This window comes from Hyperolius riggenbachi, chromosome 5 (assembly GCF_040937935.1).
Source record: "Hyperolius riggenbachi isolate aHypRig1 chromosome 5, aHypRig1.pri, whole genome shotgun sequence".
Classification (NCBI taxonomy): domain Eukaryota; kingdom Metazoa; phylum Chordata; class Amphibia; order Anura; family Hyperoliidae; genus Hyperolius; species Hyperolius riggenbachi.
The window spans coordinates 208648562-208936919 of NC_090650.1; the positions used below are offsets into that span (position 1 = coordinate 208648562).

Here is a 288358-nt window from a genome sequence, read left to right on the forward strand (position 1 = left end):
GACTTAAAAAAAAAATAGCGTTGACAGATAGTGACAGGGAGTGATTGATGGGTGATTAGGAGGGTGACTGGGTGCAAACAGTGGTCTGGGGGGTGGGCAGGGGGGGGTCTGAGGGGTGCTGTGGGCGATCAGGGGGCAGGGGGGGGGGAAATCAGTGTGCTTGGGTGCAGACTAGGGTGGCTGCAGCCTGCCCTGGTGGTCCCTCGGACACTGGGACCACCAGGGCAGGAGGCAGCCAGTATAATAGGCTTTGTATACATTACAAAGCCTATTATACACTGTTGCAGCGGCGATCCGGATGCCAGTAACCCGCCGGCGCTTCCGAACGGCCGGCGGGTTACGGCGAACGGGGGGCGGAGCCAGTCCCCGGCGGCTGATCGCGTCACGAATGACGCGATCGCCGCATAGCCACTCCCGCAGCCGCCCCCGCCGATGGGCGTATTGCGGTCGTTTGGGCCCAGACTTTGCCGCCGCCCATCGGCTGGGGGCGGTCGTTATGTGGTTAAGCAGTGTAGCTTAGTGAATCAACCCCTACTGATTTGTCTGTGAGCCAGATGTATCCAGCAAAAGAGCCACATCTGGCTCCCGAGCCATAGGTTCCATGCCCCTGTTTTTAAGTGTACCAGAGCTGACAAATAATGAAGATTTGATACTCACCCGCGGCTTCCTCCAGCAGCATATGCTCATCTCCCCCGCCGTCCACCCGTGGTCTGCCGTTCAGCCCCGGTAACAGGCTCAGTTATTATTATTTTTTATTTATATAGCGCCAACATACTCCGCAGCGCTTTACAAAGCACAATAAGACGACAAGGGGAACATAGATATACTAACAGATTGTAAAACAGAGTTCCAAGCAGTGCAAATATTGTGACAAAAACAGTAAACATTAGGAGGAGGACCCTGCCCTTGCGAGCTTACAATCTAGTGGGTAGTGGGGGACACACTAGGTAAGGGGGTGAAAGATGGATGAGGCAGTGACCCTTTGCCTCTGATTACATTGTGTCAAATAAGTAAATAAGGGCTATAGAATGTTATAAGCTTGTCTGAAAAGGTGTGTTTTAAGAGTGCGTTTGAAGATGTCCAGGTTTGCAGAAGACCACGACTGATGCGATTGAGCGTGTTACCACGGAGGAGCGTATGCTCAGACGAGAGTATGCTGCTGGAGGAAGCCGTGGGCAAGTATCAAATCTTCATTAATTGTCAGCTCTGGTTTCTTTTTAAAAAAAATTCACATGCCAATATGATCAAGAAACCTTGATTGAAGATCTCCGCGCACATGCCACCACACACGACTGATTTCCGCTGCAGCTCTAGCTATACTAAGTATAGCTAGAGTACAAAGCTTGTTTAACCAATAGGAAATGCTTCAAAGAGTACCCTGAAGGAAAAAAAAATTTCCCCAGTGGGGTACTTAAATCGGGAGGAGGAAGACTCAGGATCCTATCAGCGAAAACAACCAACAAGCTTGTTGGCTGTGCGCACACAGGCGCATTACTATTGTCCCTTTCATAGGGCTGGATTGGAGAGTGAAGAGGACGTGGAAAGACTCATTAAGACCCACAGGCTACCTTCTAAGTATAGGCACATTTACATTACATATGGTGCGATGTGGCTATCCGTATTGCACCGTGGGTGTCCTAAAACCAATACACGGCAATTGAACAGTTTCCATTGCGGACATTGCATGCGGACCTGTGCAGAGCAATTTGAGAATCTGCTGCATGCTGTACATTCGCGCACAGCCGCAGTCCCGTCCATACACTTCCACATGACACTAACGGGAGTGGAAGTGATGTGATGTGGCGAGGTAGCTGCATTCGCCTCACTTCAGCAATGGAAAAGGGCCCTTAGGATTATGAGTAAGTACCACACTGAGGCACTTTTTTAAAATGTCAAGTATTAGACAGTTACATAGGCGGTAGGTGACACCGACATGTAGGTAATTTCAACGGAAATATTTGTCTAGCTATTCTACATTATCAATGTTCCCTGTTATACAATTAAATGACAATTGTCACTTTTGGTACGCTGGTATGGAAGGTAATATAGACAGGTAAAGCCTCATTAAGATCCAGAGGCTGCCTTCTCTATATGTAACGCGATGAAGCACTTTTAACTATTATGAATTTGAGCTGTATAAAGGTAGGAAAGAAAGTGCGACATGTAGGTTATTTCGACGGTGTAGTTCATCTAGCTAACCTACATTATCATTTTATCCTGCAGTCATGATAAATGATTATTTTCTCATTTGGAAGGCTGGTATTGAAAAATGGACGAGTAAAGCCTCATAAGGATCCAGAGGCTACCTTCTCTTTACGTAGCGCGATAAAGCACATTTAACTATTATAATTTAAAGCTATATCTCCTAATGTAAGATTTGTCGACGTGTAGTTTATTTTGATGGTTTAGTTCATCTAGCTAACCTACATCATCATTCTGTCCTACTGTCCCGGGTAATGGCTGTTAGATAAACTTAAAAGCCTCATTAAAATTGAGAGACTATCATCTCTCAAAATATATACCTCATTGAAGCACTTTTTAAAATTTCTGATTTTTAATTACTACAGAGTAGGGGAAACTGACGTGCAGGTAATTTCAACAGAAATAATCATCTAAATCTGCTACATTGTCATGTTTAACTCAATTATTAGATTATTAGCATTTACAGAGTGTGGAAAACATACAAATACCCAATAAATCTATTGTAGGTTGTATCGATTTGTAGGTTATCTCGATGGTTCACACCATCATTCTATCATTAGTGTAGGTTGTTTCGACAATGTTGGATAAAGTGTTGGAACCTCTGCTATGCTAATAGGAGCGGCGGCCGCGAGGGGGGGGGGGGGGGGTGTCTTTCGGCGACCAACATGACTCGCAAGCAAACCGACCCCCCAACTTTTGGCCCACTTTTGGGGGGTCAAAAATTCAGCTTGCTTGCGAGTATATACAGGTATGTTACGTAAGTAGGGCAAGTATTAGCTCTTTAAAGAGACACTGAAGCAAAAAAAAATTATGATATTCTGATTTGTATGTGTAGTACAGCTAAGAAATAAAATATTAAGATCAGATACATCAGTCTAATTGTTTCCACTACAGGAAGAGTTAAAGAGGAAGTGACACCCATGCTAACCTAAAAATAAAAAACACATATTTAAGTAGATAAATACTAGTTCAACTTATATATCAGATGTATTGCACTGTCCACGTTATGATTCCTGAGAATTTTATAAATGAGAAGCAGAAAATCCTATTCCAGGCAGTGGCCATTTTCCCCAGCTGAAGCTGACATCATATCCTCCCTGACTCTTGTTTTCCCCCCTCCCTTCTCCTGCTCATTGTATATTCATTACCTGCCCTCCTCCCAGAGTCTTCAGACACTCCCGCTGAGGTGTATACTAGGAAGTGCACTGTCTTATGTCATCATTGTGCGACTCAGTACAGCTGTGTTTACATCACAAAAGCAGGGTGATTTCAGAGCACACTTCAGAGATCGGATTTCAGCTGTCCCTTCAGGAAGTGTGTGTGCTCTCTACTCCTGGAAACAATGCTAATGAAAGAATGGTAATCTTGATGGCGTTTTGAGAACAGAACTAAGAAATCTTATTGAATCTTTGTTCACGCCACACATGGTACAAGCTCAGTGGTATTGTACATTGTTTTCGTGATTAACCCATCAAAGGGGAGACCTCCTCCTCCAACATTACTGCGCATGTGCAAACAGTCTAACACGGCTTGGGAGTGTGAGAGAGTGGGAGTGTGAGAGAGTGTGTGTGAGTGAGAGCGAGTGAGTGGGAGTGTGTCAGTGCTTCTCCCTCCCCTCTCCATAGCACAGCACGCGCTGCTGCCGCGCTGCTGCTTCTCCCTCCCCTCTCCATAGCACAGCACGCGCTGCTGCTTCTTCCTCCCCTCTCCATAGCACAGCACGCGCTGCTGCTTCTCCCTCCCCTCTCCATAGCACAGCACGCACTCCTGCTTCTCCCTCCCCTCTCCATAGCACAGCACGCGCTGCTGCCGCACTGCTGCTTCTCCCTCCCCTCTCCATAGCACAGCACACACTCCTGCTTCTCCCTCCCCTCTCCATAGCACAGCACGCACTCCTGCTTCTCCCTCCCCTCTCCATAGCACAGCACGCGCTGCTGCCGCACTGCTGCTTCTCCCTCCCCTCTCCATAGCACAGCACACACTCCTGCTTCTCCCTCCCCTCTCCATAGCACAGCACGCACTCCTGCAGCAGAGTGGGAGTGTGAGAGAGTGTGTGTGTGAGTGAGAGCGAGTGAGTGGGAGTGTGTCAGTGCTTCTCCCTCCCCTCTGCATAGCACAGCACACACCCCTGCTTCTCCCTCCCCTCTCCATAGCACAGCACACACTCCTGCTTCTCCCTCCCCTCTCCATAGCACAGCACGCGCTGCTGCTTCTCCCTCCCCTCTCCATAGCACAGCACGCGCTGCTGCTGCGCTGCTGCTTCTCCCTCCCCTCTCCATAGCACAGCACGCACTCCTGCTTCTCCCTCCCCTCTCCATAGCACAGCACGCGCTGCTGCTTCTCCCTCCCCTCTCCATAGCACAGCACACACTCCTGCTTCTCCCTCCCCTCTCCATAGCACAGCACGCACTCCTGCTTCTCCCTCCCCTCTCCATAGCACAGCACGCGTTGCTGCTGCGCTGCTGCTTCTCCCTCTCCATAGCACAGCACACACTCCTGCTTCTCCCTCCCCTCTCCATAGCACAGCACGCACTCCTGCAGCAGAGTGGGAGTGTGAGAGAGTGTGTGTGAGTGAGAGCGAGTGAGTGGGAGTGTGTCAGTGCTTCTCCCTCCCCTCTGCATAGCACAGCACACACCCCTGCTTCTCCCTCCCCTCTCCATAGCACAGCACGCACTCCTGCTTCTCCCTCCCCTCTCCATACCACAGCACACACTCCTGCTTCTCCCTCCCCTCTCCATAGCACAGCACGCACTCCTGCTTCTCCCTCCCCTCTCCAAAGCACAGCACGCGCTGCTGCTTCTCCCTCCCCTCTCCATAGCACAGCATGCGCTGCTGCTTCTCCCTCTCCGTAGCACAGCACGTACTCCTGCTTCTCCCTCCCCTCTCCATAGCACAGCACGCGCTGCTGCTTCTCCCTCCCCTCTCCATAGCACAGCACGCGCTGCTGCTTCTCCCTCCCCTCTCCATAGCACAGCACACACTCCTGCTTCTCCCTCCCCTCTCCATAGCACAGCACGCGCTCCTGCTTCTCCCTCCCCTCTCCATAGCACAGCACGCGCTGCTGCTTCTCCCTCCCCTCTCCATAGCACAGCACACACTCCTGCTTCTCCCTCCCCTCTCCATAGCACAGCACGCACTCCTGCAGCAGAGTGGGAGTGTGAGAGAGTGTGTATGAGTGAGAGCGAGTGAGTGGGAGTGTGTCAGTGCTTCTCCCTCCCCTCTGCATAGCACAGCACACACCCCTGCTTCTCCCTCCCCTCTCCATAGCACAGCACGCACTCCTGCTTCTCCCTCCCCTCTCCACAGCACAGCACGCGCTGCTGCTTCTCCCTCCCCTCTCCATAGCACAGCACACACTCCTGCTTCTCCCTCCCCTCTCCATAGCACAGCACGCACTCCTGCTTCTCCCTCCCCTCTCCAAAGCACAGCACGCGCTGCTGCTTCTCCCTCCCCTCTCCATAGCACAGCACGCACTCCTGCTTCTTCCTCCCCTCTCCATAGCACAGCACGCACTCCTGCTTCTCCCTCCCCATAGCACAGCACACGCTGCGGCTTCTCCCTCCCCTCTCCATAACACAGCACGCCCTACTGCTTCTCCCTCCCCTCTCCGTAGCACAGCAAAGGCTGCTGCGTCTCCCTACCCTCTCCATAGCACAGCACGTGCTGCTGCTTCTCCCTCCCCTCTCCATAGCACAGCACGCGCTGCTGCCGCGCTGCTGCTTCTCCCTCCCCTCTCCATAGCACAGCACGCACTCCTGCTACTCCCTCCCCATAGCACAGCACGCGCTGCGGCTTCTCCCTCCCCTCTCCATAACACAGCACGCCCTGCTGCTTCTCCCTCCCCTCTCCGTAGCACAGCAAGGGCTGCTGCGTCTCCCTACCCTCTCCATAGCTCAGCACGCGCTGCTGCTTCTCCCTCCCCTCTCCATAGCACAGCACCCACTGCTGCTTCTCCCTCCCCTCTCCATAGCACAGCATGCGCTAGGTATAGCCAAGGATAGGTGTAGCCAGTATTAGGTGGCCACAGCATAGGTAGCCAGGGATAGGTGTAGCCAGTAGTAGGTGGCCACAGCATAGGTAGCTATGGATAGGTGTAGCCAGTAATAGGTGGCCACAGCATAGGTAGACAGGGATAGGTGTAGCTAGTAATAGGTGGTCGCAGCATAGGTAGACAGGGATAGGTGTAGCCCAGTGGTGCCCACACTTTTTCGGCTCGCGAGCTACTTTAAAATTTGCAGAGTCCATGAGATCTACCAACATTTAGGTAGCAGGTATACGTGTCTTTAGTATAGGTAGATAGGTATAGGGGCCTTCAGTATAGGTAGCCAGGTATAGTGTAGTTAGGTGCAGGGGCCTTCAGTATAGTTAGCCAGGTATAGTGTAATTAGGTGCAGGGACCTTCAGTATAGTTAGCCAGGTATAGCGTAGTTAGGTGCAGGGACCTTCAGTATAGTTAGCCAGGTATAGCGTAGTTAGGTGCAGGGACCTTCAGTATAGTTAGCCAGGTATAGTGTAGTTAGGTGCAGGAACCTTCAGTATAGTTAGCCAGGTATAGTGTAGTTAGGTGCAGGAACCTTCAGTATAGTTAGCCAGGTATAGTGTAGTTAGGTGCAGGGACCTTCAGTATAGTTAGCCAGGCATAGTGTAGTTAGGTGCAGGAACCTTCAGTATAGTTAGCCAGGTATAGTGTAATTAGGTGCAGGGACCTTCAGTATAGTTAGCCAGGTATAGTGTAGTTAGGTGCAGGGACCTTCAGTATAGTTAGCCAGGTATAGTGTAGTTAGATGCAGGAACCTTCAGTATAGTTAGCCAGGTATAGTGTAGTTAGGTGCAGGGACCTTCAGTATAGTTAGCCAGGCATAGTGTAGTTAGGTGCAGGAACCTTCAGTATAGTTAGCCAGGTATAGTGTAGTTAGGTGCAGGGACCTTCAGTATAGTTAGCCAGGCATAGTGTAGTTAGGTGCAGGAACCTTCAGTATAGTTAGCCAGGTATAGTGTAGATAGATTCTGAAAAATGTTACATGACGCGATCTACCAAATAGGCGGTCGCGATCTACCGGTAGATCGCGATCAACCTATTGGGCACCCCTGGTGTAGCCAGTAGGAGGCCACAGCATAGGTAGCCAGGGATAGGTGTAGCCAGTAGTAGGTGGCCGCAGCATAGGTAGCCAGGGATAGGTGTAGCCAGTAGTAGGTGGCCACAGCATAGGTAGACAGGGATAGGTGTAGCCAGTAGGAGGAGACCGCAGCATAGGTAGCCAGGGATAGGTGTAGCCAGTAGCAGTGGCCGCAGCATAGGTAGACAGGGATAGGTGTAGCCAGTAGGAGGAGGCCGCAGCATGGGTAGCCAGTATTAGGTGGCTGCAGCATAGGTAGCCAGGAATAGGTGTAGCCAGTAGTAAGAGGCCGCAGCATAGGTCGCCAGTATTAGATGGCCGCAGCATAGGTAGCCAGGGATACCCCACCCTACCTCTGGCTGCACATCATCACCTACATTTGCTGTATAACAAGCATTGAACAGTTGTTGCATGAAACCAAAGGTATATGCTTTCAAAGTCAGTGTCCAATTTTACAAAGTTAATTATTGGTCATTGACGACATAGTTATCCTGTTTTTACAGGTTGTGTAAGAAATAAGATTTATTAAAAAATATTTCAGCACAAAAGTGTTTACATTAAGTACAAAGTAAAAAAAAAATTACAAAACATTTACATTTTCATGGGAACAAGGAGACATTCAACTACAACATGCGTCGTCCACAGGCTTTTATTTTTCTTCTCCCTCCGCCTCCGGTGTCCATGGTCTCTCCCTCCAACAGTGGCAGCATCCAAGGGGTCACACCTTTAGGCATAGGATAGAGGGGGTGAGTGTTAGGCAAATAGGTAGGTTCCCCCAGTATAGGTATAGCCAGGTAGGTTCCCCCAGTATAAGTGTAGCCAGGTAATTCCCCCCAGTATAAGTGTAGGCAGGTAGTTTCCCCCAGTATAGGTACAGCCAGTAGATTCCCCCAGTATAGGTACAGCCAGTAGATTCCCCCAGTATAGGTATAGCCAGTAGGTCCCCCCATTATAAGTATAGCCCCCAGTATGAGTGTAGCCAGGTAGTTTCCCCCAGTATAAGTGTAGCCAAGTAGTATTTTCCCGGTATAGGTATAGGCAGGTAGGTCCCCCCAGTATGAGTGTAGGCAGGTAGGTCCCCCCAGTATAAGTGTAGGCAGGTAGATCCCCCAGTATAGGTGTAGGCAGGTAGGATTCCCCAGTATAAGTATAGGCAGGTAGGATTCCCCAGTATAAGTATAGGCAGGTAGGATTCCCCAGTATAAGCAGGTAGGATTCCCCAGTATAAGTATAGGCAGGTAGGTCCCCCCAGTATAAGTACAGGATCTTCTCAAAAAATTAGCATACTGTGATAAAGTTCATTATTTTCTGTAATGTACTGATAAACATTAGACTTTCATATATTTTAGATTCAAATACACACAACTGAAGTAGTTCAAGCCTTTTATTGTTTTAATATTGATGATTTTGGCATACAGCTCATGAAAACCCAAAACTCCTATCTCAAAAAATTAGCATATTTCATCCGACCAATAAAAGAAAAGTGTTTTTAAAACAAAAAAAGTCAACCTTCAAATAATTATGTTCAGTTATGCACTCAATACTTGGTCGGGAATCCTTTTGCAGAAATGACTGCTTCAATGCGGCGTGGCATGGAGGCAATCAGTCTGTGGCACTGCTCAGGTGTTATGGAGGCCCAGGATGCTTCGATAGCGGCCTTAAGGTCATCCAGAGTGTTGGGGCTTGCGTCTCTCAACTTTCTCTTCCCAATATCCCACAGATTCTCTATGGGGTTCAGGTCAGGAGAGTTGGCAGGCCAATTGAGCACAGTAATACCATGGTCAGTAAACCATTTACCAGTGGTTTTGGCACTGTGAGCAGGTGCCAGGTCGTGCTGAAAAATGAAATCTTCATCTCCATAAAGCTTTTCAGCAGATGGAAGCGTGAACCCACTTTTGAACCAGAAACAGCGGCAGAAGCGCCTGACCTGGGCTACAGAGAAGCAGCACTGGACTGTTGCTCAGTGGTCCAAACTACTTTTTTCGGATGAAAGCAACTTTTACATGTCATTCGGAAATCAAAGTGCCAGAGTCTGGAGGAAGACTGGGGAGAGGGAAATGCCAAAATGCCTGAAGTCCAGTGTCAAGTACCCACAGTCAGTGATGGTCTGGGGTGCCATGTCAGCTGCTGGTGTTGGTCCACTGTGTTTTATCAAGGGCAGGGTCAATGCAGCTAGCTATCAGGAGATTTTAGAGCACTTCATGCTTCCATCTGCTGAAAAGCTTTATGGAGATGAAGATTTCATTTTTCAGCACGACCTAGCACCTGCTCATAGTGCCAAAACAGGAGAGTTGGCCTGCCAACTCTCCTGACCTGAACCCCATAGAGAATCTGTGGGATATTGTGAAGTTGTGAAGAGAAAGTTGAGAGACGCAAGACCCAACACTATGGATGAGCTTAAGGCCGCTATCGAAGCATCCTGGGCCTCCATAACACCTGAGCAGTGCCACAGGCTGATTGCCTCCATGCCACGCCGCATTGAAGCAGTCATTTCTGCAAAAGGATTCCCGACCAAGTATTGAGTGCATAACTGAACATAATTATTTGAAGGTTGACGTTTTTTTTGTTTTAAAAACACTTTTCTTTTATTGGTCGGATGAAATATGCTAATTTTTTGAGATAGGAATTTTGGGTTTTCATGACCTGTATGCCAAAATCATCAATATTAAAACAATAAAAGGCTTGAACTACTTCAGTTGTGTGTATTTGAATCTAAAATATATGAAAGTCTAATGTTTATCAGTACATTACAGAAAATAATGAACTTTATCACAGTATGCTAATTTTTTGAGAAGATCCTGTATAGGCATGAGAGAGAGAGAGAGAGAGAGAGAGTGTGTGAGAGAGAGTGTGTGTGAGAGTGCGTGTGAGAGAGAGCGAGTGTAAAGGAGTGAGAGTCACAGTGAGAGAGAGTGTGTGTGTGTGTGTGTGTGTGTGTGTGTGTGTGTGTGAGAGAGAGAGTGTGTGTGAGTGTGAGGGAGTGAGAGTGTGAGAGTAAGAGTTTGAGTGTAAGAGGGTGAGTGTGAGTCTTACCTTACAGCTCTGGCGGCTCCTCTTCTCCCGCAGGCTTCCCTTCGGTGGCTCCTCTGCTCCGCGCAGGCTTCCCTCCGGCGGCTCCTCTGCTCCGCGCAGGCTTCCCTCCGGCGGCTCCTCTGCTCCCCGCAGTGTGAGTGTGAGTTTGAGTGAGTGTGTGAGGATGTGAGAGTGTGAGTGTGAAAGTCAGAATGTGAGAGATTGAGTGTAAGGGGTATATGTGCCCAGTCTATGCAGCCAGGGGGTATATGTGCCCAGTCTATGCAGCCAGGGGGGTATATGTGCCCAGTCTATGCAGCCAGGGGGGTATATGTGCCCAGTCTATGCAGCCAGGGGGGGTATATGTGCCCAGTCTATGCAGCCAGGGGGGGTATATGTGCCCAGTCTATGCAGCCGGGGGGGGGGGGGGTATATGTGCCCAGTCTATGCAGCCAGGAGGGTATATGTGCCCAGTCTATGCAGCCAGGGGGGGGTATATGTGCCCAGTCTATGCAGCCAGGGGGGGTATATGTGCCCAGCCTATGCAGCCAGGGGGGGGTATATGTGCCCAGCCTATGCAGCCAGGGGGTATATGTGCCCAGTCTATGTAGCCAGGGGGGGGGGTATATGTGCCCAGTCTATGCAGCCAGGGGTATATGTGCCCAGTCTATGCAACCAGGGGTATATGTGCCCAGTCTATGCAACCAGGGGTATATGTGCCCAGTCTATGCAGCCAGGGGGTATATGTGCCCAGTCTATGCAGCCAGGTGGGGTATATTTTGCCCAGCCTATGCAGCCAGGGGGAATATGTGCCCAGTCTATGCAGCCAGAGGGGGGGGGGGTATATGTGCCCAGTCTATGCAGCCAGGGGGTATATGTGCCCAGTCTATGCAGCCAGGGGGTATATGTGCCCAGTCTATTCAGCCAGGGGGGTATGTGCCCAGTCTATGCAGCCAGGGGGGTATATGTGCCCAGTCTATGCAGCCAGGGGGGGTATATGTGCCCAGTCTATGCAGCCAGGGGGGTATATGTGCCCAGTCTATGCAGCCAGGGGGGGTATATGTGCCCAGTCTATGCAGCCAGGGGGGGGGGTATATGTGCCCAGTCTATGCAGCCAGGGGGTATATGTGCCCAGTCTATGCAGCCAGGGGGTATATGTGCCCAGTCTATGCAGCCAGGGGGTATATGTGCCCGGTCCATGCAGCCAGGGGGTATATGTGCCCGGTCTATGCAGCCAGGGGGTATATGTGCCCGGTCTATGCAGCCAGGGTGTATATGTGCCCGGTCTATGCAGCCAGGGGGTATATGTGCCCGGTCTATGCAGCCAGAGGGTATATGTGCCCGGTCTATGCAGCCAGGGGGTATATGTGCCCAGTCTATGCAGCCAGGGGGTATATGTGCCCAGTCTATGCAGCCAGGGGGTATATGTGCCCAATCTATGCAGCCAGGGGATATATTTGCCCAGTCTGTGCAGCCAGGGGGTATATGTGCCCAGTCTATGCAGCCAAGGGGTATATGTGCCCAGTCTATGCAGCCAAGGGGTATATGTGCCCAGTCTATGCAGCCAAGGGGTATATGTGCCCAGTCTATGCAGCCAGGGGGTATATGTGCCCAGTCTATGCAGCCAAGGGGTATATGTGCCCAGTCTATGCAGCCAGGGGGTATATGTGCCCAGTCTATGCAGCCAGGGGGTATATGTGCCCAGTCTATGCAGCCAGGGGGTATATTTGCCCAGTCTATGCAGCCAAGGGGTATATGTGCCCAGTCTATGCAGCCAAGGGGTATATGTGCCCAGTCTATGCAGCCAAGGGGTATATGTGTCCAGTCTATGCAGCCAAGGGGTATATGTGCCCAGTCTATGCAGCCAGGGGGTATATGTGCCCAGTCTATGTAGCCAGGGGGTATATGTGCCCAGTCTATGTAACCAGTGGGTATATGTGCCCAGTCTATGTAGCCAGGGGGTATATGTGCCCAGTCTATGTAGCCAGGGGGTATATGTGCCCAGTCTATGTAGCCAGTGGGTATATGTGCCCAGTCTATGTAGCCAGGGGGTAGGCAGGGGGACATTAGGGGGCTCCAAGTGAAGTTACCTCTCCTGACGGGCGGCGCGGTGTCCTCTCCAGCCGGGGGTATATGTGCCCAGTCTATGTAGCCAGGGGTTATATGTGCCCAGTCTATGTAGCCAGTGGGTATATGTGCCCAGTCTATGTAGCCAGGGGTAGGCAGGGGGACATTAGGGGGCTCCAAGTGAAGTTACCTCTCCTGACGGGCGGCGCTGTGTCCAGGCAGCGGCGGTGATGTGCGGCTCCGGGCGGCGCGGTGTCCTCTCCAGCCGGGTCCCTCCTTCAGGCAGCGGCGTGATGTGCGGCTCTGGCAGCGGCGGCTTCCTCCAATGACAGCAGCTTCTCCAAGTTCCTCTTCCCACGGTGGCTGTGACTGACACCTGTGGCGTCTAGTTTAGACGTCACATGCGGTGTCAGCCAACCAGGGAAGAGGAGAGATGTGGGTGGGGATGCAGGGGAGGGGTGGGCGGGTTAGAAAGAGGAGGAAGTAGTGAATAAATTAGAGACAGGAGAGCCCATAGCGTGCTAGGCGCCGGCGACGGCGATATGAAGGTCCAGTGCAGCATTATGCTGCAATATCAAAAATCCTAACTGATTTTTAATTTTGAATACAGGATAAGGATCTCTATTTCACTAAACACTCAGAACAGTTGCTGTTGAAATTTGATTTTTATGGTGACGATACCGCTTTAAGAATTGTGTCTATTACCTCTGGTGTACACCCCAGAGACTCTAATTTCTTCTTTTCAATTTCCACGCTGCTAGGTTTAGCCTGGCTGGATTGGGATGGCTGATTGGTCCTTGTGTCAGTAAATTCGGAAGTTGTGGCAGACATAATGGTGGCTAAACTTTCAGATCCCACAGCAGTGGAAACCACGGTCTCCTGGGCCAGAATGGAATCACGGCTATCAGAGTCACATCTTCCTGACACAATCTCAGTAATAAGTGATGAATGAGAGGGACTGGAGGAAAGACATAGGCTATGTCGAAGTCCCATGGTGTTGTCAGCGCATCCGTTGCAAAGGCAGTCGGTGACCGATGTCTCGAGATGTATCGGGTGCACTTGGTGTTGACTCGGGTTGCCATCAGATCTAGCTGTGGACTTCCTAGTTGGCTGCAGATCGAGTGAAAGACTTCCGTGTTCAGTGACCACTCGTTGTTGTCTAGATATGTTCGGCTTTGGAAATCTGCAGTCGTATTGTCCTTGCCTGGAATGTATACTGCCGAGAGGCTGTTGAAGGATTTTTCTGCAAGGTGAAAGATTGGAGCCACCTCCTTCAGTAACCTCTTTGATCTGGTACCCCCTTGTTTCTTTATATAGGCCACTGCTGTATGATTGTCCATTTGCAGCAATACGTCTTTCCCTAGTAGTTGGTCGTGGAAGAAGGATAGTGCCAGGAAAGCCGCCCTGATCTCCAGGATGTTGGCTGGAACTTTGCCACAGTGGAATTTCCACAACCCCTGTACTGGCTGTGTCAGAAGACATGCTCCCCAACCCCTCTGGCTGGCGTCGGTGGTAAGTATGATCGGGAGCGATTGTTGAATTTCCAGAGGTGTGGCCAGGTTCTCTTGTCTTGTCCACCAGAATAGGCTGTCCTTCATCTGCCGAGTTACTAAAATAGATTGATTCATCTGTTTGCTGTGCCATTGGGACAGGAATCCCACTTGCCAGGGCCTGGAGTGCCACTGTGCCCACTTGACCATGGGGATAGTGGAAGTCATTGTTCCCAGTAGGCTTAGACATTGTCTTGCTGTAATTGATAAGGAACAAATTATATTTCGTGCCAAGTTGATAATCTTTAACTGTTTCTCTGCTGGTAGACTGACCATATTGGTCTCGGTTTGGAGACGTGCCCCTAGAAATAAAATGTCTTTTGTAGGTTCCAACCTGCTCTTGTTGATATTTATCTTCCATCCGAATTCCTGCTACTTTTTGATCAGGAATTGTCTGTGTTGCAGAATCTGTTGTCTGTCTTGGTGTAGGAGCAACAAGTCGTCCAGGTAATGGTAGAGTCTGAGACCCCTTAGTCTCAGAAACTCTACCAATGCTGATAATATCTTTTAGAAAGTCCTGGGTGCGGTGCAAATTCCGAATGGTAGGGAACGGAATTGAAAGTGTTTGTCTCCCACCACGAACCTGAGGTACCTATGGTATTCCGGATGTATTGCTATGTGTAGGTATGCGTCTTCGAGATCTATTGACAGAGCCCAGTCTCCTACTCTCACTATCTTCAGAATAGTTTAAAGAGTCCCCATCTTGAAACGGTCTAGATTAATGAATGAGTTCAGTCTCCTTAAGTCCATAACTGGCCTCAAATCTCCTGATTTTTTTTCTGCACAAAAAAGAGAGGAGAGTACACTCCTAAACCTCTCTCCATTATAGGTACTTCTATAACCGCTTTCTTTGACAGGAGTTCCTGTACATATCGAGAAAGTATATCTCTTTTCTCTTGATTCCTTGGGAGGTTTGTTATCTTGAAAATATCTGGAGGCCGGTTTGTGAACTTCCACCGATGTCCCTGGATGATCGTGTTCGTGATCCAGTCCTTGTTGATTAATTTCGTCCAGACATCCCCGAACATCTGAAGTCTTCCTCCCACCGGGAACGTCTGAACGGGCTGGACATCAAAAAGACTTCTGTTGTGAAGACGGTTGAGACGTCCTTTTCTATCTGTTAAGTTTCAGCAGAGATGTCTGTGAATCTTGCCAGTTCTTCCTGTAGTCTCTAAAGGGACGAGTGGATGTCCTAGGCCTATATCTTCCTTGATATGCATTCCTCTGATAAGGAGTTTTCCTCAGATTACGATCTTGAGGAATGATACCAGTTTTGCCACCGGTGACTCGGCTAATCGCTGTGCCCATTTCTTCACCAAAAAGGCTTTTTCCATCATAGGGTATCTTGCACCAGTCCTTCTTTGATGCTGGATCTGCAGACCAGTTCTTCAGCCATAACGCTCTTTTTGCTACAACAGCATGTAGCATCGCTCTGGCCGAGCATCTCAGGATATCTACTGCAGCCTTTCCCCTAGAAATCTGCTGTCATCTTTACATCATCAAGGGCTGCAATAATCATCTCCTTATCCGCGTCCGATCGCAAGGCATCTTCAATATTATCTAACCAAGATCATAATGCTTCTGCCACCGACGTGAGAGCGATAGCAGGTTTACAGGCTCCTCCTGATGACATATAGGCCTTCTTAAACTCCGAATCTATCTTCCGGTCTGAAGGATCCTTGAAGGATGCAGCGTCGTCTCTTGGCAACGTCACGTGCTTAGCAAGTCCTACTACTGAGGCATCTACTTTAGGAGGCTCATCCAATGATGTAAGTTTACTTTCTTCCATAGGGTAAAGTTTTCCCAATCTGTTAGATAACACCGTCTTCTTGTCAGTCTTCTTCCACTCTTCCAAGATAACTTGATGAATTGCCGTAATCAGAGGAAGGGCTTAGAAGATTTTTTCAAGTGTGAATACTCTTTTTGGTTGGTAGATGTAGATTCCTGTGCCTCCTCCTCCTCCTGCCATTCTATTGCCTCTCTTACTGCTGCTATGAAACTGAAGCCTACTTCAGGTTGGTCAGTGTCCATTTCCTGAGGTTGTTCACTTCCTGGTTCCAGAGGTAGCACCTCTGTTTGTGGTGGACGAGGAGGGGCTAAGGATGAAATGTATTGATCCATGGACTCCTAAACGGCCCGCTTAATCATTAGTGCCACATCCTTTGGCTGATCTGTTTCTCTTGACATGGTGTCGAAGCATGATTGGCATACTCGCTTGCCCGGTATGACTCTATCACCACATGCCCAACATCGCTTCTCAGAGGGTCTGTGATAGTAACGATCTCTGCTGGAAGATCTGCTATAACGCCTTCTGTGCGAACGAGATCTACTCCTTGAACGTGAACGATTTCTACTCGATTTTCTCCGAGACTTTGATCTTGATCGTAGGGGCGCCGGTTTATGGCAGTGCCCATGAAGGGCCAGGTTGTTGTAGCAGCAGTTGTTCTGACAGGCTGAAAATAAGGAAGACTAAATCAGCCAAGCACTCTTTTCCTATATCAAAATAAAATACTTACCTATAAAAGCATAGTTACCTACCTAATAACCTGTAACTGGTCAATTTCATCCCGCAGTTCCTGTTCCATGTCTTTACAGCACCTGCTGCAAATAAACAGAAAAGTGAGAAAATAAAGAGGCAAGGGAAAAAAAAAAAGATCCCTTAGTACCAGCCCATAATATGGCTTACTGTGCGCTGTCACTTTAAGCTTGTGACCAGAGCAGAGCGCAGAAAAAAGATCCTTCTCCTGCAGCGTGCCGCTCAGAGTGAGGAAATCCCCACCAACACCAGGCAGCAGCCGTTTAAATAGCCCTCCTCCGCTCGTCAGCCAATGAGGAGCGAGGGCTGAGTCAGAGCTAGTGTCCAATGGGACGCCGCAATAGAGAGAGGAAGAGGGCGGAAGGAGGAAGCGCCGACCGGAAGCTATATAGTGGTGGAGCGCACGCCGGAACGCACGCACGCCCACCGCTCCCAGCCGGCATGAGGAACAGGCTGCCCGCAGCATTTAGCCGCACATAGGAACAACAAACAGCTAAAGGAGGCTTTACCTCACTGCCAACACCCTCCACGGCCAGAAATGGAGTTCCCTCTGTCCGAGAGACATTTAGACTCTGTGCAGGGGACCTCATACAGGAGAGGCTGAACCTGTATGGTAGGTAGGAAACTTGCTTCTTTCTTTTACTTTTGTTCAGTTTGCAAGGTATGGTCCTGGAGTCGGTGATGCAGAGGACAAAAGACGGGGGGGGGGGGGGGGGGGTCACTGGGAGAAATTTATAGGTGGGATCCTAAAGGGGTCAAGTGAGCGGGACTTTACCCAACCGTGCTGCCATGGAAACATGGAAATACTGGGTACATCACAGGGAATGGATTCAGGATTTTTACTGATGGAGCTGTGCAGGTGCTTAAAGCAGTAGGATTAGCCATACTATGCCAGGGAAAAACATAAATACTTGATCTACTTGCATTGCACTTTCCACGTTTTGATTTCAGTGAATTTTATATAGTAAATGAAGAGAATTCTGTTCCTGGTGGGAACCATATCTTTATATTGACATTTATATTGCGCTGGCGGACTCAAAGCACCAGAGCTGCAGCCACTAGGATGTGCTCTATAGGCAGTAGTAGTAGGGTGACTTACTGAACAGCCAGAGCCAAGATTCAAACACAGGTCGTCTGTGTCAGAGGCAAAGCCCTTAACCATTACACTATCCAGCCAACTGCTATATATAATAGATATGGGTGACCCTTCTCCACCCATCCCTTTGAGAAAAACTGTGTATGGTCAAACACCATACAACCAGAAAGGAATGAATGTCTGGCGTGCATAGCCCAGCATGGCAGGAAATATGTGTGACAACAAACATGGGAGTTGTTGTGGTCATGGGTGGAGCCAAGACAGTGGGCCTGCCAAATAAAAGTTTGGATGAAGCCCCCTCTCCTCCAATAAAAAAAGTATTGGAGGTGAGAGGTTACCACAGAAACAGCCAAATGAGATGTATTAAATTAGACATTTAACATCCACTTGCTGGGAATACACCATACGTTTTTTCGGCAGATAGGGTTCGATAGATAATTTCAGACATATCCGACCTTATTTTCAATTGTTTTTATGAACAATTTCTCATAGAAGTGAATGGAAATAGATAAGAAAAGATAAGAAAATCGAGCCAGAAGTCGACCAGAAAATCAAATTGAAAATCGATTGGACAGAAAATTGTCCAAAAAAACGCATTGTGTATTCCCAGCATAAGATTGTAATTATCCCCTACATAACAATTAGGCAGCATGTTACTCAAAAATACAGAATTCAGCAGTGTGTGCACCAAACACCGCATTTAGCAGTCTGTCGCCCAAAATGCATAATTAGGTAGAGTGTGTGCTCCATTTAGCAATGCGACTGTGTGTCTAGGCCTTATGTCATTATTTAATTCCAAGGAAAGTATCTAAAGGAAAAATAAAATTGAGCTAATAAAAAAAATATATAAATGGGACTGGTTAATTATTATTTAGAAATGTAACCAGATTTTAACCACTTAAGGACCGGGCTTGTTTTCTTAGATCTGTGCTGCGCGGGCTCTCCAGCCCACAGCACAGATCGTGTGGCAGTCAGGGCGACCAGATTTCCCCCCCCTTTTTTCCCCACTAGGAGGATGTCCTGCTGGGGGGGTCTGATCGCCGCTGATCTTTGTGGTTAGCGGGGGGGAGGCTCCTCAATGCCCCCCTCCGCAGCAATTTTCTGCCTCGCTCCCTTTCCCTCCCTCCCCTCCTTCCCCTGGGTGGCACAGGGCAGCGATCCGTCCTGCGTCGCCTCTGATAGGCTTCAGCCTATCAGATGCCGGCGATTCCCGGCCAATCAGAGGCCGGGGATCGCTGATCTCGCCGGCAGCAGCGCCGTATAATGTAGGCAGTCAGGGCGACCAGATTTCCCCCCCCCTTTTTTTCCCCACTAGGGGGATGTCCTGCTGGGGGGGGTCTGATCGCCGCCGGCTATTTGTGGTTAGCGGGCAGCAGCGCCGTATAATGTAAACACCGGGGATTTCTTCCCCGCGTGTTTACATTTAGCCTGCGAGCCGCGATCGGAGGCTCGCAGGCTGTTCACGGAGACGCCCTCCGTGCAGTCATTTCCATGTAAAACCACTAACGACCTGCCGCCGCCTATCAGCGTTAGGCGGTCGTTAAGTGGTTAAAGGACAACCGAGGTGACATGTGACATGATGAGATAAACGTGTATGTACAGTGCCACGCACACAAATGTATGCTCCTTTTTTTCTTTCTTTGCCTGAAAAAGTTTAAAATCAGTTTTGGAAGTAACAGTTTCTGTCTGGGTCGGGACTGGGTCAGACTGTAGCATAACCCTCACTGATAAGGAATTACAGCCATAAAACACTTTCCTGTCAGTAAATGCCTTCTGAGAGCAGGAAATACTGTAGAGTCAATAGTTCATAGATTTGAATTCTGGCATGCTTCAATGAAGGTGTCACTGAACAGAGACAATGAAACAGTAAAAACTTAAAAGCTAGATTTAAATATAAAATAAAACTGTGGGATATCTAAAAAAAAGTCATTTTTAGGAGGAGAATAGATATTATTGCTTATCTCATCAGTTTATTTTCACGTCGGTTGTCCTTTAAAGGTGCACTACAGCAAAAAAACTGTAAAATTTAAAATATGTACAAACGTATACAAATAAGTACATTTTTTTCCAGAGTAAAATGAGCCATAAATTACTTTTCTCCTATTTTGCTGTCACTTACAGTAGGTTGTAGAAATCTGACAGAAATGACAGGTTTTGGACTAGTCCATCTCTTTATAGGGGATTCTCAGGGATATATTTATTTTCAAAAGCACTTGGTGAATGGCAGTTGCTCTGTCCAACTGCCAAAAAACTGTGTAGCGAGCAGGGAAGCCGGCCAGCATCTTTGTATAAATCCTTTTTAGGGAATGTCTTTATAAAGAATAAAAGCCTTGCTGAGAATCTCCTATGAAAAGATGGACTAGTCCAAAACCTGTCACTTCTGTCAGATTTCCACTACCTACTGTAAGTGACAACAACATAGGAGGAAAGTAATTTATGGCTCATTTTACTCTGGAAAAAACGTACTTCTTATTTGTCTATGTTTGCACATATTTTAAATTTTACAATGTTTCGCTGTAGTGCCCCTTTAAGGGCTGTTAGACACAGCCTGCTGCTGGCACCTCATGTTGGCCTGCTCAAATGGTTTTCTGCTGCCAAGCAGAAAGACAGACACGCATGAACATCAGTGTGCAGTCGATGGACTCCTGTCTGATGTTCACATTGCATGTGTTGCATACCAGTGTGGTGCACAAACGCATGCTGCTCGCATTTTTTGGTAAAACGTGCGGCTGACCCATTCACTGCAATCATACGCGTTGCATTCCAATCGCACGGCCATCTGCGTGTGATAATGTGCACGTGAATCCCCCAAAGAAGCTATAGAATTCAAAATGACTTTCTAGAGTTTGAGAAAATCCATTTTAAACTTAAAGGGACACTTAAGTCAAACCAAAAAAAAAGAGTTTTACTCACCTGGGGCTTCCAATAGCCCACTGCAGCTGTCCGGTGCCCTCGCTGTCTCCCTCCGATCCTCCTGGTCCCGCCGGCAGCCACTTCCTGTTTCGGTGACAGGAGCTGACAGGCTGGGGACGCGAGTGATTCTTCACGTTCCTGACCACAATAGCGCCATCTATGCTGCTATAGCATATATCATATACCATATAGCAGCATAGAGGGTGCTAATGTGTCTGGGAACGCGAAGAATCACTCGCGTCCCCAGCCTGTCAGCTCCTGTCACCAAAACAGGAAGTGGCTGCCGGCGGGGCCAGAAGGATCGGAGGGAGACGGCGAGGGCACCGGACAGCTGCAGGGGGCTATTGGAAGCCCTAGGTGAGTAAAACTCATTTTTTTTGTTTGACTTAAGTGTCCCTTTAAGGCAAGAAAATGCATTTTTAAACCAGAGCAGTGTCAGATTGACAGCTATGTTGCCCTTAACCATTTCCGTACCAACAGTCTCTGCTCCCTTAAGGACCAGAGACTGCTGGTACAGCGTAGCGACGGAAAACGGCGCTTACCGACGAATCTTTGCGCAGTCCCGCCGGTCTTGCTGGTCACCCCGCTCGCTCATCGCTGTATGAGAATCAATGAAAATGGCTCCTGACCGGCACACAGAGCTCTGCCGTCAAATAGAAGGTAGAGCGAGTGATCTGCGGCAGGGAGAAAGCGGCGCGATTGGTGGGAGTGGCGAAACCGTGCAGCGACGAGTTTTGAAACCTACTTCCTTTCAGATCCGCATTGCCACATGCAGGATGTAGATTTCAACAAGATAACAGAGGAGCGCTCTATGGTGCATTACGTTTTATTACCGATAAAAGTTGCACTAACAAGATGCAAATGCTTTTCAAGCATATCTCCCATAAAGGGTAGTTAGAAGTGCCTTCTCCTCTCTCCGATTCCCATAGCTGTGGGCAATAGCAAGGGTGTCCTGGTGTGAATCAGACCATTGGGACAGGTGTGAGCGCAGCCTCAAGCGGCAGACATGCTCTAATGTAATAATAAACACTGCGGAGAGATGATCGAGGCAGAAGCAGCGCACTGACGTGCTGATAGGCGTGCTTTGACACGCCCCCTCACCAGGAAGTTGCTGGTGTACCGCCGCGTGCGATGAGGCGGCGGTTTGTTTGAGTCCAGGAGCTGAAGTGGATACCCGTGTGCGGTGAGAGGGAGCTGGACAGCTAACCAGAGGGTGGACGGAAGGCGAGCAGTGGAGAAGCGACGGAGGGAGTGCCGTGAGAGCAGGGCCCGGTGCGATTGGCCAGGTGTCCCGAGGCCTGCTGCTTGCCTGGGTGGAAAGAGAGCTGTGGAGGCTGAAGAGTTGTTGGGCTGGATCTGGTGCGATTGGCCAGAAGATATACTTGAGAGATGACTCGTGGGAGAAACAAAGGGAAAAGTGATAGCAGCTCTCAGGCTGCAGACATGTGTGGTTTTTTGGAGGTGAAATCGAAAGAATCAGCTGGAGATGGTGAGGAGATGGAGGAATCACCTGCTGAGACTCCTGGTGCTGTTGGACAAACTGGAGTCGGGTGTGTAGCAATAAAAGGCCCTGCAAAGAAAAGGAAAATGTGAGGAGGTGCTGGGACAGAGAATGAAGAGGAGGAGGAATGGCAGAAACGGGTGATATCTTTGCCAACTCTGTCTGACATGGAAAGTTTGATTGAGAGGTTAGAAAAATTGTTTCATAAAGAAATGATTGATATTAAAAACGTAAAAGTAATTAATATTGGTCAGAGAGTGGGGGAGGTGGAGGAAAAGGTGGAGCAGACTGTGACTGATTTGTCTTCTAAAGTTAATCAGCATAATAAGAAATTTGATGAATTATTGTCACAATTGGATGATTATGAAAACCGGAGTCGTAGACAAAATATTAGACTAAAGGGACTTTTGGAAAATGTTGCTGTAGCTGATATAAAGGAGACTGTTCTGAAGATCTTTACAATTTATTTTGAGTGCATAGATCGTTTGGTCCCAAGAAAAATGATCACAGGAAACCAAGAGATGTGATTTGCAGGCTGTTGGGTTTTTCTGACAAGGAAGAAATTTAGGTTCAGAGCTAGAGAAATTGGCTCAGTCAATGTGGCTGAAAGTATAATTGATTTGTATCCTGATCTTTTTTGGAGGATTTTGTCGATCAGAAGGACAGTGAAACCTTTATTGGAGGAGTTAAAAAAAGCTGGTGCTAAATATAAGAGGGGTTTTCCGTTTAGTTTATCTGCAGATTTAAATGGGAAGTCTGCGACTTTGAGATCTAAGGATAATTTAAAAAGGTTTTGCGAGACTTTAGAGATTCCTTTGGTAGAATTTGAAGATTGGAGATGTGGTGATTTCAAAACGTCTTTTTCCCAGCACGATAAATGGCAGAAGAAAAAAACAAGCATTTTTTTGTAACATATGAAGTATACATTGATTGAAATCTCCAACGAAGGATCGGCACCACACCAAGTATTGATAGCTCTTATACTTTATTTAAGGCATAAAATGACCAGCAACGACAGCCTGCTGTTTCGACATAAACTGCCTTTCTCAAGTTGCCATTATGTCAGGTACTTGACACAATGGCAACTTGAGAAAGGCAGTTCATGTCGAAACAGCAGGCTGTCGTTGCTGGTCATTTTATGCCTTAAATAAAGTATAAGAGCTATCAATACTTGGTGTGGTGCTGATCCTTCGTTGGAGATTTGGATTGTGACCCCGTGGTCAGGGGCGGACTGGCCTGCAGGGAAGGGGGGCAATCTCCCCCCGGGCCGCCTCCTGTGTCCTGTATCAGGGCTGCTCAGGACCACGTTTTACATCTATGTTGGTCCCACAGCGCTCTTTAAACTGCGGGACCTTCTTTCTCCCTGTTGTGGCTGCTGCTGTGACTGGCTGCTAGGCAGCAGAGGTCCTGCCCCCTGCCTGCAGACACAGCCAGTCAGTAAGTACAGAGGCGCATGGAGCGCGTCATTTGAAATGGCAGAGGGGCTGCTGTCCCAGTCTAGAGATGGGAAGTTCGGATCTTTTCAATGATCCGGATGATTCGAATCGGATCATTGGAGAGACCAGGATCTTTGATCCGAATCTCGGATCATTTTACTACCGAAGCATTCGGGGGTGAAATGGATAGCAGGACAGGTCTTTCCCTGCTGTGGACAGGAGAAGGGGAGGGGGATGGACACACAGAGAAGGGGAGAAGATGGACAGAGGGCAAGGAGTGGACAGAGAAGGGAGGAGGGAAGCAGAGAGCAGAAATGTTTGCTTGCACACAATACCCACATGCTGCAATCATACGCTGTACATGTATTTCACCTATATGTTCAGCTGTATACTTTGAAAGAAAAGGTCGCACAGTGAAAGAAACCATTCCCAGAAGATAAGTGCAGCTGTTTAGTGCCGAGAGCAGAGGAGGATCATATTGCCTTTCAATCGCACTGTCTGCAAAGTTACTGAGCTGTGCTGAGCCAAAAGCTTCCAATGTGTTCACTGTGTACAACTACGGAACAGACAGCCTGTAATGAGCAGCACATTATAGCCAGTATGTGTGCTCTACACATATCTGGCAGTGGCACCCATGTCCTATCTACCTGTCCCTGCAAGGCTGGCTCCCCTGAGTCCCCTCCAACAGAGCAATCCATCTCAGCTCTGCTTGCTTCCAGGACCCTGCTGCCCGCTGAGAGGGGGCGTGTCGCTCCTGGCCCCGCCCCTTTTGCGATCCGAATCACTCATTTTGATGATTTGGATGATCGACTCATAAAATAGATTCGGATCAAAGATCCGAATCGTTCATGATCCGGACAACACTATCCCAGTCCTGCCTGATGTCTGCAGCTTTCCTGCGGTGCGTGTGGAGTGCCAAATGTGCCCTCAGTCCCAGCCTCCTGCCGCTTGCTTGAAACACAAAAGGACAGGGACACTGGCCATGCATGCAGACTTCAGCTCCGGACACTCTTCCTGGTAAGCTGACACTTCCTCTCCCCATTTGTCCAGCCCTGTGCTCACACAGCTGCCCCCTCCCCGTATGGCCTCTTGCACACTGCATGCATTTCAGATTCCGATTCCGCTTTTTAATCTGTTTTTACATCCGATTCCGATTCAGATTTTTAATCTTAACTGCATGCTGCGTTTTTTGATCCGTTTTTCTGTTGAATGTATTCAAGGAAAATCGGAAACGGAATCGGAATCGGAATCGGAAACGGAATCGGAATCGGAAAACGGATTTGCAGTGTGCAGGGAGCCATCTCTGTCTCTCTTCTATGTGTGTAACCCTTTCACTGCTGGTGCCCTGTTAGCCAATTTAGCTTGTTGCAGCAATGGAAGTTTTGTTTAAAGTTTGTTTAAAAGTAAAAAGCTTTCACTAACCTGGGGCTTCGGCCACCCCCTGCAGCCATGCTGAACGATCCTCCGGTCCAGCGCCGCAGCTCAGTTTTATAATCGCAACCCAACGGCCACTGCATCTGCGTGGCCCTGGCCGTACGCAACCTTGTTCATGTACGCCAAACCGGGAGCATCCTGCGCAGCTGCAATATGTTTTCTCTACATGAATGAATGCGTGCAACAAGGGCTGTGCAGGTGCAGTGGCTATTGATTTGCAAGTCGGCGAGATGGAAATGTAGCCACTACAGGGGACTGGGGGATCGTTCCAAGACAGCGTGGGCAGAGGGCAGCAGCAGGGGCCTGGCAGAAGCCCCAGGTAATTGATTTTTTTTTGTTTTGTTTAGTCTTCCTTCAAGTGTACCAGAGACATTTTAAAATAAAGTTTTTATACATACCTGGTGCTTCCTCCAGCCCCCTCCGCACCAATCGTTCCCACGCCGCCATCCTCAGCCTTCTGCAGCTCTGATACCGTAACTTCCTCCAGTAGTGGCCAGTCTGCGAAAAGAAGTGCGCCATCTACGTCTCTCTCCGGCAGCCGCAGACTGGCCACGACTAGAGGAAGTCACGGGACCTGGTGCCGGCGATAGAGAAGGCTGAGGACGGCAGCGTGGGAGCGATCAGAGCGGATGCGGCTGGAGGAAGCCCCATGTATGTATAAAACTTTTATTTTAAAACGTCTCTGGTTTCCTTTAAGTAAACCTAATGTGGTCAGTGTAATTTATCAAGGGCTTCTACTAGCCCGCTGTAGTACTTCTGGTCCCTCTCTGCTATCCATTCAGCAGCTGTTCCCTCCGAAAGCTGCATGTGCCTCCTCAATTGCGCTCCCAAAGCTGGGAGCATTCTGCATTTGCACAGTTTGTAAAAATTGCTACTGCGCATGTGCCAAATATTTCCAACTATGGGAGCGCGATCGGGGAGGCATGTGGCCGCGCATGTGTAATAGCCAGTAGCTGACTTAGTCTGGCAGCTTTCAGAGAGGCACAACTGCTGAATGGATCAGACTGGAAGCATGCATTTGAAATCGGTGCTGGTAGACTTGGGCGCAGGATACAGCCGGTATATGGCTGATCCTGCTTCTGCACAAGTCCGGGCCGTGTTAATTACTATTCCCCCTCCAGGCCGCCATGGATAGTGGGGAATGAAATAATTTGGCTTCCAGAGATTGCTGGAGGCCGAATTATTGTGTTTTTAAGCAACTTCAGCTCCGTCTTCTGACGGCGCCGACGTTATTCACTGAGCGCCGCTATAGGACTGATTCCTATAATAGTCTATGGTGGCGCTGGCTGCGCCCAAATCTAGCAGCGCTGAAAAGCACTGCTCTGGACTGGAATGTCAGCAAGGGGCCTGAAGGACTGCAGGGGGCTAGAAGAAGCCCCAGATAAGTTACACTGGGCACCTTAGATTCACTTACGGTATCCTTTTAAAGGGAACCTTAACCGGAGGGAAAAAAAAGAGTTTAACTTACCTGGGGCTTCTACCAGCTCCCTGTAGCCGCCCTGTCACTGAACAATCATCTGGTTCCTAGCAGTGCCCCTCTTCCCGCCAGGCAACTCGACGAACACTGCACATGCGCAGCCCTGGCCGCGCTCCCTTCCTTGGAAGTGTTCTGCGGATACGTAGTAGAGATTTAGAGTGGCTCGATAGTGTACTGATTAAGGGTCCTGCCTTTGATATAGGAGACCAGGGTTTGAATCCTGGCTAGTAAGGAGTTCAATGCAAGACTCCCTAACACTGCAGGGTGGCCTTCTGAGCGCGTCCCAGTGGCTGAAGCTCTTGAACGCATTGAGTCTGACAGGAGAAAAGCGCTATACAAATGTTTCGATTACTATTATTATACATTTCCCGTCCACGCACGATCAGGAGGTGCACGGACTGGGGCCGCACATCCAGAAGAAAAAAAAAGTGCTGCGGGGGCCCGGAGGATCGCTATGTCCCAATGCGCGGGCCCGGAGAATCGGTACGTCCCGATGCGGGGGCCCGGGGGATCGGTATGTCCCGGTACGGGGGCCCGGAGGATCGGTATGTCCCGGTGCGGGGGCCCGGAGGATCGGTATGTCCCGGTGCGGGGGCCCGGAGGATCAGTATGTCCCTATTGACATTATAGCATCATGCAGTTGGCCCAGCCCACATCATTTTATGACCACGCCCCCAGGGCCTATGGGTTGTGTTTTCCCCCCAGGCCAAAAGTTCCCAGTCCTCCCCTGCCCGTGGTCCAGGGGAGAGGATCTAGGCACACACTTGAATCTTTGAGCCTGAAGGTGGGTGCTCCCAGAACCAGGTTCACATGTATACATTGATTGAAGAATACATATGTGATAATATTGATAGAGATAGAACTGGTGGGGGGGGGGGGAGATGTTGGGGGGGTGGCTGCTGGGTCTTCTTAGATCTCTTGTGGGAGGGTCTCTAGGGGTGGGGAGACTAGGAGAATGGGATTCTCTGGAGGGTGGTATCCTGAGAGGATAATTGGGGTTTTGTTTTTGTTTTTCTTGTATTTTTTTTATATTTGAGATAGGTTTTTTTTTCTTTCTTTTTTTCCAGTTTATATTATGTTTTTGATGTAGATTTTTTTTTGTTTTGGTTATGATCTTTCTTCCTCTGATCTCTTTTTAAAGCAGATAGTGGTGGATGAAATAAATGTCTCAGAGTGGTGATAGCTTGAGAATTCTTTCCTATAATGTTAAAGGATTGGGGTCTCCTGTTAAGCGAGGCAAATTGTGGATAGAGTTGCATAGAATTAAGCCTCATATTCTTTTTCTGCAGGAGACACATTTTTGGGGAGATAGGATGCCAAGAATGCCCTTGTCTATGTTCGATAAATATTTTTTTTTTCTAATTCCCCAATTAAAAAAGCAAAGGGGGTTGCGATTGCGGTTGGGAAAAATTGGCGTTTGTTTTATTGGATAAGAAATGTGATGAGTTGGGTAGATATATTTTTCTAAAAGGTGATTTAATGGGGCAAATTTATACTTTTGTGAATATATATGCACCTAATGGAGCTCAAGCTACCTTTTTCAGATCAGTTTTGGAACAGTTGGGGAGTTTCAGAGAAGGGTGTTTGGTTCTCGGTGGGGATTGCAATTGGGTTTCTAATCCTAGGATGGATGTGTCATCAGGTACTAGGGCTTTTTCAGCAGTAGCTGACAAAACTATAAAAAGGTCCTTAGAAAGTTTGCATCTATTAGATGTGTGGAGAGTACTTTTTCCTTCTGTGAAGGATTATTCTTTTTTTTTCGGGGGTTCATGGGGTATATACTAAGATAGATATATTCTTTTTGGATCAGTATTTTCTGGATAGAGTTAAAGAGAGTCTGAAGCGAGAATAAATTTCGCTTCAGACCTCATAGATAGCAGGGGCATGTGTGCCCCTGCTAAACCGCAGCTATCCCGCGGCTTACCGGGGGTCCCTTCACCCCCAAACCCACCCCCGTACAGAGTGGAATCTCTTCCGCATTGAGGCAGGGCTAACCGCCGCAGCCCTGCCTCCCGCGCGTCTATCAGACGCGTACCTCCAACTCTCCCCCGCCCCTCTCAGTCTGCCTTCACTGAGAGGGGCGGGGGAGAGGCGGCGATGCGCGTCTGATAGACGCGACTGGAGGCAGGGCTGCAGCCGTTAGCCCTGCCTCATTTCACGACCAACTTTGCGACCAAGTCTTGCTGGGGTGGGTTTGGGGGTGAAGGGACCCCCGTTTAGCAGCGCGATAGCGGCGGTTTAGCAGGGGCACACGTGCCCCTGCTAACTATGAGCTCTGAAGCGAGAATTATTCTCGCTTCAGAGTCTCTTTAAAGGGGCCTATATAGGGAATATTACCATTTCGGATCATGCTCCGGTGTGGATTGATTTGGATTAAATGGTCAAGAATAGAAGTAATTGGCATTGGAGATTTAATTGCAATCTTCTAGATGATGCAGAAATTAGAGATAAGATTAACAGAACATTGGTGGAATATTTTGATATAAATGAAGTGGAGGGCATGGACAAAGGCATAATATGGCAAGCCCATAAGGCAGTGGTAAGGGGGATTTTTATTTCTCTGGGTGCAAAAAAAAGAGGGAGTATAATAAGAGAGTTGCGGCTTTGTTAGCAGAAATTAGAGTGTTGGAATCTGAACATAATCTTTGGATCAGGAAGCCTTAGGGAAATTAAATGGGGTAACGTATAAATTATCTGAATTATTGGAAAATAGGTTAAGGGAAAGGAATAAAACATGTTCTGCTAGATGGTTTGAGCATGCAAATAAAAGTGGAAAATGGCTCGCTAGAGCCTTAAAAGGGCAGAGGAAAAGTATGTATATATCTAAAATAAAGGATGCAGAAGGTGGTTTTGAGCTGCAGGCGCACAAAATTGCGAAAATATTTTTAAAGATTATTATTCTGAGTTGTATAATCTTCCCAGGGTTGAAGTAGATGACTTTAGAAGAATCGGGCATGGCTAAAATAACGCAGGAAAATAGGGGTATAATGGAGAGTGATATAACTGAAGATGAAGTACGGGCAATGATTAAGGCCATGAAGTTGGGGAAGTCCCCTGGCCCAGATGGTTTTTCTAAACAGTACTTCTCTACTTATGGGGATTGTCAGAATCCGCTCTGCTGGCCTTAATTCCCTGGACATTTTGTTGGTTTCCTATGCAGGTTGCATAGTTCAGTCCAGGGAAAAGAAGCCTTTTTGTCAGTTTGCAAGATTCGGGAGCCTTGCTGCTGTAGTGACTGATTTGCATAAACTTGTCTTGCAATCTGCTTGTCTGCTTCCTTTGAAGGTGGCGGCTGATAGTGAATCGTTCAGTCCTGTTCCTTGATCGCATTCTCCCTAGCTCTAGAGGTGGTGGATCTCCCTTGTCTGTATCTTGGAGTATAACCTTGGCAGCGGTTGCTACTGGTTACTCCTTCAGTCTGTCTTGTCTGGAGCGAACGCCTGCTGTTGTCTGGTATTAGGCAATCGATTAGCAAGCGTTCCCCTCTTGTCTGTATTTTGGAGTATAACCTTGGCAGCGGTTGCTACTGGTTACTCCTTCTGTCTGTTTTGTCTGGAGCGAACGCTTGCTGTTGTCTGGTGTTAGGCAACCGATTAGCAAGCGTTCCCGCTATCTGTTTCTTTGTTTCGGTGTTCAATTGTTATTCGAGTTGGTGCACTTGTCACTGTTGCGCTTAACGTGCGGTGACCATACTATTCACGCGCTTGTCACTGTTGCGCATAACGTGCGGTGACTGCGTTTAGTTAGTTCATTTGTTATTTTTCTTGGCGTTCGGATTGTAGTTATTTGCTGTGTCTTTCTTTACTCTATTCATGCTCTGCCTTTGCTCAGTCTTGTGTTGCTGATAGCAATCGCCTCTCTTGTGATTGGCTTTCTTACTCTGGTCTGCTCTGTTGTGATATGTCTACTGTCGCCGGTTGGCGACTAGATTGGTAGACATTCATATATTCTGTCTCTGTTCCTGCTCTCTTTTGAGTTGCTACCTTGTTTACATTGCCCAGTGTTGCTTTATCATACAATCTCCATCTGGCATCTGTGGACCTACAAAGGACTTGTTCCTCTGTACTCCACAGCTCCACCTGCTGGTTGGAATTACCCTCTACAAATATATACTGGGTACTCTGCTTCTGTGATTGTGGGGATTTCCATCTGCTTCACCGCACTTGGTGTGCGCTGACTGTGGAAATCGCCCTCTGATCAATACAGGGATGTATTGGTTCCACCTATGTGTAGATTTTTCAATTATCGTAAAAATGGTAAAGTGTTACCCAAGGAAGTGCTTGAGGCACATATAAAGGTTATTCATAAAAATGGAAAAGATCCGGCCTTGTGTCAAAGGGCCTTGTGTCAAAGCTATAGGCCTATTTCATTGTTAAATTTGGATATAAAAGCTTTTGCAAAAATATTAGTGGAAAGGATTAAGCCATGGTTAAGTTCAGTTATTAAGAGGGACCAGGTGGGGTTTGTGCTAGGGAGGGAAGGGAGGGATAATGTGGCAAGGACAATGGCACTGTTTGAATGGGCATTGGTGAGGGAGGTCCCGATGATGGTTTTGTCTACGGACACGGAGAAGGCATTCGACAGGGTAAATTGGAAATTTATTATGGCTACTTTAAAATATGTGGGATTCGGAACGATGTTAAAATGGGTAGGCGCATTTTATTCCAATCCAGTAGCAAGGGTGAGAGCGAATGGTGCCCTGTCGGATGCCTTCTCCTTGTCTAATGGGACGAGACAAGGTTGCCCTATGTCTCCCATTATTTTTATTTTGACGTTAGAAGTATTTTTGTGTATGGTTAGGAGATCTGGGGATATTCATGGGGTAGTAGTAGGAGAAGAGGTACATAAAATGTCGGCCTTTGCTGATGATTTTTTATTTTATGCTTCGGAGCCACTGGTGTCATTGCCTAATTTGATTAAGGAAATTAAGAAATATGGGCGTTTTTCACATTTTAAAATTAATGTTTCCAAATCTGAGGCACTTAATATGTCATTGGCCCCAGTGGTTTTGAATTCCGTAAAGAGTAATTTTCCGTTCCCCTTTAGAAAAGAAGCCATTAGATATTTAGGTATAATGTTATCTAGCGATCTGAAAAAATGATATGATCTTAATTATGCCCCATTACTTAACTCAATTAAAAAGGATCTGGAGGGGAGAGGAAAGAGGTTCTCATGGGTTTGGGTGTATAGATATTATTAAGATGAATGTGCTACCTAGGTTTTTTTTTTGTATGTCTATGATTCCAATTTGTGTGCCTGCTTTTTTCCGAACCTTGAAATCAATATTTATAAGATTTGTATGGCAGGGGAAATCTTTGAGATTAGCATATGGAGTTTTGGTTACTCCTAAAGAAAAGGGCGAGTTGGGGCTTCCTGATCTGACGTTATATTATAATGCATGCGTTTTGGTGGGACATATGGGGAAGGTGTGAAAAGTTGGGTTAATATTGAAAAAAGGTTAGTTGGAATAGAGTTGGCAAAGGTTTTTAGGCTTCCCAGGTAATCTAGAGAGTTGTCAAAATTAACTCCCTTTTGGATTAAAAATGTAATTAGGGTTTGGGATGGAATTAATAAAAATTGGTGTTGGGCTGAGGTAATGTCTCCTTTGTCACCATTGGAGGGTTTCTCTTTTTTTCCGTCAGGTAAGGAAAAAAGGTTTTTTTGGATTATGAAAAGGGGGGGGGGGGGGGGTGGTCTTGAGAGATATTCTGGAGAATGGGAGAATCAAACCTTTAAGTGAATTTCGAGAGGAATTTGGGCAGTTTGCATTTGACTTTTGAAGGTATGCTCAGTTGAAGCATTTTTTGGCGGAGAAGGAGAGAACCTTTTATATTAGAGATTGGTTATCTGAATTTGAAAAATTATTTGTTTTAGAGGCTCCTCCTGTACATCTAGTGTCGTTCCTGTATAGAGAAATGAGTCAAATGGGAGAGGGGAATTTTCCAGGGTATTTGGATAGGTGGGATGAGGACATTGGCATCTCTTTGGATAATAGTCAGAGAAAATTGCTAGAAAATTTGGTACTGCTGAGCCATTGCCCTTTGAAAAGATGTGAGATTTTGGAAAATGAAATAGGGAGGCAATGAAATCTTATGGGGGATTTTACCAATTTTGGACCCCTGTAACTCTGGTTTGCAGAGATGTAGGGACCCCATCTTTGGAATCCAAGTCTAACAATATGTCTTCTACCTGCATGAGACATTTCGTGAGATTCAGACGTTGCTAACGGCCATGGCTGAGATTTATGTACGCCACCATCACTACCATTGAAATAGCCCAAATAAACAGGTTTTTGTGACCCTAGGCTATGACCTCTTCGGCCTAGGGGCCCGAAACTCACCAGTCATGTTCCCCCTAAGGGTCCCTACAATGCTAGAAAATTTGGTACTGCTGAGCCATTGCCCTTTGAAAAGATGTGAGATTTTGGAAAGTGAAATAGGGAGGCAATGAAATCCTATGGGGGATTTTACCAATTTTGGACCCCTGTAACTCTGGTTTGCAGAGATGTAGGGACCCCATCTTTGGAATCCAAGTCTAACAATATGTCTTCTACCTGCATGAGACATTTCGTGAGATTCAAACTTTGCTAACGGCCATTGCTGCGATTTATGTACGTCACCATCACTACCATTGAAATAGCCCAAATAAACAGGTTTTTGTGACCCTAGGCTATGACCTCTTCGGCCTAGGGGCCCGAAACTCACCAGTCATGTTCCCCCTAAGGGTCCCTACAATGCTAGAAAATTTGGTACTGCTGAGCCATTGCCCTTTGAAAAGATGTGAGATTTTGGAAAGTGAAATAGGGAGGCAATGAAATCCTATGGGGGATTTTACCAATTTTGGACCCCTGTAACTCTGGTTTGCAGAGATGTAGGGACCCCATCTTTGGAATCCAAGTCTAACAATATGTCTTCTACCTGCATGAGACATTTCGTGAGATTCAGACTTTGCTAACGGCCATTGCTGCGATTTATGTACGTCACCATCACTACCATTGAAATAGCCCAAATAAACAGGTTTTTGTGACCCTAGGCTATGACCTCTTCGGCCTAGGGGCCCGAAACTCACCAGTCATGTTCCCCCTAAGGGTCCCTACAATGCTAGAAAATTTGGTACTGCTGAGCCATTGCCCTTTGAAAAGATGTGAGATTTTGGAAAGTGAAATAGGGAGGCAATGAAATCCTATGGGGGATTTTACCAATTTTGGACCCCTGTAACTCTGGTTTGCAGAGATGTAGGGACCCCATCTTTGAAATCCAAGTCTAACAATATGTCTTCTACCTGCATGAGACATTTCGTGAGATTCAGACTTTGCTAACGGCCATTGCTGCGATTTATGTACGTCACCATCACTACCATTGAAATAGCCCAAATAAACAGGTTTTTGTGACCCTAGGCTAAGACCTCTTCGGCCTAGGGGCCCGAAACTCACCAGTCATGTTCCCCCTAAGGGTCCCTACAATGCTAGAAAATTTGCCACTGCTGAGTAATTGCCCTTTGAAAAGATGTGAGATTTTGGAACTGTAAATAGGAGGCCCAATGAAAGCCTATGGGGGATTTTACCAAATTTGAAGCCCTGTAACTCTGGTTTGCAGAGATGTAGGGAACCCATCTTTGGAGCCCAAGTCTAACAATATGTCTTCTACCTGCATGAGACATTTTGTGAGATTCAGACGTTGCTAACGGCCATTGCTGCGATTTATGTACGTCAGACTCGCCACCATTGAAATTGCCCAAATAAACAGGTTTTGTGACCCTAGGCTATGACCTCTTCGGCTTAGGACTGCATTGAAGGCGACCCACGCATTGTGCGCATTCTGGACAACACCAATTACTGGGTTTATACCCTTCTGGATCCACGGTACAAACACAATGTTCCAAAACTGCTTGAAGAAAGAGCCAGACAGGTCAAAATGGAAGAATACCAGCAGGCCCTTGTGGAGACTTTAGAGAGGAGATTGACATCCTCCCCCTCCTCTAGCCAGTTGTACGCCGACAGACTGACTTCCGCAAACCCAGGACGACCAGGAGGGCAGCAAACAACACAAGCCGCAGCTAGTGCCCAAAAGGGAATGGTATCGGCAGTGTCCTTGGAGTGGGAAAATTTTCTGACACCCATGCAGCAGCACACAGAACAGCAAGCGTGCAGATCCACCTCCAACACCGATCGCCTGGAGAAGATGGTCAAGGACTACATGTCAGATGGCGTAGCTGTGTTGAACAATCCATCTGCACCCTTCAACTATTGGGTATCGAAGCTAGACACCTGACACAAACTGGCAATGTACGCAATAGAGGTGCTGGCTTGCCCGGCAGCCAGCGTTATGTCAGAACGCTGTTTCAGTGCTGCCGGAGGCATCGTCACAGATCGGCGGCGTATCCGCCTCTCCACAGAAAATGCAGACCGTCTGACTCAAATTAAAATGAATCAATCCTGGATTGGAAACGACTACGCAACACTCCCGGACCCCAACCAAGTAACATGAACAATGAACATCTGTGATGGGTTAGCGTTTCCGGTCCCTGTTTATTGAACCTCTCATCTGTATTACATTTATGACTGCATGGTGACAAAATGCAAATTGCTATCCGCACGCTTCTTGTCCTCATGCAAGGCCTGGGTTGTTGTGTCTCAAAGCGTGGCCTTCTCCTCCTGGGCCACCCTCCTCCTGTTCCATCACGTGTGCTGCTGCTGGGTTAGCGTTACCGGTCCCTTTTCCTGGAACCTCTTATATGTATTACATTTATGACTGCATGCCGACAAAAAGCATGTTACCTGTGCAAAGAAAACAGACATTTCCCGCATTTAAAAGACAGTTTTCCCTTTGAAACTTTAAAATCGATTTTCTCAAAAACTATAAGCTCTTTTTGCTAATTTTTTTTTCCTCTTGTACCCACTCCCAAGGTGCACATACCCTGTAAATTTGGGGTATGTAGCATGTAAGGAGGCTTTACAAAGCACAAAAGTTCGGGTCCCCATTGACTTCCATTATGTTCGGAGTTCGGCCATGTTCGGCCCGAACCCGAACATCTAGATGTTCGCCCAACACTACACGTGACCCGTTCGGCCAATCACAGCGCTAGCCGAACGTTCGGGTAACGTTCGGCCATGCGCTCTTAGTTCGGCCATATGGCCGAACAGTTTGGCCGAACACCGTCAGGTGTTCGGCCGAACCCGAACATCACCCGAACAGGGTGATGTTCTGCAGAACCCGAACAGTGGCGAACACTGTTCGCCCAACACTACTTAGAAGGTTTTAATGCTAAGTGGGAGAAATGGAATGAATTTCAGGGAACAAAAGAATATGGGGATATGATGGAGATGTAGGAGAAGGAGTTCTCTAAGGGGAGTGGGGAGGGGATTATGGGAGGGATTGGAATTGATAAAATATATGTATATTATGGAGATTAAGGAGTTTTTGGATATTGAGACACTGAGAAGGGATATGTGTGTAGATGTGGGAGGAGGTGGGGGAGCAGGGATTGTTTATTTGTTTGATTTGTGTAATTGTTTATCTTTCTTTTTGTTTGTCTTCTTTTTCCCCTTCTTTTTTTCTTTATAATTTGGAAATTGATGCAGATGTATAAACAAAAGATTGAAATGATAATTTTTCCTTTTTTTCATTAATAAAATGAAATATATATATATATATATATATATATATATATATATACATACATACATACATATATATATATATATATATATATATATATATATATATATATATATATATATAAATAATTTTTTATTGAATATAAAATGTTAAAGCACCATAGAGCACTCCTCTGTTATCTTGTTTTTCAGTATACTTGTCCCACTGGTTGTGGAGCTTGCTAACTGGTGACATACTGTATATTGGAGTATTATCTCCTGGATCTTTCACTTTGTTGGAGCCCTGTTATTTTTGGGGTACTGTGCACTAAATTTGCTACATATGTCAGGGTTACTAGTGGGAACATGCAAAAAAGAAAAATAATACAGAAAGACCCAGGACAGTTTCTAGGCTAAATTTCACCCAGTATAGCCAGGCATGGGTGCTCCCAGTATAGCCAGGCATAGGTGTTGCCAGTATAGCCAGGCATAGGTGCAGTGGCGGCGCTACACTGGGGCTTCAGCCCCAGCTGTCAACCAATCAGCCCCCCTAAAGCCCCCCTGCGGGCCGCAGCAAGTTCAAGGAAGGAGGAGGACTGGAGGAGGGCTGGCCTGGCTGTTACTCAAATCGGAGTGACTTAACCCCGCCCCACCAGAAGCGCAGCCACACAGGCACAGAGCGGCCTGCAAGGAACGTTCCTGCCATAAATTTGTGTCATGTGACGACGTCCGTCACGTGACATGCACCACACGCAGTGTGCTTGCCTTGCCTCACCTCGCCTCACCTCGGCTGGCACGCCCATCTTCAGAGAGGCTGCCGCTTGCCGTTCCGACGGCCGTTAAGCAGCCAGGCCAGCCAGCACAGTACTGCAGTGCTCACAGTGGGGGGACTCTGCAGCTGGATACCACCAGACCAGAGAGTGACTGCCAGCCAGCACGCACATACATCTGAGGACTGCCACAGGAGGAACCTGGAGGACTTAAGGTGAGTGGCACTGGGCAGCCAAGCCAACTTGACTGTTTTTTTGCATTTGATGCTAGCAGCCTGGCACTAGCCAGGCCTGAGCTGCCCTGGGGCCCCCAGCCCACCACACCACTGGCCAGGCCTGAGCTTCCCTGGGGCCCCAGCCCACCACCAACAACCAGGTCTGATCTGCCCTGGGGCCCCCAGCCCACCTCCACCAGCCAGGCCTGATCTGCCCTGGGGCCCCCAGCCCACCACCAGCCAGGCCTGAGCTGCTCTGGGGCCCCCAGCCCACCACCACCACCACCACCACCACCACCCAGGCCTGAGCTGCCCTGGGGCCCCCAGCCCACCACCACCAGCCAGGCCTGAGCTGCCTTGTGCCCCCAGCCCACCACAACCAGCCAGGCCTGAGCTGCCCTGGGGCCCCCAGCCCACCACCACCCCCAACCAGGCCTGGGCTGCCCTGTGCCCCCAGCCCACCACCACCAGCCAGGCCTGAGCTGAACTGCCCTGGGGCCCCCAGCCCACCACACCGCTAGCTAGACCTGAGCCGCCTAAGGCCTTCAGCCCACCATCACCAGCCAGGCCTGAGCTGCTCTAGGGCCCCCAGCCCACCACCACCAGCCAGGCTTGAGCTGCCCTGGGGCCCCCAGCCCACCATCACCACCAGCCAGGCCTGAGCCTGAGGTCTCCAGCCCACCACTAGCCAGGCCTGAGCTGCCCTTGGGCCCCTAGCCCACCACCACCAGCCAGTCCTGAGGCCATCAGCCCACCACCACCAGCCAGGCCTGAGCCTGAGGTCTCCAGCCCACCACCAGCCAGGCCTGAGCTGCCCTGGGGCCCCCAGCCCACCACACCACTAGCCAGACCTGAGCCGCCTAAGGCCTTCAGCCCACCATCACCAGCCAGGCCTGAGCTGCCCTGGGGCCCCCAGCCCACCACCACCAGCCAGGCTTGAGCTGCCCTGGGGCCCCCAGCCCACCACACCACTAGCCAGACCTGAGCCGCCTAAGGCCTTCAGCCCACCACCACCAGCCAGGCCTGAGCCTGAGGTCTCCAGCCCACCACTAGCCAGGCCTGAGCTGCCCTTGGGCCCCCAGCCCACCACCACCAGCCAGTCCTGAGGCCATCAGCCCAGCCCACCACCAGCCAAGGCCTGAGCTGCCCTGGGGCCCCCAGCCCACCACACCACTAGCCAGACCTGAGCCGCCTAAGGCCTTCAGCCCACCATCACCAGCCAGGCCTGAGCTGCCCTGGGGCCCCCAGCCCACCACCACCAGCCAGGCCTGAGCTGCCCTGGGGCCCCCAGCCCACCACCACCACCACCACCACCACCAGCCAGGCCTGAGCTGCCCTGGGGCCCCCAGCCCACCACCACCAGCCAGGCCTGAGCTGCCTTGTGCCCCCAGCCCACCACAACCAGCCAGGCCTGAGCTGCCCTGGGGCCCCCAGCCCACCACCACCCCCAACCAGGCCTGGGCTGCCCTGTGCCCCCAGCCCACCACCACCAGCCAGGCCTGAGCTGAACTGCCCTGGGGCCCCCAGCCCACCACACCACTAGCTAGACCTGAGCCGCCTAAGGCCTTCAGCCCACCATCACCAGCCAGGCCTGAGCTGCTCTAGGGCCCCCAGCCCACCACCACCAGCCAGGCTTGAGCTGCCCTGGGGCCCCCAGCCCACCATCACCACCAGCCAGACCTGAGCCTGAGGTCTCCAGCCCACCACTAGCCAGGCCTGAGCTGCCCTTGGGCCCCTAGCCCACCACCACCAGCCAGTCCTGAGGCCATCAGCCCACCACCACCAGCCAGGCCTGAGCCTGAGGTCTCCAGCCCACCACCAGCCAGGCCTGAGCTGCCCTGGGGCCCCCAGCCCACCACACCACTAGCCAGACCTGAGCCGCCTAAGGCCTTCAGCCCACCATCACCAACCAGGCCTGGGCTGCCCTGTGCCCCCAGCCCACCACCACCAGCCAGGCCTGAGCTGAACTGCCCTGGGGCCCCCAGCCCACCACACCACTAGCCAGACCTGAGCCGCCTAAGGCCTTCAGCCCACCATCACCAGCCAGGCCTGAGCTGCCCTGGGGCCCCCAGCCCACCACCACCAGCCAGGCTTGAGCTGCCCTGGGGCCCCCAGCCCACCACACCACTAGCCAGACCTGAGCCGCCTAAGGCCTTCAGCCCACCACCACCAGCCAGGCCTGAGCCTGAGGTCTCCAGCCCACCACTAGCCAGGCCTGAGCTGCCCTTGGGCCCCCAGCCCACCACCACCAGCCAGTCCTGAGGCCATCAGCCCAGCCCACCACCAGCCAAGGCCTGAGCTGCCCTGGGGCCCCCAGCCCACCACACCACTAGCCAGACCTGAGCCGCCTAAGGCCTTCAGCCCACCATCACCAGCCAGGCCTGAGCTGCCCTGGGGCCCCCAGCCCACCACCACCAGCCAGGCTTGAGCTGCCCTGGGGCCCCCAGCCCACCATCACCACCAGCCAGGCCTGAGCCTGAGGTCTCCAGCCCACCACTAGCCAGGCCTGAGCTGCCCTTGGGCCCCTAGCCCACCACCACCAGCCAGTCCTGAGGTCATCAGCCCAGCCCACCACCAGCCAGGCCTGAACTGCCCTGGGTCCCCCAGCCCACCACCAGAAAGGCCTGAACTGCCCTGGGACCCCCAGCCCTCCACCACCAGCCAGGCCTGAGCCTGAGGTCTCCAGCCCACCACCAGCCAGGCCTGAGCTGCCCTTTAGCCCCCAGCCCACCACCACCAGCCTGACTGGGGACATCTATACATCTGGCTACCTATACTGGGGACACTGGCTGTCTGTCATTATGTGCATTAACTGGTGAAACGCTGTCTCTCATTACATGCATTTACTGGGAGAACGATGTCTATCATTATGTGCATTTACTTTTGAAAAGCTGTCTCTTATGTGCATTTTCTGGTGAGGGGCTGTCTCTCATTACAGGCAATTACTGTTATGTGCATTAACTGGGGAAACGCTGTATGTCATTATGTGCATTTACTTCATTTTTTTAAAAAACATTTTTTTATTTTATGTAACTAAATTAGCTTGTACAACTACATTAAGTTAGCCCCGCCCACATGATGTCATGACCACGCCCGTTTCTTTGCTGCGGCGCAAAGTGCCCCTGCGTGAGCCCCACCTGCTAACCCTTGTGCCCCCTTTGAGCCCCCCCAAAAATCTGAAACTGGAGCCGCCGCCGCTGCATAGGTGCTGCCAGTATAGCCAGGCATAGGTGCTGTCAGCATAGCCAGGCATAGGTACTGTCAGCATAGCCAGGCATAGGTGCTGCCAGTATAGCCAGGCATAGGTGCTGCCAGTATAGCCAGGCATAGGTGCTGCCAGTATAGCCAGGCATAGGTGCTGTCAGCATAGCCAGGCATAGGTGCTGCCAATATAGCCAGGCATAGGTGCTGCCAGTATAGCCAGGCATAGGTGCTGTCAGCATAGCCAGGCATAGGTGCTGTCAGCATAGCCAGGCATAGGTGCTGCCAGTATAGCCAGGCATAGGTGCTGCCAGTATAGCCAGGCATAGGTGCTGCCAGTATAGCCAGGCATAGGTGCTGTCAGCATAGCCAGGCATAGGTGCTGCCAATATAGCCAGGCATAGGTGCTGCCAGTATAGCCAGGCATAGGTGCTGCCAGTATAGCCAGGCATAGGTGCTGCCATTATAGCCAGGCATAGGTGCTGCCAGTATAGCCAGGCATAGGTGCTGCCAGTATAGCCAGGCATAGGTGCTGCCAGTATAGCCAGGCACAGGTGCTGCCAGTATAGCCAGGCACGGGTGCTCCCAGTATAGCCAGGCATAGGTGTTGCCAGTATAGCCAGGCATAGGTGCTGCCAGTATAGCCAGGCATAGGTGCTGCCAGTATAGCCAGGCATAGGTGCTGCCAGTATAGCCAGGCATAGGTGCTGCCAGTATAGCCAGGCATAGGTGATGCCAGTATAGCCAGGCATAGGTGCTGCCAGTATAGCCAGGCATGGGTGCTGTCAGTATAGCCAGGCATAGGTGCTCCCAGTATAGCCAGGCATAGGTGCTGCCAGTATAGCCAGGCATAGGTGTTGCCAGTATAGCCAGGCATAGGTGCTGCCAGTATAGCCAGGCATAGGTGCTGCCAGTATAGCCAGGCATAGGTGCAGTCAGTATAACCAGGCATGGGTGCTGCCATTACAGCCAGGAACGGGTGCTCCCAGTATAGCCAGGCATGGGTGCTCCCAGTATAGCCAGGCATAGGTGCTCCCAGTATAGCCAGGCATAGGTGTTGCCAGTATAGCCAGGCATAAGTTCTGCCAGTATAGCCAGGCATAGGTGCTGTCAGTATAGCCAGGCATGGGTGCTCCCAGTATAACTAGGCAGGTGCTCCAGTATAGCCAGGCATAGGTGCTGTCAGTATAGCCAGGCATAGGTGCTCCCAGTATAACTAGGCAGGTGCTCCCAGTATAGCCAGGCATAGTTGCTCCCAGTATAGCCAGGCATAGGTGCTGCCAGTATAGCCAGGCATGGGTGCTGTCAGTATAGCCAGGCATAGGTGCTCCCAGTATAGCCAGGCATAGGTGCTGCCAGTATAGCCAGGCATAGGTGTTGCCAGTATAGCCAGGCATAGGTGCTGCCAGTATAGCCAGGCATAGGTGCTGCCAGTATAGCCAGGCATAGGTGCTGCCAGTATAGCCAGGCATAGGTGCTGCCAGTATAGCCAGGCATAGGTGCTGTCAGTATAGCCAGCATAGGTGCTGCCAGTATAGCCAGGCATGGGTGCTGTCAGTATAGCCAGGCATAGGTGCTCCCAGTATAGCCAGGCATAGGTGCTGTCAGTATAGCCAGGCATAGGTGTTGCCAGTATAGCCAGACATAGGTGCTGCCAGTATAGCCAGGCATAGGTGCTTCCAGTATAGCCAGGCATAGGTGCTTCCAGTATAGCCAGGCATAGGTGCTGTCAGTATAGCCAGGCATGGGTGCTGCCATTACAGCCAGGAATGGGTGTTCCCAGTATAGCCAGGCATGGGTGCTCCCAGTATAGCCAGGCATAGGTGCTCCCAGTATAGCCAGGCATAGGTGTTGCCAGTATAGCCAGGCATAAGTTCTGCCAGTATAGCCAGGCATAGGTGCTGTCAGTATAGCCAGGCATGGGTGCTCCCAGTATAACTAGGCAGGTGCTCCCAGTATAGCCAGGCATAGGTGCTGTCAGTATAGCCAGGCATAGGTGCTCCCAGTATAACTAGGCAGGTGCTCCCAGTATAGCCAGGCATAGGTGCTGTCAGTATAGCCAGGCATAGGTGCTGCCAGTATAGCCAGGCATGGGTGCTGTCAGTATAGCCAGGCATAGGTGCTCCCAGTATAGCCAGGCATAGGTTCTGCCAGTATAGCCAGGCATAGGTGTTGCCAGTATAGCCAGGCATAGGTGCTGCCAGTATAGCCAGGCATAGGTGCTGCCAGTATAGCCAGGCATAGGTGCTGTCAGTATAGCCAGGCATGGGTGCTGCCATTACAGCCAGGAATGGGTTCTCCCATTACAGCCAGGCATGGGTGCTCCCAGTATAGCCAGGCATAGGTGTTGCCAGTATAGCCAGGCATAGGTGCTGCCAGTATATCCAGGCATAGGTGCTGTCAGTATAGCCAGGCATGGGTGCTCTCAGTATAACTAGGCAGGTGCTCCCAGTATAGCCAGGCATAGGTGCTGTCAGTATAGCCAGGCATAGGTGCTCCCAGTATAACTAGGCAGGTGCTCCCAGTATAGCCAGGCATAGGTGCTGTCAGTATAGCCAGGCGTAGGTGCTCCCAGTTTAACCAGGCAGGTGTTCCCAATATAGCCAGGCATAGGTGCTGTCAGTATAGCCGGGCGTAGGTGCTCCCAGTTTAACCAGGCAGGTGCTCCCAATATAGCCAGGCATTGGATCTGTCAGTATAGCCAGGCATAGGTGCTCCCAGTATAACCAGGCATAAGTGCTCCCAGTATAACCAGTCAGGTGCTCCCAGTATAGCCAGGCATAGGTGCTGTCAGTATAGCCAGGCATAGGTGCTCCCAGTATAGCCAGGCATAGGTGCTGTCAGTATAGCCAGGCATAGGTGCTCCCAGTATAACCAGTCAGGTGCTCCCAGTATAGCCAGGCATAGGTGCTCCCAGTATAGCCAGGCATAGGTGCTGTCAGTATAGCCAGGCACAGGTGCTCCCAGTATAACCAGACAGGTGCTCCCAGTATAGCCAGGCATAGGTAATCCCAGTATAGCCAGGCATAGGTGTTCCAGGCATAGGTGCTCCCAGTCTAAGTAATATGGCAGCGGTGGGGGAGAGTGGTCTGGCATAGCGCTACAACTCACCTTCCTCAATCCATGCTTCTTCAATCTCCTTCCTCTCAGGCATCCGTTGCGACGTTGATAACAGCGCCACCTGTGATGACATGCGGTTACGTCATGATGGGGGCGCTGTTACCAACGCAACAGACACCTGGGAGGAAGGAGTTTGAGGAAGCGTGGATCGAGGAAGGTAAGTTGTGATGCTATGCCTGCCCGCTCTCCCCTGCCGCTACGCTTTCCCACCTGTTGCTCCGTCCTGCGGTCAGGGCAGTCGCACTATCCGCACGGCCCGGGCCTGGAAATACCTTGTAGCTTTTGAGACAATCGATTTTTACAGTACTGGTGAGAAAAAGTTTTTTTCTCTGTCAGATTGCCACAGTTTTGGCTTCATTAGCGTCCCTATGCTTCAGTCTATAAAATAGTTTTTTTTTTCCAAACTCAGTTGGGGAAATCTTTACAATTTAAAGTGACAGTACACATTTACTTTAACATTGAAAAAAATGGACAGCATGGAGTCCCCTCTCTCAAGCACTGTCAACCCTTTGTCATCATGCAGGCTTGTATTCCCCAAGTAATCTGAACCCTGGGGGGGGGGGGGGAGTGAAGTCTCTCCTTTCTCCACAAAGCTTTATTGCCCATGGTTTAAATCAGTGCTGTCCAACTGGCGGCCCGCGGGCCGCATCCGGCCCGCCAGGCCTCCTGTTGCGGCCCGCTCCTCTCCCCGGGATGCAGGCATGGCGTGCACTATGGGCGCCATGCCTGCTCCCTCTTGTGTGGCCTCTCCTGTTTCCCCGCTGCCGCTGCCTCTCAGCTCAGACCTCACAGATCGCGGCGACTGAGGCAAACAGAGTGCACATATTACCCGCACGGAGTACGTCACATACGGAAGTGAAATCAGTCACTTCCGCATGTGACGTTCTGCCGCGCGGGTGTTATGCGCACGCTCTGCTTGTTTCAGTCGCCGCGATCTGTGAGGTCTGAGCTGTGAGGCAGCGCTAGCCCAGCGGGGACAGAGGAGAAGGCATTGGCGGGCAGCGCTGCAATGAAGTAATGTGGACACCTATCTAACTTGGAGGGCACCTGTCACTCTCTAACTGGGGGGCACCTGTCACTCTCTAACTGGGGGGCACCTGTCACTCTCTAACTGGGGGGGGCACCTGTCACTCTCTAACTTGGGGGGCACCTGCCACTCTCTAACTGGGGGGCACCTGTCACTCTCTAACTTGGGGGGCACCTGTCACTCTCTTACTGGGGGGCACCTGTCACTCTCTAACTGGGGGGCACCTGTCACTCTCTTACTGGGGGGCACCTGTCACTCTCTAACTTGGGGGGCACCTGTCACTATCTAACTCGGGGGGCACCTGTCACTATCTAACTGGGGGGGCAGCTGTCACTCTCTAACTGGGGGGGGGGGCACCTGTTGCTCTCTAACTTGGGGGGCACCTGTCACTCTCTAACTGGGGGGCACCTGTCACTCTCTAACTGGGGGGCACCTGTCACTCTCTAACTGGGGGGGCACCTGCCACTCTCTAACTGGGGGGGCACCTGTCACTCTCTAACTGGGGGGGGGGGGGGCACCTGTCACTATCTAACTGGGGGGGGGCACCTGTCACTATCTAACTGGAGGGACACCTGTCACTATCTAACTGGGGGGGCACCTGTCACTTACTGGGGGGGGGGGGGGCACCTGTCACTATCTAACTGGAGGGACACCTGTCACTATCTAACTGGGGGGGCAGTCTAACTGAATGTCTTGTTGGGGGCCTCATGATTTGTTGGGGGCATCACGATTGCTGAATTTGTCTTGTTGGGGACCTCAAGATTGCTGATTTTGTCTTGTTGGGAGCCTCATGATTGCTGAATTTGTCTTGTTGGGGGCCTCATGATTGCTGAATTTGTCTTGTTGGGGGTCACATGATTGCGAACTGCGAGACCAGAGCCGGGACAAGGTCCTCCAGCACCCAAGGCTGAGACACCAAAGTGCGCCCCTCCATCCCTCCCCCCCAACTGTCATACACTGATTGCTATTAGACTAAGAGGCGCCACAGGGCCCACAACCTCCCCAACACCTTAATATCTAGTTATCTGGCTTGCAGTCACTGCCATGTATCCCCTTTTCTTATTTCTTTCAGCATCAAACACAATTAGGAATGACAGCTGAATGAATTCTGCGCCCCCTCCTACTCTGCACCCTGAGGCTGGAGCCTCTCCAGCCTATGCCTCGGCCCGGCCCTGTGCGAGACTATGGAAAAGCTGAATTATCATCATGAGACAAAAGCATTAAACCTTTTGCAGCTTTTTAAAGCGGAAAATAAAACTGTGAGGTTCTAAAAAAAAAAATACATTTTTCAGGAGTAGGATGGATGAAATTGTTTATCTTCAGCGTTTATTTTCAACTTGGATTTTCCATAATGTTCATGTATGAGTTAAAACATTTGTATGTAGTTTAAATTGCTGTTGCCACTTTTAGATAGATAAGTGACTTTTGGGTTGCAGTTTGGGCACTCGGCCTCCAAAAGGTTTGCCACCACTGTCCTAATCTAATGTCCCACATTGCTAAGTTCATGTAAATTTGTCTCCACCCGTGGCCACACCCGCATTCTGGTCCATGGCCACACCCATTTTTGGCGCGGCTCCGCTCTACTCGCAACGGAACCCCCCTGGTTTTTGGCGCATCGTCCGGGGGGAGGGGGGGGGTGCAGGGGGTTTGCGGCTTTAGCAAGAACCTTCGGCCCTCCACCATGGGGTCTGAAAAAAAAATGGCCCTCCATGCCTGTGAAGATGGACAGCACTGGTTTAAATGATCACCTATATCAAATACTGCCATGCTCCACCCTTAACAGTTATTGCTAAATACTTTTCAATACAAGTATCATATCCCATCTAATTAATATTACCATTGTTCTACTGAACTAGTATTGCTTTGTCCATAAATAATAAATGTTTCTAATAGTAAAACAATGGGCAAATGAGCAGGTAATGCATGACTATGCACAAATGTTGTCACTTCTATCCACTCGCCCATTATTGATGGGTGATAAATTAATCACATATAATGCTACTTGCACACAAGAACACGCATATGGGACATACTGCTGCTCTGTGAATCAACTTAATGTCTAGGCAGAAGGCATCTTGTGTCCCATTAAATAATAAAGCTATGGCTGATTGGCAGGTTTCAAAAGGTGAACACTCATAATACAGCAAACTCAACAACAAAAAATAATATAAATCTTGGTAAAAAAAATGACTCTGCAAAATTAAATTGTTTTTATTTTAATAAATATAACACCTAATTGTATAACAAAAGACTTGAAACGTTCTTATAAAATTATTAAAAATGTATAAATAGTGAGCAGTGTATTTGAAAGGATACTCTTGCTGAGGTCAGGATCAACAATAAGGTATAGAACACAGATTATAGCACCACGTTTTCTTCATACAGTTCATTCACATACAGCATCACATGCAAATGTGTAGGCATTTGAATTTTAGTATTACAAGTAGATGGAAATAGTGAAATGTAGATATTTGTGTTTCCTGGATGCGCACTTGTGCTCTACTTCAAGTTACCCAATCAAATGCTCCGAGATTGTGATGTCAGTGCCTACTGCCTAGGCAAACAAGTGATACAGAGAAGCATTACTGTTTGCATGTTAAATCTCATGCCCTGTAGGTGCACAGAGAGTAATCGCAAAAGGTATGTATTGACTCTTTATGGTTTCTACTGTAAGGTAGCATGGCAGTTTAATAAATGGTTTACTGATACGGGTTCACTTTACTGTTACTTACTGTTAATTGGAATCACACTGTTTAAAATGATGGCAAGCTAGAAAAAATGCATAGTTGATTCTAAAAATACAAAATAACAGAATACCACAACAGAAGGAAAAACAATGCTAGCGCCATTAGGAAGAGTTTTTATACTTCATCCAGGGTGAATGATTTATTTTAGTGTCCAGAGTGTAATTTACTGTAGATAATAATTTTACGTACTTTATGCATTATAGCAATCAGAACAACATGTTACAGAATAAAAGCATTTGCCAGTTAACAACGGGTGATAAAATCAGCATTCTTCTTGCAAGTAACAGAATTCAGCTGTCGTAAAGTGCCCTGTTAGAAACCACCTGCTAGCGAGCACTGACTGGTAACACAAAGTCACCCCTTCATTTTAGAACATTTGCTGTTAAAGGATACCTGCGGTGACATGTGGTATGCCGAGATAGACATGGGTATGTATAGTGCCTAGCACACAAATATAACTGTGCGGTGTTCCTTTCTTCTTTCTCTGTCTTAAAGAGTTAAACATCAGGTATGTAAGTGGCTGACTCAGTCTAGACAGGAAGTGACAACAGTGTGACCCTCACTGCTAAAAAAAAATTCCATCTATAAAACAGTTTCCTAGCAGAAAATGGCTTCTGAGAGCAGGAAAGAGATAAAAAGGGTCAATGAATGTGTCATTGAGCAAAAACAATAAAACAGTTAAAACTTAAAAAGTAGATTTAAACATAAAATAAAACTGTGGGATATCTTAAAAAGTTATTTTTAGGAGAAGGAAGATAGATACAATCGTTTATTTAAATAGTTTATTTTCACCTCGGGTGTCCTTTAAAGCAGTGTTCCCCAACCCTGTCCTCAAGGCCCACCAACAGTACATGTTTTGTGGAAATCCACAGAGGTAGATTATTAGCTCTGCTGAGACACTAATTACCTCACCTGTGCATGTTTGTGGTTTTCTGCAAAACATGTACTGTCGGTGGGCCTTGAGGATGGGGTTGGGGAACTGTGCTTTAAAGAAATGTCTCTTAAGTTGAATTTTCCTTAGAGCAGAAGTGAGGTAAATTGAGCTATAAAATAAGGTACCGTATATACTCGCATATAAGCCGACCTGTCAACTGTTATATCAGAAATCAGGGAAAAATGATTGACTCGCATATAAGCCGGGGGTAGGAAATGCAGTGGCTTAAAACTCCAGTAAATGTTCACAATCTACAATTCGATACTGGACTGATGGCAGACAGAGCTCATTGTAAGTGACTCCAGGTGGCCTGCAAAGCCTGCCCACTCTGTCTACTCTCTTACCGGCCACTCATCCCTGCAATAGTAAGCGGCGCTGCACATGCTACAGTAATCCTGGCTGCCAGCAAAACCTGCCCGCTCTGTATCCACTCAACCCGGCTGTACTAGATTACATTTACTCCACTCTGTTGGCTGCACACTCCACTCGGGCCCTGCATAAGGTGAGTGTCCACACCTGAAAAGTTTATGACTCGCATATAAGCCGACAGGGGGATTTTTGAGCACATTTTTTGTGCTCAAAAATTTGGCTTATATGCGAATATATACGGTAAGTTTAACGCATTATTCATACAATTCTCCTTACTGTAATTACTAGGATCTATGTGTGACCGGAACAAATGGAGACCAAATAGCTCTCTGGTTTACAGAAACCTACAACGTACTGTACAATCTGTGATGTGATTATATGAGAATGCATTGTTATTGGAATATATGTACTGTAGTTGTATGAAATATTTTATTGATAAAATTATCTTCAGAAATTAGTATTAGGCATCAGTTGAGAACAATACCGAAAAGTACGCATGGTGGGGCCCAGTTTACCATTTTCTCCATGTTTTTGATCTTATTTTCTTTATACATTGAAACTGGAACAAGAGTTACAGCACTGTGTGCCATAAAATGTGTGACTGCAAACGCCATGCTGAGGTACCAGGTGGCACCAGGGAAAAAAATCTTTGCAGAAAACATCTGAAAATCAAAGAAAAAAAGAATTATAAAATCATAAAATGTTTTAGTATTATGTGTACAAGCAAAATATCCGATAAACTGTAGGGCTCTGATTCAATGAACATTTCTCCTGGGCACTGGCACAGGACGACTACGGGGGGCTGGTTGAAGCCCCAGGTAAGTAAATGTCATTGGTTTAGGTTCACCTTAAATTAACTTGGGACAGCTTATTTTCACAACTTTTTGGTTGCTTGAGACTGAAAAGGTATTTTATTGATAAAGTGAGAAAACATCTCCAGTAAGTAAAAAAGTTTTTGAATTTGGCTATAGAAATCTTATAATGCTGACATGTGAACATGCTATGTGAGGTGGGGTTAATATTGGGCCTCGGGGTTGCTGTTGAAGTCAGGTGGCACGAGAATGGTTTCTGGAACTGGTCTTTTGCTAAGAAATTTAAAGCCTATATACATCTTGTAAATTATTTGCTCCCTTCTTCCGTCCCTTCCAAAACGAAGGAGGGCACTACTCTTGCAAAACACAACAGCATTTTGGTCTGGGTTACACCTGGCGCCAGGTGTAACCCGGACCAAATGCTGTTGTGTTCTCCAATTGTTTATTGCCTGATGAAGCGGGAGCAAGCCTGCGGAACACATTGCAAATACCCCCTGGAGTGTACCAATAAATCTGCTTTATTTTGAATCCACAGCCTATTGTGTCTGCTTGCAGGAGGTAAGTCCACCACTGCCTCCTAAGCACTTTTAAACTTTTTAGTATTTGATTTTATTCTTTTGGCGCCTCTGTTTTCCATTACGTTATTGCTTCCCTTCAAGTTTATTTTTTTACTATTGCACTGACATTGTCTGAATGACCCATGGGGCTCGATTCAGTAAACCGTGCTAAGTGTTAGCACGCCTGTGAAAAGCCCTATATCATGCCTAAAGTTAGTTTAGGCATGATAAATTCACATCTAAAGACTTTAGGCATGATAACTAGGGTGCTAACTGGGTTAGCACCCTTTACTAAATTCACATCGCGCGCACAGTCCGGCACGCAAAACTTTGCGCGCGCACCGCGAAAACAGTGCATCCGATGCGCCTATAAGGTCGCATTGGGTGCGACCTTAAAGTCGCACCATGAGACGTTAAAGTCGCACGCAATGCAACCTTATAGGCGCATCAACGCACAGTTTTCGTCGCACCGCGATGCGACATTTCGCGCACACCACGCTGTGGGCACGCAAAGTTTTCAGTGTGGGACTTTGCGCGCGATGTAAATTTAGTAAACGGTGCTGACCCAGTTAGCACCCTAGTTATCACGCCCAAAGTCTTTAGGCGTGATAACTGGGTTAGCACCGTTTACTGAATCAAGCCCATGATGTGACAGTCATGGGACAGGAGAATCGGAGAGGACCCAGAGAGAAAAGAGCATTGGAAAGTAACTGTATTACAGACCAGCATATTTATGCATTGAAAAAGTTTTCCCGTGCATAGTGATGGTGGGAGTGCAGCATTGACTGTCTCTGTATGTCTGCAAAGTAGCAATGAGCTTGAACTTTGCATATTTTGCAGTAAAATTTGCAATCACAATGTAAAGTCGTAATGCGAAATTTCAAACTGTCGCTAAATTAATTTTGCAATTTTGCGGTAGTTGCAATAGTAATTGTAAATTTGAATCGCATTGACTCACAATTTCACAAAATATCCCTCTATGTGAAAATGTTTATCTTATGCCCATTGACTTTAATGCATTTGGTAAAAAAAATCATTTTTGCATACTTGGCTATACATTTTAACATATACTTATCTATGCGAAAATATGTTCAGAATACTTTAGTGAATTCCGTGAACATGGATTTGTGTAACCTGTCAAATTTACTCATCAGGATTGTAAATTGTGAATATTATGTGAAGTTTAACAAAATCAAAATGATCATTTACTGCTGCTGAATTAGAGTTGGTCTAGCCATCCAGGTATTCGAATGGTAGGAATGCAGCAGCACCTGTGTTTGCCTAAGTAGGGATGGCCTGGGTATAGAGATAAGTAGAGTGCAATGCAGGGGACACCTTGCTGCTGAGGGGATGGGTCATGCAGTGAGCAAGTTCAAGCGGAATGGAGTACAGTATGCGAGTAGGATTAAGAACATTCATGAACCTTGTAGGGGAGAGAGGAACAGGGCTCACAGCTAATTCATGTATAGGGCAGAGACTCTGTAGGGGCAGTGTGTGTGCAGGGATTCTGGTCTTTCACGAGGACATGCTGCCTAATGGTGCCCATACATGGTACAATTTTTTTCATGTTTTTGGATTAGATAATTGAGTTCGATTATTCCGTTAGATTGAATATAAATCTTTTTTCAATATGTCCGATTAATAAAAGATTATTTTCGATTTGATCGTTTTGGTTAAATAAATGGGAAAATCAAACATTTTTATTGTACCATGTATGGGCACCATTATGCTGGGCGTACACGGCTCGAGAATGCGCCGGTATCGAGCCAGCGGCTCGATGCCGGCGCGTCACCGCTCGTCTGCGCGTGCGCACGGATCGATTCCCGCTCGTCCCCGCGGGCGCTGCTAATCAGCGTTTCGTTTGCTCCCATTGTTCTCCCTGCCGGTATCGAGTGCAAAATTGATCCGGCGGGGTATCGGACAGGTTGAATATTATCAATTGAGCCATCAGCAGCTCGATTGATAATATAAAATGAGCCGTGTATACCCAGCATAAAGGTACCTACTAATGATACAATCTTGTTTGTACAATCTTATCAAATGTATGTAGTAAAGGGTAAACTGAGTTGAAAAAAATGGAATGGAAGCTTTAGGTAGTCTCTCATATTGTATTAAAAAGAAGTGGTAAGATTGTACAATGTTTGGGAACCATGTGTAAGCTTACCTTACACTCCATGCCTCATTTCAGGTTTTGTCACCACCCATTCCTCCTACTTTGTTCTGTTGTGAGTTTCCTGTATGTCCTACCTTGTATGTTAAACCATTTATCTATTGTGCAGAGCTGCGTAATATGTTGGTGCTTTATAAATACAATAAATAATATTAATACCTGTGGGACAGATTCAGTGCTTGCCCTAGGACAGCCTTTCTCAATCCTTTTACCCGGGAGGAACCCTGCAAATAACCTTTGGATCTCAAGGAACCCCTGCAAACAAATTTTTGGTCCCGAGGAATACCTGCATTTTATTTTCAGGAGGCATGGTCTTTAAAAGTAGCTGAGGCTGTTAATTTTACTACTTCCTATTACACTGCCACTCATTATACTGTGCTTATTATTATTCTGACCCCCAATTTAGTGTTTCTTTTTACATTACCCCATAATATAATGTGCTCTGTTATACTTCCCCCATGATGGGGTAAGTTGCCAAGGATCCCCTGTAGAGTCCTCAAGGAACTCTGGGGTTCCAGGGACCCCTGGTTGAGAAAGCCTGCCCTAGGAGCTTTCTTCCCTAGATGTGCTATTGGAGGAGGAGCATGATGTTGCTGCTGAGTATGGCTTATCAGAAGAGGAAAGACTATTATTCTTTATGTACTGCAGGTACCTAGAGCTGTCTACAAGAACATATACCGTAGTTTTTATCAGGGGTGTTGAAACCTCTGGCACTTGAACAGACAAATAGAGACTTTCCTCACAAAGTTAAATTTTACTTTCCCCTTCCAAATGTTGGTATTGGATGAGCACTATGATGGGCCGCATCACTAAACAAGTGCAAGGTTTGCAAAGTGTGAAAATGTTTAGAGGAAGGCACAGTTTATACTGTATGCTATATATTAAATAGTATGATAAAAAAGCACTAGGCACCAGCCCCCTCCCTATTTTCCTTCCATAATATATTAATAAAGGTATTATAGTTAAGCTTTTCTTCTGCTTACCACCAATATATGGTCTCAGTGCTGTCCAATTCTGGGTGCACACTGGGAGGAGTGAACCTCTGTATGCACTTCCTGTGGGCGAGATCTATACACATACACATGCCATTTATGGACAGACCCACCACCTGAGTAATGACATTCAGGCCATACTTCTTGTACAGCCAGAGGACCTGGAAGAACAGTGTGCAGTTAGAGTTGTGCCCAATCACTGGCCAGGCTTGACACAGTATATTCCTGGTGAGGCATAGAATAATGCCTTTTAAACAGTATGGATGGGTATGGTGTCTAGTGATTTTCCCTGGTGGGTGGAACATACATCACATAAAATCTCAAAAGAAAAATAAATTAAAAATACAACTACCTTTCTTTTCAGTAGGACAGAATTTAGTGTTGCAGGCTTGTGATAAAGATGGCTTTTGAAAGGCAGGGCAAGCATTAGAAGGGAGCCCATGACTGAGACACTGCACTGTACGCACCTGCACTCCCCCTCCACACCTTGCTGAGCACTGGAAATAAAGCCACATTATTACTAAACAGCACAGATGAATAGATGTTTTATGCAATAACAGATTTCTAAGTGAAACTAGCGTTTTGGTTCACATCAACTTTAATCAAAACTTTGATTATTTTGCTTTGATTGCATAATTTGTGAGGGCCTCTTTGCAGTGTGCTCTGTTCCATGGCAGATGAAGTAGCTACTTTCCTAAAGCATTAGCCTCTGTAAAATTCTCCAGGTTTTGGATTGCATTGATATATAATGCTTGTCTAATAGATCACTTACACTTGCATTCAGACTAGCTCACACTGCAAGCTGTTGTATTAGGGATAGTGCACACTGTGAGCTATTGTACTGTATTAGGGCTAATTCACACTGCAAGCTGTTTACTGTTAGTAACACACATTATCGTAGCAATGCTCACATTACTCGTGTACCGCAGGTTGCGTTTTTAGCATAGGTCGCAGTACAATGCTAGCAGTAGTAACAGAAATATTGAAGTGTACTGTCTGCGCACAGCAATATACTGCTGCTTCGTGCATCAACCCCAGAGTGTTAATAAAATAAGTACCCCAGGGATGTACAAAGTAAGTGGGAATATCTGAGCAATGGGGCTTCACAGAGACAAACTAAAGGCTCGTACACGATGGATTTTTGCAAGCGGATCGCTCAAGTCCAGTCTTATCAGCTGAAAGACAGACTATACACACGGCCGATTTGACGTGCAAACGACCGGTCGTTCAAACGTCCAAAGGCCAGGTCGTTTGCGAAAATCCGACATGTGTATGTATCTTAAAGGTGTATATTTAATTATGCTTCAGATAGATAAGATAAGATGGAATTGTCTGAACAATGGAACATGACAGAGATAAGTCAAAGGTATGTCGATAATTGTTCTGCAGGAAAAAAAAAATCCTAATACCTTTTATTAAAAAAAAAAAAAAAACCCCAAACTATTAGAGCTCAGGTAGGCCTCTTGCACACTGCAACTGATTCAGATTCAGATTCCGCTTTTTAATCAGTTTTTACATCCGATTCAGATTCCGATTTGCAGTGTGCAGGGAGCAAACTGCAAATCAGAATCTGAATCGGATGTAAAAACTGATTAAAAAGCGGAATCTGAATCTGAATTGGTTGCAGTGTGCAAGAGGCCGTACACCTTAAAACAAACCTGTACTGAGAGGAATTTGGAAGGAGCCATTTGTTGGTTGCATTTTCAAAAATATGTTACCTACGTTAGTTGTTGTGTTAACCTTCTTTCTCTAGTACTTGGTTAATCTCTGATCCAAAATGAAAATAATGAATGTACTACATGCATGTCAAAGTGTGAAATAAAGTGTGCAGCATCCATATTACTTGGAATTCAGCTATTTATTTATGGTAGCAGTGTAATAAAATGCAGTGTGCTGCTGCATCTGGCCACTATAGAGCACCGTTTATTCTTCTTTCAGATAAATGAGCTTCTCCGCCTTAGAAATGGTGAAGTGAACTTTACAGAGTACATATTGTGATGGTGCCGGGAGAGCTGAATGATGGCTCTCCCTGCTGCCGCTAAACTCCAAAGCGCCGTTAAATACTATTCCCCCCTCTGAGTTGTCACAGCTCGGAGGGAGATGTAATTCGGGGTCTGGCAACCGAATTGCCGCTATGCGGGGCGCGCAGCATAGCATTGCTTCTATGATGGCGGCCAGCTTCAGTACCTGCTTCGATCTCTACCATTTCTCAGGAATACAGGCAGAGCGTGTGAACATGTATTGTTATGTCATGGATTTTCAGTTTTTGAATAAAGCAGTGACGCTAGAGGGTCATTGTTCTTATTATTCCCAAAAATGTAAGTTTCCCGGCTAGATTTATTTTTTTCTCTTTTTCACTCCTAGGCCCACCTGTTATCTACAAGCAGCTGCTACTGATGAAATGTTAGATGCAGATGCTGCAATGGGAGAGCTCAGTTTTGTTACTCCTTAGGGCCAGTTAAAACTTATCTGGTAAACAAATCTGTGAAAACGGATCTGATTTCCATTCGAACTGATCCGCTTCCGTTCTGTTCCCATTCAGTTGGTTCAGTTCCTTTTCCCCATATCCCAACCAGCCCCCCATCACCAAAGTAGATTTTGCTGGCTAGAATGGTCAGTTTTTAGCCAGTGTGTTTAAAAAAGATACATTTCTTATTGCCCCCCTGTGACAATCCACCCACCACGATCCCGTCTACAAGATGTTAAGAGTGGTTGCTGGATCATTGGAAGAAGAAGATTAGTGTGACAGAGTGTGCCAATCCCATCTAATCTGCTTCCGTTAGCATTAGCAGGAAGTACGGTGACCAGACTAACAATAAAGATTGGTCGCAACGCTGTCGGCAATATGTAATGTGACAATCACTCACCAATCCCGTATTACTAGGCCACTGTTGCCATGCAGGTCTCATGCACTAGAGACTTCTGCAGGCATATTCACTGTGTGCTTAGTAAAGTTAAGATTGGTTGGAGGTGCCCATACATGTACAATCCCAATTGTATGTACAATCGGTAAACAAAAAAAATAAATTTTGCGCTGGAAATCGGGTAATTTCACTGCCACCACTCTCAGATTTGATAGGGAGAAGAGACCCCAATGCTATCATAATATGGTAGCCAGCCCAATCACGTTCGACATGCTCCAGTCACCGTTCGGGTAATAGTCACTTCCGATGGCTTAAAGACTATGAGCAGTGTGACGTTTAAAGAAAGGTTACTGGGTCCATATATGATGCAATCTCGATTGTATGTCCAATTGATAAACTAAAGCTATCGATTTCGCACAGGAAATCGGGTACTAGCTAATCCTAGAAGGAAGAAACGGTTATTTACAACCTAGCTAGCAAATAAACAATTTATAAGAAAATAATAAAACAATGCGGTAGTATGACTCTCTAGAGGGCATATTCTTTGTAGCACCAATCAGATGACCAGAACAGGCACAAGACTGAACTATAAAATCGTTAGTTTTATTCTAAAACTACATACACACAGTTTACTTTAACCCACAGATAAATATACCTGTCCGGCAGAACAGATTGGTTTGATAGAAAGAGAGAAGAGATGAAAGAAAAACAGAATGTCTTCATGAACAGTTCAAATACCGTTATTGGTAGTCCATGCGGCAAACGCAAGTCTTTGGTGGAAAGTCCAAGATGTCGATTGCCATGCCTTTGTTAGAAATAATCCAAGTGATTTGACAGTGTCCAGTAGAGTTGGGCCGAACGGTTCGCCTGCGAACGGTTCCATGCGAACTTCCGTGGTTTGCGTTCGCGTCCCGCAGGCGAACCTTTGCGGAAGTTCGGTTCGCCCCATAATGCACATGGAGGGTCAACTTTGACCCTCTACATCACAGTCAGCAGGCCCAGTGTAGCCAATTAGGCTACACTAGCCCCTGGAGCCCCACCCCCCTTATATAAGGCAGGCAGCGGCGGCCATTACGGTCACTCGTGTGCCTGCATTAGTGAGAGTAGGGCGAGCTGCTGCAGACTGTCTCTCATAGGGAAAGATTAGTTAGGCTTAGCTTGTTCCTGGCTGCATACCTGTTCTGTGAACCCAACACTGCATACCTGTTCTGTGAACCCACCACTGCATACCTGTACTGTGAAACCACCACTGCATACCTGTTCTGTGAACCCAACACTGCATACCTGTTCTGTGAACCCACCACTGCATACCTGTACTGTGAACCCACCACTGCATACCTGTACTGTGAACCCACCACTGCATACCTGTTCTGTGAACCCAACACTGCATACCTGTTCTGTGAACCCACCACTGCATACCTGTTCAGTGAACCCACCACTGCATACCTGTTCAGTGAACCCACCACTGCATACCTGTTCTGTGAACCCACCACTGCATACCTGTTCTGTGAACCCACCACTGCATACCTGTTCTGTGAACCCACCACTGCATACCTGTTGTGTTCAGTGAACCTGCCACTGCATACCTGTTCTGTTCAGTGGACCCGCCACTGTATACCTGTTCAGTGAACCCGCCACTGCATACCTGTTGTGTTCAGTGAACCTGCCACTGCATACCTGTTCTGTGAACCCGCCACTGCATACCTGTTCTGTTCAGTGGACCCGCCACTGTATACCTGTTCTGTTCAGTGAACACGCCACTGTATACCTGTTCAGTGAACCCGCCACTGCATACCTGTTCTGTTCAGTGAACCTGCCACTGCATACCTGTTCTGTGAACCTGCCACTGTATACCTGTACTGTTCAGTGAACCCGCCACTGCATACCTGTTCTGTTCAGTGGACCCGCTACTGTATACCTGTTCTGTTCAGTGAACCCGCCACTGTATACCTGTACTGTTCAGTGAACCCGCCACTGCATACCTGTTCTGTTCAGTGGAGCCGCTACTGTATACCGGTTCTGTTTAGTGAACCCGCCACTGCATACCTGTTGTGTTCAGTGAACCCGCCACTGTATACCTGTACTGTTCAGTGAACCCGCCACTGCATACCTTTATTGTTCAGTGAACCCGCCACTGCATACCTGTTGTGTTCAGTGAACCCGCCACTGCATACCTGTTCTGTTCAGTGAACCTGCCACTGCATACCTGTTCTGTGAACCCGCCACTGTATACCTGTACTGTTCAGTGAACCCGCCACTGCATACCTGTTCTGTTCAGTGAACCTGCCACTGCATACCTGTTCTGTGAACCCGCCACTGTATACCTGTACTGTTCAGTGAACCCGCCACTGCATACCTGTTGTGTTCAGTGAACCTGCCACTGTATACCTGTTCTGTGAACCCGCCACTGTATACCTGTACTGTTCAGTGAACCCGCCACTGCATACCTGTTGTGTTCAGTGAACCTGCCACTGTATACCTGTTCTGTTCAGTGAACCCGCCACTGTATACCTGTTCAGTGAACCCGCCACTGCATACCTGTTCTGTTCAGTGAACCTGCCACTGTATACCTGTTCTGTGAACCCGCCACTGTATACCTGTACTGTTCAGTGAACCCGCCACTGCATACCTGTTCTGTTCAGTGGACCCGCTACTGTATACCTGTTCTGTTCAGTGAACCCGCCACTGTATACCTGTACTGTTCAGTGAACCCGCCACTGCATACCTGTTCTGTTCAGTGGAGCCGCTACTGTATACCGGTTCTGTTCAGTGAACCCGCCACTGCATACCTGTTGTGTTCAGTGAACCCGCCACTGTATACCTGTACTGTTCAGTGAACCCGCCACTGCATACCTGTACTGTTCAGTGAACCCGCCACTGCATACCTGTTGTGTTCAGTGAACCTGCCACTGCGTACCTGTTCTTTGAACCCGCCACTGTATACCTGACCTGTTCTGTGAACCCGCCACTGCATACCTGTTCTGTTCAGTGAACCTGCCACGGCATACCTGTTCTGTGAACCCACCACTGTATACCTGTTCTGTTCAGTGAACCCACCGCATCAGTGCGCATACCTGTGCAGTTAAGTGAACCCACCTACCTACGTGAGTGCACGCAGTGTGATATACCACTCCGTGCATACCCGATATGGACAAAACAGGTAGAGGAAGAGGTAGTGCCAGAGCCAGAGGAAGGCCACCCGGCAGGTCTGCGCGAGGTCGTGTAAATGTAATTTCGTGTGGACCTGGCCCACAGTACAGTGCTCGGAAGAAGGCACGTCCCATCACCTGCCAAGATTGTCAGGACGTGGTTGAGTATTTAGCGACACAGAACACCTCATCTTGCTCAGCCACCAGCGCTACTACTAGCACCACTTCCGCTGCATTTGACACTTCGCAAGAATTATTTAGTGTTGAAATTACTGATGCACAGCCATTGTTGTTACAGCCAGATGAATTTTCACCAGCTCATATGTCTGAGTTACGCGGCAACACTATGGATGTAACGTGTAAGGAGGATGAAGGACCTACTGATGGTGCATGTTTGGATTTGTCTGAGGCAAGCGAAGCTGGGCAGGATGATTACGATGATGACGATGATAGGGATCCTCTGTATGTTCCCAATAGAGGAGATGAAGAGGGGGACAGGTCAGAGGGGGAGTCAGAGAGTAGTAGGAGGAGAGAAGTTGCTGAAAGAAGCTGGGGCAGCTCTTCGTCAGAAACAGCTGGTGGCAGTGTCCGGCACCATGTATCGCCACCTATGTACAGCCAGCCAACTTGCCCTTCAGCATCAGCTGCTGAGATCCCCATAGTGCCCACATCCCAGGGTGGCTCAGCGGTGTGGAAATTTTTTAATGTGTATGCCTCAGATCGGAGCAAAGCCATCTGTTCGCTCTGCCAACAAAAATTGAGCTGTGGAAAGGCCAACACTCACGTAGGGACAAGTGCCTTACGAAGGCACCTGGAGAAAAGGCACAAACAGCAATGGGATGGCCACCTGAGCAAAAGCAGCAGCAGCACACAAAAGAAAAGTCACCCTCCTTCTCCTCTTCCTACTTCAGGTGCATCATCTGCTTCTGCCGCTTTCTCCCTTCCACCTTCACAGGCACCCTCCTCCACTCCGCCTCTGCCCTTGAGCGCTTCCTGCTCCTCTGCCCACAGCAGCAGTCAGGTGTCCGTGAAGGAAATGTTTGAGCGGAAGAAGCCAATTTCGGCCAGTCACCCCCTTGCCCGGCGTCTGACAGCTGGCGTGGCGGAACTGTTAGCTCGCCAGCTGTTACCATACCGGCTGGTGGACTCTGAGGCCTTCCGTAAATTTGTGGCCATCGGAACACAGCAGTGGAAGATGCCAGGCCGCACTTATTTTTCGAGAAAGGCCATACCCCAACTGCACCGTGAAGTTGAAAGGCAAGTGGTGTCATCTCTTGCGAAGAGCGTTGGGTCAAGGGTACACCTGACCACGGATGCCTGGTCTGCCAAGCACGGGCAGGGCCGCTACATTACGTACACAGCCCATTGGGTCAACCTGGTGGTGAACGATGGCAAGCAGGGCGCAGCGGACCAAATTGTGACACCTCCACGGCTTGCAGGCAGGCCTCCTGCCACCTCCTCTCCTCCTGCTACATGCTCTTCGCTGTCCTCCTCCTCCTTGGCTGAGTGGCAGTTCTCCTCTCCAGCTACACAGCACCAGCTCCGCAGGGCCTATGCTGCATGCCAGGTACGACGGTGTCACGCCATCTTAGACATGTCTTGTCTCAAAGCGGAGAGTCACACTGGAGCAGCTCTCCTGGCTGCTCTTAAGAAACAGGTGGATGAGTGGCTGACCCTGCACCACCTGGAGATAGGCAACGTGGTGTGCGACAACGGCAGCAATCTGCTTGCCGCTTTGCATATGGGGAAGCTGACACACATACCCTGCATGGCACATGTCATGAATCTAGTTGTTCAAAGATTTGTGGCAAAGTACCCTGGCTTAGCGGATGTCCTGAAGCAGGCCAGGAAGGTCTGTGGGCATTTGAGGCGGTCTTACACAGCCATGGCACGCTTTGCGGAAATTCAGCGGAAAAACAACATGCCGGTGAGACGCCTCATTTGCGATAGCCCGACTCGCTGGAATTCGACCCTGCTCATGTTCTCCCGCCTGCTAGAACAGAAGAAAGCCGTCACCCACTACCTCTACAACTACAGTAGAATGAAACAGTCTGGGAAGATGGGGATGTTCTGGCCCGACAACTGGACACTGATGAAAAATGCATGCAGGCTCATGAGCCGCAGTGAGGGCACCATCAGCGACTTAATTCCCTACGCTTACTTCTTGGAGCGTGCTGTGCGTAGAGTGGCGGATGAAGCTGCGAATGAGCGTGACCAGGAACCGTTACGGCAGGAACAGGCATGGGACCAATTTTCATCAGACCCAGCTGTTTCCTCAACACCTGCGGCAGCACAGAGGGGGGAGGAGGAGGAAGAAGAGAAGTCGTGTGCAGAAGATGAGTCAGACTCAGAGGATGATGAGCAAGGTGTTTCTTTGGGGGAGGAGGAGGAGGAGGGGACGGCGGCAGGAGAACACCCGCAGCAGGCGTCGTCGGGGGCTTGTGCTGCTCAACCTTCCCGTGGTATTGTTCGCGGCTGGGGGGAGGAGGTTGACTTACGTGACGTCACTGAGGAAGAGCAAGAGGAGATGGAGGGTACTGGATCCGACTTTGTGCAGATGTTGTCTTTTATGCTGTCCTGCCTGTTGAGGGACCCTCGTATAAAAAACCTCAAGGGAAATGAGCTGTACTGGGTGGCCACACTACTAGACCCTCGGTACAGGCACAAAGTGGCGGACCTGTTACCAACTCACCTGAAGGTGGAAAGGATGCAGCACATGCAGAACAAGCTGTCAACTATGCTTTACAATGCCTTTAAGGGTGATGTGACAGCACAACGCCAGCAAGGTACCACTGCCACTAATCCTCCTCCCGTGTCCACGCAGTCAAAGACAGGACGCTCCAGCGATCTCATGGTGATGTCGGACATGCGGACGTTCTTTAGTCCAACGCCTCGCCGTAGCCCTTCCGGATCCACCCTCCACCAACGCCTGGAACGGCAGGTAGCCGACTACCTGGCCTTAAGTGTGGATGTAGACACTGCTGTGAACAGCGATGAGGAACCCTTGAACTACTGGGTGCGCAGGCTTGACCTGTGGCCAGAGCTGTCCCAATTTGCCATCCAACTTCTCTCCTGCCCTGCCGCAAGCGTCCTGTCAGAAAGGACCTTCAGCGCAGCTGGAGGCATTGTCACTGAGAAGAGAAGTCGCCTAAGTCACAAAAGTGTTAAGTACCTAACCTTTATCAAAATGAATGAGGCATGGATCCCGGAGGGCTGCTGCTCGCCCCAAGACTAAGTCAGTCCCCGCACACACAGCATCTCTGCCTGCACGCCGTGTGACTGGCTGCCTGGCCTGCCCCAAGAAGACTAAGTCGCTCCCAGTCCCTCCACACAGCATGTCTGCCTGCAGGCCGCTTGACTACCTTCTCCGCCACCACCAACAGGGTCCGGGACTCCAGGCGGATTGCTGAATTTTTTAGGCCGCTGCTAGCAGCGGCCGCTGTAATAATTTTTCTGGTGCGTGTACATGACTGCCTAATTTTTCTGGCTGCACTGCGGGCAGCTGCAACAACAAAAGAAAAGGCATGTACATGCGCCCATTCCCCTTCGTGATCATTACCTTGCCGTGGTGAAGGGGCTTGCGTATCACAATGAAGCAATGACCGGCGCCTAGATGAGTGTCTCGGGGGACACACAAAAGATAATAAGGTCGTTGCTTCATTGTGGTCAGACCAAATTTGATCAGCTGGACAGTCACTGTTCTGTCATTCAGCTACATCAGCCAGGCGACCATATGGGCTGTAAAGCCACCAAACCTGCACTCTCGCCATGGTGCGCACCAGTCCAGCACGGCCGTCACTACACAAACAGCTGTTTGCGGTGCGTTACACGGTGAGTTTGGTGTGTCAGTGTGAAGCAGTACCTTAATTACACTACCTGATTGATGTATACACATGCAAGATGTTTTAAAGCACTTTAGGCCTGTCATTTAGCATTCAATGTGATTTCTGCCCTTAAAACGCTGCTTTGCGTCAAATCCAGATTTTTCCCGGGGACTTTTGGCGTGTATCCCACTCCGCCATGCTCCCCTCCAGGTGTTAGACCCCTTGAAACATCTTTTCCATCACTTTTGTGGCCAGCATAATTTTTTTTTTCAAAGTTCGCATCCCCATTGAAGTCTATTGCGGTTTGCGAACTTTAACGCGAACCGAACCTTCCGCGGAAGTTCGCGAACCCGGTTCGCGAACCTAAAATCGGAGGTTCGGCCCAACTCTAGTGTCCAGCTGGCTGTCCGATTTTATTAGACAAAGATTTCAGATGAAGGACTTTGGATGTAGGACAGCTGTGTCATTGGGGTTTTAATCCTCACTGTAGATGGGAGGGGTCATGACACGTACAAGTCCAGCCTTGTAAAATTTGAATAGGGCAGTGCCCCATTAGACAGGGAGAGATTTTGGCCCAATTCATGTTTTGCCGCTTTGCCTGAAACAGAATGCATATTCGCACTCAATATAATTTTACAATTCATTTGATACTATACATGAGGACCATGGGAGACAAATAACATAGTTCGTTACTTCCAGCCTTTGTAGTATTGGTTCTGGAAGATCCAGATGGTGGAAAATCTCTCAGAACCAGTGTCACGTGAACTCCAACGCACTCTGCGAATTTGAAGGACCTGGTATCTTGGTAACACCAGAAATATTACAAATACAGAAGTCTATAAATTATCATAGACATGAGGTTTACAGCAGGTCAGCTCTAGTTGACGAACTCAGCCGGGGGTCTTTGAAGCTAGGAAAGCAGAGCTAAGTGTTAGCTTCCCTGCTGAGATTGCTGCCGAGTAGTCCCAGCTCTCTCTCCTTTAAATTGGTTCTGTGAAGCTCATATCTGACTTCATCTGATGGATGAGCCATATACTTCCCAGGAATGCTTGGGAACAGATTTCACACTTAGGTGAGAGGATCCGTAATTGGAAGCTATCAGTGATTGCTAGCAGGGAGTAGGGGGAAAAAAAGTTGGTTTAAAAAATGACATTTTTTACTATTTTGCAATGGAACTTGCGTTTGTGACGTAAATGGAGCACAAACGGTTTTCTCGGGAACCATGTGAGCATCACACCCCCAATGCAGTGCCTCAGCATCCCTTTTCCGTTTCACTGGGCTTCGCTGGGCTCTTCTGATCAGAAAAATCATTGCAGAACCAAGTTTGCAGTCCGTTTAACGGGTCGGTCAGAATGGATCTGTTCAAACAGACCAATGTGAACGGATCCATAAGTTAACATTGGATCTGCTCGCATCTGTTACTACCGTATCCATTCAGTTATGATCCATGAATGGACAGTATGTGTTTATTGTTTTACCTTTGCTTATCTGTCTCTTGTGTTTTCCTAATGACATTGCATAAAATAAATATGGGTACATTTCCTGTGTTGGCATGGCTTCAGTAATTTATTCCTTCTATGTCTCGGGATGATCAGCAGAACTACTGATGGCATCAGCTAGAAGTTTCATATATATCCTCTATACTGCATAATCTATTCCAATCTTTATTAATGTGCACCTTGGTAAGGCATTTTGCTTAAAAAATGATAATAGGGACACAGTCTTTCTCCTGGGAAAACCAAAATATATTCCTGGTAAACATTAATTCTGAAACCATCATACTAAGAAGAAAATTAAATTTCACAGCTTGGATGCAGCTGAACATATTGAATGTCACATCCACAGTGATAATGTTACTCTCTTGAGACATGTCATGACAAGTGAACAAACCTTGTCACTGGTGATCATATGTTTCTCTCAACAAATGACCCATATGTAATTACACACGGAATAAATTCCCACATAGATGATGTCATTTTCAAACACAAAATCAAAATTCTCAAATCACCAGCTGTTAGATAAGGCATAAGGAATCCAGAGAAAATCATTTCATGAGCCCAGCAACACATTAGCCCCCAAATTATGAATCGTATACATGATCCAACAGTTCCTGGCTTTTGGAAAAGATACAACACTTCAGGACAGATGTTTAGAGTTGTTTTGTGGAAAACAATCTCATGCTGGGAAGGGAAAATGATTTGCCGCATTAAAACACTTAAAGCTGGGAGATTGTAAAGACAAAAATGTATATACTTATCTCGGGAGAAGGAGGCCTCTGGAACCTACAGGCTTCCTCTGTGCCCCTCTGTTCCAGTACTGGGACCCCCAAAGTTCCACAAAGCTCGCTCCTGTACAGCAGCATGGAACCGCTGTTAGTGCTACATGCTAGTGGGCAAGTGTGGGCCGTCAGTGGAAGCTCCTTGACGACAGACTTGCAGAGGGCTCAGCGCTGGAACAGCGAGGAGAAGCGTGATGGAAGAATATTGGGCTGTTTTTTTCCCCTTCAGGAATATATATATATATATATATATATATACATATATATATATATATATATACACAATAAATAAATATATTTATATATATATATATATATATATATATACATATACAGGGGTTGGACAAAATATTGGAAATTATATATATCATTTATTTATACAGCAGCGAGCGACATATTCCATATTGCTGATTTTCATGATGTACAGTATTAGGTGTTTTTTTTATGTGTGATGATGTGTGGTGGGGCTATAGCTTATAGCTAGTCCCATCCCAGGGTAAGCTTGCAGGCTGCTCTGTGTTTACTATGCAGCCAGCCTGCAACCTTACCCTGCATTGCAAGCACTTCAATCTATTCAGACATGTTTCTGCTGTAATAAATCTTATCTCAATCACCCTGGGTCTATTTTTGCCATTGCCAACGAGAAGGAAGATTATAATCAGCCCATCCACATCCCTGCTCCTTATTGACTGGCTGAGGGCAGTTCAGTGAGCTGCTGAAATCTGATCTATGCTGTGCTCACATGTGTTTACAAAGCAAGCTAGCTATGACAGTGCAGTTTCTAGGAGAAACAAAGTAAGGGAGGAAATTACATCATTATTGGCTTCAGTCAGAGGGAATCAAGATGGCAAATGCCAGGAACAGAATTCCCTTTATTTACTATATAAAATTCACTGAAATCAAAATGTGGATAGTACAATTCATATGTTATATAAGTAGAACAAGTGTTTATCTACTTATATGAGTGTGTTAATTATTAAAACAAGTAATATTTCCGTGGTTGTGGTCATACTTCCTGTGGCAGAAAATAGGCCAAGTATAGAAGTAGCCTGTTAATTGTCCAGAATATAAATTATATTCTGTGTTTTATGGTTTAGAGTATTACAATACTGTACAGTATAGTCACCTTTGTAACCACTGATATCTCATGCAACAGTTTTACATCTTCAGAATTCTCAGATCACTAATTGTTCTGGCCCTGCATTCTGCTCACTTCCCAATGGAAATATGTTGGAATAGACAGGGAGAAGTATATCTTTCCTGTAGTGGGTCAAAGCATGACTTTGAGAGTAAGTCTGCACACTATACAGCCTTAGTACTAGTGTTGGCATTTAGGTTTTGGTTGCCCTCATGTTCACCCCGAACATCAGGAATTTGATCTGAACTGGTTAAACTCAAATTTTATACATATTCAGATTTCAGAGATTGAGTGTTATATAATGTTTTGGCTCTCCCACAGTGCCCTAGTCCATAGTCCATTTCGACTAATGCATTTAGATTTTTGTGTACCATCTCCACTGGCTCCTTAATTATCATTCATTTTAATCTGTTGATGTCTGTGTTGTAAGGCATCTTGTGTCCATTTAACAGAAGCACAGTTGACTTGCCATCAATTTTTTTTAAATTTAGCTACAGAGTGGTTGGGGGACTTCTCATTCACATTAAACCACAACACCCCACACCCAGGCATTCTTGAGCAATGCCGCCTGTTCCTATCCTATGGATACGAGTTAATTGGGCAATTTAAATTCTAATGCGATCTACGCTGCCTATAATGGGCACTTTGACAAAATCATAGGGTGGAAGAGCCCAAGAAAGTTAATGGTGTAAACATCAAGTACCACCTGGGCCCCCTCTGCTCCATGACTACTATGGCTATTGCTACACCATTGCTCCCACCCATTTAGCCAACCCTATCTCTTGATCTGTCTGCTGCGACCTCGGTGGTCATCTTGATTATGTCATTGACCAAATATGGACTTACTTCTACTGAAAATGTATTATTCAGGCATAATTCATCTCTAGTAGACATACAGTTTGTACCCTCATTGGAGAATACATGCCCAAACTAATTAATAACATAATGTAAGCAGCGTGTGGTAACCAATAAGCAGGTTATCAGGAGCCCATCCCAGACCATACTTGCCTGGAATGATTGGGAAAACTGGAAACCCTTTTATTCTCTGAAGTAGGGATGCCTGGTTCACACAGTATGACTTTCAGGTTCCACTCATCTCATTTTGTTTCCAAAGTTGCTGCAAGTTACCGCTTGTTTACTTGATAAAACTTTTGTTCCTGTTTTCTGTTAATATTCATGCACTGTACTTCTTAACAAATTATTTAAAATCGTTTTGCTGATTCTCTATTCTTTTAGGTATAAAATGTATTGAACTCTGCATGTGCAACATTACTGTAAAATATTGAGTTTGCAACTCTGTGTTATTCTGCCAGAAGCATCGCAGATATTGCCTTAAAGTGGACCTGTAGTCAGAATAAAAGAAAATAAGTTAGATTCTTAGGGGGAGCCTGAGGCCGGTTTCTCACTGCAAACTGGTGGTAGTGTTGCAGTGTGGCGGGCGAGCCGTACTGCATTGCACCGCCAGAAACCGGTCTTCAGGGAACACCGCGTTAGTACACAGTGTTTCCTGTCTGGCCACCAGCAAAGCAGGAAGTGACGTGCGCTTGCAGTTACTTCCTGCTTCGGGGTATGCGGAAGTGCACGGAAGCACATAGTAAAAATACGCTTCCACGCATGCATGCCGCGACATTGCAACGTCAACTTTTTAAAAAACCCTGCGTTGCCATAGACTAACATGGCTTCCGGGCTGACGCAGATCATCGCACGTCACCACGGATCCCGCACTGTAACTTAGTTCTCCGCTAGCATTAGATTAGGGACTTCTGGCACAGTGTACCGCAACGTGTGAAGTGTGAACCAAAAGGTTGCATTAGGCTGCGGTAGCAGTGCATCACTTTGACGCATCGCCTCAGTGTGAAAGAGCTTTGAGGATACAGAGACTTCCCCAATCTTTCTACGCCTCCTTTGTCCTGCACTGGGATCCTCTAAACTATCTTCGACATCAATGTTGAAGATTGCTTGTGGCCACGCTCCCCTGCATGAGCACAGCTACACTACAAATGCGCAAAGTACATCTCGAGCCTGTGCAGTGCTGACATTCTTGTACACAAATGGGGAGTAGGGAAGGTCAGAAATGCTGATTTCTCATTCTGTAGAAATTCTGATTTCCGCCAATGCTGATTACCGATTCTGCAGATTTCCGAGTTCTGAGGAGTCTTTTTTTGTCATTTTTTTGTAGTCTCTGATTGATCAAGTAATTCTGAGTTTCTTGGAAGTATTGGACCAATCAGAGAATGCAGGATTTTACCACGGTACTCAGAATACCACGGAAATTTTTATCTAATTACAAGACTCAGGAATAATCAGTACTATCAGATTGGTCCAAAATTACTGCGGCAATCTGATTTTCGTGGAAAAATTCTGCACTCCCTGATTGGTCCAATGCTTCCGAGTTCTGTGAATACTAAAATCACTGAGTTGCGGTAAATCACATTTCTGCTGAAATCCAATTTCCAATTTTCTGATTTCCATTTGGAAATGTAGAAATGTCAATTCCGCAGGATCCAAGTGAGCACCTCTAGATGGGAGTGCAAGTTGAAGGGGGTCCTGGCCAGCAGCAGAGGAGTGGATTGGGATCCAGAGGCTTCCCACTCCTGTGGTATCTAATTTTTCCCCCCTAATTACAGCTGTACTTTAAAAAGTAACAGAACCACAGCTGCACTTCTGATCTGGCATGCAAGTCAAATTCTGCTGAAATCACATGCTGGCAGATATATGTGTATGGCAAGGTTTGACAGTTTGAATGCTGTAAAATCTATGAGCAGGGTAAGACAAATGGTGGCCACTAATGATCAAATCTTTTTCATCCAATCTTACCATTTCTATGTAATATAAGGCACTGACTAAATTAACCATTCAGTACATTCATGCTATTCACCCTTATACTACATAGATTTGTTAAAATTGAATGAAAAACATTGGATTATTATTGGCCACCTTAAAGAGAACCCGAGGTGGGCAGATGGGACACAGAGGCATGTTCTCTGCCTCCTGACATGCCTCTGTTTCCCCAGACGCTGCTCTCTGTGTCCCCACCCCCGCGCTATAGCCCCCCGAGATTAGTGACAACATTTGTCGTTATCTCAGAGGTAAACATTAAGGAGAGGAATTCCCTGTTCAAAACGCCCGCAAGGGGCGTTCCTATACTGCTCTGCCATGTAGAGGCTGGGGGTCTTGGCGACACCCCCTAGCCTTTCAGTCACCCGGAGCACCATGCTCCCTTGCGCCCAATGATAGGAACACCGCTGCATCAAGCAATAGCAGGACAGTAGTGAACTCAATTACTCAATCACATTTCTGCCATTTTGTCTAATGATCAGTACTTCTCAAATGATTGATGAAAAAGTATTTGTTTGCGTTAATTATGAGCTATTGACTTATGAATAACATAACACTTATGCTGTGAATACACCATACAATTTTCTGTTAGATTCATCTGTTAGATTTTTCTGTTAGATTTTCTTTTAGAATGCATAATTAGATTATTTTCTGTAGAGAATGGTCATTATCTCTGGTGCATTGTCTTCTGTTTATCTCCAGCTGAGTAGAACAATGCCTAATTGCTCGGCAGATAGATGGTAAGATAGTTAATTTCCAACATGTTGAACTTTATCTATCTGGCAGGTAAAGGCCCATATACACGTCTGATTGTTTGGAACGACGGGTCGTTTAAAAGTCCCGTCGTTCAGACGTCCGCCCGCTAAATCGGGCGTGTGTACAGACTGTCGTTCGCGTGATAAGACTGAGTTTGAGCGATCCGCCGGGCGGATCGCTCAAACTCAGTCTTATCACGCGAACGACAGTCTGTACACACGCCCGATTTAGCGGGCGGACGTCTGAACGACGGGACGTTCAAACGACCCGTCGTTCCAAAAAATCAGACGTGTGTATGGGCCTTAAATCTAACAGAAAATTGTATGGTGTATTCCCAGCATTACAGTCTATAGTAAAATGTCATCACTAGAGTTGGGCCGAACGGTTCGCCGGCGAACGTGGTTCGCGTGAACTTAGGTGGTTCGCGTGCGGGTACCGCACGCGAACGTTTTGCGGAAGAAGTTCGGTTCGCCCCATAATGCACCTGAGGGTCAACTTTGACCCTCTACATCACAGTCAGCAGGCCCAGTGTAGCCAATTAGGCTACACTAGCCCCTGGAGCCCCACCCCCCTTATATAAGGCAGGCAGCGGCGGCCATTACGGCCACTCGTGTGCCTGCATTAGTGAGAGTAGGGCGAGCTGCTGCAGTCTCTCATATAGGGAAAGATTAGTTAGGCTTAACTTCTTCCTGGCTGCATACCTGTTCTGTTCAGTGAGCCCTCAGCCCACTGCATACCTGTACTGTGATCCTGCCACTGCATACCTGTTCAGTGATCCTGCCACTGCATACCTGTTCTGTGAACCCACCCACCACCACTGCATACCTGTTCAGTGATCCTGCCACTGCATACCTGTTCTGTGAACCCACCCACCACTGCATACCTGTTCAGTGATCCTGCTGCCACTGCATACCTGTTCTGTGAACCCACCCACCACTGCATACCTGTTCAGTGATCCTGCCACTGCATACTTGTTCTGTGAACCCACCCACCACCACTGCATACCTGTTCAGTGATCCTGCCACTGCATACCTGTTCTGTGAACCCACCACTGCATACCTGTTCTGTGAACCCACCCACCACTGCATACCTGTTCAGTGATCCTGCTGCCACTGCATACCTGTTCTGTGAACCCACCACTGCATACCTGTTCAGTGAACCCGCCACTGCATACCTGTTCTGTTCAGTGGACCCGCCACTGTATACCTGTTTAGTGAACCCGCCACTGCATACCTGTTCTGTTCAGTGGAGTTTGGTGTGTCAGTGTGAAGCAGTACCTTAATTACACTACCTGATTGATGTATACACATGCAAGATGTTTTAAAGCACTTTAGGCCTGTCATTTAGCATTCAATGTGATTTCTGCCCTTAAAACGCTGCTTTTCGTCAAATCCAGATTTTTCCCGGGGACTTTTGGCGTGTATCCCACTCCGCCATGCCCCCCTCCAGGTGTTAGACCCCTTGAAACATCTTTTCCATCACTTTTGTGGCCAGCATAATTATTTTTTTTTTCAAAGTTCGCATCCCCATTGAAGTCTATTGCGGTTCGCGAACTTTAACGCGAACCGAACCTTCCGCGGAAGTTCGCGAACCCGGTTCGCGAACCTAAAATCGGAGGTTCGGCCCAACTCTAGTCATCACTGATTTTTTTTTTTTCAGAAACTGGTTACTGGTGATACATCAGCATTTTTTTTTACTTTTCAGCTCTAGGCAGTGTGTTAATTATATGAGGCATAACAAAATATTAGTGATTTTGAAAAAGTTATGTCCTTGTTTACTAATCCGTGAATGCAGAAAGAAGTATATAACAGATTACCTGGGACCATGGAGAGGCATACCAAGACCCCCAAGGTTTGCCAGTCATAGAGTAGACGGGATCTCTGGGGCATTCAGCAATCTGACATATTTTCTTGAGTTCCACATTTGGTTTCTCTATGTGTGAACATTTTTTAGGGGCAAGATTTCTGTATTTACCAGAGACATTCTTGTCTGTACAATGAATTGTTCTACTCTGTACTCCTAAGCCACATGTGGTTGAGCACTGCAAAATCAAACATATTTTGTTAGATACAAGATTTTTAGTTAAAAACCTTCTAAATCTTTACATCAGTTGCATAAGTTGTTAAAGCCCGAGTCTATTTTTATGTGCTTTTAATGTATATTGTGCGGAAGATCTCATCGTTTGCAATGCACAAAGTTTTGCATAAACCTTTTTTTTTTTTTAATCAATTCTTTTATTAATTGGTTTGCTAGGTTTACAAATTCAGGTCCTGCTTCCCTGACAGAATAGTCATCTGTATTTTATCCATACTCCTTCCTATCCCGATATCACCCATGTGACAGTCACAGAATAGCTGGGAGGAGGCACCAGTAAGTCTTTCACTGTGAACACAGAAGTGATCAGTGTGATGTGGAGGGATTAATTAATTGTGGTCACAGAGGGTCTTAACATCGAGGAGGTAGCGGGAATGGTTGAATTCTTTATTACTCATGGAGCCGGGAAAAACTGCGCAGGGAGAGGAGTCATCAGCTGCAGTGCCATCACAAATAGTCACAAATAGTTATTCTCTATGCAGCACAGGGGAGTTAAGGGTGCTGTCAGGGGGTCAAATCTTCTTTCGAAACACCAACTCTCCTGGCAGCTACCACTTTTCACAATGCATAGTGTATTACATGACTTTCTTTTCCAAAAGGAATTTTTCTTATATGGTTGCACCAAATAAATTGGGAACAAAATCGCATCATCCCCAATAAAAAATGAGGGAAATTATCTAGGGCTGTAAGAGTTCTGATACTGCAGATAGAAAAGCAAAGGAACATAGGGAAAATATCTTATTCAGTGGAGTTTGTCTTTAATCGCTTAACTTTAGGGATTTGGCCCCCTAACTTTTCTCCTGACAGAAAAGTGAGAGACTTTCTCCTGACACTAAAGGATTTACTTCTGACACTCTCACCAACAGTTCTGATTTGCATATCATTTTCCAGAGTATGTCTTTTAAACAAGAATACCATTTTACATGCACTTTTCACTGAATGTAACACAACTTTGTGTACTATATGACTCATACTCACTTGAAGGATTAGGAGCACTTCTTTGGTATACAATATAACGTTTTTAGAAACTAATATTGAAATTAATAGCTTCAAAAAAGTGCTATTTGGAATTTTTTCCCCGTAAAAAAAGAGATATGCATTTATTATCTGTGATGAGTTACCTCTGACCAGCTGGTGACCAGCCACTGCAGCTTCTTAGGTTTGTTGCATCGCTTAATATTACAGGTTTCTTGGGTTTTTGGCTTAAACTCTGATGTGCAAGCAGTGTCAGGCAGGAACTGAGTCCAGACATAAGGATTGGTGTCCTTGCAAGTCACTGATCTTTTTTTCCATCCTTTGCCACATGTCCGTGAGCACTAGGAATAAATCTACTGATTAGCATTACATATTAATCTACATAAAATTATTTTCCTTCTTAATGAATTACAATATATAGAGATGCCAATACAATATTAACTACCTAAATCAAATGGAATTTTCAAGTATTCACCTTTATATGGGTAAGAAGCAACACCCAAAATGCATCAATGCAGGATAGTGAATGAAAAGGCAAATCATTCTTTTACATTACTGAAATTTCAGACACAAATCAAAAACAGCTGGTTTACAGCACACCTATAACCTATTATTTTATACAGCTGTGTAATCCATCTAGCAGACAGCTGTTTCAGGCTGTGTTGGCCTTCATCAGTGCAACCGTAGATTTTCACTGCTTGAAGTGGATCTAAGATGAACTTTTACTCATTGCATAATTGTGTTCCTTTCCTATTGTTTATAGGGCATTCCTCAAGCCAAATACTTGTTTTTGTTTTAATACTCTGATTCCCTATAAACTAAACAAGCTTCGCCCACAGCTTTTCCGAGAGCCTTGGCATTTTCAGACAGTAGCAAGGGCTCATGGGAGCTCAGTCTGGGCAGGAGGAGGGGGAGATATTACTTGCCAGAGATTTCAGAGGCAGAGGGGAGGAGGGAGGATTAGGTGTTGTTCACAGGCTGAGTGCTGAAGATGCAGATAAGCTTGCCTGTGTGTAATGTTTACAAACAACATGGCTGCTGTCATTGTATCACAGGAAGAAATAATCATATTCTATTGAAGTTTTTTGCATCTAGATTTGCTGTGTAAACTATCTAAACTTTAGATAAGATATATAGACAAGTTACTTGTTATGCTGTAGTTAGTTTTTCATCTTGGATCCGCTTTAATGTGGCATTTTTTTTTTTTTTTAGTAAACAGTCATATTTTTAGATTGTTTCAATTATATTGTATGAAAACAGAAGCTGGTGGGCCAAGTTGATCCTGAATGATCTCATTATTGCTTATTTCCTTAAACAATCCGTCAGCTGGCGTGGTGGATTGTTTCATAGATACAATCGCACCTGGTTTTCATATTGGGTACGCTTTTAATCCTTTAATGCTGTGGATCTTTTCTTTCAATCTCAATGATCAAATCTTTTTGAAAATACGATTATTCACTAAAAATCGTACCATTAATGGGTACAAGAAATTAGAAATAAGAGTGTCACATTTAATAAACAAATAACTAGCAGGATTTCTTGATGAAGCTGAAAGAAACCTAAAATGAAAAGGATACATATTGTTATTTGCTGCCATGATTGTGTTGTTATTTTGATACAGGTTATGAACCACTTCAGCCCTCAGGGTTGTTGTTACCCTATGCATCTGAGAAATTTCCACAAATCAGCTCTTCTCCCATTCACTTCAATAACTTATCCCTACCTATCACTAGAGATGGCCCGAACCTCCGGTTTTCAAACTTCCGCAAAAGTTCACGAACATACGAACTTCCGCGAACCGCAATAGACTTCAATGGGGAGGCAAACTTTGAAAACTAGAAACATTTATGCTGGCTACAAAAGTGATGGAAAAGATGTTTCAAGGGGTCTAAAGCCGCATCTACATGCGTAGATGCGGCCGCGATGCTCCTTATCAATTGATAAGATCCGACAGGACGGATCTTGCTTCCGCCGATTCCCTGCTCGCTCCCTGCTAGGGGACAATGGCAGGGAATCGAGCGGAAGATAAGCAGCGCGGAGCGGGAATCGAGCGGGTATTGATGCCGGCGCACGCGCGGCGAGCGGGTATGCGGCGGGCACGCGGAAGAGGCGATCCGGCGGCTAATCGAGCCGCCGGATCGCTGCAATGTCCCATCGTGTAGATGGGGCTTAACACCTGGAGGAGGGCATGGTGGAGTGGGATACACGACAAAACTCCCCGGGAAAAATCAGGATTTGACGCACAGTAGCGTTTTAAGGGCAGAAATCACATTTTATTGCTAAATTGGAGGCCTAAAGTGCTTTAAAACATCTTGCATTTGTATACATCAATCAGGGAGTGTAATTAGTGTACTGCTTCACACTGACAGACCAAACTCACTGTGTAACGCAGCGCAAACAGCTGTTTGTGTAGTGACGGCCGTGCTGGACTGGTGTGCACTATGGCCAGAGTGCAGGCGATGGCAGTTTTCAAGCCCATATGGTCGGGCTGAGGTAGCTGAATGACAGAACAACGGTGACTGAGTGTCCAGCTGATCGAATTTGGTCTGTCCACAATGAAGCAACAATCTTATTATCTATCTTCTTGGGTCAGGTGTGCCCCCAACACACTCATATAGCCGGCGGTCATTGCTTCATTGTGATACGCAAGCCCCTTCACCGCAGCAAGGTAACAATCATGAAGGGGAATTGACACATGTACATGCCTTTTGTTTTGTTGTTGCAGCTGCAGTGCAGGCAGAAAAATTAGGCAGGCATGTACACGCACCAGAAAAATTATTATAGCGGCCGCCGCTAGCAGCGGCCTTAAAAATTCAGTAATCCGCCTGGAGTCCTGGTGGATCCTGTTGGTGGTGGCAGTCAAGCGGCCTGCAGGCAGAGATGCTGTGTGGGGACCAACTTAGTCTTGGGGCAGGCAGCCAGTCACACGGCGTGCAGGCAGAGATGCTGTGTGTGGGGACTGACTTAGTCTTCGGGCGGGCAGTAGCCCTCCGGGATCCATACCTCATTCATTTTGATAAAGGTGAGGTAATGAACACTTTTGTGACCTAGGTGACTTCTCTTCTCAGTGACAATGCCTCCAGCTGCGCTGAAGGTCCTTTCTGACAGGACACTTGGGGCAGGGCAAGACAGATGTTGGATGGCAAATTGTGACAGCTCTGGCCACAGGTCAAGCCTGCACACCCAGTAGTCCAGGGGTTCATCGCTGCTCACAGTGTCTACATCCACACATAAGGCCAAGTGGTCAGCTACCTGCTGGTCGATGCATTGGTGGAGGGTGGATCCGGGAGGGCTAAGGTGAGGCATTGGACTAAAGAATGTCTGCATGTCCGACATCACCATGAGATCGCTAGAGTGTCCTGTCCTTGCCTGCGTGGACATGGGAGAAGGTTTACTAGCAGTGGTACATTTATTCCGTTGTGCTGTGACATCATCCCTAAACACATTGTAAAGCATAGTTGCCAGCTTGTTCTGCATGTGCAGCATCCTTTCAGCCTTCAGCTGAGTTGGTAACATGTCCGCCACTTTGTGCCTATACCGAGGGTCTAGTAGCGTGGCCACCCAGTACAGCTCATTTCCCTAGTGTTTTTTTTATACGGGGGTCCCTCAACAGGCTGGACAGCATGAAAGACGCAATCTGCACAAAGTTGGATCCAGGCGTACTATCCAACTCATCTTGCTCTACCTCAGTGATGTCAGGTAAGTTCTCCTTCTCCCCCCAGCTACGAACAATACCACAGAAGCATTGAGCAGCACAAGCCCCCTGTCATGCCTGCTGCGGTTGTTCTTCTGCTGTCTCCTCCTCCTCAGAAAAAAAAACATCATCATCTGACTCCTCTTCCCCACACGACTCTTCCTCCTCTTCCTCCTCCTCCCCCCTCTGTGCTGCTGCAGGTGTTGAGGAAACATCTTGTTCTGATGAGAATTGATCCCACAACTCTTCCTCCTGTAACTGTTCCTGTTCACGCTCATCCACAGCTTGATCCACCACTCTACGCACGGCACGCTCCAGGAAGAAGGCATACGGGATCAAGTCGCTAATGGCGCCTTCACTGTGACTCACCATGTTTGTCACTTCCTCAAACGGCCGCATGATCCTGCAGGCATTTCACATGAGTGTCCAGTTCTTCGGCCAGAACATCCCCATCTCCCCAGAGCATGTCCTTCTACTGTAGTTGTAGAGATACTGGGTGTTGGCTTTCTCCTGTTGTAGCAGGCAGTCGAACATCAGGAGGGTCGAATTCCAGCGAGTTAAGCTATCGCAAATCAAGCGCCTCAACGGCAAGTTGTTTCTCCACTGAATATCGGCCAAGCGTGCCATGGCCATGTAAGACCGCCTGAAATGACCACACAACTTTCTGGCCTGCTTCAGGACATCCTGTAAGCCTGGGTACTTACACACAGATCTCTAGATTATGAGATTGAGCACATGTGCCATGCAGGGTACATGTGTCAACTTTCCCAAATTCAAAGCCAAAATGAGATTGCTGCCGTTGTCACACACCACGTTGCCGATCTCCAGTTGGTGCGGGGTCAGCCACTGATCCACCTGTTTAGAGCAGCCAGGAGAGCTGCTCCAGTGTGACTCTCCGCTTTCAGGCAAGACATGTCTAAGATGGCGTGACACCGTCGTATCTGGCATGCAGCATAGGCCCTGGGTAGCTGGGGCTGTGTAGCTGGAGAGGAGATCGCAGCACCAGTAGAGTTGCGCTGCCACTCAGCCAAGGAGGAGGAGGAGGACAGAGGATGTAGCAAGAGGAGAAGGAGAGGAGGTGGCAGCAGGCCTGCCTGCAAGCCGTTGAGGTGTCACAACTAGGTCCGCTGCACAGCCACGTACTCCCTGCTTGCCATCGCTCACCAGGTTGACCCAATGGGCTGTGTAAGAAATGTACCTGCCCTGACTGTGCTGGGCACACCAGGCATCCATGCTCAGATGGACCCTTGACCCAATGCTGTGTGCCAGAGATGACACCACTTGCCTTTCTACTTCACGGTACAATTTGGGTATCGCTTTTTTTGAGAAATAATTACAGCCTGGTATCTTCCACTGCGGTGTCCCAATGGCCACAAATTTTCAGAAGGCTTCAGAGTCCACCAGCTGGTATGGTAACAGCTGGCGGGATAACAGTTCCGCCAAGCCAGCTGTCAGACGCCGGGCAAGGGGGTGACTGGCAGACGTTGGCTTCTTCCGCTCAAAGATTTCCCTCCTGGACACCTGACTGCTGCTGTGGGCAGAGGAGCAGGAACTGCTCAAGGTGAGAGGTGGAGTGGAGGAGGGTGGCTGTGAAGGTGCAAGGGATAAAGCGGCTGAAGATGATGCACCTGAAGGAGGAAGAGTAGAAGGCTTTACTTTTGTGTGCTGATTTTGCCCAGGTGGTCTTCCCATTGTGGTTTGTGCCTTTTCTGCATGTGGATTCTTAAGGCAGTTGTCCCTACGCGGGTGTTGACCTTCCACGGCTCAATTTTTTGTGACAGAGAGTATAGATGGCATTGCTCTGATCTTTGGCATACACACAAAAATTTCCACATTGCTGAGCCACCCTGGGGTGTGGGCACTATCGTGGCGTCAGCAGCTGAAGGGCATGTTGGCTGGCTGTCCATAGGTGGTGATACATGGCACCGGACACTGCCACCAGCTGTTTCTGATGACAAGCTCCCCCTGCTTCTTTCAGGAATTCGTCTTCTCCTACTTCTCTCTGACTCCCCCTCTGAACTGTCCCCTTGGTCTTCTTGTCTCTTAGGAACCCACGTGGCATCCGTATCATCATAATCAGGTACTTCATCCTCCTCCTCCTCACACCTTACGTCCATAGTGTCGTCTGACTCAGACATATGAGGTGGTATAACTTGCTTAGCGCCTTCATCTTGTTGTAACAATAATGTCTGTAAATCAGTGATTTCCCCACCAAATAACTCCTGCGAAGTGTCAAATGTAGCGGATGTGGTACATGGAGTAGCGCTGGTGGCTGCTGAAGATGAGGTGTTCTGTGTTAAATAGTCAACCACGATCTGACAATCTTGGGAATTGATGGGACGTGCCTTCTTCTGAGCACTGTACTTTATTCTAGGACCGCACAAAATCATGTCAACACGATCTTGAACAGACCTGCCGGGTGGCCTTCCTCTGGGTCTGGCTCTGCCTCTGCCTGTTGTTTTGTCCATGTAGGGGGGGGGGGGGGGATGAAGTGAAAGGTATGCACTGTTTTGACTAATACAATGTGCAGTCACACAGGTGCAGTAAAAGGTATGCAGTGACTGGTATTACAATACAATGTGCAGCTGTCACAAAGGTGCAGTTAACAGGTATGCCTGGGCTGGTATACTAAACAGCGTGCAGTCACACAGGTGCAGTGAACAATTATGCAGTGACTAGTATTACAAATTTGCAGCTGTCACACACACAGGTACCGTGAACAAGTGCAGTAACTGGTGGTATATAACACTGCATGCACTCACGTAGGTAGGTAAGTGCACTGAACAGGTGGGTATGCAGTGATTGATATTACAAATGTGCAGCTGTCACACACAGGTACCGTGAACAGGTGCAGTGACTGGTGGTATATTACACTGCTTGCGGTCACGTAGGTGCACTGAACAGGTTACAGGTATGCACTGCAGTGATTGGTATTACAAATGTGCAGCTGTCACACACAGGTACTGTGAACAGGTGCAGTGACTGGTGGTATATTACACTGCTTGTGGTCACGTAGGTGCACTGAACAGGTTACAGGTATGCACTGCAGTGATAAGTATTACAAATGTGCAGTTGTCACACACAGGTCCCGTGAACAGGTGCAGTGACTGGTGGTATATTACACTGCTTGCGGTCACGTAGGTGCACTGAACAGGTTACAGGTATGCACTGCAGTGATTAGTATTACAAATGTGCAGCTGTCACACACACACACACAGGTACCGTGAACAGGTGCAATGGCTGGTGGTATTAACAATGCGTGCGGTCACATAGGTAGGTAGGTAGGTGCACTGAACAGTGAACAGGTGCAGTGATTGGGATTACAAATGTGCAGCTTCCTGTCACTAGAGATGGCCCGAATTGCTCACGGGTGAATCTCTGTGCCTGTACTACTTCCGGGTCGCCATGACCCGGAGTAGTACGGCTGTGCTAGCCCGGCGGTGCGTGTCCTTGATTGCACGCCTGTTGCCGGGCACTCTGCGCACGAGTGTGACGTCACGCACATGCGCAGAAAGAGCCCGGCAACAGGAGTGCGATCTAGGACGTGCACCGCCGGGCCAGCGCAGCCGTACTACTCCAGGTTATAGCGACCCAGAAGTAGTACAGGGTGAGGTGTTCGCTGGCGAACGGTTCGGGAACCATTCGCCAACATCTCTACCTGTCACACACACAGGTAGTCACTGAATGTGCTGGGCCTGGCAGTGGAACAGTAGGAATTGCCACCAAGGGGCCAAAGGCCAGCTGCGACTGGCAGGGCTGTATATAATGCAAGTGGGTCACACAAAAAAAAAATAGATCACAAGAACAAGATTAGCTCTCAAAAGAGCTGTTGAGGGGTGCCTTTTTAGCAATAAGAATCAGCAAGGAGCAAGCTAACAAGCCTACAAGAGCCTAACTAAGCTTTCCCTAAAGCTCTCTCTGCACCAGCTCTCCCTTCTCTAATTACTGCAGGCATACGAGTGAGTGAAATGCCTGATGCTGCCTGCCTTTTATAAGGGGGGGGGGGCTCCAGGAGGGAGTGTAGCCTGACTGGCTACAATGTGCCTGCTACTGGGATGTAGAGGGTCAAAGTTGACCCTAATGATGTAGTATAGGGGCGGACCGAACTTCCGAAAAAGTTTGCGGTTCTCCGCGATCGCGAACCACGGAAGTTTGCTGGTTCCCATTCGACGGCGAACCGTTCAGGCCATCTCTACTTATCACACCTAAATGATATATATCTTGATTTTTTTTCAAGACAAATTAGGTTTTTACTACGTGATATTTTACATTCTATGATGCAAGGCATGGTTGCAAAAATACATTATTTCTCCATTTCCATTCCCTATATTGTCAAAACAAACAATGCTACTGCAGATAAAAAACACACATTTTATTTGCTCATTTGTCCTTGATATCCCAACATTTAAATTATGTTCCTAGTGCAATGTATGGGGATAGTATCTAATTAGGAAAAAAAAAGATGTATTTTTTTTCTATGTTGTGTTTTTTGTTTTCTCTTTGTACCCTAGTAATAATTACAAGTTCTTAGTTTCAAAAATGACAGTAATATGCATTCATGGCATGCATATTTAAAAAGATGAGTCCCTAAGGTAACAATGTATGTATTGTGCAAAAGTAGTACAGAGGCGCTAACAGGGTAAAAACAATATTTCTTTAAAATGGATAAAATGAAGTAGGTAGCGGTGGACTTACCCCTCCAAAACAGACACAAAAATTGCTGTTTTAAGCAAAAATCAGTTTATTTACATACTCCGAAAAAGGTGCAACGCATTTCGCGGGTATATCCCACTTCCTCAGGCAATAAATAGGAGCATATCACCAATGCGGTCCGGTACATAGCCTGGCGCCACTGGCGCCTCCTTCACAGAGGCGCCAGGCTATGTACCGGACCGCATTGGTGATATGCTCCTATTTATTGCCTGAGGAAGTGGGGTATACCCGCGAAACGCGTTGCACCTTTTTCGGAGTATGTAAATAAACTGATTTTTGCTTAAAACAGCAATTTTTGTGTCTGTTTTGGAGGGGTAAGTCCACCGCTACCTACTTCATTTTATCCATTTTAAAGAAATATTGTTTTTACCCTGTTGGCGCCTCTGTACTACTTTTGCAGTTGTTTCCACCCCTGGTGGAGGGAAATTCCTCTTTTTTCCCGATCTACAGAGAGCGACTTCTTAATCCTGAGTGGGGACAGGTCTAATCTCCTCACCTGCCTTCATAGTGGTTACCTGGACGGTAACCCTTGTTTGTGAGTATAATCTACCTATACTCACCTTCCATACCCAATTTACAGTACATACTACACTATACTGGGCTCTCGGCGTCTTCCCTTATAAATGTATGCATTATATTTTAAATTCTGACACTGTTTTCTTTTTACACGTTTTTTATTTTGGTACAGATTATATAAAAATAAAAATTTTATTGCTTTTGATTTATTTTTTCACTAAAAATAATTCACTAGACATAGGCCTGATCCCTAAGACACCTTAAAATTTATTCTATAGTAGAGATGTTGCGAACTTGTGGATTTTGGTTCGCAAACCGCGAACGCAATCTTGCTAAAAAGTTCACGAATCACAATAGACTTCAATGGGCAGGCAAACTTTCAAAACTACAAACACTAATTCTGGCCACAAAAATGAGGGAAAAGATGTTTCAAGGTGTCTAACACCTGGAGGGGGGCATGGCGGAGTGGGATACACACCAAAAGTCCCGAGGAAAATTACAGATTTGACGCACAGCAGGGTTATAATCCCAAAAGGGCAGAAATCACATTGCATTCCTAAATTGGAGGCCTAAAGTGCTTGAAAACATCTTGCGTGTGTATACATGCATCAGGGAGTGTAATTAGTGTACTGCTTCACACTGACAGAACAAACTCACTGTGTAACGCACCGCAAACAGCTGTTTGTGTAGTGATGGCTGTGCTGGACTGGTGCGCATCATGGCGAGAGTGCAGGCGTTGGCGGTTTTCAAGCCCATATGGTTGGGCTGAGGTAGCTCAATGACAGAACAACAGTGACTGAGTGTCCAGCTGATCGAATTTGGTCTGTCCACAATCAAGCAACGACCTTATTATCTTCTTGGGTCAGGTGTGCCCCCCAACACACTCATATAGCTTCATTGTCATACGCAAGCCCCTTCACCACGGCAAGGTAACGATCATGAAGGGGAATTGACACATGTACATGCCTTTTATTTTGTTGTTGCATCTGCAGTGCAGCCAGAAAAATTAGGCGGGCATGTACATGCACCAGAAAAATTAGTATAGCAGCACTTCAGGAATCCACCTGGAGTTGTTGCTACGCAGGTCTTGGTCTTTCCACAGCTCAATTTTCGGTGGCGGAGAGTACAAATGGCATTGCTCTCATCTGAGGCAGACACACTCAAAAATTTCCACACCGCTGAGCCCTGGGATGATGGCACTTTAATGATGGCTGCTGATGGAGTGTTAAGTGGGGTGCCAGAATCAGAGCAGGAGGAGGAAGATATGTGGAAGCTGAGGAAGATGAGGTGTTCTGTGTTAAATAGTCAACTACGTCCTGACAATATTGGGGGTTGATGGCACGTGCCTTCTTCTGAACACTGTACTTTGGTCGAGGGCCACATGAAATCACAACAGCACAACCTCGAACAGACCTGCTGGGTGGCCTGCCTCTGCCTGTTGTTTTGTCCATATTGGGGGGGATGATGTGAAAGGTATGCACTGACTTGACTAATACAATGTGCAGTCACACAGATGCAGGGAAATGTATGCAGTGACTGCTATATAAAACAGCATGCTGTCACACAGATGCAGTGAAAGGTATGCAGTGACTGGTTTATAAAACAACGTGCGGTCACACAGATGCAGTGAAATGTATGCAGTGACTGCTATATAAAACAACGTGCGGTCACACAGATGCAGTGAAAGGTATGCAGTGACTGGTATATAAAACAGCGTGCGGTCACGCAGGTGCAGTGAAAGGTATCCAGTGACTGGGTGCTGAATGTGCTGGGCCTGGCACAGTATAGCAATAATCAAGGGCCAGCTGCGACAGACAGGGCTGTATATGCAGTGTCAGTGGGCCACACACAAAAAAAAACACATCGCAAGAACATTAGCTCTCAAAAGAGCTGTTTTGGTGGTGCTTTTCAGCAACAAATATCAGCAAGGAGCAAGCTAAAAAGAGCCTAGCTAAGCTTTCCCTATCTCTGCAGCAACCTCTCTCCCTTCTCTCACTAAAAACAGCAGCAAACAGAGTGAGAACATGGCCGACGCTGCTGCCTTAGATAAGGGGGTGGGGGGGGGAGAGCTCCAGGAGGGAGTGCAGCATGATTGGCTGCCATGTGTCTGCTGACTGTGATGAGGATGGTCAAAGTTTAGCCCAATAATGTAGTATAGGGGGCGGGTCGAACCTGCATAAAGTTTGTGATCCGATACGAACGCGAACCTGCGTTGTTTGTGCGAGTAAGTTTGCGTGCAAACCGTTCGGGACATCTCTATTCTACAGCTTTATCACATTTAAAATATTACCACATATGTCTCAGTTGAAAGCTAGCTGGGCATTTAGCAGGCCATTAACTCCAAAATGTGCATGTGGCTTTGTACAGGCCAATTTTTTCTTCAAAGTATTTTAGCGCCATGCATTTTTTTTTTCTTAACCCCAGAAGAGTCTGGACAGCAGAAAAAGGTCACACATGTCCCAAATTTGATCATTGACTTTAAAAATGACTTTTTTCATGATGGATTTTCATAATGAAGTTTGTTCCTACCAATTTTTATGTCACAGGGGTCCAAACTATAAGACACATTCAAATGTTTTCTACAAGTCATTATGAATAAAATTAGGTCACATATACATCATTTGATAACACACTTCACACACTCGATGCACAGCAATCCATTATTCTCAAGATGTGCCTTTTTTTACAGTGCCTTTTGTTTGCCTAGCCGCAGAAAAGTCAGGATATCAGAAAAGGCCACAAATGTCACCGTTATGGAAAACTAACAACCAAAGCTAATTAGAAGTGGGTGTTTTGTAAGCTACCAACTTGAGTAGTTTTGTTGATGTGACTTAGCTAAGGAACTGTGGCGTAGCTAAGGAACTGTGGGCCCCGATGCAAGTTTTACAATGGGGCCCCTTAAAACGCTATACATAACAATTGCTACTGCGCACCAAAACCTGCTAATAGCAACTACAGTGTCAGAGGTGCAAGAAGGGGATGGGGAACAGCTTGTTAATAATTACCACTATTCAAAGTATCTATAGAAGTGATTATTATGAGCACAGGACCAATAGAGAGCTAATACTGTAGCTGAGGGAGGGCATTTTGGGGCCCCTCTGGCCCAAGGGCCCCGATGCGGTCGCTACCTCTGCAACCCCTATTGCTACGCCTTTGTGACTTTCCCAGGTTTGATTATAATTTTGAAAATTAATTTTTGGGGATGAACGATTGAGTTTGTTCCTACCTATTTTTTTTGTTTTATTTTTTTTTTTTTTGTTACAGGGGTCCAAGCTATAAAACACATCAAAACTTGATGCGTAGCAATCCATTATTCTCAAGGTGCACCTATGGCTTTTTTTTTACAGTTCACTCAGATATGGGCTGCTAAGCGTTAGGAGGAGGTGGTGGATGGTTAGGGTTAGGAGTAGTTTAGGGGTGGGTAGGGTTAGGCATAGTTACTGGAGGGCTCAAGTGAGAGTTACGGTATAGTGGTTAATAGTAGAATATCGGTTTAATTACCAATATTCTACTACAGTATAGTGGATAATAGAATATCAGTAAAATTACAGATATTCTATTACCATTATTTCACACTTATTACCGTTATTTTGCACCCATTTTTCCTTGTGGCACTATTATAGGTATGCCCTATCTATGTCTTCCACTAACTCTCCCCTATCCATACCTAACACTAATGGCTGCCACCGTAGGCACCAATGTAAACTGCTGCTAATGGCGGCTGTAGCACTAAATTTGGGCGCCCGAGTTGACTGATAAAATAGCTGATGTGAGGACCGCCCGCTGCAGCTATAAAAAATGGGTGCTGTGGCGTTTGCTATTCTTATAGCCGCAGTTTTTATAGTGGGCAGTCCCAGCGCATGCTATTTTATCAGGCAACTCCGGTGCCCAAATTTGCTGTTATAGCCGCTATGTGTGGCATTTTACTTGGGCGCCTATGGCAGCGCCAACATTTATCACAGCAGCTCCTGTCACCTCAGAACATAGATCTGCTGTGAGAGAGGCATAGTTAGGGAGAGGCCACACTTGTGTCCACGGAAAACACAGGCATTTTCCCGCAGACAGTTTTTCGCATCTCTTTCATGTTTTAGTGTGCGCGTCATCCACCATAGACTGCTGGCAACTGCTAGCAGTCTATGTGAATAATACGTGCATTGCAATTTCAGAAGAAGAAAGGGAACACTCCCTAGTTATTTGTATCCTTCATACTGTACATGTTTATCTCATCATGTCACATGTGGTCATCTCAGGTATACTTTAAATATTTGATCTTACCTGAGACCAAGGTCCTACACTCCATTCTGGAGGACAACTCTGTGTGTTACATGCTTGTCTCTGAGCTGGTGCCAGAGTGTGGCAAAGCTTATCTGCAACAATTTCAACCTTGAAATGTCTTATATGCTTGCAGTGAATTTGACGGAACTTTTCCCCAGTGCCACAAGTCCGGCTGCACTCTGACCAATTTCCCACAGACCAACTACAGGCATAAGAAAGAAAACGTAGTTAATATACTAAATACTATTGTTTTTAAATGATACCTGATAAGAAAATTGCTTTCTTTTTTTTTTTTTTTTTTCAAGCTCAGCCTCCCCACCGGGTTATATCCTGATTAGAGTAAGGCATTTGCCTTAAGTCAGGAGCTCTTTGCATCATTGCTTGAAAAAAAAAAGAAGCAAAACAAATTTTTAATAATCATGGCTACAAATGAGCATAGTTGCTATCCCAAAGATAGTATGAGCTCTAAACCGGTGTCTTTTCAAATTTAAAAGTGCAATAACCCATTGCGCCCCCATATTTCCCCACCCCCAACCCCACTCCACCCATACAACTTTCATACATACCTCAACTAACATACCTCAAGCACGTCCTTCCAGACTAGATTTAAGCCATCCCTAGACCTTCACTTCAATGGAATGCTGATCGTTAATCGCTTGTCCTCCATCTCACCCTGCCCACGCCGGAGGCCTCAGCCTTATCCTACATAACTATAGAAGGGAAGATTCTCCTCATGTTACCCCACATTTCTTTAATTTTTATATGTTGTATTGAACTTGTTTCAGGTGTGACAATGTTTGACCTTTCATAAATAATTTCCATTTCCCTAACCCATTCTGAGAAGTTGGGACGGACCAGACCCCGCCAGTTTTTGGCAATTAACTTTCTCATATACAGAGTACCCACCTCTTTTAAAAAAACACCTTCTCTATTATCTTCCTCATCAGCTATACCAAATATTGCGTTGGTTAATGACAGATTGAAATTTCTATCTATCACCTTTTTGCCGAAGTCAGTAAGTTCATTCCACAGGGATGACACGAATGGACAGCTCCACCACATGTGTATTTCTGACCCCCCTGTCCGTCCACATCTCCAGCATGTGTCACCCAACGCTCTGTTGAATTTTCCTGCCCGTTGTGGTGTCAAGTACCACCTTGACACCAGCTTGTATTGCATCATTTGTACGTCTGTGTCCGGGCCTAACCATATACTGGACCAGATTATAGGCCATTTTTCTCCCAAGGTAGTTTTTAAGTTAAGCTCCCATTTTTTGCTGTAGGGAGGTAGATCACCTTGATCGGTAGTTTTTAAAAAGTTATACAGAGAAGACAATATCTTTGGTGGTCTTTTATTAAGGAGGAGAGATTTTTCAAATATATTCACGTCCTTCCTAATGGGCATATTTTTGTCCATATAACTTTTAATTTGAATGAACCACCAGTAAGTATTTACTTGTTGGTCCCTCAACAATCCGGAGATTCCCAGCTCCTTGTTACCATAAATATGAATTAGCCGCATGTCTTTATTCAAACCGTTTTTGGAGAACCACCCTGCTGAAGATGCGGGCGGAAATTCCTGATTGTGTCTTAGGGATGTCATGAGTGAAAGACCTCCCCTTATCTGCCATAATTTCATTTGTTTATACAAAACTCCTAACGTGGGTTTAATTAAGGGGTGCGATGACGTCCCCCACATTCTACATATGTGGGCAGGATGCCAGGCAAATATCATGTCCAAGTTTAGCTCCTCTTTTTCTAATATCGTCCATATTTTTTTACCTGAATTTGTAGAGTATTCTAAATTCCAATCAATAACTCTTATTAAGTGTATACACTTATAATATGATAAAATATCAGGGGCCGCCATCCCACCCCTTGCCTTGAGTCTACTGATTGTATTGTAGCTTATTCTGCGAGAGCTTCTTGCCCAAATAAAATCCTGGAAAAGTCTGTTCCAACCCCTAAACCATGTGCCGGGGAGAGCAATTGGAATACACTGCATAAGGAATAAGATTTTGGGCAATATGCACATTTTTATTATCGAAATTCTTCCTATGGGGTTGAAGTAGGGCCGATCCCATCCCTTAAGTTTTTTTTTACTCTCTTCCATCAAATTTTTATAGTTATAATCGAATAGTTTATCTGTTTCACCACAGAGCTTTATACCCAAATATTTTATTACTTTGACCCAAGCAAATTTATTAAATTTCTTCACCCTTGTTTTTGTTTCTGGTGAGCAGCCAAGATTAAGAATTAAGCTTTTTTCCATATTTATCTTAAAGTTGGAACTATTCCCAAAGCTATTCAAGATTTGCTCACACCTATGCAGGGATGCTACAGGGTCTCTTAATACCAACAGGAGGTCGTCTGCGTATGCCAATATTTTGATGTTGTCTCCACCCACTGTTACCCCCTTTATTTTAGCGTCATTCTGAATAGTACGTAACAGGGGTTCCAAACATAAGTTAAAGAGTCCCGGTGAGAGAGGGCAACCCTGTCGAACCCCGTTTGAAAGTGTAAAGATCTTAGAGGCAGAGGAGTTTATTATTAATTGTGCACTTATGTTGCTATATAACATCTTAATTCTATCAATAAAGAGGGGACCTATGCCAAAGCTTTTTAGACAATTAAATATAAAGTCGTGGGAAATACGGTCGAATGCTTTTTCTGCATCAATTGCTATCAAGATTGTTTCCTCTTTTTGCACTTTACTATTATGAATAATATCAATAGCTGTATATATGTTTTCCTGAAGATGTCTATTTTTCCTGAAACCCGTTTGTTGTCTCCCCAAGATTGCCTCCAGGGCCTCCTCCAGTCTATGCGCCAATATGCTTGAGTAAAGTTTAACATCTGTGTTTATTAGTGATATTGGCCTAAAGTTTGCGCAATGTTGCGACTCTTTACCCTCTTTAGGTATAAGGGTGATAAGAGCATTATTAGTAGAATCGGTAAAGGTGGCGTTTTTTGATTTGTTATTAACCATTCTGCAGAAAAGAGGAGCCAATTCTTTAGAAAAATAATTATAGAATTCAGTACAAAAGCCGTCCTCCCCGGGACTCTTTCCCCTCTTGCCCCTATCTGCTGCCGCAATAAATTCTGAGTCGATTATTATTTCTTCCAAAGTTCGTTGAAGTTCAAGACTTATTTTTGGGAGCTCAAACTGCTCCAGAAACACATTTGGTGCTTTAAATTCCGAAGTTTTAATGTTATAGAGATCCGTATAGAAGTCGACGAAGGCCTTGCTGATTCCCTCCTGTTCGTACATCATGTTGCCCTTATCATCACTAATTTTATCTATAAACCTTGCCGCTGATTCTTTTTTTTTAATTAATTCTGCTAATACTTTCCCTGGTTTGTTTTTACCTTTTCTAAACATTTCAGAAGAAGTTTGGTAATTTTTCTTGCATTCTGAGTCAAGGATCTGATTTAATTCATTCCTTATTTTAAACATGAGCTGGGGGGAATTAGAGCTAGAATTGGGGTTTTTATGATCTCTTTCTAATTCTGCTAATTTGTCCAGCAGGGTTTTGATTTTTTCCTTTCTAGCTTTATTTTTCCTCGCGTTTACCCCTATGAGCACCCCCCTGATCACACACTTCACAGTATCCCATATGATCTCCGGAGAGTGCCCATCATTATCATTATATTCCAAAAACTCCAAAATGCTCCCCCTAACTTTCTCTCTTACCTCCTCCTCCTCTAGTAACTTTGGGTCTAATCTCCACCTTACCTTACCTGTGAGCTTGTCTGAAAGTTTCAGTGTAAGTTGTACTGGAGCGTGATCTGAAAATGTGAAATTGCCAATGTTTGTTTCGATTACCTCTGCTATATAAGCATGGGGTATAAGCCAGTAGTCAATTCTTGAATAGCTTTTGTGAGGGGGTGAGAAATATGTGAAATCTTTAACTGATGGATTCTTTATCCGCCAAATATCGATAAGTTTATTGGAATGCAAAACGTCTTTTAATTTATGCAGATTACCTGCTGAAGATTTTCTGCTTCCCTTGGAGCAATCTAATTCTGGGTCTAGAGCTAGATTAAAGTCACCACCCAGTATGATCATTCCCTTAGCAATTTTACTTACTTTATTAAGGAATTTGCATAGGTAATCCACTTGGCCCTTGTTTGGTGCATATGTATTTGCGATTGTTACAGGGATTCCTCTTACTCTCCCCAGCACTATCAGGTCTCTGGCTTCCTTGTCTCTATATACTTTATCAATTATAAACTCAAGTTTTGAGCTAATGATAATGGCTACACCACAGGTTTTTTTTCTTTGGTTATCATTAGTGATCCATTGTCTATACCTCTTATCGAAAAAGATAGGGGTTTTTCCAGTTTTAAAATGTGTTTCTTGTATAAGGGCAATATCGAATTTTCTTTCTAATCAATTCATCTATTATTCTACCCCGCTTTTGGCCTGAGTTGGCCCCTTTAACGTTAATAGTAATCAATTTTAATGAATCCAGTTTATTGTGAATATAAAAACATACGAAAGAACAGGAGTTTTATAGACATAATAGGACGCTCTTATTGCTACCTCTAGCCTGAAAGACCATTCATACACAACATACATGCCAATCACACCCTTTAAGTCCAGTTTGGATGGCCAGAGAATAAGGATCCCCATCTCTGGTTGTTTCCAACTTCCAACCTTGAATCTTTTGAATCTTTTACAAACTGATCAAGGTGGACCTGAGTAACCGGACCCCCTCCCCCTCCACCTCCCGGCCCATGACTTCATTTTTCCCCCTCAATCCTCCCATTCTTTAATTTCAATAATGGGCAAATTCATGAAAGCCAGAAAGGGTTGCAATGGTTCGACATCTTTAAGTACTGAGGATTTGGTGCCTATTTTTGCTCTCAAAGACAGGGGGAAACCCCATTTATACTGCCCGCCAGCCTTTTTGATATTTTCCAATATTGGTTTTAACAGCCTTCTTCTATCTATCGTCCTTTTCGAGAGGTCTTGGAAGAGTTCTATTTTGAATTCCTTAAATTCTATTGAGAAAATTGCTTTCTAATGACCAAATGCAACCGATTCCTGCTACTTTCTATTTGAAACACTATTCTAAAAATAAATGTAAGAATTCAACAAAAAACATGAATTCGTGTTCCATGCCTCAGCTTGACCAGTATTTATTACCCAGGAATGCATGTTATCTTAGTAGTAATGTACGCTGTTCTGCATGCAGGCCTTCTTGATCATCACCTTGACAGATATACAGTATTTGACCATTCATCCAGTCGGCCTAGTTTACCAAAAGTACACTCTGGCCGTACCCCTTTTATTTAACAACCACAATTTTCCTTTTGTAACACTGGCACCCGTACATCAATAAACAGTAATGCTTTTTTATCCAGTGACAAGATTTCTCCATTTATGTATTGTATCACACTTAAGTAAAACAGAAAGGACCAGTGGCGTAGCTAAGGAGCTGTGGGCCCCGATGCAAGGTTTACATTGAGGCCCCCAAGCACTCTATACATAACAATCGATACGGCGCACCAAAACCTGCCAATGGTAACTACAGTGTCAGAGGTGCAAGAAGGGGATGGGGAACAGTTTGTTAATGATTACTGCTATTCAAAGTATCTATAGAAGTGATTATTATGAGCACAGGAACAATAGAGAGATAATACTGTAGTTAAGGGAGGACCCTTCGGGGTCCCTCTGCCCCAAGGGCCCTGTCGCAACCTCTACAACCCCTATTGCTACGCCCCTGGAAAGGACCTTGTGCACCTCAACAGTTTAATTGTAGTAAAATGGACAAAGGCAAAGGAATCAAACATCATGTCCCTAGCATAGGGCAAAACAATATCACCCACTATAAATTTATCCCCAACCATGTCTCCAGTTTGCTGCACATACTCACTTGACAGAGCCAGTCAAAGTAGAAGAGGACCAGGGACAGGGAACAGGAGGGACCCTGAAGACAGCAAATAGCATCAGGCTTCGCAGGATAAGGTAATCTAGCCCTCCATGTGCTTGATCAATTTTTCCCCCAGATGTGAGGGTACTATAAATTTACTTGCATTCAGTAAAGTAATAGAGTTCAAGTAATGCCCCTTTTCACTCACCATGTGCTGTATACAGTGTATAGCTAAGAACATGTGCTTCCTCTAGCTGTGCTGCAACAAGCATGGACAGGCATAATTCCAGCTCATCCACAAAACATGGTGCAGACCTTTTGGCAGGAAAAAGTGCTTTTTATATTTATTTATTTATTATTTATTTGTTGTATTTATAAAGCGCCAACATATTACGCAGCGCTAGACATTAATTTAGGTTACAGACAATATTTAGGGGTGACAAACAGCAATATGACAATACAGGAATACAAGAAAACCAGATCACACAGCACAGTATGAGTACAAGGTAATGCTTAGTCAGTCACTGGATGGGAGCATGGAGTTAGGCAAGTTAGGTTCACTCAAATGCATAGCATGGGTGCACAGTAATAGAGGTGCATGATCAGGTAGGACACAAAAGGAGGAGGACCCTGCCCAAAGGCTTACAATCTAGAGGATTTTTATACCCTATGTACCACCATTTCAGTGTGTGTTAGTTTTGGCCTTGCTAACTTACCCATCTTTTAATGTATAAAAATATTATTTTTTCCACGTCATAATAACCTTTACAGTAAAACATTTATTTTTTCAGCCCACAGAACTCCTGCAATATATCTGTAGTGTGTCTACTTCCTGCTTTTATGGAAGCAGACATAGAGTTAACATCAAATTAGCTGCTCTGCCGAGGCTGCTTAAATTCCTGTGCTGACAAAGCTGAGAGACCAACTACAGTTGTGATTAGTCACAGATGAGGTGATATTAGACAGGCTAAACTCTCTAAATACATACAGGGTGCATTTCTCTATGTTTTCCTTCTATCCTGTGCAAGTGTTCAGGTCCACTTTAACAACTGAAACAGATAACATAGGTACCCTTCTCCAAAGCACTGTTAATCTCTTGTTCCCTGTTAAACTTGCATTACACAGATAATTAATTGTCTGCCAATATGGGGATCCACCCCCAAAGCAGTACCATCCCACATACTCCATAATATTGGTGGGTACCCTGAGGAGGGGAGGAGGAGAATCCTTGAACAAGGGGCTCATCCCCATCTCCAGTGCCCAGGAGGAGACCGGGGTAACCACTGTCATGCATGTGGTGGCAGGCTCCATGGAGCAACTTAGAGCAGAGTTAAGGCTCTGGATAGCATAGAGCCTCCCCATTCCAATGTCTGTCTCATCCCTGGTTGTAGCTATTCTACCAAATAGCTTTACAGAACTCGTTAGATCTGTGACTGGTTCTCCAAGATATTTGGAACTTACCTGCTGAGTTCTTTCAAAAACTCTGTGAAAGTGTACCTAGAAGAAATGAAGCAGTCTGGAAGGCAAAGGGTGGTCAAACTAAATATTGATTTGATTTAGGCCCGGTTCACATTAGCGTTTTTCTGCAGAGCTGGCCGTAAGGATCCGGCCATCAGGATCAGGAAAAACTGTCAGTTTTTACAGCCAGTGTGCTGTAAACTGTCTGTTTTCTATTTGTTACTATGTAGCTGCAAAACCTTCTGTGTCTGTTCCGCTGAGCAAAACGGTCCGGAAAATTGGATCCTGCAGCATTTTTTCATCCGCACAGCATTTTTTCGTCCGGACCACCGAACCGTACCTCCGGTTCCGTTGGCAAACGCTAATGTGAACCAGACCTTAGGCTTTTCTGCTGTTCATTTACTTTGCATTGTTTATTGATAACAATAAACACTTCTAGTTGCGATAACATTCTTAGTTTTATATCCGGGACATGAACACATAAGGGGGGGTGGATGTAAGGGGGGACCGTTATATCTGGGACATGAAACACATAATGGGGATTTAAGGGGGACCCTTATATCCGGGGCATGAAACACTCCCCCCTTATATCCGGGGCATGAACACAGAAGGGGGTGGATATAAGGGGGGACCCTTATATCCGGGACTGGAAACACATAATGGGGATTTAAGGGTGGACCCATATATCTGGAGCATGAACACATAAGGGGGTGGATATAAGGGGGGACCCTGGACCCTTATATCCGATACATCAAACATATATGAGGCTATAAGGGGGAACCCTTATATCCGAGGCATGAAATACTCCCCCTTATATCCGGGGCATGAAATACTCCCCCTTATATCCGGGGCATGAAACACTCCCCCCTTATATCCGGGGCATGAAACACATAAGGGGGATAAAAGGTGGGACTCTTATATCCAGGGCATTTACACATAAGGGGGATGGATATAAGGAGGGATATATCTGGGGCATGAAACAAATAAGAGGCAACCCTTATATCCGGGACATGAACACATAAGGGGGGTGGATATAAGGGGGGACCCTTATATCCGGGGCATTAAACACCCCCCTTATATGCGGGACATGAACACATAAGGGGGTGGATATAAGAGGGGAACCTTCTATCCGGAACATGAACACATAAGGGGGGGAGGTGGATATAAGGGGGGACCCTTATATCCGGCACATGAAACACATAATGGGGATTTATGGGGGGGCCTATATATCTGGAGCATGAACACTCCCCCCTTATATCTGGGGCATGAAACACATAAGGGGATATAAGGGGCATCCATTATATCTGGGGCATGAAACACTCCCCCCTTATATCCGGGGCATGAAACACATAAGGGGATATAAGGGGGAACCTTATATCCAGGGCATTGAAACACTCCCCCCTTATATCCGAGGCATAAAACACATAAGGGTAATATAAGGGGGGACCCTTATGTCCGGGGCTTGAACACATAAGGGGGATGAATATAAGGGGATATATCTGGGGCATGAAACACATAAGAGGCTACCATTATGTCCGGGACATGAAACACTCCCCCCTTATATCTGGGGGCATGAAACACATAAGGGGGATATAAGGCGTGACCCTTATATCCGGGACATGAAACACATAAGGGGAACCCTTATATCCGGGGCATGAAACACTCCCCTCTTATATCAAAGGCATGAAACATATAAGGGGGAACCTTATTTCCAGGAAATGAACACATAAGGGGGATGGATATCCGGGACATGAAACACATCAGGGGGATAGAAGGGTGGACCCTTATATCTGGGGCATGAAACACATAATGAGGATTCAAGGGGGGGCCCTTATATCTGGGGCATGAACACATAAGGGGATAAAAGGGGGGAACAGTGATAAGCTAAAATGCCAATATTCTTTTTGCCTTATTTTTGCTAAAATAAGTAAAATTTTCACTTCGACAAGCGAAAATTCACTTGAATATATTATCTTTTTTTTTGCCTAATATTTGCCGACTATCATGGTTAATAGCAAAGCCCCCTTACCAGACAGAATCACCAAATTTGCAGGGTATGTTAAAGAGAAAAGTGGGTACAAGAGGAAAAAAAAAAATCAAAAAGACCTTTACATTTTGGAGAAAATCGATTTTAAAGTTACGATAGGAAAAAATATACATTTAAATGCGGGAAATGACAGATAATGTAGCAACCTAATGATATTTGGTAATGGTAATGAATTTCATGACGGGGTTTCCATGCGTACAGACCCCTTGGAAACTCCGTAGACGTGGCAATGATTTGGCCAGGGATCGCTAAACAGCCGTAATAAGGGTGTGTTAAGGATCCTTGATAACTATACATATTTTTTAAACTTTTTTTTTTATTCATATTGTGGGAATTAAAAAAAAACAAAAAAATGAAGGGTCTCTCCTCTCAAGCCTCTGTAACCCCTTGTCCCCCATGCAGGCTGGAATAGCCAGAATGCGGAGTGTGGAGCTTCGCACCCTGAGCTATACCAGCCCGCATAGTACATGGTATGGCATGGCAAAGCCTCCCCCTATCCCACGGAGTCCTTGTCCAATTCACGATGCCCAGGGGGGGAGGGGTGGGTTTCATGGTGGATGGGTGGTTTAAGAAGGGGACCACCAGATACCCGCACCTCCCCAGGAGAAATTAGTATAGGGGTACATAGTACTCCTTCCCCATTTCCACAAAGGGTTACATAAATAAAAAAAACACAACCATGAAAAAAAGTATTTTAATATTCTTAATTAATAAGAAATTCTTACATGTACCGTTAAAAGAAGTTTCCACATCAATATCCTCGGAAATGTCCCACGCCAATATCCTCTAATGTTGCAATCTTGATTGAAGATCTCCATGCACCCGCCGCCACATTCAGCCGCTCCTCGTGCAGCTCTAGCTATACTTAGTATAGCTTGAGCTCTGTCCATCCCTCCTGCATGGCTTTTTGCTCTCATCTCCGCCCACCACACCTATTGCGCCCACCCCCGCAGGCACCCGATAACAGGGTGCTATGGGTGCTCCAGGGTGTCAGTGTGGGTGGAGGCAATAAGTGTAGTGGGCAGGGGAAAGAGCGGGAGCCATGGAGGACAGAGCTCTAGCTATGCTAAGTGCAGCTAACGCCAAAGCATCTCTAAATTTGGCTCCAAGGCTCCCCATTCGTCTATTAACAGACCAATGGAGATCAGAAGGATCCCCATCGGTCTCTTAATAGACCAATGGAGAGCTTTGGAGCCAAATTTAAAGATGCTTCAGCTCTAGCTATACTTAGCATAGCTAGAGCTGTGCAGGGAGCAGTGGTGCGTGGAGATCTTAAATCAAGATCATAACATTAGAGGATATTGGCGTGGGACATTTCCAAAGATATTGGCATGGGAACTTTTTTTTTAAGGTAGAGGTAAGTATTTATGAATAATTAAGAGTAATAAAGGACTCTTCTTGTTGTCATGTATTTATTTCATTTAACCCTTTGTGGAAATGAGTTTTAACTCTTTAACCCTTTGTGGAAAAGGGGTATTTTGTACCTCTATACTCATTTCTCCTGGGGAGAGGGCTGGCATCCATGAAACCATGCCCCCCCCCCTGGGTGTCGTAGCCCCTACCTCCTCTTGGGGCACTAGAGTTTGGGAAAAGCCCCTTGTCCATGGACTGGACAAGGGCTCCAAGGGAGAGGTGGAGGCTTGTCCGCTCCTCTCCTCCAGAGCCCCCCCATACCATGGGCCATGTGGGCTGGTATAGCTCAGTGTGCGAAACCTCATGCGGTTGGGGTACTGCATCCTGGCCATCCCAGCCTGCATGGGGGACAAAGGGCTTGATTCACAAAGCATTGCTAACCTAGTTAGCACACCTAAAGACCTTGGGCGTGATAAGCAGGGTGTTAACTAGGTTAGCACCGTTTTGACAATAAGATCCCACATGCAGAACTTTGCGCGAAATGTCGCACTGTGATGCAATGATAGGGTTGCTAAAAGTTAAGGTTGCACCCCATGTGACCTTATTGGCGCATCGGATGCGCCGCTATCGTCGCATCGCGGTGCGACGTTTCGTGCGCACCTCACTGTGCGCGTGCAAAGTTTTGTGCACGGGACTTTGCGTGCAAGTTGCTTTTATCACGTCTAAACTGAGTTTAAGCGTGAAGAGGGGATTTTCACAAGCGTGCTAACAGTTACCATTGCTTTGTGAATCAAGCCCAATAGGTTAAAGAGGCTTGAGAGGGGGACACCCACGCAATTCTTTTTAAATTTCCCACACTCTAAACAAAAAAAATGTTTATAAAAATAGGTAAAGTTGCCAGGGATCCTTATACAGCCTTATTGCGGCTGTATAGCGGTCCCTGTTTAAAGCGCTGCGACTTCCATGGGGTTTCCAGGGGGTCCGTACGCACTGCGTTTGGACCCCCTGGACACCCATCATAAAATTCATTGCTCTTTCTTTTGATATATGTAAATTTACACTACCATTAGGGTGCTACATTATCTGTCATTTACTGCATTTAAATGTAAACTTTTCTCCTATTTAAAATCGATTTTCTCCAAAACAATAATTTTTTTTTTTTTAAATGTTTTCCTCTTGTACCCACTTTTCTCCTTAACATACCTAGCAAATTTGGTGATTGTAACTGGTAAGGGGGCTTTGCTATTAACTGCGAAAGTCGGTAAACATTAGGCGAAAATTTTAGCATATTTACATTTAAAATCTTGAAAACAAGAACGCAAAAATGTAAGCGTATTTTTGCAAAAAATGTCGAACACGAAAATGGTATTTTCGATGTGAAAATGCCTTTGGTGAAAATTTGCAAGCAACACAATTTACAGCATCTTTTCCACTTCTGCCCACACCTTTCCTTCCCTTGACCAAATATTTACGCTGTTTTAATATATAGTTATCAGTACAATAGCTGTTAGTGTACCAACCTTGGAGGGCAAGCTTGGAGATTGCAAGGAACTAATCCTGTGACAGGGCGATCTTTAGCATTACAAAAATAAGTGTTTACTTGAATTTGCATATCTTTGTAGCAACCTTCTTTGGTTTTCATGTATCCTGTAAAAAAACAAAAGCAAAACAGAAACATAACAAAAACTAAATTGTTATATGTGCTTTGATGATGCTGGAATTCTGCAGTATAAAGCTTTCTGGTATTAATCAGTCCTGGTCAGTTTTAATTAATGGCATAGTGTACTAACTTACTAAGGTTCTGGGTCACAACAGATCTTAGTAAGGGTTGCTAAAAGGTTAGTGAAAAGCAATTATAGTCACATGTACACACCCACAATATTTCTCTCCTGTTAAATAATAGTAGTGCAGCCTTCATTATCACTGTGGGGATACATAGGACATGCATAGCAGACTGGGTTTAATTTTCACATGGAGTTGTATCTTCTGAGTGATGGTGGTTTTTCCAGACAGAGGAGACACAGCATTTTAGCTAAGCCATACTTCTACTCCACTTCAACTACAACATACTTCCAACTTAGGCATTTTCTAAAGTATTAGTTGTAGATGAAACTTTTATTTTAGTTTTGGAGACATAGTCCATATGCAATTCACTTTTTATCCTTAGTTTTCTCCTAGGTGATAATTTTTCATCTTCTGTTTAAAATAACTCTTCAGCACTTTACAATTAGAAAAAGTACCATAAAAGTGGTGGAAGAGTACTATAAAAATTATTTTGAATATTTTCTTGTTTGTAAATGATTTAACCACTTCACCACTGAGGGGTTTTACCCCCTGAGCACCAGAGCAATTTTCACCTTTCAGCGCTCCTTCCATTCATTCGTCTATAACTTTATTTATTACTTATCGCAATGAAATGAACTATATCTTGTTTTTTTCGCCACCAATTAGGCTTTCTTTAGGTGGGACATTATGCCAAGAATTATTTTTTTCTAAATGTGTTTTAATGGGAAAATAGGAAAAATGTGGGGAAAAAAATAATTATTTTTCAGTTTTCGGCCATTATAGTTTTTAAATAATGCATGCTACTGTAATTAAAACCCATGAAACGTATTTGCCCTTTTGTCCCGGTTATAAAACCATTTAAATTATGTCCCTATCACAATGTTTGGCGCCAATATTTTATTTGGAAATAAAGGTGCATTTTTTTCAGTTTTGCGTCCATCCCTAATTACAAGCCCATAGTTTATAAAGTAACAGTGTTATACCCTCTTGACATAAATATTTAAAAAGTTCAGTCCCTAAGGTAACTATTTATGTATTTTTTTTAATTGTAAATTTTTTAATTTTTTTTTAATTACAAAAAAAAAAAAAATGGGGAGTGTGGGAGGTAATGAGTTAATTTTATGTGTAAAAGTCATTTATTTGTATGTGAAAAATGTGTAGGGTGTAGTTTACTATTTGGCCACAAGATGGCCACAGTAACTTTTTGTTTTAATGCGACCTCCAAGCTTCCTTCCGGAAGCTTGGAGGAAGAATAAGGAGGCTGGACACGTGAGTTTTTTCTCACAATGATCGCGCTGCCCATAGGAGAGCAGCTGATCATTGCGGGGCTTAGATCAACGAACGGGAATGGATTTTCCCGTTCATTGATCTCTGGGCGAGCGGGCGGCGGCGGTTTTACTAGCGGCGGGCGGCGTGTTTACGAGCGGGAGCGCGGGCAGCGTCGGGAACGCGGAAAGTACGTGTTTCTCCGTCCCTGGTTTTTAAAGGATGGAAAAAGGGGCGGAGAAATACGTACGCGCGGGGGTAAAGTGGTTAAAGGCATTTTATTGACAAGGTGTGAACATTTCACCCAGGAGAAGACTCAGGAGGAAAAGTTAATTGCATATTGATGTTTATACGATTCACTTGGTTCTCCTAGATTATATTTGTATACCTTATCAATAAAATGTCCTTTAAGCCAAAAGCAAGCAAAAAAATACAACAAATTTGGCAGTACTTTTTCACCTACTGTTTGGTACTTTTTCAATTGCAGAGTGTTGAAAGTTATTTTAAGTAAAAGATGAACAATTATCTCCTAGGAGAATACATAGGAGAAAAAGTGAATTTAATTAAGTACTGGTTAAGGGCTCTGCCTTTGACATGGGAGACCAGGGTTCAAATCCTGGCTAGGTCAAGTATCTATTCAGTAAGGAGTTCAAGGCAAGACTCCCTAACACTGCAGGGTGGCCTCTTGAGCGCGTCCCAGTGGCTGCAGCTCTTGAGCGCTTTGAGTCCGACAGGAGAAAAGCGCTATACAAATATTTAGATTATTATTATTATTATAATTAAGTCCATTGTGTGTTCAAGATTTATAAAAAAATTGAAGACAAATAAAAAAGTCCACTATGTTAATTTACTTTAATCTGTAGTGGTGGCATTAGGAACATGGATAGCAGGAAAACCATTCACTTTAGGAACACGGTGAAGGGCTAGACCCTGCATCATACTTTATTGTCATCTTGCCTATATTAGAGAGGTTAAATTATTTCCTGTTGCTTAGTGAACCAGTAACAAGAACAGGATAACATTACTGTGAGAAACCAATAACAAATGGCTACAGAAATAAGAAATGTGTGATACTGTACCTCCACCGCAAGAAGCAGAACATTTTGACCGAATAATAATCCATGTGTAATTGTGCTTCTGAGTTATATTCTTCCCAGCCTCGGATTTGGGTAAGTAGAACTCCCATGTCACGCCAGGATTTCTGCCTTGCAACAGAATCTAGAAAAACATGTCATTCATTCTCTTCACTCAGATTATTATAGGTAATTAAACAAGTATTTAATTTTAGTTTAGTCACAAGAATTCATTGAGATGGCTACAAATACAAACGAACTGCCTGTTGTAACTGGAAAACATCCATTCAGTGGCATAGCTAAAGTTCCTGGGGCCCTGATATCAAAACTTTTATGGGGCCCTCAGACGCAGGCACACTTAAGCAATGTCACCTGCCCCTACCCTATGGATATGAGTTAACTGGGCAATTTACATTCTCATGCAATCAACACTGCACATAGTTCATGGGCATTGAGACAAAGTCAAGGGGTGGAGGAACTCAAGAACTTTACTGGTGAATACATAAAGTACCACCTGGGCCCCCTCTGCACTAGGGACCCATAGCAGCTGCTATGGCTATTGCTAGGCCCCTGCATCCATTCCTAGTGCAGCATACACCTTGACAAGTTTACAGAGTTCCTGGACTAGATCCTCTGGCACGGAGAGTCTGAAAAAGCGATTATTTGTATCGGATTTCGACAATCAACCTCATAATTTTCTGTGTTCCTGGACTTACATTGTTACACTGTTCAAATGCATTTTAACATTCTTCTTCATAAAATGTCACATTGGAGGTGCTGGATAGTTAAAAACTAGAGTGGAATCACATGGTCTCTTCATGCCTCTCTTTTGACATTCTATTGAATGTTGATACAAACTTGCATGTCCTTTAGCATAAGAGGGGACATAAAATCCAATTATCGCTGTCCAATGCTGATTTACACTGGGTTCTTCAACACTTCTAATGCTGAAGTTACCAGCATTAGGGGATGGCATTGGCTTTATATGCCACCTTAGTATGCAAAGCATCTGGGACTCCACCTAGATTGTATGTGGTTAAACAACTTTTGTATATTTGTGCATCATACAATTGCACAACGTTGTAATCTGAAAGACTTTCTATAAGTGCCACTCACGCCCAGCTGCTGAATTAGGAGCATAACACATGACATTGTCCAGGAGGTATTACTTTTCAAGCCAAACAACAACATCTAACTAAACCTCACATAAAGAAAAGGGTGTGTGAAACACATGTAAAATTGGCTTGGATTCATAAGGACAGATGTTGTGGTCAGCTGACTATCAGAAAAGTGATGTGCTTTCTGAGAGATAATGGACTTTTCATATCACCACATTTTCCATAAATGTGGAAGTCATGATCATCTGAAAAGACCACCGTTTTACAGCAGGATCACCTCCTTTATACTATTATGAGAAATCTGGTATTTAATGTCACTTTTATGCCATTCACCTTAGTTATGTTACAAGTGGTGATCATGCTGATTGCCAGGTAAAGTTGCACTGGCCAGTTTTACTGTGACGGGCAGCAGGGGTTACAACGGACAACTGTGCTTTTTAAAATCGGTTTGAGTCTAAAGCTGGCCACTAACGGTCCAATTTCTAGCGAAAAATCATTCGAGCGATCAGAAATTCTGATCAGATTGGTTGTAAATAATCTCCATTGGTGAACACAATCGATTATGAATGAGTGAAAAAAATGTCGCCCGAATGAATTTTCGTCGAACGAAAATTTGGATTTTCTTGGTGGTCGTGATAGATAGGAAGCAAAGATTGGTTAGTTGATGGTGTAGTGAACGATTTTTTGTCCGATCAGAATTTCTGATCGCTCAAACGATTTTTCACTAGAAATTGGACAGTTAGTGGCCACCTTTACATCCTGTTTGGTTGTTTTCTGCAGATCGCTACTTTAAAAAGATACACAGCTGCACTGAAGGTCTATTAATTAACTGTACATCCTCAATATGTAGATGCACATTTACGAATGATGAATCTCTTCTTCCCACCCTGGACTAACTTTCCTGTTGGGTAGGGGGCAGCTGCTGTCCTGTCCTGCCTGATCTCATGCTGATACTTGTTTGTGTCCTGTGAGCTCTATTCGTAACAGAATCTCAGAGTCAATCTAGATGCAAATAATATATGGTTCTTTTTGTATGCTTCTGTTCTACACACTCAGGAGTGGATCATACAGGTATTTATTTCATATTAACCATTGAAGAACTACCTACATGTTAACGTGTGGCAGAGATCAAGGTGATACAAAAATCGATATTAGCTGGAGCTTCCTCCCACTACATAAACACGTGCAAATCCCTCACCATCCTCCCGCTGTCTGCTGTTCAGCTGCAATCAGCCCCGGTAACTTGCTCAGTCATGTCCAATCTGGGTCTTCTGCTCATGCGTGAACCTACTGCGCATGCGCAGTAGACCCAGACTGATGTCACTGAGCAATTTAACGGGCTGATTGTGAAATGTTTCATTACCTATTGCATGCTACACGGGGGCGCCACCTCCCATTTTGTGAATAAATAAAAAATGTACTGCTTACTTCAATTGTTATAGTTTCATTAGTTGGTCCAGGGGCACTCAGTGACTCTGGCTTATTGTATGGTCTTTTATAGTCAAATACAGTTCCTGCCAACTTGTATCGGCCAGGCCAGTTTACAGTCCAGTATCCATTGAGGTAGTATTTTCTCTGGGTGTTCCGGACAGAGAGGTATGAGTTAGAGATGTTCATTTCTGCAACACGTATGCTGCGAGCTCCAACAGGAATTGTAACCAGTGAATAGTAATCTGTAACACAAAATAGTACGAACATCTACTAGTATGGTATGCGGTATTTATTGCTCCGGGGGGCAAAAATGAGAACCTGCCTTTAAACTGAATAAGTGATTATTCTGACCCATTCCCAATTTTGCTCTTCCATTGAAAGTGAAAGGCACGCTTGTATTCCACTCCAGTGGGAAGTCTCAGCCTTTTTTCACGGTGACCTCCAGTTACACAGTGACTTCCTTAATTAAAGACAATTCTAAAATGTCAGCTTTGTCTCAAAGCAAGGACTGTGCTTTTTTATTACATAACTAGTAGACCCAAGCCCTTTTAAAAATGGGCTCTAGGTCTGTCACTCTCGGCCACCACCGCCGCATATCAGTGCGCACACAGCCGCCGTGTTCGGACACGCGCGCGCACACCGGCCGCTCATGCACATGCACACCCGTCCGCCCGCGCCACGCCCGTCTCCTTGGCCCCGTCCTCCTGTCCCAACGGCTATCCGGGATCCTGCTGCGCACCTGCGCAGTATCAAAAAGCACAGACCCAGGGACACAGGGACAGGTGTACGAAGGGACATAGGGGTTTTATTAGATAGGATATCTGGTCAGTCAGGGTCAACCCTAACATATAGTAACTGTTTAACAAATTACCCTTCTTATGATAATCATGTGATGCATGTCATGTGTTAAAGAGAGACTGAAGCTATTTAAAATACCTGTTTTTATTCAGCAGGCAGCTTCAGCATTAAAATCCAATCTGATTTGCCACATCCTCACAGCAGAACAAGGTTTTTATCCCCATGAAATCCCGGGGTAAAATTCCATGACTTTCCTGGTCGTGGATTATGCTGCCCAGGAAAGGCAGAGCTTTGCGCCAGAGGTGGGACAAGGTCCTTCAGCACCCAAGGCTGAGACAGCAAAGTGCGCCCCTCCATCCCTCCCACCCCAGCCTTCACACACTGATTGCTATTAGACTAATAGGTGCCCCAGGGCCCACAACCTCTCCAACACCTTAATATGTAGTTATCTGGCTTGCAGTCACTGTCATGTATCCCCTTTTCTTATTTCTTTCTGCTTCAAACACAATTGGAAATGACAGCTGAGTGAATTGTGCGCCCCCTCCTACACTGCGCCCTGAGGCTGGAGCCTCTCCAGCCTCTGCCTCGGCCCGGCCCTGCTTTGCGCCGTAGCTCTGCCTCCAATCCAGTCAATCTCCATCGATCTTTGCCTTTCCCTGCCCCTGTCAGTGAAAGAAGACTGAGAGGGGCGTGGAGAGGCGGAGATTGACTGAAGCAGAGACAGAGCTACTGCACAAAGTTCTGCTTCTACCAGGAAGTATAGCAGAATTTTGCCCTGGGGATTTCGGGGGGATTAAGATGTCATTCTGCCACGGGAATGCGGCAAATCAGTTTTGATTATAATGCTGAAGTTGCCTGCTGAATAAAAACAGGTATTCTAAATCGCTTTAGACTCTCTTAAACAACATGTTATGGAACGCCATGGACTTCCTGTTTCTATTTAAGAGCTGACATGTGGAATGATATCATTAAATATCCATGAGTCACCCAATAAGGGGCAAGAGTTCGCACACCCTATGCCTATGCTTTTCTGATTTTTCAAGAGCAGCAACAAATTAAAGGACCTTTATTGTGAAAAATTGTAAAATTTAAAATACATGTGTTCACGTGATTATAAACAGTGCACTTCTCCCATAGTGAAATTCACTATAAATTACTTTTTTCCTATGTTACTGTTGCATACTTTAGGCCGTAAAAATCTGACAGACCTGAAAAGTTTTTGACTCCTCATGGGCAATTCTCAGGTTTTTCTCGGAAAGATCTGCCCCATGTGTTAGATTATAATTTATTGTAAGTAACAGTGATGTATGAAAAATAAATTTGTAGTGCATATTACTCCGGTACATAAAATTATTTTATACATATGCATTCTAAATAAAAAAAAAAAAAAGGAAAAAAGTTTTAACATAATTTAACTTGCCAGTAGTGCATATGCAAGTGAACAGTCAGCAGAAAGAATTTCACAGTTTTTTTTTCCAACTCACTCAATACATACTTTTTTTTATACATTTCTTTTACAACAAAACTTTTTGGCATATTGAATACTGATCTACAGTATAGAGATGGGTCCAATTTTAGGTTTGCGAACCTCAAACGCGAACTTCCGTAAAAGTTTGGTTCACGCAAACTTTCGCGAACCGCAATAGACTTCAATGGGGAGGCGAACCTTGAAAACTAGAAACATTTATGCTGGCCACAAAAGTGCTGGAAAAGATGTTTCAAGGGGTCTAACACCTGGAGGGGGGCATGAGGGAGTGGGATGCATACCAAAAGTCCCCGGGAAAAATCGGGATTTGACGCACAGCAGGGTTTAAGGGCAGAAATCACATTTTATTGCTAAATTGGAGGCCTAAAGTGCTTTGAAACATCTTGCATTTGCATTACATCAATCAAGTAGTGTAATTAGTGTACTGCTTCACAATGACAGACCAAAATCACTGTGTAACGCACCGCAAACAGCTGTTTGTGTAGTGATGGCCGTGCTGGACTGGTGCACACCATGGCGTGACTGCTCTTCCTCAGTGATGTCAGGTAATGTCTGACTGCCTTATTAACTTTTGATGGTTCTTTCTCTACCATTGTTAAAGCTTACATCTATTCTTTTAAATTACTTTTTCTGCTGGCTGTTCAGTACCTTTAACGAGAATCTGTTATGGAGGCCAAGTCTGCCATTCATTCAACTGTGTGACTGATAAACTTTCTTTCCTTCGTCCCTCAGGATGGCTTTCACATGAGAGATTCCGTGCCCCTCCCCCTAAGGAAACACAAGCCAATCAAAAAAAGTACAAAAGCTCCACCCTTTCCTCCCCACCTCAGTTTTTTGTGTTTCCCGGTCCACCCGGGAGCATGAGCCAATCTGCTCCTTGTTTGTTATTTTATGTAGTATAGCCTGGTGGTTCTGGTGGGAGCCAGGTTTCCCTTTCTAGTTCCCCCGCCAAAGATGTTTTACCGTCTGCCTCAGGGTTCTGCGAGGAGCGACGGTCCAGCGAGCGGAGCGGCGTTGAGTGCAGGAAGCCGGCTTGCAGGAAGGTATCGCGGGATTCTCGCGGGCAGGCGTATAGCGTCCATTAGGACGCGGTTACGGGTAGGTCTCGCGGGAACGCGTATGGCGTCTTTGATGACGCATTTCCGAATGAAACTCGATGGAGCAATCACTTCCTTCTTCCGCCTCGTGGTCCTGGCGTCCAGCGTACACGGACAGCTGCAGGTAATGCGGAGGAGGAGTTAGTGAGACTATTAAACAGACTAAGAGTCTGTTATGTTGTCCGGACACTCTGTTTGTGCTGATGCAAGGAGATGGAGCAGCCCAGTTCCCCTGCAGATTCACAGGTTTCTGCTGCTGTGCAAAGCGTCCAGAGCAATGCTCTTGCTACAGGACAGGTATATATATATATATATATATATATATATATATATATATATATATGAGTATATGAATGTTTAAATCTGATTTTTGTATATAGATTGGTTTTTCTCTGGTATTTTTTCAGAGCAAAAATACAGAGAAAGGAAACAGCTCATCCAGATCCAGACCTAAGGGGGATGTTTCAGAGGAGCAAGATGTAACCAATGTGGATACAAAAAAACATAGAAAATCGGAGAATACTTCTTCTAAATCTGGTCATGCTACTAAGAGTACAGACAAGATTTTAACGCAGGAAGAAGTAAAGGCAAGACTAAATAAATTAAAAATAGACAAGGCACCTGGCCCGGATGGCATGCATCCTCGGGTCCTAAGAGAATTAAGTTCAGTTATAGCTAAGCCCCTTTATCTTATCTTTTGTGACTCTCTTGCAACTAGCAGAGTCCCAGTGGATTGGCGTACAGCCCACGTTTTCCCATTATTTAAGAAGGGCAAAAAATCTGATCCAGAAAATTATAGACCTGTAAGCTTAACATCAGTTGTATGCAAACTATTTGAGGGGTTACTAAGAGATACTATACATGACTTCATAGTAGAAAATAATCTTATTTCTCAGCATCAACATGGGTTTACTAAAGACAGGTCCTGTTTGACTAACATGCTCAGCTTTTATGAGGTAGTGAATGCTAATATGGATATTGGGAATGCTGTAGATGTGATATACTTGGACTTTGCAAAGGCCTTCGACACTGTTCCCCACAGAAGTCTGGTGCAAAAGTTGAGGATGCAAGGACTGGGGAAGAGTTTGTGTGCATGGATAGGGAACTGGCTAATGGACAGAAAACAAAGAGTTGTGGTCAATGGATCGTACTCAAAATGGGAGACTGTTAGCAGTGGGGTCCCACAGGGGTCTGTACTGGGTCCAGTGCTCTTCAATTTATTTATTAATGACCTAGTAGATGCAGTAGTGAGCAATGTTGCTATTTTTGCAGATGATACAAAATTGTGCAGAATCATCAACTCTCAGGAAGATAGTGTCATATTGCAACAGGATCTGGATAGGATGGCTATATGGGCACATACATGGCAGATGAAATTCAATGTTGACAATTGTAAAGTCATGCATTTTGGTCGTACCAATGGTCTAGCACCATACAAAATAAATGGGATACAGTTGGGAACATCAAACTTGGAGAAGGACTTAGGAGTACTCATCGACAACAAGTTAAATAATCGTACTCAATGCCAAGCCGCTGCAGCTAAAGCGAACAAAATTTTGGGATGCATTAAAAGGGAAATAAAAACTCGAGATGCTAGCATAATATTGCCCCTGCTTAACTCTCTAGTAAGGCCACATCTGGAATATGGAATTCAGTTCTGGGCACCACATTACAAAAAAGATATTGCAGTTTTAGAGCAGGTGCAGAGACGAGCTACAAAATTGATACGTGGGATGGAAGGTCTCGCTTACCAAGAAAGGTTAGATAAACTGGGTTTATTTAGTCTAGAGAAAAGACGCCTTCGAGGAGATCTAATTAACATGTATAAATACATCAGAGGGCAATATAATAGCTTGGCGGATGAGCTTTTTGTCCCTAGGCCTTCTCAAAGGACTAGAGGACATGAGCTGCGCATGGAGGAAAAACGTTTTAGCCATTTATTTAGGAAAGGGTTCTTTACAGTAAGAGTGATTAAGATGTGGAATGCATTGCCACAGGAAGTCATTATGGCAAACTCTATACCTGCATTTAAAGGGGGCTTAGATGCTTTCCTTGCGTTGAAAGACATCCATGGCTACAATTACTAGGTTATGCCTAATGATGTTGATCCAGGGATTTTATCTGATTGCCATCTGGAGTCAGGAAGGAATTTTTCCCTTTTGGGGCTAACTGGACCATGCCTTGTGGGGGTTTTTTCGCCTTCCTCTGGATCAACAGGGGTATGTGGGGGACGGGCTGGAGTTGTACTTTGTACTGGTTGAACTCGATGGACGTATGTCTTTTTTCAACCAAAATAACTATGTAACTATGTAAGTCCAGAAGATGTGATGTTTGTGATGTAAAATTGTCTCAGTCGTGCAAGAGATCAATTTGTGAGAAATGTGAAGCACCTATATCATCCAGTACCAAAGTTATGCAGGATTTAGTGTCTATGATTAAAGAAGAATTATGTACTACATTTAAAGTTTTTCGCTCTGCCTTGGTGGATCCTGTGCATTCAGTCCAGGGGGCGAGTAGCCAGGTATCCCAGCTGGAGGTTTCCCTGGAAGAGGGTGAGGCCTCAGAGCAGGAGTCTATGGAGGAAGGCGAGCAAAGAGATAGTTCGGTACAAGAGGAAGAACCTTCCACTTCTAAAAATTCGAGATATTTATTTTCTGCTGAAGATACCCCTGAGCTTTTAAGAGCTATTTATGAAAATTAAGGAATTCAGGTGTCAGAACCGGCTTTGTCAACTCAGGACAAAATTTATAAAGGGATAAAATCCCAGCCTAACAGATCCTTCGCAGTACATTCTTCATTAAAGGGGATTATTTCTGACCAATGGAAGGAACCAGAACGTAGAGCTTTTATTCCTAATTCATTCAAGAGACGTTTTCCTTTTGCTGAATCTGATGAAGCAACCTGGGTCAAGTGTCCTAGGATTGATGCGGCAATTTCACAGTACTCAAAGGATTCGGATTTATCCTTTGAGGATTCAGGGTTACTTAAAGATCCAATGGATAAGAAATCTGATGTTCTTAGTAAAAGAACATGGGAAGCTACTACGTTCTGTTTCAAGCCTGAAATTTCTTCTGTGTGTGTAGCCCGAAATTTGTTGTCATGGGTAGAAGCTGTGGAGGAGGATCTCATTAAGGGGCTTCCTCATGAACATATTTTGCAGTCTATTCCCTTAATTTTAAAAGCTGTGGCTTTTTTGGCAGATGCTGCGGCCGAGGCTCTTAGATATTCGGCTAGAGCTGCTGCTCTGGCAAGTGCCACAAAACGTTCTATCTGGTTACAAACTTGGGAAGGAGACATCACCTCTAAGCAAAGGCTGTGTGCCATGCCTTTTGAGGGGGATTTACTTTTTGGGAAAGATTTAGATGCTGTGTTGAGCAGATCAGCTGAAAAAGGTAAGAAATTACCTGATAAGAAAAAGAAGGTAATGAATAAAAGTTTTTTTCGTCCCAAAACAAGTTTTTTCACTAGAGGTAGAGGAAGAGGTGCTCAGTCTGGAATCAGAGGCAGATGGGCCTTTTCAAGAGGAAGAGGTAGAGGATCACCAGCTTTCAATAAGCCAGGGAATCCTAAACCTTCAGATGATAAATGACTGTCAGGCAGAAGTGGGGGGCAGGCTTCAATGTTTTTTTTCCAAATTGGAGTCGGATCACAAACAACAACTTTATTTTGAAACTCATAAAAGACGGATACCGTCTGGAGTTACAAAATTGGCCCCCAGTAAGAAAGTTTATTACGATTCTTCCAAAATTTCAAGACAAAGCAGATTTTTTTGTGGGGAGCAGTCGCAAAATAATTTCTCAGAAAGTAGTTTGCAGGGTGCCCCAGAACAAGTGAACAGGGGATTTTATTCCCATGTGTTCCTTGTTCAGAAACCGTCAGGGGATCAGAGAATGATTTTAAATCTGAAAAAGTTAAATCCTTTTCTGAAAGAAAAGAAGTTTCGTATGGAGTATATTTATTCGGTGAGGAATGTGCTGATGAAGGGGATGTTTTTGGCTTCAATAGATCTCAAGGATGCATATTTGCATTTGCCAATTCATCCAGGTCATCAGAAATATCTGAGATTTGCCATCCAGAAAGGAAGTCTAACTGCCCATTATCAGTTCAAAGCTCTCCCGTTTGGTCTGACATCAGCACCAATGATTTTCACAAAAATTGTAGCAGAGATGATCCAGTTTCTTCATTTACAGAAGATAAACGTGATCCCGTATCTCGACGATTTTTTGATTGTCAACAAGGACAAAAATCAATTAGAAAGGGATTGTGTTCTATGCCTACAGATTATGCAGTCTCTAGGATGGATAATCAATACAGCAAAATCAGATTTGAATCCATCAAAAACCATGACGTTTCTGGGATTTATGATCGATACAGATCTGGAAATTATTTCTCTGACCCAGGAGAAAATTGTAAAATTAATGAGGTCAGTGGAAAGAGTTCAAGTTTCAAGAAATTTAGCTATCAGAGAATTAATGTCGGTCCTAGGATTAATGACATCAGCAATACCAGCAGTAGAGTGGGCTCAGGCTCACTCAAGAGTACTTCAGAAGTTCATCTTAAAGAACTGGAACAAAACACAGGAATCCCTGGACCGCAAGGTTTTGATAAGCAGGGAGGTGAAAATTTCGCTAGATTGGTGGAGGAGTTCAGAGAATCTTTCCAGCGGAAGGAAGTGGAGACAGAACAATCCAGTGAGAGTAACAACAGATGCCAGTGCTTGGGGTTGGGGTGCTCATTGTGCGCACCTTCAGGCTCAGGGTCAATGGTCAACAGAAATTTCCAGGAAATCATCAAATTACAGAGAACTTTTGGCAGTAAAGAATGCGCTGATAAGTTTTCAAGAAAAGATTGTAAACAAGGAAGTGGTAGTTTTCTCAGACAACATGGTGGTGATATCATATCTCAACAAGCAAGGAGGTACGAGATCAGAGATATTGTTGAACCTATCTCTGGAGATCATGGAGTGGTCAGAGGATCATCTACTTTCTTTAACGGCAGTCCATATAAGAGGAGATCGAAATATTTGGGCAGACACTCTGAGTCGTCAGCTGATACTGGAGAGCTGAATCCACGTATTTTCAAGTTAATTGTAGAAAGGTGGGGCCAGCCGGTACTAGACCTGTTTGCTACAGTACAGAATGCAAAGACCAAGGACTTCTGCTCTATCAAGACAGGTACTCAGTGGAATCGTCTGGATGCCTTCTCAGTTCACTGGGGGGAAGGTCTGATGTATGCCTTTCCGCCATTCAAGTTAATTTAGAAGGTGGTGTGTAAAATTATAAAGGACAAGGCCCTGGTGATTCTAGTGGTGCCTTGGTGGCCAAAGAGATGCTGGTTTCCACAGTTGAAGAGTATGGCATTAGAGGAACCATTCAGGTTACCGGTGTCCCAGGACATGGTGACGCAGGGGAAAGCAGTTCATCCAGATCCTCAGTGGCTGCAACTTTCAGCTTGGATCCTGAAAGGGACTTATTAAGGAAGAAGGGATGTTCAGAAAAGGAAACAGGAAAGGGAGCAGGAGTTCCTGAAATATTGGATTTTCTACAAAGAGGAGTGGAGCGTAAGTTGGCTCCAGGGACCCTAAAAGTTCAGATAGCAGCTTTATCAGTCTTCCTTGATAAACAGCTGGCTAGAGATCCCCTTGTTATAAGATTTATGAAGGTAATCAGACTGAGAAGATGGGTGCCAGAAAAGGTTATGCCACCTTGGGATATTCCAATGGTGTTACAGGTGTTAATTAAAGAACCTTTTGAACCCCTGGAGAAGATATCAATACATTTATTGACTCTAAAAGTGATTTTCTTAGTTGCTATCACTTTTGCAAGAAGAGTGGGAGACCTTCAAGCCTTGTCAGTGAAAGACCCATTAATGACGGTTCTGGACGACAGAATAATTCTGAGGCCTGATCCAACTTATTTACCTAAAGTAAATTCATCTTTTCATCGTTCACAGGAAGTGGTCTTGCCCTCTTTTTGTGACAATCCAAAGAATGTCAGAGAAGCCGAACTTCATTGCCTTGACGTAAGAAGGGCTATTCTGATATATCTAAATAGAGTAAAACAGTTCAGGAGATCAAATCATTTATTTATTCTGTTTGCAGGTCCTAATAGGGGTCTGCAAGCATCAAAATCAACAATTTCTCGTTGGATTAGGGAAGCGATTTCTATGGCATATAAAAGTAATGGCAAAAATCTGCCAGATAACATCAGGGCTCATTCCACAAGATCTTTATCTACATCCTGGGCTGAAAGAGCAGGCGCATCATTGGAGCAAATCTGTAAGGCTGCAACTTGGGCGTCTCCAAATACTTTTGTTAAGCACTACAGAGTGGACGTTTTGTCAAATCAGGATCAAACGTTTGGAAGAAAAGTGCTTCAAGCAGTGGTCCCACCCTAGTGGTAAGAAGTTTCTCGCTTGTCTCTCATGTGAAGGCCATCCTGAGGGACGCAGGAAAGAAAAACCTTGTTACTCTTACCATTAACGGTATTTCTTCCAGTCACATGGAACGTTAACGGTAAGAGTAACAAGGTTTTTTCATATTAATTTCTCAGTACCATGGTAACCACGGGTAATGGCCGGGGAATTAGGGTTCGATTCCGGTCCGGAGTGGGAGCCTGAGAAATGGCTACTACCACACATCCATGGAAGGACCCAAATGTGCCGTATAAGTAATGTACCTGCCCTGACCGTGCTTTACAGATCAGGCATCCGTGGTCAGATGGACCCTTGACCAAACGCTGTGTGCCAGAGATGACACCACTTGCCTTTCAACTGGTACAGTTTGGATATCGCCTTTTTTGAGTAATAATTGCGGCCTGGTATCTTCCATTGCTGTGTCCCAATGGCCACAAATTTTCGGAAGGCCTCAGAGTCCACCAGCTGGTATGGTAACAGCTGGCGAGCTAACAGTTCCACCAAGCCAGCTGTCAGACGCCGGGCAAGGGGGTGACTGGCAGACGTTGGATTCTTCCGCTCAAAGATTTCCCTCACGGACACCTGGCTGCTGCTGTGGGCAGAGGAGCAGGAACCGCTCAAGGTGAGAGGCAGAGTGAAGAAGGGTGGCTGTGAAGGTGCAAGGGAGAAAGCGGCTGAAGATGATGCACCTGTAGGAAGAATTGAGGAGAAGGAGGGTGGCTTTGCTTTTATGTGCTGCTTTTCCTCAGGTGGTCTTCCCGTTGCAGTTTGTGCCTTTTCTCCATGTGCCTTTGTAAGGCAGTTGTCCCTACGCAGGTGTTGGCCTTTCCAGGGCTCAATTTTTGGAGGCAGATAGAACAGATGGCATTGCTCTCATCTGAGGCAGACACACACAAAAATTTCCACACTGCTGAGCCCTGGGGTGATGGCACTATGGTGGCGTCAGCAGCTGACGTTGAAGGGCATGTTGGCTGGCTGTCCATAGGTGGCGATATATGGCGCCGGACACTGCCACCAGCTGTTTCTGACAACAAGCTCCCCCTGCTTCTTTCAGCAACTCGTCTCCTCCTACTCCTCTCTGACTCCCCCTCTGAACTGTCCCCCTGTTCATCTCCTCTATTGGAAAACCCACGTTACATCCGTATCATCATAATCATCATCATAATCATCCTCCCCACCTTCGCTTGTATCAGACACCTCCAAAACTGCAACAACAGCAGGTACGTCATCATCCTCCTCCTCACGCACCTTACATCCATAGTGTCGCCTAACTCAGACATATGAGGTGGTGTAACTTGCTTAGCGCCATCATCTTGTTGTAACAATAATGGCTGTGAATCAGTGAATTCCCCACCAAATAACTCCTGCGAAGTGTCAAATGTAGCGGATGTGGAGCTTGGAGTAGCGCTGGTGGCTGCGGAAGATGAGGTGTTCTGTGTTAAATAGTCAACCACGCCCTGACAATCTTGGTAGTTGATGGGACGTTCCTTCTTCTGAGCACTGTACTTTGGTCCAGGGCCGCACAAATTCATGTCAGCACGAACTCAAACAGACCTGCCTTTGGGTCTGCCTTTGCCTGTTGTTTTGTCCATATTGGGGGGGTGGGGAATTGAAGTGAAAGGTATGCACTGACTTGACTAATACAATGTGCAGTCACACAGGTGCAGTGAAAGGTATGCAGTGACTGGTATTACAATACAATGTGCAGCTGTCACACAGGTGCAGTTAACAGGTATGCATGGACTGGTATATTAAACAGCGTGCGATCACACAGATGCAGTGAACAGGTATGCATGGACTGGTATTACAAATGTGCAGCTGTCACACACACAGGTACCCTGAACAGGTATGCAGTGACTGGTATATAATAAAACACTGCGTGCCGTCATGTAGGTGCGCTGAACAGGTATGTAGTGACTGGTATCAATACAATGTGCAGCTGTCACACACGCACAGGTATCGTGAACAGGTGCAGTGACTGGTATATAACACTGCATGCTTCTGTCACGTAGCTGAAGTAAACATGAACAGGTATGCAGTGATTGGTATTACAAATGTGCAGCTGTCACACACACACAGGTACCGTGAACAGGTGCAGTGACTGGTATATAACACTGCGTGCTTCTGTCATACAGCTGCAGTAAACATGAACAGGTATGCAGTGATTGGTATTACAAATGTGCAGCTGTCACACACACACACAAGTACCATGAACAGGTGCAGTGACTGGTATATAACACTGCGTGCTTCTGTCACACAGCTGCAGTAAACATGAACAGGTAGACAGTGATTGGTATTACAAATGTGCAGCTGCCTGTCACACACGCGCAGTGAAAAGGTAGGCACTGAATGTGCTGGGCCTGGCAGTGGCACAGTAGGAATTAGAAAGGGGCCAAGTGCCAGCTGTGACTGACTGACAGGGCTGTACATGCAAGTGTCGGTGGGACACACACAAAAAAAAACAAAAATAGGTCACAAGAACAACATTAGCTCTCAAAAGAGCTGTCGAGGGGTGCTTTTTAGCAATAAGTATCAGCAAGGAGCAAGCTAACAAGCCTAACAAGAGCCTAACTAAGCTTTCCCTATAGGTCTCTGCACAGCAGCTCTCCCTTCTCTAATTACTGCAGCCACGCGAGTGAGGGAAATTACCGACACTGCCTGCCTTTTATAAGGGGGGGGGGGGGCTCCAGGAGGGAGTGTAGCCTGATTGGCTACCCTGTGTCTGCTGACTGTGATGTAGAGGGTCAAAGTTGAGCCTAACGATGTAGTATAGGAGGAGGGTCGAACTCGCATATAGTTTGTGGTTCCCCACGAACGCGAACCACCAAAGTTTGCGCGAATCGTTTAGCCGGTGAACCGTTTGGGCCATCTCTACTGATCTATATTACAATGTAATAATATTCTCTATATTTGGCTTAGTCATGCATGCTTTTCATGTCAGGTGCTAAAAATACTACCGTAATTAACTTACAGTTAGGATGATGCTGCTTGGTGTACTTGTTTTTGTATATCTTGCAGGTGGAATTATCTCCATTACATACACCACATGAATCATATACAGCACTAGAGCCAAGGACAAGATCACAGCCAACAGTCTGTAGGTGAAAGAAGATTTATATGGTAAGTTGTATTACATCAGAAAGTGCACTACACATGCCCATAGTGAAGCCTGTTAGACATTCTACTGTTATTCTGAGAACATTGTTCTGTGAAAAGTTAATTCTAAAATTGAATTTATAGTAAAGTTGAGCTAAACTTTCTGAATAAAGTTACACTACATGATAGGTAGTCTGTCTTCTGTTACAATAAAAAACCTCTAAATGCCTCAATTTACAACCTTAACTGGAGGTTATATGTTCCTCCTGGTATCTCCTACTGTCTAGGGCTTGAGAAATGCATTCTATGTCAAAGATACAATGGCCTGACATTCACCCTCCCATAGAGCACAGCCCTATATGAGAGGGAGAAAGCGCAGGCTGGTAGAGAAACACAAAACTAGGCTGAAGGGTAGCACCCAGCTTCCATATTGTGATTAGCAGGTGAATACGGACGTTGTGGCATATTTTTGTGGATTATTATTCCTTATACCTTATAACTTGGAGATACCCTCAAAATACTGATAGGTAACTATTTCCCTCCAAAAATTGTCCTTAAACGATGGCTATAGTAGGGATTAGATTGTGAGCTCCTCTGATGATGGTTAAGCACATGTTTGTTATCTGTAAAGTGCTACAGAAGATGTCATTGCTACATAAATCTGTAATAATAATATGATAGGACATTAGACTATGCAAAGGAAGAGGACAGCTCCTGTCACTACTGCATTCATGGCTCTTTCCCAACAAGTATTACTGTACACATGGATAGAAAGATTTCTGATTTAGACCTCCATCTTAGCAGAAATGAGAGCAGATGGATGGTGTTAGGACTACAAGGATTAATCAGGATATTGATCTGTCACTGTTTCCATGTCAGGGTGAGCATTCATGTTACTTTTATTACATTTGGGATAACTAGACCAAACAAAAACTCACATTGATCTCTAAAAACATAAAGTTTTACCACTGGGTGGCAGCAACACAGAAAAAATAGCTTCAAGGTGCTCCAAGTCTGAGGCGCTCGAGTTACAGACACTTGAAGACACAAATAAGGCCTGCAAAATCCATGGTCTTTTAGTGCCCATTAAATCAAAAAATTCTCACTCTCCTTCCCCTACTGATACAAGGTTATTTATTTCATACTGCTTCAAGGCTCCCTCCTATATAAGCTACAGATATGCTCATAGAGACTGACCTGTGCAATAGAGGTAATGATCTGACATGGGGCTATGAAACCTTTTTAGAGTGCTTCCTTCTTCAGCAAATGGATACTGTACTTAAAAGCATGCATGTACTTTAAATATATTGCTTACCTCACAAACACCATCAATGCACACATTATTGCTTTGCTCAGAGCAGTATGTTCCATCTTTAACTTTGTTTGATAAAGAAATGAAAAAGTCAAAGCCATCAGCAATGCAATATAGTTTGCAAATCTCTTGCTCTGAAAAATAAAAAATATTAATTCAAAACACATTTTTGTTAATTACATTTAAAGCAGCTTCATCAGAAACTAAGATGTTTGCACGCATTTCTCTTAAAATGAAATGTTCTCCATCTGCTACAAGCTACAATAGTCATAAAGATATGTAATGTTTTTTAGCTTGGCTAGAAACATATTGTAATGATTGAGGGTAAACACTTTTCCAGCTTGAATACTTTGTGTTTACGTGTACATAAAACTGAAGTATTAGGGAGTAGTATGTCACTTTATGTAGTGACAACTTTTTCTCCTCCCCTTCTTATTTCTCATATTTCATTTTTCAAATCTCTTAGCAGCTGATGCCTCCCCTTCCTGGTTTCTCATCAACAAGCTGCCGACCAGGAGCTTTACTGCCATTATGTGTACAGTGTACTGGTTAAGGGCACCGCCTTGGACATGGGAGACCAGAATTCAAATACTGGCTAGGGTCAGTACCTATTCAGTAAGGAATTCAAGGCAAGACTCCCTAACACCGCAGAAAGGTCTCTTGAGCATGTCTTTGTGGCTGCAGCTCTTGAGCGATTTGAGTCCGACAGGAGAAAAGTGCTACACAAATGTCCAGATTATTATTACACCTACTGATGGCATTTTGGGGGCAGAAGTCATTGAATGAAGAGAAAGCCCAGGCAATAAATCCAAGGGCTACCATTTGGTGCAGGTACACTTTAACTTCAGAGGTTTATGTTGGCTTGTCTGTATAAAAGGCTGAATAAAAGGTTTTTTTATGCCATGCATAATCTTCATGGTTTGAGGAAAAAATCTACGGAAAATAAATGATCAATCAACAAAAAGTCAGAAGATACTGTATGTATTGTACAATTAACAGACATAACCTATACCTGCTACCTGAGTGTAGGGCTTCCAGGTGTAGTACCGGCTTCTGAAGGGTTTACTGTTGTATTCTGAGCACTGCTGAGCTCTATAGTCAACACTGTTCTTCAAACACTTCTGAATGTTACAAAGTTTAAATGACTTTGTGGGCCCTTCACAGAATTTTCCACCATGGAATGGTCTGTATAATAATATTCAAAACGCAACTTACTTCAGTGTAACATTTTCTAGCAATGCAGCATAAAGTAGAACAATACTTTTATAAAAAATGTACTATGTACACATTCAATAGTTTAATATCTAACCATTAACAACAACAACAACATCAACAAACGGTAAAGCCTTGTTCTCACTGCGAAATGTAAAGCGTTTGCTTTGTGGTTTTTGGTGCAGTTGTACTGAATTGGACAAAATCATTATTGCACCAAAGTATGTGCTAAGTTTGCAATTCAGCAAGAATCACATCACACTAGTGGGAATGCACAGTAGTCCAGCCATTATTATTATAAAATGAGTATTCCAGCGAAACATTGAATTCAATCTCACGGGGAGAAAGCCTAAAACAAAAATCCTGTCAAATGACTATCATACCCTCTAAAGATGCACTCCATCCCCTCCATGCCACTTATACATTTCAAGGATGTTAGCAAACATCACAGTACATTTATGTCTAAATACAGCACAAACCACTGTAGACAGCTTCACACAGAAACTGTAAATGGCAGTGTCAGTCTTTGTTGATAATTTCCAAGTGTGCAAGAAACCAAACAAAGCATACTGCCCTGAGCAGCTAATTCCTCATTAGGGAAAATATTACTGTATATACTCGAGTATTAGCCTAATTTTTGGGCCAAAAAAGTGGCCCAAAAGTTTGGGTCTTGGCTTATGCTCGAGTCACTACTCTTTAAAGTAAACCCCACAGTGCCCCCACTATTTGCACGTTGGTGCATCATCTGAGAGAGACCGCACACTTGACATTTCCATGGGAGGTCCCAGCTAACCTCATATCTAGTTGTAGCCTTGGAAGGCATTCAGGAACAGTGTCTACTGAGTGGTGAGAATCCTTGCATTCCTATATCGAATTTTAGATACATGACTATGTGGCTCTGCATTCCTTGCTTTATCTTTATGCCAGCCTAAACTTTGCAACAGGAGTTCTTTACATGTCCATCTCCAGTCCATTGTAGGCCTATGTTCTGGCTTATTATTGCAATCTGCTGAGTTTATGGCTGTGAGTGGTGTTGTGGTTGTGGCTTTTGCCACCCGTGGCTTATACTCTGGTCAAACATTTTTTCTAGTTTTTTTAAGGAAAAAGTTGGGGGGTCAGCTTATACTTGGGTCGGCTTATACTCGAGTATATACCGTCATTTGAGAAGGTTTCTTGTAGCCAAAAGTACACTTAGTGTACTGTCGCCTTGGTTAAACAGGGGTGAAATTTGAACTTCCTGGTAGTTTTTCAATACATAGCTGGCTGCAAATTGAAGCACTAAGATACATTTTAATAGTATTTTACTGAAAATTACTTTTGAAGCACTCATACTGTATGTTATATATATTTTATCAACAAAATTAAACTACACTTTACACTGAAGGCCTAATTGAAGAGCACAATAAAAAAGCTTAGTATGTACCGTATATCACAGAATAAAGAAAAACAAATTCTACAAAAGCAGATCAAGCAAACTTGTTCAGAGATATACTGTAGGGCCAGCCAATTCATTTTTTTCTCCAAAATTTTCTCCTAGTGATATCTTTACATCTTATGAATAAATGCCTTTTAGGCCAGTAGTAAACAAAAAAATGCTCAGAATCATTTTGATAGTACGTTTTTCACCTACCTGTTGGTACTTTTTCAATTGGAGAATGTTGAAAAGTTAATACAGATCAAAAATGATCTTCTAGGAGAAAATTTAAAGGACATCCGAGGTCAAAATAAACTGATGAGAAAAACAATTGTATCTATCCTCAGTCTCCTAAAAATAAGTTTTTTTTTAGATATCTCACAGGTTTTTTTTTTACATTTAAATCTAGTTTTTAAGTTTTTAAGTGTTTCCTTGTCTCTGCTCAATGATACATTGAAGTATGTTAGAACTCAAATCTATGAATTATTGACCCTGTTGATCTCCTTTCCTGCTCCCAGAAGCCATTTACTGACAGGAAAGTGTTTTATGGCTGTAATTACTTATCAATGAGGGTTATGCTATAGTCTGACCCAGTCCGACCCAGTCCCGACCTGAGCAGAAACTGTTACTACCACGACCTAAGCTTGCAGTGGTAATACTACATTGCTTATGATACATGTTATACCCATGGGTGATATGACTAGGATATCAAGGAATTGTCCGGATAGCTCTAGCAATGAGTTGGTAGTGGTGGAGATTAGACTGTAAGAGCATATCCAAATAGGAGTATAAAAAGACCAAAGGATAGGGTCCTTTCCAAGGGCAGAGCAGAACTTTTTTCGGTACAGGAAGAGAGGAGGTAATGGAGGCAGTGGTTTCCTTACCTTTTCCACAGCACAGTGTGGAGTATGTCAAAATAGAAGTTGTATTGAGGAAACATCTCCCAATTCTATATGGGGAGGGATCCAGATTTGGCTCAATTATTTGAGGGCATATGTCACTTTGTTAGCAAAAAAGCCCCTATACTGGGAGATCTCCTCTCTCTGAACCTTTTACTGATTGAGATACCAGGGCTCCTATGTGTGCGGCACCAAAACCTGTAGGTGAATATAAACCATGTGCCATATAAGGTGGATGCATAATACGTGGAGTCCTCGAGATACAACCAACCCACCAATCATATTGCAATTCATTACACACACCCTTCCTGCACTCCCCCAGCCCAGTGTGTAAATGCAGAGTATAGCGCAGCAAAAGCTGTGCTCTCACCTCTCCCCTGTAGTCCAGTGCTGTGCTTCCACCTGTCCACTCAACGCTTGGCCTAGTGCCCGGCATATTATACAGCATGTAGCGCAATTACATGCGACATAATGAGAATGAAGTGCCAGCACTAGAGGGAGCAGGAGACGGACAGGATGGTCACACAGGCACCATGGGACTGAGAGAACCAATAGGAATAGATGGGATGTAAACGTATTCTTTTGATTAAGAATGTGTTAGGTATTCTGTCATCTAGTCCCTGCCTTTCTTTCACTCTTGAAGTATTTGGAGTTAACTTAAGTTGTGTTCCTTTAAAAAAAAAAAGATGTTTGTACTATTGGTATATTTCTTTACATGCACTTTATCAGCCATATCTGTTCTTGGCTATATTTATGGCATTACTGTATTATTTTTCTTCACTGTTTTAAAGGGACCCTGAGCAGTAGCTAGAATAAAAATTGTCACTTACCTGGGGCCTCCTCCAGCCCACCATAGGCCACGAGGTCCCCCGGCTCCTGTTCGTTTCCTGCTGGCGGCTCCCGTTACCGGGCCGGGTGTCGGGCAACTCTTCCTGGATCTTGACGTACACCGTTATCATGCCGGCTGCTACGCGTCATCACAGTGGCCGGCGTGACAGGTCTGCGCATGCGCAGTTTTCTAAATCTAAACCGCGCATGTGCAGACCTGTCACGCCTGTTACGGGAGCCGCCATTGGGACACGGACAGGAGCCAGGAGGATGCCGAGGGACCTCGTGGCCTACGGTGGGCTGGAGGAGGCCCCAGGTAAGGGAAATGTTTTATTCTAGTTACTACTCAGGGTACCTTTAATAAAATCTTGTTGAACAAAAAAAAATAAGATGTTTGCTATAACAGTTTAATTCTATTGATCTTCTGATTAGCGTTAAATATGCAGCTGTAGACAATGTACATTAGTGTAGGAAATAAATACATATTTTGTATTTGTCCCTTCTGTTACACCATGCCTATAAGAGTAAATTGTTACACCTTCTTTTTAGGGGATGGTGCTAGCCTATGGTGTGTCATAGGTGGGCGGAGCTATGTGTATATAAATGTTTGTTTGTTTAGCTACTACGAAGGATCTACTGGGGTCGGGAACGTGTCAGCTTTTCTGTTGCTATGCCACTTTGCTATGCTTTTATGGATTTGTAATAAAAAAGATTTTGATTTTACATCTATAAATAAAGTGCAGACTTTTGCATATAAGAAAATACTTTTGACAATACTTTTTTACCTACTTTGTGGAATTTTTTTTCAATTGCAGAGTGCTGGAAAATTATTTTAAAAGGGAGAGGAAAAATTATCCTGGGAGAAAAATTAGGAGAAAAATTGAATTGAATAAGGGCCAATATCTCATTCAGCCAGCTTTATAAATCAATTGACAAAAATACATATAGGCTCAGAGCATAGAGTCCAAATCCTTTTGGGAAACAAGGGTCCCAACACATGAAGCAAGCAAAGAGATTCTTGACGGCAATGATTACATTTGCTGATTAACCAGGGATAAACAAATATGTACTGCTCCCTGCAGTGAAAATAAACTTTTTTTTACACACAGAGAATTATTTCAAATGCTCTCTTATGTACCTAAGAGTAGTTACTGAAATTTTATTTTACTGAAATTTTAGAAATCCCAATTTAAATAGCAATTTTCCACGCATGAAATCGATACTTTTTAGTGCTATGTTGCAACACTGAAGGAATATACACCCAGTACTCTCTTTGGAGAAATTTGAAATAATATTTGAAAAGTCCTTTGTGATTTAGAGATTTTTGTACTAAACAAGAGTGAAGTATTACTTTAAAGATACTTTTCAAGTTTTCATATTTTATATAAAATGAGCAGCGTACAATCAGTATGTACAGTATATTCCAAGATTTGGTTGCCCCCTCAGCATTGAGAAGCACACAAACCAGGAAAGCTATGACATCACTGAAGAGCCAATGTGGTAGCTGAAGGAGGGTCCTAGTTTGGGCTCAGTTGTAACCCCTGCATTCCCTGAAGAATTGAGTCACATACACATTGAAAAGTTGGCAGTCTATAAATCATTGGAGTAACATGCAAAGTTAAAAGGAATTATGTGAATATGTAAATTACCGTGGCTTATTACACTGGCGCTCTCTGTACAAAATTCCTCCACCACAAGTCCTGGAGCAAGGGGACCAAGCTGACCAGTCAGACCACTGGCCATTTATAGGCTTGGGTCCATCATCACCATGTTTGACACATTGACCTTTTCGACACCACTGTAAAAGGAAACCTAATTAGATTTTTTCAGGTTGACAGTTTTTACTTTGTAGATCTGTGGACACTTTGAAAAAGCATTGTGATACTTATATATTTTAGTGGATTCATTTTTCCTTAAAGAGACACCGTAAGGGGTTGGGGGAAAATGAGCTGAACTTACCCGGGGCTTCTAATGGTCCCTTGCAACAAACCTGTGCCCGCGAAGCCTCTCACCGATGCTCCGGCCCCGCCTCTGGTTCACTTCTGGAATTTCAGACTTTAAAGTCTGAAAACAACTGTGCCTGCGTTGCAGTGTCCTCAATCCCGCTGATGTCACCAGGAGCATACTGCGCAGGCCCAGTATGGTCTGTGTCTGCGCAGTACGCTCCTGGTGACATCAGCAGGATTGAGGACATGGCAACGCAGGCGCAGTGGTTTTCAGACCTTAAAGCCTGAAATTCCAGAAGTGAACCAGAGGCGGGGCTGGAGCATCGGTGAGTGGCTGCGCTGGCACAGGATATCTGTGAGGGACCATTAGAAGCCCCGGGTAAGTTCAACTCATTTTCCCCCGACCCCCCTACAGTATCCCTTTAAAGGAGACCTTGGATATATAGAATAATGGAACCTATCATTTTGATTCCTTTCTAAAAAATGCTAGCTTCCTGGCTATAAAGCGCACCCTCATCATGTAATATTATCTGAGTCACTCCCTTGGAAAAAGCATGCAGATCAGGAGAGTCGGTGTAACAAACTTATCTGGTATGGTCTCTGTTCTGATAGTGTGGAGCAGCTGGAGGAAGCTTCCTCTTCAGCTTTGGTCAAACGCATCCCCAGCTCCCCTGTAGACGTGAATCAGCATGATGGCATATATATGTACTCTAGTCAGTCAGTATTGTATTATTGTAATATTGTATTGTGTACCGACCTTTGCCTGTCTCTTGACTACAAATCTGCCTAACCCTTCTGCACTACTGCCATCTGATCTCTGTGTATGACTCGGCCTGCCTCTGAATTCAATTCTGTTAGATCCTTCCAATACGACTGACATCTGAATTATGTGTATGACTCTGTCTGTTATTTGAGTACGATTTTGCCTAGCCCTTCTGTACCTCAGACATCTGCTCATGTGAATGACCTCGGCCTGTCTCTGATTACCCTTTTCTCACTAGTACTGTAACGTGCACTTGTTACGCTAGCCCTATTCACGTATCAGCATGACAGTCGGAAAACCTAATTTATAGACTTTCTCTGAATAAAGTCCTTTACTTACAATAGAGTTAAGGTGTGTACACATAAACAGTTACTGTCAGGACTCAGTCCCTGATCCGAGTGCATTAGAGGCACTTCGCTAACCTGCAGGCTTGCAACCTATTATGTTGCCACAGAGGGAGGCAGAGGGATGATGACACATGACGGGATGGAAGGGGTAAGAAAAAGAACAATAGCTTCGGACTGCGCTCAGAATAGATGATCTCTTGTCAACGCACTGGGGCCAGGTCTGCTGAGAATTTAGTGTGTGTACGGTGCCGCCATGCATTGGCAAGAAATACGGCCTGCCGGCTCATCTTGTCCAAGCCCAGACTGCAGCCATTGTTCTCCTCTTTGCCATCGCACTAGGAGCAGCCTCACCTGAGAACCATCTAGCTAATGTATGAAGCCTTAGTGATTCACCAATTGTTCTAGCCAGAGGGCTAGCAATACAGCCTGGAAATAAGAATTATTACCATCATGTAATTACATACTTTTTGTTTGATGTAAATTAAATGAGAGGAAAGAAAGCCCCCATGTAGAGCACCACTTGTTGAAAATATACAAAAAAATACTTTATTCAATAATTGACACTGATAATGAAGACATGATGAGATTCAACATGATTAAAAACAATTAAAACATACGGCAAAAGATAATTCCCTGCTGCCAAAGAATAAACATAAATACATATAATAAGGAGAAATACATATAAAATATGTACTTATCCCCAGGTAAAGAGCGAGTCAGATAGGATGCAGATGGCAGGGAAGAGTCGGTATCCCTCCGGACTATACTTGGATAGTCCGGAGGGATACCGACTCTTCCCTGCCATCTGCATCCTATCTGACTCGCTCTTTACCTGGGGATAAGTACATATTTTTTCTCCTTGCAGCACTCACCAATTTTTTTCCTCTTATGCACTTTGCCATTGGGCTGCTCCTATTGATCATATATTTATCACTTATTTATTGAATTGTTTACAATATCTTTTGCACTTATTATATGCACTTTGGGATTTATTCCTCCTCCTTTTCACGTATTGCTACTGAACCCGGGTTCAACTATTGGTGGGCTCTTTTTAGATGCCCACCATGCTGGTTTAATCTCATCAGTATTTTTTAATTAATTTATTTATTGTCATTTGGATGCTAGATCATTGCATTAATTATCATTATTATATGTATTTATGTTTATTCTTTGGCAGCAGGGAATTGTCTTTTGCCGTATGTTTTAATTGTTTTTAATCATGTTGAATCTCATCATGTCTTCATTATCCGTGTCAATTATTGAATAAAGTATTTTTTTGTATATTTTCAACAAGTGGTGCTCTACATGGGGGCTTTCTTTCCTCTCATTTAATTTACATTTACTTTTGAGCCCTAGTACACTTGCTTTGTATATATATATTTTGTGCCAGTGTTGTGGACATTCCTTTGTCCATACTTTTTGTTTGATGCATACCATTAGGTAAATTAGTAAGTAGGTAAGTATGTTCTTACCATATTGTGTCCACACGTTGTGCCTTCAGCTGCTGGCATAAACTTTGTCTCACATTTTCTTCCTCCTCTGTGGCACCAGAGTGCTTTGCATAGGTCCTAAAAGAAAATGAAACCTAAATCTCATTAATAGCATTAATCCATGCCATGCATGGATGAGGATCAACTAGTGTTGGGCGAACATCTAGATGTTCGGGTTCGGGCCGAACAGGCCGAACATGGCCGCGATGTTCGGGTGTTCGACCCGAACTCCGAACATAATGGAAGTCAATGGGGACCCGAACTTTTGTGGTTTGTAAAGCCTCCTTACATGCTACATACCCCACATTTACAGGGTATGTGCACCTTGGGAGTGGGTACAAGAGGAAAAAAAAATTTAGCAAAAAGAGCTTATAGTTTTTGAGAAAATCGATTTTAAAGTTTCAAAGGGAAAACTGTCTTTTAAATGCGGGAAATGTCTGTTTTCTTTGCACAGGTAACATGCTTTTTGTCGGCATGCAGTCATAAATGTAATACATATAAGAGGTTCCAGGAAAAGGGACCGGTAATGCTAACCCAGCAGCAGCACACGTGATGGAACAGGAGGAGGGTGGCGCAGGAGGAGAAGGCCACGCTTTGAGACACAACAACCCAGGCCTTGCATGAGGACAAGAAGCGTGCGGATAGCATGCTTTGTACCACCATGCAGTCATAAATGTAATAAAGATAAGTGGTTCAATAAACAGGGACCACGCGGCAACGCTAACCCAGCAGCAGCACACGTGATGGAACAGGAGGAGGCGCAGGAGGAGAAGGCCACGCTTTGTGAGACACAACAACCCAGGCCTTGCATGAGGACAAAAAGCGTGCGGATAGCATGCTTTGTACCGCCATGTAGTCATAAATGTAATAAAGATAAGAGGTTCAATAAACAGGGACCACGCGGCAACGCTAACCCAGCAGCAGCAGCAGCAGCAGCACACGTGATGGAACAGGAGGAGGCGCAGGAGGAGAAGGCCACGCTTTGTGAGACACAACAACCCAGGCCTTGCATGAGGACAAAAAGCGTGCGGATAGCATGCTTTGTACCGCCATGTAGTCATAAATGTAATAAAGATAAGAGGTTCAATAAACAGGGACCACGCGGCAACGGTAACCCAGCAGCAGCAGCAGCAGCAGCAGCACACGTGATGGAACAGGAGGAGGCGCAGGAGGAGAAGGCCACGCTTTGTGAGACACAACAACCCAGGCCTTGCATGAGGACAAAAAGCGTGCGGATAGCATGCTTTGTACCGCCATGTAGTCATAAATGTAATAAAGATAAGAGGTTCCATAAACAGGGACCACGCGGCAACGGTAACCCAGCAGCAGCAGCAGCAGCAGCAGCACACGTGATGGAACAGGAGGAGGCGCAGGAGGAGAAGGCCACGCTTTGTGAGACACAACAACCCAGGCCTTGCATGAGGACAAAAAGCGTGCGGATAGCATGCTTTGTACCGCCATGTAGTCATAAATGTAATAAAGATAAGAGGTTCCATAAACAGGGACCGGCAACGGTAACCCAGCAGCAGCAGCAGCAGCAGCAGCAGCAGCAGCACACGTGATGGAACAGGAGGAGGCGCAGGAGGAGAAGGCCACGCTTTGTGAGACACAACAACCCAGGCCTTGCATGAGGACAAAAAGCGTGCGGATATAGCAGCAATGCTTTTTGCCGCCATGCAGTCATAAATGTAATACAGATGAGAGGTTCAATAAACAGGGACCGGAAACGCTAAACCATCCCAGATGTTCATCGGTCATGTTACTTGGTTGGGGTCCAGGAGTGTTGCGTAGTCGTTTCCAATCCAGGATTGATTCATTTTAATTTGAGTCAGACGGTCTGCATTTTCTGTGGAGAGGCGGATACGCCGATCTGTGATGATGCCTCCGGCAGCACTGAAACAGCGTTCCGACATAACGCTGGCTGCCGGGCAAGCCAGCACCTCTATTGCGTACATTGCCAGTTCGTGCCAGGTGTCTAGCTTCATGCCCGGTTTCAGGTCCAGCGGTGCCAGCCACAAATCCGTCTGTTCCTTTATTCCCCTCCAAATTTCCTCCCCTGTGTGCTGCTTATCCCCAAGGCAGATCAGCTTCAGCAACGCTTGCTGACGCATGCCAACAGCTGTGCTGCACTGCTTCCACGATCCTACTGCTGTTGGTGCTGGGTTAGCATTTCCGGATGAGGTACAGCTTTGAGATGCGTTGGAGGAGAAGGAGTCAGAGAGGTAGGTGCTGCTGTTGTTATCCAGCTGTTTGCGGCGTGGGCAACACCCGCGCCGTAGCAGGTGAGGAATCGCTGCCAGGCTCCACAAGGTTCACCCAGTGCGCGGTAAGGGAGATGTATCGACCCTGGCCGAACGCACTCGTCCAGGTGTCAGTGGTGAGGTGAACCTTGCAGGCAACGGCATTCTTCAAGCTTCGGGTTATTTAGCTGACCACGTGCTCATGCAACTCAGGCACTGCAGAGCGCGCAAAGTGGTAGCGGCTGGGAACAACGTAACGTGGGATGGCCACTGACATCATGCCCTTGAAGCTGTTTGTCTCCACCACTCGATATGGCAGCATTTCGCAGGCCAGAAGCTTGGCTATGCTGGCTGGCTGTTACTGCCACGGCCCGGGGGTCATTTGCTGGCAATTTCCTCTTGTGCTCAAACATCTCAGAGACAGACAACTCAACCGTAGCGCTGCACACCGAAGGGCTGTTGGTTGTTGTGTTTGATGAACACTGGGAGACCTCAAGAGCACTAGTCCGGAAAGTGACAGTGTCAGCATCGTCTGATGTTTGTGAATGTTGTGAACCACGCAATGGCTGGGCTACTGCTGCTGCTGAGGCGGGTCTGGTGGTGAGTCTGGTGAACCCAAGGGAGGCAGTGTTGCTGGTGGTACCCTGTCCTGCCGCGTTTGCCCACAGAGTGGGATGTTTGGATAGAATGTGGCGGCTCATGCTGGTGGTGGAGAGGTTGTTAATACTTTTCCCCCTGCTCAGGCGGGTCTTGCACACCTTGCAAATCGCCATGGTAACATCCTCAGTGCAGTCTTCAAAGAAAGCCCAGACTTTAACTGGCTGAGGACTCGGACCTCGTGCGTGATGTGCTGGTGCTGCTTAACCCACTGCTGGACGCTTGAGAGGTCATCCAAGTAATTATCTGGTCCTGTTCTTTTGGATCTGTGAGGGTTGTTGTCCTGGACAACATGGGCAGTATTGAGTGGGTTTTCTTGGGTGCTCCCCTGTGGCCTGTACGTGAACCGTCAGGGGAAACACCTCTTCCCTTGCCCCTCCCTCTTTCACCGGATTTCTTCCTCATTTCACTTATCCTTAAAGTACACGCTGACTGGCAGCAGTACAGTGGCAGTACAGAAATGCTATACAGTGGTGGGTGAGCGGTGTACCACTATTGTCAGCAGTGACACAGAGCACAATGCTATACAGTGGCGGGTGAGCGGTGTACTACTGTTCCCAGCAGACACAGAGTGGAAGTAAACACAATGCTATATAGTGTGGCTGAGCCGTGTACACAGAGTGGCATTAAACACAATGCTATATAGTCTGCTATATAGTCACCCCGAACAGGGTGATGTTCTGCAGAACCCGAACAGTGGCAAACACTGTTCGCCCAACACTACTGGGAGGGAACGCAGATTTTAGTACCTAAACACACGATACAACATGTTTTCCGGGGTCGGACTCTGAGGCACATACAGATGGTCCCGATCATCATCCTCATCATACAACTCTTCTCCTGAGTCTGACCCACCCACCACCTCTGCCACCCCAACATCCCCAGACACAGACCCCTCATCGTCCTCAACATTAACTTGGGATGCTGGCCTGAGCCAGACCTCCTCCTCCACATCAGGCCCCATCATCTCCTCAATGGCAGCCCTCATTAATCGCTCTGGCGACGGACTGATGGACACAACGTTCTCCTCCGGGGAGGGCTGCTGCTGACCACTGGCTGCTGGGGTGGATGTTATAGCTTGCGTGGGGCGTTGGCTGTTGCTGTTGTTGGGAGTGCTGCTCACAGCGGAGGTCTCTGGGGAACTCATGTTGAGCTCATATAGTGGTTGACGGTGAGTGGAGTATTACTGATCCCAGCAATATACACACTGACTGGCAGAGTACGCAATGCTATATAGTGTGGCTGAGCGGTGTACACAGAGTGGCAGTAAACACAATGCTATATAGTCTGGCTGAGCGAGCGGTGTACTACTGTTCCCAGCAGAATCAGAGTGGCAGTAAACAATGGTATATAGTCTGGCTGAGCGGTGTACACAGAGTGTCAGTAAACAATGGTATATAGTCTGGCTGAGCGAGCGGTGTACTACTGTTCCCAGCAGAATCAGAGTGGCAGTAAACAATGGTATATAGTCTGGCTGAGCGGTGTACACAGAGTGTCAGTAAACAATGGTATATAGTCTGGCTGAGCGGTGTACACACAATGCTATATAGTCTGCTATATAGTGTCAGTAAACAATGGTATATAGTCTGGCTGAGCGAGCGGTGTACTACTGTTCCCAGCAGAATCAGAGTGGCAGTAAACAATGGTATATAGTCTGGCTGAGCGGTGTACACAGAGTGTCAGTAAACAATGGTATATAGTCTGGCTGAGCGAGCGGTGTACTACTGTTCCCAGCAGAATCAGAGTGGCAGTAAACAATGGTATATAGTCTGGCTGAGCGGTGTACACAGAGTGTCAGTAAACAATGGTATATAGTCTGGCTGAGCGAGCGGTGTACTACTGTTCCCAGCAGAATCAGAGTGGCAGTAAACAATGGTATATAGTCTGGCTGAGCGGTGTACACAGAGTGTCAGTAAACAATGGTATATAGTCTGGCTGAGCGGTGTACACACAATGCTATATAGTCTGCTATATAGTGTCAGTAAACAATGGTATATAGTCTGGCTGAGCGAGCGGTGTACTACTGTTCCCAGCAGAATCAGAGTGGCAGTAAACAATGGTATATAGTCTGGCTGAGCGGTGTACACAGAGTGTCAGTAAACAATGGTATATAGTCTGGCTGAGCGAGCGGTGTACTACTGTTCCCAGCAGAATCAGAGTGGCAGTAAACAATGGTATATAGTCTGGCTGAGCGGTGTACACAGAGTTTCAGTAAACAATGGTATATAGTCTGGCTGAGCGGTGTACACAGAGTGTCAGTAAACAATGGTATATAGTCTGGCTGAGCGGTGTACACAGAGTGGCAGTAAACACAATGCTATATAGTCTGGCTGAGCGAGCGGTGTACTACTGTTCCCAGCAGAATCAGAGTGGCAGTAAACAATGGTATATAGTCTGGCTGAGCGGTGTACACAGAGTGTCAGTAAACAATGGTATATAGTCTGGCTGAGCGAGCGGTGTACTACTGTTCCCAGCAGAATCAGAGTGGCAGTAAACAATGGTATATAGTCTGGCTGAGCGGTGTACACAGAGTGTCAGTAAACAATGGTATATAGTCTGGCTGAGCGGTGTACACACAATGCTATATAGTCTGCTATATAGTGTCAGTAAACAATGGTATATAGTCTGGCTGAGCGAGCGGTGTACTACTGTTCCCAGCAGAATCAGAGTGGCAGTAAACAATGGTATATAGTCTGGCTGAGCGGTGTACACAGAGTGTCAGTAAACAATGGTATATAGTCTGGCTGAGCGAGCGGTGTACTACTGTTCCCAGCAGAATCAGAGTGGCAGTAAACAATGGTATATAGTCTGGCTGAGCGGTGTACACAGAGTGTCAGTAAACAATGGTATATAGTCTGGCTGAGCGAGCGGTGTACTACTGTTCCCAGCAGAATCAGAGTGGCAGTAAACAATGGTATATAGTCTGGCTGAGCGGTGTACACAGAGTGTCAGTAAACAATGGTATATAGTCTGGCTGAGCGGTGTACACACAATGCTATATAGTCTGCTATATAGTGTCAGTAAACAATGGTATATAGTCTGGCTGAGCGAGCGGTGTACTACTGTTCCCAGCAGAATCAGAGTGGCAGTAAACAATGGTATATAGTCTGGCTGAGCGGTGTACACAGAGTGTCAGTAAACAATGGTATATAGTCTGGCTGAGCGAGCGGTGTACTACTGTTCCCAGCAGAATCAGAGTGGCAGTAAACAATGGTATATAGTCTGGCTGAGCGGTGTACACAGAGTTTCAGTAAACAATGGTATATAGTCTGGCTGAGCGGTGTACACAGAGTGTCAGTAAACAATGGTATATAGTCTGGCTGAGCGGTGTACACAGAGTGGCAGTAAACACAATGCTATATAGTCTGGCTGAGCGAGCGGTGTACTACTGTTCCCAGCAGAATCAGAGTGGCAGTAAACAATGGTATATAGTCTGGCTGAGCGGTGTACACAGAGTGTCAGTAAACAATGGTATATAGTCTGGCTGAGCGGTGTACACAGAGTGTCAGTAAACAATGGTATATAGTCTGGCTGAGCGGTGTACACAGAGTGGCAGTAAACACAATGCTATATACTCTGGCTGAGCGAGCGGTGTACTACTGTTCCCAGCAGACACAGAACAGTGAACAGAATGCTATATAGTGTGGCTGAGCGAGCGGTGTACCACTATTCCCAGCAGACACAGAACAGTGAACAGAATGCTATATAGTGTGGCTGAGCGGGCGGTGTACCACTATTCCCAGCAGACACAGAACAGTGAACAGAATGCTATATAGTGTGGATGAGCGAGCGGTGTACCACTATTCCCAGCAGACACAGAACAGTAAACAGAATGCTATATAGTGTGGCTGAGCGAGCGGTGTACCACTATTCCCAGCAGACACAGAACAGTGAACAGAATGCTATATAGTGTGGCTGAGCGAGCGGTGTACCACTATTCCCAGCAGACACAGAACAGTGCACAGAATGCTATATAGTGTGGCTGAGCGAGCGGTGTACCACTATTCCCAGCAGACACAGAACAGTAAACAGAATGCTATATAGTGTGGCTGAGCGAGCGGTGTACCACTATTCCCAGCAGACACAGAACAGTAAACAGAATGCTATATAGTGTGGCTGAGCGAGCGGTGTACCACTATTCCAAGCAGACACAGAACAGTGAACAGAATGCTATATAGTGTGGCTGAGCGAGCGGTGTACCACTATTCCCAGCAGACACAGAGTGGCAGTAAACAGAATGCTATATAGTGTGGCTGAGCGAGGTACACAGAGTGGCAGTAAACAGAATGCTATATAGTGTGGCTGAGCAAGCGGTGTACTACTATTCCCAGCAGACACAGAGTGGCAGTAAACAGAATGCTATATAGTGTGGCTGAGCGAGGTACACAGAGTGGCAGTAAACAGAATGCTATATAGTGTGGCTGAGCAAGCGGTGTACTACTGTTCCCAGCAGTGACACAATGACAGGGGGGACCCTGGCTAGCGTGGCTGGAGCGCGAACTACCCTGCCTGCCTACCCAAAGCTAAACCCACAGACAAATGGCGGAGATATGACGTGGTTCGGGTATTTATTTACCCGAACCACGTGACCGTTCGGCCAATCAGAGCGCGTTCGGGTCCGAACCACGTGACCCGTTCGGCCAATCACAGCGCTAGCCGAACGTTCGGGGAACGTTCGGCCATGCGCTCTTAGTTCGGCCATATGGCCGAACGGTTTGGCCGAGCACCGTCAGGTGTTCGGCCGAACTCGAACATCACCCGAACAGGGTGATGTTCTGCAGAACCCGAACAGTGGCGAACACTGTTCGCCCAACACTAGGATCAACCAAACAGTCTGTATGCATGCTGGAAGGGAGGGAGAGAGCGGGAAGGGAGGGAGAGGGAAGGAAGGGAGGGAGAGAGCGCTCCGATTGTGCATTAACTTTTAGAAACAATTAATCGCTATAAAATTGCACTAACTATTATGTGTTGTAACATGCGCCTGCTATAGCCACCAGAAGGTCTCCTCGAACTGTCTCAACCTGGCCACTAGATGTCACTAGACGGCATTCTGCGCACCGCTCCCCCCCAGAGAGACGCTCTCCCCTTGGTTCCCATCACACTGCCAACCCTGGCCAGGTTGAGACAGTTCGAGGAGACTTTCTGGTGGCTATAGCAGGCGCATGTTACAACACATAATAGTAAGTGCAATTTTATAGCGATTTATTGTTTCTAAAAGGTAATGCACAATCGAAGTGCTCTCTCCCTCCCTTTCCTCTTGTCTTTTAACAGTTATTGGCACCACCCAGTACTCAGAGAGCTGCACCGAGTGTTTTTTTGTGTAAAACCTTTGAAGGGCCATTACTGGAGTGTAGAGCGGCGAGCGCAAGTTAGTTCTCCACTTTCTTCCAAATGTTGGATTAGTTTGGCTTTGTAATATTAACAAGTTGACACATCATTGCATTTTAGCGGTTCTGGGGGTGTGTTTAGCTATCAGGGACAAAAAAAGAGATGATTTGCATATATTTAGCAGTGATGCACTATGGGATACATCAGAGCTCACTCCAACCAAAATAATCGCAAATACTTTGTAGTTTGCCTGTTTTAAGAAGGCAAACTTCTGTTATACAGCAAAGTAATGCTATCCTGTTTCTATGACTGGATTGTTGGACATACTATTCTCTTACCTTTTTAAAGTCCAGCATACAGAGCTTGGCCTTTTCTCCAAACTGCCACTTGCACTGTGTGCTGCCATCATACAGTTCCCCTGGAAGTTTTTCAGGATATTTATATTCCTTTCCAGGCTTGGGCTCATCAACAAGGCAAACTGCCTGAGAAGAACTGCAAAGCAAATACAATGACATTATGCCAATCTTCCAAAATCACTTATTTTATAGATCCATGTACAATTCGAATAAATGTCTGCCACTTCAATACAGTATTGTTACGCTTGGTGGTATATTCTCCACAGTCAGCACGACATGACATAACCTGACATGAAGGAGGTACACACGCTAGCACAAGGAACCAGGATATCCCCAGTTTAGTGGAGGACTGACTCCAAAAGGAGATGTGGAGCACAGAGCAGGCGTAGATCCGAACAGCCACAAACAATCCTTTCACTATAGTGGCTCAGCGCAAGGTAGCACTGAGCGCATAAACCAGAACTCAGAAGATCAGGACAGGTAACAGAATGAACGCTTGCTAAACTAGTCACTGCTTAAGTGACAGCAAGCGTCCATAGCAAGACAGACTGGAATGAGGCAGCCAATGCGATTGCAGCGGTGGCGTGCCTCACAAGGACAGGACAGAATAGTCGGGAAATAGAGTCAAAGAAGGCAGACGTAATACACACAAATATACAATAGTTATGATTTCCTAGCGTATTATGATTACAGCTATCAATGAACTACAAACGACTAACAGACATATGTATATATCGGCGATAAACCGATATATGACATAAGCAAGGAACACTAACTAAGAACTGGAGCAGGACTAGGAAGGATTCGCTACTTCTACGCAGAAGCGAGCGCAATCCACGCAAGACAACAGGAACATGACTGACTAACTAAGCATCGGTGATCACGATATGTGCAATATATTATATAGTATATATATATATATGGGTGATCACGATACGTGCAATATATTATATAGTATATATTGGCGATGAACCAATATATGATGCAAGACTAGCAAAGTAACAATTGCTGATAAACAGAACAGAACTAGGACTCACTGACTCCTACACAGGAGATCAGTGCAGTCCACATGAATTAACAATAAAACTATGAACACAGTCTGGGGCCAGAGCAGCAGCAGCAAGACAGGCTTATGCTGAAGCTATGATAGCCCGTGGAGCCCTGCAGGAAGCAGATCTTTATACTGAGGTCATCCAATGGGAGCAGACATGCAGATTCCCACACAGGTGAATGGTAATTATTCAATCCTGAGCTGGCCAGAACTGCAGAGCCACTGCAGATGGAATCAGCAACTAGTTTGAGTGCAAACCAAACTAAATGCATGTAATGACATCAAAAATGACATAAAAAACTGCTTGTCTTCAGTAAAACTGTAGCCAGCAGTACATGCTGCAGACGTGATCATAACAAGTAAAAACAATTAAGATCAAAGTCATGGGGCACTCCAAACATTGCACATAATAACAATACAAGTCTCAATAAACATCCAAGACATCCTGCAGTACAACTCCGTTCCCTGATCCTGCTCCTTCACACCCCGGTAAGCTCCAGCCTTCTGATTCACTATCACCCTTTCTTTCCTTCGGTTTGGTATTTTCACTTTCTTCACCTTCACCATTTCTGTCACTGGCACACTTTCCTAATGGATGGCTTCAAATTTATCCTCCATCCTAATTATGTACAAAGGACACGTTGGTCCCCTATTTACTTCATGCACTCTGCACTTTATTAGCTATAGTGCTGGACAATAGCATCCGGGGTATATCACCTTCTCATTTTTTCTTTATTGGTGTGATTACAGGAGACATTCATTTGTATGATTTTTTACTGCAGGATGTCATGGATGTTTATTGAGACTTGTATTGTTATTATGTGCAATGTTTGGAGTGCCCCATGACTTTGATCTTAATTGTTTTTATGTGTATTTGTACTTAATAAAGATGTTACAATTTGTACTCAGGAGTTGAGTGGTGCGGTTTTTCAGGGAACTTCTTGTCTTTGTAGCGCTGTTGGTATATTGTTCCTTTCTGCACACTCCTCGCTTATTGATTTACCTATATTTCAGGGTAATGTGGATGGTGCTTGCCCATATGCTTTGTTTCTATAGTGATCATAACAAGTATCCATTCAGAATTCTGTCAGCAGAATTCTGCTTATATTTTACATTGACATGGGGTAAAAACAGCCACGATCCTGCCAATTTCCATCAGAATGTAAAATGTACAGGGTGGGCCATTTATATGGATACACCTTAATAAAATGGGAATGGTTGGTGATATTAACTTCCTGTTTGTGGCACATTAGTATATGTGAGGGGGAAAACTTTTCAAGATGGGTGGTGACCATGGCGGCCATTTTGAATCCAACTTTTGTTTTTTCAATAGGAAGAGGGTCATGTGACACATCAAACTTATTGGGAATTTCACAAGAAAAACAATGGTGTGCTTGGTGTTAACGTAACTTTATTCTTTCATGAGTTATTTACAAGTTTCTCTTTGTTTACAGCCATTGACATGTCGCTGAGGTTAACACGTGAGGAGCGGATAGAAATTGTGTTGATGTCTGGTGAACGCAGTAACCGTGTCTTTGCAGCAGATTTCAATGCAAGACACCCTACGAGACCACCCATCTCCCATGCTACAGTTAGCAAACTGCTTTCTAAGTTTCATGAAACTGGTTCAGTGTTGGATTTGCCAAAATGTGGACGCATGAAATCTTTCACTAATGAAGAAACATCAGTGGCTGCCCTAGCTTCATTCAGCAAGAGCCCACAGCGTAGCACTTGCCGCATGTCAGTAGAAAGTGGCATTAGTCGAACATCCCTTCCGGCGGATATTAGCTACTCACAAATGGCACCCTTACAAACTCCAGCTATTGCAGCATCTCAACGAGGATGACCCAGATCGGCGTACTGAATTTGCAGAATGGGCAAAACAAAAATTGAAACAGGACCCTCAGTTTACGCAGAAGATTTTGTTCAGTGATGAGGCAAATGTTTATGTGAATGGTGAAGTTACCAAACAAAACCACCACTATTAGTCTGACACTAACCCACATTGGATAGATCCCCCCAAGACTGTTGGATAAAAAAAACGATGATATGGTGTATGGGGTACAAAGATAGTGGGGCCATTCTTCATCAATGGAAACCTCAAGGCCACTGGATATGCAAAATTGCTACATGATGATGTGTTTCCCTCTTTATGCACTGAAGCTGGCACGTTCCTTGAGTTTTTCCAGCAAGATGGTGCACAACCATATTATGGGTGTCAGGTCTGAGCATTCCTAGATAAACAGTTTCCTGGAAAGTGGATTGGTCATTGTGGGCCAGTTGAATGGCCCCCAAGGTCTCCCGATCTGACCCCCTTAGACTTTTATCTTTGGGGTCATCTGAAGGCAATTGTCTATGCTGTGAAGATACGAGATGTGCAGCACCTAAAACTACGGATACTGGAAGCCTATGCTAGCATTGCACCTGCGGTGGTGTTATCAATGTGTGAAGAGTGCGAGAAGAGGATTCCATTGACAATTCAACACAATGGGCAGCACATTGAGCACATTTTATAAGTGGTCAGAAACTTGTAAATAACTCATGAAAGAATACAGTTATGTTAAAACTAAGCACACCATTGTTTTTCTTGTGAAATTCCCAATAAGTTTGATGTGTCACATGACCCTCTTCCTATTGAAAAAACAAAAGTTGGATTCAAAATGGCCGACTTCAAAATGGCCACCATGGTCACCACCCATCTTGAAAAGTTTCCCCCCTCACATATACTAATGTGCCACAAACAGAGGACGTTAATATCACCAACCATTTTATTAAGGTGCATCCATTTACATTTCCCACCCTATATTTTTTCAACCTCTGTAAGGTATTTTTAAAAAAGTTAGGTTTCTACAGTACAAGTGACCTTGATCTACATTGCAATAATTCCTTTAGACCGCTTTCACACATGGCACGTTGCTTCGCATTACGGTACTTTCTCCTGCCGCTCCCCCACAGCAGCTTGTCGCAATAACCATTAGTCTCTATGAGACTGTCCACAGTACAGTGCAAAATGTTGAAATTGAAAGAGCAAATTAAATCTTTTTGGTTTTCAGGTCCAAGCTACAAAAAAATCTAGCCCCGAAAACTGGAAATCTGAAATTCTGATGCTCATCCCTACTGCGTGCAATAATTCATAATGTATACTTCAATCTGGTTGGCATCTATGGTAAAATACACAGGAGACACATGAGGTTTAGTAAAGAGAATTTTTAGACTTTTAAGATGATTATGGCAGACTAAGTTATCAGGTATACAGCATACGTGGAAAGCAAAGGGTTTAAATATTAGCTTGAGCATAATATTTTTCCATTCATGAACAGTGAACGCAAACTTCCGAAAATGTTTGCGAACCGGCAAACCTGGCAAACCGCCATAGACTTCAATGGGCAGGTAAATTTTAAAACCTACAAAGACTGTTTCTGGCCACAAAAGTGATGGAAAAGTTGTTTCAAGGGGTCTAACACCTGGACTGTGGCATGCCAGAGGGGGACCCATGCCAAAAGTCCCACCAAAAATTACAGAGTTGACGCAAGGTTGGCTTTTAATCCCTAAAGGGCAGAAATCACATTATGCACAGCTGGGTGTCAGTGGGCTGTGGAGTGTAATACACAGAGAAATGCAGTAGTACTATCAGAATACAGTGAAATAATAATGCACAGAATTGGTACTGTGTCTGCAAGTTAATGTAGCAACAGCAGTAATGTGCACACAGCTCCGGGTATCAGTGGACTGTGGAGTGTCACACCCCCCCAAAAAAAAAAAACACAGGAGACCGATGTGCTAGCCCTCAAAAGGGCTTTTTGGAGTGCTTTCACAGCATGTGAGGAACAAGAACACAGGCCTAGCTAATGCTTGCCCTACCTACCTGCAGCAAGTCTGACCCTGCTCTCACTAACAGTCAGCAGCCAGCAGATAATGAATCCAATATGGCCACTGCAACTGCTTTTGATAGGGGGTGGGGGGGGGGGGGGGTCCAGGAGGGGGTGCTAGCTGATTGGCTGCCATGTGTCTGCTGACTGTGAGGTAAGGGGTCAAAGTCTGGCTCCATGGTGATGTATAGGGGCAGTTCGCAGAGAACGCGAACAGTGGAAATTTGCCTGATACTGTCCGCCGGCGAACTGTTCGGGCCGTCTCTAATCACAAGTCACCTGAACCTTTGTAATACTGTTAATTTTGTCACATTGTGTATTATTTGGTTCAAGTGAGATTTTAAAGTAATTTGGTAAGCAGGAGTTCTGTGTAGCTTACCAAAAACGTAATTGCATGAGAAAACATATACTGTACAATATATAGAACGTGGGTTTCGGAAAAACCTATCAGTATAGTATGAAAAGCCATACAACTGTCACAATAGACCAAGGACAGAAAAAAAAAAAAACATCAGTTGTACAACCAAACATGAAGTAAAATGAAGTAAAATGTTTTCTCAACTAGCTTGAGAAAAGTATAATCTAAAAGATCTTGCAATGTCAAACGATACAACAATAAAATACAGCTTGAATCCATGAACATCACAGAAAATGTGTATATTTTTAACCATATCGAATAAAAGGAGCAAGTTTAATTTTCAAAAGTAAATGTATCAGTTCTGATATGCAAAAATAACTTTGAAAGATAAAAAAAACAGAGACTGCTGGGAAACCAAAGTTTACATAACTTTAGAGGTGTGATCTTTGTGAGTGTGCTGGTAAATGACTTCTATGTTAACTGAAAAGAAATTTCTGAATGCATGTTTGGTGTCTCTATAGTTACAACAAACAGAGTACATTTTCCTTAGAAGCATTGTTCTAAATACAGGATCATCAGATTTATGGTAGCAAATTTACAATTACTGAGACATGATGGATTAACTTGAGTATTAAGTGAGATTTAGTGGCCCAAATTAACATGCTATTAGACAGACCAAGCTATACAAATGCTCACAATACCATTTGTGAATCTGAACCTATACCATATTGGGCAAAGTAAAAAATAAAATTAAAAGCATTTTTTTTAAAAGGCCCAACTTAACTATTTATAGAACAGCCACTGCTTTGGTTAGCAAATGACAAAAAAGGCTTACTTTTAAAGATCCAGACCACCACTATGAGGATAGCAAGACAAGACACAGAATATTTATATTGCTCCTTCCTCTAGGCGGACAATATTCATTTTTCTCCCAAGACTATCTATCATCTTCCTTTCTTAGGGACATGTGTTGGGTATGTAGACATGTTCCCGCAGTGTACAGGGCTAGTTTACATGTTATTAATGACATCACTTTTCCACAGGGGAGGACAGGTTAATTAATCAGGTAAAGTCACCCAAAAGAAGCAACATGACTGCTTTCTACTAATGAGATGGCCTGGGATAAACATAATTTACTAATGCTAGGTACACACAATGCAATTTTCTGACAGATTTACTGTCAGATCGATTATTTCCAACATGTACAATCTGATTTCTGAATGATTTTTCATAGAAGTGGATGGAAAAACTATTGAAAAATTGATCAGAAATCAGATCGGACATGCTGGAAATAATCGATCTGACAATTATGTCAGAAAACTGCATTGTGTGTACCTAGCATAACATTGGAGAACAGTGCCAGAATACAAGTGTTCTGGCAAACTTGGGCTGTAATAAGGGTAAAAAGGGGGGAGCAGGTTCTGCATTGAAGCCAAGCCTCTCTAATTATAGATAGAGATGGCCCAAATTTCCGATTTTCGGTTCGCGCGAAAGTTCGGTTCGCGCAAACTTTCACGAACCGCAATAGACTTCAATGGGGAGACGAACTTTGAAAACTAGAAAAATGTATGCTGGCCACAAAAGTGATGGAAAAGATGTTTCAAGGGGTCTAACACCTGGAGGGGGGCATGGCGGAGTGGAATACACGCCAAAAGTCTCCGGAAAAAATCCGGATTGGATGCAAAGCAACGTTTTAAGGGCAGAAATCACATTGAATTCTAAATTGCAGCCCTAAAGTGCTTGAAAACATCTTGCATGTGTATACATCAATCAGGGAGTGTAATTAGAGTACTGCTTCACACTGACACACCATACTCACTGTGTAACGCACCGCAAACAGCTGTTTGCGTAGTGACGGCCATGCTGGACTGGTGCGCACCATGGCCAGAGTGCAGGCCATGGCGGTTTTCAAGCCCATATGGTCGCCGGGCTGTGGTAGCTCAATGATAGAACAACAGTGACTGTCCAGCTGATCAAATTTGGTCTGTCCACAAGGAAGCAACAACCTTATTATCTTTGGTGTGCCACCTCCCGAGACACTCATATAGCCGTCGGTGATTGCTTCATTGTGATACGTAAGCCCCTTCACCACGGCAAGGTAATGATCACGAAGGGGAATGGGCACATGTACATGCCTTTTGTTTTGTCGTTGCAGCCGCAGTGCAGGCAGAAAAATTAGGCAGGCATGTACACGCACCAGAAAAATTATTATATGCTACCAGCGGCCTTAAAAATTCAGGAATGCACCTGGAGTCCTAAACCCTGTTGGTGGTGGCAGAGAAGGCAGTCAAGCGGCCTGTGGGCAGAGGTGCTGTGTGGGGAGCGACTTAGTCTTGGGGCAGGCAGCCAGTCACACGGCGTGCAGGCAGAGATGCTGTGTGAGGGGACTGACTTAGTGTTCGGGGAGGCAGTAGCCCTCCGGGGTCCGTGCCTCATTCATTTTGATAAAGGTCAGGTACTGAACAATTTTGTGACTTAGGCGACTTCTCTTCTGAGTGACAATGCCTCCAGCTGCGCTGAAGATCCTTTCTGACAGGACGCTTGAGGCAGGGCAAGACAGAAGTTGGATGGCAAATTGGGACAGCTCTGGCCACAGGTCAAGCCTGCGCACCCAGTAGTCCAAGGGTACATCGCTGCTCACAGTGTCTACATCCCCACTTAAGGCCAGGTAGTCAGCTACCTGCCGGTCTAGGCATTGGTGGAGGGTGGATCCGGAAGCGCTAAGGCGAGGCGTTGGACTAAAGAATGTCCGAATGTACGACATCACCATGAGATTGCTAGAGCGTCCTGTCCTTGCCTGCGTGGACATGGGAGGACAATTACTGGCAGTGGTACCTTTATTGCGTTGTGCTGTGCCATCACCCTTAAATGCATTGTAAAGCATAGTTGCCAGCTTGTTCTGCATGTGCTGCATCCTTTCTGCCTTCGGGTGAGTTGGTAACATGTCTGCCACTTTGTGCCTATACTGAGGGTATAGTAGTGTGGCCACCCAGTACAGCTCATTCCCCTTGAGTTTTTTTTATATGGGGGTCCCTCAACAGGCTGGACAGCATGAAAGATGCCATCTGCACAAAGTTGGATCCAGACATACTCTCCATCTCCTCTTGCTCTTCTTCAGTGACGTCAGGTAAGTCCTCCTCCCCCCAGCCATGAACAATACCACGGGAACATAGAGCAGCACAAGCCCCCTGCGATGCCTGCTGCGGTTGTTCTTCTGCCGCTGCCTTCTCCTCCTCCAAAGAAACACCTTCCTCATCATCCGAGTCTGACTCCTCTTCCCCACATGACTCTTCCTCCTCCTTCCCCCTCTGTGCTGCCGCAGGTGTTGAGGAAACATCTGATTCTGATGAAAATTGCTCCCACAACTGTTCCTACTGTAACTGTTCCTCTTCGCGCTCCTCCACAGCTTGATCCACCACTCTACACACGGCACGCTCCAGGAAGTAAGCGTACGGGATCAAGTCGCTGATGGTGCCTTCACTGCGACTCACCAGGTTGGTCACCTCCTCAAAAGGCCGCATGAGCCTGCATGCATTTCCCATCAGTGTCCAGTTGTTGGGCCACAACATCCTCATCTCCCCAGATTGTGTCCTTCTACTGTAATTGTACAGGTACTGGGTGACGGCTTTCTCGTGTTCTAGTAGGCGAGTCAACATGACCAGGGTCGAATTCCAGCAAGTCGGGCTATCACATATCAAGCGTCTCACCGTCAAGTTTTTTTTCCGCTGAATGTCCGCAAAGCGTGTAATGGCTGTGTAAGACCGCCTGAAATGCCCACACAACTTCCTGACCTACTTCAGGACGTCCTCTAAGTCTGGGTACTTTGACACAAATCTTTGAATGACTAGATTCAACACATGTGCCATGCAGGTTACATGTGTCAGCTTTCCCAAATTCAAAGCGGAAAGGAGATTTCTGCCATTGTCACATACCACGCTGCCGATCTCCAGCTGGTGTGAGGTCAGCCACTGCTCCACCTGTTTGTTAAGAGCAGCCAGGAGAGCTTGTCCAGTGTGACTCTCCGCTTTGAGGCAAGACCTGTCTAAGATGGCGTGACACTGTCGTACCTGGCATGCAGCATAGGCCCTGGGGAGATGGGGCTGTGTAGCTGGAGAGGAGATCGCAGCACCAGTAGAGTTGAACTGCCACTCAGCCAAGGAGGAGGAGGAGGACGACAGTGAAGAGGATGTAGCAGGAGGAGAGGAGGTGGAAGGAGGCCTGCCTGCAAGCAATGGAGGTGTCACAACAAGTTGGTCCGCTGCACAGCCACGTACTCCCTGCTTGCCATCGGTCAGAAGGTTGACCCAATGGGCTGTGTAAGTAATGTAGCGGCCCTGACCGTGCTTGGCAGACCAGGCATCCGTGGTCAGGTTGACCCTTGACCCAACGCTGTGTGCCAGAGATGACACCACTTGCCTCTCCACTTCACGTTCGGGTATCGCCTTTTTAGAGAAATAATTGCGGCCTGGCATCTTCCACTGCGGGGTCCCCATGGCCACAAATTTACAGAAGGCCTCAGAGTCCACCAGCTGGTATGGTAACAGCTGGCGAACTAACAGTTCCGCCACGCCAGCTGTCAGATGTCGGGCAAGGGGGTGACTGGCAGAAATTTGCTTCTTTCGCTCAAAGATTTCCTTCACGGTCGGGTCTCGGTTCTGCTCGGCTCACCATGGTTTGCGGTGGTGGGTTGGGCGGGATTGGGTCCGTGTTGGGTATGTCGGATCTGGGTGGGTCGTGGATAGGGGTGGGGTCGGGTTGCGCCGGGGGCCAGATCGTGCAGATTGGGTTTTTTGATGGGATTAGTACCCATACAGAACATAAGTAATACTGGCTGACGAGGAGTTTGGTGAATGATGTGAATGTATGGTTGTCAGAGGGGAATGACTTGGTCAGTATGTTTGAATGTGGGTATATGAGTTTGTATTTATGGGTATATGAAGGTATAGATGGGTTTGTATGTGTAGTAGGATGTAGGGGGGGGGGGGGGGGTGGGTGGGTATATGTCGGCTTGTACAAGTGGGTTGGGTTGAATAAGAATATCTATGTTTGGTTTGTATATAGTGTGTAACTTTATTTTGCATTTACTATATTTGGACAAAATAAAATAAAGTATATAAAGAGTGTCGAACTATGATGCAAACTGATTTACCAGACATAAAGATTTTTACGATGAAGCCTATTTGCTGAGTCTGGTAGCATAGATGCAGAGCTGAGTTCGAGAAAAAAAAAAAAAAAAAAAAGATTTCCTTCACGGACAACTTGTTGCTGTGGGCAGAGGAGCAGGAACCGCTCAAGGGCAGAGGAGGAGTGGAGGAGGGTGGCTGTGAAGGTGCAAGGGAGAAAGCGGCTGAAGATGCTGCACCTTAAGGAAGAAGAGGAGAAAGAGGGTGGCTTTTCTTTTGTGTGCTGCTTTTGCTCAGGTGCTCTTCCCATTTCAGTTTGTGCCTTTTCTCCATGTGCCTTCGTAAGGCACTTGTCCCTATGTGAGTGTTGGCCTTTCCACGGCTCAATTTTTTGGAGGCAGAGACAACAGATGGCATTGCTCCGATCTGAGTCAGACACATTAAAAAATTTCCAAACCGCGGAGCCCCCCTGGGGTGATGGCACTATGGTAGCATCAGCAGCTGACGTTGAAGGGCATGTTGGCTGGCTGTCCATAGGTGGCGATATATAGCACCGGACACTGCCACCAGCTATTTCTTATGACGAGCTCCCCCTGCTTCTTTTAGCAACTCGTCTCCTCCTACTCTTCTCTGACCCCCCCCCCCCCCTTTCCTCTTATCTGTCCCCCTGTTCATCTCCTCTATTGGGAACATACGTGGGATCCGTATCATCGTCATCATCATAATCATCCTGCCCAGCTTCGCTTGCCTCAGACACCTCCAAAACTGCACCATCAGCAGGTACTTCATCATCTTCACACGTTACGTCCATAGTGACGGTGTCTCCCTCTCGTCTTGAAAAAGCAGGGTAACTCCCGCGAAACTAGTTGGTCCGTTTGAGGGGACCCTCTGCCTCCGCTGTGCTTGCCTTCTCCTCCATCACACCTGGCTAAGTATTGATCTAACCCTTTTTCACTACAGGCTGTTGTTTTTTCATTCACTGGTCCTGCCTATCTTTTTGACCTATCACTCTTTATTCTTGTCATGATTTATCTTTATCACAGATTTTTGTATAATTATGTGATGTTGTGTATTGGTTGTTTAGCACATATGATATATTGAGATTGTCTCATCTTACACATATAAAATGCAATGCTGAACCTGGGTTCATTCCGATTAGGGCTCATGTACTGAGCCCTTTGAGGACTTAATAGTTTCTAGTTACAATAGGAGGCTTTATATATTGTACACTGTATTATGCATGGTGGTATTATTATTATATTTCAGGCAGAGGATTTTATGGGTCTGTTTCCTATTTTTAATTGTTTTTAAACCATGAATATTATGTGAAGTGCATTGTTTGAATTACAAACACACAAATATTTTTGCTATTTTTGATATAATAAAGATACATATATTTTGATACCGTTCATAATTGTCCTGAGTGCTGCTATTTTTACAGGGTTTCTTTTCTCTTCAATTGTATATGTCAGACATATGAGGTGGTGTAACTTGCTTAGCGCCTTCATCTAGTTGTAACAACAATGGCTGTGAATCAGTTAATTCCCCACCAATTAACTCCTGTGAAGTGTCAAATGCAACGGATGTGGTGCTTGTAGTAGCCCTGGTGGCTGCGGAAGATGAGGTGTTTTGTGGTAAATAGTCAACCACGTCCTGACAATCTTGGGAGTTGATGGACATGCCTTCTTCTGAGCACTAGCAGAACAGAGGCGCCAGCAGGATAAAAGCGGATAAAAACTTTAAAATTTGCTGGGAGGAAGCGGTGGACTTACCTCCATAAAGCAGACACGAAAGACTGTCTGAATAGTAGCAATCACATTTATTAACTAGTACCCCAAAACAGTGCAACGCGTTTCGCAGGCCCAGCCCGCTTCATCAGGCAATAAACATGGGGACAAGACTGTAGACAAGAGACAGTACATTATGCTATAGTAAATTCTGCAAATTTGCATATCAATATATTGCATATCATAAAACATACCATTTGAAAAATTGCTTCGTGGAGATGGCATAAAATAGTTGGGTGTGCAAGTAATCAATAGGGGGTAGAGGCTATGGTGCTCGTGATAGTAATGGGCTATGGGGTGTTATTTTACACAGATTTGCAATGAGTGGTATTGGTAATGGAAAAGGGTATATGTCAGACAAGAGTAATGGGTAATAGAGCATTGAGAAGAGAACAGGGGGCCAGAAATACAGGGTAAAGCGTGCAAATAAAATAACATAAAGAACTCACCAGAATTTCAGCAATAGCAGGTGTAGCGCCTCAGTGAAGTGCTGAGGATGCTCAACTCCTTATATATACAGGTTCTTGCTAAAAGGGCCAATTAGATGTATGGGAGGTGTTAGGTGGGCGGGGTTAGGGCGAGTATGCGAGCAGCCAATGGGCTCTCGCCACCTGTGTTCAGTGAGTTGGGTTTTTGGGAAGGGTGGGTGGGGTTAGGGCGCACAGGTAGTCACTGAATGTGCTGGGCTTGGCAGTGGCACACACACAGTATGGATTATCAAGGCTGTCTATGCAACACAAGTGTCAGTGAGACATACAGAAAAAAAAAATAGATCACAAGAACAAGATTAGCTCTCAAAAGAGCTGTTGTGGGGTGCTATTTTAGCAATAAGAATCAGCAAGGAGCAAGCTAACAAGTCTACAAGAGCATAACTAATCTTTCCCTATGAGAGAGTCTGCAGCAGCTGTCCCTTTTCTATTTACTGCAGACACACGAGTGAGTGTAATGGCCGGCGGGGCCTGCCTTTTATAAGGGGGGAGTAGCTCCAGAAGGGAGTGTAGCCAGATTGGCTACAATGTGACTGTGATGTCAAAGTTGACCCTAATGGTGCATTATGGGGGTGAACCGAACTTCTGGAAAAGTTTGCGTTTCTCCGCGATCACAAACCACCGGAAGTTTGCCGGGAACCGTTAGCCAGCGAACCGTTCGGGCCATCTCTAATTATAGACAGTCTGTGCACTCCACACACCTCTATTATTCTATTGTTTATGTCACAGCAAGAGGGGAAGGGGAATAGAGGAAGTGAGCAGCTACATGTTTGCAGCGATGCTTAAAAACAAGAAGAGAATCGAGAGCCCAATATGGTGCAGTATTGTCAGGTAAAATGAAGAGTTCAATACAATTTTATGTGTATATACTCACAAACACGGGTTACCCATAGGCAACCACTTTAAATGCAGGTGGGGAGCATTAGGACCTGACCCCACTCAGGTTAAGAAGGCGCTCAAACCTACTGCTTGACCCACTGAGTTGTGCTCCCATTTTTGCCTGAGGAAGCGGGGTCACGCCCGCGAAACGCGTTGCATTTGTGGAGTTGAATAAATTATTTGTCAATTCTGTTTTATCGAGACTCGAGTGAGTTTTCTTTTTTGTAAGAGGGAGGTAAGTCCACCCTAACACCCCCCTCTGCTTTTAAACGGTTTTTAAAACGTTTTACTCTACTCTGGCAACTCTGTATACCGAGCTTTTGCTGATGTTTGCAGCGAGACCAGCAACAACTATTTATCACAAATTCTTTTCAGTTCTTAAAGTTTTTCTTTGTTGTTTTTTTTTTTTCAAAAAGACAAAAAGCAACAATAATATTTTGATAAGTTGCAAGGCTTGGAACAGATATGAGCAAGTAAGAAGAAAAAAGAAGAGAAAGATGAAAGAAGGAAAAAAAAGGAGGAGAGGAAAGGAAAAGGTTTGGCTTAGGGAGATTTTTTTTTTTTTTTTAGAAACCCTTGCATACAACCTACACCTGTAAGGGGGTGCTGCCCCATGCCTGTCACAGCTAGTTAGTTGTAATGTTTGATAAATTGCTGTATGCATTAAAGACATCAAATGTAACGTTAGTAACTGCTCTGTGACCACCTCATACCAATGGGCATTCACAGAGTGGCTTCACCAGGACTGCCTAATGCCATTTGGCGTCAAGTCCTGGGGGCAGAGATTAGCAGGGAATGCGCGCACACATGCGCGATCATTCCCTGCCGAGACATGGAGAAGAGTTCTGTGATCAGCCTGCTAGCCGTGAACGGAGCTCGCAGGCTGTTAACAAAATTAAACTTCTTTTTTTATTTGTACAGCGATGCGATCTAGCGCAGTACTGTTCTGGGGACAGCTTTGCCACTTAGGTGTCCCCTCAAGTGGCTCACAATCTGATCCCGCTCATAGACTGATGCCTATGAAAGGTGATCATGGTGATCGGATCTCGGGGGGAGGGAGGAAGTAAAAAAATGCCATTTTTACTTAAAATTAAATAACAGTAAAATTAATTAAAAAAATGCTGCAGTAATCAGATCCCACCAACAGAAAGCTCTGTTGGTGGGCAGTAAAGGAGGCAAGATTAATTTGGGTGGCAAGTTGCATGGCCGAGTAATAAACTGTTAAAGCTGCAGAGTATTTAATTGTAAAAAACTGCCTTGTCACTAGGGGGGTGTAAACCTGTGGTCCTCAAGTGGCTAAATCCATTTGGTACACAGGACATTGATTACCACTTAAGGACCACAGGCTGATGCCCCCCTTAGTGAGCAGGTTATTTTAACAAGGCAGTGCTCTGCAGCTTTAACAGCTCGCTGCAGAGACATACAACTTAGCACACAAATGAATTTGATTTCCTTTTCTTGCCACCAACAGAGCTTTCTATTCTATTCTGTTTTTTTTTTAATTAATTTTATAGTTAATTTAATTTATTAAAATTCTTTATTTTTCTTTAAATTTTCCCTCCAACCCTCCCTCACTCCCTCCGACAACCAATGATAGGAGATCGTCTCTCACAGGCATCAGCCTATGAGAGTGATTGCTCTGTGAGCCATAGATTGCGGCGCTATACAACATAAATAAACCAGCATTTCTACTTAACAACCTGCCAGTGACGATTGCCACTGGCAGGTTGTTTACGGAGCGGAACGTTACTCAAGCAGAGATGTGCGTGTATCTGCGCGCGCAATCCCCTGCAAAACACTCTTCCATGATTTGAACACCAAATGGGGTTAGGCGGTCCTGGGGGGGGCATCTTTCAGCAGCCAATTGGCATTAGCCGGTCGTAAGGTGGTTAAACAACTTTTTTTTTTAATGCTGTATGTTAGGGCACACATTGCGACAAGTACTAGGAGCAATTTCTTTCTTCACACAGCTCTGCCTCTCTGCTGTAAAATTAGGACTAGACTATGTTACTGTACAGGGGGTTTGCTATCAACTCCTTAGTGCATATTAACCTCCCTGGCGGTATGATTATTTCCAGATATTATTGTCCAAAAGCAGTGCAATTTTTTCACAAGCTTTTATACTCTAAAAATCATACCGTTAGTTAGCTTTGTGGCAGCCCTACACATTCCACAGCTGCGATGGATCCAACTCGGGATTACCAATCTGAACTGTGAATTTCCGTCCTGAGCCTGACTCAGGGTTACTGCTAAAGGTGGCCATACACCTATCGATTTGCCATCAGATTCGGCCAAAAGATAGATCCCTCTCTTGTCGAATCTGATCAGAGAGGGATCGTATGGCCACCTTCTGCAAACAGATTGTGAATCGATTTCAGCCTGAAACCGATCACAATCTGTGGAGCTGCCGCTGCTGCCGCCCCCCCCCCCACGTACATTACCTGTTCCGGCTGGTGCTAGTCCCCTGGTCCACCGCTGTCTTCTTCTCCACCTGGTCCCGGCATCTTCTCCGCATCGGCTCCCGGCTGGCATCTTCTCCCATCACGTTCCGCATCACGCATCCGCGTATAACTTTCTGTCACTCCAGTGACAGCGAAAGTTCAAATAGAGCACCCTCTATTTGTACTTCCGCTGTCACTGCAGTGACACAGGAAGTTATGCCGGATGCCGTGATGCGGAAAAGATGCCAGCCGGGAGGTGACAGCGGTGACAGCAGGGACTCGCGCCAGCGGAGCAGGTAATGTATCTCCGCGGTATTGCGTCGGTCGTCGGGCATTCGAACACCGCTATCGACCCGCTCCCGACCCACTCCCGACCCGAGAAAAATCTTCCGCACGGATGGATCGACGGGAGTCGACGGGAAAGATGGATTTCGGACGGAAATCCATCGTTCTGTCAGCGGTGTGCGCAGCAATTTCATGGCCGTTTCGATCACTGTGAACGAAACGGCCGTATTTTGGCGGGAAAATCGTTAGGTGTATGGGCCCCTTAAGAAGGTTAATCACCTTGTTGAAAGAATCTTATGCTAGGTACACACAATGCAATTTTCTGACATACTTACTCTTAGATCAGTTATTTCCAACTTATTCAATCAAATTTCTGATTGCTTTTTGAACAATTTTTCATAGAAGTGAATGGAAAATCGATTGAAATTTTTTTATCAGAAATCAGATTGGACATGCTGGAAATAATGGATCTAATTGTAATGGTGTTAAGGGGTTAAGATTCTAGCAATGTGTGTATATTGTCTTCACTTCTCTGACTGTTTACAAGGATCTTTGTCATTCCCTCTCAGCATGGGCAGCACACAGCAGCCTCGGAAGTAGATGCAACCAGGAGTGTAACGTCACAAGCAGCGAGTCAGTCAAGAGTGGTGTGTATACATCTCCCTGACTGCTAGTTATATTACAGCACATCTAGCTACCTGTTATCTCGTCAGATCAGCCTCCTCAGACTCTCCTGCATGCTGTGACATGGTGAAGTGTATATTTGTGAGTGGTGTGAGGAATGAAGGATAATTTTAAAGCAGGGAGACAGGGAGAGAGAACTGGGTGAATAAATAAAGTGCCCCTAGCACTAGTGGTAATGTGTACCCTAATATACAGTACTAGCCGTCCCGCGGCGTAGCATACGCCGCAAAAGAGGGTAGAGGGCAGGAGGGGGGTATTGGGCACAGTGGCGGGGAGGGGGGTTGGACCCCCCCTCAACTGGGTCCCCCATGTGTGCTCTACCACCAGCTTAAGCTCAGCAGGAACCCCCCCTCACCTGGGTCCCCCATGTGCACTCCCCCTCCAGCTTAAGCTCAGCAGGACCCCCCTCACCTGGGTCCCCCATGTGCACTCCCCATCCAGCTTAAGCTCAGCAGGACCCCCCCCCTCACCTGGGTCCCCCATGTGCACTCCCCCTCCTGTGTAAGCTCAGCAGGACTCCCCCTCCTCACCTGGGTCCCCCATGTGCACTCCCCCTCCAGCTTAAACTCAGCAGGAACCCCCCCCCTCACCTGGGTCCCCATGTGCGCTCCCCCTCCTGCTTAAGCACAGTAGCAGCCGCCACTATTAGTAAGAGGCAGCGGGCGGGGATGACTCACCTCTTCTGTGTTCCATCGTGCGTTGCATTCCACTGTCGTCACTTCCTGCAATGCCGCAGACTGTATTGGTGTAATTTGCCTTTTTAAAACTGAAGGAAATCTGCAATAATTCAGCTATAAGTGAACATTTGTGGTTACCCACAATGCACTGCTACGAAATATGCAAATTACCCCTTTTCCTCCTTGGTAAGCCAAGCAAGCGTCCAGAGCTGCTAGTGTATCAGTACAGGGCAAGGATTGATATGGCTGTATGAGATAGGGCTTGGACCAGTACAACAGAGTAATCAAGCAGCTCAGGGTGACCCAAACCACTCAGAATGTATAGGGGGATAAAAGGGACCAAAAAGACCTCCTACGAAAAAAAGCAAAGCTTGGTGTAATTTGCCTTCATAAAACAGAATGAAATATGCAATAATTCAGCTATAAGTGAACATTTGTGGTTATCCACAATGCACTGCTACTAAATATGCAAATAATTCCTTTTCACCCTTAATAAGCCAAGCAAGCATCCAGAACCACTGGTGTATAGCAAGCCTATAGCTTTAAATTTTACACAGCCATATCAAACCCACATATGACAGCCTGTATCAGACATTTGGTCCTCATCAGTACATAACAGGGATCAATAAGGCTGTATGAGATAGGGCTTGGACCAGTACAACAGAGTAACCAAGCAGCTCAGGGTGACCCAAACTACTAAGAATGTATTGGAGGATAAAAGAGACCAAAAGGCCCTCCTACTAAAAAAAGCAAAGCTTGGTGTACCGTATTTTTCGCCGTATAAGACGCACTTTTTCTCCCCAAAAAATGGGGAGAAAAAGTTCCTGCGTCTTATACGGCAAAGGCAGGGAATCCCCAACTGATGATCGCCCGCCGATGCAAACCGCCGACCCGCCGCAACATTGGGGATTCCCTGCATAGTCCCAGCCGCATGTGTCTCTGCTCTAGCCATCCCCCTTGTCTGTGTCTCTGCTCTCTGCGATGTGTCCCCCTCCTTCTGACCACTGAGTGTCTGCTGTGTCCCGCCCGCTGGTCTGTGTCTCCGCTCCCCTGAATGTTAAACGTTGTGGCAGCCAGCGTCTTACCGAATCCATGCTGCCTGGGATCACGGATGTCCTGGCTTCCCCCTCTAGTGACCCGCGCTTGTGAAGATGGCCGCTCGGTCCCGCCCACTTGTCCGTGTCTCCGCTCCTCTGCCCCGCTGAATGTTGTGGCAGCCAGCGTGTACCGAATCCATGCTGCCTGGGATCGCGGATGTCCTGGCTTCCCCCTCTAGTGACCCGCGCTTGTGAAGATGGCCGCTCGGTCCCGCCCACTTGTCCATGTCTCCGTTCCTCTGCCCCGCTGAATGTTGTGGCAGCCAGCGTGTACCGAATCCATGCTGCCTGGGATCGCGGATGTCCTGGCTTCCCCCTCTAGTGACCCGCGCTTGTGAAGATGGCCGCTCGGTCCCGCCCACTTGTCCGTGTCTCCGTTCCTCTGCCCCGCTGAATGTTGTGGCAGCCAGCGTGTACCGAATCCATGCTGCCTGGGATCGCCGATGTCCTGGCTTCCCCCTCTAGTAACTGCCGCTTGTGAAGATTGCCGCTCGGTCCCGCCCACTTGTCCGTGTCTCCGTTCCTCTGCCCCGCCGAATGTTGTGGCAGCCAGCGTGTACCGAATCCATGCCGGCTGGGATCGCTGATATCCTGATTTCCCCTCTAGTGACCGGCGCTTGTGTTACATCACACAAGCGTGGGTCACTAGAGGGGGAAGCCAGGACATCAGCGATCCCAGGCGGCATGGATTCGGTACATACTGGCTGCCACAACATTCGACTGACACTTCATTTTACATTCAGAGAAACGGAGACACGGACAAGTGGGCGGGACCGAGTGGCCATCTTCACAAGCTCGGTGATCCCAGGCAGCATGGATTCGGTAAGACGCTGGCTGCCACAACGTTCAACATTCAGGGGAGTGGAGACACAGACCAGCGGGTGGGACACCGCAGACACTCAGTGGTCAGAAGGATGGGGAGGGGGACACTTAATGCAGGGGACTGGAGACATAGGCAAGGGGGTGAGACAGAGCAGGCACACGGGTCACAAGGGGGGGGGGCACTTAATGCACCAGAGCAGAGACACAGGCTAGGGGGCTGGGCAGGGCAGACACACACCTAATACAAAGGGAAAGGAGACAAGGTAAGGGGCTGGGCAGAGCGACCAAACAGAGGACAGAACAGGGACACCTGGCAACAGAAGAAGACACCTGGTGATAAACAGGGGACAGGAGGAGACATCTGGGGACACACAAAAGACAAAAGAGAGGACAGAAGAGGACACCAGTTGGGGGAGAACTTTATAAGACGCTCTTGGAATATGGGCACACCAGGTTTAGTATATACTTTTTTCCCCTGATTTTTTCCCCTCTAAACCTAGGTGCGTCTTATATTCCGGAGCGTCTTATACGGCGGCAAATACGGTAATTTTCCTTCTTAAAACAGAAGCAAATCTGCAATAATTCATCTATAAGTGCACATTTGTGGTTACCCACAATGCACTGCTACTGAATATGCAAATTATCTCTCTTTGCCCTTGGTTTGATATGGCACTACTTCTTCTTCTTGCTTGGACCAGCCCCTTCTTCTTGCTTGGACCGGCCCTGGGGGCAGGGCGCTACTTCTTTTTGTTTGAAGGTTGAGGCACTTACTCTATTATATATATAGATTAAAAAAAGTAGTTTTAATTGATAGTGTTCCTTTAACCTAGGTTTAAACGGGGGGAACATTTTAAGCAAAATGCAGAGTCAACAGGCCGTGCAGAAATACACTCAGCATTAGAGGAACTTTGACACTCATTCTACTTAAAAAATAAAAATTAGTGTTCAAAGGCAACAGTGACCTAATACCACTTTCCTTAGGTTCAAAGTCAATCACTGGGCTAAAATACTGGAAATCGATCCCTTGATATCATTTTTAGTTTAATAGAAAGGGTTTAACCTGTTGTCGAGCTATAGCTCTAGATCTGAGCTTCCCCTTTCTCCCTCTTTGCTTCCTTCCATGATGACAGAGTAGGATTAAGTATATTACATTGGATCCACAGATCCTGAACAGTCTTCGATTTCTCCTAATGTGTCCACCTGAGCGTACTGTTTGCCAACATTGTACTGGTGGTTAGTAATATGCTCTTGTGTGATCCATCTGATATTTTGCCCTGTCTGCTGCTACACCTAGGGAGTGATCCAGCCTGCATCTCGCATGGATTACTCCCAGTTCCCGTGCTACAATAATCTGTACTACACTTGCCCACTTGCCTGTTCCAGTTACAAACCACTGATGCTCTTGACTTGGCTTCTCAACATTTCCTCTGTTCAGCTGTCAGCAGTTTGCATTGAGTAAGCACTTGATTACAGTTACAGTATAACGTGTTCTGACAACAATTCATCTGCTTGGGCACCTAGTCCCTCTGACAATTTGACCTTGGTGCCACCAGATAAGAAAGGATTATATCCCTGTCTTATTCCTTTTATACAGTATAAACCCCAAATAGTCTACCAGCTGGTATGGGTAAAAAGGCCAGAGATATTTGATGGCCAAAGTAACTTAACTGTCAGAGCTACCAAGAAACCTTTGGGCATTCTCTAAAAGATCAGGACTCTGGGTCATCAACAAGCCCTGCCAAATCTGCCAGTTAGAGAGGTTATTCCATGACTTCCCCAATATTCACATCTCTGAAGCAGAAAATGGGAATGTTCCATTTCCCTGAAGGCATGGACAGATGTTGTATGTTTAGCAATCAGGGGTACCACAACATCAGGATGTTTCAATAGGTAACCTGCTCTGGTTCAGGCGTCAGTCTGCTTTCCTATGTAGGGGTCAGGAATTCTCAGAATAATGTGAAGTCTTCTCACAGACCAGAGTCAACAATGACCCCTCAGTCAGCTAGCTGGACACATCCAGAGCTCCATATGCAGTAACTGTCGGCACAGCATTGACCTGAGGAAGTAAGCTTTAGACTCACGAAATGTGTTATCTTTATCGTGCAATAAATTAGTCTTATTTATTCAAGTCTTGACGTCTTAGTTAAGCAGTGGCTGGATAGTGAAATGGTTAAGGGCTCTGCCTCTGACACAGGAGACCTGGGTTCGAATCTCAGCTCTGCCTTTTCAGTAAGCCTGCACCTATTCAGTAGGAGAGCTTGGGCAAGTCTTCCTAACACTGCTACTGCCTATAGAGAGCGTCCTAGTGGCTGCAGCTCTGGCGCTTTGAGTCCGCCAGGAGAAAAGCGCAATATAAATGTTCTGTGTTAATATTTATTGTGACATTCACACTGCCACTACACTACCCATGTTCCAGCTAGCTGGAGTGCCCACCTAGTAATAGATTAGTCTAATGGCAGATATTCACTCTCCTACTCCATTACTGCCATTAATTCCAAACAGGAAAGGAAGGAAGGCAGCATTAATCATTGCTGCAGCTGGAGTCATTTGATCCTAGTTCTCTTAAGCCTGGACCACAATCTTCCATATAAGTGACCAATGGGCACCAAGACTGGGGCAGCAGCAGGCAGTTCCACTTGTAGTCACCAAGGTTTGATTCCTGTCTCTGTCAGCAGCCCTGATTAGATGTCATATTTTAAAAATTTAATTTCTTAGAATGGTATTTTTTAGCAAATGTGTTTGATGGTTTTATTCCATTGCTATTACATAAATGACTATAAAGGGTAGGAGAATGACAACATTTTTGCAACATGTTTTAAGAAGTAGTGAATCTTATTAAAAAAGTTTCTTATTATTTAGGGCCACTATCTCATACTATAGATTTAACTCTCTGCAAACCATAACGTTTTAAATGTATCATTAAAATGACTGAACATAGAGTCACTCCCATAAGATCCTCCTGCAAACAGGAATCAACTTATGCTACTAACTGTGTACATGTCTTCACAATGTATTGGGCTAGTAACAGGGACATGCAAAGGAATACTATTTGCATTAACCAGTGAGTCACTTTACAGCATAATAAATATCTGTGGATAACATCTGCTAATAAAACTCAGCTTGCTTGTTTTAATATGATTGATTCCCAACTGCTGCCTATTAATTTTTGAATCTGAAGAATCCAAACAGATGTGAACAACATAATCTAATATTTGTATTCAGTGTATAAATGGCATTTTACTAGCATTTGTTTCAGCTGTCCATTAATTTGTCCTAAGTTTGCCACGCCTGCCATGCTAAGACAAACACTGCCTTTTGGCATGTGTACAGAGAATCTACTTACATCCAATTTGGCCCCATTTATAATAGATAAAGACTGCTTACACTTTTTAAGTTCAACAGTGCATAGAAATAAGTGTTTATTAAAAATGAATGATACATTTGTTAAAAGAACAAAAAAAGAACATAACCTTTTTGTTCTGTACTGCTAGGACTGAGTAAAGTCCAATCCAGAGAAAAACACTCAGTAGGCCCTTACCATGATTTAGGCGTGTAAAAAGGGTGTTGTGGTAATTTGGGCGCCGGAGATAGCCGCTATTAGAATATTGGTAAAATGACCAATACTCTGCTATTAGGTTCAATGTAATTGCGATAGTAAATTATGAGTAATTTTTTCTCATATTTTACTATTGTCTGATCTGACCCCCTTCTCACTTGAACCCTCCCTCCACCAATGACTAACCCTAAACAACCCCACCAACTGATGTCTGACCTTAACCGACCCCTTAACTGATGCCTAACCCTAATCACCCCCCAACAAATGCCTAACCCTAACCGTCCCCCGCTGCAATCCCCATCAATATTCGTGCCACCTTCTCCACTAAATACCAGCAGTTTATATACTGGGCAGACCAAGAACATGCTATTTTATCGGGGGACAGAGGAGCTAGGAAAGTTTGGTCATTGCCATAGGTGCCCATGTTGTTAGCAGATATAACTGGAAATTTGAACACTGGAGGCATCTGATAAAACACTTATTTAAAGCAAATTGTAACATACTTTGTTTTTTCAGAGCATGGGACATACAGTAGCTAAATATTGTTTACATGTTAATTACATTAGGTCATTATTATTATTATTAATTTATATAGTGCCAACATCTTCCGTGGCACTGTGCAATAGCATACAGGGTATAACAATACAAAGGGCCTGATTCACAAAGCGGTGCAAACACTTTGCACGCCTGTGAAAAGCCCTTTATCACGCCTAAACTTAGTTTAGGCGTGATCTGAAGGAATTCGCGCGAACTCCCGCATGCAAAGTTTTCGCGCGAAGTGCCCATTAAGCCCTATAGGACTTTGCGCGCGCGCGGAAACTTCGCGCGAGTTAGAGCACAAAGCGGTGATAACTTTGCTGGTGCAAAGGTTATCACGCCTAAAGTCTTTTAGGCGTGATAACTGAGTTATCACCGCTTTGTGAATCGAGCCCAAAGTATACAATACAACAGTTGATACAAGACAAGAGGGTATACCAGCTAATGCAGTGAACAAATTAACTACATATTTTACAAGGAGTGAAAGGTATGTACACCCATTTCACAGCATTGTGAGTCAAAAGGGAAGAGAGCCCTGGCAAAAGGCCTTACAGTCTAAATATTTAAGGTATAGAACAGAAGTTAAAGGGAAGCTGTGTATGAGATGGTAGAAATGGTGGTCAATGGGCAGTTTCCTAGGTAGGAGAGTATGCTTTGCCTAAAGAGGTGAGTTTTCAGATTGCGCCTAAAAATAGTAAGTGAGGATGAGTGGTGGATGTGTTGAGGGAGAGTGTTCCAGAGGAGGGGAGAGGATCGAGAGAAGTCTTGTAAGCGGGAGTGGGAAGAGGTGATCAGGGAAGAAGACAGAAAGATATCGTTAGCAGAGCGGAGATTGCATGTAGTATGGTATCTGGAAATAAGTTGATTAAGATAGGAAGGAGCTATGTTGTGGAGAGCTTTGTAGGCTAGAGTAAAGATTTTAAATTGTATCCTTTGTGTAACTGGGAGCCAGTGAAGGGACTGACAGAGGGGCATTGGGCTGGAGAAGCGGGAGGAGAGGTGGATGAGTTGTGCAGCAGAGTTCATGATATGAGAGGTATGAAAATTATATCATTCTGCTGGACCAGATCTAGTGAATATTTTGATATTAAATTGGTGGCAAGGACATCCCCAGAACCCGAGGCATTCAGGTGCTTCGTGCCAGAACATGTGACCCTAATCAAGTTTGACGTCATAGGGATTGTCATAATCTGAGGAATATGAATCTGTGGTTGTTATGTGTGTGCGGGAAGCGTGAGCTGGAATATGAAAATGTTATAATTTTGTGGACACAAACAACCCACCCAGAAGGTTAACCGCACCCTGAGAGCCCACCCAAAAATGTGGGTCATTTAAAAGAACTCGACAGTGACTCCTCCCCAGTCCTCCATGTTAACAAATTAAAGCGAGCATGCTACTGGCGTGAGGACTTAGCCAGTTGCCATCTTGGATATACCTTGATCTGGAACAAAGGAACTTTGACATGATTCCCAAAGCGGACATATTTCTGAAAACCTGAAACTTAAGTATTCATTTATTTTCTTCCCTGTTATTTTATACTGGGTTACTGTTCTCTTTAATTGTTGATTTTAATGATTTTCTGTATATATTAATTATTTATATTGCATTTATAAATAAAAGACTTCTAAAAGTCATTTATTTTTTCGGCTACACCTACTATTCAGCCACACAGAACGTATCCTAGCTTTTCAAAGAGTCTACTACTGTTCATAGCTAGATAAAATAGAGTGTGTTTTAACCGTTTTATCCACATGTCTTAGAATCAGTTAGAGTAGGCCCTCTGCCCTTCTGCAGAGGTGGTGGCAGTTTTATACCCTGAAATAGTGTGTAATTTGTGTTACTGTAACCCGTAAGCTCCCTTCTAGCCTTTCTGCTGCCAGAATTGCAACGGTTTCAGCTCATCGATTGCGTTCACGAGATTGGATGGTGTGTGTGCTGTAACCGATTGGAAGGCATTGTGCGGTCCGGCCACTAGGGGGTGTGTTATTTATAAATGCAATGTAAATTATTAATATGTATAGAAATCATTAAAATGAACAATTAAAAAGAACAGTAAGCTAGTATAAAAATAAAAGGAAGGAAAGAAATAAACAAATACTTAAAGCGGAATATAACCCTGCATTTCAACTTTGCTCTAAAACATTATTTACAGCATATTATATGCAACCAGCATTTTTTTTTTACTAGACCAGCATTGGAAGGGTTAAACACAGAGGTTTAAAGTTCCGTGGAGAGATATGCAGAAGTTCATATAGATACATTTAACTAAATAGAATGTAACAAGTGATAAATGTTACACACTCTTTGGCTGTCCTCCAGCTCCTTCTCAGTCAGAGAGAGTGAGTCACATTCAACACTTAGATACATTTATGTAAACAAAATGTATCTATGTAAGCTTCGGATGCAGTTCTCTCCAGGAACTTTAAAGCTCTGTGTAACCCTTCCAATGCTGGTCTAGTAAAAAAAAATGCTGGTTGCATATAATATACTGTAAATAATATTTTAGAGCAAAGTTGAAATGCAGGGTTATATTCCGCTGTAGGTTCAGGTGAAAATGTCCGTTTGGGAAAGCACGTTAAAGGATAAATGAAGTGATGTGTGACATGATGAGATAGACATAGGTTTGTACAGTGCCAAGCACACTAATAACTATGCTGTGTACCTTTTTTCTTTCTCTGCCTGAAAGAGTTAAATATCAGGTATGTAAGTGGCTGACTCAGTCCTGACTCAGACAGGAAGTGACTACAGTGTGACCCTCACTGATAAGAAATTCCAACTATAAAATACTTCCCTTGCAGAAAATGGCTTATGAGAGCAGGAAAGAGACAAAAAGGATCAATAGTTCATAGATTTTAGCTCTGGCATATTTCAATGAATGTGCCATTGAGCAAAATCAATAAAACAGTTAAAACTTAAAAAGTAGATTTAAACATTAAATAAAACTGTGGAATATCTTAAAACGTCATTTTTAGGAGAAGGAAGATAGATACAATTGTTTATTTCATTAGTTTATCTTCGCTTCGGGTGTCCTTTAGGTTCCTTTGTTCCAGAGCAAAGTTTAGAAAAAATGGCCGCTAGCTCAGTCCTCAGGCTAACAGCATGCTCTCATGTCGATGTTTTAGGATGGAGGACTGGGGAGGAGTCCCTGTCGAGTTATTTTGAATGACCCACATTTTTGGGTGGGGTCTCAGGATCAGCCCAGGGTCATTAGGTAGTAAGTAGACAAATTATAATCATACAATTATTAGAAAATGTACATAGGTAAAGAATTATATAAAATACAATATAATTTTTTTTTATATAATATATAATTGCTTTGGGTAACAGTTCGCCGACCATCTCTGAACAGAGATGCTGGCGAAGCTTATGTCAAGCAGTATAAACTGTTCTATGTAGAGGGGAGGAATAGATGGCCAGTCAGATGCAGGAAGGATGACTTCTGAAAAAGCAATGACTGGGCCGATGCTTGCTGTCACTGTCCTAAAGCAATCATAAACAAGCACGGATACAGGGATGCTTGGGTGCCATGGATCTATTCTTGGGCACCCAGGAATAGATCCGTGGAACATGCTATGGATCTATTAGGCTAACGACATGCCTGGTTCTCAAACATAATTTGTATAAATACAAACAATAATTTGTTCTTTGTGGTTTAAAATCAATTCTTGTTCAAGCAGAGGGAGGGCATTTCCTTATTGAACGCCACAGCAAGTATGAAACCAAAAGACACAGGTACAAGATGTGTCACCAACAGAGTAGTAAAGAGATATAAGATACAATTATGTGGAACTTTTTTACCATCTATCAGAACTAACATGCATCTCACATACGTACAAGTGGATGGATTCATTTTTTTAACATAACAAAAGCTTTCTTTGAAAGTATAAAAACAAGATACAATACCTTAAAAATGTATGCAAGTACTGACGGCTGCATGAAGACCACGAGAAAACTCCATTGTGCCCTGCCAATATTGGTGACATTATATTTCCTTCAGTTTTTTTGCATATATTGCCCTCTCCATCATGGATCATGCCAAAACTATGAACAAACATACCAAACAAATGACCATAATAAAAATAGAATCTCATACAACTTTAGTTAATGTAATTTTCAAAACACATTTTTCTGTTCAAGATGAATTGTGAAGATTCAAAGAAAAACTTTACTTGTGACCAGATTCATGTGCAATGGTAAATGCCAGACCAAGACCAGTGTCTTCATTCACGGTACAGCTCCGGTATTTGCTGCACATACCGCTAATTGGTGCAAATCCTGTAAAAGAAGAAAAAGCCTTTGTCTTTCTTCTCATGCATTACATATATTAAGTATGATTTACTAAGGTTCTCGCAAGCTGGGCAACTATTAGAAATCCTGCAAGCCTGGCTTGAATCATCTATAATAACTTCCCATTCCCTATGTCCTCCTGTGCCTGTGTGTTGTGCCTGGCGTGCATGTGTGGCATGCAGCCATGGGCGGCTTTGGGCAGTGATCGAGATGGGCACGGTTTGAGCGCAGCTGTGTATGCATTTGGGGTCATGCGCACGCGCGAGGTCACAGGCGCGCACACAGGCACGCATCTATTGGCCTAGCAGCTGTTATTTAACTGATGGACGTTTTTATTAGTTTATTAATAATATTCTTTGGTTAGGTGGCGAAAGTTGATGATTTTCCCTGTGTCTTTTCTAGCTACAGTGCGATTAATGGCTGTGTAATTGCAGCTGCATGTTTGTATCCGACAGTGAGAATATTTTTCTTTTTACATAACTTCAGAGCAGATTGCACAACCATTGCTACTTACATTGGTTACATTTCAGTCATTTTAAGCTAATTACCTAAAAACCCTTTTTAAAGAAAATAGTAATTTCATTTTTATATGTAGGAGTTCATATTCAGCATAGTCTTGCATGAAATTTAAAAATAATTGTTTAAACACTCAGAAAATTGTATTGTAGGAACACCATATGGGTTAAATATAATTTTGAATAAAACATCATTTTTTATTTTTCCAGTTGTATTACTGAAAACACTGGAACTTTGAATGATCAAAGTGTAATGTGCTTTGACTCCAGTCAATGTGTAATGCGCTTTGACATCAGTAATTATATTAATGGAACTTTACCCAAGGTGTCACATGGTTCATTCTTCCAGGAACAGATGTCCAACCCAGTAAGCAGAATAGCATGATCATGTCTACTGCCATCTTTCCCCACCAGTCCAGATTGCCACTGGCAGAAACTGCTCAGTGTGTGATCAGCATGATGGTTTATAATAAGTCCCGGCTAAAAGAAAGAACACACATATTTGGAATTGAGCTAGTATTCTTATACTATGATGAATAGCGTATGACTGTAGAAAGTTACTAGCATCTCTATTTGAATTAGCAGCACTACACCTTGACCTGCTATAGATGTTATTACTTGCATTGGGCTGGATGGTCAGCATGTACAAGTGATTCGGGTGCAAAGGAAATACACATGCAGACAGACAGTGCTGCCTTTAGGGTAGTACAGGGAATACTCCAGCACCAACCAAAGAGGTGGTCAAGAAGTGGTCAGAATTTGAATTTGTGGATGACTCAAAAGGGATCCTAAAGTGGGCCCACAGCATTTTTTATGGATTTTTATGGAAACTCAGTATGTATTTATTGATAACAGGCAATTATATTACATCTCCTGTTTGTTATACACTTACCACAAATAGTGATGGACAAACATGTTTCCTTTGCATTCACTGCAAACAGTACACAATGTGCTTTCCCTATGCTTTCCCAATATTTTGACCCTTCACCCTTAAATCAGGTGGCACAGGACAGCCAATCAGACATTTTTACCACAAAGACCACCCCCCTTAAAAGAACCAAACCTGGCAGCCATTTTACAGTCTGCCTGTAGTCAGTGCAGAGCCAGTACTGTGTAGCTGCTTGCATAGATGTTTGGCTGCTTGCAGTTCACCACCTAGGGACCCCAAAAAATATTTTCAGGACTGATCCTAGGGTTAATGTTTTTGCTACTATTTGTGCAATGTGTTATAGTTCTAGAGCATTCAGTGTTAGGCCCTCACTGTAGCATATGATTTATTCTTAATTTATTGCTTCCAATAAAGATAAAATATACACTTCCATGCTTCAGGAGTAAAAAAAATTCATACAACTCCTAAGAGTGGAAAATGTGTTGACCATGTACTGTGAAATGTTCCTAAGCTAGGGTTGCTGTTTCAAAGAGCATGTCTCAACTCTTTATTGGCTAAAACCATCAAATGATTACTTCCCAACTTGCCCCGACCCCCCAGCTCCTGCCTCCTCAAATATGGCCGCCGGAGGAGGCCGCGGCTGCGCAGTCCGCACCGACTTGAGTGCGGCTGCGCAGCTCTAGGGCCTCCCTCCCCGATCCACGCTACGTAGCGTGGATCGGGGAGGGAGGCCCTAGAGCTGCGTAGCCGCACTCGCGTCGGTGCGGACTGCGCAGCCACGGCCTCCTCCGGCGGCCATATTTGAGGAGGCAGGAGCTGGGGGGTCGGGGCAAGTTGGGAAGTAATCATTTGATGGTTTTAGCCAATAAAGAGTTGAGACATGCTCTTTGAAACAGCAACCCTAGCTTAGGAACATTTCACAGTACATGGGGGGTCGGGGCCCGGCCTGGGGGAGGACAAGCAGCGGGGATCCGGCGGAGCTGCACGGAGGGCATGGATGGCGTCCTCCGTGCCTTCAAACGTGATACAGGTACAGACCTTTTTTTATGGATTTGGGCTCGTAAGTCCTTTAATGATCTATCATATTTTTTCCTAGGCCAATCATTACAGTGTAGCAAGAAGAAGGCGGGGGTCCCCTGGCGGTCTGACCCCCACAATGCCTTCTATATGATTTCTAATCTGGGTCCAATATGGTCTTATCAGCTTATACCCCCAGAAAATGTGCATAATATCTCCTTTCTCCTTTCCACATCTCCAGCACATTGCTGATGTCCCTGGGAACATCCTGTTCAACATCACTGGGGTGTAATGCCATCTTGCGAAAATTTTATACCCTGCTTCCTGTCCACTTGTTGAAATGGATGATTTACTAGACAGTTCTAGCACTCTCTGCCACTGCCTTTCAGTGAATTGCCTTCCCAGGTCCTTCTCCCATTTTGATCTAATTGGGGTTGTTGGATCTTCCATTACATTAAGTAATGAGTATATTTTAGAGCGTATTCCCCTCCCCAAATCTCCCCCCTTACATAGCTCTTCAAACGGTGTTAATGCTCTACTCATAGCTTCTCTTGCGCCACTGCATGCTGGAAAGAATTTGCATTGTAGGTAGCTCCATTCATCTATTTTCTCAATCTCCTTCTGTTCTCTTATTTTCTCATTCTCATTCCCCTTCTGTTCTCTTATTTTCTGTAACTCAACCCACTCCCCATCCTCCCGGGCTCTCAATTCTACCTCTTTTTCCATTCCCCAATATTTCCACAATCGTAACCCAGTGGGAAATTCTTATTACCCAGAACCGGCATCATGGGCGTAGGCCACGGGGAGACTGTCACCCTCCCCCTATTTCTGAAGAAGACCCTCAGTGTATGTCTTATCAACAAAGTGTTTATGCCCATTCCTGTATCTCCTTTTCTCTCCGTAGACCATGGGGTATTTTTAATAAATCCTCCCACCATCTCTTCTTCCAATTTGACCCATTCCTTGTCCTCCGCATGCTTATGCCAATCTACTATCCTCACCAAGGTTGCTGCCTCGTAGTATTTCCTAAAGTTAGGCACTGAAAGTCCACCCTTAACCCTCTCAGTTGACTGCAGTTTAAAATGTATTCTCATTTTCTGTCCTTTCCCCAAAAACTTCCCTACAACACTTGTAAGTGTCCCAAAGAAGGGAGAGGGAACCGGTATCGGGAGAGGGAACCGGTATCGGGAGAGTCTGAAACAAGTACAACAATCGATAGAGAGAGAGAACTTACAAATGAGAGCACACATATTAACTGTACAATTATTGGGTGGCGCACATAAAATCTGCCAATCTGCCTGCCACTTATGCCTAATACATATGGTACGATTTTCTGTGCGATAGATGGATCCGATTGATAAAATACGTCATGTCCGATATTGCTCCCGATCGTTTCTGCGCTCGATTTCTCATAGCGGTGAAAGGAAAAAGAAAAAAAAAATGAATGAAGATAAGAGAATCGAGCGCAGAATCGAGTGCGGAATCGTGTGGAAAAAACGATCATGTTGCATACTCGTATACTCGTTTTAATTAAACAATCCTTGTTGTACAAATTTACCACTTTTATGTAATGTGAGGGACAACCCAAAGTGTCCATTCAATGTAAATTCACTCAGTTTACACTTCTATTACATAGACTTGGTAAGATTATACAATCAAGATTGTATCATTAGTAGGCACCTCCAGTGGAAAGCAACTGGGCTAGTTTTTGTGTGCCTCACTGTAGATACAAAAACTCAAGAATTAAAACTCTTTCAATAATCTTTATTCCTATAAAAATGACACTATGTTATGTTTCACTTTGTGATTACAAATTCAGACTTACCTGTTCATCTTCTAAAAGAATGAGGCCAGCTATAACAATGTTTATGTTGCCTCCTATTGTGCTATCTTTGAACAATGCAGAAACCTAAAAAGGCAAGGAATATACATCATGGGACCTTGACATTGTTTCAAAACTGCCAGCATAATAAGATTACATATTAGGTGTACTTGTGTACACAGGGTACAAACAGGTTGTTGGGCAGGACAAGCAAATTGCATTCTCATCACAAACCCTACCTCTTAGTGTCCTATAAGGTTTTTGCATGGAAGTGAAGGTACACTACATTGCAGCTGTTGAGGGAAGGCTGAAAGTACTGCTGTAGGAAGACTGTTTTAGTTGAAGACAGTGAACGCCACTTCCCTAGTAGGGGAACTAGCAAAAATGTTTTTGTAGGACAGGCTGCAAAAGGAAAAGTTTTAGCTTACTTTACTCCTTAAGGAACCATTAGGTGTCACTGTCCCCTCTGGTCTCTGCCTAGTACCTCTCTAAGTTTCTCTGCACGTGACTTGTTCACACGAAGTGTGTCAGTCCCAGAAGAAGGCAGAGACCAGAGAGGACATAGTCTTCTAGGGGCTTTAGCAGAAGCGCCAGGTATAATAGACCCCATAGTGGAAGAGGTAAGTCCCCTCACTGCCGCCAAACTGATCTGTGGAACTGACACAGTGGGGTTGCGCGAAATAGGTGCCCCGGTGGAGGGGGAGGAGAGAAGTCCGGGCCCCTCCTCCCCACGGGTATGGGGGGGGAGAATGTAGGAAGAGAACCCCCTAAAAGTTTTGCATGGGGACCCTCTGTTTGCAAACACCAGAAATCAGTTTGTTAACCACTAAAATGATAACATGTTTTGTGAGACCAAGCTCTCTTCATCAGGGCAGAGTGAAGTGTCACATTGCCAGTCAATGAGAGCGGGAGTTTTATATATAGTGCATTTTCTATCTTTCAGAATACATGTATTCCTCTGTTGGGAGGTTGTATATACTTATATTTTTCATAATTTTTCCTGTTGTGGACTGGAGTGTGACCAATTTCAGAGAGGAGACAACAAACTAGAGTGAGGATGACTTTTCCTCACCTGCCCTTTAAGTGGTTGCAGTTTAGCAACCCAAATTTGTGAGTATCGCTTTTACAATCCTATTATATATCGCTCCTTTAAACTTAAAAAAAGGTGCTACACCATATTGGACTTTCAGTATCTCTGTGCTTTTTGAAAGTTTTCTGGACATTTCCCTGTCTCACTATAGTAGACATTTAGCTCTTCAAGTGATTGAAGGTCTCTAAACGTAAAATGTATAGCACAGTATGGAGAGGAAGATCTGGGTTTTGTTAGAATTTTCTAGTTACTATTGTTTTTATTTACAAAACAAAATTATACAATACTTCAGGAGAACTGAAAATGCATGTCTTACTTTTTTCTTTTACATTTTTGTTTTTTAGTTAGTTAAGACTTGATGGCCGCATTTGTTTTTCAGCCAAGTAAAGCATTGTAACTACAGTGTGCTAATACCACATCTGAATCATTATTACATGTCAAAAAGTAAGGGAATAACCCAAAATGATCTATCCAAAATGCTTTTTATCTGATTATTGCTCTCATACCATATTGAGTATTGTTAGCACGTAGGTAGTGATGTTTTCATGACCATGATTTTGTATCATTTTCTTGTCAACAACCACAAGAGTTTCCACATTGAAAGGCTTGTTCCTTGGTGGCTTTATAACTGAACGTTTGCTTCTTCTAGGATAGCTGTATTCATCCGACAAAATGTAAAGATCTTCTTTAGGTGGTTTAATCATATCTAAGTAAGATACAGAACACAGAGGTGAAAATACCACACAAAAACTTCGTTTCTCTTCTTTTTGTTTGCACTTTATCTAATAATAGAATATACTGGTGAGTCCCTTATAATCATCTATAAGATTCAACAGTTTCAAGGTTGTGTGACAACCGTCCTTACTTATGTAGGGAAGAATCGGAGTAACGAAGTGGCAGGCCATGCCTGCCCCCTTTATCCTCACACACCAAATGCCAGGACCTTCTGTACAACAGACCACAATGTATTCCCATCTTTTATGCCATTGATCAGGAAAACATGGAAAATCTGACAGGGAACCCCTTGGTAATGTTATTGCTTCAAGGGGAATTATATAACAGCTTGGTGTGGATGGAAAGTACTTAGGATAATCTAGTTGGATCTATGCTGCTTAGATATTACAGGGGAGCATATCATGTATAGGTTAACTGAGAATAGATAATAGGATTATGAGATATTTAACGAATCACAATCAGTCATTGCAACATTGTTTGGTCTTTTAGTTCTGTCCATTGCTGGTCTCCTCTTCTTACTGATTTGTGCCTTGGTCTGCTCCTACCCCCTTGTGATTTCCCCCATCTTCTGGGTAGAGCAAAAATGCATCTGAAACCCCGTTCAGTCAAAGCCTTTCCCAGGAAGATGTGCACAATAATTTCATTGGACACCCGCCTGGCTTTGGAGGGAACATGGAGTGGCCCACAGAGTGGCATCATTACATGCATCCCATGTAGAGCCTGGTACACACATATCATTATTGATTGACCAATAATTTGGCAGATTTACCACCTCCATGCAATATGAGTGCAAACAGATTTCGAATACTATGAATAGATTGTGTATGTAAGCTCTCATACTACACGGAGGTAGTAGAATTGGCCAATCAAAATAGTGTGTGTGTGTGTGTGTGTGTGTGTAAATAAGGGGGGGGGGCAACTTTAAAACAGAATGACAGAAAATGTGAAAGGGACACAAAATAATGTTATTATAATATTAGAAACACTAAAGGTGGCCATACACTGGTCGATTTGCCATCAGATCGACCAACAGATAGATCCCCCTCTGATCGAATCTGATCAGAGAGGGATCGTATGGCTGCCTTTACTGCAAACAGATTGTGAATCGATTTCAGCATGAAACCGATTCACCATCTGTGGAGCTGCCGCTGCCCCCCGCCATTTATACATTACCTGATTCGGCTGGCGCGAGTCCCCTGGTCTCCGCTGTCTCTTCTCCGGTCTGGGCTCCTCCAGCTTCACTTTACTTCCTTCCGGGGGAAGCTTAAACAGTAGAGGGCGCTCTACTGTTTAAACTTCCTGTCGGGACAGGAAGAGGTGAAGCCTGCCGGACTCAGAGCCCAGCGCGGAGACGGAGCAGCGGTGAAAGTGGGGGCTCGCGCCGGCAGAACAGGTAATGTATTACCGCTGTATTGCGTCGGTCGTCGGGCATTCGAACGCCGCTATCGGCGCACTCCCGACCCGCCGGCGATTGAGCAAAATCTTCCGCACTGACAGGAACAACGGGAATCAACGGGAACAATCGATTATGGATGGAAATTGATCGTTCGGTCAGCGTTTGCGTGACGATTTCACAGCCGATTCGATCACAGTGATCGAATCGGCTGTGTATTGGTGGTAAAATCGGAAAGTGTATGGGCCCCTTAAGGCAAAATAAGCCCAAACTGGTATTCCTGCTTGTTTTATCACTATTCAGAGGACTTTTTGGTATTTTTTTAATGAAATGTTGAAGGTGATACTGAGAAGTACAAAAGGTTCCGTAAATAACACTATCCTTTCAGAATCAATACATTAACTTTCTTTGAACTAGTGAATGTATTTTTGACTGTGTTTCAATAACTAGTAGAGGGATACAATAAACTGGCTTGTTGTGAGATCTCAAAGAAGCTTGAACCCACTGGGGTGTGATGATAGATTTAATCTGTTGTATGCAGGCAGACATTTGTAGCAACCATAATAACCAATAACCATGCATGGCTAAAGTGCAAATATTTTTAGATGACAAACTTTTAGATATTGTGGGGGATTGGGGGAATATTTTATATGTACATTTTTACTGCTTTTCTATGCCTGTTGGCTAGAGCTTTCTTCAGCTAGTGTTCTCAGAAACAATCTCGGGAAATGGTAAAAAAAATTAAACTAGGACACAAACACTAATAAAAAAAAACAAAAAAAAGTATACATTATATTGCCAGTTATACTTTCATTGTATAAAATTGTGCATCACTTTCTGATCCAATAACCTAACCTTTTTACTAGATGTAAGTGACAACTCCCCCCCTCCTCCCCCCAGAAAAACACACCACAATAAGAAAGTATAATAAATATTTTAGTTTTAACACTGTTCAAAATTCAGAAAAATTTGTCCTGGAGTTTCACTTCATACCATCCAACTTATAATAGTACATACATCCTAAACATTTATGTTAGATGACTTTAGAAATGAAAACAAAATGAATGCCCTTACATACATTTCTTGCGTCTTCCACAGTAGTATTGTTTCTCAGCTGTTTTATGTCTGTCATCCATGTGTATTTGGCTTAAATGGGATTTGTTATCTTTGTAAAAGCGATAATTATTTTCCAGTTCTTGCTGTCTTTCAATGAGAGATACATCTTTGTATTTGTACAGTTGCCTTTCAGTGGATCTCTTGTATAAAACATGGGGCTGATGAGAATCTGAGGTTGAGTAGTTATGTTTCAGTGCAATGTGTGCAGGTAATGGCTTCAAGAGGTAGTCAGTTTCCTGTGTCCTTATTAGCCCTGACTAAAAATAAAGAACACATACATCCCAAATTATTCTTTATAGCAGTAAGAACTAATGGCCAGAATAAAAAAGGTGAAAACGACAGCTTGAGAGACAATTTGTATACCTAAAGCAAAGTAGTCATGTACTTTTTCTATAGAGCAGGGGTGTCAAACTCAAATACACAGTGGGCAAAAACTCACAAAATTAAAAACGTGTACAAAGTCGCTGGCCAACCTTGATATTTATTGGGAAAATGTCTTGAATTGAGGCAGTTTTTCATTCTCATCAGATATGTAATATAGTGTTGAACCTTTTCACATAGAAACACAGGTTGCGCCAATTGCATATACTGCAGGCAGTAATATCGGTATTATTGTTGTGCCCTGCCTGCGCACTGTATTATATTGGTGGTGGTTAGTGCATCAACCCCAATGTGAGAACAGGCTGAACCAGCGTATGGCCTGAATAGACAGTCAAAAAATCCTAGGTGTTCTGCAAGGATCTACTCAAGTTTTAACTACTTTCCTGCCCCTGTACAGTATATCTACGCCCCTTTAAACAAGTTCCCATTCATTGATCTAAGTCCCTGTAGTTATGATCGGCAGCTTCTATGAGAAGCTTAGAGATCACTGTGGAAAATAAAAAGTTTCCCATCCTCAGTACACTTCCTGTAAGCATACATAGTACGCTTACAGGACGCATTAAACAAAAAAATGACTGAGGCCATCTTGTGGCCAAATAGTAAAATTACATCAACAAACTTTTTTTTTATTAAAAGCATTTTTTTACACTTAAAATTAACTACTTTCCTCCCACAGTCTCCTCAAGGTATCCAAACATTTTTTTATAATAAAAAAAAAATTGACGATAAAAAAATACATAAATAGTTACCTTAGGGACTGACATTTTTTAATATGTATGTCAAAAGGGTATATTACTGTTATTTTTTAAATTATGGGCTTGTAAATAGTGATGGAAGCAAAACTGAAAAAAGCACCTTTATTTCCAAATAAAATAAAATATTGGCACCAGACATTGTGATAGGGACATAATTTAAATGGTGTTATAACCGGTACAAATGGGCAAATAAATTAGGTGGATTTTAATTACAGTAGCATGCATTATTTAACTTATTAAAACTATAATGGCCGAAACTTGAAACATTATTTTTTTCCAATTTTTTTTTCAGATTTTCCCATTAAAAACATTTAGAATAAAATAATTCTTGGCATAATGTACCACCTAAAGAAAGCCTAATTGTTGGTGAAAAAAAACAAGATATAGTTCATTTCATTGTGATAAGTAGTGATAAAATTATCGGTGAATGAATGCAAGGAGCACTGAAAGGTGAAAATAACCCCCTTAGTTGTGAAGTGGTTAAAATATTGTTTAACCATCCACTGCCTACTTTGAGATAAACTGCAAGCACCAGACCTAAGCCAAGCATTCATATGAGCAAGCTGTCAGTGTTTCCTTCCTGAGCGGTTGGATCTGCACTTTTATATAAATGCCTGTGTTTTGTAAGACTCATTGCAACAACTGTTACTGAATTTTGCTTAGGATTAAAGTTCTTAGTGTGGTTATACCACAGGGGGTACACATGGCAACGTCTGAAGTAAAACATTTTAATTGGGATATGACACCTTTACTTTCTCAGGCTGCTGTTAATTCTAAATTGACTATCATACTACTGTTGATTTGTGTAAACTTTACTGCTATTTGTTTATTTCCATTTCTCCTATGCAAACTCCCATCTACATCTCATTTTGTTTCCTTAAATCTCTAGTCACAATCTTGACTGTTATCTGATAGTCTAAAGGCCACTACACGCAACCAAATATACGAGCAATCGAAATTCAGCGTACACACGTATGTAATATTTCTTCCAATTTTGATAGAAAATAGAATTGCAAAGAAAAATGTTACCTATATAGTGCGAATTGGCAGTACGGTGGTGTAATGATTAACACTCTCGCCTTGCAGCGCTGGGTCCCCGGTTCGATTCCCAGCCAAGGTACTATCTGTAAGGAGTTTGTATGTTCTCCCTGTGTTTACGTGAGTTTCCTCTAGGCACTCCGGTTTCCTCCCACATCCCAAAAACATACAGATACTGTAAGTTAATTGTCTTTCCCCTGAATTGGCCATAGACTACGATATACACGATACATACGTAGACATATGACTATAGTAGGGGTTAGATTGTGAGCCCCTCTGATGGACAGTTTTGTGACAAGACAATATACCGGTACTTTTTTCAGCGCTGCAGAAGATGTTGGTGCTATATAAATACTAAATAATAATAAGAATTGACTGGGGCTAGGTGGAGTTTCTCCCTGAACATGATGATGTATACGGAATGCACTTCCAACCGGAATTAAACAGAGAACAAAAGGAGATCGAAATTCCAATTTGATCAGTTGGCATTTTATCTCTGGTGTGAAAATCATGCCCATGCATGAGCAGGAATAGTGACATCCTGCTATGGCTCTTCTCATGGTAGATACAGCAACAAGATCAGGTTGAATGCAGTGGCATAGCAATAGGGGGTGCAGAGGTTGCGACCGCATCGGGGCCCAAAGAGGGCCCTCCCTTAACTATAGTATTAGCTCTCTATTGGTCCTGTGCTGGTAATAATCACTTCTATAGATGCTCTAAATAGTAGTAATCATTAACAAACAGTTCCTCATTCAGTGAATTGCTAAAAAAGAATGTGGCCTTCAATAACCAAACAGGACACCGTTAAGAGCAGCCATTTCTGCAGAACAAGGACTGTCTGTAACCCTTTGTTTTTTGCCCACTGGTAGGTCCTTTTCTGATCTGAGCCAAATCAGGCACTGAGCAAAATCATCCCAGAAGCCTGTGAAGTAATTGTGTTATGCTGGGCATACACGGGGTCGAGGCAGGCTGATCAATCGAGCCGCTGATGACTCGATTGATAATATCCGACAGGTCCGATGACCCGCCGGATAGATTCCCTGCTCGATCCCCACGGGTGGACAATAGTGGGGAATCGAGCGGAAGATAAGCAAGCGCCCACGGGGACGAGCGGAAATCGATCCAGACGGCGGCGAGGACGAGCAGGGAAGTGGGGGGACGCGGTGGGGGTCAATCCGGCGGCTAATCCGCCGGGTCGACCAGTGTATTCCCAGCATTAGAGCTTAAGGCAGAGTATATCAAGGTATTGTTTCTGTGCCACATGCCGGGGCAAATCTAACTGCCTTCAGATCCCTTACATTACAGCCTTGTCAATTCTGTGTTTCCGAAGGTGCCCCCTATCAAAATCCCCCATAGACACCCATACCTGTAAACACATGCCAACTTCTTCTTTCAACATCACATTAAACAGCTAAAGTTCACTTAAACATGCAGACTCTACTTCATTGAAGCGCAAATCTCAGCTTTAAGACAATAAACCAGTTACATTATTTATAACTGAATTTAAAAGAGCTGTTATTTCAGAACTATTCAATATTTCAGTGCACCAACTGCGCTCAGTGACACCATTGGTTAGGCATTCATTAAAAACTCTGCATGCTCTTTGAAGTATGACTATTACTGTGTGGTTAATTTACTAAATTTAGAAGTATCTTAAGAATGTTAACTGCATTCATCCGCTTAACTGACTTGGAGTAAAAACAAAATTAAGCAGACTTTGGAAGCTTTTGCCACTTACAATTGCTGATGTAAATCTTATAGCAACACAATGTACGTCTTGTCAAATCTGTCTGCAAAGACAATCATTTTTCACTATAATATCTAAATACTTAAAGAGGAACTCCAGCCTAAACAAACATACTATCATTAAGTTACATTAGTTATGTTAATTAAAATAGATAGGTAAATTGAATCTCTTACCCACACTTTTTAAAAGAACAGGCAAATGTTTGATTTCATGATGGCAGCAATCTTTTTGGTTGAAAGGAGGTGACAGGGAGCATGAGACAGTTCCAACTGTCCTGTGTCCTGAGCACCTCTCCCAGTTGCTAGGCAACATGAACAACAACATATGAAATCCCATCATGCTCTGCACGTCATCAGGGAAAAAAAGCCTGGGCTTTATTTCTTTGATGGGTGGAGCTTAGGTAAAAATGCAGCTAAAAATGATGCTTTGGTAAGAAAAACAAAGTTCTGATGCTGTGAAACTGTTAAAGAAACACCAAGCCTTTTCAGTTCTGCTGAGTAGATTTTTGTAGTTTTTTAGTCCGGAGGTTCACTTTAAGTTCAAGAAAATAAATACAATTTAGAATGTTTTTTTAGTGGGTAAAAATAAAAATGGTAAACACTTTTAAAGCTTCATGATTTTTAAGTTTGCACTCATTCAAACTTATTAGTACAATTATTTTCCAATATGTAGCTCACTACAATTATTTACGAACATGTGGCTTGTCGGACACAAATATATTTTTCTACCAGGTACAGAAGTGAAGGAAGATCTGATTTTGGTCTGCAGTAAAGCACTCTGGTTAATTTATATCCTATTTTAGTAAAGTTTATTATTATTATTATTATTAACTAGCCGTCCCGCGGCGTAGCATACGCCGCAAAAGAGGGTAGAGGTCAGGAGGGGGGTATTGGGCACAGCGGCGGGGAGGGAGGTTGGACCCCCCCCTCAACTGGGTCCCCCATGTGTGCTCTACCACCAGCTAAAGCTCAGCAGGAACCCCCCCTCACCTGGGTCCCCCATGTGCACTCCCCCTCCAGCTTAAGCTCAGCAGGACCCCACCCCTCACCTGGGTCCCCCATGTGCACTCCCCATCCAGCTTAAGCTCAGCAGGACCCCCCCCCCCCCCTCACCTGGGTCCCCCATGTGCACTCCCCCTCCTGCGTAAGCTCAGCAGGACTCCCCCTCCTCACCTGGGTCCCCCATGTGCACTCCCCCTCCAGCTTAAACTCAGCAGGAACCCCCCCCTCACCTGGGTCCCCATGTGCGCTCCCCCTCCTGCTTAAGCACAGTAGCAGCCGCCACTATTAGTAAGAGGCAGCGGGCGGGGATGACTCACCTCTTCTGTGTTCCATCGTGCGTTGCATTCCACTGTTGTCACTTCCTGCAATGCCGCACACTGTATTGGTGTAATTTGCCTTTTTAAAACTGAAGGAAATCTGCAATAATTCAGCTATAAGTGAACATTTGTGGTTACCCACAATGCACTGCTACGAAATATGCAAATTACCCCTTTTCCTCCTTGGTAAGCCAAGCAAGCGTCCAGAGCTGCTAGTGTATCAGTACATGGCAGGGATTAATACAGCTGTATGAGATAGGGCTTGGACCAGTACAACAGAGTAACCAAGCAGCTCAGGGTGACCCAAACCACTCAGAATGTATAGGGGGATAAAAGGGACCAAAAAGACCTCCTACGAAAAAAAGCAAAGCTTGGTGTAATTTGCCTTCATAAAACAGAATGAAATATGCAATAATTCAGCTATAAGTGAACATTTGTGGTTATCCACAATGCACTGCTACTAAATATGCAAATAATTCCTTTTCACCCTTAATAAGCCAAGCAAGCATTCAGAACCACTGGTGTATAGCAAGCCTATAGCTTTAAATTTTACACAGCCATATCAAACCCACATATGACAGCCTGTTTCAGACATTTGGTCCTCATCAGTACATAACAGGGATCAATAAGGCTGTATGAGATAGGGCTTGGACCAGTACAACAGAGTAACCAAGCAGCTCAGGGTGACCCAAACTACTAAGAATGTATTGGAGGATAAAAGAGACCAAAAGGCCCTCCTACTAAAAAAAGCAAAGCTTGGTGTAATTTTCCTTCTTAAAACAGAAGCAAATCTGCAATAATTCAGCTATAAGTGCACATTTGTGGTTACCCACAATGCACTGCTACTGAATATGCAAATGATCTCTCTTTGCCCTTGGTTTGATATGGCACTACTTCTTCTTCTTGCTTGGACCAGCCCCTTCTTCTTGCTTGGACCGGCCCTGGGGGCAGGGCGCTACTTCTTCTTCTTGTTTGAAGGTTGAGGCACTTACTCTATTATATATATAGATAATAATAATAATAACGTATAAAGTGCCAGCATATTCCCTGGTGCTGTACCCAGTAAGAAACAAACATGTGGTACAAAATAATACAGACAAAAGTATACCCCAATATACAAAATACAGAGTTGTTACAGAATCCGTCCCAATATCAATAAAGTTGTAACAAAATCCAAGACACAAAAGAGTGACAGAGCCCTGCCCTTGCAAATTTCCATACTAAAGGAATTGGGGGGGGGGGGGGACAAAAGAGGGAGACAAGAGGTGGGGTAGTATACAATATTCATACCTAGAGGAAGTGTGTTTTAGGGTATCTAGTAGGAGTGCCACTTGGCCAGAGGTCAAAAGGGGAACTGGCCTAAGGTAGAGCGTATGCTTGACATGTGTACGTGAATGTGAAGAGGTGATTCTAGAGGAGGACAAAAAAAAGTCATGTGCAGATCTGAGATTGCGGCTGGGTTGGTATCAGGAAACTAGCGAGGAGGTATACAAAGGAGAGAGCTTTTTAAGTTAGATAAGCGTTAGAACTAAATCTTCTGGTTAATTGGTAGCAAATGAAGAGCTTGACAGAGAGGAGCAGCAGAGGAAGAGTGAAATGAATGATGAATGAGATGAGCATCTGAGTTTGGTACAGATTCAAGCAGCGCCAGTCTGTTTAGTTGGTAGTTCACAATGTAGTATGTTACAATAGTCCAGATGAGATACTATAAGAGCATGTATACATACTGTAACGATTGGTGTCAGCTAAACAGATTTTCTGTATAAGAGCATGTATACATACTGTAACGATTGGTGTCAGCTAAACAGATTTTCTGATTATTAGGTGATCTGCAGTATCACCAATAATACAGATGCTATACCTGTTTATGTGGTGATCTGCAGAATCACCAATAATGCGAGTATAGCCAGACACAGGACTACCAAAGTGAGTAGTGTTTGGTGCAACAGTAATGAGGAAGAGGAGGTCTCCCGAGGAGCTGTGACTACAGAAAATACTGCAGCCAAGGACCACCTGAGGAGCAGGCGAGTTCGGCTGTACTGCAGCTAAAGGACACCTGAGGGGCAGGTGCTACAGGGAATGCTGCAAGGTTGATCACCTGAGGAGCAGGTGTTACAGGCAGTGCTGCAAATAGAGCTTCACCAGATGAGCAGGTGATTAAGACTGTACTGCAGCCAGTGGACACCTGAGGAGCAGGTGTTACAGACAGTGCTGCAATAGAGCTTCACCTGAGGAGCAGGTGAATGCTACAGATCCCTCACCAGTGGCTAGGCCCACTGGCGAGGATAGAGAGGTCAGACTAGCAGAGTAGGTAACGTACGGGCAGATAAGGTACAAAGACAGAAGGCTGATTCAGAGTTAAGTTCAGGCAGAGTCGGCAACGTGAATCAGATGAGCAGAGGTACAGAGTCAGCAAGCAGGAGAGTAGTCAAGGAAAGCAGAAGGTCATAACAGATAATACAATGTAATTAGTACTTTAAGCTATCAACAGAATCTGGCTAAATGTGGATCCCCAGCTCGGCTGGTTCTAGCACACTTTGGGATCTGACTAAGGTCTGAGCGCTCACATGTAAGCATTTGCAACAGCAGACGCGGAGCAACTGACAGTCTGGTACTATATATACAAGGTTGCTCCGCAACGCCGCCCCAGCCACTCAGCCAATCTGAAGTACTGTTGGAGTCAGCTGACTTGGCAGACTCCCCTTCTATTCGCATAAAGGTCCTGTCGCCTGGCACGCACGCGCGTAGCCCTCAATCTATGTGCAATAGAAGGACCAGGCAGATCACCAGCATGTAACTGCGCGGCAGAGGCCGCCGGCTGACTCGCGGAGACCGCCGCCATATCCATTACAGTACCCCCCCCCCCCCCCCCCGAGGAGTGGACCCCGGACACTTCCTTCCCGGCTTCCCAGGGTGTAACTCATGAAACTCTTTCTTTAAATCCTCAGCATGCATGCGACAATCCGGCACCCAAGTTCTTTCCTCCAGACCATACCCCTTCCAATGGCCCAGGTATTGTACAGAATTCTGCACCAATCGAGAATCCAAGATCTTCTCGATCTCATACTCAGGTTGGTCATCAACCATCACAGGGGGGGAAGAGGAACCCACGTGCACTGCAGGCTTCAACAAAAAAAACATGGAATGATCTCACACCTCTCATGCTGGCTGGGAGATCAATCGCATATGTGACATCATTAATCTTTCTGGACACAGGGTATGGGTCTATAAATCTGAGTCCTAACTTGGGTGACAATTGTTTCAACGCTAAATGCCGAGTAGATACCCACACCATGTCCCCTGGAGAAAACTTCCACTCTACAGACCGCTTTTAATCCACCTGTTTCTTCTGAGTCTGGAAAGCTTTCCCCAAATTCCCTCTTAACTAACAGCCAAATCTCCTTTAACGCCTTTTGCCAATCTTCCAGGGCCGGGAAAGGAGTAGGTGCCACAGGTAAAGGAGAAAACTTGGGAGATTTTCCCGACACCACCTGAAAAGGGGAAAATCCAGAGGAGGCACTTTTCAGGTTATTATGCGCAAATTCTGCGAACGGCAAGAACTTTACCCAATCTGACTGGACATAAGCCACATAACACCTGAGGAATTGTTCAAGGGACTGGTTAACTCTTTCGGTCTGACCATTGGTCTGTGGGTGGTAGCCTGATGAAAATGAAAGGTCCATACCTAACTGATGGCAAAAAGCTCTTTAAAATTTCGACACAAACTGGACTCTCCTATCGGACACCACATTTTCCGGAATGCCATGCAGCCAGAAAAATGAATGCTGAATGAAGAGATCGGCTAACTCCTGGGCCGAGGGGAGTCCTTTCAGGGGGACGAAATGAGCCATCTTACTGAACCTATCGACTACCACCCAAATGACCGTTTTACTTCAGACCTGGGGAGTTCTCCCACAAAGTCCATGGACAAATGAGTCCAGGGTTCGTTTGGTATGAGTAGGGGTTGTAGTGTACCCACTGGTGCCTGGCAAGAGGGCTTACTTCTAGCGCAAACTGAGCACTCTCTCACAAACTCTTTACAATCAAGTGCCAGTGAAGGCCACCATACACATCTGCCTAACAGATCCTGAGTTCGGGCAGCCCCAGGATGCCCAGCATTCTTATGGGAATGAAATAATTGTAAAAGTTGTAGGTGAAAAGGAAGTGGTACAAACATAACCCCGTCAGGCTTCCCTTCTGGAATGTCCTGTTGGTAAGGGCCCAGAGTAGCCATCCAGTTCTCCCAAGTTTCAGTAGCTGCCAGCACCACTTTTTGAGGTAAGATGGTCTCAGGGGTTGAATACTGAACTGTCTCAGGCTCAAAGCACCTGGATAACGCGTCTGCTTTGACGTTCTTACTACCCGGTGTGTATGTTATAATAAATCTAAACCTTGAAAAGAATAAGGACCAGCGGGCCTGTCGGGGACTAAGTCTCTTGGCCCCTTCAATGTACTCCAAGTTCTTATGATCTGTATAGACTGTGATGGTATGTTCTGCTGATTCCAGCCAATGGCGCCACTCTTCAAAGGCTAACTTAATGGCCAAAAGCTCCCGATTGCCGATATCGTAGTTCCTCTCGGCAGGAGAGAATCTACGAGAGAAAAAGGCACAAGGGTGTAGTTTGCCTTGAAGGCCTGAGCGCTGAGACAGCACAGCTCCAACCCCAATCTCTGACGCATCAACCTCAACAATGAAGGGGAAAGTGACATCCACATGTCTCAGAATGGGAGCAGAGCAGAACAATTTTTTCAGTGTGGCAAAGGCGGTCTGTGCCTCTGACGTCCAATGGTAAGTGTCAGCCCCCTTTTTGGTAAGATTGGTAAGGGGTGACACTACCGAGGAGAACCCCCTTGATGAACTTTCTATAGTAATTGGCGAAGCCAAGAAATCTTTGGAGTGCCTTCAACCCTACAGGTTGGGGCCACTCCAAAACAGCAGAGACTTTCTCTGGATCCATGGAAAGGCCAGAAGTGGAAATAATGTATCCCAAAAAAGGAACTTTAGTGACCTCGAAGAGGCACTTCTCTAGCTTCGCGTACAGCGAATTCTGTCTTAATTTCCTTAGAACAAACTTGACGTGCTAACGATGTTCTGTCAGATTAGGAGAGAAAATCAGTATGTCGTCTAGATAAACTAGCACAAACTTTCCCAGAACCTCCCTGAAGACTTCATTGATTAACTCCTGGAAGACGCAGGGGCATTACACAACCCGAAGGGCATAACCAGATACTCGTAATGCCCGTCGGGCGTGTTGAACGCCGTCTTCCATTCGTCCACGTCCCTAATGCGCACCAGGTTGTATGCCCCTCGCAGGTCTAACTTGGAGAAGAAGATACTGGCATAGGTCACTTGAGCAAATAAATCGTCAATCAGGGGCAAAGGGTAGAGATTTTTTACTGTGATTTTATTCAGACCTCGATAGTCAATACAAGGTCTAAGGCCACCGTCCTTTTTCTGTACAAAAAAGAACTCAGCCCCGGCTGGTGACCAGGAAGGACGGATGAAGCCCTTGGCCAGGTTTTCCTTAATGTACTCCTGCATTGCCAGCTTCTCAGGCCCTGACAAATTATAAAGATGACCTCTAGGGGGCATACAGCCAGATCTTAATTCTATGGGACAATCAAAACTCCGGTGGGGTGGGAGTTTATCTGCAGACTTCGGACAGAACACATCAGCAAATTCAGCGTACTGCACTGGCACCCCTTTGACCTGTACCCTGGTGGCACAAACAGCAACTCTCTCCAAACAATGATGATGACAATGGGTTGACCAGCTCTGTAGCTGACCTGAAGCCCAGTCTATCTGAGGGGAGTGGAGTTGCAACCAGGGCATACCAAGGATAATGGTAGAGGTTGCCATTTGCAGGACAAAGAACTGTAATTTCTCTTTGTGTAGCACCCCTATACTACATAATAACACAGGAGTCTGAGAAAGAGGTTGTTTACATTGCAAGGGAGAGTCATCTACCGCTGTGACCAATATCTGTCGGTCTAAAGGGCGTAAGGGAATTCCCAATTTTTTTAGAAAGTCATAGTCTATAAAATTGGCTGCAGAGCCGGAGTCCACAAAAGCCTCTGTGAGTGTGGTCTGACCTTCCCAGGTAATGGAACAAGGAAGGAGCAGACGATTATTGTTTAGAGGTAAAGACTGCTCGCCTAGGGTATTACCTCTGACTACACCTAGGCGGCAGCGTTTCCCGACTTCTTAGGACAATTCTGGACAATGTGACCCTCCTCAGCACAGTATAGACAAAGTCTTTCTGACCTTCTGCGATTCTTTTCCACTTGCGTCAACCGAGAGTGTCCGATTTGCATCGGCTCATCTGGTGGTGACGAGTGTGGAGAGGAGGCGTAGGAGATAGATCTTACTGCATTCCTACCACGGGTCTGTTTCTGATAGCGTAAGCGGCGGTCTACCCGCACAGCCAAAGAAATCGCTTCATCAATGGATTTGGGTTCAGGATGCCCTAACATCAAATCAGAGACTGCATCAGACAACCCTGACAGGAAACAGTCTAGCAATGCATATGTTCCCCATCTAGCTGACACAGCCCACTTTCTAAACTCTGCCGCATAAACCTCCACCAGATTACGACCCTGCCTGAGAGCCTTGAGTTTCCTCTCAGCAGTGATCGAAATATCCGGATCATCATATATAATGGCCATGGCCTTAAAAAATTCCTGAACTGAGGATAATGCCACATGCTCAGCAGGAAGACTATATGCCCATGTCTGTGAATCTCCTGACAAGAGGGTCTTTATAAATGTTACCCTCTGGTGCTCAGAACCTGACAAGTTAGGCCTCAACTCAAAATAAGATAGCACACGATTCTTAAAGTTTTGAAAGTCAGATCTATGCCCTGAGAACTTCTCGGGTACGGACATGCGAAGGTCCGTGACTGGAGGGGATCGCACTGCATTAACGGTCGTTTGGAGTACCTGTACAGTCCCAGACAATTGTGTAATCTGGGTCTGTTGGGTATTAACCTTCCTGGCGGTAAGCCCGAGCTGAGCTCGGGCTATGCCGCCGGAAGGCACCGCTCAGGCCCCGCTGGGCCGATTTGCATAATTTTTTTTTTGCTGAACGCAGCTAGCACTTTGCTAGCTGCGTGCAGTGCCCGATCGCCGCCGCTACCCGCCGATCCGCCGCTATCCGTCGCGCCGCAGCCGCCCCCCCCCAGACCCCGTGCGCTGTCTGGCCAATCAGTGCCAGGCAGCTCTATGGGGTGGATAGGAATCCCCTTTGACGTCACGACGTCGATGACATCGGTGACGTCATCCCGCCCTGTCGCCATGGCGACGGGGGAAGCCCTCCAGGAGATCCCGTTCTTTGAACGGGATCTCCTGATCGCCGGTCGCCGGCGGTGATCGGAGGGGCTGGGGGGATGCCGCTGAGCAGCAGCTATCATGTAGCGAGACTTTGTCTCGCTACATGAAAAAAAAAAAAAATTAAAAAAAAGATTTGCTGCCCCCTGGCGATTTTTTAGCAAACCGCCAGGAGGGTTAAGCACCCCGGTAAGATTGTTTAACGCGGTGGTCAGGACTCCAACTTGATCACGCAGTGCGTCCATAATGTTTGGTCTGCTGTTCTGTAACGATTGGCGTCAGCTAAACAGATTTTCTGATTATTGGTGATCTGCAGTATCAATGCAAACAGTCAGGATGCCGGGGTCCTCACCCATCCATGCCTCACACACCTGGTCCGCCGGTGCTCAGACACTCCGTGGCTCACCACTCCAGCAATATGTTACGGTAACAAAGATACGAGGTCAGCACTCCACTGGCGATGATAAACTTGCGTTTATTGAAAAAGTTGCAAACACGACATGTTTCGGGGTCACCCCCTTCCTCAAGTGTACACTTGAGGAAGGGGGTGACCCCGAAACATGTCGTGTTTGCAACTTTTTCAATAAACTCAAGTTTATTATCGCCAGTGGAGTGCCAACCTCATATCTTTGTGATCTGCAGTATCACCAATAATACAGATGCTATACCTGATTATGTGGTGAACTGCAGAATCACCAATAATGCTAGTATAGCCAGACACAGGACTACCAAAGTGAGTAGTGTTTGGTGCAACAGTAATGAGGAAGAGGAGGTCTCCCGAGGAGCGGGTGACTACAGACAATACTGCAGCCAAGGACCACCTGAGGAGCAGGCGAGTCCGGCTGTACTGCAGCTAAAGGACACCTGAGGAGCAGGTGCTACAGGGAATGCTGCAAGGTTGATCACCTGAGAAGCAGGTGATTAAGACAGTACTGCAGCCAGTGGACACCTGAGGAGCAGGTGTTACAGACAGTGCTGCAATAGAGCTTCTCCTGAGGAGCAGGTGAATGCTACAGATCCCTCACCAGTGGCTAGGCCCACAGGCGAGGATAGAGAGGTCAGACTAGCAGAGTAGGCAACGTACGGGCAGATAAGGTACAAAGACAGAAGGCTGATTCAGAGTTGAGTTCAGGCAGAGTCGGCAACGTGAATCAGATGAGCAGAGGTACAGAGTCAGCAAGAAGGAGAGTAGTCAAGGAAAGCAGAAGGTCATAACAGATAATACAATGTAATTAGTACTTTAAGCTATCAACAGAATCTGGCTAAGTGTGGATCCCCAGCTCTGGCTGGTTCTAGCACACGTTGGGATCTGACTAAGGTCTGAGCACTCACACGTAAGCATTTGCAACAGCAGATGCAGAGCAACTGACAGTCTGGTTCTATATATACAAGGTTGCTCCGCAGCGCCGCCCCAGCCACTCAGCCAATCCAAAGTACTGTTGGAGTCAGCTGACTTGGCAGATCAGCTGACTCCCCTTCTATTTGCATAAAGGTCCTGTCGCCTGGCGCGCGCGTAGCCCTCAATCTATGTGCAATAGGAGGACCAGGCAGATCACCAGCATGTAACTGCGTGGCAGAGACCGCCGGCTGACTCGCGGAGACCGCCGCCATGCCGCCTGTCTCCGCGGCGGCATCTCCGCTATCCATTGCACATACAAGTTGTGTCCTGAGTGAGAAAAGGTCAGATGCTAGTTGACAGGAGCTAGTCAGGGAGTGAATGTGAGGAATAAAAGAGAGAGAGGAGTCAAATATTACCACTAAGCATCGTGCTTTGGGAACTGAAGTTAAAGGGGTGTTATAACAGGCAGAGAAATGGACAGAGATAGTGGAATAATGATTAGTTCTGTTTTACTAATATTAAGTTTTAAGAAGTAAGAGATCATGAAAGAGGATATAGCAGACAACAACAACAAACAACAAATAACATTTGTAAAGCTTTTCTCCCGTAGGACTCAAAGCGCATAAGCATGGCTTAGACCATTGTGGTACAGAGGAAGAATTTTATAAGTCCGGAAATGCCAGGCTAAACAGGTGGCTTTTCAGTCTGGATTTGAATCACTCCAGGGATGGGGCTGTCTTTACTGGGTGTAGCAGGGAGTTCCAAAGAGTAGGGACAGCATGACAGAAAGCTCTGTCTCCAGAGGTTTTGAAGTGCACTCTGGGAGTGACCAATTTTATAGAACCTGCTGATCCGAGGTTGTGAGAGGTGTGGTGCAGCTTCAGCAAGTTCTTCATGTATCCAGGGCCCAAATTGTGCAGGGATTTGAATGTCAGAAGTCCAATCTTGAAGAGTATTCTCCATTCTACTGGTAGCCAGTGCAGTGAGCGAAGGATCGGTGTAATGTGACACTGACGAGGCTGGTTTGTTAGCAATCTGGAAGCAGCATTCTGCACTAATTGCAGGCGACGCAGGTCCTTTGTGGGGAGGCCTGCATAAAGGGCATTGCAGTAGTCCAGCCGTGTTGTGATGAAGGCGTGAACTAGGGTTGGAAGATCCTCTGGGGGAAACAGATGTTTAATTTTTGCAATGTTCTTCAGATGAAAGTAGGAAGATTTGACTACGGATGAAATTTGGTTTCTGAAACTCAATCCCCCATCGATTAGCACACCAAGGCTGCGCACAAGGTTGGAGCTGTTTATGTCTGAATTCCCAATCCGGATTGATGTTGATTTAGGATAGAGCTGTTTTGATGGCGAGCGCTGGCTTTGGACAAAAAGGACCTCAGTTTTGTCAGCATTCAGTTTCAACCAGTTATCATTCATCCACTCTTGTAGCTCAGCTAAGCAAGAATTTACTTTTGGAGTAGAGTCTGTTCCACCAGGTTTAAAGGGCAGGTATAGCTGTGTGTGATCGGCATAGCAGTGATACATCTGGCCATGTCGTTGGATAATTGTACCGAGTGGTAACATGTAGATTGCAAACAGCAGAGGGGATAGGATTGATCCTTGTGGCACTCCGAATTGTAGAGGTGCAGGGTTGGACATGATAGATCCTAGGGATACTCTCTGTGTTCTGTCAGTCAGGAATGATCTGAAGCACTGGAGGAATGATCCACTGATGCCACAGTACTCCTGCAGTCTGTTGAGCAGGATTTCATGGTCAACTGTATCAAAAGCCACTGAGAGATCCAACAGGATTAGGATGGAGCATTCCCCTCTGTCCCTTGCCATGAGCAGAACGTTGCAGACTTGGATGAGGGCTGTTTCAGAGCTGTGGCGTTTCCTAAAGCCAGATTGTAGAGGGTCCAGGATGTTGTTTGCTGAGAGCCTGGTTTCAAATTGCAGATAGACAGCCTTTTCAATAACTTTACCTAAGAAGAGTAGGTTGGATACAGGTCTATAGCTGCTCATTGCATCTGGATCCATGGAAGGTTTTTTTAAGAAGGGGCTTCATGATTCATTCTTTTAGGGAGGTAGGAAACCTCCCTGCTTGCAGAGAGCAATTTACTATTTTGTGAAATGCTGGACCAAGCAGGTCAGGGCATTTCAGTATATGCTTAGTTGGTCCAGGGTCCAGGTCGCAGGTTGTCTGGCGGAGACGTCGGAGGATGTCTGAGATCTCTTCCTCACTAATACTTTTGAAGTCAATCCAGGGTGGTAGGTTGTTCTTGCAACTATTTAGAGGGGTTGAATAAGTCTTAGGTGCTGTGGACTGAATGAGAGACCGAATAGAGGACACTTTGTCAGAAAAGTAGCAAGCAAATTTCTCACATAGCTCCTTTGAGGGATTTATAGTAGGGTTTTGACAGGATGGGTTACAGAGGATATCAACTGTGCGGGATAGTTGGGCTGGCCTGTTTGCGGCCTTTGCGATCTCCTGTGGTAGGTAGGAGGATTTTTTCTTAGTGATCGCATTTTGGTAGCTTCCCAGGTGAGAGACAAGGATGTGTTTATCTTTTGAATTCTGAGATTTTTGCCATTTCCTTTCTAGTCTGCGCACTTCTTTCTTTAGGTCCTTTAGTGAGCTATCAAACCATTGTGCATGGTGAAGTGGTGTAGACCGTTTAATGCGAACTGGAGCAAGGGCACCAAAAGCAGATGACACTGCATGGTTGCACATCAGGACCATGGAGTCTGGGTCTGCACAATGATTGGTTAGTCCGTTGAAGTTGAGGATATTCTGAAGGTGCTGGGGTGAGACATCTTTAAAAGAGCGGTATTTTATGAGTTCTTTCCCTCTGTGTTTTATCGCTGGTGCTGTCAGCGAGAAGTGGATGGTGTGGTGGTCTGACCATACCACTGGGTTTATTTCTGTGTGTGATATTAAAAGTTCGGAATGGAATATAAGATCTAGGGTGTGCCCTTTCTTGTGGGTGGGGAGGTTGACAGCCTGATAAAAACCAAGTTCACTCATTATGAGAAGTAGTTTACTTCCTAGGTGTGAGTCGTGATCATCCACCCTTGCATTAAAATCTCCCAGGATGATCCATCTAGGGTGTTCCACTGTTAGGCAGGATAAGGGTTCAGATATTTCCTTAAAGTGGAACTGACCTTAAAATTTGATACTATAAAAATATATGATGTGTTGCTTAATACTGCTTTAATAAATAAAAATGTATGTTTGCTGTAATATAAGTATCAGATGTCCTTGTTTCTGTTAATGCATTCACACTGCAGTGTGCAGCCATATATTGGTTGGCAAGTTTACAGTTCCATCCAGCTGATTTCTACTTCCTCCACCCCTTCTTCCTCAAGCAGCTGCTTTCTCCAATCACTGTGCAGTATGCAAATTAGCCTGTGGTAGTGTACAGTGTCAGTTACAGTGATGTCATCTGGCTGCGCCTGTGTATGTAATGTCTGCCTGTGTTTTCCAGCCTGTCATTTTTCAGCTTTTGTGTATGCTCTGCTGTCAGTGTGATTTATGGTGGGGGTGTATAGTGGTGTATGGGCAGCTGACAGATCTCTCTCTTATCAGATTCGATAAGAGAGAGATTTGTCTGTTGGTCGAATCTGCCCATACATAGCTAGGTGTATGGCCACCTTTAGACACAAAACACAGACATAAACCCATCTATGCTAAGTAGTGTACACACCACAATACACACCACAAAGAATTACTAAAGGTGGCCATACATCAGAGGATTATGGGCAGATTCGACCAAGAGACAAATTTATCCCTAATCAGAATTGATTAGAGATAAATGTGTCTCTTGGTCGAATATGATTAGAGATAAATTTGTCTCTTGGTGGAATCTGCCCATACACTACAGGCCGATTCCCGTCTGATTTCAGCATGAAATCATCAGGGAATCTGCTGAGCCCGCCGTGTTCGCCCCACCGCTGCCCCCAAAACGTATAAATGTATGTAGTGTGTGTGCGTTTATACCTCACCTGTCCCGTCGCAGCCTCCCCGGTGTCCGTCCATCTGGCCGGGTAACAGCCGCATACACCATACCTCCCAACATTTTGATTTTGAAAAATGGGACATTTAGGCCATGCCCCTGGCCACACCCCCAACCCCCTAGTCACCCCCACCCCACAAAAAAGTTTTTTTTTCAAATTATTAATTACTCCCAAAGGGGAGGCGCTGTGAGGGTGCCAGTGGGTGGGGGGGGGGGGGGTGGTGGAGGGAGAGGGTGGCTGTGGGTGGGGAGAGAGAGAGATCGAGGCACCAGCCCGGTATGCGGCATGGATAGCCGCCGCCCGCCGCCATTACACTTCTCCCTCCCTCCCTCCTAATATGCCCCCAGTGTCCCCTTCTCCCCCGCAGAGTAAAATGGGCAGCGGTCGGAGCGGGCAGTAAGTCTTATCACTGCCTCTCCGCTGCGTACGGGGATCTCCTCTGATCTTCCTGCTTCCTGTGACGTCACAGGAAGGAGGAAGATCAGAGGAGATCCCCGTACGCAGCGGAGAGGCAGTGATAAGACTTACTGCCCGCTCCGACCGCTGCCCATTTTACTCTGCGGGGGGAAGGGGACACTGGGGGGCATATAAGGAGGGAGGGAGGGAGAAGGGTAATGGCGGCGGGCGGCAGGCATCCATGCCGCATACCGGGCTGGTGCCTCGATCGTTTTTTTTCCCCAACCACTCCCCAGCGGCCGGGACCAGGGGGGGGGGGCAGCGCGGGACAGCGGGACGGCCCCCCAAAATCGGGACCGTCCCGCCGAAATTGGGGCGGTTGGGGCCCCTGGCATACACGCTAGCGGCACATAGCATCTGATGTCAGACACTATGCGCTGCCGGCGTGTATGTGGAACCCGGCGAGATGTACGGAAACCGCGTGGAGGCTGACACCATACAGGTAATGTATAAATGCACACACTACATACCTTTATATATTGCGGTTGCAGTTGTTTCGTTGTCTCGTCCTTCGTTCACATATCGACCGCCGTACCGCCACGCACCCGACCAACGAACTTCGGCCCAACATCTTGCAGCATGTGCGATCGACCATGCAGCCAATTTCCATCCCAAAATTGTTAGCTTTGTTGGTCGGGCATGCACTTGGCAGCACCAGTTTTCATCCAATTCGATTATAATAATCAAATTGGATGCTCGATTGGTTGGTCCGCTGATGTACGGCCACCTTAATAGCTGAACAGCTGAAAGGTGGGAGACAAGTCTCAGATGCACAAATCAGCAGATGTGAGAGGACAGGAGTGAGGCCCACAAAAGAAATGCAGGTGTGTGTATACACAGACATGCGCACACACACACACATACACACACGCACGCACAGACACTCACACCCCAACAGACACACACACCCCAACAGGCAGAAACCCCAACAGACACACACATGCGCGCGCACAGACACCCCAACAGACACATGCACATACGCACAGACACACACCCCAACAGACACACACACACACACACACACACACACACACACACACACACACACACACACACACCAACAGACACATGCACAGACACACGCACGTACACACACACACACACACACACACATCAACAGACACAGACACACACACACACACACACACACACACACACACACACACACACACACACACACACACACACACACACACACAGCTGCATTTCTTTTGTTGCCCTCACTCCTGTCCTCTCACATCTGCTAGGCTCCCTGTAGTGCTGTCTGCTCATCTGTGTTCTCTGATTCTCTCCCCCTTCCTCTTTGCTGGGCTCTCTCTGTGCAGGGTGGGTGTTTCTTATCTGTGCTTAGTCATGCAGATCTATCACCACTCAGGTCCGGTCCACTGTCTGCTCTCATTCTTCAAGCGCTGCCTGATGACGTCTTAAACACCAGGAACTCTCGCAGCATTTGACTCACAGGAAGCTTTCCCAATGTTCTTTGCGAGCTTGCCGGACAGTTGCCGACAGGCTAAGTCACAGGGGGTGGGGTTTATTTAAAGATTACTCACATAAATCATATTTACATGTTTTTAATCTTATATTGTACACTTTTTTTACTATGATTTTTTAACAAGGATTTAGTTGGTACATTTTAATACTGAGAGTTCAGTTCCTCTTTAAGAAAGGCTGGATCATTACCATTACTGGGGGGCGGTATATGAGCAATATGTTGATGTTTTTCTCTGCTGAGAGTTGGGCAGCCAGGCATTCAAAGGATTCAATGGGGCCCATGGCCAAGGACCTTATGTTCAAAGAGGATCTGAAGCATATGGCAACCCCCCCTCCCTTGCGGTCTTGCCTCTCACAGTGAAAAACTGAATAATTGGTCGGCACGGTTGCTTCAAGAATTGGGCCTGCGTGTTTCCCAAGCCAGGTCTCCATCAAAAAGTTCAAATCAGAGAGCTCTATTAGGTCATGTATAGTTGCAGTTTTATTATTTATTGATCTGGCATTGCAGAGTGTGGCTGTGATGGAGCTTTCCTGGAGACAGCTATGTTTTTTAGACTTCACTGTCAAACTTGTTACCCTTTTCCTGGTGTTTGTTTTTGGACCCACTGCCTCTCCGCCCCCTCCTGCTTTTCCTGAGTATCCCAAAGGATTTTAAGAGGAGAGCTAGTGAGGTGTTCATTTGTAATTGTTTCTTTGGAGGGCAGGCAGAGAGAAGATCCTTTGATGAGTATTTGTATGTTGACATTATGTTGGGAATACACGGTGAGTTTCATGCGCCGGATCGAGCCAGCAGCTCGATGCCGGCGCATCACCGCTCACCCGCGCGTGCGGATGGATTCCCGCTCGTCCCCGCAGGCATCCCTCATCAGCCGCTCAATTCCCCGCTATTGTCCGCCCACGGGGATCGAGCGAGGAATCTACCCGCCCGGTCATCGGACCTGTCGGATATTATCAATCGAGCCATCAGCGGCTCGATTGATAAGGAAGAAACGAGCCGTGTATGCCAGGCATAAGAGACAATAGACTTGTTTAGATAGCTTTTACTTTGGAATCATACTGAGATCAAAGAGGATCTGTGCAAAATGCTTTCTTCCTACACAGAGTTGGATCATGGATTTATTTTAAGTAAAAGTTCCTTGTTTTTAGAGTTAGATGATAAATGATAAAATATATGTGGAAAATAGTCACTTGATGCATATGCCTTTGATAATGGATAAAGGTTTACTCACAGGGTGGAGCGAGGGCAATCACAGAGAAGTTGACAGTCTTGTTTCAGGTCAGCTATTGGAAGGCTTGGTGTCAGAATCATATGTGAGGAGGGAGTTAAGGTCTGGGGCGAGAGGTAAAGTTATGTATTGTCCACATATAAGTGGTATTGACACCCAAATGAGTTGATTAAGTTGCCAAGATCGAGCATGTAGATGTAAAAGAGGAGGGGCCAAGGACAGAGCCTTGAGGTACTCCCACAGATAAAGGATGGGTAGATGAGATCTGATCTGAGTAAAGGACCTTCCAGAGAGATAGGAAGATATCCAGGAGAGAGCGAGACTTCTTTATAACTGTAGATGCGAGCGGCGAGCACATGGCAATATTTGACCCGCCCCATACATCATCATTGGGCTAAACTTTGGCCCCTTACATCACAGTCAGCAGGCACATGGCAGCCAATCAGCCTAGACTCCCTCAAAGACGCCCACCCACCCCCTATAAAAACACATTCGGCCATGTTTCAGTCTGACTTCGGCTGGAATAGTGAGAGAAAGGGAGAAACACATTGCTTAGATAGGGAAAGCGTTAGCTAGGTCTGTTTATTTTGTTCCTTGCTGACTGATTGCTGTTAAAGCACCCCAAACAGTCCTTCTGAGGGCTATTTCATCCTTCTGCTGTTTTTTTTTGTCTGTGCGACACTCCACAGCCCACAGTCACCCACCCAGAGCTTTGCCCTGTGTCCACTACTATAATTGTGTGTCACATTAGACACAAACAGAGTAGTACTCCAGTGCTGCTGTTATCACAGTATTGTATTTGAAATATTGCATATCTCTGTGTCTGATACTACACAGCCCACCTACACCCAGAGCTGTGGCCACTACTATAATTGTGTGCCACATTACACACAGAGTACTACTCCAGTGACTTATTTACCACTATATTGTGTTTGAACAATTGCATATCGCTGTGTCTGATACTACACAGCCTACTGACATCCAGAGCTGTGCCCACTACTATAATTGCGTGCCACATTACGCACAGAGTACTACTCCAGTGACTTATTTACCACTGTATTGTGTTTAAACTATTGCATATTGCTGTGCCTGACACTACTGCACACAACCCACTGACACCCAGAGCTGTGCCCACTATTGCTATTGTTGTTGCCACATTCAGTTGCAGGCATAGTACAATCTCCAGTGCATTCCTTTTCACTTGTAGCAGGCACAGTACCCCAAATAAAAAAAATGACAGGCAGAGGCAGGCCACCCGGCAAGTGTCCTTGAAGTTGTACTGCTGTGATTTCCTGTGGCCTTGGAAGAATGCACAGTGTTCATAGGGCACATACCCTCAACCCCCAAAATTCTGAGGATGTAGTTGACTGGTTTACACAGCGTACCCCATCTTGTACAGCTTCCGCACGGAACCTCATTAACGCACCGTCTTCCTCCTGCTCTGCTTCGCGCACCCCACAACAACTTACCACCCCCACTCACCCGGCAGCCAACACTAGCACTGCAGCTGCTCCACTTGATATGTCAGAGGAGTTATTCACACATCCCTGTGATGCATTTAGTGATGCATAACCATTATTGGCAGAAGATGAAGGCGATAAGGATGTCACACCAAGTGATGTGCCTCAGTTAGGCTTCAATACGCATATGGATGTAAGGTGTGAGGATGATGATGATGAGGATGTACTACCCGTTGTTGGTGCCTATTTGGAGGTGTCTGAGACAAGTGAAGAAGTTGATGATGATGATGGATGGATGTCACGTGGGTGCCCGCAAGAGCAGATGAAAAGGGGGAAAGTTCAGATGCCCGCAAGCAGTGGCGTAGCTTAGGAGCTGTGGGCCTGTTATGATCATGTCTGCAGCGTTTACTGCTGGCTGCAGTGGTATTGCAACCCAAGCAGTTCTGATGTCATTACATGCATTTGCTTGCATAGTTTGGTTTGCACTTAAACTAGTTGCTGATTCCATCTGCAGTCGCTCTGAAGTTAATGACAGTTTAATATGCTTTTGTGTAAACAAACATTGTCTGCTGCAATGGAGGGGCAATCCCTTTCCTGCAGGCTGCATATCATTGTCTGCCTTTTCCTGCTGTCAGCCTGTGATTAATTACCATTCACTTGTGTGGGAATCTGCAGGTCTGCTCCCATTGGATGACCTCAGTATAAAGAACTGCTTCCTGCAATGCTTGATGGGCTACCATAGTCTCAGATTCTGTCTGTTACTCTGCTCGTGCCCCACCTCGTTCCTAGTCCGTGTGGACTGCGCTGACTCCTGCGAAGGGGTCAGCGAGTCCTCCTAGTTCTGCTCTTGTTCTAGAAGTTGTTACTCTGCTTGTCTTGTGTCATATATTGGTTCATCGCCAATATATACGCATACTTGCACATTTTGTTATTTTCCTTGTATTCGTGTTACGTTGATACATCAGTGTCGCTGATATATACGTACACGAACTGTTTATTTCCTGTGTTCAGTTAGTCAGCCTTCCAGCACGTTTTGGTAGTTTGCGCGTATCGTGATCACCCGTGCTGAGCTAGTATCCTGCTCCTGGTCCTGTTTGTGGATTGCGTTCATCTCTGCAAGGAGATAACTAATCCTTCTGAATCCTGTCCTGTTACCGTTTGTGGATTGCGTTCATCTCTGCGAAGAGATAGCGAATCCTTCTGAGTCCTGTTCCCTGTATTGCTCCAGTGCTAGTCAGTGTTCCTGCTTATGTCATATGTCAGTTCATTGCCGATATATACATATGTTAGTCAGACGTTACAAATAGTTTCATTGATAGCTGTAATTGTAATACACTAGGAAAACATACTTATTGTATATTTGTCTGTGTTACGTTCATCTATCTTGATCCTCCTATTTCCTGGCTATCCTGTCCTGTCTTTGTGAGGCACTCCATCGCTGCTACGCATTGGCTGCCTCATTCCAGTCTGTCTTGTTGTGGACGCTTGCTGTCACTAAGTAGTAGCTAGTTAAGCAGGCGTTCATTCTGTCTACCTGTCCTGATCTCCTCAGTCCTGGTTTATGCGCTCAGCGCTACTTTGCGCTGAGACGTTATTACGAAAGTGCTGTTTGTGGCTGTTCGGATCTGCACCGGCTCTGTGCACCACAATCTCCTATTGGAGTCAGTCCTCTCCTCCACTAAACTGGGGATATCCTGATTCCTTGTGCTGGTGTGTGTACCTCCTTCACGTCAGCTTATGTGTTGCATGCTGACTGTGGAGATTACACCTCCAAGCTTAACATTATGGTAGCCCCATTACCAATTCCCATTGTGGGGGGGGGGGGGTTCCAGCAAAAATGACACTGTTTGTTATGGTTCCTGTTCCTTTAAGAAATTTGAGAAACTTAATTCTGAAACAGAAAATGAGTTTTTTTCTGAATGTACCAGGTTCCTGGCCAATCCCGAGCTCCAGGCTACTCCTGTTTCAACGTGGGCCCCCCAGCTAGTTTATGTTTTATTTAAGGGAAGATTGTTTCAGTGGGCCTACGATGTCTTGGATCATACCAATTTAAAAGAGAGACCACTGGAATTTCTAGCGTTTGTGATCCATAACTGGCTGCGCAAAACCGATTTGCCTAGCCCTTTTGGTAAGCTCCTGGCAGCTTGTCAATCAGCTGCTCCTTCTACTGCTTACAAAGATACTCAGCAAGCAGATAATTGTTCTGATAACTTTTCTTCTGCTTTGAATAAATCACCTAAGGCAGCAGGGTCTAAAGCCAAACGTAAACGCTCCAAAAGAAAAGCGTTACAATCAGCGGAGTCATTGCCCTTAGCAACTGCGCATCAGATCTGTAATGAGACTCCGCCATTAGCAGATAATGAAATTCAGTCACCATTCAGGGGAGTCAAATGGACCTGTGAAACTACTAATGAACTTTCATTGCTAGCCAGGGAAAATAAGAGTTCTTGTTTAAATGAATTATCTGAATATGATTATGAAGATATATTACAGAGTATTGAACAGATCAATTTATTCGTGCAGCAAGGGAAATTTGCATACACTACAGTTCAACACTTGCTACAGGTATTGGAGATCCTTAGGAATAAGAAATCGGCCAATCGCCTGCTAAATAACCCAATGTATGTTTCTGCCACAAACACATTTGCAAACTATGATCAACCTGAATGCTCAGCTGTTAAATATGCATGGGATCCTCCATTTGAGAAAGGAGAGATGGAAGCCCTGGTCTATGAATGGAAGAAAGATGCAAGTTCATTTTGTCATTTTTACAGTGCAAAAAGTGAATTAGTATTGAATGCATGCATTAAGTCGGCTTATAACCTAATAAAGACTGGTGTGTGTGGGTATGACTTTGTGGCTCCATTGATCGATGTGTGGAGAATGATTTTGGACGATTTTTATGCGATTCAATCAGTTGATACCAGGGAAGACACACTGTCAATTGGAGATTGTTCCACTTCCTCAGTTCCTGAGGACTCGCCTGCTTCAGCACCTTTGGCTGATTCAGCGAGTGATTCAGAGCTCCTTTTGTGTGAAATTGAAGTTCCTGTAATTCCACCCTGTACCATTGATAACTCAGTGTTACTTCCCAGTAAGACAGAAATTACTAATACTTCCTTAACCTTGCCCTGCACAAATTTCTCAGCAGAGGACCCAGAGGTCCTGCTGACTTCTGAGTCCAGCCTAGCCAGTACTCATGAGTCTTTGTTCAGGGAAACAGACATTAGAAAATCTTTGCCTGCCTCTGCAAATACCTCTGTAGAATTTGCCTGTGTTAATAAAGTTCAACTCCTGTCTGATCCAGCAGATGCCAATAGATGCACTACATTAGTTTCTGAGTCCCAGCAATCCTGTCTAGAAACCTCAGAACACCAGCATCTGAATTTCCCAATTTTACAATTGAATAGTGCTTCAGATGCACAAACATTGTGTCTTGATCTTCCTGTCTCTACACCTCGCTCTAGTTTCGTGAATAGCTCAGAGCATCTGCTATGTGAACCTGAAATCGTAGAATTATTACCTTGTTCAGAAAATGTTCCAGTAAATTTGCCCTGTACCATGAATTGTGCAGTAGATCTTCCCAATGAAGCTCAGGTCACAGAATCATTATGCTGTCCAGCAGGTGCTTCCATGGTTTTGCCCTGCGATATGGCCTGTTCAGTGATCCTGTCCAGTGAAGCTGTGGTCGCAGAGTCTTATGTTTCACCCAGTACTTTGGATACTTCAGATCCTCTAGTAGAGGAGTCTGAGGCACTGCTTACTTCAGTGGGTGTTGCAGTAGTATTCTCTTGTTTAGCAACTGTTTTGGAATTACAGTCTGCTCTAATAAAACTTGATGAATCTCTGCCCAGAGAAGCAGAAGCTATTGAAACATTGTCTCTGTCAGCAAGCGTTTTTGATACCTTGCCCTGTACACAGTCTGATTTAGCTAAAGATGTTGAGTCCCTCTCTGATATCACAGTAGTCAGGGAACTTCAGCCCTGTCCTCTGAATGTTTCAGAAGTATTGCCCTGTAACATGGATAATTCTGACTCGCTGGAAAAAATAATAGAAATCTCAGAATTGCAGTCCGGGTTAATGAGTGTTTCTGAAACCCAGCCCTGTATCCTGGAAAATTCTGGTTTTCTGGCCGGTGTGGCAGAAGTTCCAGAGTCCCCTTCCTGTCCAGTGAGTTCCTCAGTTTTGCCTAGTTCAGTGGGGATTGCTGCAATACTGACTTGTTTTGCAGCCCTTCATGAGCTCCAATCCAGTGTATTTGATGAGTCTCTGTCTAGTCCAGAAGAAGTTATGGGAACCCTGTCTAGTTCGGTGCATACATCAGAAGATTTGTCCTGTCTTGTAAATGCCCCTGAACATGATTTGTTAATAACCTTGCTGGAATCAGAGACATCTAAGTCTGATCCTGCATTTTTTAGTGAGAATCCAGTAACTGTGAAGTCTAGTCATGATGATTTTTTTTGCCCAGTCCTGGTTTCGGTCCTGTCTTGACTGACTTTGAGGTTCGCAGTTCCTTGACATGCCCAGAGGTCTCTCTTGTGCCGGTGTGCCCAGATGTGCTTCGTATGCCAGAGTGCCCAAGTGTGTCTGTGTTAGCGTGCTCACATGCTTCCCTAGTGGAGACATGTTCTGATGTTGCCGGTTGGCCTGCATGCCCGGAGATGGTTCTGGTCCCTAAAAGCCCTGATCTTGATGTTTGTCCTTGTGACCCTGACTCTAGAGTTGCCCTGGGTTCCATAGGGGTTCTTGATAGTTCTCCATGTGAGCCTAAGGGGCGTTCTGACCTGTGGGGATCTCTTTGGAGCTTCCAAGTGTTCTGGGAGATCTCTGAGGAAACTTGTCCTGGTACCTTGGACTGGTTCAACGGTGGGTTTTGTGTTGGTAAGTACAGTTCCGGTGGGCATTGCAAAGGCTTTGGCGTTTTTGGACAGTCCCTGGAAGGCGGTGGGTATCGCTCAGAGAGTTTCTGGGGGCTTTTTTCTGGAAGTCGTGGTTCTGATGGGTGTCACACTGAGGCTTGTAGTGCTGACGGGCATGGTTCTGTAGGTTCTGGTTCTGATGGGTGGGGACTGATTCTGGAATTTGGTCTTGCCGGGCTGTCCCGGTCATCATGAATTATCAGTCAGATTGTTTTGTCGGGAATTTCAGTTTTGAAAAGCGTCTGGTATCCGCTTTTAAGGGGGGGGGGGGGTAATGTTAAGATCATGTCTGCAGCGTTTACTGCTGGCTGCAGTGGTATTGCAACCCAAGCAGTTCTGATGTCATTACATGCATTTGCTTGCATAGTTTGGTTTGCACTTAAACTAGTTGCTGATTCCATCTGCAGTCGCTCTGAAGTTAATGACAGTTTAATATGCTTTTGTGTAAACAAACATTGTCTGCTGCAATGGAGGGGCAATCCCTTTCCTGCAGGCTGCATATCATTGTCTGCCTTTTCCTGCTGTCAGCCTGTGATTAATTACCATTCACTTGTGTGGGAATCTGCAGGTCTGCTCCCATTGGATGACCTCAGTATAAAGAACTGCTTCCTGCAATGCTTGATGGGCTACCATAGTCTCAGATTCTGTCTGTTACTCTGCTCGTGCCCCACCTCGTTCCTAGTCCGTGTGGACTGCGCTGACTCCTGCGAAGGGGTCAGCGAGTCCTCCTAGTTCTGCTCTTGTTCTAGAAGTTGTTACTCTGCTTGTCTTGTGTCATATATTGGTTCATCGCCAATATATACGCATACTTGCGCATTTTGTTATTTTCCTTGTATTCGTGTTACGTTGATACATCAGTGTCGCTGATATATACGTACACGAACTGTTTATTTCCTGTGTTCAGTTAGTCAGCCTTCCAGCACGTTTTGGTAGTTTGCGCGTATCGTGATCACCCGTGCTGAGCTAGTATCCTGCTCCTGGTCCTGTTTGTGGATTGCGTTCATCTCTGCGAGGAGATAACTAATCCTTCTGAATCCTGTCCTGTTACCGTTTGTGGATTGCGTTCATCTCTGCGAAGAGATAGCGAATCCTTCTGAGTCCTGTTCCCTGTATTGCTCCAGTGCTAGTCAGTGTTCCTGCTTATGTCATATGTCGGTTCATTGCCGATATATACATATGTTAGTCAGACGTTACAAATAGTTTCATTGATAGCTGTAATTGTAATACACTAGGAAAACATACTTATTGTATATTTGTCTGTGTTACGTTCATCTATCTTGATCCTCCTATTTCCTGGCTATCCTGTCCTGTCTTTGTGAGGCACGCCATCGCTGCTACGCATTGGCTGCCTCATTCCAGTCTGTCTTGTTGTGGACGCTTTCTGTCACTAAGTAGTGGCTAGTTAAGCAGGCGTTCATTCTGTCTACCTGTCCTGATCTCCTCAGTCCTGGTTTATGCGCTCAGCGCTACTTTGCGCTGAGACGTTATTACGAAAGTGTTGTTTGTGGCTGTTCGGATCTGCACCGGCTCTGTGCACCACAATCTCCTATTGGAGTCAGTCCTCTCCTCCACTAAACTGGGGATATCCTGATTCCTTGTGCTGGTGTGTGTACCTCCTTCACGTCAGCTTATGTGTTACATGCTGACTGTGGAGATTACACCTCCAAGCTTAACAGGGCCCCGATGCAAGTTTTACATGAAACCCCCCCCCCAGCACTCTATTCATAACAATTGATGCGGCACACCAAAACCTGCCAATGGCAACTACAGTGTCAGAGGTGCAAAAAGGGGATGGGGAACAGCTTGTTAATGATTACCACTATTCATAGTATCTATAGAAGTGATTATTATGAGCACAGGACCAATAGAGAGCTAATACTGCAGTTCAGGGAGGGCCCTACGGGGCCCCTCTGGCCCAAGGGCCCCGATGCGGTCGCAACCTCTGCACCCCCTATTGCTACGCCCCTGCCCGCAAGAGGAGATGAAAAGGGGGAAAGTTCAGATGGGGAGACAGAGAGGAGGAGGAGAAGAAATGTAAGGAGCAGGGGAAGCTCGTCGCAAGGAGCTAGTGGCACTGTCAGGCAGCATGTATCAGCCCCTGGGGTCAGCCCTTCAACGCCTGCTGTTGCCACCACCAGAATGCCGTCATTCCAAAACTTACCGGTGTGGCTTTTGTGTGTGTGTCTGCCTCTGATAGCAGCAATGCCATCTGCCACCTCTGCCAAAAGAAACTGTCATGGGAAGTCCAACACCCACCTAGGGACAACTGTTTTGCAAAGGCACCTGATTGCAAAACACAAATACCAATGGGATGCACACATGAATAAAAGCAGCACACAAACTCAAAGCCACCCTCCTCCTCCTGGTCCAGCAGCATCTTCAGCCACGTCAACCTCTGCTGTCCTTGCCACCTCTCAACCACCCTCCACTCTGCCGCCTCTCACCTTGAGCAGTTCCTGCTCATCATCTGCCCTCAGTGAGCTTTCTGACAAGGAAGTTTTGGAGCAGAAGAAGCCAATGTCTTCAAGGCACCCCCTTGTCCGGCGTCTGACAGCTGGCTTGTCGTAACTGTTAGCCCACCAGCTTTTACCATTCAAGCTGGTGGAGTCTGAGGCCTTCAGAGAATTTGTTGCCATTGGGACACCGCAGTGGAAGGTACCGGGGAAAAACGTATTTTCCAAAAAGACAATCCCCAAACTGTACCATCACCCCCAGCTCCCCAGGGCCTACCCATACCGCAGTGCACTAATAACATTTTTTTTTCTACATAACAATTAAATGTTTTTCTAAATAACACAATTACATTTTTTTATACATAACATTGACAGTTTTTTCTAAATAACAATTCAATTTTTTTCTAAATAACATTGACAGTTTTTTCTCAAATTAAATTTGTCTGTGTAAACCTGCGCCATCATGTGCAGAGCCAAGTCACTGCATCTCTGGCACACAGAGTTTGGGCAAGAGTCCATCTACCCACTGATACCTAGTCTGCAAAGCATGGTCCGCGCAGGTATATCACCCCAGCTCCCCAGGGCCTATTCCACAACCCAGTGCACTAATTCATTTTTTTCTAAATAACAAAATTACATTTTTTTTATACATTACATTTTTTTCTAAATAACATTGACAGTTTTTTTTTTCTCAAATTAAATTAAATTAATTAAATTAAATTGGAGTTGGTGACACCACTACAAATGTCAGGCAGGCCTGCTGCCAGCCTGCCACCTGCTGTCCACCACTGGCAAGCTTCCACTGCGTGGCTCTGCACTGGAATTGGTGACACCACTACGAATGGCAGGCAGGCCTGCTGCCCGCCTGCCACCTGCTGACCCTCACTGGCAAGCCTCCACTGCGTGGCTCTATATTGGATGTGGTGACACCAATATGAATGGCAGGCAGGCCTGCTGCCAGCCTGCCACCTGCTGACCCTCACTGGCAAGCCTCCACTGCGTGGCTCTATATTGGATGTGGTGACACCAATACGAATGGCAGGCAGGCCTGCTGCCAGCCTGCCACCTGCTGACCCTCACTGGCAAGCCTCCACTGCGTGGCTCTGCATTGGAGTTGGTGAAACCACTACGAATGGCAGGAAGGCCTTCTGCCAGTCTGTGTTCCTCCACCTCAAACTTTATCTCAGTGCCCATGCACTATGTGCAGTGTTGATAGCTTTAGCAATAGTTCCACTTTAATAACTTTTTGTTTACAATTTATGATACTGTAAAACCCTGTTGGGTTACATTTTTTAATAACCAAAAGCATGGTAGCTATGGTGAGCTTTCACCATAGTGACAAGTCAGTTCAGTAACAGTAATTACAGTACACAATTAATCCTTCTTTCTAAGAACTAGTGAAATGCTTGTCAAGCAGGGTAAAGCCTTGGAAACATTTTCTTAACATTCTCCTTTTCCTAGAAAGGGCCACTAAATATCTAAGTTGGTGGCTTCTTTGTTGCAAAGTAAACATAATACAGACAACTGTCTTTGACAGACTCACAGGATGGATAATTGCCCAGGAAGTTGTCATGGCAAAGCAATTGTCAGGCATAGAAGACACAGTGGAAAACCATTGTCCTAAACACAATGCAAACTGATGCTTCTAAAATAAATTATGCTCATGAAGATTATCAGTAGAGAGACAAACTCTCTCTCTCTCTCTCTCTCTCTCTCTCTCTCTCACTCACTTTCTATTTCCCAGGTCAGTTTTTTTCCTTTGAAAAATGCCACATGCAAGCCTTTCATTATATTTTTTTAAATTTATTTTGCTAGTATGCATTTCAAATGCATCATATGGTCACACGCTTGTGTACAATATTGTGGAAATTTGATAATAGAAGAATTGTAACCATTACATATTTCAGCAAATTGTTAAAACAACACCTAATAATCTTGTTGTTTTTCATGCAGAGGTACAGACTAACCAGAAAGCTCATGGTGACCCAGAAATCATTGGAGTGTGTAAGGGGCTACAATGGTCCTAAAAGCCCCCTTACAAAAATGCTATGGGAAACAAAAGTTTGCTTTCTTTAAACAGAAAGAATTTGCGATAATTCAGGTTGGAGTGAGCTCCGAGATGTCTCCCAGTGCATCACTGCTGAATATATGCAAATTAACCATTGTTGCCCTTAGAAGTTAAACACACCTCCAGAACCGCTGGAATGCAATGATGTGTCCAGAGCCATAATAATCCAACATGCATACAGACTATTTCAGATTGGTTGATCCTCATCAGTGCATGGCATGGATTAGTTTCGCTCTATGGAGTAGGTCTTGAAACACCCAGAGGTACAGACTAACCAGCAAGCTCATGATGACCCAGAACTCATTGGAGTGTGTGAGAGACTACAATGGTCCTAAAAGCCCCCTTACTAAAATGCTATGGAAAACAAAAGTTTGCTCTCTTAAAACAGAAAGAATTTGCGAAAATTCAGGTTGGAGTGAGCTCCGAGATGTCTCCCAGTGCATCACTGCTGAATATATGCAAATTAACCATTGTTGCCTTTAGAAGCTAAACACACCTCCAGTGGGGCAAGAAGGGGATGGGAAACAGTTTGTTAATGATTACTAAGTATTAAAGCCGTTCACACTTACCAGGCCATTACACATTGAAAGTGCCACTGCAGAATTCTCATGGAAAAGCAGCTTTCCTTGATAAAAACAGTAGTCGTGCAATGAGTACACATCAGTGGATTTAGATTGTCCTTCTCCAAATACTTGAATCTTAAAACCAGGTGCTATAAGGTTATCAGATGCTTGTAGTTCTAAATGCATATCCTGACCAAATCCATGAATTCTGAGATGAACTGGACTTCTGTCGACTGATCTTTTTCTTCTCTGGCTGTGGCTGATCTCGTCTGTTATGTAATTCCCATCTCTGTCCACTTCATAAGCCAACACGATGTCATACTCTGAAAAATATACCATGGAATGGTTAAGGAAGCTAGGTAAGACCCAAGTAGCTAGGAAGTAGCTATCGCCTCTCCTCCTACAGACACTGACATTTATCTGTCTCTGCCACTTATAAAGCCTATTGTGAATAGTGCAAGGCTTAGGCAGAATGAATGAATCATGTGACATCATACTAACTCACTATCCAATATTGGTTGAATGCAAGTTTAGCTCACCATAAAAATAGAGGGAGTGCTCCTGCTCATTAGCACCCTGATGAATCGTCCAACCAGGATGAGAACCACGTAGGTGGGTGGGGCTGAGGAGTGAGTGCCTTCACCATGTCGTCATATAGTGAACCATAAGGCCATGGTGCACTATATGGTCTCAGATGAAGTGAAGAAGTTAGATAACCCCCATTGCAAAACAGTTGTAAGGATGTACACCACACGGCACCCACTGCCAGGCTCCCCTCCCTCACAAGTGTCGCCAGCAACAATAAGTACACTATACAGAACTGTTTTATTGTATCCATGTTGAAGATTACGTCTATGCATTTGCATCTGTTTGTACCACACTGCAAATAAACATGGTACAATAGTGTTGGACTTCCATGCTCCTATGTGTTCACACAGAGTGAAACAGACATGGAAGACTCGCCTTGGGTCTTTGTAGCTTTTCCTCAAATTTGGCCCAGCAGAAAAGAAACGATTACTCCCTCCTTCTCAACTGATTGTCCCTTAATTGTAGCAGTAGCCAGCCAAAAAATGTGATACCAAATAAAAAGCAAGAGAACTGAAGAAGCCAGCATTTCTCAAGCAATACAGCAGTCTGCCTCTTCAGGTATGATACTAGCAAGTTGTTAGTGGCTGGGTTATCCACCACCGACTTGCCTGCACCATGCTTCAAGGCTTTCTCACTAGTGGCTACCAGGAGAGTGCCAGAGCAAGGCACTGGCATGGGAAAAATTGAGTTTAAATGGTTGGGCTGCTTTGTGACTGCAAGTACAGCTGTCTGTTAGTAATACCTCTTATGACACACGCACACACATACACGCAAGCACTACTAGGAGTAACTGTACCCACACACGCACCCAGGTTTTTGGGAGGGGCATGTAGGTGTGCCTTGGGATCACATGAGCCCTAGGAAGCATGTACTATATAAATTCAACACCATGAGGTTGAAAGCCGGCCCTTGATAATTAGATTATTGGTAAAGCAAATGTGGGTTTGTGCTTTTCATCTGTGATACCTTATGATGCTCCTTATGTATGCACTTCATCTGTGATACCTTATGATCCTTATGTGATACCTTATATCATCTGGTCGATAACCTAACCCTAACTACTACACTTAAGGCAACCTCCCCCATCAACTCTGCTCTCTAGGGGGTGGGGACAAAGACCACTTAATGCTGCTATAAAAAGGGTGATGGGGGAGCGGACAAAGGCCAACTACTGCTACTTTGGAGGGTACTGGTTTGGAATGGCCCACGTTAACTTTTGTCCAGTGCCCCATTTCACCTGAAGTTGGCCTTGCTCATTTGTATGCGTTAAAACGTACACATCCATGGTCATATACAATATATTATTCTATACAGGTAGTTCACAGTTAAACAAATGAGCTAGGGTAGATTCATTCTTAACCTGAATCAGCTCATAAGTCAGAATACTGTGCCATCTCTGTCCCCTGCACCTCCTTTGTGCCCCCCCCCCTCTGTACCATCATTGTCTCCTTCTGTGTCACCTCTGTTACCCCATGCCTTCCGTGTCCCTGTCTTTGCCACCTCTGTGGTACACCTCCTTCTTTCCTCCTTTGTGCTTCCCATGTCCTCCTCAAGATCACCGATCCAGCACTGGGACCCTCTAGAAGTTCACAACCACGCGTCTCCAAGCTCAGGCTTGGCAGAAAAATCGAGGCGTCCTATGCAGTGCGGCCACGCTCGTTCATGGATGGGAGTACGGATGCAAACTTCCAAAGGGTCCCAGCACTGGATCACAGGTTTGCTTTAAAATGTATAAAATGCATAAGCAGAACTCGGAACTCACTATATACAGTACTAAAGTGTACCACAGTGAAATGTCATTTTACCAGTTTAAAAACGATCTGTGATTTTTTTTAAATAGATTTTTTTTTTCACAAACTACAAAGTCTTTTTGAAAATATTTTTTTTTACTTGATCACACGAAATCAAATTTTACATTTTTGACCTGTTCGTATCGGCAGGCCATTTTTTCTTAAGTCAGGGTGTCTGTAAGTTGAAGACTACCTGTAATTCTTTTACTCAAACATGATAAAAAATGAAATGCAATGAGTCCATTAATTAATGTCAGTTGTAATGTGTTTCTAGCTTGCGGTAAAATGTGCAAAGTGTAGAGCAATAACAATGCGCTTAAAGGTGAAACAGACTGCAAAAAGAAAACAAATTGAGGTGACAATTTATGGATAAATTAGAGACCTGCTGTAAGAGTAGGTTCACCCCGTGCCAGTCATTCTCTCTGCTCTGCTTTATCTCTACCACTTTGTGCTCTGTGTTGTATCCACTGATGGGTTACAAGTGCTAGTTGGGGGTCTCTATGAATGAGGGATCCAATGTACTCTTTTACCAGTGCACTACTAATGGAGCAGGGGGAGTTGAACAGTTATGGTTACATTGGATATGCCTCATTCAGAGGTTGCCCATGGACCAGAGGGACCAACCAAGGTTCTTGCTTTAACCACTGTACTAGTCCTTCATTGGTGCTACGTTGATAATGATCATGTCTATATGTGCTTTTAATAGTGGCTAAACAGTTCCCCTCCCTTGTGTAAGCCTCTCTGACACTGGCTCTCCTTAGCATGGTTTGGTGCTCCATATCAATTGTTATGCATAAGGTGTTTCAGGAGGCCCAATATAAAACTTACAATGCACTGTGCCCAATTGCTCCATAGCTATGCCACTGGTCCCATTTGAAGCATATGTCAAGTTATCTCCAGAGTCCCTGTACCACATTTGTCTTATTAGATTGCAATACTATATAAAGAATAAAGGCACACTGGTATGTGTGCAGATGGCACAGAAAGTCAGCAAACAAAATTCTTCACAACAGCTGTCCCATCCCATGCATGTGCACATTACATTCTACTTTATCTAGAACGGTGTACAATGTCAACGATAGAAAATTTTAATAATGTAATTTTTTGTCCAGCTGTGAAAAAAATGTGACAAGTCATTAATTTAGAAACAAAATCATTTCCTCAGATGATCATTTCTATAAATCAAGCTGTCTATATTTATAAAGCATGACTCCTTAGTGTGAGTAGCCCAGAAACTGTCAAAGCCTATCCGTGACACATTATTAACATACTAACAAGGCTGATGGCAAATAATTGAGGACATTTAGGAAGCAAAAGAGTTTTGCCAATTTTTCTAACATACACTTATTCAAAGTGATTTAAACAGACAAATTGCTAAGTATAGTATCCCACAGCAGCCAACACTATTTCCCCTTTTCTGTGATCTAATTTGGCTGAGTGGTGTTGCTCATCACAATTATCATTTGTACTTTCATATTAAAGTAAACCTATACTGTATTAAAAGGGGGGAGTAAGATGTCACAACACCTTCTAAAAAAAGAAACACAGAGACCACAGAAGCCCAGATAGTGCAGTATATTATGAAGTCTTGGAGGAAGCTCAAAGCTTGGCTGTGTTTTATATTTGTACTAATTATTGGCCTGAGGAAGTAGATACTAGTTCACAAAACGTTTTGCCATTGCTTTGCCAATCCTCTGAATACAATTCCTTATCATAGATCTAGTGTCATCCTTTGAGGTATGCCACCTCTTTTTACATTTTAGTTGATTTTAACTCAGTGTTATCTCTACCTGGGTGCCTCGTCCCCCAACTGTACTGTATTAGAAAATTAGGCAAAAACACAGCTAAAGGAAAACAAAGTCAAAATAAAGTGCTTATTTTTGTCACTTCTCAATGACTTTGCAGCTAGGACATGACAATATGGACCATGTATTCTGTAAATCTGTATTCTTTGACACACAGTGCAAAAGACACAGTTACAGACCTTTACATTTTTGGCTATTTCAAAAAGTTCGCTTTAAAAGGTTCAATGCAGTTTTTTTAGTAATGAAACATTGTTCCTGGGAAAAAATAACAGTTAAGTATAGGTTTACAATATGTATTAGTTAAGCTTTAAATATTTATTGTATTTCATCTATAGAAGGATAAGGAAAAAGACAGTGTACATCCTAATGCTAATATAAACTAGCCATACATGTATTTATCATGGATCTTATCTCTTGCCAGTTGTTCTACAGACCAACAAGAGCTAATCTACAGAAAAACAAATTAGCACCCTGTCCTTGCAGTATACTCACCAGAGTTTTCAATGAAATCTGACAGGTCACGGTGTAGTGGCAGAAATAAAGAGCTCAGGTTTCTTTCTGCTACAGATCTCCAAGATGCAGCAAACACTCGTGCGTTCTTTGTGATATGCAGTATTCACATGGTAAAAGAAAGGGAAACAATATATTCAGTTAAGTTTTCTCCATGGCTTACTTTTCCAGTAGTTGCAGATCAACTTCAACTCACCTCGAAAGAAACAAGAGCAAGTAGCAAGGACCATAAGCCTAGGCTCACTTCCATGTCACCACACTATTGCAACGTTCTCCACACTAATCCAAAGGGAACTTGGCTTACTATTACAATAATGGATTTAATTTAGCTGTATTCCATGCACCAAAAAGTTCACATAAAAAAAATAGTCCCATTCCAGAAGTTATATACACAAACATGTCATGAAGCTTCAAGTTCTACTCATTTTACTTTTTTTAAGTTGAATGGTTTTATTGCATTCCAGTATTTATTCCATTGCTTGCTGTTCCACCTCTAAAGAAAATTATTAGTGGAAATAATTAACAGGAGTGTGCAATGCAGACGACATGCTGCTGTGGCTGCTGCAGTTTCATATAGGAAGCATATAGTTCTATTTTATACTTGGAGATAGCTTGCTTTGAGAGTGTGATTCCTTTCAGTCCTGTCTTCTCTGGGGTCTTCAGTTTCCATGTGTTTCACTGTAGGAGATTTTCCCAGCTCTTCCCCTTACTAAGCATGAAAAGCCGGCTGTTATGCCCGAATGACAGCCCCTCAAGCCAATCATCCCAGCTCCTTGCCATGGGCTGTCCACTGATTTGCATTGTGTCATTTCTACTGTTAACCCTTTACTGTATGTTCAGAGCTGACAAAGATTACAGGAGGTACTATTTCATATCAGACATTTGCAGCATTTAAGCAAAATGATAAGACTAATGCTAAGTAACAGAATATAGAGAAAAAAAAAGTTACACATTTTGCCAAACTGTCTTAATAGGCTTATTCAGCGGTATTTCAAAAGGCAGTTTACTAAAAAAGTGTATCTCACATTAGCCAGATCCATGTAATATACATCTGTTAAGGCATCTGCACTCCGTGGTGTAAATGGTGTACAAAGTACAGGATAATCAAGTCATGAAACAGGCGGAAAAAAAAGCAACCTGTTTATAAATACTGCACCACCATGTAGAATGTACAAAATAGTAAGCTTTATTGAACCGCAGAAAACACATAAAATCAATTAAAAACCACCAGAAATAACCTATTTAGACACTTGATAATGTCAAACAATAACAAGGCTCCTCACCTCAAACCTCAGCAATTTGAGGTGAGGAGCCTTGTTATTGTTTGACATTATCATGTGTCTAAATAGGTTCTTTCTGGTGGTTTTTAATTGATTTTATGTGTTTTCTGCGGTTCAATAAAGCTTACTATTTTGTACATGGTGGTCTACGTGGTGGTGCAGTATTTATGTACAGGTAGCTTTGTTTGGGTTCGCCTGTTACATTAGCCAGATCCACTTTCATTACCAGAAATTTGGTTGATATATTTATGCATCCCTTTCACATATGCCTCTTGCTACAGGAATTTTGGTGTGTATTTTGTACAGATCTTTGTATAGTGGGATGATCCAGAGTATCAAGTGGAGTCATTTAAAAAAGCAAATATTGGATTGCAATGCCATATATAAGCAAGAAAGACCAATCAGAAAAGTTACTTTAAAAGTGAATTACTTGTCTGTCCTCAACTTATTCTGTTGTGAAATACATATTGGTCTGAATTTCTGAAAAAAAATTTCTTTTATTTGACAAAGGTTTACACTCACCTGAGTCATTTAGGAAAGAGTTGTAGATATTTGCCTAGATTTTTTATTTATTTATTTTGGGGATGTAGAGAGGGAAAGATGAGAGAGGGAGAGATGATGCTAGGTACACTGAATGTATGCACACTGTTATTCCCCTCCTTTTCTTGCACAGTTGAATACATTTTAGTACAATTCTATGTGGTGCCATGAGAAAACAGGCTATCCACAAACAGAGAGAGGTGTAGCTAGAAGTGACTACTGCAGCTCTGAAATACATTCACTTCAAGCAAAACATTTGAAACCAATAACATGAAGCAAGTGATTTCTGAGGCTAAGGGCCCTTTTACACTTAATCAGTTGGTGTGCGTTAGTGTGCGTTTGTGCGCGTTGGTACGCGTTTTCTCCATAGCAGTGCATTGGGAAGAAGATTTCAGTTAAAACGCGTTCATTGTGAAAGGTGCCATAGGAAAGCATGGGCATTACTTTGAAAATCAGTTTTCTTTCCGTTTTAACTGAGAGCAACTGATTAAGTGTAAAAGGGCCCTCAGGGAAAAAGAAGAAGGGAAACAACCATAGGGGGGTAATGGGGAAGGGGATGAAAAAGCAAGGGTTGGAGGAGGATGGTGGATAGAGAATAGAAAAGGTGAACAAGAAGCCTTGCTCCGTATGTAAGGTGTTGGACTCTGACCATATATCCTTTTTGTGTAGGTGTGGGATGGAGAGGATGGACCATTGAACATGATCTGGTTGTGAAAGAGTCAGGGGACATATGCAAGGTCAGTGGCGTGTTAGTAAAAACATGTGGGGGAAGCCCAAGGAATTTAATGTCCTGTGCATGGAACACACCACTACTATCTTGGATATGGGCAAGAGGGCTTTTATATCATGTAGTGGGCACAAAAGAATGAGCTAAGTGCTACAGAGCGCAATAGAGGGAGGAAAATGGGGAAAGAAAGGTAGAAAAGAAGCAACAAGGTAGACCTTCTTTTTTCCAATAACGTGAAGAAAAGGCACACAGGACCAATGCAGTGGTCCACAGGAGTGCTGCCTTTCCCAATTCAGGGGTACATCTATTGAAAAAGACAGATCGGCAGGCAAGCATCCAATAAAAATCCAACTTTAAACATAAAATCATTAAAATCACATCAATTTAATCAATCAGAAACTACACAGGGGAGAAAGAGGTATTAACAAAGTACACAGAGGTTGACAGCTGTTTCTCACCCACCCATGGATGCTTTGTCAGACCAATAACCCCAAATTATGACCACTTAAAAAATGTCTGACACAATACACTTACTTGTTAAGCGGTGAATGAACATGCCCACGCCATCAAGGGATGATGTTCCCACAGGTGAAACATGAAGGAGAGGTTGGCAAACCAATTAATGGAGCGAAGGCAGCGTGATGCTGTCACCAGCCACAAATGAAACATAGTTCTGTTTCCACCGCAATGGAGGACAGGTACACAAAGCTGCCAATTACAATTAGAAGGTGGGCAGAAACTTACTAGCCTCATACCATTGCGGGGACGGCAATGGCTCACTGTAAAATTACCACACGGGCAAGCATCTCATTGGGTGAAGCATCCCCTAAATGGGCCTGTCTCATTGTTTTCTATAACCTGGGGGCACTCTTTACCATTTCCAATGGATCTACATTATTCTTAATATCTGTCCTTTACCATTCTAGTGGATATACCAAGATTCTTTTGCAGGGGAAAACTAAGGCATAAATAATTCCTTTGGAATGGCAATTAATAAACTGTCTATTTTGCAACCCCAAACCTGATGTATGTCTGTTCATAACCAAAAAGTTGCAGCACGCGCAATCATTGCATCTAAAGTAACCATTTGGTCCATTACTTTCTAGCCAGCTACGAGATTGACTGCTCATGTTTAAGGTTGGGGGCCTGTTTATAGGAGATACTAGGATATAATTGACATTTTTCACTCAAAAGTTTGTCAATTGTCATTTTGTAATAGCCACCAATTATTTTTGATAGGACCTTTGACCCTCTCAAACACAGGTGAAAAAGTAAAATACATAAAATGCAACCTTCTTTTTTCCATCCGCCATTTTTCCATCCTTCCACCTCAGGTCATTTTTTGTGATTTTTCCCCTCCTTTCCCACTGTTCTCCTTTTCTTTCTTCTTCACTCTACCTTCCTCCTTCTGATTTCTCTACCTTTTTCTTCCTTTCTCCTCCTTAACCCTTCCGCTTCCTTTTTAATTTCTCTCCCCTCCTTTCTTTTTACTTATGCATTATTTAATCAGTTTTTATCAATTGTAAAATCTCTCTCTCACTCTAAATTACATTCTGCAATTTATCAAGGGTGGCAACATCTTTAGTCCTGACAGATGCAGCTCCGCAAAATGTTTGTTTATGAGAATTTCAAAACCAGTAAAAATAACGCCTGATCTCCCAGAATGCTCTGGGAGGAGAATTCAACATAGCTAAACAGCCAAAGCTAAGCATCACTGGGAGGGTGAAGCTACATACCAATACACAGCAATATTTAGATATAAACAAACCAGGAAATTTACTGCAAAAGTGTGTATCCTAAATAATTATCTGCATTCTACTATATATCACAACAGTGCTTCTTTAAGTGAAATGAATAACATACCAGTGGCTGCTGTCATTTAACCACTTTACCGCCACAGGTGCGTGTATCTACGCCCCTTTTAACACCCTTTCCCCACCTGGGGCGTAGATACACGCCCCCCGCCGCTACCGCCGCTGTCCGCGCTCCCGCTCGCTCATGCGCGCGCTCCCGTGCTCGTGCACGCCGCCGCCCGCTCGCCCGGAGATCAATGAATCTATGAGAAGCAGCGCGATCATTGTGAAAAAGTTTCCCAGCCTCATTGCACTTCCTGTAAGCGTACTTCCTACGCTTACAAGTCGCATGAACAAAAAATTACTGTTGCCGTCTTGTGGCCAAAAAGTAAAACTACACCCAAAAACATTTTATATATAAATACATAGTGTTATATTATAAATAACTCATTACCTCCCACACTCCCAATTTTTTTGTTCTTTTGTAATAAAAAGAAAAAAAAATTACAATAAAAAACAAATACTTAAATAGTTACCTTAGGGACTGAACTCTTTAAATATTTATGTCAAGAGGGTATAACACTGTTACTTTATAAACTAGGGGCTTGTAATTAGGGATGGACACAAAACTGGAAAAAATGCACCTTTATTTCCAAATAAAATATTGGCGGCAAACATTGTGATAGGGACATAATTTAAACGGTGTAATAACTGCGACAAATGGGCAAATAAATTTCATGGATTTTAATTACAGTAGCATGCTTTATTCTTCTACTAAAAAATAATGTTTTTTTCCCACATTTTTTCCTATTTTCCCATTAAAACACATTTAGAATAAAATAATTCTTGACATAATGTTCCACCTAAAGAAATCCTAATTGGTGGCGAAAAAAACAAGATATACCGGTAGTTCATTTAATTGTGATAAGTAATGGTAAAGTTATAGACGAATGAATGGAAGGAGCGTTGAAAGGTGAAAATTGCTCTGGTGCTCAAGGGGTAAAGCCCCTCAGTTGTGAAGTGGTTAAATTTCTGCAACTTATTCATTTACCTTTACATGCAGATAAGGAAACAATATAATAGATAAAATGAAGACAGCCATGCTGCATGTTTTTAATGAATCATGGTACTGATATCATGCCTTCAAAATGGAAATACTGTAAAATAATTTTACGAGAAACATGCCTATACACACTCTAATAGAGAGAAATTTACACCCACCAAGTGATTTGGTCATTATCCTTGACTCCAATGTGCCGGATGGATGCAATTATTTGCAGCTGAATGTTATTAATATGGAAACCTATTGCCGAAAGAAAAGGCCAGTTTGTAATTTCAATTAATACCGATACGATTTGCCAACACACACAGTTTGCCATTTTTTAAGATGTGCTAGAACTCAGAACATAATTACACTGAACATTTTAATTGTGCATCACTTTAGTTAAATGAGCAAATGGAACTTCTCATGTGCCTGACATGCTACTCTCTAATGGATTGTCATTCAGAAAATTGCTGAAGACACAGTAGTTTGTGATCCATCTTTAAAGGGTTCAGTGTAAAGTAAACTTACCAAGGACCCTCCATGTGCCGTACAATCATAAAGAAAAATGTTTTATGAGGCACAGTAAATGACATCATTCGACATGGGAGTGGCCACACTGAGAGTAGATAATAGTGGCCAATGCTGCGGTAAAAGTTTTATTAGCATGTAGTTAGTGTGGAGGGGTTGACAGTGGCATAAAGCACTGCAGTAATGTTAAATATTAACCACTTGCAGACTGCCCACAGCCAATGGGCGGCGGCAAAGTGGTGCGCAGAACGACCGCAATACGCCCATTGGCGGCGGCTCGTTCTGCGCTATCTGGCCGGGGATTGCGCGAATCCGGCGGCAATAGGCTCCGCCCACCCGCAACATCAACCCGCCGACCGTTCGGAAGCGCCGGCGGGTTGTTAACCCACAGATCACCGCATAGTACGCGTATAATACACTTTGTAATGTATACAAAGCGTATTATACAGGCTGCCTCCTGCACTGGTGGTCCCAGTGATTGAGGGACCACCAGGGCATACTGCAGCCCTCCCTGTCTGCACACACACACACACTAATCTGCCCCCCCCTGCCCTCTGATCACCCACAGCACTCCTCAGACACCCCATTGCCCACCCCCCAGACCCATGTTTGCACCCAATCACCCCCCTAATCACCCATCAATCACTCCCTGTCACTATCTGTCAACGCTATTTTTTAGGTTAGGTCCTAAACTGCCCCCTGGGGGCTCCTGATTACCCCCCACCCTCAGATCCTCCCCAGACCTTCCCCCAGACCCCCCCCCCTGTGTACTTTATACATCTATTCTTCCCTGTAATCACACACTAATCACCTGTCAATCACCCATCAATCACCCCCTGTCACCACCTGTCACTAACACCCATCAGATTAGACCCTAACCTGCCCCTTGCGGGCACCTGATCCCCCGCCTGCACCCTCAGATCGCCTGCAGACCGCCCTCAGATCGCCTCTGAAGTGCATTGTTTACATCTGTTCTCCCCTCTAATCACCCCCCTAATCACCCACCAATCACTCCCTGTCACTATCTTTCAATGCTATTTTTTAGGTTAGGTCCTAAACTGCCCCCTGGGGGCTCCTGCTCACCCCCCACATCCTCCAATCCTCCCCAGACCCCCCCAGACCCCCCCCCCCCATGTACTGTATACATCTATTCTTCCCTGTAATCACCCACTGATCACCTGTCAATCACCCATCAATCACCCCCTGTCACCACCTGTCACTAACACCCATCAGATCAGACCCTAACCTGACCCTTGCGGGCACCTGATCACCCGCCCGCACCCTCAGATCGCCCGCAGACCGCCCTCAGATCGCCTCCGAAGTGCATTGTTTACATCTGTTCTCCCCTCTAATCACCCACTAATCACCCATCAATCACCCATCAATCACCCCGTCACCACCTGTCACTGCTACCCATCAGATCAGGCCCTAATCTGCCCCTTGCGGCACCCAATCACCCGCCCACACCCTCTGATTGCCCTCAGACACCCCCCCCCCCTTTATCAATTTGCCAGTGCATTGCTTGCATATATTCTCCGATGTAATCACCTACTGATCACCTATCAATCACCCCGTCACCCCCTGTCACCACCTGTCACTGCTACCCATCAGATCAGACCCTCATCTGCCCCTTGCGGTCACCCAATCACCCGCCCACACCCTCAGAACACCCTCAGACCCCAGCCTTGATCACCTCGCCAGTGCATTTCTTGCATCTATTCTCCCCTCTAATCACACCTTGATCACCTATCAATCACCCCGTCACCCACTGTCACCACCTGTCACTGCTACCCATCAGATCAGACCCTAAACTGCCCCCTGCGGGCACCCAAACACCCTCCCAAACCCTCAGATCACCCTCAGACCCCGCCTGAACACCTCTCCAGTGCATTATTTACATCTGTTCTCCCCTCTATTCACCCATCAATCATCCATCAATCACCCCCTGTCACTGCTACCCATCATGCCCATCAGATCAGACCCTCATCTGCCCCTTTGCGGGCACAAAATCACCCGCCCACACCCTCGGATCGCCATCAGACCCCTAACCCCCCCCCCCCCCCCCCCCCTGATCACCTCCCTAGTGCTTTGCTTGCATCTATTCCCCCCCTCTAATCACACCTTGAGACACCCATCAATCACCTCCTGTCACCACCTGTCACCCCCTAGCACACCTATTCATCAGATCAGGCCCTAATTTGCCCCGTGTGGGCTCCTGATCACTCGACCAAACCCTCAGATCCCCCTCAGACCCCCTTCCGATCACCTCCCCAGTGCATTGATTGCATCTATTCTCCCCTCTAATCACCCCCTGAGACACCCATCAATCACCTCCTGTCACCCCCTAGCACTCCTATCCATCAGATCAGGCCCTAATATTCCCCCTGCGGGCTTCTGATCACCCGGCCAAACCCTCACCCGCCCCACCGCAGTGACAGAAATTTTTTTTCTGATCACTGCCAGTCTCTACGACTTAATTGTCACTGAGACCAACCGTTATGCCACACAATATGCAACCGCCAATCCAAGAAGCTACCATGCCAAGCCTTTTCGGTGGAAACCACTCCAAGTTTCCGAACGTAACATTTTTTGGGGCCTTCTCCTTAACATGGGTCTAGTCAAAAAGAATGTATTGCGGTCTTATTGGTCTACGCACCCAATACATCACATGCCCATGTTCTCTTCTGCCATGTCCAGGTCACAATTTGAGAACATCCTGCGCTTCCTGCACTTCAGTGCCCATACAACCTGTCATCTAAGAGGCCACCTTGCTTAGGACCGGTTCCACAACATTCGGCCCCTCATAGACCACCTGTCATCAAAATATGCAGATGCTTATACCCCTGAACAAGCATTTTGAGGCATTTGGTTTCCAGACTACTCCTCACGGTTTTGGGCCCCTAAAATGCCAGGGCAGTATAGGAACCCCACCAAGTGACCCCACTTTAGAAAGAAGACACCCCAAGGTATTCTGTTAGGTGTATGATGAGTTCATAGAAGATTTTATTTTTTGTTTAAATTAAATCAATATTTAGTAGATCCTCCTTTTGCAGAAATTACAGCCTCTAAACATTTCCTGTAGGTTCCAATGAGAGTCTGGATTCTAGTTGAAGGTATTTTGGACCATTCCTCTTTACAAAACATCTCTAGTTCATTCAGATTTGATGGCTTCTGAGCATGGACAATTCTCTTTAACTCACACCACAGATTTTCAATTATATTCAGGTCTGGGGACTGAGATGGCCATTCCAGAACGTTGTACTTGTTCCTCTGCATGAATGCCTTAGTAAATTTTGAGCGGTGTTTAGGGTCGTTGTCTTGTGGAAAGATCCAACCCCGGTGCAGCTTCAGCTTTGTCACTGATTCCTGGACATTGGTCTCCAGAATCTGCTGATAATGAGTGGAATCCATGCATCCCTCAACTTTGACAAGATTCCCAGTCCCTGCATTAGCCCCACAACCCCACAGCATGATGGAACCACCACCATATTGTATTGTAGGTAGCAGGTGTTTTTCTTGGAATGCTGTGTTGTTTTTCCTCCATGCATAATGCCCCTTGTTATGCCCAAATAACTAAATTTTAATTTCATCAGTCCACAGCACCTTATTCCAAAATGAAGCTGGCTTGTCCAAATGTGCTTTAGCATACCTCAAGCGGCTCTGTTTGTGCTGTGGGCCTTGAAAAGGCTTCCTCTACATCACTCTCGCATAAAGCATCTCCTTGTGTAAAGTGCGCTGAATAGTTGAACGATGCACAGTGACTCCATCTGCAGCAAGATGATGTTGTAGGTCTTCGGTGCTGGTCTGTGGATTGACTCTGACTGTTCTAACCATTCGTTGCTTTTTTTTTCTGCAGCGAGGGCACAGGACAGCTGTCAGGGGCTGGAGGAAACCCCAGATAAGTGGATTTTTTTTTATTTTAATACGCCTCGGTTCCTCCCATCAAGCCTGTCTGGGCCATATGCAATTCACATTTTCTCCTGAGATTTCTCCTAGGTGTTATTTTCACACCTCTTCATAAAATGCCTTTGAAACCACCAGCAAGCAAGAAAATCCTCAAAATAATGTTGATTGTATGTGTTCTGCAAGGCCACAGCATTATTACAGCACTACTACTACTACTTCTACTACAAATGCTGATACTACTACAGCTGCTAATAATACTAGCATTTTTTCTAAAAAGGAAGATACGTTCTAGAGCAACCCAAGGTCAGCAGAATTAATGTCTGACATTTGGTTAATAAAATGACATCATGGCCTGTGTATTATGTTGCCAATGAGTCATTACATTTTACAGCTCTTTAAAATTCAAACTCATATTTAGATGTACTTGTCAAAAAGATATCTCATTTGGATTTACTTGTACCAGGTAATTAGTTTGTAGGAGACCCCATGATGACATTTTGGCAGAATAACAGCATTTAAGGATTCAGTTGTAGTCTGCCAGCAGAACACTGACACAATCTGCCAGCCTTTGCCTGGAATAAACAGGACTGAATCATAGTGTGATTTTATTTTGGCAATGAATGCATTCTTGGATCCAGCTACAGCTTTTAAAGGACATCATAGAAAAGTGCAACAATAAAAAGCATAAAACTGCATGGCAAATGCCAGCTGCTAGATATTTACAGTGCTATAAAACAGTGCTTAAATCAGAAATGGCCCACTGTCTAGAATTGTAGGACCCCACAGGCAGCTCCTGCTGCATTAAATGGGCGGTAATTCTTTTGAATTTACTAAGCTAAATATGTTCAGCTATTATTATATTTTATTTATTAGGGATTGAGAAGCTTTTCTGAATTCTAAATGGCAGCTAAGTTTGCAGATTTTAGCATGAATGATCCTTGCCAAAGCATCTGATATCTACCAGATTATATTAGCACAGCTAGTTTTGGAGGCCCGGAGGTGGGGGTTTGTGTGGGTTGCCTGATGTGCCTCCCACTCAAAGGTGCTGCTAAAGTTTTTGTGGCCCCAAGCAGCACATCATTTGTGGCCCTTCCTTAGTCAGCAGAACAACCCACCTTTCCCCCAGTGCATTGGTAGGATCCTGAAAGATCCAGGCACCAAAGATTAAAGGAAGGGAATGGTGCGGCTGTGAAAAATGGGCATGACCATTATAGGATGTGGGTGAGGCCAACTGTCATGTAACAGTGTAACTCAAAGGCAGTAGGCCCGAGCTTCCTATAATGTCAATTGGGACCAAAATCTCTGAGGAATTCCAGTATTAAAGAGAATCTGTATTGTTCAAATCGCACAAAAGTAAACATACCAGTGCGTTAGGGGACAGCTCCTATTCCCCTCTGTCACAATTTCGCCGCTCCCCGCCGCATTAAAAGTGGTTAAAAACAGCTTTAAAAAGTTTGTTTATAAACAAACAAAATGGCCACCAAAACAGGAAGTAGGTTGATGTACAGTATGTCCACACATAGAAAATACATCCATACACAAGCAGGCTGTATACAGCATTCCTTTTGAATCTCAAGAGATCATTTGTGTGTTTCTTTCCCCCCTGAGGGGGGGAGGGCATAGCAGAACCACAACACTGAAGAACTTGGCAGCCTTCCAGACACAGGCTGACAAGTCTGACAAGGGAAAGATACATTGATTTATTACAGAGACTGTGATAGTACAAAGTGCTGCAGTAAGCCAGAACACATTAGAATTGCTTTTGGAACTTGTAGGATGATAAAAAACAGGATGCAATTTTTGTTACGGAGTCTCTTTAAGGCAGTCCTGATGGCAAAAAAAGGTCCAGCTCAGCTCAAAATGTACCTAATAATGTGGCTAGTGAAATATATAAATTTTACAGTCAATGTGTTTCTTTAGGTTAATTTATTAATAACAAACAATTTAGTAATCATGATGCCCAAAAATCTAAAATACTGCAACAATAACCCCAAAGTATCCAACACAGCTATTTTGGCCATCAAGTAATAAATTCTGTGGTAATTACTCCACATATAAAATAAAGCAAACATTATGCTCCATAAGAAATGCAGCAAACATTATGCCCTATATGAAATGCAGTAAACATTATGCCCCATGTGAAATGCAGCAAATGTTACTCCACATATGAAATGCAACATACATGACTGCATATTATATATTAAATGCAGAAATCATTACACCACATATAAAATGCAGCAAACATTAATCACACACCCATATGAAATGCAACAAACATGATGCCACTTATGAAATGCAGAAAACATTACACCCCAAATGAAATTCAGCAAACATTACCTCAAATAAGAAATGCAGCAAACATGATGCTACATATGAAAATGCAGTAAACACTAGCCCATGTATTGCAAATGTAGCAAACATTACCCCCCACAGTGGCTTCGACTTAATGCGCAGGTGCTGCCATACTCGTGCTGGTGCAGTACAGCTGCACCTGTGCCTGAAGAGAAATGTAACAACGGTCTTCTTACCGACAAACCCTTGTTGGTTTTCTTTGAAGGTGCTCGCTCTTGGCAAGGGGGGACCGGAGGATGGCTTGGGAAGCCTCTATAAAAATCTTCCACCCTCTTCTTAGGTAAGTATGTCTTTTTTTAAACCACGGTTCATCTAAGGTACACTCTAAAGCAAACCTGTAAGGTTTTGAAAGCAAAAAAGTTAGATAGTTCCTCTATCTCCCTCCACCTTGTTGTTCTAATACTGTATCCTCCCAAAGCTTGTGGCTGTGTTCCTACACGATAACTTTACAGCTTCACAATAGTGCTTGACTATTCTAAACCTTAATGGCCTCATTGTGCAGTCTATGTACTGCTTGCGGCATGAGCTGCAACTAATAAGGTACAAAGAGGTTAATGTGAGGGAGCGCTCATTAACCACTTACCGACTGCCCACAGCCAATGGGCGGCGGCAAAGTGGACGCCAAAAGGACCGCAATACGCCCATCGGCGGCGCGTCCTTTCGGCATGCAGGGGCAGCGATCGCGTCACTGGTGATGCGCACTGCCCCTGACAACAGGCTCCACCCACCCACGGCAACATCCCGCCGGCCATACGGAAGCGCCGGCGGGATGATAGCCCCCGATCTACCGCATACAAAGTGTATAATACGCTTTGTATTGTATACAAAGCGTATTATACAGGCTGCCTCCTGCCCTGGTGGTCCCAGTGATCGAGGGACCACCAGGGCAGGCTGCAGCCCCCCTACTGTGCACCCAATCACGCTGATCTGCCCCCCCTTCCCTCTGATCGCCCACAGCACCCCTCAGACCCCCCTCTGCCCACCACCCAGACCCCTGTTTGCACCAATTAACCTCCCTAATCACTCATCAATCACTCCCTGTCACTATCTGTCAACGCTATTTTTTTAGGTTAGGTCCTAACTGCCCCCTGGGGGCTCCTGATCACCCCCCACACCCTCAGATCCTCCCCAGACCCCCCCCCCTGTGTATTGTATACATCAATTCTCACCTGTGAATCACCTGTAAATCACCTCTCAATCACCCATCAATCACCCCCTGTCACTAACACCCATCAGATCAGACCCTAACCTGCCTCTTGCGGGCACCTGATCACCCCCCACACCCTCAGATCGCCCGCACACCCGTCCTCAGATCGCCTCCAAAGTGCATTGTTTTCCATCTGTTTTCCCCTCTAATTACCCATCAATCACTCCCTGTCACTATCTGTCAACGCTATTTTTTAGGTTAGGTCCTAAACTGCCCCCTGGGGGCTCCTGATCACCCCCCACACACACCCTCAGATCCACCCCAGACCCCCCCAGACCCCCCTTCCCCCCTGTGTACTGTATACATCTATTCTTCCCTTTAATCACGCACTGATCACCTGTCAATCACCTGTCAATCCCCCATCAATCACCCCCTGTCACCACCTGTCACTAACACCGATCAGATAAGACCCTAACCTGCCCCTTGCGGGCACCTGATCACCCGCCCGCACCCTCATATCGCCTCCGAAGTGCATTGTTTACATCTGTTCTTCCCTCTAATCACCCACTGAACACCCATCATTCACCTATCAATCACCCCGTCACTACCTGTCACTGCTACCCATCAGATCAGACCCTAATCTGCCCCTTGCGGGCATCCAATCACCTGCCCACACCCCCGGATCGCCCTCAGACACCCCCCTCCCCGATCACCTGCCCAGTGCATTGCTTGCATCTATTCCCCCCTCTAATCACACCTTGAGACACCCATCAATCACCTCCTGTCACCACCTGTCACCCCCTAGCATACCTACCCATCAGATCAGGCCCTAATTTGCCCCGTGTGGGCCCCTGATCACTCGGCCAAACCCTCAGATCCCCCTCAGACCCCCTTCCGATCACCTCCCCAGTGCATTGATTGCATCTATTCTCCCCTCTAATTACCCCCTGAGACACCCATCAATCACCTCCTGTCACCCCCTAGCACTCCTATCCATCAGATCAGGCCCTAATCTGCCCCCTGCGGGCTTCTGATCACCCGGCCATACCCTCACCCGCCCCACCGCAGTGACAGAATTTTTTTTTCTGATCACTGCTGGTCTCTATGACTTAATTGTCACTGAGACCAACCGTTATGCCACACAAGACGCAACCGCCAATCCAAGAAGCTACCATGCCCAGCCTTTTCGGTGGAAAGTTTCCGAACGTAACATTTTTTGGGGCCTTCTCCTTAACATGGGTCTAGTCAAAAAGAATGTATTGCGGTCTTATTGGTCTACGCACCCAATACATCACATGCCCATGTTCTCTGCTGCCATGTCCAGGTCACGATTTGAGAACATCCTGAGCTTCCTACACTTCAGTGCCAATACAACCTGTTATCTAAGAGTCCACCCTGCTTATGACCGGTTCCACAAAATTCGGCCCCTTATAGACCACCTGTCATCAAAATATGCAGATGCTTATACCCCTGAACAGGCATTTTGAGGCATTTAGTTTCCAGACTACTCCTCACGGTTTTGGGCCCCTAAAATGCCAGGGCAGTATAGGAACCCCACCAAGTGACCCCATTTTAGAAAGAAGACACCCAAGGTATTCCGTTAGGTGTATGATGAGTTCATAGAAGATTTTATTTTTTGTCACAAGTTAGTGGAAAATGACACTTTGTGAAGAAAAAAAAAATAATAAAAATCAATTTTCGCTAACTTGTGACAAGAAATAAAATCTTCTATGAACTCACCATACTCCTATACCTTGGGGTGTCTTCTTTCTAAAATGGGGTCACTTGTGGGGTTCCTATACTGCCCTAGCGATTTAGGGGCCCTAAACCGTTAGTAGTCTAGAAACCAAATGCCTCAAAATAACCTGTGAATAGGACGTTGGGCCCCTTAGCGCACCTAAGCTGCAAAAAAGTGTCACACATGTGGTATCGCCGTACTCAGGAGAAGTAGTATAATGTGTTTTGGAGTGTATTTTTATACATACCCATGCTGGGTGGGAGAAATATCTCTGTAAATGACAATTTTTTGATTTTTATACACACAATTGTCCATTTACAGAGATATTTCTCCCACCCAGCATGGGTATGTGTAAAAATACACCCCAAAACACATTATACTACTTCTTCTGAGTATGGCGATACCACATGTGTGACACTTTTTTGCAGCCTAGGTGCGCTAAGGGGCCCAACGTCCTATTCACAGGTCATTTTGAGGCATTTGGTTTCTAGACTACTCCTCATGGTTTAGGGCCCCTAAAATGCCAGGGCAGTATAGGAACCCCACAAGTGACCCCATTTTAGAAAGAAGACACCCCAAGGTATTCCGTTAGTTGTATGGTGAGTTCATAGAAGATTTTATTTTTTGTCACAAGTTAGTGGAAAATTACACTTTGTGAAAAAAAAATCAATTTCCACTAACTTTTGACAAAAAATAAAATCTTCTATGAACTCACCATACTCCTAATGGAATACCTTGGGGTGTCTTCTTTCTAAAATGGGGTCACTTGTCGGGTTCCCATACTGCCCTAGCATTTTAGGGGCCCTAAAGCGTGAGGAGTAGTCTAGAAACCAAATGCTTCAAAATGACCTGTGAAATCCTAAAGCTACTCATAGGACGTTGGCATAGGATTTTACAGGCCATTTTGAGACATTTGATTTCAAGACTACTCCTCACGGTTTAGGGCCCCTAAAATGCCAGGGCAGTATAGGAACCCCACAAATTACCCCATTTTAGAAAGAAGACACCCCAAGGTATTCCGTTCCGAGTATGGTGAGCTCATAGAAGATTTTATTTTTTGTCAAAAGTTAGCGGAAAATGACACTTTGTGAAAAAAAACAGTAAAAATCTATTTCCGCTAACTTGTGACAAAAAATAAAATCTTCTATGAATCTTCTCACCATACTCCTAACAGAATACCTTGGGGTGTCTTCTTTCTAAAATGGGGTGATTTGTGGGGTTCCTATACTGCCCTGGCATTTTAGGGGCCCTAAAGCGTGAGGAGTAGTCTAGAAACCAAATGCCTCAAAATGACCTGTGAAATCCTAAAGGTACTCATAGGACGTTGGGCCCCTTAGCGCACCTAGGCTACAAAAAAGTGTTACACATGTGGTATCACCGTACTCAGGAGAAGTAGTATAACGTGTTTTGGGGTGTATTTTTACACATGCCCATGCTGGGTGGGAGAAATATCTCTGTAAATGGACAATTGTGTGTAAAAAAAAAAATCAAAAAATTGTCATTTACAGAGATATTTCTCCCACCCAGCATGGGTATGTGTAAAAATACACCACAAACCACATTATACTACTTCTCCTGAGTACGGCAATACCACATGTGTGGCACTTTTTTGCAGCCTAGGTGTGCTAAGGGGCCCAACGTCTTATGAGCACCTTTAGGCTTTACAGGGGTGCTTACAATTTAGCACCCCCCAAAATGCCAGGACAGTAAACACACCCCACAAATGACCCCTTTTTAGAAAGTAGACACCCCAAGGTATTCAGAGAGGGGCATGGTGAGTCTGTGGCAGATTTATTATTTTTTTGTCACAAGTTAGCAGAAATGGAAACTTTTTTTTCTGTTTTATTTTTGTTTCAAAGTGTCATTTTCCGCTAACGTGGGACAAAAAATAAAATCTATGCCTCTTAGTGAATACTTTGGGATGTCTTCTTTCCAAAATGGGGTCATTTGGGGGGTATTTATACTATCCTGGAATTTTAGCACCTCAGAGTTGCTTCAAAATGGGAAAATTCACTTTTGGCACCATAGTTTGTAAACGCTATAACTTTTACCCAAACCAATAAATATACACTGATTGGATTTTTTTAAATCAAAGACATGTAGCAGAATAAATTTGGACAAAAATGTATATAGACATTTTACTTTATTTGAAAAATGTCAGCACAGAAAGTTAAAAAAATCATTTTTTTGACAAAATCGATGTCTTTTTTGATGAATATAATAAAAACTAAAAATCACAGCAGCAATCAAATAGCACCAAAAGAAAGCTGTATTAGTGACAAGAAAAGGAGAGAAAATTCATTTAGATGGTAGGTTGTATAACCGGGCAATAAACCGTGAAAGCTGCAGTGGTCTGAATGGAAAAAAAGGCTCTGGTTCTTAAGGAGTAGAAAGACTGTGGTCCTCAAGTGGTTAAAATGAATTAGCTCCCGCTATGCACGCCTTACATAGCATCGCTCATTGCGATGTAAGGAGCGAGCCTTTCTTAGTTACTTAGTTACTAATGTTCAGATATTATAATTTTAATTACGGTTGAACTGTGAAATATCGCGTGCTGCTATGTTTTTAAATCTAAAAAAAAATCAGAATCGCACGTAGTGTGCAAGAGGCCATAAAATAAAATAAAAGGTGAGCCCTCCAGAGCTAAATCCCCCCCCTCCAAAAAAGGATTGAAGCACAATCAGCACTGGAGGTGCTAAGTTGTATTGGACCAATCAGAGAATGCGGTAGTTTACCAAGGAAATTAGAATACCATGGAAATTTTAGACCAATCACAAGACTCGGGTACTACCGAGTTTTACAGAGTCTTATGATTGGTCTAAAATTTACACAGTATCACTATTTGCACAGAAAAATGCTGTCGCCTTTTATTGGTCCAATACTTTCGAGCTCTGTGACTGGGCTAAAATCTCTGAGTTGCGGTAATGTGGAATTCCGATTTCCAAGACCAATTTCCATTTACCGCTGCGATAAACCCATTTCCAAACAGAAAAATGCGAGAATTTCAATTTTGCAGAATCCGAATGAGCACCCCTAGCCACCAGGCACCTCCACCTGCACCTTCTAAACACAGCACCTAGCTCTAGGAGCAAGAGGAAGTTGAGCACATGAGCAACTGAACAAGCAAAGGAAAGTACACAAAAATGTGATATTATAGGTGAGGAAATATTATGGTTTGAAAAACAAAAATGGTTTGAAAAACAAAATCGGATACCAAAATAACTATAACGTGTTTATTGAAGCATAATTACAAAGCTGTAAACTCATCCCAGGAAAAATCATAACTCAGATCATATTTTGGAGTTTACAAGATATATGTCAATACTGTAATGCTATAAATGCAGCAAATTCACCAAACATCTGAGTTTTCTGTGCATCCCTTGTAGAAACAGAGTTTATAGTCTAGTAAATCTACCTTGATCTCCCTTCTGAAAGGTTGCAACGTTATAAATTTGTTCCACCGTTTTTTATTTGTAAGAAATAGCATAACGAAATCTGTTAAAGCATTAAATCTCCCCCCCCCCCCAAAAAAAAATGACCATCCAATCTGGTCATCTATGTAGCTAATTGCATTATTATGTGAGAGTGTGTATTTAATCTTGAAGCCGTTATGATCTTGCCCCGTTGCAAAAAGGGTAAAGTAAGACTGAAAGTATAAATGGACCAAAAGACTTTTTTCTTAATTAAGCGTGCTTGTTGCAATTTTACACTACACTGAACTGTTATAATTGGATAGCTTTAGTCTTAAACTAATATGATCCAGTTTGTTTCACCCAGTGCAGTTTTCATTAAATGTTCAGACTTTTAGTTCAACTGCTGTGCTATTATTTTAATATGATTTTAATTATAATGATTCTATTTAATATTCTTTCATAAAACATAATGCTAACCTGTCCAGGTTCAGCATTATAGACATTTTGTACTCATTTTTTTCTATAATTACTGATTAACTAGTCATTCATTTACAATATCAAATTACACAGGTAGTTTTCATGTACTTTGAACTATATATACAAATCAACGTAATTTTTTTCATGCCATACATAGTATCACCACTTAAAAATGAAGCTATTAACATAACCATACTGTTGTTGGGAAAACGTAAAGCAACTTTCTCTTTCCTTATTTACTTATGTTTAATATTAAAATGGTGTTAAATGAACATTTTATGTTTTTAACTAGAACAATAAAAAAATCTTATAAATAAAAGTTTGACATAAATAAAAGTTTGACTGGTTTTTTTTTTTGTACATTTTACAACTTCACCTGTTTATGAGATAAGTGAGTTTTGTAAGGAGAAAAGTGTCTTGCTTTAAGGTGCGTACACACGCACTACATCAGCCAACGACGGGACCGTCCAGCGGGAGGTGCGGACGGACCCATCGTTTGCTTCTGTAGTGCGTGTGTACGCACCTTTACTGTTGTAGAAAGCAAGTCTGTAGCATTGCACAAGTAGAGTCTGCAAACTTAATGACTACAAAATGAGTACTGTTTACCAGAATTAAGTAGCTTGCTCCCTCGAATATGTAAATTAAGTAGCCACTTTGCCCCCCAGATACAATTAAGTAGCCATAAACACCCTAGATACAATAATTAAGTAGATATGTACATTCAGACAACAGAATTAAATAGTCATGTCCCTACAAATAAAATAATTAAATAGCCTACTGCCACCTATATACAAAAAATAAAATAGCCCCCAGATACAAGATCTAAGTAGCCATGTGCCTACAGATATAAGAATTTAGTATTGTATCGCCCCCCCGACAAACCACAGGTGAGCTTCATTCATGCCCTGACTATAGGGAATAGATTAACCAAAAGACAGAGAGGGTTTAAGATGTTAATGTAAATGCATGGTTTTAGGGACTTCTATTCAGTCCCCAGGGGTGGGGATTGGGTTGGCCAGCTCCTCCAGTGTGAGGCCTTTTGGATATAAAAAAGGCTTTTCAAGCACAAGGCCTAAATGATAGCATAGAATTTGCTTACTTTTTGTAGATTGATCTTTTGAGCCCTCCCTGGTGGGGGCTGCGTGTTCCTGGGTTTCCTGATCAGGACCCTGTCACCCTCTCCTTTCCTAGTTCTAATTGGTTCCCTTCTTTCCCTTGCTTGTCTGTTTGTCTGATCTCCTAGAGGTGCGGCCGTAGCCTTGGTCTTCTCTGGGGCTGCCAGTTGCCCCCCCACCTGTATTTAATTTTACTTCTGATCATTGATATACACCACATTTCAAATAATTATTTCCAAATTATATTTCCTTCTGATTTTCCTAAATAGTGGATACAAGTGGCAGTCAACATCATCTTTTAGTCATCAACCATTAGATCATTATTCAAATGTTACTGAGCAAACCTCCTCATGATAAAAGGATTTTTTCAAAAATAAAACAAATTAAAATGCACTGTTCCAAATTATTACACACAACAGAGTTTTAAAACATTTTATAGACTGTAAAGATCTGAAAATGGTCATTTGTTGAATTTGCAGCATTAGGAGGTCATACTTAGTACAACCTAAAGCTATTGCAATCAAAAACATCTTAACTGGTCAAGTTATGTATTAACATAGGACCCTTTATCCGATAGAAGCTTCAGAATTTTTGCATCCGTTGAACTTATGAGTTTTATGAGAGTTTCTGCTTGAATTTCTTTGCATGATGTCATAATAGCCTCTCAGAGCTGCTGTTTGGATGTAAACTGCTTCCCACCCTCATATATCTTTTTCTTTAGGATGCTCCAATGGTTTTCACTATGATTGAGGTCAGGGGAGGATGAGAGCCACACTATGAGTTTCTCTTCTTTTGTGCTGATAGCAGCCTATGATGCATAGATATTCCTTGCAGCATGAGCTGGTGCTTTGTTATGCATGAAGATGATTTTGTCACGGAAAATAGAAAGAAAGTGGTCAGCCAGAGACTCTGCATACTTTTCATAAGTCATTTTCACACCTTCAGGGACCCTAAAGGGGCTGACCAGCTTTCTCCCATGATTCCAACTCAAACCATGACTCTGCCACCTTATTGCTGATTCCCCAGCCTTGCTGTGACATGGTGGCTGTCCACCAACCATCCTCCACTAAATCCATGTTGACCATCCAGGTTTGCACGACACTCATCAGTAAACAATACAGAAAATTATTCTTCTTGTAGTTCTGGGCCCAGTGCAGCCATTTCTGCTTTTGAGCATTGATTAGGGGAAGCTGAATAGAAGTTTTATGCATAACTTCAATCCTCTGGAGGGGGTATATATTATCCCGGTGCTGGCCAGTTGGGCACAGGGTGAACCGAATAACTGCTCTCCCTACTGATGCTAAACCTCCGGCGGCGTTAAATACTATTCCCCCTCTGAGTTGTAGCAGCTAGGAGGGAGATATAATTCGGGGTGTGGCAATCGCCGGATCCCCGAATTACTCTTACGCGAAATGAACTGATGTGCTCTAGAGGATCCTGCACCTTGATGTTGACAGGACTCCAGAGGTACCAGTAGCCTCAAATACCTGTTTTGTGCTTTGTTATGGCATTTTAGCAGCTGCTTTCTTAATCTGATGTATTTGGCAGAATCCTTCTTCATTTTGCTTTTATCTTCACAAACCCTTGCGTGCTCTGAGTCAGCCACAAATCTTTTAACAATACAATGATCATGCTTAAGTGTTTGTGAAGTATAAAGCTTTGTATACCTTGTCCAAGACATTCAACTATTTCACGCTTTTTTGGCAGCAGAGAGATCATTTTTCTTTCTCATATTGCTTGAAAATGGTGGTCTTTAATCAGGCTCACCTGACAAACTTGTAACAACAGAAGGATGCACTCCACAGGCTTGAACATACGTTCACATTACTGTATGTCAATACACTACATGTTAAGGGCTCCGCCCTTCATCAGGTGACAACCTGTGGAGTGCATTCTTCTGCTGTTACAAGTTTATCACAGTGGGGAGCAGGAGCAGTGTCGAACTGGGAGGTAGAAAAACTGAGGAAATCCACCTGCTGGCCAAGCAGCAGTAACCCTGAGTTATCACTCCAAATAGAGACCTGCAGCAAGTCTTCACTGTGAGCAGCAACACCTGATTACTGCTGCTTGGCCAGCAGGTGGATTTCCTCAGCTTTACCACCTCCTAGTCAAACACTGAGCAGGAGTGGTGAACCTGCTTGAGGGATTGCACAAGCCAGACTCTCCGGAACTCCTGAACCAGGATTGAGTGCAGAATAGGAGTGACCAGCTAGTTTGCATTGAGGTCACCTGACAAACTAGTTATTAGAGGTGTCTGAGATTGATTTTAGTGATCAAAAGAGCCCTAAGACACATTACCAGACATGAGTTCAACTGAAAAACAAAATATTTAAACTTTGACACTTAATGCAAATAGCAGAATTTGGACCACAGTGTAGGTTTATATTTAATTCAGATTTTCTCTTTAAGATGGGGGGGGGGGGGGGTTCTGTTGGCTCCGCACATCGGATTGCTTTGCCGATCATTGTGACTTAGTTCCTTGACTAGGTACTGCTTGTGGGAATGTGCCCTGATGCTTGGATGTGACTTGACAATGGGCGGGAATGTGCCCTGATGCTTGGATGTGACTTGACAATGGGCTGCATGTGTGTGGATGTGCTGAAGTTGGTGACCAGGAGCATGCCTTTCTTGTGGCCATCGTACCATCTATGATGACCACAAAATGTTGCTGTGTGGGCCGGGGTCTGTCGGATGCTTTGTTAGGTGGCCAAATAGGCAACGTCTGGCCACCAGATGCTGCTCTGTGGCTGGCGCTGTGACAGGCCTCGCCTCCCATAACAACTGCTCTGCATCCCCATTGTCTTTCCTCCTCTGTGTTCTTGCGCCATGCGTGCAATGTATGGGGGTGGATCCTGGGGGCATGGCATGGGTGGTGTTCACCGGCTGCTTGGCGCCATTTTAGGCCGGATTAGGAAGATGCTCTTCCATCCCTGACAGTGCCGGTCTCTAACTGGTGAAACCTGTTGGCTATTTTGGAGCACAGGCATGCATTTGTCTGCACCCTCTCTATGCTGCTTCTGCATGCTGAACTGCACACTTAAAGAGACTCTGTAACAAATTTTTCAGCCTTAGTTCTTCTAGCCTATAAGTTCCTATGCCTGTTCTAATCTGCTCTGGCTTACTGCAGTCTTTCCTAACTGCACTGTCTCTGTAATAAATCAATGTATCTTTCCTCTGTCCTGTTTGTCGGGCCAAGGATTGATTGTGTGGAATGTGCAGGGCTGCTTGTGATTGGTAGAAGCGATACACACCCTCTGCAGGCCCCCTGCACACTGTGAATGACTCACACACTATGCTTAGCTGAGCCTATTAGAAGCTGGATAGTTTGTTTGTAAACACTGCCTAAAACTGTTAATTACAAGCCAGGATTGCAGCAGAGAGTGGCAGCAACAGCACAGAGGGGCACAGGAGAAAATAATGAATAGAATGTTATGCTTTTTATTGTAAGAATATTAGAGTACAGATTCTCTTTAACAGATCAGATGGGCAACTTTGAAATATCACATATGCTTATCAGTACAACTCATATGCAATTTTTTCGACATCTCTGCGATTTATACAATACAGCTTATGCAATGCAGTCTATGCAATATGACCTACATGGAACCTTTATTGACATCTATGTGATCTATGGAAACCAGCATATGCAATCTAATCTATGGAACCGAATGCAATTTCAGAGTGATACTACTGGACCAGTGGGACACTGTATTTGCCATTTATATGCTGTGACATCTGGGATGCAGGCTGTATACAAACAGTAGAATACTTTGATTCTATTTGCAAGGAATTTATAGAGTTTACTGTTTGTCACAAAAGACTGCATTCATGGAACTCCCTGGTGAACTGTACTTCCATCACAGCATTGCATATATTTGCATTCTAAAATTCCTTTGGAGATTGTTACTCCTGGAGAACTACACAAGATTGGTGGATAATTCTTATTGCCGATACCTAGGACTCTTAGCGCTTGCGCACCTGTGCTTGCTTGGTGTGCTTGCCACTTGCTTGGCATGCTCAACTTGCATACTCGTTACTTGCTAGGCACACTCACCTTGGAGTTGATTCACTATAACAAATAGAGTGCCTTATCAGAGTTAGTGTGCCTTATCAGAGTTAGCATGCCTTATCAGAGTTAACTTGCCTTATCAGAGTAGCATAGCGAACGTTATGAACGAATGCCTGCTAATTGGTAATGACGAGAGCTCCCTTAGCAGGCATACGGTCGTATCGCTCGCTATGCTACTCTGATAAGGCACGCTAACGCTGATAAGGCATGTTAACTCTGATAAGGCATGCAATTTGTTCTAGTGAATCAACCCCATTATCCCCGCACTTTGATTGGCTCAATAGCCTGCCTATCAAGTTTCCTGTCAAGTTATGCCTGCTAACGATTTAACTGCATAGATCACTATGCACGCTGGAACTATATAGCGCGCATTACTTTGAACGCGTAGAAGTTTACGCGCATAATGTTGAACGACGCAAGCATTTTGATTAGGTTGTACATCATGTGTTTATTTTAAATAATTTTCCTCATTTCAGGTTCCCTTTAACATTTGTCAGCTGTTTTTGGCCTATATAAACTTTGCTCATTAGCACCGGCTTCAGAATAGTTTGAGACTGGGCAAGCAAATGTTATTTGTTTGTATGTGTCCTTAACATTTTTCAGCTGTTTTTGGGCTATGTGTATCTTTTCGTTTTTGTTAAAGTAGTAATTAGATTGTATTGGCCATATGTATAGTGCCAAGCAACCATAACTTTTATTGATTGTATATCACTGTAGGCAATGTAACATGTGGATACTGTGTAGTGTGACTTGTGTGCTGTGTAAATGTTATTGCTGACATAAATGTTTAATGTTAGACACTGTGAAGCTGCAGCACACTGCTGGGGACACTGTGAATATTAATAGTATTTATGACATTTAAAAAAGTATGAATAGTCCTGGACAAATGTTATTTTTTTATATATATATTTTTGTTTAAATTTTCCTTCAGTGATGGAACCGTTAGAGGCTTGGCTGGATGAGTGCATGTTAGGTAATGAATGCTAATTTTGCTATGTTTTTAAATCATACATTATCAAAGTACACACTATTTAAATTAACATATAATTTTGTATGCACATAATTCTTTAACAGCACAAAGTATTATGTGCATTAAAAACATCAACGCTTTTTATTGTTTCACTACTAACCGCTATCTACTGAACGCGTGCTATACCATACTAGCTGATAGCGCAATTGCTTGTAGTGTTATGCCGATAGCGCACAGAGCAGTATGCTGTACGAGTGTTATGAAATAGCGCTGTTTAGTAAATCAACCCCATAGTGCAGGGATAATGTCCTTCAAAGTGATTGGACCTGCAGGGGCTCAGGGGAGGACGAGTGGAGCTCTTGTCATTGCCAATTAGCAGGCATAAGTTCGTAGCGCTCCCTATGCTACTCTGATAAGGCATGTTAACTCTGATAAGGTACATTAACCCTGATAAGGCACACTTTTTGTAATAGTGAATAAACCCCCATGTGTGCTCAAATTGCAAACTTGCTGTTCGCTTTTCACGCTCATAATGCACGCCTGCTGCTTACTTGGTGTGCTCAATTTGTACAATTGCTACTCACTTGGCACACTTAATATCTGCATTTGCCACTCAACTTGCATGCTTGCTGCTCACTTTGTGCGTGTTACTTGTGCCCTTGCCGCTCGTGTGGTGCGCTCAACTTGCTGCTAGGTTGATGCTCAACTTATGCACTTGCTACTTGCTTGGCGCACTCAGTATACGCACCATCCACTCACTTGGCATGCTTAACTTGAACTTGGTGCACTCAACTTGCCGCTTGCTTGCGGTGCTCAACTTTCACGCTTGCCACTCAGTGCTCACTGGGCACTTGCTCACTTGGTTCAATTTGTATGCTTGCCACTTGCTTGGCATGCTCAACTTGCACATTTTCTGCTTGTTCGTTGCACTCAATATGTGCGCCTGCCCCTCACTTAGTGTACTCAACTTGCGTGCCTGCTGCATGCATGGCGAGCTCAACCTGTGCGCTGTTCACTCACTTAACATGTGTGCTTGCCACTCGGTGTGCTCAACTTGTTTGCTTTTTTGCTCACTTGGCGCACTCAACATGTGAACTTACCGCTTGTGTGGGGTGCTCAATTTGCACACTTGCCATTCCGTTTCATGCGCTCTGCACACACACTTGCTGCTTGCTTTGTGTGCTGAAGGTGCACACTTGCCACTTGCTTGGCACACTCAACTTTCGTGCTTTCTGCTCACTTGATGTGCTCAACTTCCATGCTTGCTGCTTGCTTGCTGTGCTCACATGCATACTTACAGCTTTCTTGACGCTTTTATTTTGAGTGTTTTCCACTCACCTGGCAGGCTCAATTTGCGTGCTTGGCACTCCCTTGTTGTGCTCAACTCATGCACTTGCCGCACTCAGCTCTTGCGCTTGCCGCTTATATGGCACACAACACTTGGGCACTTGACACTAACTTGGTGTGCCCCATTTTCCCGACTGCCACTTGCTTGGCATGCTACACTTCTGCTCTTGCTGCTTGCTTGACATGCTACACTTGCATGCTTGCTGCTCGTTTGGCATGCTACACTTGTGCGCTTGCTGCTCGCTTGGCATGCTGCATTAAGGCTTGCTTCTCAATTGGTGCACCTGGTGAGCTCAACTTGCATGCTTGCCGCTCACTTGGCATGCTCAATTTGCATGTGTGCCTCTCCCATGGTGCAAAACTTGCACATATGCTCCACATGTGCCGTGCTTAATATGCCTCTTTTTCCTTTCTAGTAGATCTGTTAGGCTGCCTGCAATTAAATATTGTACTCAGTAAAAAGCCCTAGCGCTATTCAATAACTCTGTTAAGAGAATCAACCCCTTTGATTGGCCCAATAGGCTGCCTGTCACTTGACAGAAAACTTGACAGCCAGCCTATTGGGCCAATCAAAGTGTGGGGATAATGTCCTTTAAAATAATTGGACCCACAGGGGCTCAGTGCAGGATGAGTGGAGCTCTCGTCATTGCCAATTAGCAGGCATAAGTTTGTAGCGCTCACTATGCTACTCTGATAAGGCACACTAACTCTGGTAAGGCATGCTAAGCATGCAGTAAGGGGAACTATAGTGATAGTGAATCAACCCCAACATGCGTGCCTGTCACTCACTTGTCATGCTAAACTTGCACACTAGCCGCTCACTTGGCATACTTAACTAGCATGCTTTCAGCTGTTGTGCTCAACTTGCGTGCTTTCCACTTGCTTAGCGTGCTCAACCTGCAAGCTGTGCTTTCTTGATGCACCCAACTTATGGGCTTGCTGCTCGTTTGGTTTGTTCAACTTTTATGCTTCCAGCTTGCTTGGTGTTCTTAACTTGTGGGCTTGCTGTTTGATTGACACGCTCAACTTGCATGCTTGCCTCCTCACTTGCGTGCTTGCCGATAACTTGGCGTGCTCAACTTGAATGCTTGCCACTTGCTTGGTGTGCTCAACTTGCATGCCTGCTGCTTGCTTGCTGTGCTACCTTGCACGCTTACTGCTCGCTTGGCAAGCTCAACTTACATGCCTGCTGCTCACTTGGTGCACTCAACTTGCGTGCTTGCTGCTTGCTTGCTGAGCTCAACTTGCATGCTTGGCGCTCAACTTGCCCGCTTACTGGTCACTTGACGCTTGCGAGCTTGCCGATCACTTGGCATGCTAAACTTACATGCTTGCAGTTTGACGCTCTTAACTTGCATGCTTGCTGCTTTGCTTGCTGCCACTCACTTGCGCTTATGCCACTCGCTTGGCATGCTACAATTGTGCTTGCAGCTTGCTTGGCGCATCCAAGTTGCGCACTTGCCACTTGTGTGGTTTGCTCAACTTGCAGGCTAGCAGCTCACTTGGCATGCTCAATTTCCGCATACCACTTAAAATGGGTGCCTGTCACTTAAATAGTGTGCCTTATCAGAGTTAACATCTCTTATCAAAGTTAATGTGCCTTATCAGAGTTTGCGTGCCTTATCAGAGTTCATGTGCCTTATCAAAGTTAACGTCCCTTATCAGAGTTAGTGTGCCTTACAGGGTAGCATAGCGAGCGCTACAAACTTATGCCTGTTAACTGGCAATGAAAAGAGCTCCACTCGTCCCTGCCCTGAGCCCCTGCGGGTCCAATCACTTTAAAGGACATTATCCCTGAACTTTGATTGGCCCAATAGGCTGCCTGTCAAGTTTCCTGTCAAGTGATAGGCAGCCTATTGGGCCAATCAAAGGGGTTTATTCGCTAAACCATGTTATTGAATAGCGCTTGAGCGCTACATGAATTACGTGCATCATTGTGCGTTTAAAGTTTTACGCGCGTTAAAACTGCACAGCGCGCATAAAACTACACAGCGCGCATTACAAACTTCACAATGCACGGTGAGGTAGGCAACGCTCATTACACATGCACAGCACAGGCTCGGGGCAGGACAAGTGGAGCTCTCGTAATTGCCAGTTAGCAGGCATAAGTTCATAGCGCTCACTATGCTACTCTGATAAGGCATGTTAACTCTGATACGGCATGTTAACTCTGATAAGGCATGTTAACTCTGATAAGGCACTCTAAGCATGCAGTAAGGGGAGCTATAGTGATAGTGAATCAACCCCCCCATGTCTTTCAGAATTTTAATGTATTTAAAGAGGACCTCCATGCAAAAAAAAAAATCAGTCGGCGCTGCTGTATTGAAAAGTTATATTTACCTCCAGAATCTTGTCCCACGAAGCTGCCCCGAAGTCCCTGCATCACTACACTTCCGCTGCTTTGCCCCACCTCTCCTCTACGTTCCGAGAAAATAACGCCTGGCAATTTAATAGCTAAATAGCTTGGCATTTTTCTCGGAGGAGAGACGGGAGGCGGGGCCAAGCGGCTGAAGTGTAGTGAAGCAGGAACTTTAGGATGGCTTTGTGGGACAAGACTCCGGAGGTAAATATAACGTTGTAATATAGCAGCGCTGACTGATTTTTTTGTTTTTGCATGAAGATCCTCTTTAAGGAAATAGCTTGCAATTTTAGACAATGGTCCAAATGCTGCAGCCTGTGGCCATATAGATCATCCATATCACAATCTGGTTGTGTGACCAATCTCTGACCTCCTGCCAGCAGGGCTGTGGATAGAGTCGATAGGTTGGTAATATATAATGGGATTTAAATGTATAGGTGTTGTAATCTTTGCACTTTAGCACTAGCACTCTTGGACTGGGCACATTCTTTTCCTGATGAAGCCCCCAATTCTGATGGGGTGAAACATGTAGAGTTTTGTGTAGAGTAGTTGTCAGGGGTGTTGCTAGGATCGTAAGAGATCCAGGGCACTCTTGGGCACTCCAGCTGGAAAATGGGTGTGGCCATGCACCATAATGTGGGTGTGGTCATGGGTGGAGCCAAATTTACATGAACTTAGCAGCGGTCTTAGTAGGCATGCCCAGCAAAATGTTGGGTAAAGCCCCCTCTCCATTAATACCCCCCCCCCCCCAAATGCAGCATATCACATAAATAGACAGTGTCATTGAAACAGAGCAGACTAAGCAAGTAATTAAGAGTTACCAGGTCATCAGGCAGTTCCCCCATATCATTCCCTGACCTTCTAGTGGACCCCCTCCCATGTTCCCACAGGCCTTCCATTGAGGCACCACAAATCCTAGCATGCCCCCATGGAAGAACCACAGCTCCCTGCATGCCCCCAAAGAGGCACCACAGCACCTAGGATACTCCTGACTGATGCATCATAGCTCCCAGCATACCCGCCATTGAGGCACCACAGTTTACTCTGCCTGAGGGACATCCTGGGCACCGCACAGTAGATCCAGGGCACGTGCCACTGATCTTTGGGGCTAGCAACGCCCCTGGCAGTTGCAATCTTTACTCACAGCAACATGAGGTTAGGAGTTTTTTTTCGCCTCAACTAGGATTTATGCCTTTAAACAAACCTGCTACACACCGCTGTTTAAGTCACCAATTACTAAGTCTAAGCTCAATTTGGTTTTAGAAGTATCTAATAAAACTTATGTTTTAGCTTATTAACCTCCTTTTGACAGGGTTATTAGTGTGTGCTTTTACTAATCAGAGTCTGTGCATTGCTTTTTCAGCCTTTGTAGCCTTTCCAGAAATCCAGCCCTGAGATTAAAGTGGATCCGAGGTGAACTTTTACTCATTGCATAATTGTGTTCCTTTCTTATTGTTTATAGGGCATTCCTCAAGCCAAATTCTTTTTTGTTTTTGTTTTAATACTCTAATTCCCTATAAACGAAATAAACCATGCTCACAGGTTTTCAGAGAGCCTTGGCAGTAGCAAGGGCTCATGGTAGCTCAGTCTGGGCAGGAGGAGGAGGAGGTGTTACTAGCCATTGATTTCGGAGGCAGTGGGGAGGAGGGAGGAGGAGGGGGATTAGGTTTTTTTCACAGGCTGAGTGCTCAAGATACAGATAAGCCTGCCTCTGTGTAATGTTTACAAACAACATGGCTGGTGTCATTGTATAACAGGAAGAAATAATCATTTTCTATTAAAGCTGTTTGCAGCTGGATTTCCTGTGTAAACTATCTAAACTTTAGATAAGATATATAGACAAGTTGCTTGTTATAGTTAGTTTTTCATTTCGGATCCGCTTTAAGCTAGGTTTAGTCCATGAAATAAAAAATAATCTGTGCAATTACATTTATAAATATGCTGTTTTGATTATGTATTAAGCATACAATATGATAGTATTCAAGCTGTTTATAGTATTCAGACCTGATGCAATTTTTAATTCTTGATCCCAAGTCTCCAACTAATAAGTGATATCTGTATCGGGAGACGGCAGGAAGCTGGGAAAAAGGAGTAACCCAATCATGAGGCTCTTTGTTACACTAGATTAACAAATCACATTAGCCATGTTACATGTTAAATATTTCAAAATACCTGGCCTGGCGCTCTACTTCCTATCACCAAAACAGTGTCCTGGACAGTTTCTTCTTTTATACCCTTTCTTGCCAGCCACACTGTGGAGTACTTGGACGTGTGTGATGGAGCATTGTCCTGCATGAAAATCATGTTTTTCTTGAAGGATGCAGATTTCTTCCTGTACCACTGCTTGAAGAAGGTGTCTTCCAGAAACTGGCAGTAGGACTGGGAGTTGAGCTTGACTCCGTCCTCAACCCGAAAAGGCCCTACAAGCTCATCTTTGATGATACCAGCCCAAACCAGTACTCCACCTCCACCTTGCTGGCGTCTAAGTCGGACTTGAGCTTTCTGCCCTTTACCAATCCAGCCACGGGCCCATCCATCTGGCCCATCAAGACTCACTCTCATTTCATCGGTCCATAAAACCTTAGAAAAATCAGTCTTGAGATATTTCTTGGCCCAGTCTTGACGTTTCAGCTTGTGTGTCTTGTTCAGTGGTGGTCGTCTTTCTGCCTTTCTTACCTTGGCCATGTCTCTGAGTATTGCACACCTTGTGCTTTGGGGCACTCCAGTGATGTTGCAGCTCTGAAATATGGCCAAGCTGGTGGCAAGTGGCATCTTGGCAGCTGCATGCTTCACTTTTCTCAGTTCATGGGCAGTTATTTTGCACCTTGGTTTTTCCACACGCTTCTTGCGACCCTGTTGACTATTTTGAATGAAACGCTTGATTGTTCGATGATTACGCTTCAGAAGCTTTGCAATTTTAAGAGTGCTGCATCCCTCTGCAAGATATCTCACTATTTTTTACTTTTCTGAGCCTGTCAAGTCCTTCTTTTGACCCATTTTGCCAAAGGAAAGGAAGTTGCCTTATAATTATGCACACCTGATATAGGGTGTTGATGTCATTAGACCACATCCCTTCTCATTACAGAGATGCACATCACCTAATATGCTTAATTGGTAGTAGGCTTTCGAGCCTATACAGCTTGGAGTAAGACAACATGCATAAAGAGGATGATGTGGTCAAATACTCATTTGCCTAATAATTCTGTACTCCCTGTATCTAGCCTGCAGGGGCGTAACTACAGGGGGAAAAAACCCTGTGATCGCAGGGGGGGGGCCCAACTACTAACTGTCCCTTCCTCCGATGCAAGAGACTATATTCCAGATCAGGTGTTTTTGTGACTACACTTGTTATGGGTGTTAAGAACTCAATGGCCACACCTGTTTCATAACCTTTGGGAGAGGGGTCCAAAGCCGTGAAGGGCATCAAGGGGAGGCAAGGTAAGGGGTGTGAACATTTGGGGGCTCCATCAAAGTTTTGCTAGGGGGCTCCATGAATTGGGGTTACACCACTGCTTGCCTGTCTAGTCTGTCACAACACATAAAAGATGTAACAAGCTACTTTATGATATCCATAGAAAATATAGTAGATAAGTATGCCATCATTTGAACATTGTCTGTGAAACAGATGATAAAGGACCTTTTGATGACAAAGAACTTCTGCCACAATTCTTTGAGTCAATTTACATGAGGACATCAGGGAGCATTTGAAACCTTATCCTTAAGCATTCCACATTCATAGTTCATAATTTCTACACAATAGCCTTGTTCTTTCTTGGTGTATAGGGTGCTTATACACAAAGCTCTATAGATCATTCATGTTATCTTTCACAAGAAATGTTGTTCAAATGCTGCAAGACCATACAAATAAGAATTATTAGGAATTCTTGTACAAAGCAATTACATGGGTTTTCTTGGTTCCCTTGAGTCCTCTAGAAATTGTTTTATGCGGATACAATAACAGGACATTAGATGGTACTACTGGGAGATTTTTTCCACTTTCCAAGGCCATATTTTACAAGTATAATGTTTAGCACTAACTCTGTTTTGTACATCATTTAGTTTTGATAAGCATTGTTGTCCCTAACTCCTTGTCTTGGTGACCACAACGGTCATGACAAGACTTGTGTGGGTCTGTATATATAAAAATAAACTGCTAAAAACACTAATACGGGTGCAAATACACCTCACTTCTCAGTGTGTTAGATCATTAAAGGGTCTACAACTTAGTTAATGTAACCATGACAATTGAACAGAAAAGAAGGTGGACCTAGACCGCAATTTTCCAAAAATACAAAATTTTTATTAGACAGCCTTCAATGTGACACACAATCACCACACTAAATAAAACGTTTTAAAATCATAATATTAGGACTGCACTGACTCTCACATCATCCATAATTGAGATCTCCAACAAATATACCTCCACACATACAATCCGTAGGATCATCCGCTCTGTGAGTGTTTTAAATTAATAAATGTTGTAGCTGCACCATGCACCAGAGTCACTTAATGAACTGATGTTGGCCAATTACAAATGTCCATTGACTTCCAGTCACTATGATCTTAGAAACACCACAGTTCCTGAATGATGTAATCCATGTAATCCAAAGTTCAAAAAGCCAGTAGATAAATCTTGCAATCAAGCGACACTATTAGCAGCAGTTAGTAAGTTGGTGAAGCTGAACCACTTCAGCCTACAGTGTTGTTTCACCTTATGCATCCGAGCAACTTTCACCTCCCATTCATTTGCCAATAACTTTATCACTACTTATCACACTGAAATGATCTATATCTTGTTTTTTCTGCCACCATTTAGGCTTTCTTTGGGTCATACATTTTGATAAGAATTATTTTATTCTAAATCCATTTTAACAGGAAGATTAAGAAAGAAATGGAAAAAAATTTATTCTTTTTCAATTTTTGGCCATTATAGTTTGAAATCAATACATGCTACCGTAATTAAAACCCATGTATTGTATTTGCCCATTTGTCCCGATTATTACACCATTTAAATTATGTCCCTATCACAATTTATGGCGCCAATATTTTATTTGGAAATAAAGGTGCATTTTTTCAATTTGCGGCCATCACTATTTACAAGTTTATAATTTTTATTAATAATATACTGTATATTATTATTTTATTTCTTTTTTTCATAAAAAATTTTATTTGAGTAATTTTTGGTGTGGAAGGTAGACAGTTAATTTTAAATGTAATATTATGTGTTTATTTAATAAAAAAAATATGCATGTGGGTGTAGTTTTACTATTTACAGTCAAAAAGTCCTGGAAGTGAACGCTCTTGTTTCCAGGAAGCATTAGGAGGACGGAAACTGTTTTTTTTGCAGAAATACCGCGGCTTCTGATAAGAAGCCGTCGGTTTTTCTGCTGGGGACTGAGATCAATGAATGGGAATGTTGTTCCCATTTATTGATTTTGGGGCTAACAGAGGTGGCGATTGCGCGCCTGGTACAGCAGCAGCAGGGCAATCTATCTGGACGGATATAATTGTCCAGATAAACTTAAGTGGTTAAAGGACCTCTGTCACAAAAAGTTTTAAATTTTAAATACATGTTAACATATACAAATAAGAAGTACAGTGAGTTTCTTCCAGAGTAAAATGAGCCATAAACTACTTTTCTCCTATGTTGCTGTCACTTACAGCAAATAGTAGAAATCTGACATTACTGACAGTTTTTGGACTAGCCCATCTACTCATGGGGGGTTCTCAGGATTTTCTTTATTTTTAAAAGCACTTAGGGAATGGCAGTTGCTCCGTCCAACTGCCAAAAAAGTGTGCAGTGAGCAGTGAGGCTGGCCAGCAACTTTGTATAAATCTTTTTCAGGGAGTGTCTTTATAAAGAATAAAGGCCATGCTGAGAATCCCCCGGGAAGAGATGGACTAACCCAAAACCTGTCAGTAATTTCAGATTTCTACTACCTACTGAAAGTGACAGCAACATAGGAGAAAAGTAATGCGTGGCTCATTTTACTCTGGAAGAAATGTACTTCTTATTTGTATGTGTTTTAAATTTTAAGATTTTCGAGACAGTTCCTCTTTAAGCATTCAGCCGCAGTTAGCAGCAGTTAGCAGGTTAATCAGATCCAAGCATCCAGTCACATGTCAGCATAAAAATTGCAGTCTGTTATTAGGCAATAGAGTGATGCTGCAGCACATAGAAGACATATGAAAGAGCAGGAAGGATATGAGTTCTTGGTCGGGCTGAGCGCCCCTGATCTTTCACCCACTGCAACTCAAACAGCCACAATGCAATTCTGTGTATGTACTCACAACCTGCGGATGTCTCAGACAGCTGTGCGAAGCAAGGGGATGCATTTCCTTGGATGTGCGTGTTCGTCCTGTGATGTACTCGCGCCCACATGGCTAGTCAGCGGGGATCAGCAAGGGACTGCAGTCAGTAGAAGTTTGGCGTCCTATAGCTGCGCCCACCGACATGTTTCGGCCAATTATGGCCTTTCTCAAGGTATGGGGCCTACAGATTGTATGTGTGGAGGTATATGTGTTGGAGATCTCAATTATGGATGATGTGAGAGTCAGTGCACTCCTAATATTATGTTTTTAAAACGTTTTATTTAGTGTGGTGATCGTGTGTCACATTGAAGGCTGTCAAATAAAGATATTCTATTTTTGGAAAATCGAGGTTTAGGCAACTTCCTTTCTGTCCATTTGTCATAGTTACTATTTTAACATTGTAAGCCAGTTCTCTGACCTGACTGACTGAGTGTTATATATAACTGTTAAATTAATTTTCCTTTCTGAGGCAAGTCTTCGGTTGCTTCTCTCAATCAGATAATGGGAGATCTGACTTATACATGTATTCTACTGTAAGGTTATATAAATATTAACTTACATTTTTACCATGCCTTGGTTAATGTACTGTAAAGCAGCTTGAGACCAATCAAGTACATTTAAGGTCCGCGCAATGACATTTTCACATACATTTTTTTGTACAGAAAATATTCCTAATAAAATAAGCAACTGTAATATTTGCATTTAGTTCTTATTTTCCCATAAAGACAGTCCATCTGGAATTTACAACCACTATTTTGGAAAACAATATCTTCTGTGTAGTATTTTACTGCTCTCTGTACATCAACAACTTTTTAACTATGGGCCTTTTGAGAAACCAGTAAAACCAGCAAGTATTTTATGCATTTGAATAGCTATTACATAGTAGTAGTAATAATAGTAATAATAATTACCGTAAATAAGGTAAATGCATTTGAGAAGATAAGGTAAATAAATATATAAAAAAAAACAAAAAAAAAACAAGACAGTTTTACAAATGAAAATTATGAATATAGATATTCCCCTTCCTAAAACACTCAAGCTACAAACGTGTCAAACAACATACAAAAGGGTTATCCTCATGTACAAAATATTCTGTATTGCTTTTGCTATTACAAATTTGTGTTATCACGTTACAGTATTGCATACAGACTATTGTAAGTTGAGTAAAGCACAGTAAAGTAGCAATCACCAAAAAAGAAAGAAAGCCTCTATCACTGATAACCTGGAGAGTTAACCACCAAGCAATACATTATAGCAAAATCTATTTATTTAGTATGTATCCTAAATAAAAATATTATTTTAGAGACAGTGTACATAGTTTAGTATGTACTACATGCACTGCACTTGTTTATTATTAAATCCAGTAAACCCATGATACTCAAAAGAATCACATGCACAGTGCGCAAACCACAACTGCCGCACTAAGCTGCCAACAACTCTAAGTTGCCACCCACAACTGCACCTCCCATAGTAAGCAACCGCACTAAGCCACCGCCCACAGGTGCTTCCAGGTCCATGCATATTTACAAACTTTGTTTAGTATATAGGGTGAGTTTGAAATAATATTGGTTAAAACCATTGTAATATAAAAGATGATAGTTGCCAGGTTGACATGTGGATCTCTGAGCTTCTGAGTCCATGCATACTTATAACTGTGGATTAGTATTATAGATACAGTGGGATGCGAAAGTTTGGGCAACCTTATTAATTGTCATGATTTTCCTGTAAAAATCGTTGGCTGTTACGATAAAAAATGTCAGTTAAATATATCATATTGGAGACACAGTGATATTTGAGAAGTGAAATTAAGTTTATTGGATTTAATGAAAGTGCACAATAATTGTTTAAATAAAATTAGGCAGGTGCATAAATTTGGGCACTGTTGTTATTTTATTGATTCCAAAACCTTTAGAACTAATTATTGGAACTCAAATTGGCTTGGTAAGCTCAGTGATCCCTGACCTACATACACAGGTGAATCCAATTATGAGAAAGAGTATTTAAAGGGGTCAATTGTAATTTTCCCTCCTCTTTTAATTTTCTCTGAAGAGTAGCAACATGGGGGTCTCAAAACAACTCTCAAATGACCTGCAGACAAAGATTGTTCACCATCATGGTTTAAGGGAAGGATACAGAAAGCTGTCTCAGAGATTTCAGCTATCTGTTTCCACAGTTAGGAACATATTGAGGAAATGGAAGACCACAGGCTCAGCTCAAGTTAAGACCTGAAGTGGCAGACCAATAAAAATGTAGCATAGACAGAAGCGACAAATGGTGAGAACAGTCAGAGTCAACCCACCGACCAGCACCAAAGATCTACAACATCATCTTGCTGCAGATGGATCAATGTGCATCGTTCAACTATTCGGGGCACTTTACACAAGGAGATGCTTTATGCGAGAGTGATGCAGAGGAAGCCTTTTCTCCGCCCACCGGTCAAACTGATCCGCTTGAGGTATGCTAAAGCACATTTGGACAAGCCAGCTTCATTTTGGAATAAGGTGCTGTGGACTGATGAAACTAAAATTGAGTTATTTGGGCATAACAAGGGGCGTTATGAGCACAGCATTCCAAGAAAAACACCTGCTACCTACAGTAAAATGGTGGTGGTTCCATCATGCTGTGGGGCTTTGTGGCCAGTGCAGGGACTGGTAATCTTGTCATAGTTGAGGGAGGCATGGATTCCACTCAGTATGAGCAGATTCTGGAGACCACTTTAAATACACCAGATACTGCGCTCATGCAAATTATACCAAATGTCTCAAATATCCTACACAATAATCACATCAGAATGTCCTTTAAATAAGATCAATATTCCGATGGAGTGCTCCTCCTCAGCGTGTGTTCTCACGCATATATTCTCTATTGCAGGGGAGGACTGGGACCTTTTGACCTGGGGGAAACACAAACCAGAGGCCCGTTATCATGGCAGCCCCAGCCCAAATGACGTCACACACGCACCCCATGTCGTATATGCCAGTAGTCATGTGGAGCGCCAATGCGGAAATACAGGCAACGGGTGCACATAATACATTTTGAGGGACAACGGCCGGGGTTTACGTTGTGTCTAACATTCATGGTTATCACATGCGGTGATTATCGCACCTGACAATCACATTGGCCCAAGATTTCATAACATCTCAGATTGATACATTCAACCAATTTCCACCCAAAATTTTTATATGATTCGAGAAAATCAAAGCGGTTGGTCAATCGGCTGTCAAGTCAACAGATGTATGGCCACTTTAATTCCCCAAAGCTCATTGCTTCCCCCCCCCACACTTATGTCTTCCCCTTCGCCACTATCTCTACTAATCCCTCAAATATGCCCCTCTTCCACCTCGGATATCCCCTCCCCCATTACCAGACACATCCTTACTGACCTCCCTGCTGGCACCATGATCCCTGCCTCGTTAATGCTAATTTCCAAAGTTTTTATACCCCTCCTTCCATCACTGTTTTCACTCCCTCACAACATCCATGCCTTGCTTACCTGCTTTTTATTGGTGGTCAGTGGCAGTGAATCACTGCCTGCCCACGACCCACTTCACTATAGTATGAAACCCTATAGGCCACATCCATACTCAGTACTAACTGGTGGAAAAGCCATTATGATTCGATCATAGTGAAAGAATCTGTCTGTAACAATTGATGCATGTATGGGCAGCTTTAGATTATGGTTTCTAATAACAAGATTGGAGAGAGGAGAGAGAAGGCAAAGCAGGTTTTTTTGGTGCACGGTGCCCGGGGTGTGGAGTCGGTACAAAAATCTTCCAACTCCGACTCCTCAGTTTATGAAACCACCGACTCCAATTCCAGGTACCCAAAATGGCTCCGATTCCGACAGCTCGACTCACTCCTTAGTCTAATACTTACCAGGGCTGCAGATTTTGTACAAAAATCATCCAACTCCCGACTCCAACTCCTCAGTTTATAAAATCTCCGACTCCAAGTACCCAAAATTGCTCTGACTCCGACTCCTCGACTCTGACTCCTACTCAGACTCCACAGCCCTGCACCAGTTACCCAAACCAGGAGCCCCATAGCAGCAATAATAAACTGCGCAGGGAGCGTAAGGTTAATTCGGGGCTCTGGTGAGCGCCGTACCCCAAATTACACCTCCCTCTGAGTTGCAACGACTCGGAGGGGAAATAGTATTTAACATCGCCAGGGAGTTTAGTGACAGCAGGAAGAGCCGTCATTCAGCGCTCCCGGCGCCCAACTTACCTGCAGCATACAAATACTAGGGGCTCAGACACACTATAAGCACTTTTATGAACACTTTTTAGCCATCAGAACTTTCTGAGAGCTTTTTAAAAAGGGCTCCCATTGTCTTACATTAAATCATGGTAAAATCATGATCGCGGTAAAATCGCTCAGAAAAGCGCTTATAGTGTGTCTGAGCCCTTATGCAGAGAAGGGGAGAAACAGTGAGGAGAGAAAAGCTGAAAGAGAAGGAAGAAGATAGTTAAAGTGACTAGACAATACGTCCTGTACAGCACTGCGGAAGATGGCGGCGCTATATAAATACTAAATAATAATAACAATAATTTGCCTCACCAGGATTGCACTTTTATTTAGCTTTCCTGTATGACAAGAAGACACAGACACCCAGCACTAGGGGAAGAGGGAAACAAAGGTGAATGAGGGGGGGCTGGTGCACAACAAGAGTGCTTCTGAGCGTTTTTCAAAACGACAGTGATTTGAAAAGCGCTTGGCTAATGTTACCCTATGACGGTGCTCTTACAGCAGCGTTGTGATTTTTTTCAAAATCGCAAACACGATGCATGTAGCAATTTTTGGAGCGAGTAATTCAAAAATCACTCTGAAAATCGTTTCACAAAATCGCACTCACAAATTGCTAGCAATTGCTATTGTGATTTTGGCGTTCACTAGCCCAGAGAGAGAGACTTAGAATAGCCTGAGATGGAGCAGAGCTGTATTGCAGTCTCACATCAACAGAGGCTACTTGCCTATAATATGACTCCTGTCCCTGCTAGTCTCTCACATAAGTCAGAAAGCAGCCCTTCTGGAGTCTAGGGACTGTCAAAAACTTTTCAACTTGTTTTTCAACGCCTTATCCACACATGCAGTCATTATAACATAGGGGAGAGAGCAGACAGATGTTTGCCCACGGACCCTCCAGGCAAGCTCTGCATCATGCTGTGTATATTTATCAGCTTGCCTGCCCTCTAATTGCACTTTTATCAGCTAGCCTTGTGTTTCACATTGCCTTACAACAACAAACCTGAATACACCAGGCACTGGACCGGCACTAAATCACTGAATGAAAGGTGGCCTGGGGGGAGATTGCCCCCCTTCCCCGCTGGCCAGTCCGCCCCTGCTCTATTGGTCAATAGGCAGGCGCTCAGAAACAGTTCATTTGATAGGAGCAATAATTCTCAACATACACAGATGGGGTCTCCCCCTTAAGGCATAGACTCACCAGATGGTGCGGCCTTCCGGGCCCATATCAGCATTCGAGGTATTGGCCACCTCGCAGCCTGACTGGCAATATCCCCACCTGGTCTTCTTAGAGCTATGGTTGAAAAAATAGGCTCCACATCGCGTAAAAGCGTTTAAAAAATGTTATTTGTAAAAAAACCTGTATATCGCAGTAAAACCTTTCTGTGCCTTTAAGCACAAATACTACTCCGCTGGTGTGTCCAGCAATATGCTAATATGAGACAATGGCTCACAACAAAAGTATTGAGGGGATGCTATAAGCATAAGCACTCATCTGCAGATCTGCTACACGATGTAGCTTAGCTAGACCTTCCCCTAGCGAGCATATGTCATTAGCAAAACAGCTATTAGCAAAAACATTTTTAAAAACAAGCAGACAACATGCGCTACTTCAGCCGCGTCCGGCCGACAGCACACATAGAAAAGCGTCACTCCGTGGCTCCACCCAACGTTTCGTTGCCTTAGCAACTCATCAGGGGCTAACGGAGCCACGGTAACTCGTGGCTCTGTTAGCCCCTGATGAGTTGCTAAGGCAACAAAACGTTGGGCGGAGCCACGGAGTGACGCTTTTCTATGTGTGCTGTCGGCCGGACGCGGCTGAAGTAGCGCATGTTGTCTGCTTGTTTTAAAAATTTGTTTTGCTAATAGCTGTTTTGCTAATGACATATGGTCGCTAGGGAAAGGTCTAGCTAAGCTACATCGTGTAGCAGATCTGCAGACGAGTGCTTATGCTTATAGCATCCCCTCAATACTTTTGTTGTGAGCCATTGTCTCATATTAGCATATTGCTGGACACACCAGCGGAGTAGTATTTGTGCTTAAAGGCACAGAAAGGTTTTACTGTGATATACAGTTTTTTTACAAATAACATTTTTTTAAACGCTTTTACGCGATGTGGAGCTTATTTTTTCAACCATAGCTCTAAGAAGACCAGGTGGGGATATTGCCAGTCAGGCTGCGAGGTGGCCAATATCTCGAATGCTGATACGGGCCCGGAAGGCCGCACCATCTGGTGAGTCTATGCCTTAAGGGGGAGACCCCATCTGTGTATGTTGAGAATTATTGCTCCTATCAAATGAACTGTTTCTGAGCGTCTGCCTATTGACCAATAGAGATTCTGGAGACCAATGTCCAGGAATCAGTGACAAAGCTGAAGCTGCGCCAGGGCTGGATCTTTCAACAAGACAATGACCCTAAACGCTGCTCAAAATCCACTAAGGCATTCATGCAGAGGAACAAGTACAACGTTCTGGAATTGCCATCTCAGTCCCCAGACCTGAATATAATTGAAAATCTGTGGTGTGAGTTAAAGAGAGCTGTCAATGCTCGGAAGCCATTAAACCTGAATGAACTAGAGATGTTTTGTAAAGAGGAATGGTCCAAAATACCTTCAACCAGAATCCAGACTGTCATTGGAACCTACAGGAAGTGTTTAGAGGCTGTAATTTCTGCAAAAGGAGGATCTGCTAAATATTGATTTCATTTGTTTTTTGTGGTGCCCAAATTTATGCACCTGCCTAATTGTATTTAAACAATTATTGCACACTTTCTGTAAATCAAATAAACTTCATTTCACTTCCCAAATAGCACTGTGTGTGTCTCCTATATGATATATTTAACTGCCATTTTCTAATACAAAAAAAAAACTAGAAAGAAGATAGTATAACAGTTTTTAATAATAAAAAAAAAACTAGAAAGTAGACGGTATGGAGAGCATATACCAGCCTGACTGTGCTCAAGTACAATCCAGTGCTATACAAGTCAATATGAATTTACACACATCAGTGTTCCTCTGTTGGGAATATTACTCAATCAACAGGAACCTCTATGCTATTTAAAGGACTTCCGAGGCCAAATGTAGAAAAAAAAATGAAAAAAGTTATATACCTGCATCAGTTTGGAAGGCACGGAAGACGCCGTCCGCGCCCTCCGCGCCGTTCCGCCGGGTCCCCACCGCTCAGTAGCCTCCCAAACGGCTCAGTAGCCCCCTGAATGGCTCCCGACCTCACGGCCCTTGTCGGGCTCTCCTGCCTGTACAAAGATGGCCGCCGGAGCGCCATCGTAACAGGCTGTTTCCTGTAGCGTGGTTCGGGGGGTTGGCCCTAGAGCTGCGCAGCCGCACTCGCGGCTATGCGGACTGCGCAGCCGCAGCCAGCTCCGGCGGCCATCTTTGTACAGGCAGGAGAGCCCGACCCGGGCCGTGAGGTCGGGAGCCATTCAGGGGGCTACTGAGCGGCGGGGACCCAGCGAAACGGCACGGAGGGCGCAGACAGCGTCCTCCGTGCCTTCCAAACTGATGCAGGTATATAACTTTTTTCATTTTTTTTCTACATTTGGCCTCGGAAGTCCTTTAAGGAATTTACATGGTATTGAAAACATGCATTTTGTGAAAAAACAGTAGACTTCCTCAGGAGGTCATTATTTCATTTTAATTTAAAGGGACTCCGAGCAGTGCAGAAACTATGGAAAGATGCATATCATTTTAAAGCTCTCTTTCTCCTCTTTCCAATGATATATAAACCGCCGCCCTACGCCTTTTTGTTTTCGCTATTTTCGCGATTGAAATTGCAGCGGACCCGATTTCAATCGCGAAAATAAAGAAAACTAAAAGGTGTAGGGCAACGATTTAGGTGTCGCCAGAAAGAGGAGAAAGAGAGCTTTAAAATGATATCCATCTTTCCATAGTTACTTGTATTACACAGGCCGACTTTTTCTGCTGAATGGAGCTGCTGACACTGGGGAAAGTGTCGGCCTGTGTAATTCAAGTAACTATGGAAAGATGGATATCATTTTAAAGCTCTCTTTCTCCTCTTTCTGGCGACACCTAAATCGTCGCTCTACGCCTTTTAGTTTTCTTTATTTTCGCGATTGAAATCGCGGTCGCGGCAATTTCAATCGCGAAAATAGCGAAAACTAAAAGGCGTAGGGCGGCGGTTTATATATCATTGGAAAGAGGAGAAAGAGAGCTTTAAAATGATATGCATCTTTCCATAGTTTCTGCACTGCTCGGAGTCCCTTTAAAGTATTTACATGTTCACATATTTCTTCAAAGCTTGGTTGCACATAATAAGCCTGATTTATGAAGTCAAAATAACAAATGGGATGACTTGGCCTAGTGCCCCAAAGCAAAACTGATCACTAGTTGGGATATGATCACATCCTGCCTAGTCCATGATGCAGCTACGATGTGTCACATCGATGTGGGTCACAGACTCCAGCACTTCTCTGTTCATCATGATCAGTAATCTATTCCATTGTGATGAACAGAGAATAGTGAACATGCATGCACATTGATCTATTCTTTAGCAGACATCACTGTCTTAATCATTTCAGCCCGCAGGGATTTTTCACCTTATGTAACAGAACAATTTTCACCTCCCATTCATTCGCCAATAATTTTATCACTACTAATCACAATGAATTGATCTATATCTTGTTTGTCCCGCCACCAATTAGGCTTTCTTTGGGTGGTACATTTTGCTAAGAATTATTTTTTTCTAAATGCATTTTCACGGGAATATTAGGAAAAAATTGAAAAAATGCATTATTTCTCAGTTTTCGGCCATTATAGCCTTAAAATTTTACATGCTACCATAATTAAAATCTATGTATTTCATTTGCCCATTTGTCTCGGTTATGACACCATTTAAATGTTGTCCCTATTGCAATGTATGGCGCCAATATTTTATTTGGAAATAAGGGTGTATTTTTTCAGTTTTGCGTCCATCACCATTTACAAGCTTATATTTAATTTTTTTTTCGTAATATACCATCTTCACATGCATATTTAAAAAGTTCAGACCCTTAGGTAACTATTTATGTTTTTTTTCTTTTATTGTATTTTTTTTTTGGCCATTAAAAATTTTATTTCGGTAATTTTTGGTGTGGGAGTTAAACAGTGAATTTTTAAATGTAATAATGTGGGTTTATTTTATTAAAAAATGTATGTAGATGTAGTTTTACTATTTGGCCACAAGGGGCTTGATTCACCAACCAGCGCTAAGCACACTAATATAGGCGCACCCATGCAGCGCGCGCAGTTAGTGGGGCTGCACGCAAAGTAGCTTTGCGCGCACTTAGGGGCAAAAAATGGCTTTTCACACCGGCGCTAACACCTAGCGCCGGTTAGTGAATCAAGCCCATGATGGTCAAAGTGAGATTTTTTTTTCATCCTGGAAGCGAGAACTGGCTTCCAGGAAACACTAGGAGGACGGGAAACTTTTTTTATCTTCAGAAAGACCGCGGCCTCTGATAAGAAGCCATCGATTTTTCTGCCGGGGACTTGGATCCCATTCATTTATTTCTGGGATACCAGGGGGTGGCACAGGAATGTGTGGGCGCGCGTCCAATCACGCGGGAGTGCCCAGCCCAGCAGCTGCCGCCTGGATGTTACAATCATGTCCAGACGGCATGAACGGTTAAACTACATACAACACACAATGTGCACATGATCACCTGTACGACCGGACGAACCGAACGACCTGTACTACCAGTATGTCCACACATCCGGACGGATAAACAACCAACTCATTTACATACTGCGCATACAAAGGGAGCAACGGACTGCACATTGATAACAAGTAGAAGTTGTTTATAAGTCATTCAAACATCTTGTACACATGCATCAGCTGCACGATATCAGACCAACAGTCATGTGAATAAATCCGACAGTTCAATCGATCAACACGCCTGTTATTATTTGCTCGTCAAGTTGTTTGCACGTGTACACATGCCTGATTGTCATCCAACAGTGTAAAATAGACTAAAGTCGGATGACAATCAGGCAGTTCGGTTTTGCATGTCTTTAAGGCTTTAAGTCTCATACACATGTACCAACAATCTGTCCAACTCTCTTCCAAACTTGTCTGTTGGAAGATAAGTTGGGCGTGTGTACTGCAGGCAAACTTCCAGATGACCAACTGATAACAGGTTGTTTGCCAGATCCAACAGGTGGATCAATCTGCCCAACTATCATGCAGATTGGAACATTTGTACAAGCCTTTTGAACAACTTTGGTATTTCTGAATGCAAACAGGTTGTTTGTCATTTAGCTTGCATGCATAATATTTAGGTGAGTTGGTTGTTTAGTTGGTTTGCGTTTGTGTACATTCTTGTCAGGTAAACAACTTGTGTGGTTGGTCATGTTGTGTGGTTGGTTGTGCATTAAGTTGGACGTGTGTATGAGCCTTTAGCTGCAGGATGCTCGCATTGGTTATTCAAAAAATTAGCTACATCTATACAGTACATGTCTGGCTTACAAAAATAATACAATTTTAATATGAATTAAATAGTTAAAAAACACAAAGTGCCCTCCTACAAGCTCTTTAAACCATTAATCAGCCATGCAGGTAGGGTAATCAGGAAGGTGGAACCAGTAACTGTGAGGGTCCACCTCTGAACTATAATCAGCTTCCATGGCTTTCAGTATGGAATGGAGGTATCTTGCAAGGGGTGGCTGAAATTCTCCCATTGTCAATAGGCAAAAGGGTCTCTACCATTAAGAATTGAGGGTGTGTGTGTGTGTGTGTTTCACCATCTGATCTTCTTTTTTGTTGTTGTTCTTAACCTGCAGTTATGTCGGTTGGTTGATGAACTGCTGACTAACCATACGCATAATATCCCCCAGTACAAACTGACTGAGAACCCCAATATCAGCAATAGCATGATAAAGAAACACCTTAGTAAAGGCAATCAGTCTATACATCACAGTCTCACAACCGCTTCTCTACCCAAGGCTGTTAAAAACAAAATTAACTCAATAAGTCAGTATAAATATCACAACAATATCAAAAAGAGGGGGACATACAAGTTGACAGAACACTATCCATCAGCAATATAGAGGAACAGTCCAGAGCAAAAGTGAAAGGAAAAAAGGCATAATACAAAAGACAGATCTAAAACAAAAGCTCAAATACAAAAACTCAGATCATAATCCCTATTTAAAGAGACACTGAAGCGAAAAAAAATATGATATAATGAATTGGTTGTGTAGTACGGATAATTACTAGAAGATTAGTAGCAAAGAAAATATTCACATATTTTTATTTTCAGTTATATAGTGTTTTTATAACATTGCATCATTCTTTAATATTTGCAGTTTCCACACTACTCAGCTTCTAAATGATTTTTTCAGAGCAGTCTTGTGAACTATTGACCTGTCCTCTGGCAGAGAAAAAGAAAATTCTTCACTGGCAGTTGAGATAATACACTTCAGAAGACAGACCTCTCTGCGACTTTGAAAGTCGTGGAGCTTAATGGCTTTTTTGCATAGAGATAACAACTGGAGTTTCTTAACTCTTGCTGTACTGGAAACAATATTAGACTTATGTCTCTGCTCCTAATGTTTTATTTCTTAGCTGTACTACACATACAAATCGTTATATCATAATTTTTCCGCTTCAGTGTCTCTTTAACCACTTGAGGACCTAGGGCTTTCTACCCCTTAAGGACCGGCCACTTTTTTTCCATTCAGACCACTGCAGCTTTCACGGTTTATTGCTCGCTCATACAACCTACCACCTAAATGAATTTTGGCTCCTTTTCTTGTCACTAATAAAGCTTTCTTTTGATGCTATTTGATTGCTCCTGCGATTTTTACTTTTTATTATATTCATCAAAAAAGACATGAATTTTGGCAAAAAAATGATTTTTTTAACTTTCTGTGCTGACAGTTTTCAAATAAAGTAAAATTTCTGTATACATGCAGCGCGAAAAATGTGGACAAACATGTTTTTGATAAAAAAAAACCCATTCAGTGTATATTTATTGGTTTGGGTAAAAGTTATAGCGTTTACAAACTATGGTGCCAAAAGTGAATTTTCCCATTTTCAAGCATCTCTGACTTTTCTGACCCCCTGTCATGTTTCATGAGGGGCTAGAATTCCAGGATAGTATAAATACCCCCCAAATGACCCCATTTTGGAAAGAAGACATCCCAAAGTATTCACTGAGAGGCATAGTGAGTTCATAGAAAATATTATTTTTTGTCACAAGTAAGCGGAAAATGACACTTTGTGAGAAAAAAAAAAAAAAAAAAAGTTTCCATTTCTTCTAACTTGCGACAAAAAAAAATGAAATCTGCCACGGACTCACCATGCCCCTCTCTGAATACCTTGAAGGGTCTACTTTCCAAAATGGGATCATTTGTGGGGTGTGTTTACTGTCCTGACATTTTGGGGGGTGCTAAATTGTAAGCACCCCTGTAAAGCCTAAAGGTGCTCATTGGACTTTGGACCCCTTAGCGCAGTTAGGCTGCAAAAAAGTGCCACACATGTGGTATTGCCGTACTCAGGAGAAGTAGTATAATGTGTTTTGGGGTGTATTTTTACACATACCCATGCTGGGTGGGAGAAATATCTCTGTAAATGACAATTTGTTAATTTTTTTTACACACAATTGTCCATTTACAGAGATATTTCTCCCACTCAGCATGGGTATGTGTAAAAATACACCACAAAACACATTATACTACTTCTCCTGAGTACGGCGATACCACATGTGTGGCACTTTTTTGCACCCTAACTGCGCTAAAGGGCCCAAAGTCCAATGAGTACCTTTAGGATTTCACAGGTCATTTTGAGAAATTTCGTTTCAAGACTACTCCTCACGGTTTAGGGCCCCTAAAATGCCAGGGCAGTATAGGAACCCCACAAATGACCCCATTTTAGAAAGAAGACACCCCAAGGTATTCCGTTAGTAGTATGGCGAGTTCATAGAAGATTTTATTTTTTGTCACAAGTTAGCGGAAAATGACACTTTGTGAAAAAACACAATTAAAATCAATTTCCGCTAACTTTTGACAAAAAATAAAATCTTCTATGAACTCACCATACTCCTAACGGAATACCTTGGGGTGTCTTCTTTCTAAAATGGGGTCATTTGTGGGGTTCCTATACTGCCCTGGCATTTTAGGGGCCCTAAACTGTGAGGAGTAGTCTTGAAACGAAATTTCTCAAAATGACCTGTGAAATCCTAAAGGTACTCATTGGACTTTGGGCCCTTTAGCGCAGTTAGGGTGCAAAAAAGTGCCACACATGTGGTATCGCCATACTCGGGAGAAGTAGTACAATGTGTTTTGGGGTGTATTTTTACACATACCCATGCTGGGTGGGAGAAATACCTCTGTAAATGGACAATTGTGTGTAAAAAAATCAAAAGATTGTCATTTACAGAGGTATTTCTCCCACCCAGCATGGGTATGTGTAAAAATACACCCCAAAACACATTGTACTACTTCTCCCGAGTACGGCGATACCACATGTGTGGCACTTTTTTGCACCCTAACTGCACTAAGGGGCCCAAAGTCCAATGAGTACCTTTAGGATTTCACAGGTCATTTTTGTTTCAAGACTACTCCTCACGGTTTAGGGCCCCTAAAATGCCAGGGCAGTATAGGAACCCCACTAATGACCCCATTTTAGAAAGAAGACACCCCAAGGTATTCCGTTAGGAGTATGGTGAGTTCATAGAAGTTTTTATTTTTTTGTCACAAGTTAGCGGAAATTGATTTTAATAGTTTTTTTTCACAAAGTGTCATTTTCCGCTAACTTGTGACAAAAAATAAAATCTTCTATGAACTCACCATACTCCGTACGGAATACCTTTGGGTGTCTTCTTTCTAGAATGGGGTCATTTGTGGGGTTCCTATACTGCCCTGGCATTTTAGGGGCCCTAAACCGTGAGGAGTAGTCTTGAAACCAAATGTCGCAAAATGACCTGTGAAATCCTAAAGGTACTCATTGGACTTTGGGCCCCTTAGCGTACTTAGGGTGTAAAAAAGTGCCACACATGTGGTACCGCTGTACTCAGGAGAAGTAGTATAATGCGTTTTGGGGTGTATTTTTACACATACCCATGCTAAGTGGGAGAAATATCTCTGTAAATGACAATTGTTTAATTTTTTTACACACAATTGTCCATTTACATAGAAATTTCTCCCACCCAGCATGGGTATGTGTAAAAATACACCCCAAAACACATTATACTACTTTTCCTGAGTACGGCGGTACCACATGTGTGACACTTTTTTGCAGCCTAGGTGCGCTAAGGGGCCCAACGTCCTATTCACAGGTCATTTTGAAACATTTGTTTTCTAGACTACTCCTCGCGGTTTAGGGCCCCTAAAATGCCAGGGCAGTATAGGAACCCCACAAGTGACCCCATTTTAGAAAGAAGACACCCCAAGGTATTCCGTTAGGTGTATGGCGAGTTCATAGAAGATTTTATTTTTTGTCACAAGTTAGTGAAAAATGACACTTTGTGAAAAAAAAAACAATAAAAATTAATTTCCGCTAACTTTTGACAAAAAATTAAATCTTCTATGAACTCGTCATACACCTAACATAATACCTTGGGGTGTCTTTTTTTTCTAAAATGGGGTCACTTGTGGGGTTCCTATACCGCCCTGGCATTTTACAGGCCCAAAACCGTGAGTAGTCTGGAAACCAAATGTCTCAAAATGACTGTTCAGGGGTATAAGCATCTGCAAATTTTGATGACAGGTGGTCTATGAGGGGGCGAATTTTGTGGAACCGGTCATAAGCAGGGTGGCCTTTTAGATGACAGGTTGTATTGGGCCTGATCTGATGGATAGGAGTGCTAGGGGGTGACAGGAGGTGATTGATGGGTGTCTCAGGGGGTGGTTAGAGGGGAAAATAGATGCAATCCATGCACTGGGGAGGTGATCGGAAGGGGGTCTGAGGGTTTGGCCGAGTGATCAGGAGCCCACATGGGGCAAATTGGGGCCTGATCTGATGGGTAGGTGTGCTAGGGGGTGACAGGAGGTGATTGATGGGTGTCTCAAGGTGTGATTAGAGGGGGGAATGGATGCAAGCAATGCACTGGCGAGGTGATCAGGGCTGGCGTCTGAGGGCATTCTGAGGGTGTGGGCGGGTGATTGAGTGCCCTAGGGGCAGATAGGGGTCTAATCTGATAGGTAGCAGTGACAGGGGGTGATTGATGGGTAATTAGTGGGTGTTTAGGGTAGAGAATAGATGGAAACACTGCGCTTGGGTGGTGATCTGATGTCGGATCTGCGGGCGATCTATTGGTGTGGGTGGGTGATCACTTTGCCCGCAAGGGGCAGGTTAGGGGCTGATTGATGGGTGGCAGTGACAGCGGGTGATTGATGGGTGGCAGTGACAGGGGGTGATTGATGGGTGGCAGTGACAGGGGGTGATTGATGGGTGATTGATAGGTGATTGACAGGTAATCAGTGGGTTATTACAGGGGAGAACAGATGTAAATATTGCACTGGCGAATTGATAAGGGGGGGTCTGAGGGCAATCTGAGCGTGTAGGCGGTCGATTGGGTGCCCGCAAGGGGCAGATTAGGGTCTGATCTGATAGGTAACAGTGACAGGTGGTGATAGGGAGTGATTGATGGGTGATTGATGGGTAATTAGTGGGTGTTTAGAGGAGAGAATAGATGGAAACACTGCGCTTGGGTGGTGATCTGATGTCGGATCTGCGGGCGATCTATTGGTGTGGGTGGGTGATCAGATTGCCCGCAAGGGGCAGGTTAGGGGCTGATTGTTGGGTGGCAGTGACAGGGGGTGATTGATGGGTGATAGGTGATTGGCAGGTGATTGACAGGTGATCAGTGGGTTATTACAGGGAAGGACAGATGTAATTAATGCACTGGCGAATTGATAAGGGGGGGGGGGGGTCTGAGGGCAATCTGAGCGTGTGGGCGGGTGATTGGGTGCCCGCAAGGGGCAGATTAGGGTCTGATCTGATAGGTAACAGTGACAGGTGGTGATAGGGGGTGATTGATGGGTAATTAGTGGGTGTTTAGAGAAGATAAAAGATGTAAACGATACATTTGGGAGGTAATCTGACGGCGGGTTTGCGGGCGATCTAATGGTGTGGGTGGGTGATCAGATTGCCCGCAAGGGGCAGGTTAGGGGCTGATTGATGGGTGGCAGTGACAGGGGGTGACAGGGGGTGATTGATGGGTGATAGGTGATTGGCAGGTGATTGACAGGTGATCAGTGGGTTATTACAGGGAAGGACAGATGTAATTAATGCACTGGCGAATTGATAAGGGGGGGGGGGGTCTGAGGGCAATCTGAGCGTGTGGGCGGGTGATTGGGTGCCCGCAAGGGGCAGATTAGGGTCTGATCTGATAGGTAACAGTGACAGGTGGTGATAGGGGGTGATTGATGGGTAATTAGTGGGTGTTTAGAGAAGATAAAAGATGTAAACGATACATTTGGGAGGTAATCTGACGGCGGGTTTGCGGGCGATCTAATGGTGTGGGTGGGTGATCAGATTGCCCGCAAGGGGCAGGTTAGGGGCTGATTGATGGGTGGCAGTGACAGGGGGTGACAGGGGGTGATTGATGGGTGATAGGTGATTGGCAGGTGATTGACAGGTGATCAGTGGGTTATTACAGGGAAGAACAGATGTAATTAATGCACTGGTGAATTGATAAGGGGGGGTCAGAGGGCAATCTGAGCGTGTGGGCGGGTGATTGGGTGCCCGCAAGGGGCAGATTAGGGTCTGATCTGATAGGTAAAAGTGACAAGTGGTGATAGGGGGTGATTGATGGGTGATTGATGGGTAATTAGTGGGTGTTTAGAGGAGAGAATAGATGTAAACAATGGATTTGGGAGGTGATCTGATGTCGGATCTGTGGGCGATCTATTGGTGTGGGGGGGTGATCAGATTGCCCGCAAGGGGCAGGTTAGGGGCTGATTGATGGGTGGCAGTGACAGGGGGTGATTGACGGGTGATTGATGGGTGATTGACGGGTGATTGACAGGTGATTGACAGGTGATCAGGGGGATAGATGCATACAGTAAACAGGGGGGGGTGGTCTGGGGGGGGGGGTCTGGGGAGAATCTGAGGGGTGGGGGGTGATCAGGAGGGGGCAGGGAGCAGGGGGGGGGATAAAAAAAAAAATAGCGTTGACAGATAGTGACAGGGAGTGATTGATGGGTGATTAGGGGGGTGATTGGGTGCAAACAGGGGTCTGGGGGGTGGGCAGGGGGGGGTCTGATGGGTGCTGTGGGCGATCTGGGGCAGGGGGGGGAGAAATCAGTGTGCTTGGGTGCAGACTAGGGTGGCTGCAGCCTGCCCTGGTGGTCCCTCGGACACTGGGACCACCAGGGCAGGAGGCAGCCTGTATAATACACTTTGTAAACATTACAAAGTGTATTATACACTTTGTATGCGGCGATCGCGGGGTTAACATCCCGCCGGCGCTTCCGTATAGCCGGCGGGATGTTGCGGCGAGCGAGCGGTGACAGGCGCCGGCGGAGGATCGCGTCACGGATGACGCGATCGCTCCGCCCATGCCCTTAAATGGACCGCCGCCTCTGTGGGTGAGGCCGTCCTGCAGGGCTCCACTTCCCCGCCGCCCCTGTGTAGTGGGCGGTCGGGAAGTGGTTAATGCTCTCACTGCAGAGTATCAAGGTGCTTAATCCACCAGGCTTCCCTACTCATCAACATCTTGTGATGGTCCCCAGCCCTCAAATTGGTGGTAAGCTGTCAATAACTATCACTCTCATCTGTGAAACGTTATGCTTTTGGAAAATGAAATGATCAGCAAGGACCTGGTCACAATGTCCAGTTATAGGTAGCAATGCACTCCTTGAGAAGTTTGATCATCTTGCCCACATATGTAAGCCCACATGGGCTTTAATCATATAGACTACAAGTCAAGGGTCACAGGTGTCAAAATGTTTGATATGAAAAAACAGTACTAAATGAGGGGTGGGTGAATATGTCACCTCTAGCAACATTACTGCCCATGTGTCAATGTAGGCAGGGATACATCCCCTCGCACAAAGTGGATGGGCAATAGCTATTATACGTCTAGCCACATTACCTCTGACTGTGGAGGCCCTTTTAAAGGTCATGAAAGGAGGATACCTGAACTCAGGGATGGTAGGAAAACCATCCCTTAGAACATGCCAGTGTCTTCTAATGATTCACTACAGACATTGTATGTCAACACAAGGGGGAGGCAGGTCATGATTTGTTTCTAACTCTCTTTCTAACACCTCTACATAGTCTAGCTAGATAACCTCTAGCTAGAAATTTAGACAGTGGCGTAGCTAAGGAGCTATGGGCCCCGATGCAAGTTTCACATTGGGCCCCCAAGCACTCTTTACATAACAAATGATAGAGCGCACCAAAACCTGCCAAGGACAACCACAGTGTCAGAGATGCAAGAAGAGGATGAGGAACAGTTTGTTAATGATTACCACTATTCAACGCATCTGTAGAAGTGATTATTACCAGCACAGGGCAAATAAAGAGCTAATACTGTGGTTGAGGGAGCGCCCTACAGGGCCCGTCGGGCCCAAGGGCCCTGATGCGGTCGCAACCTCTGCAACCCCTATTGCTACGCCTCATCTCAGTCTTATGTTGAGGACACAAAAGTCCCGCTACAATGGGCCTCTCAGGGGGACTCTCCAGAGACTTGTGGATTTTTAGGAGGTAAAAAGATGTAGAGACGATTGTTTCATCATTTCCTCCATGTAAAGTGTAGTGTCCATGATGACCACTGCACCCACTTTGTCCACAGGACAGATAGTAATCAAATCATTCAATGCCTCCGTTTCTCGCTTTCTGAGATTATAGTAAGCAGGCATCTAGGGCCCTCTAAAGTTTTTTATTTGGTAGTTTCAAATTGTTATTAACCTTCCATATGAAGGTGTCAATAACAGATTGTAAAGGTGGTTGGAAAGAGTGAGGATTCCTAATACTGTCTCTAATACTGTCAGAAGGTATATAAGGGAGGATGCTGAATTTTTTTTACATTTGATATTAACCACTTGCCGACCGCACACTCATACCGTGCGGCGGCAAAGTGGTAGCTGGAGGACCAGCGACGCAACTATGCGTCGCCAGGTGCCTCCCTAATTAATCAGGAAAGGCCGCTCGCGTGAGCGGCCGTTTCCTGTTAGATCACGGAGCGGGTCTCCGTGAATAGCCTGCGAGCCGCTGATTGCGGCTCGCAGACTAAATGTAAACGTAGGAGACATTTGTCTCCTTTGTTTACATTGTACGGCGCTGCTGCGCAGCAGCGCCGTAAGGCAGATCGGCGATCCCCGGCCAATCAGCGGCCGGGGATCGCCGCCATGTGACAGGGGACAGCCTGTCACTGGCTGCACAGGACGGATAGCGTCCTGTGCAGCCCCGATCACCGGGGATTAGCAGGTAGGAAAGGGAGGGGGGAATTTCGCCGCGGAGGGGGGCTTTGAGGTGCCCCCCCGCAACATGCCAGCCAGGAGGAGCGATCAGACCCCCCCTGCACATCATCCCCATAGGGGGGAAAAAAGGGGGGCGATCTGATCGCTCTGCGTGCCAGCTGATCTGTGCTGGGGGCTGCAGAGCCCACCCAGCACAGATCACAAAAAATAACGCTGGTCCTTAAGGGGGGGTAAAGGGTGGGTCCTCAAGTGGTTAAATAAAAAAATACAGTTTTGTATCCAATTCCTCTGTTGCAGAATCAATTAGTTTGTGTTTTTGCCTTTGTCTTAACTGCTTGTACCTACAGCCCTCACTGCCATCTCTGCTATTATTTGGGGAATCATCACTAGAGGTCACCACACCATCAATGGAAGAGAACTCCCATTCTGTGGTATCCCAGGTGGGTTAACAGCTTGTTTTTCCCAGGCATAGGGCTGGTGCACACCGAGCGGCTTTTTGGGCGTTTTCAGATCCGCTTGCGGCTGCGGATCTGCTTGGTCAATGTATCTCAATGGGGTGGTGCACACCAGAGCGGCAGGCGTTTTGCAGAAACAAAAAATGCCTGGGTGAGGCATTTTTTGGATTTCGGATGCGTTTCTGCCTCAATGTTAAGTATAGGAAAAACGCAAACCGCTCTGAAAAACGGCACTTCAGAGCGGTTTTGCAGGCGTTTTTGTTACAGAAGCTGTTCAGTAACAGCTTTACTGTAACAATATATGAAATCTACTATACTGAAAACCGCAGCAGCAATCCGCAAAACGCTAGCAAAACGCCTCATAAAAATTAAAAAAAGCGTTTAAAAATCTGCTAGCATTTTGCGGATCTGCTAGCGGGTTTTGGTGTGCACCAGCCCTTAGATGTACACTCCAGAATAATCAGAGATGTCACACTTAAATTTGGTACATTTAGTTGCTTCTAGGTTCATAGCGAAGCTTTCAAATATTTTTTTCATGTTTTTTATAAATTAGCAAAAGTCCTCCTAATCAAGTAATGACTGTGGCTGTTATTTTTTTTTTTTTGTATTAATTCATTTATCAACAAAGTAAAACAGCAGACTATGTGGAGCCAATTTCTTAACCGCCTGACCGAAACTTTGCCCTCCTTTGCTCTGCTTTGTAACGTATGTATGAGGAGTATTGCTACATTTTTATTTTTCTGAATGATGAGAGCTTGGAGATGGCAAGACCTTAGGACTTCTGCCAAATGCACTGAATAATCTTGCATATTTGTGTGGGCTGCTAAAGAGAAGCTGCCATAAACTTTTGTAATACACAGCAATGAGAGCTCTGTTATTTAATTGGCATTAGGAAAATGTGAAGTCATTTCACATCAGACATGCTAAGTCAGCATTAATGGGGGAAAAGGCAATGGAATGTAAGTCTGCAAAGTACACTGCACCATTCATGCCACTTCACTCAAGAGCAGTAGTGAAAAATGATGAGTGTTGCAGGAAGAAATACATTTGTTAGAAATGGAAACATCATGCATGGCAGTTTAACAAGCAATCATATGTCATACCATTTGCACAATGTGATCTTTCAATGCGATTTTAATGATGGAATTGTGTAGAAAATTTTATTTATTATTAAAATTTATGAAGGCAATCGATAAGCAATGATTCTTTGGCCGATTGCTAAATAGGATAAAATCGATCCGAAAGTTGGATTTTATGATCAAATTTGAAGAAATAAACATTCAGTAAATGTGAACCATTGATAACTGCCTTCTGGTTAGTTACGATCATTCAAATCGCGTAGAACGATCGTACCTGTGAAAAAATTGTACTGTTAATGAGCACCTTTAAAGTTACTGCAGCAGATTTTTCTATCACTGGTAAATACATTATGGCAGTTAATATAATGGGACACAAAGTATATCATTTAAATTGAAAGGTACAGCAGAAAACTACTATGCTTCTTTTTCTGCTTGTAAATCACTTGTAAATGAAAAATACTCACAACACAAAAAATAGAGACAATACTGCCCAAGAAAGTTAGGGCTAAAGCCATGGACCTGTAGCAAAACACATTACAAACAAACGTGTCCATCTAGGCACTCAATAATATGAATAATCATAAGATCGCCTCACCATATTAACCACTTCTGTACCGGGGGGGGGGGGGGTTGCCTGATCGGTGCTGCGTGGGCTCTCCAGCCCGCAGCACCGATCAGCTAGCAGCCAGGACGATCAGACTACCCCCTTTTTTCCCCACTAGGGGGATGTCCTGCTGGGGGCGTCTGATCGCCGCCGGCTGTTTGCGCTTGCGGGGGGGGGGGGCTCTTCAAAGCCCCCCTCCGCAGCGCTTCCTGGCCTCCTTCCCCTTCCCTCCCTCTCCCTCCCCCTGTGAGCGGCGCAGGACGGAATTCCGTCCTGCGCCGGATAGGATAGGCTTCAGCCTATCAGGTGCCGGCGATCCCCGGCCAATCAGAGGCCGGGGATCGCCGATCTCCGCTACGGCGCTGCTGCGCAGCAGCGCCGTATACATGTAAACACCGGGGAAGATCTTCCCCGTGTGTTTACATTTACCCTGCGAGCCACGATCGGCGGCTCGCAGGGTGTTCACGGAGACACTCTCCGTGAACTGACATGGAACGGCCGCTCGAACGAGCGGCCGTTTCCATGGAATCCACTTCAGGATTCAGGGGCATAGTTAAGCGTACGCCGAATCCTGAAGTGGTTAAGTTGAAAAATAATCACAAAGTCTATTTAGGACTTATCCCTTAAAAACTAAAATCAATTAAAACATAGTACACAGGCTGACAAGTAGAGATCACAATTGAAAGCTAATGCAGGTCACACTGTCTGCGTGGGTGTGAAAACATAACACATGCCATATACAATACACCTTCCATAATATAGCAATCCGCCGCACACATGAATGGTAAATGAATGAATCTCACCCGCGCCCCTCACGCGTTCCGTGACAACCGTCACTTCTCCAGAAGGTAAGTGTCAAAAAGAGTTCCGTCCTCTTATATACAAAAAATGTCCATACGTACTTCCTGTGGTGGGGGAGGAAGTACGTATGGACACTTTTTGTATATAAGAGGACGGAACTCTTTTTGACACCGTCTGGAGAAGTGACGGTTGTCACGGAACGCGTGAGGGGCGCGGACTGACAGTAGATCACCGGCTTGCAGGTCTGGGTGAGATTCATTTATTTACCATTCATGTGTGCGGTGGATTGCTATATTATGGAAGGTGTATTGTATATGGCATGTGTTATGGTTTCACACCCACGCAGACAGTGTGACCTGCATTAGCTTTCAATTGTGATCTCTACTTGTCAGCCTGTGTACTATGTTTTAATTGATTTTAGTTTTTAAGGGATAAGTCCTAAATAAACTTTGTGATTATTTTTCAACTTAATATGGTGTGGCGATCTTATGATTATTCATATTATTGAGTGCCTAGATCAGGGGTCTCAAACTCGCGGCCGTGGGCCATTTGCGGCCCTCAATACAATATTTTGTGGCCCTCGCTGGCAAAAGCTTCCTTATAGTTTGCTTCAGTGCTCCCAAGTAATCCGCCGCCTCCCCGCCGCTAAACGAGGGCTGCAGAGCCCCCAAATCACCCAGGGGCAATCCGCTGGCATTTCCTGGAAGGGGCAGAGCTTTCAGCCCCTCCTGACGTCAATCGCCGCACGGATCGCCGCCTCTCCCCGCCCTTCTCTGTGAAGGTAGAGTGAGAGGGGCTGGCAGAGGCGGCGATGCGCCGCGATTGTGAAATTCCTTATGCGGCCCAGCCTCATCCTGACTTTGCCTCCTGCGGCCCCCAGGTAAATTGAGTTTGAGACCCCTGGCCTAGATGGACACTTTTGTTTGTATTGTAAATCAAAAATGTCTTAGGCCCGGTTAACATTAGCGTTTTGCGCCAAAACTGTCAGTTCCAACGGATCCGCTGTCTGTTCGAACAGATCCGTTGTGGAACGGTTTTAATCCGTTTCTGGTCCATTTGTATCTGTCTTGCATAAGTTTTGCATCAGTTTTCGTTTTAAAGGGGAAGTTCTAAATATAGCATTAAAAATAAGCTATACAGGATCTTCTCAAAAAAGTAGCATATTGTGATAAAGTTCATTATTTTCTGTAATGTACTGATAAACATTAGACTTTCATATATTTTAGATTCAAATACAGACAACTGAAGTAGTTCAAGCCTTTTATTGTTTTAATATTGATGATTTTGGCATACAGCTCATGAAAACCCAAATTTTCTATCTCAAAAAATTTGCATATTTTATCCGACCAATAAAAGAAAAGTGTTTTGAAAACAAAAAAAGTCAACCTTCAAATAATTATGTTCAGTTATGCACTCAATACTTGGTCGGGAATCCTTTTGCAGAAATGACTGCTTCAATGCGGCGTGGCATGAAGGCAATTAGCCTGTGGCACTGCTCAGGTGTTATGGAGGCCCAGGATGCTTCGATAGCGGCCTTAACCTCCCTGGCGGTTTATTTATTTTGCCAGGGAGGCTGCAATGTGTTTTTTTTTTATAAAAAAAAAAATATTTCATGCAGCCAACTGAAAGTTGGCTGCATGAAAGCCCACTAGAGGGCGCTCCTGATGCGTACTTTCGATCGCCTCCGGCAATCGAAAGTAACAAGATAGGCCGCAATGAGCGGCCTATCTTGTTTCGCTTTGCTCGTCGCCATGGCGACGAGCGGAGTGACGTCATGGACGTCAGTCGACGTCCTGACGTCAGAGCCGCCCGATCCAGCCCCTAGCGCCGGCCGGAACTGTTTGTTCCGGCTGCGCTGGGCTCGGGCGGCTGGGGGGACCCTCTTTCGCCGCTGCACGCGGCGGATCGCCGCGGAGCGGCGGCGATCAGGCAGCACACGCGGCTGGCAAAGTGCCAGCTGCGTGTGCTGCTTTTTTCAGAAACGAAATCGGTCCAGCAGGGCCTGAGCGGCGACCTCCGGCGGCATACCCCGAGCTCAGCTCGGGATTACCGCCAAGGAGGTTAAGTTCATCCAGAGTTGCGTCTCTAAACTTTCTCTTCACAATATACCACAGATTCTCTATGGGGTTCAGGTTAGGAGAGTTGGCAAGCCAATTGAGCACAGTGATATCATGGTCAGTAAACCATTTAGCAGTGGTTTTGGCACTGTGAGCAGGTGCCAGGTCGTGCTCAAAAATGAAATCTTCATCTCCATAAAGCTTTTCAGCAGATGGAAGCATGAACCCACTTTTGAAACAGCGACAGAAGCGCCTGACCTGGGCTACAAAGAAGCAGCACTGGACTGTTGCTCAGTGGTCCAAAGTACTTTTTTCGGATGAAAGCAACTTTTACATGCCATTCGGAAATCAAGGTGCCAGATTTTGGAGGAAGACTGGGGAGAGGGAAATGCCAAAATGCCTGAAGTCCAGTGTCAAGTACCCACAGTCAGTGATGGTCTGGGGTGCCATGTCAGCTGCTGGTGTTGGTCCACTGTGTTTTTATCAAGGGCAGGGTCAATACAGCTAGCTATCAGGAGATTTTGGAGCACTTCATGCTTCCATCTGCTGAAAAGCTTTATGGAGATGAAGATTTCATTTTTCAGCATGACCTGGCACCTGCTCACAGTGCCAAAACCACTGGTAAATAGTTTACTGACCATGGTATTACTGTGCTCAATTGGTCTGCCAACTCTCCTGACCTGAACCCCATAGAGAATCTGTGGGATATTGTGAAGAGAAAGTTGAGAGACGCAAGACCCAACACTCTGGATGAGCTTAAGGCCGCTATCGAAGCATCCTGGGCCTCCATAACACCTGGGCAGTGCCACAGGCTGATTGCCTCCATGCCACGCCGCATTGAAGGAGTCATTTCTGCAAAAGGATTCCCGACCAAGTATTGAGTGCATAACTGAACATAATTATTTGAAGGTTGACTTTTTTTGTTTTAAAAACACTTTTCTTTTATTGGTCGGATGAAATATGCAAATTTTTTGAGATAGGAAAATTGGGTTTTCATGAGCTGTATGCCCAAATCCTCAATATTAAAACAATAAAAGGCTTGAACTACTTCAGTTGTGTGTATTTAAATCTAAAATATATGAAAGTCTAATGTTTATCAGTACATTACAGAAAATAATGAACTTTATCACAATATGCTAATTTTTTTTAGAAGATCCTGTATATACACCTGAGCTCTAAATTATCTGTAAATACATTGTGGTCATTGTTGAGGAGAGAGCTTGTTGCTTGGACAATGGATCCAGTGTATTTCTATAGCTTCTGACTTGGAATAGCCTTGTTTTTAATTTTCACCTACTACTATGTGGGACGGAGGCATGCTCTTCACAGGAGATGGTGGGTGCACCCTCTACTCCTTGAAAGGCAGAGAAAGAGACAGTTCCAGACACTGTACCTGGACCTGAGACGACACCCACAAAATTTTACAGCTACTGCCGGATGTCCATATCCCTTTAAGTATCCCTTACTACCCACCCCAACCCCACCCTCCTCACAACACCTTGTCCCACAGCAAACTCTTTCCAGTTCTATAATACTTTCTATCTTCTGTCATGGGTTTGATACCCTCCTGGAGATGGTGAGGAATGACCTCAGGAAGATGGATACCAGTTTTCAGAAGGCTGTCACACCAGAGGAACAACTAATGATCACTCTAAGGTTAGTAACATCAACTACAACAAACTAAAAGTTTTATTAACAAAATCTTCCAACAAGGGAAAAAAAATCACAAAGCTTCCAACATGTAAGTCAACATCACAGACTTCCAATGTGGAAGAGAGCAAAATAAATTTTCAATTTAAAAAAAACAGAACATAAACTGTGGGCACAGAGCCGCTTGGGTGTCGCCTAGAGTTGAGCCGAAATTTTCGTAATTTCGCATTACTAAAATTACGCATGCGAAATTTGCGATTACGATGCGAAATTACGGTAGCGTAATTGCCATTAAAATCGTAATTGAAAATACCGTAAGCGTAATTTTCAACGCGTAATTTCGCATTTCGTTCATGCCGTAATTTCGCATTAAACGCTACCGTAATTTCGCGTTAAACCGTAACGCTCCGTATAATATAAAAAAGCCGCCGACTTTAAGGGTTAATAGCAAAGCCCCCTTAAATGCTAAGAGCCTCAAATTTGGAGAATATATTAAGGAGATCAGGAGGAATAAGAGGAAACATTTTTTTTTCAAAAATACCTTATAGTTTTTGAGAAAATCGATGTTAAAGTTTCAAAGGAAAAATGTAAACATTTAAAAACCCGCCGACTTTAACGGTTAATAGCAAAGCCTGCTTAAAGTTTAGGAACACCAAATTCCCAGGGTATATTAAGGGGATCAGTGGGAATAAGAGGAAAATTTTTTTTTCAAAAAGACCTTATAGTTTTTGAGAAAATCGATTTTTAAGTTTCAAGGGCGAAAATGTCTTTTAAATGCGGAAAATGTCAGTTTTTTTTGCACAGGTAACAATAGTGTATTATTTTCATAGATTCCCCCAAGTGGGAAGAGTTTTACTTACTTCGTTCTGAGTGTGGGAAATATAAAAAAAAAAACGACGTGGGGTTCCCCCTCCCAGACCTCTTTAACCCCTTGTCCCCCATGCAGGCTGGGATAGCCAGAATGCGGAGCACCGGCCGCGTGGGGCTCCGCACCCTGACTATACCAGCCCGCATGGTCCATGGATTGGGGGGTCTCGGAAGGGGAGGGGAAGCCAAGCTTTCCCCTCCCCCTCCGAGCCCTTGTCCAATCCAAGGACAAGGGGCTCTTCTCCACCTCCGATGGGCAGTGGAGGCCGCGATTTCCTGGGGGGGAGGTTCATGGTGGAATCTGGGAGTCCCCTTTAAAAAGGGGTCCCCCAGATGCCCACCCCCCCTCCCAGGAGAAATGAGTATAGAGGTACTTGTACCCCTTACCCATTTCCTTTAAGAGTTAAAGTAAATAAACACACAGACACTTAGAAAAAGTATTTTAATTGAACAAAAAACATAACCACGAAAAAAGTCCTTTAATATTCTTAATTAACCATTAATACTTACCTGTCCCTTTAAATAAATGATCCCTCGCAATATCCTCGGAAATGTTCTATCAGTTACAATGTAACAAAGTTATTACAATGTAACAACTTTGTTACATTGTAACTACGCCGCACCCGACGTCACTCACCGCCGCCGCCGCCATCGCGTCTGTGCTGCAGGACCCGACAGAGCTCTGAGCTATAGCTCAGAGCTCTCTAAGCATCTTTGTATTTGGGCTCCAAGGAGCCCCATTGGTCCTTAGCAGACCAATGGGGTTCCTTCTGATTTAAAGGAACCCCATTGGTCTGCTAAGGACCAATGGGGCTCCTTGGAGCCCAAATACAAAGATGCTTTCGAGAGCTCTGAGCTATAGCTCAGAGCTCTGTCAAGTCCTGCAGCACAGACGCGGCGGCGGCGGTGAGTGACGTTGGGTGCGGCGTAGTTACAATGTAACAAAGTTGTTACATTGTAATAACTTTGTTACATTGTAACTGATAGAACATTTCCGCGGATATTGCGAGGGATCATTTATTTAAAGGGACAGGTAAGTATTAATGGTTAATTAAGAATATTAAAGGACTTTTTTCGTGGTTATGTTTTTTGTTCAATTAAAATACTTTTTCTAAGTGTCTGTGTGTTTATTTACTTTAACTCTTAAAGGAAATGGGTAAGGGGTACAAGTACCTCTATACTCATTTCTCCTGGGAGGGGGGGTGGGCATCTGGGGGACCCCTTTTTAAAGGGGACTCCCAGATTCCACCATGAACCTCCCCCCCAGGAAATCGCGGCCTCCACCTCCACCGCCCATCGGAGGTGGAGAAGAGCCCCTTGTCCTTGGATTGGACAAGGACTCGGAGGGGGAGGGGAAAGCTTGGCTGCCCCTCCCCTTCCGAGACCCCCCAATCCATGGACCATGCGGGCTGGTATAGTCAGGGTGCGGAGCCCCACGCGGCCGGTGCTCCGCATTCTGGCTATCCCAGCCTGCATGGGGGACAAGGGGTTAAAGAGGTCTGGGAGGGGGGACCCCACGTCGTTTTTTTTTTATATTTCCCACACTCAGTACGAAGTAAGTAAAACTCTTCCCACTTGGGGAAATCTATGAAAATAATACACTATTGTTACCTGTGCAAAAAAAACTGACATTTTCCGCATTTAAAAGACATTTTCGCCCTTGAAACTTAAAAATCGATTTTCTCAAAAACTATAAGGTCTTTTTGAAAAAAAATTTTTCCTCTTATTCCCACTGATCCCCTTAATATACCCTGGGAATTTGGTGTTCCTAAACTTTAAGCAGGCTTTGCTATTAACCGTTAAAGTCGGCGGGTTTTTAAATGTTTACATTTTTCCTTTGAAACTTTAACATCGATTTTCTCAAAAACTATAAGGTCTTTTTGAAAAAAAAAAAATTCCTCTTATTCCTCCTGATCTCCTTAATATATTCTCCAAATTTGAGGCTCTTAGCATTTAAGGGGGCTTTGCTATTAACCCTTAAAGTCGGCGGCTTTTTTACATTATACGGAGCGTTACGGTTTAACGCGAAATTACGGTAGCGTTTAATGCGAAATTACGGCATGATACGACTGTAATGCGAAAATTACGCTTACGCGAAATTTCGCGAAATCCTTCTTCATTACGATTATGTACTTACGGCCATAATCGTAATTACACTAATTACGTGAAATTTCGCGAAATCGTAATTAGGTCATTACGCTCATCTCTAGTGTCGCCTTCTAAACCTGACCCACAGGAACAGCAACATACCATGCCAAGGCCAAAGGAACAAGGCTGGTAGCCAGGTTGGGCCAAGCCATGACATGTTGTGGTTCCTAGGGGACAGGTTCTGAAGGCCACATCCAATGGGGAGGGCTTGAGAAGCACTACTTTCTTTTTCAATTGTACATTACAACTTTGGGTCAGACCCTGATCCAAGAAACAGGTTGGGTGTAGATGGTTGGTCAGGAGTGTCAGGGGTACTAATGGTTGAACTGCTAGAACCTGTTCCTAACTGTGTGTACCTTCGCTCCTCAAATGCACTCCCTCTATACCCTTGGTAGCTTTGGGAAGCTGATCGCCAGGTTCTAGGTGGTCTATACACTGGTGGTTGGGCCTGAAACTGTGGTTCCATGTGTGTTTTGACAGCCTCTAGAAGGCTGTACTGGCACGACAGCATGCTGCCACTTGGGACTTTGTCCACCAAGGGAAGAAGGGACATGAGGCTGTGGTAGGCTGGGTGCCCTTGATGTCGCATCACTTCTGCACTATGGCTTTGCATTTGATGTATCTGCTGCTACAATTGCGATACGTGGTTGTGGTGCTGCTGTTGGATTTTGTCAAACTGTGAACGATATTGATCATGCAGCAGTTTGACTTCATCCTGGTAGTGCCTGTGCACCACGTCTAGCTCGATATAAAGCCAATAGCACTCTATCAGGTAGCTTCTGTCTCCATCCTGCATCTGCCTGATAATGATGGATTCTTGGCTTCTTAGGATGCCATGAAGGCCTGACACTGCACCCAACATCTCTGCCTCAGTCTCCCTTCTTGTGGGTACAGGAGCAGCTCTCCGCCTCCTTGGAACTGTAGGTGTTTCATCCTCTGAGGTTAGGACTCTATGGGGCTGGGTAGCACTAGTGGATGGTGCTGATGCCTGTGCCAGTGCCTGTGGAGTGTCCTGGACAGTGTCAGTGGGGGTAGGATCAGGACCAGGGTCCTGAGGTGGGAGGGTCAAGTCCTCAGTTTTGGACCGCCTGGAGCCCATGGAACTTTGCCTACTGGCAGGTGGTGGCAAATAGTCCGTGTTCTGCACAGAGTCATCACCAATGTCCTCAAACATATTATCCTCACTATCTCCAATGTCAACGACCTCCCGATCCGTGTCAAGGTCCTCATCCTCCTGAAAATTATCTTCAGTCCTGTAGATAATACAAAATAGAATGTTACTATCATATACCGTGTGTTGTTGTTGTTGTTATAATCATCATATACCATGTGTTAACGAAAGGTAAAAGTAGTTGAACTTACACTCAAGGGTCCACAGAAGTTTTCAAGAACGCCAGATGAAGTGCATAACAATAGGGTGTCCTTTGGGAGGATCCGCTTCCACTCCTTTGTTCTTTGTGCTTCATTCTCAGATCCTTGACATAAGCGTCGCGGACACTGCGCCATCGGGTCTTTTATTTTTCAACTGCAAGAAAACCCCACAAAAAAACGTTATTATTTCTCCTCTAGGCTCATGCCAACTGGGCAAACCTATGCATCAATCCACATAACGTTCAGAATTGGGAAGAGTACGGTGGCAGGCATCATAGTGAGGACCTCCAAAATTATCTGAAGAAGGCTGAGAGCCACATATATGCCTGTTCCAGACACCAGAAAATGGGAGGAGATCGCAGACCTCTTCTGGACAGAGTGCCAGTTTCCTAATTGTATTGGTGCGATCGACGGAAACAACATCAGGATTACGAAACCATTGAGGAGTGGCAGTCATTATTTTAATTATAAAAAATATTTCAGCATTGTCCTAATGGCAGTGGCTGATGCAGACTACAAGTTTGACTACATTGACGTGGGTTCATACAGGAGTGCCAATGATTCTGGTGTATTTCAGAACACGACACTGTACCACCGGCTGAAGCAAAATCAACTGCACCTACCCACTGAGAAACCTTGGCCTGGGACAAGGACACCCACCTACCCCCTTGTCTTTGTGGAAGATGAGGCTTTTGCCCTGTCTACCCACATTATGCGGCCATACCCTGACAGGGGCCTCGACCACAAACGGACAATTTTTAATGCACGGCTTAGCTGGTGGAGAGTATTTTTATAATCCTGGCGAACAAATGGAGGATGTTCCACACACCGCTGCTACTTTTTTTTGCAAGTTTTGTATGCAATTTTCACATGTGCGTAATGATTTTTAGACCTCTTTCGGATGGGAGGCTGAACTGCATGCTTGCCAGTGCAATTCATGGGGCTTTTATTGATTTTTCAGAAAAGAACAAAAAAAAATTACAAAAAAATGCGCAGACGGTGCAAATACTGAATACAGTAATAGGACATGAAAATCACTGGACAGCGCCACGGTCTGACTGCACTATGCGCACAGCAAAATAACTGGCTGTACGCTACTAGCACAGTACAATGTCACTGACTAAACTTAGTGACTGCGCAGTGGCAGTGGCTGCAATTAACTGAAGTTGATCACTAGCTATGAGCTGAATGCAAGTTTCAGATACAGTAAAATATAGAACACAAAAATTAGTGGACAGTGGTCTGCCTGCACTAACAGTACAGTACAATGTCAATGACTAAACTTAGTGACTGACCAGTGGCAGTGAATGCAACTAACTGAAGTTGATCAGTGGCTATGAGCTGAATACAAGTGATACAGTAAAATATATAGAACATAAAAATTAGTGGACAGCAGTCTGCCTGCACTAATAGAACAGTACAATGTCACTGACTAAACTTAGTGACTGAACAGTGGCAGTGACTGCAAGTAACTGAAGTTAAAAAATTAAAATAAGCAACCTCAATGTGTGCTCCTTTATTCTATACCCTTATGGATGTACAGTTGTTCCGCTTACTTTTCCTGGGTCGCTCCTGTGTTTTAAGTGCATGTGTCACTTTAAGTATAAAATATGGGGGGTAATAACAGGGCGCTCTACAGTAAGATACATAAGAATCATAAAACAATGTCCCTTAATACATAAACATTCCCAGAGTCCACATAAAATTCCTCCCACAGTCCTTGGGTATGCAAAACTTCTCCCAATCTTCCTGTGGTAAATGGTTACACTATACGCTCACCCGATATTAGGGCTGCCCTTATCAGGATCAGCAAACAACGCTTCTGGCCCAGCCAGTACACAGGATCTTTAAGCGTGGTCTTTTCTCCTCTCGAGTATTCCAACCATAAAAAACAGAAAGGCACCGCAATAGTGTGACACTGTATGGCTGGGGCATAAACAACTTCACCAGTGCTCCCAGTTGTTAAAATGACACCCAGTACTCCTTCACCATATACTCAATAAAGCCTCTCACCACAAGTCATGGCTGACCCAGCACAGACCAGCAAATAACGCTCTGTGGATACCATCAGCGTGTTCCTCCAACAACGAGAATCCTAAGACTCAAACATGGCCAACATAGTGTAAAACTGCTTTTTATTTAAAAAGTTAAAAGGTAGTGCACTTACAAAGTTTCAGAAAGTAAATGCGCATATCAGTTTTTCCATGAGCTCAATCAGTGAGGGACGCTGATTGAGCTCATGGAAAAACTGATATGCGCATTGACTTTCTGATTCATTCATGCTGCTGCGAGTGATGCGGCGAATGGATCTACAAAGCAGGCGCATCACCCAAAGCCAGCTCTATAGTTCCGGCATGCGTGAAGTTCTAACAGGATCTCAGCTTCAAGAAGGAAAGGACGTCAGATGGTAAGTATAGGGGTTTTTTTTTTGTTCCCTGCACTGACACCAATGACTAAAGCAGCCACAGAAAGGGGGAGAAAGCAGCACACAAACAGACAAAGCAGTAACAGAAACGGCGGACAAAGCAGCCACAGAGATGGGGGAAAGCAGCACACAAACGCACAAAGCAGCCACAGAAAGGGGGGACAAAGCAGCCACATAAAGGGGGGACAGCAGCACACAAACGCACAAAGCAGCCACAGAAAGGGGGGGGGGGGGGCAAAGCAGCCACATAAAGGGAGGACAGCAGCACACAAACGCACAAAGCAGCCACAGAAAGGGGGGACAGCAGCACAGAAACGGAGCCACACAAACGAGGGGACATAGTAGCCACAGAAACGGGGGACAAAGCAGTCCCACAAACAAGGGGGACATAGCAGCCAAACAAACTGGGGGGACAAAGCAGCCACCCAAATGGGGGCCACACTTGGGTGGGTCCAAATGGGTCCGTCAGGGGTTCCCCAAGATTTGAAAATTTTCCAAAGGGTTCCTCGGGTCAAAAAAGGTTGAGAAAGGCTGTACTACAGTATAAGAGCACTGTTTTGGCCTGGAGATGATCCTCTCACTGCCACAGTCTAGCAAGGATGGAGCTTTTTAAGATGGCCGCCGCTTTATATACAGGAGGGGAAGGCATAGCCTCCCCTCCTATGATTGGTTGCTAGGGCCTGGCTGGGGGGCCTCTGATTGGCACAGTGATGTCATTTCTGCTCAATCACGACCTATCTAATCACGGCTATTTCCCACGATCATGAGCGTGATCACGGCCTGAATATTTGTAATCACGGCATGCCTCGTGGTCGATTTGTGTGATCGAGAATCGATCATGGCATTGAATACCAAAACCGAATAGTGAAAAAATGCTCGTGAATCACGGCTATTCCGTGATCACGGAAAATATCTGCCCATCACTGTGACAAGGTATGAACATATCACCTAGGAGAAAACTCAGGAGAAAAAGTGAATTGCATATGGGCTCGGGTATCAGTCTGACAGGCATCTACTGTAGAGTTTTTTTTCACTCATCAGACAGACATGAGCAGATGCACAGAAATGAACTTTGAAGGCATGAGGCAGAGGCACTTTGGAATTTCAGTCTGAACTGAGTTGCTGTGAACTTGGCTAAAGTCCTGTAAAATACCATGGAAACACAGAAACACACTGCCACCATCTGTATATCTTAGGTCTTAGCCCACCTCTGGAACATTCTTCTGTGCACTGATGGGACTATACCAAATTCAGAGTACAGACAGGTAGGTTAATAAAGTCCATTATACAGTAACAGTACAGTCTGACAAAACATTTCTCAGCTAAGAATATTAACAAAACGTATTTGTGTTTGTACAACAATGTATAAATGGGTCTAAATCTTCAACACTGTATAAATCTTCAACACTGTAAAGCAGGGGTCCCCAACCACCGGGCCGCGGCCCAATACCGGGCCGCAGGACACGTTGTGTTGGGCCGCGGTCCCCTGCCTCACTGTAGTGCAGTCGCGGTTCACTGGCAGCTGCGGCTGTAACTTACAATAAAATGTATCGATTGTACCCGGAAGCCTTCAGCCAGTAGACAGAGGCTGGTCCCCTGGTGGCTGAGCCAATACAAATCACTTCCTCTGTCCCACCCTCCCTTCCTACGACCAGCCAATCAGTGAGGCTCTGGCACAAAGAAAGGGAGAGAGGCAGCCAATGAAACATGCCCACACAAAACCCGGCTAGTTCAAGCAGTCCAGGAGGAGGACGGCACAGTGAAGAGTCAACTACCATTATTCCCTCAGTTCTGACTCTGCAGTAGCGAGGTAATTTTAGCTTGCTTTCCAAGACTGGAATAGAAGGGGAGACGAGCTGCAATGCTTGAGCTGGGAGGAGACACAGGCAGTAGGAGTAGGGATTTGTTTAGCTCTGCACTTTTTTACCTACGGTTCAGAAGCACACAGAGCAGACAAACAGCACACAGCACACGCTGCCTCAGTGACAGCCTGTCACTCAGCATGCAACCATCTGCTCTGGTTGCTTATGAACTGTAGGTAAAGAAGTGCAGAGCTCTGACTGACAAACCCCCTCTCCTATTCCTGTGTCTTCCCCCAGCTGGCAGCAGGATTTGGTTAGCAGCGCTGCTTATCCTATTCTATAAGCTGGGGTCTGTGTCTCCCCACCCCCCTGTACTGCCACTGACCTGTTTATGTACTGTCTCCTCCAGTTAGTTCAGTGCTCCCACTTCTACAATAACAGAAGCACATTGCTTGCAGCCTTGACTTGAGCACCATATATTTTAGAATTAGAGAGATTTTAAACTTACCTGGGGCTTCCTCCAGCCCATAAACACCACTGCCTCCCTTGCTGTCCTCCCGTGTGGCTCTGTTCAGCCACAGTCAACCCCGGTAATCTGGCTCGGTTGCAAGTTGGGCTCTTGTGTGCATGCGCACCTATGTATGGGGCTGGAGGAAGCCCCAGGTAAGTATAAAATCTTTCTGATTTATGCTCTTGGATACATTTTCATCTGTATACACACTAGCAACTGATGTCACCCGTCTGGGATCAGGATTTGATCCCCTTGGGCGACTTCTCTGAGCCGGGCTGCACACACGTCTCAGTTGAGTAGCTGATTATGCGCTGTGTTGCTATGGGGGGGGGCGCGGGGGGACGTCGAGTAGCGTGCTCGATTTCTCTCCATCCCGGTCTGCCGGGCCTTGGAGAAAATGTCTTGCATCAAAGCGATCCTCGGGTCCGAAAAGGTTTGGGACCCCTGCTGTAAAGTATGCATTATTTGGATTCCTTGAGAATGAGTTGGTACAGTTCCAGTGTTTCCCTAATCCCTATTTGTCAACAAATCTTTTTAATTCATTGCAATCTAAATATATTTGTTGAATATTCATATATAGCATTGCAGTTCCACTGTGTTACATTACAGGGTGGGGTATAATAGTAGGGTAAACATGGAAACATTTCTCTCATATGGAATAGGGGAGCTACAAATGGGGATCAACATATACAGCTCCTTGTCCAATGGAGCTGTACATTAAGGAGAGGTGTAGCTGCCTGTATATGAATATTAAACATAAAAGAGGTGGCTGCACATGGAATGGGAGAGGGGCTACTGCAAATGCAAAGGGCAGTGCTGCATATGGAAGGAAAAGGAGGGGCTGCATTCTTTAGCAAACAAAATGGTGCCAGGGTGCTCAAGCTGCAGAGCCCCATGTTCATAGACTCCAAGGAATACCAGTCTACAAGCCAACAAGCCATGGCCAGTCACTATTGTTAGGTACGGCTGCATGTGTTCCCACTTGTCTTCCCACTTCCCTCTCCATAGAGCAGAACAAAGGTAGTTATATAGGCTAAATTACACCCATGGCGAGGGTGTAAAAATTGTGCCCCCCGTGGAGCCAGGTACAGGTGCCCGCAGGATATGTTAGCCAGGTCTAGTTGCCTGCAATATAGTTAGCCAGCTATAGGTGTCCCCCAGTATAGGTAGCCAGGCATAGTTGCTCCCAGTATAGGCTCGATAGGTAGGTGCCCCCAGTAGGTAAGCTAGGTAGGTGCCTCCAGTCTAGCGTAGCCTGTGTAGTTGCCACCAGTATAGGTTAGATAGGTAGGTGCCTCTAGTATAGGGTAGCCTTTGTAGTTGCCACTAGTATAGGTTACATAGGTAGGTGCCTTCAGTATAGGTTAGATAGGTAGGGCCCCCAGTATAGGTTAGATAGGTAATTGCCCCAGTATAGGTTATATCGGTAGGTGCCCCCAGTATAGGTTAGACTGGTTGGTGCCCCCAGTATAGGTTAGATAGGTAGGCACCCCGAGTATAGATTCAGATAGGTAGGTGCCTCCAGTATAGGTTAGATAGATAGGTGCCCCCAGTATATGTTAGATAAGTAGGTGCCCGCAGTATAGGTTAGCTAGGTAGGTGCCCCGAGTATAGGTTAACTAGGTAGGTGCCCCAAGTATAGGTTAGATAGGTAGGTGCCCCGAGTATAGGCTAGATAGGTAGGTTTCCCCAGTATAGGTTAGATAGCTAGGTGCCCCGAGTATAGTTTAGATAGGTAGGTGCCCCGAGTATAGGTTAGATAGGTAAGTGCCCCGCAGCGGTGGGAGAAACGGGCATAGTGTATTTACTACTCACCTTCTACCGCCGATCCCCCGCAGCCTCTATCTCCTTCCTGTCCCAGCATCTATCGCATTGGTAATAGCGCCCCCTGTGAGAACATGCGGTCACGTCACGGTACCAACGCGACGGATGCCTGGGAGAGAAAGCAGATAAAGGCTACGGGGGATCGGTGGCAGAAGGTGAGTTGTAAATACACTATGCCCACACCCCCCACCGCTGCGCCCCCCCCCTCCTGCCTCTCAATACGGCGCCCCGGGCGATTGAACTGTTTGCATGCCCAGAGAAACGGGGCTGAGCAGAACATAATGATCCACAGAGAGTTGAAAAGCATGTTTTGTTTTTAACTTGTGTTATTTACCAATACATACAAATTTTTGCAGCAGTTGCAATGAAGTTAAGATATTTATTAAATGCATAACATTTAGTTGCAAAACAGACAGTAAGTACCGTATGTTTTTATTCTATATTTCTTGAATGAATTGCAGAGTAATTGCCTTTCATAAATAAGAGCACAGCAAGGTTTAACACTTATTAGAGAAATCAGATATTAGTTATATTATTTTATGTATTTCTATTAAGTGTGTTGAGTGGTGACGTGACAAGAATGCAGGTCTGTTCAATGTCTATTTCACCTGTTGTGGAGGAGAAATAATATCTAATTATCCAGTGCTGCAAACCTAATTTAAAAGGCTTTGCCCTTCTCCTATCTGCCTAATTCTGCTTTCTGTCTTTGGCATAATGATACTGTACTATTTAGATACCCTCTCCCACCACTTTTTACCTTTACCTTAGTTGAACTGGTTTTGTTTTCGTCTTATACTTATTATTGTATGTTTTGTATTGTGACAATAATACAATTCAGGTGAAACCAAAGTGTAACTTCTACCAAAACCTTTAGTTTTATTTTTTAATTGCACAAAGGAGACTAGATCAACTGCTAGGTTTTAACTGCTGGCTGTGTCCCTCTTTGAGGATATTTTCCCATTCAATCTCTGTTTTTGGTGACAAATGGCCTCAATTCACTAAGCTTATCTCCTGTCTTTAATAACATTTCTAGAGTTATCACCATGGTGATAAGGCATGTATTATTCAGGAAACAGTTTACCTCAGACAAACCTAAAGTTAACTTTTCTGTCTTTAAGTTAAGGGACCATATGCAATTCACTTTTTCACCTGAGTTTTCTCCTACAAGAAAAATGTTCAACTTCGATTTAAAATAACATTTTAGCACTTTGCAATGGAAAAAGTATCAAAAAGTAGGTAAAAGGTACTATCAAAATTATTTGGAGCATTTTTTTTCTTGCTGATGGTTTAAAGGTCATTTTATTGATGACAAGTTTCATAATATCACCTGAGTGAAAACTTCGGAGAAAAAGTGAATTGCATATGGCCCAAGGAGAGATCTCTAAAGTTAACTCTTCAATCCTTAAAATAACTCCAGAATTCTAAAGACAGGCTGTTAATTACCTGCATGTGAAAATAACTACAGAGGAGGTAACTTAAGGACTGAAGTGGTAAGATAACTCTCTCACTGTGAAAACCTATCTCTACACCTTAATATCCATGTGTGGTGGTGAGTTTTCTCTTGCCTTATTATCTCCAGCATGATCTTAGTGAATTGAGGCCAGTGTGACTGCGATAGGAAGTGAAGAGTATCTTTTCACTGGGAACCTGCTCATAGTAAAAAATCTCAACTACAGTATATTCTAATAATTTTCTGTATTCATTAATGTATACTTTTATGTCTGTATATGTGGTTTCCTGGTAAGACCTTACTTCCTGTTCTTGGTGATTCTGTCAGTGGAACAGGAAGTGAAGAGCGAAATGAAAAAAACACAAAATATATTAATATATTGTATGTCAGTAAACTCCTCTGGGCAGGCTTCCACAGTGAAATGTCGCTGACACATACCCCATGACCTGTAATCTGGCTTCCTGTGAGGATAATAAAGTGCCACCTAAACAGTGAGATATAGGTTAGCAGCTGCGAATGAACACTATATTATTCACCTCACTGGATCATTGCTGTAAAACACGTAATAAAATCCCTCAGAAAAACTGCCCATGGTTTCAACTGACACCTTCTTACAGTGTATGACCACCACTGGCCTTAACAGAACCTCACTTTCTGCAAAGAAAAATACAAGTTATTCAGCTCCTCATGTGCAAATTTTAAGAGAGTCCAGAGAAAAAAATATAAGTATACAAAAATCAAAACAAAAAGCAAACAAACAAAAAAATTAAATAAAAAAATATTCAGGACAATGTTAAGACAGACGGTGTGGTTTTCAGTTACTTCTTGACTTTTTCCTCAAGATATGTTTTCCATCTTATCTACAAAATATCTCTTCAGCAGAAAACAGTAATATTAGACATACAGTAATTTGGGACAATTTATTGTAAGTACTTTTTTTTGCTTGCCAGGGGCTGAAAATTCCTTTTATTGACAAACACATGAAACCATCTCCTGTGAGAAGTTACAGGAAAAAGTGCAAGTTATCCAGGGACAGAAAATCCTTTTAATAGTTTCTCATTCTCTTTATTGGTTTTTTTGTTGATGGTTTTAATAACTACATAACTACATTACGCATCATACACACCCCTGTTAAAATGCCATGTTTTTGTGATGTAAAAAATAATGAGACCATTACAAAGCATTTCAAAACTATTACTAAGTGCACAATAAGCATCTTTGAATTAACACTATGTTGAGGTTTTTGAAATGTGTGATTCTTTTGAGAATCGTGGTTTTACTGGTATTATACATGCTATAATATATTTTATAATTTCTCTCCACCATATAAGCGCTTCAGCTCCCACAGACTCCAGTAAAAACACCACAAGCTTCAATAGTGTTGCGCAAATCTTTTGCACTACAAACTATAAGGCCTTGTGTAACGATTGTGGAATTCTTTCCGTGATCAGCGCACAGGACGTGCGCTGACACTGCGGAAATTCTCCACAAGCGTATAATTTGAGGGAAGCCAGCAAAAGGTGCAATGCACCTGTAGAGGGAAATTCCTGTCGGCAGGTGGAGCTGTGGAGTGCAGAGGAGCAGCTCCTCTGCCCTGCCACAGACGCCAGACAGGAATTGCCCGAAGGGAAGAAACGCAGGGCAAGATAGCCCTGAAAGAGAGAGATCAAAGCGACAGAGGGTATGTGTGTCCACCAATCTAGTCGCCATCCTGCGACGATGAACACACAACCATGAAGATAAGGTAAGAAGGCAATCGCAAGAGATGGCGATTGCTAACAGCGACACAAGACCGAATAAGCACAGATGAGGAATGTATGTATGTCCACCAATCTAGCCGCCAACCTGCTACGGCGGACACAGAACAGAGGAAACCAAGTGAGAACGCAATCGCAAGAGAAGCGATTGCGAAAGAGAATGAGCACAGGGATAGAATGTATGTATGTGCCCCAATCTAGTTGCCAACCTGCGACGGTGCACACACAACAGCAGAAACGAAGTAGGAACGCAATCGCAAGAGAGGCGATTGCCAGAGGTGACACAAGGCTTAAGCAAGACAGGGCGTGAGAGTAGCAAAGGCACAGCAATCATACAATGAGAAGATAAGGAAAATAACAAACGCTAACTAAACGCGAACACCGCAACTCATTCGCAACAGCAAACGTGTTTACTGCGCGGTCTCCGCGTGTTAGGCACAACAGAGACAAGCACGCCTAACTAACCACCGACAGACAAACATGAAACAGAGGACGCGAGCGCTTGCTTAACGGTTACCACACCGAGCCTCCAGAAAGCGTTCGTAACAGACCAGACAGATACACGAAAACAGGAATAAGTGAGAGATCCGATCCACTGCTCTTTTCGCCAGAGCGAGTGTGATCCAAGTATAGAAACAGAGCGAGCTGGATCCACGGCTCTTTCCGCCAGAGCAAGTGCGATCCAAGTACAGCAAGAGAGCTTAGCAGGATCCACTGCTCTTTCCGCCAGAGCGAGTGTGATCCAAGTATAGAAACAGAGCGAGCTGGATCCACGGCTCTTTCCGCCAGAGCAAGTGCGATCCAAGTACAGCAAGAGAGACAGAACAGGCAATACAAATAATACAATCCTGACTGCTCTAGCAAGGATGCCTAGCGCAGTCCCAGGAATTATTCTAAGCTAATCTTCAAACAATAAGCATGGCTGACACTCCAGGAGTGTTTCACAGGACAAACCCTTATGACCAGCGAAGTACTGTGGAATCGCATAGTATATATAGAGTCAGCCTACCAAGGATGTGGCTAGGCAATTTGCATGACAAACGTATGCAAATTCCTCAGCAGCAGCAAGCTACAAAACTGACAAAAGGTCTCTTTTCCAGAGACCTGCAGAATGCAGACCTGAATGAGCGGATCATTACACCTTGTTCACATTATACGCATTGTCGTCCGTATTTCGGCAATGTGTGCAGGAGCCAGACATGCACGAGCATCAGAAGTGCATAGACAGCACTGTCTGATGTTCACATTGCATGTGTTGCGTACCAGGTCGGTGCGCGAACGCATGCTGCGCGCATTTTTTAGTAAAACGTGTGGGTGACCCATTCACTACAGTGAATTATATCAGCCACGAAATGCATACAAATGCATATGGCGTTCATTCATACGCGTTGTGTTCCAATCGCATGGCTATCTGTGTGTGATAATGTGAACAAGGCCTAAGTGACTGAACAACAGCTCACAGTGCCCATAGGATCAAGAGCCACAAAACCACCAGATTATCCTAAAGCTGAATACTTAACTAGCGGCCCAGGAAGATGGGTCCCAGCGACATTGCATGCTGACGAGCCCTCCCCTAGATCCATATTCCTGCCGGTGAATATGTGCGACGTCACGCAAAGGCACACGACAGGTGCAAAGAAGAGTTCATGCGACTGCGGTACTTTGCGCGGGAGTCGTCTGGGATCTTTAAGATTTTTGCTCATACAAGCTTTCATGACCCAAAGTGTTTTTAAAAAAAATAAAAAAATTCTATAATTTGCTTCTTAAAAATGACTGTGGCAAATCAAATGCATTTAAATAAAGGTAAACTCATACAGTTATATGCATATGCATACTTCTCAACATTTTGAGATAAGAAAGAGGGACACTTTAAGACATGCCCCTACCAGACCTCTAACCACACCCATGCCACACCCCTCATAATGCATATCACAAAGAATTCAGAAGCAAAAGATGGAGTTTTATCATTCAGACCATGCTGGTCCTTTCTATCATCAGTAATTTTCCTTCATTTTAACATTTAAAAATGAGAAATATATAATTTTAATAGTTGAGAATAACGTTTGGAGTCAGTTAAACTTATTTTTCAGTAAAAAAAATACATATATTTACAGAAATCTGTACATCAATCCCGAAAGAGGGACAAATGGGGAAGAAAGGGGGACAGGGAATTTGGTTTGTTTAAAAGGGACTATCCCTCTGAAAAGGGACAGTTGGGAGCTTTGCACACACTAGATTTTCATAACTGTTTTGGGGGAAAACCTAGTGTGAGTTCAGGTGTCTCCCAAATTGACATATTTCTGTTCTTATTCAGGTCAGTCAAGCATTAAAATGCTAGGCCAAGTGCTAGCTGCTGTGAGCCGCTTTTAAAAAAGATGTTTCATAAAACAATCAGATACTGACATCTAGTGGAACAATGTTAAACTACAAGCCATCAGGAAAAAAAATCTAGCCAACACAGTATCTGCTTCCATTCTTAAAGGATACCAGAGCCCAAAACATTAGGATGCACGCAGCCAGGGCAGCGCAGGCGCAGTGATGCCCAACTTGGCAGAGGGTCTTTAGGTATGAAAGGGGAGATGCAAAAGAGCAGGGTCCGACTGGGACACTCAGGGCACACCAGAGAAATCTCAGCCTTGGACCCACATGCCCCATCACTTTGAGCTTACATACTGTAACGACTGTGGAACTTTCTCCGTGATCAGCGCACAACGCGTGCGCTGACACGGCGGAAATCCTCCACAACCGTATATTTGCAGGCACCCAGCAAAAGGTGCTACGCTCCTGTAGAGGGAAATTCCTGTCGGCAGATGGCGCTGGGGAGTGCAGAGGAACCAATCCTCTGTACCTCCACAAGTGCCAGACAGGAATTGTACGAAGTGCAGAACGCAATCGCAAGAGAGGCGATTGCGAATGAGATTGAGCAAAGGGACAGGTTGTATGTGTGTGCACTAATCCAGTCGCCACCCTGCGACCGCACACACACAACAGCAGATATGAAATAGGAACGCGATCGTGAGAGGTGCGATCGCCAGACGTGACACAAGGCAGATCAGAATAGAATACGAGGGTAGCAAAGGCACAGCAAATAATACAATAAGGAGATACAGAAAATAACAAACGCTAGCTAACCGCGAACACCGCACTCGTTCGCAACAGTGCACGCGGTTATGCACGGTCTCCACGTGATAAGCACAATAGAGACAAGCACGCCTAACTAACCATTAACAGACAAACATGAAACAGAGGACGCGAGCGCTTGCTTAACGGCTACTTCACCGAGCCTCCAGCAAGCGTAGCGGACAAGACAGACACACGAAAACAGGGACAAGCGAGAGATAGGATCCCCAGCGCTAGCGAAAAGTAGCCAGCGCGATCCCAGGAGACAGAACAGAAGAGATAGCTGGTAGCAAAAGCTGCACCAGCTATACTCCAAGAACAGAGATCAGAACCATTTCCTGTCGACCACCATTGGGACAGGACAATGGCAACAGGCAAGACAAGACAGAACAGGCAATACAGATAATACAACCTGACTGGGCTAGAAGGGGAGCCTAAAGCAACCCCCAGGAATTAACTATACTAGATAGCAATGGCTGACACTCCAGCAGTGTCCATCAGGAACAGACCATGGAAGGGAAATGACCAGCAAAGCCTTCTGGGAAACATAAAGCTCTTATAGTGCCAGTCATCAAAGAAGGCAGGTAGGGGTTTTGCATAACGAATGTATGCAAATTCCCCAGCAAGAGAACAGACCAGAAACTTGCAATGGAAAGACAGGTCTCTGTTCCAGAGACCTGCAGCCCACAGACTAGAGGAATGGACAAACAGCTGTCTGCCTGTGCAGCCAGCTGAGGGGATCATCACAGTGCCCCCCCCCCCCCTCTAGGGATGGATTCCAGACATCCCTCAAAACTGGTATCATCACACAACTCTAACTGAAGACTCATGAAGGTCGGGACAGCCCGACAAGGCCCAATTCCAGAGTCAGTCCATCCGA

At 44.8% G+C, this 288358-nt stretch overlaps 1 protein-coding gene across 2 annotated transcripts; it reads right to left on the reverse strand.

Annotated features, from left to right (window-relative positions):
- Positions 1-48011: 48011 nt before the first annotated feature.
- ADAMTS16 (ADAM metallopeptidase with thrombospondin type 1 motif 16) lies at positions 48012-209173 on the reverse strand. 2 transcript variants are annotated; one of them, XM_068234569.1, is made up of 23 exons: positions 209009-209173; positions 208795-208900; positions 204126-204442; positions 171538-171832; positions 168838-169037; positions 167245-167328; positions 163834-163993; positions 162881-162986; positions 162615-162752; positions 135040-135193; positions 126459-126554; positions 123580-123728; positions 118590-118762; positions 117581-117642; positions 116141-116264; positions 103372-103616; positions 100832-100970; positions 98222-98348; positions 85966-86167; positions 72914-73108; positions 71515-71739; positions 53204-53348; positions 48012-48982 (listed from the first exon to the last, which is right to left on the reverse strand). In XM_068234569.1, exons 1-23 carry the CDS (start codon positions 209060-209062, stop codon positions 48867-48869), a joined length of 3612 nt encoding a protein of 1203 aa, XP_068090670.1. In that variant the 5' UTR covers positions 209063-209173; the 3' UTR covers positions 48012-48866. The 2 variants fall into 2 exon arrangements, with proteins under 2 accessions (XP_068090670.1, XP_068090668.1); XM_068234567.1 differs by having other exon boundaries at positions 117581-117711.
- Between the last annotated feature and the right edge of the window lie 79185 nt (positions 209174-288358).

Excerpts from the sequence above, each read along its gene's own strand:
- ADAMTS16 (XM_068234567.1), bottom strand. The coding sequence starts at position 209,062 with ATGGAAGTGAGCCTAGGCTTATGGTCCTTGCTACTTGCTCTTGTTTCT. Across the intron at positions 100,971-103,371 it reads ATGAAACTATAACAATTGAA|ATTCTGTTGCAAGGCAGAAA; the intron begins GTAAGCAGTACA and ends ATGTTTTTCTAG. Across the intron at positions 53,349-71,514 it reads ATGCCTCTCCATGGTCCCAG|TGCTCAGCAAGGTGTGGAGG; the intron begins GTAATCTGTTAT and ends CTTTATTTCCAG.